The sequence below is a fragment of the Falco punctatus genome (assembly GCF_963210335.1).
Source record: "Falco punctatus genome assembly, chromosome: 12".
In the NCBI taxonomy this organism is placed as follows: Eukaryota; Metazoa; Chordata; class Aves; order Falconiformes; family Falconidae; genus Falco; species Falco punctatus.
Genome location: NC_137592.1, coordinates 20,378,941 through 20,655,615, shown reverse-complemented (window position 1 = coordinate 20,655,615; position 276,675 = coordinate 20,378,941). Strand labels below are relative to the sequence as shown.

The window sequence follows — 276,675 nt, the reverse complement described above, 5'->3', positions numbered from 1 at the left end:
CAATGTGCTATTTCAGAGCTGTCACTATGCATGAAACATTACTTTTGGGGCCTGCTGCTGACAGAGGGGAACCCTCTGCAAGCCTGCGGTGCTGCATTGTACACAGCACATGGGAACACATGGGTTATTACCAAATGTTGGGTGGCCATCCATTAGAGGAAAGTAGAGCTGCAGTACTTGAGTACAGTTGACATTGTATCTGTATGCACAAATGCTTGATCCAAAACCAGAAGTTAGTCTTCCTCAAGTTGATCAGATTAGGTAGGTCTAAGTAGCTTTGAATGTTCAAAAGCACGTAACTGAATTTTTGGCAGTAGTAATAGAGCATTAAGACATCCAGTTTTCAGCAGATGGCAGCATTGCACTCTGTAACTTCATTTTTCTGGCAGTGGTTTTGCAACTCTGCTTCTTAGGCTGCTAGGAGGCTGCCAGCTAAGAAGTAATCCAAAACCACTTCTAAAATGTTTTGAAATACAGGTCTTAGTAGATTATGATAATTGGGTATTGTTTCAGATTCAGGACTTTCATATGGAAATACCACCGTGCTGCATAAGAAAATATTATACTAAAAAGCAGTGTGAGTACACCTAAATATTTTCTGTTAACTCTTTAAGTAATTGCTTTGAGTCAGAGGAAGGCTGCTTGATAAAACCATTCCTATTTGTAAAAATATTAGCAAATCATTTAAAGAAGCAAGAGTTCAAGCTGGAACAAGCACTTACAGAGCTGTAAGTGACTTCCAGCATGTTCTTATATCTTTAAGACTACAACATCCCCCATTCCTTCTTTACAAAAAGTGTGCTGGATTTTTGGTCCTTTTTGGACTATACTTTTTAGACAATGTGCAGCCTGATCATTGGAGTCCATAACTAGGCAGATGTACAAGCAGTCATGCTCTTGTTAAAAGTTATCAACTGTTTGACAGTGTTCAAAGGTTCAGAGGCAATAGTTAATTTTTGTCTGTGAGAACTCTGTTAATAATATTGTATTTTATACAAAGCACATATTTGATTGTACATTCAGGCTGGTCAAGTTAGAGCAGTTATGGCAAAACTGGAGAGGTTCCCCCTGCCTGCCCCACCTCCCCTGTTGATTCATGGGAGCTCCAGTAAGACAGTGGAGGCAATGAAATTTGTTCCTGCTACTAAAGGGCTGAGTTCACAGACCTTTTCAGAAAAAACCCCAAACTTCTAGTTCCGGATAGACATCTGTCAGTGATATATTGCTATATACATAATCCTAAACTGCATAAAAGATTTTGGTTTTTATGTATTCTCTTGGGGAGAATATAGGGCTACTCTTAGGTTTGGTACAAGGTGTGTTTTGAGCGTACTGTGTTACAACCAGTTAGCATTGATGTAAGTGGCAACACTAAGCATAAGGCAGTAGTAAATGGCAAGCAGGTCAACCATTGCAGCTGTCCAATAAGAGGTTAAAAGCGTACTCCTCATGTAGATTATGCCTCTGCAACTACTGGGTAGAAGCAAGTATACTGATATCAGTTAAACTAGTGGTCTCTTTAGGAAGCTTTGTGCACCTATTTCAGAGTTTGGATTCAGAGTGCATGAATAAACTATCCTTTTCCTTCTCCTTTCTTTTTTTCCCTGCAGGACAAAATCAGAGTATAAGTAAACCCAAAGTTCAGACTGAATCGTTTGGGTTACACTCTGGTACAATTCTGCCTTTTGTAGTGCAAGTGAACCACAATGAAAATTTTGAATTACTCTGGTTTTTTTACAGTCAATGTAGAATACTGCAGGTGCCAGACTGTTTTGCTGAGAGGAATGAAAAGCTTTTAGCTATATTCTGTCAGCATGTGACCATCTGAGTATTCTGGAACAAATTAAGTATTTGCAAATTTCACTTGAATGGGAGATTTTCAGGAATATCAGCAGCATGGGAATTGGTATTTTGGATTGAGAGGGCTCTTCATACTAGTCACATCCTCAGAACCTGGCCTGGTGGTCAGAGCGGTGTAATATGCACTTCTCCCCACTCCCAAACCACACAAAAGCTGCGCGTTATGTAGTAGAAATATGTGGCAAGGGACTTTTTGGCCTACCTGGACTCCTGATGCAACTTGAGCAGAGTAATAAGAATTGGAATTCATTTCCTGTCTTCATTAATGGTTAAATGGAGCTTGCATAAGTCTGTTTAAAACAAAAGGGAAAAGCAAAACAAGCAAGCAAGCAAACAAACAAAAAGCTTGGTTGATGTTACAGGAGGAAGTACTCTGAAAAGATTAGCTAACAATATTTTATCCTTTAAAGATGCATTGAGAGACTGGGATTTGCTGCTGTGTGTGTATATACCGTGAAAACACATCATTAGTTATCTTTCATCTTGGTCACGTTTTCAAGCTATGGCATGAAGTTTTTTGGATACTTTGAGTACAGTCATCCTTTACTTTCTGCTTTTTACAGTTGAAGACATAGTATTGTTGTATCCTCATGCAAGGGAGTAACGTGTGCTTTGTCAAAAGCAGTCAGTATTGTTTCTTTTGTGTAGTAACATCCCCCTTCCCCAAAGCTGTGGGGGGAGGGAAGCTCTTAACTGCCCTTCCAAAGGTCTTTCAGAAAGCTAAATAAATGTCAGGAGTGTTTGTAGTCTTGGAATTAAATCAGACAATCCATCTCCTACGTTTCTTTGGTTATTAAGCTTGTGAGCTAAGTCACTTTCTAAAACTGCATTCACAGATCTTTTCAGTGTTACATAATTATATATATATTTTTAAATAAGACACAAACACTCTTAAAACAAAACCTAAACAATAAAAAACACATGAACCAACAACAAAGAAGAAACCCACTGCACCAGCCACAGAAGTCAGGTCTCACTTTGAGAGTTGTCCTTCCAGCCGTGTGGACTTTCTTTGCTGTGCTGGAATGAGCAGTTCTGGGGAGGGCAGCTACTTTGGGTGGCTGCTTCTGCTGAGCTTTTGTCTGGAAGAATGTCTTCCACTTTACATTGCTTGGGGTTTGTAACAGCATTTTTATATCAAGGAAAGTTGCACCACAGTAAGAACAGGATTAATGGTGCATTAGTTCCTGGTGTCACTTCAGTAACAGTATAAAGTATATCCTGAATTTGAGATAAAATCTTAAAGATGAAAATAATCTTCCTCATCTGTAATATGCACTTATCTGTGCTTTTACAGGATTGAATGACCATGTTTTCATACTTTAATGAAATACTGGTTATTGTAATTCAGTTCTTCCAGAGGATATTATAAACAGCTTAAATAATATGGTTTATTTTTGAGATACTGAGTATTGCTTACTGTGAAAATGAGTGGAATGTGTGGATATCTAGCAGTTCCAAGTCCCTGTCACAGTTGGCGGGGTTAGTGTAGTAATTAAGGAATGATCCAGATTACTTTAGATCATACTTATCATTGGGGGTGGTGGTGGTGGAGCTTTGGGTGCGCAACTGACTGTGGAACGGCAGTTCTGTGTGCAACACTCAGCATTTAGGGGTTATGTACTCACAGCATGACAGGAGATGCCATCAGTTTCCTCTTTAATACTCCTAAATGAATTAATTTGTGGGGTTTTTTTAACAACAAATAAGCATGCAATTTCTGAGGTAACAAGTTTGGTCTTTGTTTGCTCAATACCTTCTTTCTTAGTCAATTATGTCATTGTTGCCTACATTTCCGGAATACATAGTAAGTGTTCTTCATTTACATGTTCAAGAAAATAGAATAAAAGAAGTTTTTGCGTGTGTTATAGCTCTGTAATAGTTATTTGCATATTGTATACATTTTAGAAGGAGTCTATTCAAATAGCTATGCAAACCATTCAGAAAGACTCCCTCGGGCTCTGTTTGCTTTTATAGGGCAGGTAATTTAAGTATTGTTTCTTTTTAAAGGATTAACAGCTTTAAGAAAGTGCTTTCTAAAGAGTTGCTTTTGTTTTTAAAGTGGGACAAAGTCAGCTGGCAGACAGGCTTTCAAAGCATCTCAGTCCTGGTGTACTTTGGAACTTGACTAAAGAAATTATTTCCTGACCTGTATAGCTAACGTTTCTTCTTCAAAATAAGACTTTTTAAAGCCTGCTAGGAAAACCCTTTTCAGTTTTTGGAATAAGGAGAGATCCTTATAGATGCTAAAATGGTGAACTGGGCTGATAATTTAAAATATGTTTAATTTACTGAAATTGGACAAATACATCCCCAAACCTCAAAATCTGTTTTTATCTTCCCAGAGAGAATAAATCATAGCATTCTGGATTGATTGTTGTTGTGTGTTGTTTGGCGAAAACTGTTTAAGGACACGAGGAGGAAACACAAGGTTCGTAGGTGAAGGTTATGTCTCAATAGCTGGACTGGCACAGCTAGTAAAGGCAGCCAAGCTTCCAGGTACCCGAGGCAGGGCACCCTCACACGTGCGGGAAGCGTGGAGCTTCAAAGCTAAATACAAGGGGTAACATGACTGATTAGATCATCTCTGTAAGAGGGGCCATCTCCTATCTCTGGAACAGAGATGGCATTTGGGTCAGAGCAGTGGTAATGAGGAGGGAGCTGTTTCAATGTGGGAAAAGGTTCTGACACATGAAAATGTGTCAGTTTCTGTTGAAATTGAGAATGTATAATTTCTGTTCAGGAATGGAGGAGAGGCTGATGTGGGGAAAGCTGAGGAGGCATGCCACACCTTTATGGAGTGGGATGTGTAGTATCCAGTGCAGCTGTGACTTACACTGAACAGTAATCCTGCAAAGTAAAATAGCATGAAGTCTTGATGTAATAGAATACACACATTTATTTAATTTATATATTACAGAATGAGGAAATCTAAAGGATTTTAAAAATTTCTATGTTCTACTCAACTTTGGTGGAATCAAGGAAATGACTTACCCTGTTTTGTCTGCAGCAAGAAAACTATAATAATCGCTGATGGAAGGGTCTGGCTGGGACTCTGGCACTGTACAGAAATGGCCTCTGTTTTACTCTCAATGAGAATGTAGGAGTGTTTCATTTTTGAAATGGGAAAAGCAATAACCACATTGAGAAAATCAACCTTTAAGTATTGGCTTTCAGCTAAAGCAGTAGCTCGAGCTTGTTTCTGTGGTCCCTCTTGTCTTATCTGCAGACGTTTTCTATGTGTTGGCTCTGGCTTGCTGCTGTAATGTCCCACAAATATCAAACAGGTTTATCTTATAGTATCTTTTCAAAATAAAAATATAATATTTCCTTCTTGCTGATATGGGGCGGGGTAAGGGAAGCAGAAGGATCTTTGTCTCTTTGGAGTCAGATATTTAGCATATTAAACTTCTCTGGGCAAGAACAGAACAAGCATAAAATATGCTATTTGCTTCAATGCAGGACTTCTTCCTTATTACAATTGAAAAATCTTTTGGTTTTGTTGTACTGCAGCCTGAAGTTGTGCATAAATGTTGCAGTGGGAAGAAGAATATAAAAAGTAATATTAATCACTCTGGAAACATAGATTTTTAAAGTTGTACTTGGATGACTGCTTGTATCTTCTGAAACAGCCCAGTTAGCAGCAGGAAAGCATCTTTATGGCAAAGACTGAGTTTCTAAATGAGAAAATGGAGCACTCTATCTCAGTTGTGTAGCATGAAAGTAGGGAGCATGTATCTGAAGTTAATTGCTCTGGAAATTTAGGCCTGTATTTTGATATGAAGTTTTTAATATCTGGGCTAGTTGTTTTAAAGTCTTAATAAAGCCACATGTCTCATATCTAAATTCAGGCAATCTAAAACTTTTATCATTAGGACTCTGTAGAAATGTGAGTCTATACCTACACTGTTACCCATATCCAAGAATACGGGAACTTAAAAGCTTATCTTAACAGTGAAATTGTAAACTTTTAACATTAATTGTAAATTTTAACATTAGGTATTACTCTTTGGCTGATTTCTCTCTCTCTCTCTTTTAAAATCTTCCCCCCCCCCCCCGAAATTGCATCAGAGTAAATCATTGTGTATAGAATCTTGTTATAATTGTACACTTTCAACCCTTGTTGCAATTCATACCTGTGTTCCTTTTTCATGTACATGAAACTTTAAACTGCTGTCATCTGATAGCTGCTTGGGATAGCATCCATTTTACCTTTCTCTTTAACTGAAAACAAATAAACCCCTCCATAAACCTGACGGAATATGTTTCCTGACAAATGAAAGAACATTATGCCACCCCTGTGGCAGTTCTGGTGTTTATTTCTGACATCTAATTCAGAAATGGACAAGGGGAAGTGCTATTATGGAAAGATACACACATCTGAAGCCCCAACAAATCTTGTGGCTACACACATCTACAGAGCCACAGGTTTCTCAGAAACAGGAATAGGGGACACTCTTATGCCTAGTAAAGCCAGCAGACCCCACTGCCTCCTTCGGAGACGCTGTGGAGTTTTTCTTTTCTCAGGTTTTACTCTTCTGTCTTTGCAGTTAAAAATCAAAGTGAATGCAACAGTGATTGCTGTTTAACTCTTGCATTTGCCACAGGACTCTGCTGCAGATAGGGAAACGTATATGGGGGCTAACCTACTTTACCATATGGCTGTTGGAGGAAAGTCAGATCTTATTCGACTGGCATTACTGTTGCACTTTGTTATTGTTAGACCTCTTTTTTCCCCCATTAGGATTAAAGCAACCTCCCAAGATTTAGTCATTCTCTTTTCTCCAATTCACATCTTTCTCTAGAAGATAAACTAAAACACACAGCCCTTACTGTCAGTGCATGCTGCTAGATTTGTCAATGTGTGTGCTCTGCAACCTGGTGCATGGTGGTCTTAATTATGTCCTTTCTCTGTGTGTGGCTTGTTTTTAGTTTTGGTTTGTTGGTTTTTGTTTTGTTTTTTTTTTTTTCAGCTGGTTCAGGTATATTGATAGTTTCAAAATTCAGAAAAAGGAACAGAGCTAAAATTCTATCATACTGTTTAATTTTAGTATAAATCAATGGAGGTGCAATACATATTTGAATCCATGTAGACTTCTGTGTGTGCCAGTCATCTTACCTTAGCAAACAGAAGAATCCAGCTGAAAAATGGAACCCTCTATTATGCAAGTTCATTATTCTCTGTAATCCATGATACAGGTTTGATAAATATAATGTTTGCTCCTCTATTCTGCAGACAGTGGTAGTCATTGCAAGACTTATTACTACAAAACATTTAGTTTCGTTTTAGGATTTAATCAATGTAAAAAGCTCTTAAAAAGCTAATACATCATGATTTGAGGTAATGATCCATCAAAAAGATTAGAAATGAAATTTGTAGATTTCCAGTCTCTGAGTACTGATACTTACTTGACACTATCATGTGTGCACTAGAAGAAAATCTTTAAAAGGTCAGTTATCCTCTGGCAGAGGAGTTGGTAAGATACTAAAACAGGCTAACATAAGCCAGAACTGGCAGTGATTTAGACTTGTGGTAGGTAATATTTATGAGAGTTCACAAATGTCTAAATAGCCCTGCCAACTTATTACTTATCCTTTCAGTCCTTACAAAATTAAAGTTGTTTCTTCAATGTTCTGGCATTTATGGCCTATACAGAAATGTTCATTTTTGTTTATTTTTACAGAAAGCAATTTCTCCAGCTTCTATGACAGAATGATCATGATAGGATTAGAGTTTCTTTCTGAATTGTTTTCTTTCCAAAATCCTCCAGTTACAATTACAGAATGTTCTGGGGCTTAGTCTTTTTTTCTTTCTTTTTTTTTTCTTTTTCTTTTTCCCTTTTCCTCATATGACTCCAAGCAAAACTTATTTTCGCATTCCTGTTTTATGGTAATACTAATACTGTACAGTCTTTCTGGCTAGTATCTTTTCAGTAATGAGCCTAGTGATGTCTAAAACCCAAATTCATGGAAAATTCTGCTGGAAAGCCTGAGAAAGGTCATGTTTCTGTGTCCACTGAAGGCATTCTGTGGAAAGCTCAGCAAAGCATCTAACCAGCTGCTCTACTGAGATGAAATAGAGGTAATAGGAGGTTGGCCTCACTAATAACACTTTTCTTTATTTTCCTAAGCTTTTATTTTTGATTTATTTCATGAACTCTGCAGTGCTAGTTAATGGTCCTGTGTTGAAGGCCTAAGGGTTGGCAAGGAACTGCTACATGGCTGTTCACACTGGCTTTGTGCCTCAGTTCCTGGTTTTCCTACAAAACTGGTTTCCTTAGCATGGCATGTCTCAAAAGCAGAGCAAGTGCAATATACTGATGCTGTGCTGGTGGGCAGTGAGGCACCAGCCAGGTATCCTTAAGAGAGACCAGCAGCATGTATGAATGTACGTGGCTAATGTTCCCAGCATCAGCTGGCTGCAAATGCTTCTCCTTCGGTCTGTGTTCTCCCATGTGTGTGCCACAGTCAAAGAGCAGTGGCACCAGTACAGGTGACCTTTGCAGACATGAGATGATAGTTCTTGTAGTTGCAAGTTGAATGCATATTTTGAGTAAAAGATCTCTGCAATCTCAAAGCTCCTGGAAGTTGTGAGCTCTGGGCAGTTGACAGCATTGATACTTGAAGTTCTTTTTAGTACCAATCTGAATCTCTGGCGCTTGCGTCATAGTTGTCAATACTAGTCTGCTCTAATGTTTCAGGATATAGATAGGCACGTGGGTTAAAGAAAACATGAATGAAGAAAAAATGTGAAACCAACTTTTGAAGAATGGTCTGATACTGTGTTTTGATGCATTAAGGTAGTAACAGCTCTGTATTAAATATTTTTTTGTGTATGTAAAAATAGAGCCTGTAATGATATGGGCGTGAAATGACTTGAAATGTTTCTAGCTATGTCAGCTGTGCATTGGATTAAGTTTTCAGTAGTGCTGTACCATATCTTTATAGAGCTGGGAAGAAATGGAATTGACGCTCTTTACAGACAACTTGGTCTAACCAAAGCAGAGCAAGCTGGTTTAGATTAAAATTTTACTTCCTTATCTTCTTTGAGAGCGTCATGTTCTGAAATACACTCTATATTTGTGGAAAACTGGTATGTCTGTCTCTCTGGTGCAACCTCATTGACCAGAACAGTCATCCCAGAGAAATTATGGACAATGCAGACTCTTTAACTCAGTCAGACTTGCTGCTAATATTGATAGAAAACAGAGGGACAGAAAAAAAAGCCCTTTCTTAGCCTGTAATATTAAATTTTCTTCTGCATTTCAACATTAAAAAAATCCACCCTCTTCATTGGAGTGATTGGCTTTGCTATGTGTCAGTTGCAGTTATAGCTCTGTTTCACTTTTTAAAAGTGAAATGTTGAAAATACAGCTTTACGTTAATTTATGCCATAAGCACCATGTTATTTCTTTTGTAATGTTCCTCTGTATTGGATGCAGACCACACAAGGGGAAGCAAAATGGTGGCCAAATATTTTATCAACTTAGAGATGGGACTAGTTCAAGGGGGAGGCTAGCTTAAGGTAGCTGGGGGAATGAAAAGAAGTGGTGATGTCTAGTCAAAACTTGATGCTCAAATAAACTCCAGGGTCTGTTCTCATGAGGCCTAGTGGAAAAGATATTATACAGGTATTTCTCAGGATCTTGAGCAAAGGGAGAAAAACCAGAATGTGTTACTGGATTCTATATTTTCTGTTGCACACACATAAATGTCTCTTTGAATTTATTTCTGTTATGCGGGAGAGTCATGAGTTGCACTTGAGCTGGATAGGGAACACTTTTCCTGTTTCATGAAATTTTGAATCTGTAAGTATTTAAATGTCCTGGTCTACTTCACTTATTCCCAAGTCCTCCTGTTTGAGTTGGTGATTCTTATTTTTATCACTTACTACAGTGTTTAAACTTAAAAGTTGTGTAAATAAGGATTTTTTTTTTTAAATGATGAATCAATTGTCAGAACTCTTTTCCCAGTTTGAGAAGTCAAACTTTTCATATGCAGACTTTTGATGAAAGCTATTTTATCCTGGTTTGTAATATATCAGCAGTTTGGGGAAGTGGAGAAAGAACCTTGTATTCACCTTAAACTATTAAATCTAGTTTGGATAGCAGAGAACAGATCTATGAATTACAGTTTTAATTAGGTTCTTTTTTCCTTTCTTCCTCCTTGGCTGTAAAGTCATAATGACAAACAGTGTTATTTCCCTTCTCGGCATATGCCACATGCTGCTGGAAAATATGCAGCAAAATGTAACATTAACATTTCCCTGACACTTCTAAAATTAAACAAAACCTTCAGGGGAAGGAAGCTTCATGTTAATTTATGTATTCCTCAGCTTTCAGGCTAGGGAGTGAGGGTGGACACCACCCATAACAACTACTTAAGCCAAAGTTCTTTCTAGTTTAATACAAGTACAGAGTCAAACCTGATGAGCGGGAGCCTTGAACGGTGATTTTTAAAATGTAGTAAATGTGCATTTTTCTCCATGTATTGACCATGTTTTCCAGTGTTCTGTACTCTTAATATAAAGCTTCTTGAATGAATTTTGTAAACTTTGGTAGTCTATGATGTATGAAACATAAATCTTATTTGTATTTCCTAATGGGAATAACTGCTGGTGGCTCTGGATATTCTTTAGCTAGCTAGGTAACTTGATGTCTGTCATTTTTCTTGTTCGACTGGGGTGACTGGTTTGTATTTCCTCAGCCTGGGAGGCTGGACTTTCAGGTTTGCTGGCTGTAGAGCAAGACATGTAGTGGGTCACCTTGAAAAAGGAGTCAGGAGAAAATCTCAGAACAGATTGGTTGCTTTTTTGGGTGTGGTTTTTTGTTTTTGTTTTGGGTTTTGGTTTTTTTTTTTGGTGTGGTGGGTGTCCATTTTATTAGTTCCCATGTCTGCTGGAGTAAGTTTGTCTAGAAAGTGATCTGCAGCTTATCTTCTACTTAGACCTTACTACATCTTTGGAACTAAGACACCATAGAGCTGAAGCCTCATTTTTAAGATACTAGATAGGTGTAAAAAGTAGTCATTCTACATAATAAATTTATTATTTGGCTAATATGGTAAACCCTGGGCTATAATGTTTCACTTTGATAAATATGCTGCTGTCTTACTTCTTTCTATAAACATCTACTAGCATGCATTCATTTCATATGAGATTTGATGTTTTGGTGTATCTCATATTTTCTGAAGACAGGTCCACACATGAGTGAAGGTATCTGGCTATGGCAGATACTGTCAGTGAAGGTTCCTTCGCAGTCTCTTCAGTTGTGGCCCACTATTTCTTAGGTCTCAGACACTGACTTAATGGAGGTGCAAGGTTTTCTGAAGAAGTTGTACTTCTCACTAGAACAGAACAAATATATTTTTTCCCTCTCCTTTCCCCCTTAGTAGCATTTAGCAACAAGAAACTAGGCTGTCTTGAGGGTGGAGGAGGTATTCCCTGGAAATAAAAGTAGACACTGTGGCGGAGTAAGGAAAGTTACAGACTTTAAGCAGCCTAGTTATTTGAAGTAAATCCAGATTTCATTCCTGTGAAATCTCCAGTTAACCTAAATGTTCTGTATAAAGAAGAAAGTCCAAACTACGTACATTTTGTTGAGAGCTTGGCATGAAATTCCTCTGTGGATTTTACTGCTGTGTGTAACATCACATCCTGTTCCCACTCTGACTTCTAATCCCCTTTCCCATGATTTTTCTCTGGTTTTTGTTGCTGGGGTAGTCTTTAAGTGTGCATGGCACAAAGGTAAGGTCTTAAATATTTTGTCTTGCTCCTCCTGGGCAAACATGTTTATAAGAAAAACGCTGAATTTCAAGTTTGTTCAAGTCTGCAGAGGTATACAAGATATTGTGTCACAGCTACTATTCACATTTCATCTTTTCCTCCAGAATAAATTTGGTTTAGTCTGCATGTGTTTCGCATACTTTCCTTTAGGCACTGATTTCTTTGAAGATATAATCACAAGGTTTTGGGTAGTGATCCTGCTCTTTTTGTAGAGATCAGACCTTGCTGATTAGACATTAAGATCTTCACTGTTCTTTGTAGTGCATGAAGGGAAGATTTTGCTTGCGAAATGTGTAACCTAATGGTGTGTACTTCCTTAATTTCACTTATTCTGGGAAGACTTTTCCATGAATTAATGAACTAGCTATGAAACAGCCAAGATTCATAAATTACCTCAAAGGAATTGCAGAGCACCATGGTACATCAAACAAATTTTCAGTCAACTCTTTCTTTGTATAAGCAATAGTTGGGGTTTCCCCTTCAGCATACTGTTGTTCTAAATATAGGGATACATTCTCTCATTGGTATATGTGGATTTTTTTCATGTAATTTGTTAATGTTAATGCATGTCAGATGGTGTGCAGTAATTCCATGGCATAGCTAAAAAAGAATGGATCCCTTTAAGAACCCTTTAGTTTTTTACTTGAATGTTGGATTTTTGCAAGAGTCATTGCACACTGTGTCAACCAATTTTAGTGCTCATGCCAAAGGTTTTCAGCCACAGGTAGCCTTGAAGAAGGTTTTCCTGAAGTTCAAAGCTTCTGAAATGTTAAAAATAACTTTCCAAGCAAATTATACAGTAATGACAGTGTTCCACTATGGCCTGCGTCATTTTCTAGTTACCCAAATGAAAGAGGAAGCGGGCGGCATGGTGACAACCACAGCCCTGTAGCAGCACACATCGTGTCTACCCATAGCTTTCCCATTCAGAGTGGTATTGGCGCTGCTGAATTTGCAACATGCTAACAGTGTGCACTTCTGGTCTGGCAGGCTTTGTGGAGGGATGTGGCAGACTACCTCAGGGGAAGATGCTTTCTGTTAGAATTACTTGTGCCTTATGGGCTGCCAGAGAAGCAACTTGTGAAAGCAAGCCTCTTGCGAATTGGTAGTGAGTCATGCAATGGTAGAATGCTCATGTGCTTCATGGTTCAGGTGTTTGAGGCAGATGTGGTGAATGTCTGCCTTGCTGAAATATGTTAGTGATACGTGACGGTCCAGGCACAGAGGTACTCACATTTGGGAAAATTGGGGTTTGTGATAAAATGCGTTAGGCAAATACCTGACATAAGCGTGCTGCATTAAGCTGCTCCATATCTTGGCAAGAGTGGTAGTGTCTGTAAATTTTCTCTATCCAGACCAGAAGCGCTGCCAAGGCTGTAAGAGCTCACCAAGTGCCATCACTGTGGAAGAAAACCACCAGACCTTGAAGCTACCTTTGGAGAGGGACTTTCTATTCTGTTTGTGAAAGTCATGCCCCTGTCCTCCCTGTGCTGCTTAAACGTGGATCTTTGGAGGCAAGGATCAGGAAACAAATTCTAGAGAAGATCGGGGAGACAGTAGTCAGTGACTGAATTAACATGTGCCTCGGGGCCACAAGTGATAGCGTATGGAAAATCTACCTGTCAACTTTGTAAGAGCAAGCTTAATTAAAAGGAGAATGTTTGGTACATTGCCCAAGCTTGATACAAAATTTTGGAAGAGTTTACTAGTGAATAGCGTGGACAGAGCATATAAGTGTATACGTAGCAATTACTTTTTAACATACAATTCTGCAACTTACAATGCAGATGTTCAGTGTATTCAATTAAAAGGGGAAGATTATGTTTAGTAGAACCAAGTAAAGGATAAGGGCTGTGATACTTCTGAAAAATATTCAAATAGGTTAAAAAATAAAGCACCCAATCATGCTGAAGCATCTTCAGAATGTAGCCAACGTATCTTTAAATCCTTTGGCATGCATTCAAAATTTGTAACTGCAAATCTGCATAAATTGTATAATTCTTTAAGTCTTTACCGGCTATCTGTGGCTCTAATTATTAACCTCAGTGTGCAATTAGTTTGTTTTTAGTGCTATATTATGGTCTAGACTTGGTCTCATATCAGCACACTGCAAATACTGTGGATATCTTGATAAAATGAGCCATTAAAGTTACTCAGATATTGTACTAATGCACTTATGTCTACACATGAAAACTGAGTTTGAGTTGGGCAATATTTGCTGAAGACTTGCATGTTGGCACTCAGTACATTAACATAAATGTGTTAGCAGCAGTATTTTCAGTTTAAGATCACAATGGCACAAATTATTTACAGAGCTCTCTGTGTCTGTTGAGTGGGGGGCAGAATCAACGTTTGGCAGTTCCAGTGTCATGAAGGCTTCATGTCGTCAAGAGTATCAGTCAATAGGGCTTCCACAATAGCAATGTAAAATAAGATTAGACCCCCACAAAATATGCTCAAAATCATTATTTTCACTTGAAAAGATATTTTTTTCCATGAGCATGATCATACTTGCATGCAAAGTAATGACGAGGCTTCTGGTTTTTTTCTGTGAGCAATGCTGGGACTTCAGGAATTGCTTCAAGTTTCAAAACGAGTTAAAATCTAAATTAACTATAGACAATGAAAAAAAATGACCTTTTTTAATGTAACTTTACTGACTTCAGGTCAACCTCTTTAATAAAGTCTCCTATTCATGCTGAAGTCATTAGAATTTTGTTGGATGAATTTTTGTTTCATATAAACTTATTAATAAGTCCCCTTGCTCACTCCACCTCCTGAAAAGAAAACACAACTAAAACTGTAAGGCACACAATGAGCACCTGAAGATTTCTTTTATGAGTTGAGTCCAGCTGTGCTTTTGAGACTCCTTTTTTTGCCAGACTAGGACTTGACCAAAAAGTCATTCTGCAATAGGAGACTTTCAATGAGAGTGTTTGAGTGCTGAAAGCAGTACTGTGTTTAATAGATATTGGAGAATAGGGAGGTGAGAGTAACCCTGAAAAAATGTTATGCCACTGGGAGAGTGATAGAGAAATCCTAGAGGCAGTCTTCAGCAGCTTCAACTGGGAAGGAGCACGATATGCCTATACTAATCTGACAGGTCAGGAAACCTAAAGGCTTCTAGTGCTCATAGCATAGCTTTCTATCCTGCCTTTTCTAATTTTAAGCCTTTTTCAATTCTGTAGAAGAAGATTTCAAATGAGAGCACAAGGAATATTTTGCTCTGAAGCACAGTTGGAATAGAGATTTCCATCTTGTAGATCTTTGTGTGGAGCTTTGAATAGACATCGCTCTCCCTGCTTGTTTGGTGCTTCTGTCCTAATCTGAGAAGTTTTTGTCAGCTGAAGAATAGATTTGGGACAATTTTAAAGTAACTTTCTTTTTAAATGCAAGCATGACTTATTTTGTTTTCTGTTCTCTTTATGGTTAAGTGGGAGTTTGTTTAGTTTTAGATACGAATGTCACACAGTTTGTAATGGGCGTGCACTTAAGACTTGAGCAGGACAAATCTGTATTTACTGGAGTACTTTGTGTTCATATGGGCATACTTATCACACTAGAATTTTTTCATAGAGCGAACCAAATACACAGATGGCCAAACACTAATACTTAGAAGTGACCTGCAACACTACCTGCATCTCCCATCTAACAATGAAAAGAGGTGGGTGTGAAGTGTATAGGGCATACCACGTTTATAAGTATGTTTCAGACTGAACTTAGTGAAAGCTGTGCAAATACATGAATGTATGCTAAGCTTTTTTTCTTTAAAAAAAGAAAGTGCAAAGAGGGGCAAATTAACTTACTGCTGTGTATTTAAACCAAGATTCAATAGGATTTGTAAAAGTACTTAGCACTTTAAAATCAACAGCCTTTATATTTAGGCTCCTTAAACTTGCTTTTGAAGCATCTTAGAATGAAGTTGCTATTTCTTTTAGTTAATCTGTGGTAGTACTAAATATTTTTGTGCTTGAAGCTATCCATCATCATCTTAGAGGAAAAATGGAAAGAAGTTGTCTTTTGTGAAATATCCAGCAAATCACCGTATTTTGAACTGGTGGACGATAAATTTCAGGGTTAAAATTCTGACGGAATTGTATGCAATCTAAATCACTGGGTATGGTTAGAATGGGAGCAAACCTCTAGCTTTGTATCTTTTCTGGAAATGTTTACAAGAGGTGCATTCTTATGCTGAAAACTCATGACTGTTTAGAAACAAAAAAAGCCTGCTTCCCATAACAGTCTGAGTCATGCAACACTTGCAGGGTATTTGGGTTACACTGAGGACTTTCAAAAAGAAAAGAATATCAAAACCCCCTACCTTTCTTAGATTCCATAAAGCTGTGGTACTTCATGTGTGATGCTATCTTTGTACACCAGGAACCATTCTAAACCTTCCACTGATTGTAGACCATTGTATTGAAATTTTACTATTTGCTAAAAAATTACTTGCAACTGTTTGTCTCCTATCAGGTTTTGAGAGTAGTAGTGTTTCAAGGATTTCTTTAATAGTTGTGTTTCAGTTTGGATTTTGTGTTTCTAATAAACAGGCCTTCAAATCTAAACATAAGAAAAACTAAATTGGAAACAGACCCCTCTACCTTTTATACCTCTTCTGATAGAAGTGTTGGAGACACTCCCCCCCACCCCCTTTTCTGAAATGTCAGGATAGTTTTTCCTCACTTTTTCGGTCCTCATAGCAAGGGAAGTGTAGTTCAAAAACAGTAGAGTAGGGAATTGATACTGAAAAAAAAAACCCAAGTTTGGGAAAGTATAGAAAAACCCTATTCTTTCTTATCTGTGTTTACCAGTTTTGACAGAATGAGATGGTATCTTGTTTTTGTTTCCCTCTCTATCCTGCACAAGTGCCCTTTGCAGAGTTCTTTGTGTTGCATTGACTGGTTTGAAGGAAATGCTAATTTCTAATTCTATTCTAGTGTTACTCTACTGGTTTCTTTCTAATATGGAAGCAAAAACTCAGCTTTCAGCTTTGTTTCTTAAACAGAATCCAAGTATAAAGCATCGATAGAAGTAATATGGGAAAGGCAAACATACAGAGGAAGCAATACTGAATACATGCTGCTGAACTGTGCAGCAGGAAGTTACTTGCTGTGCAAGTGGCGTGGCCTGTCAGATGCACTACATGTGTCATTTAGACTCTGCATGTTTCCTGACGACCAGCATGCACGATGGAATCTGTTGCAAGCCTAATCAGAAGGATTGTACGGTGGGCACTCTGTGACTGACACTTTGTTTGTGATCTCTGTCTAGTTATGTGCTTTGTCCTGAGGCAACTGCTTTTGCGCGCTCCCTCTCTTTCTCTTCTTTTTCGCTGTGGCCCTGAATCAGTTAATCATCCACTGAGGGTAAACAAAATAAGAAAATAAGGTAAGAGTGTTCCAAGGAGTACCCTGCAGTAGATACGAAGTACCCCCACTTCAGTTCTAATTTTCGGTATCTGTGGAATGTTTTCTAGTTTTCTCTCAATGGCCAGTGACTTGTTCTTGCCTGATTTTGAAAAAACTTGTTAGCAAATCAGCCTCTGTCAAGAATTTTCTAAAATTTAAGGAGAGGAAAATGACTCTGGCTGTCATTTCTTAAGGTGACAAAAGATGAATCAAAAGTTGCATTTGAAATCTGAAGACTATTTTAAGTTTAAACAGGAGGAGGGTGGCTTTCAGTTTTACAGTCCAACAAAAACTTTATACTGTATGCAAATAATGCAAATTCATTACTATTCCATAGTTCCTTGGAAAAAAAAGCACGTAATCTATTGTGCGTGCATTAATGGATCTTGCCTGTGTGTAGAAGCAGGATGTTTTACAATTGGAGCATAAAGAGTTATGCCCTGATTTTAAAATTCAGTAATCGTAGCAGAGATCTGACTCGGTGGTGGGAAAGCTATCTAAGATGACAAAATTTTTATAATAGATGAGAAAATAAAACGATTGCCAGGAAACTCCCATGCAAAAAAAAAAAAGACCAAATTGGGAACAAAAAGATCTTCTTGGCATAATGAAATCTGTATTCTAAACACAGCTGAAACAAATTAAATAAAAACTGAACTAGGCAAGATTGATCAAGTTGGTCTCAAAAAGCTGTTACCTGTTTTATTATGGGCTGTGATTCCCTAGTAGATTAAAATAACAGTAAGTCTTGGGGTGATAGATGAATTTTGTTTTCATGTTCTACAGAAAACTTGTTCAATGTTTTTTAAATTTTTTTAAGACTTTGAAGTTACTAGCTGTCTGTGCTCAGTGTAGTCACCCACCCAACTCAAGTATATCAAAAGATACCTTGAAACATATCTTGGCTTTTAGATGTTTTTAAAAAATCTTTATTTAAAAATGAACAATTTGATAACATTAAACATAACTTGTAACTAGTACACTACTTAAAGTAGAAAGTAGACTAGACTTTTTAGAAATTCATATTTCTAGAAACATAAAGAGCAACATAAGTCTTAGGGTAACTTTCCAGATCATGAGCTTCCCCAATTTTCATCTGTATACTATGGCATTAAAAAAAGTCAATATTCAATAGTTGTGGAAAGGCAGCATGCCTTGAATTCATTATGGGGATGGCAGGTTAAACGGTGGAGAAAAAAAAACTGATCACTTTTGTTATGGGAGGTATGTATGCAGTTGCAGATGAAAGGCTGGAAGAAGGAGCAACCCTTATTCTTATATGAACAACACAGAGATTGACTTGGCATGTGTTATTGTTCAAGCAGAACTATTACTTCGGATGGAGTCATGGATATGTCCACCTGCTCTACACAGTCTTGATTCAGAATTCATAAGTGATGTAAAATAAAGGGACAGTGTTAATGAATCTGGTGTGCTCATAGCATGAACACACTAATTTCTTAAGGTTTTGCTGATCTGTGGCTTAATTGGGGACTCTTAACTGCTTTGAGTCACTGAAGGCTTTCAGGAAGGGAGTGGTCCATTCACTAGGGTGAAAATGCTAACTTATCACAAAGTCTCCCCAGTCCTCTGACATTTGAAGCATGGACTATATTATACAGAATGACCCATGCTTTCTGGCACGGGTTAAAGACTCTGCAGGTACTTCATTGTTCTTCATCTGCTGAGATGATAGAACTGACCAGCCTCCTGGTCATCTGTGCTGGTCTTATAAAGAACTTAAATAGTTATAAAGAAAACAACATACCCATCTAAATGTATTGATGTGTCTGTGTCTTTATGCATGTTTGCTTCTTGTACAGGAGTAAAAGATGTGAGTGGGAATAGTCTGGATTGCAGTGTTGCAAGTATGCATAAAATATATTCTTTTAGAGTGAAACCAAAACAAGATTATCTTTTCTGGCTGCACACATTGGGCATACAGTGGTCCAAATCAATGGATGGGATCCAAATAATTTAAATCATGCAGCTTATCTGGAGTGTATGCACAGATGCTAAGTTATTGAGTTGCTGATCTGACAATCCGAGAAGGATTTTTACAGTTAAAGGAGCCAAATGACATAAGTACCTTTATACTTGCTGTCAAATGACAGTTGTGTAGCAGCAGCTCTGCTGTTCCTTCATGTCTGTAGTTCCACTTTTTTTTTTTGGTTTAGGCCCACCTTCTGTTTCTATTGCCCCTTGTCAAGTCCTTTTCTGAACCTTTTGTCTCTACAATAGACCACTTTTTGTTGTTCCCTCTTCCAGTTGTCCACTCAGGTCTTTTACACCTGGGTTTCTCAGGAAATCCACCTAGGGCACTGAGGAAATTGCACTGCTGCTCATCACCTTGTGCGATGAGAGAGGCTGGAGCTGGGCTGCTGGCAGGTTGACACAGCAGCAGGATCAGGAAGCTGCTAACCTCATTGCTACTGTGGGGTATGAGGAGAGCAGAAATCAGTGTGCATGACATTCAGGATGATAAGCCATACCTCCTTGAAGACCTAGAAATTGGAGACCACTCAACAGCAGTGCCCTTAAGGTAAAAATCCTGAACAAATCCTTGGCTATCCTTACTTAAGGATCTGGAGTTGTAGCATGTAAAAGCTGGGAGGAGAGTGCAGGTTCAGCTCTGTTCCAGGATCCCTGTTCCTGGAAAAAAAAAATCCTGAAAAGGACGCACTGACATCCGAGGATGCCTATATTCAATCTGAAAGAGTAAAGTGGTGAGCTAGGCACGTTATGGGCACTCCTTCCCTTATGATTTTCTTTTGCATGGGTGATAATGGAGGTCAGCATCGGAGTGAGGTTCAGTGTGCTGTCACTGCTTGATGTGATGACACATGAGATGGTGTCACTCCTGAATGAGCAGGAGCAGAAATAGGGCTTGCTTCCATGTGGGAAAGCAGTAATGTGCTGCTGCTGTTTGTGTGTGACAGCTGCCCAGATAGAGTGATGCTTTGTAGAGTGGTCTGCTGAGCTTCCTGCAAAGCAGGCAGCAAAGGCTTGTTGGATAGCTTTCCTTCAGACAGCTTTAAACTGCACACACAGGCGGGACATTTCGTTCAAGGAATCAAAATAGACTGAGGTAGAAATCCAGGAAGACTGTATGGTATAATATAGCCTGAAGAACCAGCTGCTCCAAGCTGCTGGTCTGCTGCAAGGTGGTGCCAGGCCAAGATTGCTGTTCTTCCCTGAAAACTGGACGTGCTGAACTTGTGCTTGAGCTGTGTATGAGGGCTTATTTGTCACTCGAGGTTTCTCGTTGGCTTAAACAGACTTTTTTGACAAGTAAAGCTATTGTTTTTTCACAATGATAAACTTTTTGTGTGTGTTGTGTTTTAGTAATTAACTTCATAATCAATGACAAAGGGATAGAGGAACCAGAGGGAAGGGCCTCAGCTGTAACGGATGGGGAAGGATCTTTATCCTTACCTGATACTATAGTAAAGTGCTTATATTGGGAATGATTTTACACAGAAAGAAGACTGGGTTCATGAGGGTCTAGCCAAGGCCGTACTTTTATAGGTTACCTTGTGATTTGGTAGCTCATAACATTTCAAGGTATTGTGGCTGGTTAGTGTAAAATTGGGTAAATGCCTGAGAAGATCCTTTACCAAAAAACAACAGACAACTTTACAGTTACTGAATGGTTGTACACAAGTGTCTGCTCTGCTGTAACAGAAAAATTATTTGGCACAGCTGCTGGTTTCTAGAAATTCCAAAATATGCAGAGCTGAATCTTTAGGGCTGAATATCTCCATAGTTTGTTTTTCTTTGATTGTGTGAGATAGAAAGTTTCATCATTAATTTTCTTTAAATGTATCCCTAAAGTATTATATCTTGTTCAAGTGTTTTAGAAGTCTTGTAAACTGATGGTTTGTTTTATTGTTTAAGTAAAAATTGTGTGTAGGAAAGACTTTGTAATGACAATTGAGACTATACACATAATTGCATAGTTTCCACTCTATAAAAGTGATCTGCAAAGCTGGAAGATATCATTAGACTTGTGTTTATAACTCAGGATGGCCTCATTTCACCAGCTTTTCTTGCAAATTAGTTCCCAGATGTCAGAAATATTGTCCAGTTGCCAGCTATTGCATAAACTCCTGAAGTGTGAGATATGACTTACTGCTCTTGCACTGACCTCAACTGTCAACAGCAAAATAAATGATCATGAAATAGATTGGATGGAGCAAGATTCAGAAAAGCAAACTTATATATCTAATTTTAAGTGACCTTTGATTACGCAACTATCACAGTTATATCTGAGATACATGATTTTAACATTTCTTAACTATGTTAGCAAAAAGCCTTGTACTCTTGGATAACTAGTAAACCTTTATACAGGTTGGCAACTGTGTGTGAATCTCTAGCTGTCTGACTTCTAACGGCATTTGTGTGTAATGTAGAAATGAAAACCAATACTTTTAAAGTTGATCTTGGGTGGGGGAAGTGGTTCCTCACCCTGTGTGCTAGCTTGTTGATGTTGTCTTTCTGGGATCAAATGCTTCCAATTCCTGCGCTGTGCATTTTACTACAATGTGTAGAGTACAAGCTACCTCAGTGTCACAAGTAGCATCTCTGCCCCATATTGTACATTGTGTGTGTAGCAGCATGGTCCCCAAAAGTGACCTCTTGGAAATATCAGCTCCTTATTGCTGGACTTTCCTGGGGTCTTGGCTGGATTCAAGATCAGGTTGCTCTGTGGTACTAGTTTTGTGTGGGTCCAGAGATGGGGATATTGAAATGTGGATCCTGTCATATAGCAACTCCCTGCCTCATTCCCATAGTAGTCCAGAAATCTCTTGGACAAGACTGTAGCTGGTGAAGGCCTTCATGTCCTGAGGAAGCAAGGAACTGGTGTATCCAAAGCCAAGAGGGGTCAGCTGTGCTGTAGCAGCTGAAATAGTTTTTTGCTTAATGTGTCAAAATCTCCCTGCATCCTTTGCTTCATCCCATTTCCCCTGTCATTGTATTTTACAATCTAAAGCTTGGTGTTTTGAGGAGTGTAAACCAGGGCTGTACTTTTGCATGAAGACACAATTTTTTTGTTTTTCTAGTGACTTGGTTGACTTCTGTAGCAGAGACACTGTTTTTTTTCATTTAGTCCTGTAGAATCTGCCAGGGTTCCTATTGCTAATCAGTACTCAAAAATCACTAGCTAATTCCTAAGTCAACTCTATTAATATTTTTTTATATAGGATTTTATTTACTTTTTTATGAATTTTTGGAAAAACTATTCTCATAGCTTGTTTGCAAACTCTGCCTGAGGCGAGCCTTAAAAGCTTTCTAAATAAGTGAGATGCTTATAAAATCTCATGTTTTGAGGGACGTAAATGCATAGTATCACGAATTTGCAGGTAGTATCCTTTCTACTTGCTGTGTAATAACTCCCTTGCTGATTCCATGTGTTTGTAAATCTGTTGGTTATTCATAGCTAGCTATAGTTGTCCTATAGTTAGTTAAATGCCTGTAGTACATATAGGTACCTATAGTTGCCCATACACATACAGATGAATTTGACTAATTAAACAACTGGTCAGGTAAGCAATGTATTTATGAAGACATAAATAAAATAATTCTGCACTAACTGGACTAGAAAACTAGTCAGATGGACTCAGTCTTGTTCCCTTGGCATTAACTTTGTTTTCAAATATCAAGCTGGTTCTCCTAAACAAGAGTGGCTTGCTGTGTTACTCAGCAAAAATGCGAGGGAGTTGACTGTAGCTTGCAACAGCATTACCTTATTCCAAATTTTCAGACTAAAATGATTAATATCAGGCAGATGGCAGACAGTTTGCTGTAAATCACACAGGGTTGTCAGCTCACCAGCCATTGAATCTCAAGCTCTAAAAAGTGACTGAGTTAACGATCTAATTTTGTGTAGGGAGAATTGCATTTACAAAGTAGTTTTTCACCCAAATAGGTTTGTAAAATGATTCCACTGTACACTTTCTTAGGCTATTGTTATTTCTCCATTTAACTTAATTTTTTGTCTATGTGCAGACTCATTAGATGGCTTCATAATCAAATTGCAAGATTGGCCATAATTATGGAGTCAGAAGTGGCTAATGGGTTCAATTCTAACTGTAAGCTCTAGCTGAAAGAGCTGGGAGAGGGCAACTCTAGACAGTTTTTTATAAGAAAGTTTGAGCTTTCTCAGTTAACAACTAAAAAGATATGTGTTAATTTGAACTTACGTCACTGTTTCTTTTTAAAAACTAAACGTTACTAGACATTTAATGCTAAAATGCTATATGTAAGCCACTTATGTGTTTTCATTTTAATTAAAAATCCAGATCTCAGTGCACCAAATCTTGATGACTTTTTATTTTTTTAAGCAGGTGCACAAATAAATCTCTTGAAATAAAGAAATATCAGCTGAAAATTTACACTGAATTTACGTTAAGTTGTATGACCTGGTGTCTTTTTGTGTGGTTCAGACTCATAGCTGATTTGTGGGAGGAATTGTTTGTTTGTTTGTTTTCAGTGAACCTGTTAGTGTACTTACCCAAAACACTCGTGTTTTGTGAGAATGCCATAGTGACTTCCTCTCAAACTCTTGCAGGAAATACCAATTGTGTAGATTCCCACTGCCAGTCAGTTGAAGAATAGTAAGCTTCCTATGGGGGTAGGAAAATAATTTTGTTTGAATTGTTTAGAAAAGCTAGTTTTCATGAAGCCACATTTATTGTTTCCCTTTCATTTACTGGAGTGGTGTTTAGAAAAAATGCACTTAAACCTGAAATATTTTGGCTTCTTTATGGCATGCTTCAGTGCATGAAATATCTGAACATCTGTTATTGATGTTTTGAATAATATATAAAATGCCTATTTATTTTTTGTAGACGTCTAGGAGAGTTTTGGAAATATCTGCTCCAAAACTTGATTTTAAAAAAGTGCTTTTATTTTAAGCACAGAATAACTCTACTGAGAAAACTTTCACTACTTTTAAAACAGATTTTCTTCCTCACATCTAGGCAGTCACTTTCATAAACTGTAAGACAGAGGACCTGCAAAGTTAAGCTTCACTTTCCAGTATCTGCAACTTAACCAGGGGGTTCCTTCAATCTATAGGGAATTTCTTCTGTCCTCTGAATTATTTTTGTATCTGGATCATTTGAGATCATTTCTTGGCAAAACCTTACTTGTACTGATTTGTAGGTACAGTTAAAGTATTTTCTGAAGTGTTAAGGTATTTTTCACATGCAGTGGCATTTTTACAGAGTAGATACAGTGATGAAAGACCCGAAGGATGCTTAAGGTGTAGCTCCTACCGTCTGCATTTAAACTCCAAAGCAGCCACAGAGCTGGCCTCTTTCCCTTCTGTCTTTGTTAGTCTAACAGGCCTTGAAAAAGGGGGCACTTGCATTGGTTTTTGTTAATGCCTACTACTCTCCTCCCCCACCTCCCCTTAAATAGCAGCTGCTTGAAGTGTGCCTGTGCCCTTTGATCACTCTGTCTTTACCCTCCATAGTCCAGGAGCAATAGAAAATGCCTGCTGCCATCTCCAGAGCAAGACTCTGGCAGCAGCCTCCCAAACTCATTGGTTTACAGCAGAATGAGATGAATTGCAACAAGGACATTTGATTTTTACAAAAATCGACTACTATGCAGGGTATGAGCCAAGGAAAAGTTATTTTAAGCAAGGGAGAAGTCTTAATATTTCTGTGATAATACCTATGTGGCTAACTGGGCTTTGTCCTAAGTCAGAAATTCCCAGGACTGGCTTATTGGGGAAGGATGAGGTGACCCAGCTAGCTTAAAGAGCAGGGGGACTATGGGATGTTGACTGCCATTGCTCTCTGCAGGAATATTTCATGAAACTTCTTAAAAGGTTTAATGGATCTTTCTAATTTCACTTTTCCTGTAAGCAGTTTGTTTGGCTACCATAACGTGTGTGAGTAATAGCAAAAGTACAGCTATGTCTCTCACAGTTTCTATATAAACTATTTTGAGGATGCTGGTCCAAAGGGGCTTGTTCTTTGGCAGTCAGGTGCTTACCTGGGAATATTTTAATCATCCATTGAAAATTGTTGTGAAGTGAAACTGAACAAAAGACTGTTACAGTAATCTAAGCACTTTCCAATGTATCTGAGCTTCCAATATAAAAAGACACATATTGGAGATTCCAATATAGAAGGCTAAACTGGAATTCAGCTGTGAGGAACTATAAATGCAAGGTGACTCTGTCTACAGTTCAATGATGGTGTGATTTGGTACAGGAAAACTTCCCACATGTAAGTTTATGCCAAAACACTTCTGTGAGTGGTGGGGACTTTGCTGCTTTTTGTTGTTGTTGTTTTGGTGTCAGCATCACCAATCACAGTTTTCAAGTCCTTTTTTTTAAAATCTCTATCCATATGGGTCTTAGACCATATCAAAGACACTTGATTTATCAAGAAAATTATTCTAGGTCTATAGGAGTTTAATGCCTGTTGTGCCCTCACAGACTCTGAATAGTGTGTAGTATTCTAGCAGAATTTACAGGCTTTGATGGGCCTTTCTTTGTGTAGATAATTTAATCCTGTATTTACATTTAATCTCTTCCTTCAACTTTAATAAAAAGCAATCCTAATAGAAAGAGCCCTGTTCTTTAGAAACTGAACACCCTTTGGGAAGTGTTGAGTGTTCTTTGAAAAAATTCTTGGGAAGAAAATGATTGTGATCATTTTTTAAGATTATTTTTCCCTCTCGGTTGTATTCTGTCTTCACCTAAAAAAGTGCTTGTGAAGGTGTGTCTGTTTTATACTTTTGAAAATTATTTTAAAATTAAAATTTATTTTTAAAAATGATTTCTATTTGGATAGCCTAGTGGAGAGCTAGAGCTGCTTACTGACATTGCAGCCTCAAAAATCATCTCTATGCTCTCAGCACTTCCATACTTCTGATAGGCACTTGTATACATTGATATCCTTCTTTCAGATGTTAAGTTTTACTTCAATTTGTTTGAACTTATATGTACCATTTTCTAAAGCCATCTGCAAATGGGATATAAGTGCACATTATGAAATGACAGGCTTGCTAATTCTCTTTTCAAGAAGTTGAAGTGGCATAAAATAAGACTTCCTGAAGTAAATTTTTCTGTTGTAAAACATTAAGAGGAAAATTTGAGAACCCCCCATTTGTCTTCAAGGTCTTGTATGAATACTAGGAAACTGTACCTTTGCATTGACATTTACCACTTAATGAAATTTCAATGACAAAAGACGATAAAATGCAATGAACAAGAGAGGAACTTGAAGAGTAGGTTCTGTCTAATTTAGCATAAAGACTAACTTCTATTCATGATGAAGTTTTAAAGCTACATTTATAGTGGAACACTGCTTCTTGTGTATCATTTATCCTGCGCTGTCATGTTCTTCCCCCCAAGAAAGGATGTGTTTTTCTACTCCTCTGTAAAAGATGGTGGGTAAACAAGATGAAGGGCATTGGCAAGAACATCAGATACTTGGGCTTGGAGGCTAATAGTTAACCCTTGGGAGTGTATTTTTGAATAGTAATGTATTCATACTGTCTATAGGCTGGCACATGATCACAGGAATGCTGCAAAGAAAGTAAAGGTGAAGCTTATGCATTCCCATGTATTTCAGCAAGAAAGACTAAAAATGTAACCTGCCCAATATGACATTTAAAAGGTTTTTAAAGCATGGTGTTGCATATGCAATAATACCTCAGGGAATAGTTGCATGTATGTTATGGATACCCATGCAAGACCCATCTCACAGTTTGAACATCTACATTGTGTTAACAACTACAAGACATTGCAACTTGCTTGCTCTGGGAGTCAAAAAGTTGATTCCTTAAGGTGCGTAAAATTCCTAAGGTTGCTCATGGCGTTTCCCTAAACTGCTGCATATATATGGAAGGGAGGAATGCTGCAAGAGGAATAGGGAAAAATAGTCAATATTTTATCTATATAGCAATAGCCTATCCTATACACACGGTAAGGCCTCTCCTAGAATTTTTTTTTTGGGGGGGTTGCCCTTTCATAAATGCCTAAATTTTCAGTTAGAGAACTCAGTCATGAACTGGCCTCTAAATCCATGTTATTAGTGCTGCTGTTAGCTTCTGTAATCCAAGTGGTTTCTGAATTGCTTGTATCCACACTAGGTAACTCCTCAGCACCATGAGCACTGGGTTCACTGCTGGCTGGCTGGCTGGAGTTGATTGTGACTTCTCAGAAAGGGATGGCTGAAGAAATTATCCATATTCCCTACTTTACTGTTCAATAGTGCTATTAGTGCTATTGAAATATCACTATTATTACACTTAAGGGAACTGTGTTCAGCTCAACTGATGCCAAGCTAGTCAAGCTGAGGATGCCCCGCTAAGGTTGTGTTTTAAAAACTTTATCCATGCCACTGGTTAATATAATTGTAGGCTTCAAACTAAATTTACTTTAGCTATTACTTTGACATATAGTAGAACTACAACGTAAGGTACTTCCTTTATTAAACTTAATTTAAAGTTTTCTTTGTTTATATTTGTGTCTGTCCAGTATTGGTTTTACAGGATGTAAAACCAACTGCCTTGGAGACTTTACTCATATTTTGAAAGCTTTAGTTTGTATATTAAAAAAAAAAAAAAAAATAAATCCATAAATATCTAAACCACCAAAGTAACACTTGATGACTCCACACAGATTGTAGCTTAATGTAAAACAAAGTATTTAATTTTGTTATTGCTTGTTACAATCCAATTTGGGTTGTAATTTTGCAATATGTAGCTGCAACAAGAAAAGAAATAAGGATTTTATTCTCAATAATAAATGTGCTCAAAAAGTAACAGATGTAAAGAACTTTGAAATAGACATTCTGTAACTGTGCTTACTCCCCTTCTTGTGACTGAGCCTGGATAAATGCTAGTGTTGACTTTACATTACTTTTATGCCTTGGTTTTTATCTACATGTCAAAAAGTGGCCATAGTTGTGTGGTTTCAACTCCCTTCTTTAGCAGGAGCTTGGTGATTTGTATCTTCTGCTCTTGACCTTACCTAATTTTGACCTGATTATACCTGCCACAATGGAAACAGGTGCGGAAGACTCAACAGAGAAAGCTCACTGGGGTTGTGTCTAATGGGAGTAGAATTTGCTGCTTCTCAAGGGCCAAGTTCAGATGGAGCAGTGTTAGTTGACTGGTGTTTTAAATATCTACAGCTGTTTACTTTTACAACATATTTTACAGTTATTTTTTATTGTTTGCACTGCACTATTGTTTTGGTTTGAAAATGCGGCTTTTTCCTCTTGAAATATTTGCATAGTGGGTCACAATAGCTGCTCCAGCAGGTTTGCTGGAGGCCAAGAGAGTGCTTCTCTGAGCAATGCCCTTTTCCGTACCCCTAGTTCTTCAGCTGCTGGCTTGGTAGCACCAGTTTAGCAGCTAGTTTACCTGGGAGCTGCAGGGGAGGAGATATGGGCTCTAAAGCAAGAGGCTACAATCGAACTTTTAAGAAGCCCTGTGAATGGTAGGCTAGTCATGAAAACAGTAATTCAAAGTATCAATTAAATGTGTATGCTCATCTGGGGCAGAGATTTATACATTTTTGCTGAGTAGTCCTTTGTCTTCTGACTTCATGGGAGTCTCTGCAGAAGGTGGACTCGGCAAATGAGACCTTGATACTCCGGTTTGTAAGGAGTAACTTATTTTTCTTAAATTCGCTGCAACCAAATGAAAGTAGGAAATTGTGAGGTAAGACATTACACAGTGTAAGCTTATCCAGATTTAAAATATCAAAAGTAAGGCCCTGAGATTGTTCTGTACTTTCTCTGTTGAGCAGGAAAGCTGCTGGCAGTTGACTGGCTGTCTGTTACTGCAGGGTACCCAGCAGCATGGACTGCAACACGCAGTTACAGCTTGGCCAACAGCTGCTCAGAGATATCTCTGACTGCCAGAGTTGCTCAAAATCTTCCACTAATGTTCTGTAAGGTAATTTCTGTGATAATGGTGTTAACTCACATGACACAGTATGCTTTATAACTCATTCAAGTGAGACTGAAAAAAATAATAATAATGCAGTGTTGTATGTCCAGTCTGAAGTGCAGTGTAGATACAATGAGTGTAAAATTGCCTCCTGTGAGCTAGAGTCAAGAACACAGTAGTAATCTTCCAGGATAATTATAATTCTTCTCACATTGATTTACTATTTACAAGATGCTTGTGGTGTAATTTGAGAAGAGAAAAATGCATAGTTCAGTTGAACAAACCAACACCAATTTTCCTTCCCAAGCTGGATATTTCACATGATTCTTTAGTTCATTTTCTTCCAAGTTTTGCGTTCATCAATGGTGTTTGTCACTGAAGAAAATTTCTTGTAGCTTCCTCATTCCAGCTCCTCTTATTTCATATTGTACTTATCTATTCCTTTTCTCTCCTCCAGCTCCTGGGATATTTGATTAAAAAAAAAAAAAAAAAAAAAGGTGTTACATTCTCTCCAAGCTCTTGGTACTCCTTTCAGCATCTTAACATTTAATGGCTAGATGAAGACAGGGGTTCAAATTCAAGATGCCTTCTAATTTTAAACCTCTTGGACTGAGGAGCTTGCTTTGATCCTAGTAAATATCTGAGAGGGAACAAGGTTTTGCTTGCGTAAGTACCTGGTGGGAGGAATGAAACAGTAGAAACCTCTTGACACCCTTATTTTTGCCTCTTGAATGTGGATGAACATATGTAGAATGTGAGGACTCGCAAGTGCTAAGAAATTGAGGGAAGGCTGGGGTTGCTGGAGGTGAGCCGCTCTTGGAGAAGGCTGGGCAGGAATGCTTTATCCCCATCACTTTGGACAAATGTCTGGGTAAATTACAAACTCAGCAATATGAAAAATCTACTGCATGTGTTGTCCCCACCTTACTTTTAGGTCTAATGTTTTATGTAAAACTTGAAAACCTGTTTGGTATGGTAACAATATCTTTGACAGAGACATCCCACTTCGGTATTTTATGCTTATGCTGGGACAATTTCTAGTCTATGTTCAACAAAATGTGGATTTGCAGCAGTAATGAAGACAAAATATTTGTAAGGAAGTTGTTTGCCATACAGTCTTGAAAACAGAAATGGAAGGTAACTAACAGAAGTGAAGTATTCAGATTTTGCAGCCTGTACATGTTGTATTGAGTAACACTGGAATAGGGGAGCACCTATGAAACAAAAATGTTTGGTAGGTGTCTTCTCTCTTATCTGGTGTTGGGTACTGTAAAGCAGTTACAGATCACTGTGGAAATGGCAGAATTTCAGTGATGAGTGCAAGATTTCTAATAAATTCTGCTACATCTATTATTTAGATTTTTTTTTAAGGAAAAAGTTCACAAATAAAGGACTGAAGTCTCTTGTCACTGGAGCTGCCTCAACTGTGACTGTAACATCACAGAAGACAGCATTCCTATGTCTGTTTTCTGTGCTAAGTATATTATGTTTTCACAAGAAATTCTTTCAGGGCAAGGATGGAAGAGAATAGGATGCTTCTATGCATACCAGCTCCAACAGCACGACTGCTTTTTTTTTTTTTGGACAGCTATTTAACTGCTGATCACAATGAGACCGTAATCGCAACACTGGTGTCTCAGCACTGCTGCACTGCCCAGCACAACAGTCATCAAAACCACCAAAAGCAGGTTTTACTGCTCAAATGAATGTTTCTTTCCCTCTCCTGTGTTGACATACACAGTAGAGAAAGATTATATTTCTTGAAGCAAGTTTTATGTGAAACATAAAAGAAATACATACTATGAATCTTCTAACAGTTGATCCTATAATTTGCAAATTGCATGACCACATAGCCTTACTAAGCATATAGTTGTGATATTTTTCTATAGTGTATGCTTTCATATATATTGGTACAACATGTTGTGGCTTGTCTGGGTGAAATTTTCTTCCAGACTTTTATAGGGATATTGGTTCCCCCATCCCCTTCCTTTTTTTTTTTTTTTTTTTTTAAGCTGTGTATTTCTTTTCCATTTGTTTGGTGTAGTTGAAGAGACTACCATGTGCATGTCGGAGCGAAAGACTGTCAATCAAACATGTTTTGTGAAGCTAGTATTTACTCATTCTGTGATCTGGTGTATTCAACAGGAAGTTGACTGAGAAATCTCAGTCAGAAGAATTTCTCTTTTTTTTTTGTGGGCCTTATCATTGGAATCAATAATGAAGTGTCCTTGCAGACTTCCACATCATGGGCTTGCAAGTGAACCATGCAATATATTATGAAGGATAAAGATTTAAGATAGTGAAGTCCAACCATTAACTCAGGATTGTCAAGTCCACCACTGAACCATATCCCTAAGTGCCACATCTACATGTTTTTTAAATGCTTCTGGGGCTAGCAATTCTACCACCTCCCTGGGCAGCCTGTTCCAATGCTTGACAACCCTATCAGTGAAGAAATTTTTTTCTCATACCCAATCTAAACCTCCCCTGGTGCAGCTTGAGGCTGTTTCCTCTTGTCCTATTGCTTGTTACCTGGCAGAAGAGACTGACCCCCACCTGCCTACAACCTTCTTCCAGGTGGCTGTAGACAGTGATAAGATCTCCCCTGAACCTCCTTTTCTTCAGGGTAAACAACCCCAGTTCCCTCAGCCACTCCTCATCAGATTTGTTTTCCAGATCCTTTCCCAGCTCCATTGCCTGTCTCTGGACACACTCCAGCACCTCTACATCCCCTTGCAGTGAGGGGCCCAAAACTTAACCCAGGGTTTGAGGTGCAGCTTCACCATGGCCAAGTACAGGGGGATGATCACTGGCCTGGTCCTGCTGGCCACACTATTTCTGATACAGGCCAGGATGCTGTTGGCTGCCTTGGCCACCTGGGCTCCCTGCTGGCTCATATTCTGCCAGCCATCACCCAGCACCCTCAGGTCCTTTTCTGCCAGGTGGCTTTCCAGACACTCTTAATGGCAGTGGCAGCTGTGAAATAAACAAATATACCCACATATCTACCTTATACATGGTTTCACTTTTAATGAGAGCAGGAGGCACTTGATGCTCAGCAGACATTATGTACTGTGCTGCCACAGAAATGCCTAAGATGATGTTCCCCTTGGTCGGCCAAACTTGATGTTTCTGTGCTAAGGCAGAAACTGGATTGTTAGTCCTCATAGAATGGGGGCCTTGGCAAAAAAAACCTGTTTCTAATTTCTTTGTGTTTGTCTGTCCAAATAAGACCATTTATTCATGTATCTGACTTGCACCTAGTGTCTATGCTCAAGTCATTACAAATGGTTAGAACTTGTATGATTTGATCACTTGCTTTAATAATACATGACCTCACAAAACCAAAGTACTGAACAGACCTTTTCCAGCCTGGAGCCAAAGCAAGAGCAGAGAGGTCTGGCTGATGCCCTTGAGCTGGAGCTCCCCATGCCCTTACTGGCTGAAGCCTAGATGGTTTCATCCTGCTGGTGCAGGAACTTTGTAGGCTTTCTCCAATTTAAACTAAGATGGCCATTTTTAATTCTGCTGTTATCATTGCTATTCACTGCACTTCTGGTACGGTTGCACTGTCTGTCCAGTCTCTGCAGCAGAACTGCATCGTTGCCACCTCCAGCTGCAAAAAGTCAAATCTGGAAATGAGTAACAGCAACGTGTTTGAATGCCCAGTGGAAGAAAACTGAGTCTGATTAAACTGCTTATGATCTTCCAAATGTGCAAAAATTAATGTCCGAATAACTTAGTCTCAAATCTCATCAGTATGTTGCCTGCAAGAACAGCCAAACATTTGGATTTTTTTTTGTTTGTTTGTTTTGGTGGTGTTTTTTTAATATATGTTTGCAACTGGTTTCTCATATTCAGATTCAGCTATGTTTATTGTGACACAACCCTGTAATCTATCCTCTTGAAACAACTGAAACACTGAAGCGGACAGCAATTTTGCTGTTAGCTGTGGATGTAGTAGAAACAGGCATCTTACTCATATTGTCATCTCTGATTATGACCGTTTTGAACTGCAGACTATGGGTTGCAAGTGATTTGGGTGCAAGTGATGTGTAGTGTTGAAATGATCATCGCTTCCAGCTGGAGCTAGTTTTACTGGCTTTTCTTGTCCTCTTCTCCCATTCACTTTTATTAAAGAATAAAAGTTTGGATTGCTGCAAATCGTGTCAATATCTGGAGTGCTGAGCTCTTTCAGTAACTCACCTATCTTATCATTTCATTCATGGCAAAATAGGTCAGTTGTTAATAATCCTGGTGGATTCTGCTGCACTTACAGACACTTAAATTGGATGCAGTGATAGCAGTAGTCATGGAAGTGGAAAGGTGAGTGCTGGATAACTTCCCTGAGAATTTTGTCCCAAGTTGTTCCCAGCACCCTGAGCCCAATGCTACAGGTTTCATACGAGTACTTTGCCCCTCACTCCTCAATAACGACATTGGTGTTGGTGTACGTGGATAATACAGGAATCCTTTGACAAAAATGTCCTTGTCCACCTGTTGTAAAACCAGACAGACTTCTTGAAGTCTGCACTCCCCTTCTCAGAACGGATATGAACTCATATTAGCTATTATTTGGGAGGGCACAGGTCCCATCCTTTTCAGCCTCTTAAGACTTGATGTTTTCAGACTAAATTGTGTGAATTGATAATTTGAGATATATGGTAAGCGCCTGATTATTTCTTTTTCCTCTGCTAAAAACTGGGGTGGGGGAGATTGCATGAAGGTTTTGGACATTCCTATTATGTCTTTGCATTTTCATATTGTTGCTTCCTTTGGTTAAGTGAATCACAACTGATGTCCTTTGAGCTCTTGTGAGCTTTGAGCACTTGTAGAAAAGTTACATGTTTCTCAGACTCCTGTTCTTCTGTTAATTCTGTGCAGTCCAACCTGTTTTAAGTAAAAGCTGAAAAGGGGAATTCTCTTTTTTGTTCCAACATCCAAACTGAGAATAGAAGAAAGGTACAATGAATAGCAAAACAGACAATTCTCTGTTCCCCTCAATTTGTTCAGCATACAGACAGGCAATGACTAAGGCTGAAACTCAGAACTTTTCCTGTTTTAAGGATTAATTTTTGTATAGGATGCCTGAAGACAATAGCAAATATGTTCTAACAGATTCTCAAGGCTCTAATGGGTATCTCTAAGTTTGCTTATAATAAAGCTATTCCTTTTTATTGAGGAGAAGACTCAAAATAAAGGAAACACTGTACTTGACCATAGCCTACCTACAGTACCATGCCTCATAATGTATCACATAGTTGTGAGATGGAGAGCAGTGTCTGACATGTGAGGTTCCACTTCTGTATTGATAACATACTGAGCTAATAAATAGGCCTGTTCATGATTTGGTAAGGCAGCTCTAGTAACAGTATCATATCATCTTGAGCTTGACAAGCTTAGCAAAACGTGACTTATTTCATGAAAGCTTAAGCTTTGCAGAAATGTGAAAGTTAACTGTTCTGATGGCCAGACCAATTTGGTATTCCCTTTAGATGACCAGTAGAGCTAAAGAAGTGGAAAGTCATGCTTTGAAATAAATTCTTTGAAATAACGATTCTATAAAAATTCATCTTCTACAACTGGATGTGGGTGTAATGTCAGGGGTATGTGATTTCCTTTGCTGATTGAGAAGTCCCTCCTGCGATATCATGTTTGCTGTTCCTTCAATTGTGCTGACACAACTGTGCTGTAGATTGCATAACCAAAGCCTTTTATTTTCAGGGTGGTAGTTGTAAACAGCTCTGGGATATAACTGACACTTAAGTCCTTTTGTCTCCATGTTGTGCTGGATGTTTCAATAACAGAGTGCAACCAGTGAGTTGGAGGATGCTCATGCAATCATGTCAATTCTGTGCCACAAACACAGTAGTCTGTGAGCAGCAATGACTGGAGACATCCAGGAGTCCCCTTGTTGCTTCCTTTTAGATACTGGGAGGATTCCCAAATAATTGCAAACTTGTAATGCAAGTAGGGGGCTATCTTAGGACATACGACTGAAAAAATGCCTGTAGACAGTGTCCAGTTGTGTAAATCCTTTTCATATTAGATTAAGCTTATACGCTAATGCATATTAAAAAATCTGCTGCTTTGTTGGCTCATGTAAACACTATGTGTTTACTTTGATATCAGGATCAATTCTGCGTGCAGCACTGGGCATGTGAAACAAAACCTGACTTTTGTCCTTGGGCTCATCTTGAGACTGCAAAATGCTCTGTGTTCTTCTGTAAGTGCAAAGGGATAGAAGGTTGGTGTTGAATTATTTCCTTGTTTCTAATTCTCTAAAACATTTTTCTTGAAATCACTACAAGTTTGGCCTGGTTTACAGGTTAGCATGCTTTTTCTTTTTTCCTTTCTTTTTTTTTTTTTTCTTTTACCCTTTAGTCTACTGGCACTACTGTAGCACTGGGAGTCCCCTATGAAATTCTATCAATTTTTACTTCATTGGGTTTTAAAATTCAAGTCTGTTACTATTTATATTAAGCTTCTGCCAGGTCTTTTACTGCCTTTACTGCTTACCATGTGATTGAAGTGGTGAGTTTTACCCAAGATACCAAACAGAACTGCCAAGACAAGCCACTTATGAACTGTAAGCCATTATCTTTTCTTTAATTCATTTGGAATCCCTCAGTAAGCACACTGGCTTATGCTGTGTATGCAACATTTCCATTTTATAGATATTAGAAAAATAATGTAGGAATAAGAGAATCTTTCCATTCAGAAGACACAAGCTAACCAGGCAACTGGTGGTGCTTTGGAAGCTGCTATGGTTTTGTGGGTTGCTCTTGCATTTTTGCATCCTGTTTTGGTTGCCAGTTTCACACTGGAGATTCTGCCAGGTTTTTGTTTCTTCTCTTCCCCTGTGTACTGCTGCCTTTCTCAGGAACAGGCTGGAATAGAAGAAAAAAGCATGAATTGCAAATGCACGCTGTGCTTCAAAGTTGTCTAATGTGGCAGAACTCTTCTAAATGCTTTATCCTTTTGAAGCCCATTTACTTACGTTTTGTTGTAAAACAGTGTCTTTAAATAGCATTTTAAAATTTAAATTTCTGTTAGAAGAAATGGGAACATCTCTGCATGTTACTTAGGAGCTTTAAACTGGTAGCCTGCTGTAAGGTAATAAAATTACAGTGATCTTTTTTTAAAGCCAATTCAAGTATTTATTTCTAAATGTATCTCAGACGGATTGAAACCTCTGTTAATCCTAAGTAATTACTGCAACACTTTGCACAATTAGCTTCAAACTTTCAGGTCAACAGAATAATTACATGAAAAGATGAACCTGTTTTTCTTCCAACTCCCATTTAAGTGGAAGAATAAATTAGACTAAACAGATGCCATAGATTTTATTTGGTTAAGAGGAGATTTATGACCTAATATTTTGTTGAATCACAATTTCATGTGCACCTGTTTTAAAAGAGTGCAGAGGTTGATTTGTAGGTTTTTGTACCAATTTTGCACTTCAGTAAATGATTGTATTATTAATAAAAAACCCCCAAACCAAACCATGGAAATACAGAAAATATAAGCTCCACTCTGTGTGGCCTGGCAGAATGGTATTGAAGATAGAAAGCTTCCTTCTCTTCCATAGTGTGAGACTTTTTATTAAATCAGGATTGAGTTAATTCTGATTGGCTTTGCAGATTTCCAGTGTATACTTAGTTTAGAAATCAACATGTATTTCCAAATGTGATTTTTTGGCTATTATAAGTAATATTCCCAAACCAAATCCCATTTTGGTAGTTTTGTTTTGTGGTTTTTGCTTTTTTTTTTTACTGGTTTGTTGTTTAGACTTGTATTTCTTTAAAAAGTGAAAGTGTGTGGTGTTTTGGTCGGCCATTTCTTTATGGGCTGGTGGGTGGTTTTCTTTTGGGGGGGGGCGGGGTGTGGAAAGGGGAAGGAGTTCTGCTTGATTCCTTGGGATCAGTCAGATAATTCAGATCTATTTCTTTTCTTTTCTTCCCTTGAAATATATTTGTGTTGCAGAGGGAAGGGACATATTTTAAAATGCACCTTTCTACAGTGAGATAGAGATGACTGTGAATTTTAGATAGTATCTGGAAGTTTAACTTCTTCACAGCTTTCATTTTAAGGAAACTCATCAAGGAAAGAGCAACTGTTACAAAGGAGTAGATGAGAATGTCTGTTTTGATTGTCTCTGTTTCCAATATTGTTCCATTAATTACTACTAGATAAATTAGCAAGAAGTAAAATACACTAAATACTTCAGATCAAGTGAAGACAACATAAGGTATAATTTTTAAGTCTTTTAATCCTGCTGTAAGTAGACACATTTTGCTCCCTCCATTCTTCTTGCTTTCCCTTATGTGTAAGGTTCAACATCACCTGACAAAGACAAGACTCTAGAAGTAACTTTAACAAAACCTTATCTCATCATAACAAATATTTTAGTTCATTCTAGGGCTCTACTCTTGAGTATGTTTTTTTAAAAATATAGTTTCATAGTGGGCATTCTTTTATGCAATGATGTTACACTAGATTAATTAAATATTAAGGTGTATACCTATTATCTTCTAGATCTGAGTTGGGTATAGCAATTCAACACAAATACATGTGTTGGAAAAGATTTTATCCTCAAGCAGCCCATAAGCCTCAAGCTTTTGGAGTGCAGGAATCATAGGAAAATTTACGTTGGAAAATGCCTTTAAGATCAACTCCAACTGTAAAAAAGGAAGGTCCAGTATTGCCCATTCTTTGCTTTATTGTTATACAGAAACTTTTCTTGACCCATTTTGTTGTAGCCACATTCACTAATTTCAGCCTCCTTACCTTCCTTCAACATACAACGTGGAATTAAATTGTAGTTTTGTGTTAACACATTTAGAATTGTTTCCTTCCCATTAGAATCTGCTCTTGGTTGTCAGAGATAGCTAATGAATTTCTAATGGCACCAGTGTGTCTCTGAGCTGCTGACACTGTGAGAAGAGCAATTTCTTGTTATTTTCTGGAATCATATTAATCACTGGAATTAAGAAGGAAAAAAACCCAACAACAAACAACCCGAACACATTGCTATGGAAAGACCCCTGTATCTTCCCAATGACTGCCACGTATGAGCAAAACTAGACAAGGCCTAACCTTCATCCTCCTTGAAAATTTGACAGAAATCTTTTGGGTTGCTTTCACAGACCTTTTTGTTTGGTGGTTTAGTATATTTAAATGCCAGCTTTACATATACTAAAATTAGGAAAAGCATCTGGCTTAGTATATGAAGTTGATTCAGCCTGGACACACCTTTATTTGGCCAGATGCTGGTTGGTATACTAATTAAAGTCAAGTCTCTCTTCATCTTGCCAGCCTTGTCTGATTGTTCAAGATGCCTGACATACTACTGTTCACATCACCTCTGGCAATCAAAAGGAGTAGAACTACATATTTAAAAAGCTGTTACCAAATACAGTGCTTTGTAGTTTATCATAATGGGATGCTGGTGTTTCCCTATAAAATCTTGTCTTTGCTAATTACCTTCTCTCTTCTTTTTTTTTTTTTGTGGCAGTCAGTGCCAGGTGCAGTAACACTAAATATTTTCTGAGTGCAGCTAACCAAAAGGTCTTTTTGTCTATTTCAGTGCTAGTAAATCCAGTTGTTCATTTATTTTCATAAGTATTTATAGGTGTCACAAGACTCTTTGCTTGGGTATTTTCCCTGCAATAGAAAATCCTTTGTGGAGAACAAGAATAGTGTTTATGCTGCATTTAGAGAAGAATTTCCTGCTTAAGTGGTTGCCTAGGATGTGCTAGCTGTCTGTTAATACACTAAAAAAATATTGCTAATTTTACTGAAATAGTTTACATTTTTAAAAATAAATTTATCTAATCCTGATTTAGATCTATCCAGAAAATTGGTAGTGCAAACAGACTTCTTGATTATGATTTTTTTTCCCCCTCCCCTAACTACAGGTAGCTGTTACAGTAGCCAGTTCAGTATTTTTCACTTGTAAAATCATCAGGTAATTTGCTACATGATGTGTCTTCTGCTATGTTAATTCTTTCTTGCCTTAATGAAAACAGCTAAAAGTTTGTGTTGGGGCAGTGTTTTTCCTCCATACCTCTAAGTATGAAACTAGAGCTCAGGTACAATTGATATGAGGATAATGCAAAATGTCTTCTCTATTCTCAAGTTCCTGTGCTGTCTGCAGATGTAAATTTAAGCAATCTGCATGATGAGTGTGCTTTTTGTTTAACTTCTCTAGTGTAAGCATCTCCTTCCTAGGTTGTTGGCTTAGCTCGTAGTACAAATACTGTACTATATGTATAGTGTATTAGTTTGTATGTGTTTTCAAAATTCCTTCATCTGGGAGGCAGCACGCTTTCTTCTGTTGAAAGGGTGTGACTTCAAAAATATGCTCAGTACCAGCAAGTTGAATCCCCGACAGCACCGATATTTCTGTCTGTCTTCCTCCAGATGATTTGCTGCAGTTGCTGCCACTCTCTCAGTTCAGCTGTTTCTGTGGCTGTGCCATAAGACTTGTTTGTGTTAAAAAGAAAGCAAAAGCAATGAGCCAGCAGGGCTGGGTCTTCCTGTGTCGGCTTTGATGCCAGTTCAAACATTTTGGGAACCGAGGATGTCAGATAATAGACCTCCAAGAGCCTCTCTTTACTAGTGCGGCCCGAGTGGGATTCCTTGAATAGCGGTAATTAATGGGCTGTTGCAAATGGGTCAGCTTTCACATTTTAAATTGTGGAGCCACAAAGGTGGAAGCAGAGGAAGTGTGTGCTTGCTCTTAGGAAACCAAAACTCTTTCTGGCTGTTAAACAGAATAGTTTACCTTGCGCTTCTGTTCCTCCTTTTCTCTGTTTGAAGGACATCTTATTTTGCTATGGATATTGATCCTGGGATTTTACTACTTGAATATAAGTAATCAACTTTTTTTAAGTGTGCAAGTGACTAAACAGTTACTGAAGGAATTATTCTATGCTATTGAAGGCAAACTGGTCGTGGAAGGTCTGACTTTCTGAAGTGCAAACCCAAAAGAAGTAGTAGTACAATAAAAAAAGGTATTGAAGTGTTTCATTTCAAGCCCCGCCGGTGTTTCTCATTGAAAATCTCTGCTTTATTGCATACTTTTTTGAATTAACAGAAGAAAACCAAGAAAACCTTTCTTGTGCCTGTACCATCTGCAAGTTAATGCTTGTGCCATAATCCCAGGCAGTTTGGTTAATCTGCAAATTGTGATCACACCTCGCATGAGATCCTGCCCATGTCAAAAACCAAAACAGAGCTCTCTTGGAAAGGGAAACTCCTTGCCAAGCTGCAACTTGTATGACTGCAGCAATCACCTGGCTTGGAGCAAGGCAGCCTGCCAAAACCTGGGAGCAGCACATTACAAGGATTGACTTTGTAGAAACAATAACACGGTTGCTAAGGAACAGGTAATTAAATCTGTCTATTAATCTTGAAGTGCCTACGGCTAGATCTGTACAAAGGCAGCAGCCTTCTGAAGCTGGTACTTCAAACTACATTGCAAAGGCAGGCAATTGGAAGTCACATGTGACCAAAGCTGCTTTTGCCCCCTGTCTTGGGGCTGTTACTAGCCACAAAAGGAGTTGTCTCACTGCCTAGGGTAAATGTGAAAGCTCATCCTTAAACCAAGGTGAGTTATGCAAGAAGATAGCAGAATCAGTGCTGTGCTAAACTTCAAACTATGTGAAAAGGAAGTTGAAACGCAATGGAAAGCAACAGCAAAAGAAATCCCAACTTTGGTGTGTGGGTTGTGTTTTTTTTTTTTTTTTTTTTTTAATGGAAACCGTATCCTGGTTGTACTATCTGTATTTCTTAGGTCTAAGTAGTAATGGACCATCTAGCAGCACAGATTTTGTCTGACTGGGCTCAAGCATGCAATTAATTCTTGTCATATGAGCCACAGCAAACAAAATGAAATTTATATAAGTCTTATTGTCTTGTCAGTTATGGGAAGAAACATAACAGCTTATCTCACTAACTTTTTGACATCAATAAGCTCCAGTCTCTCTCTTCATTACTGTAATGAGTTAATGGTGAATATGGTGTCATTGGGATGTCTTTTATTGGAACACCTTTTACTGGAATCCCTACAGTCCAACTTTATCATTAAACTATGGCTTTTCTGTGTTTTTCTGCTTCATATAACTTGTGGGAAGGAAGCAGTTTTGTGGTGCTATCAGTCTGGGTTTAAGGAGCTGTTTATCAACATGCTGTGGCAATTGCTTAAGTCTGTGTGTTACAATATGAGCCACAAGAGCTGATTTCATTAGCCTACGGGCTAGCCACATAGTACATCAGTGGGTGGAAGACTGATCACAGTCTAACAAAGCTGACTGTGGGATTGTTTGATAATAGAGAATGAAGGTTGTGTGTTTGGTTTTTTTTTTTTTGGTTTGCCTTTTTTTTTTTTTTTAAATAAAATTCCCTGGAAACCATACCTAAGAAGTCTATGAAGAAAATTAGATAAAGTGTTTCTGTGCGATATGGTACTTTGCTATTTAGTCAATTTGATATGCTTGTCCAGACAATCCTCTACTATTAAGGAAGTTAAAGCAAAACATTGTATAGACTTGGTTAAAAAAAATATCTACTTGAAACTATTCACAGTAAAAACTCCATTTTAGCCACCATTTCTCTGGAAAGGTAGTCTTCAGTTTTGATTTTCTACTGGTGGAGCGCTTAGGGAAGTCTTAATTGTCAATCCTAAATCTGCAGCAATTGCTTTGTCACACTTCAGCTAAGGAGTAAAAAAGCCTTCCCTTCCCTCTCCCCAGTATGCAAAAGCTTGAGAGCATAGGGCCAGCGCTGTGGGAACAGAGCACAGCAGCCTGGCAGCCTTCAGGAGGAGCTTGCTGAGGAGGGAGCAGATTAGCTGGGTAAAGCAAAATGTTCAAAGTTTGAGACCCAAACCTATAAATTGTATAAATTATCAGTTTTTCATGTGCAGTCTGATTGTATTCTTCCAAGATGAGGAAATGTACAAAGTAACATTAACAGGACTTGGATGCTGAAAACCTGTACCTATGAATAAATAAGCATGTCCCTCTGCTGGAAGTGAAGCCTGTATCCAACCATTTAGCAAAAAGCATGCTTGGATCAACTCGGTCAATTACCTCAAACCCAATAAGTGAGGGAAAATTATATAAAGTTGATGGCATTTACACTTCAAAGGTAATTTTCAAAGCAGCAGATTTTTTTTTAATTTTGCATGTATTTCTATTAGTTTTATTATTTATTAAAAATTATCACTATTGTCTGCCTTCCCCTTGCCCCATGAAGCAGACACTTATTCCAAATACAGTGTAGTTAATTAGTTTCCTCTGAATACCCAGTAGGCCATATTGGTAGATGTCTTGTGGGTATGACCAAACATATCTGGAGGTCCTCAGTAGTTTTCAGCTAAACCCAAAGGAAGAAAGAACACTATCCTGTAAAAATTTAAGTTGTAGCTTTTATTTGCATCTATTAATAAATGGGGTACAATAGCAAGCATGAATTGAGAATTGCAGCTGGTTTCATGGAGGGTATGAAAATGACAATTTTCTGGCTGTTTATAATTGCTAGTTGGAACTGTCACTCCAGTAATTTTTAGATCTGCTTTGCTATAGTGAGTGAACCTAGAAAATGCAGAACAAACACTATTTTGTGTCATTAAAAAAAAAAAAAGAAAAAGAAGAAAAAAACAGTAATGACATAAGATTATTGTTTATTTTGTTCCGATCCCAGCTCCTGGGCAAGTAGTGAAGCTCCAGCTACTCCTGTCGAACAGGATGCTGAGACCACTCCTTTCTTCAGTCACTCTGTATCTACATTTGGTCCCTGTTTATCATGTCAGTTCTCTATTAACATTCCTTACAACAGAAAAGATTCAAATTCTGAAAAAAATATTCCTTAGAGTAGTGGCACAGTTGAACAATTGTTTGTTTAGAAATGGAAACAAAAGCTAGAATAGCTACAGATCTAAGATTCTATTCTTTTCTTGATTTTACGCTTGAACTTGAATGTTCGGACAGCTTTTCTATTCTAAACACAATCAGATGTATTCCCTGACATTTGTTCTCAGCTTGCTGCTGGCTTGGTGAAGAGCAATTTGTTAGCCAAGGAAGAAATACTTCACCAGGAGGAGTTCAGCCTGGGCTTTGGAAAAACTCTGTAGCTTGTTGGTCAAGACACTTGTCAAGTTCCATTTTTCTGTTGCATTAAAGAAGGTCCCAAGGCTGATCTCATCAAACAACTGCCCAAACCCCTTATGACTGACACCATAAGAGACAGCAACAGAAGACATGACAATGTTAGTCATACTTTTCAGTGGAAAAGGATGACTAACATTGTGGCCCGTTACAGGAAAAATGTGGATTTAATTCCCTGATGAAAATCAATTCATTATGCCTTGTTTTTCCTTTTGTTTTTGTTTTTCAATAGCATGAAGATGAATGTTGCAGTTAAATAGCAATTAGGCAGATGAGTAGTGATGAAAACGAGAACGTAAACAAACCAAGCTGTTCTCAAATATGATTTTACGAATGAAAGTCGGTAGTAAATAACACTGAGTAGAAATGTGTTAAACGTGTTAAAGTGTTTTCATTTATGAAAACTGTAATATCATTAATAAGCAGAAAATTAATACTTAAATATGAATTCCTGGCTGTTGTCTTTCTCCTCAGCAATGCTGGTACAATATTGTGGTTATACAGTGACAGAAAATTAGGGAACTGATCTGGCTGTGAAAAGGCTTGCTTTTTAAAAATTTTTTCAGAGAGATCAGTGGCCTGAGCTACCTTGTAGCATGGCCTCACAGCTTTTCAGGAGAAAGGGAGGAAGGCAGAGCAAGAGAATTCACCAGAGACACAGAGGTGTCGTTGCTGCTGCTGGACATTGAACCTTGCTTTAGGCTTCCTGCGTTTTAACACCAGCGTGGAGAGTGGTGCTTCCCTTCACCTAAGAGCACTGTGGGCTCATTCCAACATGCTTCTGCAGTGTGCTAATATTGAAATATCTGCTTTTGCATCTGGGTGACATTGGGTTTGAATTGTGGTTATCTATGCAAAAAAGGATTTTGCTTTTTTGTGTATGTGTTTTTTGTTGTTTTGTGTTTGCGGTTTTTTTTTTTTTTTTTTGGAAATGTAGTCTTGTAGCGCATTTATGTGCTTTAGGAAGGGATCAAGTGAAACATGAATGTGCTTCTGAGCTATAAGACTTAAAAAAACATGTAAGTTAAGAGACTTACTACATAAGAAAGACTGAACAGAGAGAGACTGGTGTATTACAAATATGGCTCTGGCAGCCACTAAAGATAAGCAGTGAAGGAAAAAAAAAAGAGGACAGATTTTATAGGAGTACAAAACCTCTAGTGTTAAAGGAAGCATAGATTTTTCTGTGCAAGAAAATGTCTAGAGACAGTTTATATAGCTGAAAATCAAGTGGTAAATGGTTGTACTGGGACTAATATAAAGGTAGTCTTGGATAGTAATTTATTGTGCTATAGTACTACTTTTCACTGTTTGGTTCATCTCTAAGTCTCCCTTAGGAAATTCATGGGAGGTGAGAGAATAATTCTGGTTCTTAGGAAAACGTTGATGGAAGCATCTCATATTGTGCTCATTAGCAGAAGAAAAGAAACAAATCAAACAAGCTATAACCCATGCTGGGAATGGTTCAGATGTCTGTGATCTTTTCTTCACAGTAATTTGAATTTCTTCACACTAATTTGCTTAGTAATATCTGAACTAGTTTTGTCTTAATTGTTTCCTTGGCATTGCTGATTTAAATTTGTAGGTATAAAATCAATGTGGTCATGTTACTTGCAGTTGATCAATGGTTGAACCTTCTTATGTAATTCTGTGTCTACTATAATACTTCACCCATCGCTCAGTGTCCTGAAGATATCTACAAAGCCAAGGTTTAATTAGTTTTGCTTATAAAGATAGATATCACATTTCGTGCAGATCATGAAAGTTATCTATACTTTACAGGTGAAAAATTTTGGTCAAGGACAAAAATTTGCCTGGGATTAAGCAATTAAGTAGTAAAGCTGAGGCAGCAATTTGGCTATCCCAAGACCAATCTTTCTGTTAAACCCAGTTCATGATCTGTTAGGCAAAAAATTTGCTTCCTTTCCCTTTCACCATTTTTCTCCATAAACACAGTGCTACATCAGTGGTGGCCAGGTCAAGTACACCAGGCCAGGAGGAAACTGGGCTGCCACATAAGGCAGTCTCTCTTGGACTTCATACTCTGGAAAGTACAGTTCTGTATCTGTTCCCAGATAAGCTCTTTTTGGCTTATATTAAAATTACAGAGTTGTTTGTAGACTTCTGTGTTATGGTGAAAAAAAATTAGCTATCATTTTACTGTGGCTTTTGTTTGTTTTAGTTCTGCATAGGTTTTTATAATACAAGGAGGCATCCTAGGGCTAATTTTTCCAAAAAAGTTGTGTCCACTGGTTAGTTTGCAGAATCAAGTCTGGGAAGCAGACGTTATTTCTGCACCGTATCGCCAAAGGAAATGCAAATGGACAGGTGGATGAAGTATGCACAGTTACGAACAGCAGAAGCAGTTTGTAAGAGCCCTGAGGAAGGCACTCTTATGGAGATGGAGTTGGGGAATATATGCAGGTGTGCATTTCAGAAACAACTCTGTCTCTTTAGAGCGAATATATGAGAAATAAGACTCCTAATGGTGGAGCAGCCTACATTCATGAGTACTAGGCTAATCTGTCTGTTGTGTTTTCTGTTGTGTGGCTGGGAGTTTTCAAGTTTTTAGAGTCTACTTTATTCCAAAAGGAGCAGGAAGGAGCAATAAGAGGTGGGATATGGGCACAGGCTTAGGATCAGATATAGCATGCTCAGATATTAATTTGGTTGGTTCACTTGCCTTATTTCAACCTAGAGTAAAACCTCTATAGGAGTGCTCCATGCTCTAGCAGTAGTTTTCAATAATGAACTCTGCTAAAGATTAGTTTTTGAAGGGCAGTTGTACATATTAGAAATGTTTAGGATGCTTGGACATGGTGCACAGGATGAAAATGTTCTGTTTTCTCCCCATTGTGCTTCAGTGTCCCCAAAGAAAAAGTTACTGCCAAGGGAGCAGGGGCCAGATTTTCCTGTCTCTTAAAGAATTGCCAATGGAAATGTGAGCTGCTCTACAAAAGACTCAGTACAGAGAAAAGGAGTGTGGACAAGGTCTGTTGGCTGTGTCTCGGGCTATCTTATTGTTGGTGTAACTTGCTTTCTAGATTGTTCAAGAGATAGAAGTTATATTTGTGACAGCTGATCAATCTGACAGAGTTTTGGTTTGGTGTTTTTTTTAATGGATCATCATAATTTAAAAATCTCATTATTCTATAGAATTATTTCGGCTCTGCAGTAATTTATCATTTACTGTTGGCCTCGTTTGGGTTCACAAGGGACTGTGCTAGGCCCACAGTCATCCATACTGGTTTTTGAAGTTGTGCCTATTTATTTTGTAAGTGTATTGAACGTCAGGTCTGACCTATGAGAATCTAGTTTGGATGTACCAAATCTAGAGGTTTTTTAACAGTACTTCAGAGATCATGACATGTTTTGTGAGCTGGGCCAGAGCTGAGAGGCTGAGGTCTCTGAATCCATAAACATGGCAGAAGGTTGAATAAGGAGCGTGGAGTTAAGCCACAAGCTGTCAGTATATCATTCTGCTAATCTTGAAGTTGTCTCGTCTGGAGGAGGTTACTCTTAGGGATGAAGAATAGTGTTTGGTGTGGGAAGTCAAACTCATGTTACTTTTCTATCTAGCTTAAAATAAACAATTATATCAAAGGACAGAAGGAAGGGCCCAGTTCATCACCTATCTAGTTGTGATTGGCAAGTTACCATTTTGGCCTTTTAAAAGTTTGCTGTAGAAGAAGCCCTTAACTGAAAAGTTGTTCAAGTATAAAGTGTGATTTCATAAAGCCACTCTTTGCCACCCCCTCCCCCTGCTTTCTTTTTTAAAGTTATCTTTTTGTATTCTTCTGAGGGTTGAAGATTGACTTAAACATAGTCAGTGTCTTGATAAAAGCAACGGTAATTTCATTTTCACCACTTTAAAAATCTAGAATTTTCTAAATTAGGAGGAAATGGAATGACTTAACTAAGAATAAAAAATCAGGAACTCTGACAGTGGTTCAAGTGCTTTGCCAAGTGACCTAGCTTGAAAAAATGTTTTTATTGCCAAGGAAAAAGCAGCTCATTTATGAAGTTGAAATGAAAATGTTTTAGAATGCCCAAGTATTAAAGTATGGGTGCCAAGTGCAGTTTTAGCCAGAATGTAAATAACACTCTGAAATCTAGCTTGAAACTAGTTTTTGGCTTTTGGTGCTGTCACTTGCTACGTTGATCATAAATCATATGTTTTGGATTTCCACCCCCCTCCCTCCTTGTTCCATTCCCCTTCTTTCCTGTAACATTCTTGCCTGCTTTTCCCCAGGAAAAAAAGTACTTGTGTACATTTTTATTAATTTTATATGTATATTGCTGGACAGCCAAATTCACCTTCATATTACATCTGGAAGGTGGAAAACTAGGGAAAAAAGTTGTACTCTGAATTTATTTGAATTATGCTGTAGATTTCCTCTTTAAGACTGATTATAGTATCTGGGGAGTATTTCTAACAATTAGCAATAATAAGTAGGAAATACAAGTAGTTTTGGGGTGAAATTATTTACATAGCTTACATTCTCACTGGGGTACCTGAATACTGCTTTTCCAATCGCAAAGCTAAAAAAAAAAACAATTTTGAAGGCTGCAGAAGCATGATTTTTAACAGTCCATACATGTAAAGTTATAAGGTGAAGCTTTTGTTGATTTAAGTTATCACAGGAATTTACCTTAACAAGATATACAGTGTATACACATATTCTTGAGACTTAAATATGAATGTGCAGGCTTAGGTATTTGGAGATAATGCTTTTGCTTAAAACTTGTCCAAAGTATACCGGGGGAAAATATCTTTTCTTTAAAATGCTATGGTTTATCTTTAGTGGAACCAGAGTGTAGCAGAGCTGTAAATTGACTTGCCTGCAAAACTTGGCACTCTTTTGTCCATTATTGTGCCTAAAGAGTGTTTTTCTGAAGGCAAGCACTTCCATGTATTGGCATGTAGGATGAGATGCAAAGTAATGCTTTGTTGCTATGTCTCCATCTTTCAGGTGAAAGATTAATGCATGGTGATATAACCATAACATCATTAATTATTCACCCCTCCCCCCAGATATTACAGGTAGTTAAAGAGGGGGTTGTTTAAAAACAAACAAATAAATATCTGGAGGCAAGAGTATAAGGACAGGATTTTTCTTCTCTGTGCCAACAATAAAGTTAGAAATAAATTCATCACCGTGATGAGTAAGTAGTGACTGAAAAAAAAATTTTGTATCAAGGCTCTGGGTACAGTTTAACAGTTAGATAGTAAAAACTGATATTAAAAAAAAAAAACAAAAAAAAAAAAACAAAAAAAAAAAACAAAAAAAAAAAAAAACAAAAAACCCCAAAAAACCCTAAAACATCAAAACCCAAACCATTTTGGTTCAGATCAAAGGATTTTTTCCTCATTGAAAAGGACAGCCTATAAAAATATTTGGTTTGAAATGGAATTTATGTGCTGCAAGTTGTTTCAAATCAAGGGTGCAGAATCAGAACTCATGGTGGGGGAGAGTGCTGGCTGTATCAGCTGGTTGGGTGGGGGCTCTACTAGGATAAAATATAGGAAAGAATGATGACCAGTCTTACCATTGCCTTCTGTATTGTCTTATTTGATATTTTCTTCAGAAATGAATGAAAAGTAGCATAGGAGGCGGCCAGTTAGGAAAGATTGGGAGTTTAGATTATTTTCTGAGAGGAGCTAATCTACTGTTTAACAGAGCAAAATGTTCCTTGAGAAGATAGGACTGCTTCATGAAGGAAGGTGCTTGCAAGAGTAGTAACATTTATTTAGAGGATCCTGATTGACAGGTTAAACCAGAAACAAGAAGGTGGCTGCTCACTATCCAGGGAGTGAAATTCTAAGAGACCATTCCCAATATCGCAATGGAAGTGAGGAGCCCAGACTAATTGAAACTGGGGGCTGAGGGCCGGGGTTGGGGGGTAGTATAAAGGTTTATAGAACAGAATTTGGGTACTTTTAGGCTTAAAAATATGTAAACGTGATAGGAATATCCCCAGCAAGCCACAAAATTCACCATAGTTTTCTGAGCTGTGGTGATTTGACTCTGTTCTTCACAGGTGTTTTGCCAGTCACCCAAAAGGACCAGGAGGAAAATTACCTTGCTCTTCTTTGGTGGTTTGTTCGACTTTTACTCCCTTTCTGTATCTTGGTGAGCTTCTTTTAGTCTTCCCCAAGTGTGAACTGGATTTGGAATTTCAGCAAAGTATGGTAGTGAGCAACTTCTGAGATGCCTGCCTGTGTGAGACGGGGGAAGAAAGTGCTAAACAGTCTGTCAAAAATACAATCAGTATTGCCTTTGAGCTTGGGGTGAAGTTCTGCATCCAGTATTTCCCTCCCTCTCTTTGGACTTTCATGAGGTAACCCCTTCCTTGGACTACCTGCGGATGTCCCCTCCATAGACTTCTGTGCTAGTTGACAGGATCCTAGAAATAGCAATGTCTTCGATTTGTCATTCTGCTTGAGTTCACAGTTTTAAGGCTTTTGTTTTCATGCAGAAGGTCTTAAGTTGTGGTAGTATAATTTTTCTTTTTATCCCCTCCCCCCCCCCCTTTTTTTTCCCCCCTTATCTATCTATCTATTTGTTTATTAAATCAGAGATTAAAGGAGTCTGTAGTGGGTTTGGAATGGGTTCTGAGGACTCTTTTGGAATAAGCCCTGTGGATACCTGTTCCACAGGTGCTGGGCTAGACCCAACGCTTTTGACTCTTTACTTCAAAATCTCCGTTCTGTTAGGCTATAGTGAATGAGAACTGGAGACCCCCATTTTGCAGTATCCTGATCATTAAGCTAGATGTGGCTCTGGTTCTCATAAAACTGTTCTCAATATGAAACACTCAAAATTGTCAATGAAATGAACTGAGAATGACTTAGTAGTGAATGTTAATATGAATACTTACCTGGGAGTTTAATTTCACTACCACAAGACAATGGATCTTAATATACTAATTTAAAATAATTGAAATTGAAGTAGAGTGTTGTTTTTCTTTATTCTCTGGCATAAAAAAAATGCCTTTGTCAAATTTCTTTTACAACTCGGAAGTTAATAAGTTTTCATCAAATTAGCTGATCATTTTTTCTTTTGCAAGACTCACTCATTTGTTATGTGTTGTTATTCTTTTTGTATCATTGGACCATAGAGAGACCATGATTTATTTTGTCTATAATTCCTGTGGGCAATGTAAAACATGAAATAACCTGACTATTTTTATAGTTATTGTTGTAATTAACTTGTTTATAGAGAAAATGAAGATTTCTGTTGTTGCCAAATTTTCTAGAACATTTTCAGAGGGCAAAATAATAAGCATAGTTAAGCCTAGACCTTTAAAACATGTCTAATTCTGTAATTCTTGGGAAACAGGGAAACTTCCTTATCTCTGTGCTTATTGTTTTTTTGTTTGGTTTTTTTTATGAATAGGTGACTTCATGTTTGAAATTGGCTCTAAAATCACTCATTGCTTGATATTTAAGAAATTTAAATAGGACTGAATTATATTGAAGTCTGAAGATGTCAATATTGATTGTGTCTTTTATTCAGACTTTTTTAAATTGGGTTTTTAAGTAGTTCTAATAATGATTTTTGGAGTCTGTAAAACCGACTGACCACAAAACTGCTTTTTCAAAGGTTTTTTTTACTGCCTAATGACTCTATTATAAAAATGTCAAGTTGTTTTGAAATAGAGTATTTGAGTTGTCCAGCAGGCATACGACTGAAGCTATGGCTAATTCAGAAAACATAATGGAAAGCATGATTTTGCAAAATAAGTAATGCAAAGCAAGTTGGTTTTATTCCAAGTCTTATAACATAGGACAACAAGCTCCCAGACCCGTCTGGCACAGCAGTCTGCACTTGAGAAGGCAGGGCAAACAAGTGCACCATGCACAGGCAACAAAAGAGCTGCGTCAGGGGAAGAGGTTTTGCAGTCCGTTGTCAGAGCTGAGGGTCCCAGGTGGCTGTGGCCTGGCTGCAAGGGTGCAGCCTGAGGCAGCAGCTGGCTGTGCTGGAGCAGCCACAGCCGGGGGGGGGTGGGACCTCCACCAGCACCTCCACAGCTGCTTCTGCAGCCTCGAGCTTGCAGGTGTTCCCAGTGACTTCAGTACCCGCCTATGGGGAACCTAACAGTACGGGAGACTGAAATCTTCAGTGTTGATGTTTGCAGGCTCTGTGTTGAGGCACTTGGGTACTCGATGCCGCAGCAGACTGGTAGCTCCTGTGCTTTTTGTTGCTGTTTGGAGTTGCTGAAGAGCCCTCTTAAGTTGACTAAAAATATCCAGTTGTTTTCTGGTCATTTGGGTTAGATGTCTGGTGCAGCAAACACATGCTGCGATACTTTCCTGATAGAATAATAGACTTGATGTGTGTGTGCTACTTTATCCTCCAAAACCCAGAGATTTGTAATTGCGGTTTCTTTGTGTGCTATGACTTCCTTGTGGCCAAATTCCCCCTTGTGCTTAGGAACCAGGTAAATGGGCTGTTCAGAGAAGGTTGTACAAGAGTTTAACTGCTCTGAAATCCCTCTCCTGCCGTGGTCAGGAGGAGTTTGGAGTGTAAAGCATTTGTTCTAATAAAGATATTTATGGAGCCCTAATGTGTTTATGTAAGTGAGTTTAAATCTGCATGAGTGCATATGGCTTCATGAAATTCTTTACCTTTTCTAGGAACCCTTCTACCAAGCATCCTGGCAGTCTCCTGCCATCTTTAGAATGTCCTTCAGAAGGAATTGAATATTTGCCCAGTGTTAATACACAGAATAAAAAGAGCACCCACTTTCAAGTGAAAATAAGTCTAAGTCTACTCCGTGACATTCTTGAAATCATGTAAATACGTATGTTCAGTAAGAGCTGTGGACTTTTTCAGACATTTTGCTTCAGCTAAAAATTAATAAAGAAAAAGATGGGACACGCACACAATATGTTTTCTAAACCTAAACTTTTTGGGAGTGCTTAGTCAAAAGGACTTTAAAATTATACTTTAAGTAGACAGATTTATTGTGACGGGCTTAAAGCTGGAAGTTGCATGCATGAAAATACAGGGCTAAAAATGGTCAGCACTGTTGATATAAATTTCTATAAATGCACATAACACGCTTGTGAGCATACGACCATACGCATTTTCTTCCACCTCCCAGTATACCGCTAATCATGCCAACTTTCAGCTTGTGGAACTTTTTATGAAGTCAGATTTTCCCCAGAGCAGCACAGCTTCTTCCATTCTCGCTGGTCTTAAAAGGACTGCTTTAAGCACAAGCACAGGACAAGACCCAGACCATTTGGGATGATGATATCAGGTCTCCCTCATGTCTCTGTCTCTTGAATCCAAATGACATAGTCGTTTGGCACCTAAACTTGAAGGATCAAAATGATCCAGATGTTGAGTGGACAGATCTTTGTTTGCCAGCAATCAAGCCTCTGTTGAGCGTGCCATTGCAGCTGAGATTTCTGTGTCTGCTACCATTTACTTCATTTTGGCTTGTTAAACTGACAGCTTTTAAAATGAGGAAAAGGTGGGGGGTGGGAAAGAGCAAAAATTAATATAGAAAGCTGTTATATTCTCCATTTACATTTATTTCTGAAAAGTCCCAACCATTGATTGTATTTAAGAACTGTTTCTTTCCAGAACTTTTGCTGCTCTCAGTATTATAAGATAGGTTACTTGTTCTATTATTTTATTATTGTTCCAGGTAGATTTACATGCATATCTAGGGAGCTGTTCTCATAATGTCTCAGATTTTTGTGCGTCAAAACCGTACCCCCTGCGTGAAAACAAAAGCCTAGTGCTCTGGTGCTTCTTGATAGTGCTGCTGTACTGAGGTAATTTTCTTTTGTTAGACTGTGAACCTTGATAACTCTTAACAATTGGAGTTTCTATTTATTTGTTTATTATTTGTTTGCTACACCTGATAACTAAGAGAGAAAGAGCACAAATCATGTTTTCCACGTCTAGTGTGAACGAGTGGATCAAATCATGCTGTCCCAGTTGATGCTAACTGATCAGTTAAAAAGTGATCTCTGAAAAACATAAGCATGCTGTCATATATAGTGTGGTTCCTGTAGCCTTGCTTGATGTTATGCCATCTTCAGACAGCTGGTAATGAAATGTGACATAATGTTTCTGCCTGACAGTCTGGCACTGGTATTGCTGTACTGACTGTAGCAAGGTTATGACGAGCCTTAGCTCCTGAGAGCTACAATCTGAGAAGATGAGGGGATTCACAGTACCTGACTTTTGGTAGCCTGGCATATATAAGAACTTTTAGAAGGCCTGTGGGTACAAGACATGGATGAGCTCTGTTAAAATTCAGAGCCTTCAGCAAATCCTAAGTGGCGGAAGCAAGGGGTGGGGGGGCTAAGTAATTCTGCTCAACTGTAGGTAAAGTCTTGATAATGCAGATCCTGTTCTCTGTTGGAAACAATTATCTTGGGAAAGTAAGGTCTGGGGCAGCTGCTGTAGGTGCCTGTGTACTACGGCTGTATCAATACAGCTGACACAAAAAATCATAAAATATGTGAAGTAATACATATTTGCTGAGTAATGCTTGTGTTGTCCTCCTGTCTTTGCTAGAATTCCTGTTTTCACCTTGTCTATTCATAATCGAGATGGAGAAACTTTTCCATATGCTTTTCTACACTAAAGGTTTGTGGATTATGGTAATTTTCTGAAAGAGAAGAAACTGAATGCAAAGCAGGCTTTGTCCTTATTTGGTTTTAAATGGTTTTATGTTGAAGGGGGCATTGCTAATTGAAGGGATTTGACTTGATGGCATGGCTTGGTACACTCCAGTCTTTTACTCTGATGTACAGGCAAATTTAAGAACAATTGATTATAATAGCTACGTAAGCATAAAAGCCATGCAGATCAAGTTTTAAACATTTTCTGTTTACCAGCAAACTATGAAGGAGCATGCCTTTAGTTTAGCCTCTAGTTTCTCTACACAACTAAAATGACAGGATTGTTTTGAAAAGCAGATAAATTACAGAATTTCCTATTTTCACAGTCTTCTAAATGACTTCAACTGTGTTGCTGTGGATGGAGTGAATTCCTCTCTGTTTTTGTTGGCTGACCAGGGTTAAGGCATCCGGCTGTTCCTCTTTAAAGGGAAAGCTGACTTGTCAGTGGAAGCGTTTTTACAACATATTCTGACACACAAGAGCATCCCGATGTAAATTAAGACAATAGAGAAAACTATTAGAAAAATGGGAGTGATTGATAACACATTTCCAGTAACAATTGGTAATATTTAAAAGATAAATATTTAAACATATTGTGGGGTGGGGGGCTAGTGATGGATTAAAATGCTCTGCTATGATAGACCTTCTTTTTATTGCTTTAAAACTTTTTTAGAACTTTAGGGAACGTTTTGTCTTCTGGTGGTCACTTTCTGTGGTATTTGGAAAATAGGAGGGGGGAGAAAAAGAAGGAAAGAGGGAAGGAAACTTGGAAAAACTTGTGAGAGTTGCTTATTGTAAGCTCATGGGTGTACATGTATTTTAATACAGAAAATGATACATGTGAAGTAATCCCAGTTGCATGTAGTAACTGTGTAAATTAAGCTTGACACAAGCAATTGCTCTTTTTTTTAACTATTCTGTCTGAGGCCCTTTCCTCCAAAACTTTCCTTTTCTTCATTTTCTACATCTAGGAACATAAAATGTTTCTAAACTTCTGGCATTTTGTACCATGGATACTGACTAAGGAATGCAACTAGATCACTTTTTACAGTCTCCCTGCTAAGCCTGTGTTGTTTCTCACAGCTGTTATAAACTACTCTTATTCAAAGGCAGTTTATGTTAAAAAATCAGAGGTAGTCTGACACTACAATCACCTCAGCTATCACACCTTTGTAACATGTGACCCCAATGCCTTGTCTCAATTTTGGTGCTGTTTCTCTTGGGAGGGATGACTTGGTGAATAACAGGCTGGCTCCCCCTCCCCTCCACTTGCAAATGAGTAACTTACCTTCCCAAATGTCTTCAGCAAGTGGGAAAAAAAGTAACAAAAGTAAAGCCTCCGTGGCAGAGCACAGAACATACAAATTCAGATTGAAATAGTATTTGAATAGTAGTTTTCCATTCTACTCTGAGATTCACTGCAAGAAAATTCATGAGGTATTACCCAGATAGGAGGGTTATTTAGTGAGAAGCCAGGGTAGGCTCTTCCTCCACCTCTTGCAGACCACCGTATTATGGTAAAAGAGACTTGGAGAAGAAGTAGTTGTCTATTCCAGCTTTTTAGCAGAAAGCTAATCAGGTTTTCTGAGGCTGCAGTAGAGATAGTAACAAGCTGATGTGCAGGTGTGCTCTGATAGGAAAGCCTACAGTTGGTTCCCCAGGAACATCTAGTAGTAAAGAAATTGTTTCTTTAGAAGGTCAAATGTTTCAATAGCGAGGTAAAGTAAGTGCAGAAACTCAGGCTTATTTCAGTGGCAATTACTCTGGGTTGTCTGGGATTTTTGTGAGGAAAAAGGGGTAGTATTGTATGCTGTGGAAAAGTTGCTTGGATCCTGCAGATTTTAAATGGAATGCACACTTCATTTGCCTAATGTGTACCCCTAAAACATGGTTCATAATTTCCTGTACTACTGAGATTCTAGGAGCAAAATGGCTTAAGCTGGCATGTGTGGGTGCTAGAAATGTGGCCAGCAGGACCAGGGCAGTGACCGTCCCCCGTGCTCAGCCCTGGTGAGGCCGCACCTCGCACCCTGGGCTGGGTTTGGGCCCCTCACTGCAAGACAGACATGGAGGGGCTGGAGCGTGTCCAGAGCCGGGCAGGGGCTGGGGACGGGGCTGGAGAACAAGTCCTGTGAGGAGCAGCTGAGGGAGCTGGGGGTGTTTAGCCTGGAGGAAAGGGGGCTCAGGGGAGACCTTACTGCTCTCTGCAACTGCCTGGAAGGAGGCTGTAGTGAGGTGAGCGTAGGTCTCTTCTCCCAAGTAACGAGTGACACGACAAGAGGAAATGGCCTCAAGTTGCACCAGGGGAGGTTTAGGTTGGATATTAGGAAAACTTTCACCTAAAGGGTTGTCAAGCATTGGAACAGGCTGCCCAAGGGAGGTGGTTGAGTCACCATCCCTGGAGGTATTTAAATGATGCATAGATGTGGCACTTAGGGACATGATTTAGCGGTAGGCTTGGCACTGTTGGGTTAATGGTTGGACTTGATGACCTTAAAAGTATTTTCCAACCTAAATGATTCTATGTCTTAAAATCTGGAATAAAGATCTTGCTATGTCTTCATGAACAGTGTGTGGCAAAACAGTAACTGATGCGCCTTCTGGTTTTTATATACTGGTTTAGTAACAGCTGGGGATTCTTTCAGGATTGGGTATGTAGCATTCTCTAGCAGCTTGTGTGTGCATGAGATTCAACAAGAATTTCTTTGTGTGTGTTAATTGTCTTAATCCTTTTTTACCTGCTTCTAGAGGCATTTTTGATGCAGCAAGATATTACAGGGTAGGCTTAAAGGAAGAAAGTTACAAAAAATTGCTCTCAGTGCAGAATGTAAATGAAGCTTTCTTTTTTTCTTGAAAAGAATTTCTTGATGTGTTCCTTTCCTCCTTTTCTGCCTGTTCCTGCCTCTTTGTAGGATCAGATGCTGGTAACTAGTGTTCTTGCTATCAGCAGTCAGTTCTGCCATCAGTGTGTGAGTATCATGGTGCCACTTTGCCCTTCACTGCAGTGCCCCCATGTTATCTTGTCAGCAGAAAGCATTGAAGCTGCCTAGATTCCCATTCAAAGATTTGCAGGGCCTAATTCAAACTGTAACGAAGTGAAGTGGAAAACCTTGCACTGGGAGCAGGCTAAGCCCCCTGAAAGCATGTTTCTTGTTAAATCCTGTTCTGTTTTAGCAGGTCCCATTACAAAAACTAAGGAACTCCAGGATGCAACTGCATCGTGAACATCAGTATAGTCATCTTGGTGGTGCACCCTGGACTGGTTACTATTCCTCATGTCCTGTGAGCAAGGAACTTAGAAAACCATGTTAGCTTTTGGGTTTTGAAGACTAAGAGCTGTGCCAGGGAGGGTGTGTACACGGTCTAAACTTAATCAGTTTTATATGGTACTACTTCTAATGGCTTTAGTGAAGTTATTCCTTACTTGGTGAGTATTGTAAAACTTTATGCCAACCAGAGTATGTTTTACAGAGAAAAACACCCAACAGAACATGCTTAAATGTGGTACCACAGAGGTTGTAATGTTAAAACAAGCTGTGCAACAATATAAATATGAAATTCAAAGTTGTATCAGTATTTGCTATTATAAAGGATTTGCTTTTTGGCAGTTTTATATAAACCACATTAAAAAAAAATCAGCATTTAAATGATAGTAAATTTTAGAACTTTCTAAAACTTCCATTATTTCATTATACAGTTTTTTTCTCTAGCCCGTCAAAGTAAATTGTTAAAGCTACCAGTCTCAAAATCTTCAAAGTGAATATGGAAACACAAGTCCAAACAGCCGACCCCCTTTTTTTCCTCCTTCAACTCCCAAAGACAACAGTTTTTTTCTAAAGGCAGAGGATGTTTCTGGAACCATACCATGGAAGCATATTATAAATATATGTGTACTTCCTGATGATCGTATTTCTCTTCTTCTGAAGCTGTAACACATTCTTGCAGTATAACCAGTCGCATGAATGACCTTTAGTTTTATCAAAATGAAATTGCTCTCAAGAGCAATAAACAAAAATACACAAGTTTCAGCATTGCAACGTGGATGAAAAGAAAACAGTAATTCTAAAGTCATTTTAGTGCAGCTTCAGAGCACATCATGGTCAGTCATTCAGGCAAGAATAGGATTGCCTGGTGTACCACCTTTTTAAACAAATATTTTCAGAGCTTTGAGTATGTTTGATGTTTATATTTTTGTCTCTGTGTTTGTATTCAAGATTGCAGTGCGCTATGAAATATGGAAAGTGCTCTGTTTGCATTTAACAGTGCTATCAACAAGTTTTCACAGGAAAGTAAAACAAAGTCTTTTAGATTCAGAGGTTGTGGTTTCCCATTCAAGAGATCCTATTATTTTAGCATTGTGTTTATAATGCCTTGCATAGCTTTGTGCCCACATCTCTATTGTAACCTGCCCCACCCACCGTATATTTTATAACTCTGCTTTTAAATGCTCCTCCTAGTTGAAACTTGTCTTAAAAATTAACTTCTCATTAAAAGATTCCTCCACATTTTTTACAGGAAAACTTTTTCAGGAATAATAAACGGTTGGCTTATGGGTAGATACAGTGTCTGTGACTGACTTCCATGGTATATATGTATATGGATTCAGCAAATACAGAATCTAGATGGAACAAAAGGTTAATACATATGAACCACGAAGACCAAAGACAGTCTAGCAACTCTAAGATCTGGTTCAGTCTGCAAACAATCTAAAGCAACCCTGAAAAGTCAAATGCTGCCACCTACAATAAAATGTCCCTGAGCATTTGGTTTAGAAGCTGGAGGATGATTTAGAGTGTTATAAACAATTTCATTTGTTGGTTTTTAGGGGAAGATTTCTGTGACACTAGAACTGAGTCTCAGAGAATACAATGCAGAAAGAAAGCAGAAATCTGCATCAGGGAATAAGGACACAAAGGGGGAAATTATGAAGGAAGAGGAGGGAAATGAAAAAAATCCTGTGCTTCTAGTAGTTTTTCCTGCTGATTTTGTTCTAGCTTTACCTTGTTATGGGCTTTGGGAATTTTTTTAAAAAATTACAGTCTTAGGCTTTGGGACTCTTAGGAGAGGGACCCTCCACTTTTCTGTGCCTTTATATATCTATGTAGTATTGATACTGCCAGCACTTCCCTGATGCAGAAAAACCTTCTCTTGAACTGGATTTGTACAGTGCTGAAAAATACCATCAAAGCATGGCTGGCTTATGGAAATATTGATGACCTCCTACCTACTCTGCCATCTCTAGGCAGTTAAAGATCTTCAGATTATAGTTGAAATGTCATCTCCCAAATCTCAGTGCCACAAGTCTGTAGACATAGATTTTCATGTGGATGGGTATGCAAAATTTAGGAAAGCTCATCCAGATACGGTTTTGATTCTGCTACAGAAATGCAGAATCTAAATGAGCTTGATCATTTGCTTTTGGCCCCATTTCAACTATTCTGATACCTCATTGCAGTTCTCTTCTGTGCTTTGTAAAGGAACTGTACTGACTGACATTTAAACTAAATCAGATAACTTGCTCACCAGCTCTGCCTCACTGTGCGGTACCTATGTGAAGCTCTTAAGGGTTTTTACAGATGTTTTTTCACTTGCCATATCTTTAGATTCTGATCTCTATGCACAGTTTTAATTTGTGAAAGGAGCTATTCAATAGCTCCTGTAATTCCCAAATTGTTTCATTTTTTTTACTGTTACACAGAGCCTTGACCTCACTTACTACATGCAAATGCCATATAAACCTGAAGTTCTGTATGTTTACCTTTAAGAGAAATGTCAAAGTGAGGGTATCATTGTTGAAGATCAGATTTTTGTACTGTGCAGCTCTCAGCAACTAGTGGAAATTTAAAATTACCTGGACCATATAAAGAGGAGACATGGAAGAGGAAGACTAGAACAGCCTGGAAGGAAAAAGTGTATGATCTGGTGTGTAATTTACAGATGTGAATTTCAAGTGTGAAAGATAGAAATGCTGTTTCCCTGCACCAGCTGGAGAAACATGTAGTACAGGGGCCACACTGACAAATTATTTTCTTTGCATGTGAGCTGATTCTTTCTGAATGGGTGAAGATTTGAGTGAGGCTGTAATGTGAAGATGTGGTTTCTGGAACACTTGTTCTGCAGGGCTGACTGATGGAGTAAGTGTTTTAGTAAAGTTGTGGAAATGGGTTTAGTGTGGTTTGGGTTGTTGTTCCCCCTTGCATTAGGAGTAGCTTTACATCTAAGTTCTATGTAAGTGTGCTCTGGCAATGGAAAACTGGGTTTTGTTTTTGAACAGGTGTATGTGCACAGATCTGTCTTTTTTTAGCTTTACCTTTTACTTTTTGTTTCTCTAAAAGGTAAAACCTACATCAGAAGCAGAACGTTGCTTTGTTGAGAAGGATGGGACCATGTGTGGCATCAGAAAGTCACTCCAACATCCTGCTTATTGGAAACTAAATATGCCTCTAACACATAGGTAGCTATGGGCTAGTATACATTGTTTTACAGATCTGAACAGGTGAACAGATCCACTGAAGGATGGAGAGAGCATGGAGTATAGTGGTACCTACTTTACAGGAAAAAGGCACAGAATGTACCAATACCTTTTGAAATAATTTTTCTACAATATGCCTTCCCTTTGTGAATGGTGGCACAAAGAACCAAAACACATTGTGCTGAATGTGCTTTTCTTGATTTCTGTTCATATGTTTTCCTTCTCCCTTCTGCCTTTTACCCACCAGCCCCAAGGTTACAATGCTGTAAACTCTTCTAAATGTTACACAAAATACATCTGAAGAGAAAGACGGTTATGAAAATGGCCTATACTGTCTGGAGAGGGCAAAAATGTGAGAAAGCGCCCTTAAAAGTATAACAGCACACATGTTCTTTGTATCACCTGCATCAAGGTTACTTTGCAGTTACTCAGCTTGCTGTTCCCCTTACCTGGTTTAAATACCTTTGTTTCGTCAGCAAATTTGGTCACCTCATTACTTACTCCCTTTTCCAGGTCACTTATGAGTATGTTGAACAGCACAGTTCTTAACACAGACCTGACTGTTTCTTCCATGCTGTTGCTTTTCTTTAGTCAATGTTATACTCTTACACTTTGTCTGGTTTCTTTAAAGGCCTTGGGAATGATCGTGTTAAATGTCCTTTGGACATTTAAGTTGACAGAGTTACTCTTAAATGAAAATTTATTGAATTCTTCATTTTATCAGCTGTGTGATGATTCTTGCAGTCAACTTCAGTAGGTTTGCAAGGCAAGCATTCTTTGAATGGGGATGCATGGTGTGTGGATGGTCTAAAGAACTACATAAAGTTCGTAGTTTATTTTTTTCCTCAAAGCAGCAACAGTAGCAGCATGGAATGTGGGGAAAGAAGTAAGTAAGGCAGATCGGTGCAATTGTGATTTACAAATGCATATGGGAACACATTATTTTTATTTGGAAAATAATAATAATAAAAATAGGGGACATTGGTTTGAGGTAGTAAGTTTTTGACAATTCTTTTGACATTTTTTTTCCAGAAATAGTATGTCTAATGGACAAAGTAAAGCTGATGTGAAACACTATTGCAAACCGACAAGGCTTTCACACTTCTACAAGACTGTGTTCTTCTAACAAAATTAAAGAAATTTGGATGGTAATGTACTTTGATTAGGAAAAATGTAGTTTTTTGTGAATATACTATCAATGCAAGAAAGGATGTTAGGTGAGGTCATACCTGGCTGCATTCTGAAGTCTGTGTTGACTTCATTAATGATTTAGGCTAGTGGAACAGACAATACACTATATCAGACCTGACAATTTGTGAGAAACTGGTTATCCCTCCTCTTCTGGTGATAACTGTGCAGTCTCCGCTGAAAATTGTATCTTAAGAAATGTAGACCAATTAGCAAAATCCAGAGAGGAACTTCAGTAATGAAAGCATTGGAAAACATGAGCTGCAATGAAAGACTAAAACTTAGAAAAGGTTAAGTTGTTTACTTAGAAAAGATTAAGATTAAACAGATTGTGATGGATGGGTTAGCATTCTAAGAGCAGGGATGGATAGCTTCTTGAGGTTCTTGTTAGTCCAGGACTTCATCAGTGGTGTAATCTTGGATTTGGCAATAGCCGTACACTTTTGGCAGTAGCTACTTGAATACAATGAGTCACTATGCAAAAAAAGAGAGAAGTAGAGACAAAGACTCACCACTGATACTGCTATGTGACCTTGAATAAGAAATGGATACAAACCTCATTTTTTTTAACTTCTCAGGTACTGAGAGAACTCCCAAACCTTTCTAAATAAGGAACAGTAATGCTATGTCTATTAGATCTTGTAGCTGTTAAAAAAATAGTAAGTTGAGAACACAGAGACACTGTGCAGGAACCCCCCTAAAACTGGCTGCTAGTGTTAGCTTCCTCAGCCACCACCACCCACTTGCTGCTGCCCACAGCAATTTTGGAATGCCCCGCATGCAGGACATAATTCCAGATGGTCCTGTGCAAGCAATCTGTTCAAGTGTGTGAATACATACTGTTGGGATAAAAATGTGAAGCAAAGTCTTGGGAGAATATTTTGTTCCTTGTCTTTTGAGGTAACACACAGAATCTTTTGATAACATCAGAAAAGGAAAAATGACGTTTATCCCAGTGTAGAGGTTGTTGTCTGAGAGGTTTCCATAATTGTTCCTGATACAAGTTAAAAGCAAAAGAGCTTTTTTAAAAAAATGAGATGTCTAAATCCAGCGCTGCCATGCATTATTTCATTTAGAATAGAAATACAATTAAATTCAAATATGCAAAACTGAGAATGAGGCACACCTGCCTCCAGCTTGGGATACACTGCTGTTGTTCTTTTGGATCCATACATAAAAAGTCTTTTGACTTTCCCTTTTAAGGAACTTACTGTCTTTGTTGATGCATGGAGAAAGTGTGAAAATATTCAGCTATTGTGTAAAATGCTGAAATACTTCAAAAATTCTAGAGAAGCGTGTGGAAGTATCAGTAACCTTTGTATTCTGAAACATGGATGGACTATTTTTGCAGACTGGGGTAGGGATTTCCTGAAATGTTCCTGGAATATAATTTTGCTGAGGTTTAGCTGTTAGAATAAATACCACATCAGTAAGCTGCAGAAGTGTAGTTCCCAAGGTGTGCGTGGTTGAGAGCTGCATGGGAATTCATCTGTTTGCCAAGCATTGTGGAAAGAAGTGGTAGTTACAGGAAGAAAAAAAAAAAAAAAAGGTGAGAAATGTATGTTAGGTGAATGACTGAAGATGTGGTAAATACAATAGGAAGCACCTGAAATCCAGGATAACAGATCATTGCTGATCTTGCCTATGTTCAGATGTTCCCTGCTCCCTCTGCATCGATCTCCCTAAAGCGAGCGGTATCTGCCTACTGCGGCAGGCAGGCTGCTTGAAGCCTAAGATGCTGAATGCAGTCAGGGTCTCTGCCTGCCATGGCACTGCCCTCCAGCAGTGGTCAGGGACAGGTGGCAACTGTAAATAAGATCTATTAGGTATAATAAAATTTCCTCAGGACAGCAACCAGAAATTTGAGAAACCTGTCAGCTGCAAATGGGAGAGGAATGACTGAGCTTTAGATGAGCAAATGTAAGACTTGGAAAAGGTGCATGGCTTATTTCACTGCACACACACATGAGGAGGCATTTGGACAAGAATCTGATTTGAAGCAACTTGGCAAATCACTTTTAATTTGTCATACTGCCCTACATGAACTCTTTTTCTAGTGAAGAGTGGAGCGAATTTTTTAGAGCTCTAAAACATGGTAAGACATTCTTTACATGGTGAAATTTGTCAATAAGAAGTAAGCAGTCAGAAGCAGATATCAGCAGAAAAAGCCATATTTCTGAAATTCTTTCAGCTTTGCTTTATTGTGAGTTCTTAGTGGTGTTATCTTGTGGCAGAAATTTAGTGAAGTGGTGGAATTTGATTAGTATTTGCTATTTAGTAGTGAAAAAGTACTACGTTTTAAGTAATTGTCCTCTTAAAGTTTGGGAGTTTTTTCCCTGTAATTTTATCAGGAAATGGAAGCTAAGTGGCTTGAGTACATTTCAGGTTTTTTTCTTACTCGAGTAACAGTAATTTGCACATGTAGAGCAAACTCACATAAATAAGGATTCTGGCAATTTTTTTTAATTTAATGAACTTTTGATTTGAATTAAATTCAGTCCTGTAGCACCTCTGTGTTTAGAGAATTATTTTTCCTGATTCTCATCCTCTGTGCTGAAGTTCCCAGGCAAGTGGCTATGTGTTTTTGTACACGTTCATTATGCATTTAGATGCCAGTGCACTAAGTATTTCAAGGGAACATGCATGCAGAAATGGAAGATCTCAGAATCAATCTCTTGTAGACAAAAAAGAAACCCTAAAACACTCAAAAGCTCCCTTCATAATCTACACTCTTTAGAATTTAACTGCAAGTCTTACATCCTGTTGCTGCTGCATATTGCAAAATTGTGAATCTTAGGCTTTTAAAACTACTACTGAGGCATCTGTTTATGTAATTTGTGTGATTGGTAGTTAAGGTGATTATTTACTCTTCTGTAAAGACATCTCTGAAAAGTAATTATTTTTTTGGCATTGTTAAAAGATGAAATATTTAAAGATGAAATATTTAAAGCATAAACAATTCCCAGTCTATGCAGAAACTTCCTAACAAACCTAGCCAAAATGTTGATGTTGTAAGAGATTTTCACATTTTTAAAGTTTGTACTGTCCAGTTTCCATGCCTGGGTTTGCAGAGCTTGTTGTTTACCTATTCAAGGACTTTTTTTTTCTTAATTATGATTAAGGATATTGCAAGAACTTCTAAGGAATCTGAAATTTCAATTATAAACGAAGTCTTGTTTATTTCTGCCTTGTCCATTTAATTCTGGGATCACAGGTTTTGATGTGAACTGTCCATCATTAACTAACCTTCAGAATTAGCTACCAAGTTTCTTGGAAATGTGTAGTTTTTGAGGAATATTTTAATAATGCAAGGTATGGTGAGGCCAAAGTTAATGCTTTTTGCCACTGGATCTTATTTTACATCAGTGACGGTATCTAGAGATGGCTTCTTTTTCAGAGTCTGTTGTAATGTGATGTCTCCCTGAAATGGGTATCCTATTGCATTAGTGGCTATAAAAACATCTCATCAAACATGTCTTGGTCTGCCAGACTCACACATAAGAACTTCAGGAGTAGAGGAGGAAAATTTCTTCTGTGCATCTGATGGGTAATGTGAAATGCAGTAACATCTCTCTTGATTTTCAAGTAGCGGAAAAAGTAAATAGAAGTTGGCAGAAACATTTGGAGTTCTCAAACACATTTGTTGCAGAGTGTAGGATGTCTGCTTCTGGCTAGTGGAGGCTGTGGGTGCTCATCTGTAATCAGTAACAGTGTTTCCCATGCAAGGCTTGGGGAAAGTCAGGCATCTAAGATGCTAGCTGCTGAGTGGGGAGCTGCTTGTGACACCTCCATTAGACAGATCTAGACTGTTTTACTCGGTTTAGGCTTCCACCATCTCAGATCTTGCTTGCCCTCTGACTGAGGGTCCAAGAACCCCTTGGGCAGAAGAGAGACTAATCTGTTTCCTTCATTGGAAGCAAAAATAGGTAAGTTATAGTTACTGTTTTGCAGCTTTGTTTTGTTCTCCCAAATCCTGAGAACGTAAACTGTCCTAAATGAAGACACCTATGCTTGTGCCACATGACTCCTGGTGTCTTTGCATGGTCCCTCTCAATACAGGTGGTCTGCCTCTGGCCTTTCCTAGCAAGAGCTGACACACATGTCCAGAACACGTCTAAGGAATGGGACTCAGATTCTCTGTGCCTGAGAAAAGTACTGCACTTCTGGGTTTTTGACTCTGTAGATCTGGTTGGAGCATTTGAAGTCTGTGGTAACATTAGTGTTGAACAGCAGCTAGCAGAACATTTAAATGCCTGAAGTGACAGCATTTGAGCAGCTGCCCTAAGCAACTGAAGTTACATGTAGTCTGTCCAAGCATGTGAGAGAGGGTCTTAATTTGTGAAAGCTGCTGTGTTTTGTTCCAGCACTAATTCTCTAGTCTAATGTAATCTTCTGATCTTTCAAAACAGTTCCCTGATAATTTTTGACCTCTGACTATTATTTTCAATGGTTCAGGCTTCCTTCTAGTGCATAAATTAATATCTAGGTATGCCTAAGCATATAACGTCTATGTAATTTAGTTAATAAAGTGTGTTATTTCTGTAGCCTAAATGGCTGATACTTGTGTTTGTAACTTTTTTCCCCTATTGTATTCTTAATGCGCAATGCGCAATCAGATTAGGTATTCACTTTACCTTTCTGAACATACAGTGAAACATTTGGATGTGCTTTTGTATGCATTTTTTACCTGTTTATTAAACAGATTTGTTAAGTGGAATTTTAAGGAAGTTTTTTATTTGTTGTTGGAGAAGAGTTTGATATCCTGCAGTTGGATGGATATTAAAATAAACCCATGTGTGGAACCTTGGGAATTCATCTGTTGCACCTGTGTGCTAAAGCTCTAGGTATGATTGTTGGGTCTTTTTGCAAGATATCCATAACTGATCTGTGCCATGTATGCTGGCAGAGAGCTCTTTCATAAATCAAAATAGTTGATGTTGTATAGTGAAGCATACAGGCTTGCAATTAATTACCACTTTGCATGAGACTGTGAATATTGTTTCCTGAAATCTTTTTCTCTTTGGAAATCCTGACTTTTGTTTAGAGAATGTTTGGGGTTTTGTCATAGAAATAATTTCCTGTCTTACCCACTACTGTTTGCACATACTTGTGTGAGTGCTAAAGAGGCTGGAATTGAAACATATGGGGCTTTTTGTTGTTTTGTTTTAAATACTGTGCAACAACATGAGGAAATTCTTTAATCACTTCAAACCCCTGCCTAAGTTGAAGTGTGTAGGCTTTCTTCTGCTGGGTTTACTTTAATAGAATGGGAACCTATTGAGGTGCTGCAGCAGTGTAACAGAAACAGCTGTTTTAGAATCCTCTGAGTGTAATAATAATACTATGTTTCATTATCAACTAAATACTTTCAGTGTACGTGCTACTTTAGGTGTTGCATTATAGAATTGAGCTGTGGAAAAAAAAATGTAAAAGGTGGTATTTTCTTAGGGTGTTAATGGTAGGTTCTAACACTGATAATGTCCAGTGTTACCTTTCTTCATCTACAAAGTTCACTTTGGTAATCTTTTTCTGACAAATTTTGCTTCTGAATTTTCTACAAATATTTGTCTTGTATTTCCCCCCTTGAAAGTCTCTTATTTTTTACAGTCACTTCTTGATTCCCTGGAAGTCAGCCAGTTTACTTCCACTTATATACTACCTCTATACGCAGTACCTGTTAATTTTTGTCATGATGCTGGGCATTCTTCTTTTTTGGCTTGGTTTCTCAAATTGATGTTAAAGCTATGTTTGGAGGCCTGTTCCTGTAAAAATGGACACATGAAACTCTCCACATCTGTCATATAGTGAAAACAAACATTCTTCTAACTAGGTGGTGTGTTTACTCTCTCTTGGTAAATAGCTGCTTATTAATGGCTGTTAAAACAAACATACATGTGTCTGTTGTTTCTAATGGTAGGAAGTAGCTCTTCTCTTTCTGCACCTCTGCCTTGCACACTGAACTCTGGTTTAAAACCATGTTAAGTGCAGTGATTTCTGTATTGAAGCAGAGAGCTCTTAGTTTAGAGGATAAAATCCATTGTGTGCCATAGTGGCTAAAAAGAAAATGTGTCCTGATCTCAGTGCTGTTTGGGTATCGCAGTTTATTTGATATGAGAGCAAATCTTATGTGTTCATAAGGTCCTCCTGCTAAATGTATTCTTTACTCTGAATATGCATTTCAAACCTATTAGTTGAGACCTAGCATGTTAGGTGAGACTGGCTTGTAGGTCGGTATTCATCTGACACATTACAGTTCTCATAACGTGTTTCTAATGCTGTGGGCACATTTGCCGACTTAATTGTTGTCTGATACATTGTTAGGTGCCGTATAGCATTTACAGAAAACAGTCTGCAGATTTTTCTTAAGTAGTGGAATTAATAAAACTACAAAGAATTTTTATAACTCTAGATTAGAAGTTGCCTTGAGGTTATAGTTTTCTCCCCCCTTTTCTTCCCCTTACATCTTATCTTTGTGACACAGATTTCTATAAAATTTTTATTCCTTTTATTTGCACTTTTGGATATAAACATACAAATGCTTATTTCCTTAAAGGCCCATGAAGTTTGCGCTGTAATCAAAACTAGGAAACTAGATGAAAAATGAAAGAACAAAATTCAGATCTGGCAGTAGCTGTATTTTAATGAAAGGATTTATGATTGCTCTTAGGCTACTTTGTGAATTGCATGTTGTGATTTATGACTAAACCATTCAAACCTGGTTTCTTAGAGCAAGACACAAATGTGCATAGAGAGAGGAAACTGCACCAAACATAGTTGGGGTTGTGGGTCTCTTTAGCCAAAAGATGTGGTCTGAATTGGTTTGGTGGAAACATTGTGCTTTCTTTTTGGTGGCAGCATATCTCTGATAGCAAGGAATCTCTTCAGTAGGATATGCATCGCTGATCTTTCTGTAAATACTTAATACAAACAAAGCAAGAAAGACAGAGCCCTTCTGAGCCAAGAGATGGTGGTGGAGACAGCCCAGAGGTGAATGATGCTGAGTAGGGCTGAAGTGTAACTCAGAGCTCTAGTAAGGGACCATTGCTACTGGGCAGTGAAGTTATAGTTATTCTTGATACGTTATAAAGTCCTTGCAGAAAAGCAGAAGGCAGCTTTTCCATTAACAAGCAAAAGAGGAACCTGAAATATAAGATGTCCTAGACACTGGAATAGGGTATTTTTCACAAGTAGCCACAATATTGCTAACTTGAGCACTGACTTTCTTTTTTCTTTCTCTGACTAATTTCCCCCTAAATTATCTTTGTAAAATGGTGTCAGTGCTCTATGTATTGTTTAGTACTGGTGTCACAGGAGGTATATCCAAATTTTAAGTGAAAACTGGAGTTGAATATTCAGAAAGCCTTTCTACAGAAATGCAAACACAGCCTATTTGCTACCAAACCCTCACAGATGGTTACATCTGGATAATCTAGGAGTGTTGGTGTGTTTACCAGCTTGGTGTTCATCAGTGTTTGCCACCCAGATCTGTGGGAACATCTGATGTTATGATTTAATCTGTGCATGAGTGAGGTAACCACCTTACAGAACACATTTTATTTATTAGATTGAGTCTAATGGAAGATAAGAGTGTGGTCCAATTAAAACCCAAAAGTTGTCATAAAATTACTTTCTACTTCTACCTCATGGACATAGAGACTGGTTGCAGTTTCCACTTTGTCAACTCCAGTTTACTGAATAGATCAAATTTGACTATCCTACCACTTTTAAAAACAAGATTTAAATAGCTATAAATCTGTGTTTTCTTATCAGAACAAGATGCTGTGCCCCCCCCCCCCCCCCCCCCCCCCCCCCCCGATTTGGTCATACCCAAGTTGAAAGTCCTGATATGAAAGGACTTGTTACTTTAAATGAGAAAGAATACTCGTTGGAGGAATAGCGGTAGAACTATGACGAAGAGTGAAAACCATGGCATACTACCTATATCATATTATAGCAGAAGGGAGAGATTTTCTTGTTTTGGAGACCAGCAGCACATAAGCTGTGTTAACCTGTCTCTGTAGGGAAAAAAAAAAAAATCCTTAAACTTTATGCCTGAGTGTTGTGCGTTGATATTAGCTGAACACCAGGTGCCCACCAAGCCTTGCTATCACTATCCTCCTCAGCAGAACAGGGTAGGAGAAAATAAGGTGGAAAACCCCCCACCCTTGTGGGCCAAGGTGAAGGGAGTTTAATGAACTAATAGCAAGTGTTGTGTGTGCAGAAGCAAAAGAAAACTGAAGATGTTCTGTACTTCCCATCTGAAGGTGGTGTTTGGCCACTTCTCAGGAAGCAGGGCTTCAGTATGTGTAGCAGTTGCTCCGGAAGACAAATGTAATAGACAATGTATGCCCCTCCTTCCTCCTCCGTTCTCTTATCTTTCCCTTTGGTCACTTTGTGTCAGCTGTCCTGCCTCTGTCCGCTTCCAAGATCTTGCCCACCCCCAGCCTACTGATGAGGGGAGGGATGCTGGAGAGCCAGCCTTGGTGCTGTGCGAGCGCTGCTCAGCAGCAGCCAGAACACCGGTGTGTGATCACCACCGTCCCAGTCACCAGTACAAGCACAGCGCTGCGAGGGCTGCTGTGGGTTTCAGCCAGACCCAGTGCACTCAGGGAACAAAACTGTAGAATGAAGGTTTGAGTTTACTTTGTCTAGAAGAATTTCAGAAGGGCAGACCTACATGCAGATGTAGTTTAGTTCTGGAGCAGTAAGCAAGGCCGTAAAGGTAAAATAGCAGCTGTTGAGTAGAGTACCCTGAGGTACAGACCAGGTACCTGGGCCAAGGTACAGGCAATCCTTGTTAAGCTGGAGCATTCAGCAGCTCTTACTTGGAGCAGACTAAACATTTTGGTTCATGTCAACTGCTTTAGTCTTATAGACTTGGAATAAGCAGGCAGAGATCTGAAAATCCAAGAGGGATGTTAACTGTGTCCTTTTCCCCATGCTTTTCCCTGCAGCTTTTTTATGAAGCTTGCAGAAGGTTCTGTAACAGTTTAGTATGACTAGAGTATAATTGTTACAATGTTCTCAGGACAATGCAGGCTCCTTTTCCATGGTCCAGCCACGCTAGTGGTACAATGAAAAAACTGTTAAGATGGAGCTGAAGATGGGGACTAGTTTTCCTGAGGAAGTCTTTTTCCCACATAGCAATATTTCAGCGGTGATGGGTAGAGGAAACCAAACCAAAAAGTTATCCAAAATCCAAGTTTCATACTAGCCTATTCTTCTCTGAAAAATGTGAGTTTTGATAAAAAAAACCTTCACAATATGGCTATTAAGCACTGTAAATAGGTTATTTTGTATCCTCGTTCTTTTATATGTTGTCATGATCAATAGGTGGAAAAATCTCTTAAAATGAAACACATTCATCCCTTTCTGCAGAACCGATCACAGTAAGTGTATTCCCTTTGAGGAAGCTGATAGTCTGACATCACCAGGTGAGAACTTCCATGAAGCATCACAATGACATTTTTAAGATCTAGAAGTTGGAGCTGGGATATATATGTAACTTTTTCTCCCTGAATTAACAACACTGGTTGATTTTTATTTCTTTTTATTATTTTATTTTTTGGGAGGAGGGGAGATGCGATATGAGGAGGCGGATAATATATGAGCTTTTTCACTGAAAACTCAGTTTGAAAGTTATTCTTCTCTTCCTCCAACCACAAACCCATAGAAAACTCCTTAAGATTTGGATTTGTTCTAGTTAGTCTAATTGAGCCTTGCTTTGAATTTGCTGTAGTCTAACAGTCCAAAGGATTTGTGAAAGTATCCAGTCCCACTGCACACTCGCTTTGCATAGGTTTATCAAAGGGTGTACTGCAAGGTGTCCACTTGTGCTTTGCTTATGGAAAATTAGTTCTGCTGGGAACTGTATAGCAACTAATAGCAACTGTGACTCCTGGCTCAGGTATGTGTAAGATGCTGTAGTTACACTGGACAAGCATCCTCAGGAAGTGCAGATTCTTCTCTAGGGAGCTGTGAAAATTCTGTCAGCCTTGAGTTAGATGGTGGAGACGGTCGTTGTGTTTAGATTCTTTGATGGTTGGTAGTAGATATATCCTAGAACTAGTAATAAAGTATGCTAGGTGCTAAGTAGGAAGATGAGCCATAAAAGTGTTTTATCCATGGGGATCACTTATTTTAGGGTTGTCTTGAATATCTATGTGGTAGAATGACATGGTAAGAAAGTGCAAACACAGAGTTGGAAGTTAAAGGAAAAGAAGCTGCAATGAAGCAGAGATGAAACTACAGGAGACGGGCATTGCAGCATCCTGAAAGATAGGAATAGCAGAAGCAGCTTGTTACTTTAGCAATGGTAATAAAAGAAAAAAGTGAAGTAGAAAAGCAGGAAAGGAAAGATTGCATACAGGAAGCTGAGAAAGTACTAAAATATGTGAAAAGGATTCAGTGAGATAGAATAGATTCCTGAAGAAACAACGGTTTGAGAATGAATCAATATTTTTCCTTAAAATTCTGCTGAGATCAATTTTGGCTAAAATGTAGCATATGCCTCCTCTCTTGCAAGAAGTAACAGATGGACCCAGAGAGGGTCTTGACTTTCATGTCTGTACAGAATCTTTTTTTTTTTTTTTTTTTAATTTTTGTTTGTTGAAGGCATTAAAAAATACCTTTGGCAGTTTTTCCATTTCCTTTGGCTTTCATGTCTAAAGAAATATTCAAACTGGGAGAGGGTATGGGAAACTGAGCCAGGTGGCAAGGCTATTCATCACCTAGTCAGTGGTGGAAAATATTGAATGATCAAATGAAAGTGTCTTAAAATAACATGACAGAGAGACAGAAAAAACTGCCAAGGGAAGGAATTTGTGTTAAAAGAAAACTTGCCATTTCCCTGTCCAGTCATAATAAAAGACTTCAATGTTCAGTGGAAGGCAGTGTATGTATCATCTGCAGCTATAATTTTTTTTCTTGTTACTTTTTAGAATAGCTAGAAAGTCGTAAAGAAATGGTTTTATTTGCAAGGCATTCTGTTTGAATACTTGTATGGAAAATACCTCTTGTTACGTGTATGTATGCAAGTATGTATCTATGCTATAGGTCAGTCTCTAAATTTGATTATAAGGAAGAAAAAATATTTTTGCCCATTTTTGTAAATAAAGATAACTTCTGTGAGTTACCGAGTAAGATGTGAGGTGGTTTGGTAGCTCTGTCAACTTCAGGATGTAAGCCAAAACAACAGGAGAAAAAATTCTCTTTGAAATAAAGAAGCTTCCTATCTTGGACTGAAACTGCAAATGACATATCTGCTACAAATTGGTCTGCAAAATTGGAGGGGGCATGGTTAGTTTTATTATAACGCCTTGCCTATCCCTTGTTTTCACAATTTGAAACAGATCAGGTGGTAGGAAATCCTACCTCTAACCTTGCTTTCTTTGTCTAGTTTGTATTAATGAACTGAAGAACAGTGGTTGCTAATAAAGACTACAGTGTTTTAAAACCATTCTGGGGTTTTAGAGAATGTTCCAAATGTGTCTGCTGGGAGTCTCTAATATTCTGCTTGCAGTTGATATGTTTTAATTATTTTTACTGTGTTCAATTGAATTTAAAGGCTTAGGTAACCATTAATTTGTTGTTATTTCCCAAAGTAAGATCCCTTTCTTAATACCCAACCACCTTAATCATAGCCATTATGATGATACCCACAGGAAATGGGGGGTATATATTGGCACTAATTTAAAGATCAATTAATTGCTTACCTAAATAATCTTACAAAAATAAAACTTCTAATGAATTTAACTAACATTTATATGTAGGTAAACTAACACTGGCCCCAGCAAATGCTGCTAGAGTCCAGATAGTTATCTAAAAGTCTGGGACTGTACTGGACACATTCTGCCATAGATGAGAGAAGGATTTAAGGTATAAGCTCTTCAATTTAGAGAAAGCACAGCCCCAAAATTGCTGTTGTAAACATGCACATGCTACCTAATTCCTGTAGTAATTGGGTCTAGGCTTAGTGAGAGCTTAAGACTTTAATTTGTTGTTTAGAGTCTTAAATGTAAAATATTGCAATTGTTTGTACAGTGTAGAAATGTGTGAGAAGAAATAACCTTCAAAGTCATGGAAGAAATGGAAAGGAATTATTTTTGAATCATAGAATTGAGTTGATATATTCTATCTAAAGCAATAACCTGATTCATTTCTCTCCCTTTTTTTAAAGAAAAAAGACACTAACCAAACTGCATTGGCAAAATATTTGGAAGATTTCTCCCTCCATTTTACACCTCGTCCAAATTCTGAATGGAAATGGACATTAAGCTGTAAAAGCTTTAAAGACAAATTAAGACAACTTAAAATAACTTCTGTTCTCTGGCCAGTTCTGAAAATAATGTCCCATTTAACATCATTGTCTAATAGTTTGTCAAACACGTGCAGAAATAATGTCATATTAGCATTTATCAATTATACCGATGCCATTTATCAGCCAATGCTATTTGCAAACAAGTAAGTATAATGGATTTTTACAATTCACGTTGCTTAAACATATCTCTTATGTAGCAGATGCTGTTTGGAGATTTGTTTTCTGTGCACATGAGCTCTTGGGAACACGAACTGTCCTGGTCAGTATTGTTCGGAGCTGCCCTGCTTGGTGGCAGAGTTCCTGGGCACTACTGTAGTGCAAAGAACAATGATGTGCTAGAAATAGATTGACAAAACACCTGAGGAGACAGAGGGATGAACTGTCTTTAAAGACATTTGTTCCAATGTGAAAATGTCTGTGTGGCCATTTGGAGGCCACACAGAGGTTAGGAATAGCCTTTATTCAAATGCCCTTGACTGGTTTTAAGTTCCAGTGCTGCATATACGATCTAAATCTGGAGTTTAACAGTTGTAACTAGGCTTGAGCACAAATAATTTAATAGATTTAGTTGTTTTATGCCAAATAGCTCTTAGAAATCTCTCTGCTGGAGTGCAAGGTTAGCTGGCTTACTGTTCAGCCACTTGAGGGTCTTTCTCAGAAAATTCTCAAACTTGTATCCCAAATGTATTTTTGAATTATATGCCGTGCTTAATGAAAAGCAGAGACTTGATTGGAACAAGCAATATGGGAAATTAGTTTTCTGCGTACGTGAGGGAGAGATTTATAGTTCCTGTAGTATATTTTGTGTCTTTGTAGACTGCAAGGCAGCACCTTGCAGCATTCGACGGTAGGCATGAAAGAAACTTTTAGGTGCTGAAGGAAAAAGCAAAGAACTTTCTTGTCCCAGGCTTTGTGGGTTTGCATTTTGGCACAGTTGTATTTCATGGATTTAGTGGGAAATGTTTTAAAACAGGCAGTAGTTTTCATCATGACTCATTATGAGTAGCAATATATTATATATAAACAGATTATTTGGAACCAATGGAGTTTTATTTTGTGGTTCAATTAATACTATACTGAATATGATCTTCTGGAAATAGAATACCTTGATTCTGATTCTGCCAGTTACTTACTAATGGACCATCTCTGTAACTCCTTTATTTACAACCACCAACTTATATTTATTTAGACAGAAAGCTTCATAGATTGAGGGTTCTCTCTAGCTACATACAAGTGACATAAAGCACAACGGCAAAACGTGGCTATACTGCAATACACATACCTCATTATCAGTATTGTAGAGTAACCCACTGATATTCCAAGAAGGAAACTTTGCTTTTCATTGTTATCTGAATTTTGGCCCCTAAAAATTATGAAAATTATAAACTTAACACTGTTAGCTTACAAGCCTTTCTTTCTAGAAATCTGCAAGACCAGCAGGACTACCCTGGCAGTTTCAGTCCAGAAGCTGCAATCTTTAACTGTTCCTGTAATGTAGCAATGATGTAAAAGTTGACAAGTAAGCACACCTCTTTGGAGCTGTGAAAAAAACAGCAGACGCATTTTGTGTATCTTTTTTTCTTTGACTGAATTTCCAAGAAGAAAAATTCAGTAATGGATTCAATGAGATGGATTCTATAATGCAACAGTCTTGATAGAATTGCATCTTTGTACACTTAACTACCTAAACAAAGGTTGGAGGCTGGGGGTAAATCCAATAAAAGCAAGTGAAATGCTTCTATCTAACCCTTACTTGAACTGCAGGGTCAGATCCATCATGACATAATTGGTTTATTCTCTTGTGTCTAAGATGCTTTGGAGTAAACAGAATTTTTATGTAATGGAGAGCTTAGATTACAAGTGAAAACTTTTCTGAGTCTGGAAGATTTGATTAATAGAGCCTAAAATAGAGGCTAAATGTGTGTGGCTAAAGATGCTCTGTTAGCATTTTGGAAAGTCACACTAGTTCCTTGTGTAAAAAAACTCCATGTGTTTGAACTGCAGGGTCAGAGCCATCACCATATAATAGGCTTATCCTCTTATGTCTAAGATGCTCTGTAGTAAACAGAATATTCCTATGTCCTGGAAAGCTTAAGCCCGGCCGCTCTAATATTTCGTTGCGCTTCAGTAGTTCTTGTAGCAAGAAGCATAGTGAGTATTTTTTCCCCTTTAACGTTGAATGTGCTAGTAATATTATACACGTTTATGAAAACTTTCTCAGTCTGGAAAAGAGAGTCCAAATCCATGTAATGATTTCTTGTAGGTATGCTGTTCCATGTCATTGATCATGCAGGTAGTCCCCCTCTGTACCTTTGTAGTTCTACTAGATCTGTTCTGGAAAGAAAGAATCAAAAGCTGTGGGTTTTTGGTGTCATTGCAAAATACAGTCACTATGGTGTTACAATAATGCAATAACGAGTGAGATATCTAAGTTGAACCTACTCCTTTCTCTTCTTAGGATATGATTTAAAAAAACCCATTGTAGTAGGTCAGACTGCTGAACTTAAGTTTCAGTGAAAACCCTTACTTGACATTTTAGCATGAAGAGCATGTGCTACTTGCATTTATTTAGACAGGGTTTGTCTTGTGTTTGAAAAAATTTTGTGGGGTGAGGTGATGACAAAAGGGTAAACTAATCTATTCCTCAGGTTAACTCTTCTGCTCCTGCTTCTCCAACTCCCAGAAATATTTCAAGCACAACCCAGCTATTTCTCCTAGGATGCCTGAACACCTGAGGCTAGTCTTGAGAACTGATCTATATAAATTGTTATACAATATTTTCTAGGAACCCAGTCTCATTGATACACTTAACCCAGAAGAAAACCTCAATAAACTTGAGTGGAAACACTCCACCCCCACCCCCCACCGTGATAGCATTTCTCAGTTCAGGTGGTTTTTTTTTAATTAATAACAAGATCTTATGGAATCTGCAAATAATCCTGAAATACATCATTAGGCCTTCTATCAGTATATGCTTCTTTATGCAAAGGAAAATGAGTGTAATGTATTTAATATCTAGCTGTAGGCAACACTTGGGACAGCATAAAAGTTACTGTGTTGTCTATAGCTAAGCAGATCTTTACATATGTGCTGGTGATCTCAGTTTTGTCATCCACTTTCAAATTAGCTTTAATTGTTCATTACTCTTCTTGCCTATGCACTACACTGGGGGAGGAGAACAGCTTAATAATCCTTTATTGCTGAGTAGTGTGGGTGATCATACAGGTTTGATCCTTCTACAGCTGCTCTAGAAATGGGGGAAGTGGCATAGATAACTGGGCAATCAATAACAGCCTGTGACTGTAGAGTTGTCTCATAGTCTGTTTAACTGTGTAACAAAGCTAGAAAGTATTGTAGGCCATAACCACCTTAAAATTGTGCCATTAGTCTCATCCTCAGAATAGTGAGTGTTGGAAATGTGAATAGTGAGGATTTTACTCAAGTGCAGTGTATAAGCAACAGGATATAACTGTATGATGCTTTCAGTCCTTTATGTTGTTGCCATAGATTCTACAAACTTTTCTTCATGTAATAGAATTGAGTTTTCTGTCCCAAATTTGGAAAAGGACTGTGTTGTTTGAAATCAGTCTGAGTTGCAGCTAGAAGGTGGTACACAGACTGACTTTGTGCTAGACAGCAGGGAGTTGAGGGGGAATTGTGTTTCCATTGAAGCTGATGAGTATTCAGTTGGCACTTCTAAATAAGGTGGACCGGCTATAACTTTGTAGTTTGACTTTAAATAGGGTAAATGTTCCTAATAGAGCTTCTAAAGTTTTTGTCCTGCAAAATCAACTTGTGTCCTTTTCCTTCCTCCATTTAAGACAACTGATATCTCATGTTGTCAGGGTTGGGTTCCTAGAGGGACACAACCTCCGTCATACTTCTCTTAGCACAAATAATGCACACATGTCATGACAGAGACGGTGGGGTAGAAGGCTAAACAGCGTTTTTTCTGTTCTGCAACTCTGTGCAGGCCTAGTTATGCCCTGTTTTGGAATGAACGAGACTTTGCAAAGGACTTATCAATTTAATTTAGTTTTGTAGAAAGTTTATTGCTGTACCTGAAGTTATTTAACTGGGTTCTCCCTTAAACTGGTTTAAGGATAGGCAACTCCAGAGAACAGTTCACCCCATAAAATGGTGATTGTTTAGAACAGGAGAAGTTGTCATCTTTGAGAGGTTCTTATTAACCAAATTTAATAATTCTACTTAGTGTGTTTATATCCAGGTCTGTTGGTAGAAATGAGATATTAACAAATTATCTAATGCAGAGTATACTTAAATCACAGTACTATCATAGATCCATATTCCTATTTGATGCTAGGAAGCATGACAGTACTTGCTTCTGGGAAATCTGTATATAAGATTTGTGCAATTTACCTAAAATCTGTATCTGCAGAGAGATGTGATAGCTTCACTGTAATCGCTGCAGAAAATTCCTTTGGTGTTATCATGTATGCTACATGACTACAACGTACGTGAATCATTACAATGCATTTTAAGAAACTTCTGGAAGTTTTTCAAGTGATTTCAAATAGAGTCCGTATAAGCCAAGCTCAGAGCTTAAAATCAGTTTTCATATATATAGCTGGTAACCTCTTCTTTTGACCAAGAGACTTAACTGGTTTTTATTACCTAAATTTGGAAGATAGGTAAGCATGTTGGTTTGCTTCTATAAAGAAATGACACATGTACTGCAAGCTTACAATAAGATGCTGTGATTTTTTTTATATTTGCAGATATCCTGTTTTCCTCTTGGTTTACAAAGAAAACTCAGTGTCGAGGGAGCTGATGGCTGGGATGTGCTGGGCTAATACAAATTTAACTGAAGCCAAGAATGCCCCTGGTTTGGCTCTGAAAAGAGTGCTAAGCAGCCAAGGACATTTGGAAGGCCAAATCCAAACCAGTACGGTGAGCTTCCTATATTGTACTGCATACAGCAATAATTTATATATATGAATTTTATTCTGTTTATCCTGTCTTTATATCTTGTTTAACAGAGGATAGCCTGCTTTCGAAATACTGGTGCAGGCTGACTACTAGATTCACACGTGATACAAACTATGTATTCTGCTTTTTGGGAAACAGCTTTAATTTCTTGTCGTTAGCTCCTGCTTTTTAGCCCAAACTGCCTGTATGGTTCTAGTTTGCCCTGGTCAGGATGTGGGAAAAGCTAAATCCAACATACAGACTGACCTAAAAAAAGTTGTATTGGCACTGAGAGGGAGTCAATAAGTAAATTACTTTGCCATGTAAGTAGAAACCAGGATGGTGATTAAAAAATAAAAATAAATTGCAACAATTGTTTATCTGCTTTTGTAATAACACAGCAGACCTGGATTTCTTCAGAGGATTATTATTTACTCCTGATACTGTGCTTCAGTAATATCTCTCAACAGACTTTTCCTCTAAAACTGTGTTCACAGAAAATGTCTGGCTAAATATTTGTGTTAAAACAGCCTCCGACTTCTTAAGGTTATATTTTGTAAGGTGCTGGAGTTATACTCTCTATCCCTTTGGGAATTCTTTAAATATCTAGAGTGGAATAAAATGCTTTACTCTGAGTGAAATATAAGATCCCCTAAGTGGTATTATTCTTTAATTTAGTTGATGTTCACTGTTCTCAAGAATGTACAAACATTCATATGGAAATGAGTATTTAGCTTATTTGTAGATATCCCTGTTTCATGCTTTCACCAAACTGCTTATCCCATCTAATTTAAATATTTTGTCATGTTTTCTAGAAGATCCATGTGCTCTTGCTAATTTAAATGTTTCTTCTTCTTTTCTTTTTCCCCATTTTTTTTCTACTTGCTTGTTGTTATGCCTGAATTAAAAACATCTGGATTAAAAATGTTGAGGTTTTGATAACAAGTCTGTCTCTCATTTATTTTTCTTGTAAAATGTCACAGCATCCTTTCTATACTTGGCATCCAAGAAAAGTTGAGATGTGTTGAAGGCTTTCACTAGAAACCATTTTTTATGGAAAATCACTGTTTTGATCAAGATTCTTTCTTTTTATATAAAGTTTTTACTTCCTTTGGAGAGTTAGTTTTTCATTACACCTCTGAAAGGGAAAGAAAACTGGATTTTATGGAGTTTCAACTTCTGAGACTGAAAAAATGAACATTTGCATGTATTTTTAATGACTATAACTGTAATTACTGCTCTGCTCTGCTTGCATATATTTTGCCAGCAAATCCTGAAGGGCCAAATACACACACACAAAAAGGATTAAGTGTCTACAGTAGATGAAAAAATCTATGTAATGATAACGTGCATTAGCAAACTATCCTTCACTCAGTTGCAGCAAAAAACTACACAGAAATTTTGCATGTTATTACGTACTAGGAAGAAAAATACAGGCTACCAAAGCAAGGTATGCCTGAAAGAAAATAAATGCTGCTACAGCAGTCTAGCCAAGGATCTCCCTGTTCGTTTTTTATTTCATGCCAATCTAGCTGTGTTGTGACCTGCCCAGAAACAAGGACAAAGAGTGTAGACTAGGGAGTGAGCTGCTTGTGATAGGTCCAGTGTTACCACTTGAAAATGGATTATGCAGATGAATAACCTCAAGCTCTTGACACAATTTGCAACAGTAAGGTTGGAAATTCAAGTTAGTGCAAATGCTTTTCGAGTTGGAACAGTTGCTATTGCAAAAACAAAACTGGTAAAACCAGGCATGAATGGTAGACTTGGGGAGTTTGCAGTTTGTTTACAGAGTATTGAGTGCTCAAATCAAAGGGAAATTGTTTTTCAAATGTTGCTTAATTACTAATTCAGTTGGAGTTGCTGAAGAAGAATGCTCAGTGATTCTGAAAATCTGATAATCAACACAGGATTCTGTGTCTTCACAAGTTTTCTCTGATTCTGCTCTTGTGCAACTCCAGAACTGATTTTCCTGCTCATTTTGGGGCAGTTAACTGCTGCCTGAACTTTACAAATCAGATGTGCTGTGTAATTAGAGTATTTATTACAGAATGAATTCTGAGCTATGATGTTAATTAATGAACAACAACAAAAAATATAGTACAATCAGGAGGAGTATCTATTCATATCACATAAATAAATTCCTTTGAGTTCAGTATGAACTCTGGAACTGCCAAACCAAGAATGTCTGTGGCTCTGCCAAAGAGTGACTGCCTGAATTTCCACTGGAAATTCCAGTAAGCATTAGCACTTAATTACTGTACTTTACCTTAAAGGCAGGAATTAAGTGACATGCAGCATAGCTATGGCCCTCTACTCCTTTCTGCATCTCTTAATGTGTCACACTATGACTAAAGTCTGGAGTAGAACTGCTTTGATGATGATGTGTGCTTGGCAGAATCTGCAGGTACGCAATAAATAACTGACTCCAAATTATACAACATAAATTGCCCCTGCTTTCTCAAGAGGATAATTGCATATTAATACATGCTCATTAATAAATACTGTAGGTACTGAAAAACAACCTAATTCCCTTTCCTTGTTTATAAAGCTAGATTTAGTTATTTTTGTACGTATTCTACATACACAGAAGCTATTCTGCCTTCAAATTTCCTAAATGACATTGTAATTCTCATAGACAAAAGACACAGTTGTCTGCCTTGCTTAAAACTGCAGTCTAGCTCTTAAGCCGTGACATTGTAGGAGTATGGGGTCAGCTCTCGGCATTTTGGCATTCTGCATGGTGCTGTGTAGCGAGCGTTTGGGTCATCAGTAAAACAATCTCTGGATTAGGTTTTTCTCACATTGAAGTCAGCTGGGCCTGTTTCTGCCATGTCTTCTCACAGGCAGAGTTGTACCGCTTTCAGTTAGTGCGCTCCCTTCTTGTTGGCCCACCTCAAGCCTCCTGGAGACCAGGAATAGCATAGTAAGTAACAGGAATTTTCAAATAGCACGGTATCAAATTGATTCCAGGCTCTGCAGCCATATTGGAAACTAACTTTTGCCATTAATTTTTATCTTAAAATACCTGGTATATTCATTTTTCTACATCTTTGCTGCTTCCAACATTTAAAAGAAAAGCTTGTTGGCAATTTACTGGTCACGCAGAAGGGTGAGGAAAGAAGATTTTTAACACTGGAAAGTTGCTTGCTTTCATAACATATGATGGAAATTAAGCTTGAGATGACAAATTTTGAGTTGCTTGTTTCCAAAGCTCAAGCTACATTGTTTAAAGTGGTGGCTGTGTAGACAGCTCATGTGATTACTTTGAACATGTAATTACTTTGAACAGGAACTGTACAGATTATCATCCTGTAATATGCAGAGATAAGAAATTCAATTTGCACATTTTGCAGTGTGTGCTTGTGCTTACGTGTGCGTGTATTGTGTGTGCATGCGAAGCAAGCATGAGAGAACTGAAGTAACAGGTCCCCACTGTGAGATTTCCTGTAATGTACACTTAACACATGTAAATCCTTTGTCTGCAATCATGCCAATCACCATGGAATAACATGCAATGAGTAGAAAACAATTTTGTGGTAACTGCAGCCCACAGTGGTTTGATGAAAACTCTTAGTAAGAAATTGCTTTCACGTCAGAAAATTCTGTATTGTCAGAAATTCCTGAAATGTTAGCAAGGGTGTAGCCTTTAGAAAAATTCTTGAATACTCCAGGGTTATTTTTCCTTGTTTTCCTCTGTGTCGTCTTTTTATCTTCTTTCATCAGCTATATGAGCAACCAAGTGTATAAATATGGTGCGGACTTGTGTGCTCATGGGGAATGAGTCTTACTCATTGGTGTGTTTAAGTTTTTTGTTTTCAGAGCAGTTAACTTGTTTCAGTGCAGAACTGGCACTGTGGGAATCATGTCAAAGGGCTACCTTGCACAGAACCTTATCAGTCCTTTGTACATAAGCCAAATACACACAATACACACTCAGTTTTCTATTTGGCATTTTCTGATTTTGTAGAAGAGCCCCAGGGAGCTGCATGCTTAGCTTCCTTGCAAAAAAACTGGCAAAATATAAGCAGAAAATAGATAAGAGGTGCTTGATTTATGTATAGATCTATTTTCTGAAAACTCTGGCTAGAAAAGGTAAAAAGTCCACCTTGTCTTTTCCGACTGAAATCAATAACAACTTACAAAAATATCTATTAGTCATCTCCAAATATTTAGAGAGCTTTTGCCTTTCAGGGAACTCCGTGCACCACAGGGCAACAGCAGGCTTTGGAGCTGAGGGTGGGAGCTGGCCAAATCACTCTGCAGGGGCTGCAGGGCAGGGAGGGAGCTGGGGGAGGAGTGGTGTGGGGTGGCTGGGCTCTGCTCTTTGCAGTGTGCCCCGGGGGTGTTTCTGTTCTGAGCCGGCTTCGTGCTTGACTTAAGAGGGGTAGGACCTGCAAGGGAAAAGGAAGAAGAGCTTTCTCCTTGCTTCTGTCTCTCCACGTGGTTCTGCACTCAGGTGAAGATAACTTCTCCTGAATACTCGGCTATTTGTGGTGTATGGTCAAGCACATACTATTTTAAAATCCATATAAACTGTCCTTTATAATGGTATCTTAGCTTTCATGTAATCAAGTACATAATTCAAGGTTGACCATCTTTTTTCACTATGGGACTGTCAAACTGGTAGACTTCCTTGTGTTACTATCTCTTATAATGGGTCTAATCAAACGTGTGGGTTTGAGGAGAGGGGGAGATGCTGTTATGCTTTCTGGCTCCACTTGAACTTACATACTGCTGAATAGTAAACCCAGAATGATTAAGCTCTGTTTTGATGGTGTAAGTCAACATCTGTTGTTATAGGAACATAAGTTTTTGTGATTATTATTATTTTTAATTACAAAAGAAAGCCTCTCTCATGTCCTTTCAGATGTTAAGTAGGTGACACCCAGCACTTATTTTGTTTTTCTTTTCTTGCAGTGCTACACATTAAAATGAATATATTTTACTTTTGTTTGTGCTAAGTGAAAATTAAAAACTGTCATGCCTTTATTCTGACTATGCTTTTACTGTCAATTGTAACCACTTAAAGCAGTAGTCTAGTAAATAACGTTGTCTGCCAAGGAGTTGGCTTAGGTGGAGTTTTCTGAACCACTCCCCAGTGCTCTGAAGAACTCCTTAAAATTCTGGTATCTGTTGCTGACAGTTAAGAAAAGAATTTGCTGCCTTCACATTCTCACTGTGTAGTTCTTATTGAGATAGCAATACTAAACCTTTTAAAGGTCTAATTTGGCAAATTTGAGCTTGGAGGCATAATTTTGGATACTGGTTGTCTTAATGAGCTATGGAGGAAGCAAATTAACATTATGTGCATATTCTAATATGTCTTGTGCGTGTATAAAAATCTATATTACATATACATCTCTATTATATAAGCATTCAGAAGTATTGTCTCCTCTAACTCAGGACTAGTATCTATATGGTCTATATGCTTTTGTTTCCATGTGTTTTAATGATGCTTCAAAAATTGTATTCCACCTAGAGAACTAAAATCAATAGTTGATTATTTTGAAAGTGGTGGTTCTCTGAAAATTCCTGTACTATGTTGAATGTAGTTGTGCTGGAGAGAGATCAGATTGCAGTAAGACATTGAAAAATGTTTGATATGTGAACTTCATTGTAGTGCTGAAGGAGTTTTGTAGTTTTGTGATGGTATGTGTATTGTGTGTACATAGAGAACACATCTCAACCAGAGGAGAGCTGTAACTACTATGAAGTACAGCAAACGTTTAATGTCCATGCAAACCTCAAACTGAAACAAACCATTGAAACTACAAATAAGTATTATTCAGCTGTGCCACTTCTGACTAGCCACTTCTGGTAAAATTGGGCAACTTCAGCCAAATTGTATAGAATATTCACAGAATTTTACTATCGGACACAAATATGAAAAGCTTCCTCCCCCCAAAGTTACTGAATAATAAGATGGCCTCTGAAATGCTCTGCAAATTTGAAGCAGTTGCTACAAGTTTATAAAAGCCCTAAGGCAGAGACCAGCTTTTAAGTGAGCACTTTATTACTCTTATGTGAATCCAGCTTGATTCACTCAAACCCTGTATTTAACTAACTGCCTCATCTGGAAAAGGATATCAGGTTCTGTGTATCCTGTGATAGCTCATCTATCATCAGCAGAAAGAGATTTAACCAGACAGGAAAAAACCGTCATACTTGACTAGTACGTACATATGCAAGGAAGGGGAGGAGGAAGTTTTGAACAAGGTCCTCTTTCCAGTTGCCAAATAAACACACTGCTGCCTATTATAGAAAATTGTTATGTTGCTGATGTTTTGGAAATTTCTGCATGGCATATACTGCATAGTAACCAATAGAATTTACCATTTTCCAAAGTGTTTAGTCTATTCAAAACCTCAGTTCCCCTCCTTGGGGGAGCAAAATTACATGAATTGCCCTGAAGATTGTAAGTTACATACAAAGTTGCTACTTCAGGGTCTTTGTTCAGCAAGAGTGATTGGTGTGTGAGTGACAGGCGATGGCACAGATGGACACAGAAATATGCTTTGTTGTAATCTTTTGTTAACTCGTTACTAATCCTATGTCATGATAGACAGAAAATGCAATGGCTGATATCTAGAAAATACAAACAGCTGCAAATATGATCTGAATTAGAAAGGCATAGTTACCTAAACTATGGAAAATCTTATAACAGGACAAGATATGTTTGCCTAACTGACACTATCCCGTTTCAGCCAGTAGGTTTATATCAGCTAAAATGTTACACATGCTTTCCAAAGTTAGCAAGATCAAACACCTTCCTTCTGCCTTTCCTGAAATTACTGTGACTGGTGTATATTATTGCTCCAAAGTCTAAAGTAGTGTTTCACAATTGAATTGCATGATAAAGAATATTCACATTTATTAATAATTGGTCTGATTGGCTAACCTGTACTCTACCTTGGTAGTCCCTTGGAGGAATTGACTTCAGGAGAATGACTCGAATGTGAAATGAGTGTTCCAAAGCTGAACTTTTTTTTACCAAACGTAATCTTGATTGCAGCCTATGGGAATTTAAAACATTGAATAAACTCAAATTTCCTTAAGGCTTTGTAGCGACATTATATTCTAGGAAGGGAAAAAAGGGTTCTTTGGGTTTGAATAAATAACTCACTTTTGCATGCTGGCTAAAAATCAGCATGTGGTATGAAGATGACTTGATTCTACAAGCTAGAAAGAACTAGTCTGTACTGAGTTAATTTCCTTAACTAATTTGAAATTGAAACAGAGAATTAAAAATAATTATGGTATAGTTCAACTCAAACATTTTTGGGGGATATGCCAAGTTCTGTAGGGCATCTGATTTCCTTTAGCTGGTCCTTACGTTGTTTATGCAGTTGATGTTTGATTTGCAAAGCCACAGATAAATATGGCCAGAGACACTGAGTTTTGTTTGTCTTTTAGTTAGTTGTGTTGCAGAGGAGGTAACTTGCTGCTTACATATCTGAAGAATGATATGCTGCCTGGATTCTGCCCCTTAAAGAAAATGTATGATGGTTTAGGGTCAGGGTAAATAAGGCAGAAATATATCAACACAGAGATAAGGGAAAGCAGATGTAGAGAAGAGCAGTGCTCAAGGCTGAATTTACAAGCTGTTCATTACTGGTGTACAGACAACTGCCATTGCTGTGAAAGCATCCTAGTGGGTTGAGCAGCATGGGCAGAGTGCTTTGAGTTTTTTGGGGAGCATGTGGAATAAATCATGATATTTCCACATCTCACTGGCACTCATGGCTGTGGGACCTCTTGCAGTCAGAGCATTGCTAGCATTGCAGGTACCTCCATAAACAGAGCATGTTTGCTAATCACTGAGAAGCAGCGCACTCTGATAAGGAATTACCTGCCTGCTGTTTCCGTGTAGTGCGTGCTCAGAAGTGTTTCATGTGGACACAGCAGGGTAGCGCTTGCTTTGTCTCCTCTGGCTACACGCTCATATAATTTTTACTTGTTATGCTGTTCTATGTGCAGTCACTAAAGTCATGGAACCTGTCATACATAGAAGTTATATAAAGGTAAAGCTGGAAGTGTTGTTGATTTCAGTTATTTACTTTCTCAAACAGAATTTATATTATACAAACTGCTACAGCTCCACCTCTGTCTTGAAAAATGGTAAAGATCTCCTGTTAGTTTTTGGAAAGGTGTCTTAAGAAAGACAAATTATTTTTCTCATTAAAATTTATTTCTACTATCTAGTCTGAGCATACATATGGCTATTCTTTATCCATTTGTTCTTTGCCATTGTTTTCCTTTACCTCAGACAAGTTTTTTTCCTTCTTGGGTTGTCCCTTTCCCCACGATGAGTTTATAGGTAGTAATCCTATCCCTTCCACACCTCTTGTATAAAATTCTGCTGCTTCCTGGAGGATCATCAAATCTTTCTCTAAAATAATCCCATTCTGAAGGAATCTACTGAATATGACTGGGTATTATTATGTGTATTTAGCTACCTACATGAGTCTCATAGTTGTCTTGTAAACTGATGATATTTGCTATCTCTCTTCCAAAATATGAAGATCCCTGAGTTTCCTGGGACTGTGATGTTGATGCTTATAGATACCCTGTCATAACCACTTTCAATCCTGCCAGCTAATGAAATAGAAGTAGATGGTTTTAGATCCAGGAACTTATTTGTAGCTCCACCTTGAATTCTAAGCTCCTGGGATCAATCCAGCTATTCCTGTTCCGTGACAAGCAGTTATTTCTTTATGTAGCCTCTAGCTCCTATATGCTATCAATGTCTTCTAATTTTGCATCAGCAGCATATTTTGTTGGCACTTTCCTGGTGTTTGGGATGAGCACCTTAGAAAACTTGAAAGATCAAGGAACTCCACCAGTGATACCCTTCATTACTTCCCTTCTTGCATCCACCTATTTTCTTCTCATCTTAACCTTGTTCTAAAGCTGGCCTATTATCAAGCTGTTTAGCAACTCAAATCACTTTGGCCCTTCTCCAAGTATAAGTATTGCATTGGTAGTCTCACCCTAAAAATTGAGATGGTAATGAAAACCTTTTTCTTCACTATATTTAAGTTTGAAGCTTTAACTGGATGGAAGAAAAGACATGTCTTTGTGAGGGCTTTAGGGACTGTTTCTGTGAACAGAAGAATAATGTGAAAAAGCAAAGGACAAAAGTGAATGAATATTCCTCCTACCACCACGTTTGAGCCTTTTTTTGACCTAACATATTCCTGTTCTTTATGGATACACATTTAAATTATTATATGAAGTGTACTTTTCCTTCTGTGCATAAAGGTATATGTGAGGGTCTTAGTCTGTGTTTTGATGCTTGTGTGTGTGTGTGATATTGCTGAACTCAAATTGGGATAGATGAAATTTTAATCTCAAGTTCCTGAGTTCCTGCTGTGTGTATGTCATTTGCATATGTGATCCTGTTGATAGATCCACAATGTCAGATAGGGTAATGTTCTTCCATAATTACATCATCAATGCTTTTAATTCTGATGAAGCCCTTTTTTTTTTTTCGCGTCATAACTTTTTTTTCCTTGTTTGTTTGTTTTATAAATCTCCTCCTCTTTTACAAAGATTCACAGCTTTGCCTTTTGACTATTTGCTGCATTAAAGGAGGTGGTGGAGCTGTGGAATACTGCTATAACATGTAGTACCTTAAGCACAGTCTTCACCTTTTGTTTTTGTTTTCCTTGGGAGACTCAAAACCTTCCCTGTGTGAGTGGAGATTTCCACTCTAGCCTGTCTCTCTGCCCTTACAAGTGGTGCAGTGTGTTTTATTTTTGCCTTAAGGGGGAGGGGATGGGGACATGGGTTGAAAGATAAGAAAGCTGTGTTGTAGCGTACTGGTTCCAAAAATGATAAAATGTGAAAAACAGCAGACTTATTCCAGGGCCATGCAATCAAAATAGATTTTGCACTGGAGATGTAAAAACAGACTATGCAAAACGTTCCTGAAATAATTTATGCTGAGTTCAAGTTTAAAGCCAGAGATATAATAGTATATTATGTGTTCTTTTGGCATTCTATTTTTAAATCAACAAAATGATCTCAACTTTTGCACTCCACTCAGTACATGCATTCCCTTAATATTGTACAGTCAAAGCTACAGGTCTACCAGTCTTTCAAATGGTTCATTTTCAAAATTGGGAAGCTTTATTGTTTTTTACTGTCATCTATCCAGTTTCTATGACAGTGGTATGCTATGGCTTATTAGTATTTATGGACTGATCAATCAGCTGCTTTAGTTACGTATGTTCTACCGTGTTCTAGGCCATCTTTGTGTCACACAAAGAGAAGTATTCATATGCCTCTTTGCTTGGCAATTAATGTTTTTTTCTGGTTATGCTTACTCATGCCAACCACCTGCATAGCCTACCTGTTGGTAACCCAGCTGAGCTGGTAACATTTGCCACTCCTGGGCAAGGGCTGAGTCCTACTGTGGGCAAGGTAGCTTGCATGCTGGAATCCTAGCTTAGAGCCTGAAAGGTTTTACAGTGGGTGTGTGGCTGGCTATACCATTTAGCCTTCGGGCCAGAAAATGGGCCCTGGCTCTGTTTAGCTTGCTAACACAGATATAAATATAACCAAAGAATAAGGGCCTATGAGGACATCTCCCAAGACTGAATATTTTTATTTTCCTTCCTTCCTCTTTCTCTACCATATCGTTCTCTTCATTGGTTCCAGATATTTTACCATCTTATTTCAAGGAGTAGGGTTTTATTTTTGTTTGGGTGTGTGGTGTTTTTTTTTAACAGCTAAGTATTTATTTTTAATTCTACTTGGTCAGGAAAATATACAGGAGAGAGCTGTGTCTAGAAGGGCTTTAAACATGAGCTAACTGACTTGAACATTGGTGGTATGAAACCTTCTGCCAAAGGCTTCAGATAACAAGTCTAAATTCCCATACTAATAAAAGGTATTAATCTACAAAGTTAATGAAATCTCTGAACAGAATGCCAATGATTATTTTAGAGGCATAGTTTTTCAGTTAAAAAAAATTGTGATTTGACTTTAGTCTGGTGCAAAGCCTGCTGAAACAATTGGGAGTTTGCTAGTGCTCTCACTTGGGGCTAGGTTTGGCCTCCAAATTCAAACACTCTTAGGGCAAAAGCATTATAGTCAAGTGGAAGTTACATTCTCTGCTTAAAATATTCTCTCTTTTCTGATAGGTCAGGCTCTAAAAGTGTCCCACAACTGGGACTTCACCAAAGAGTTATAAAAGTTGTATGTGAAATGGCATACCCTTTGACAACAAGGTAAAATGAAAAATGTGGGGGAAACATACAAAACTAACAGCAAAATAATTCTTTCATAAATTATATCATACTTGTGACACTACAGAGATCAAACAGAATAAGCTGTCTCCATTCATATTCCAGAAATGCTTTTAATATCTGCATATGTACCTACATGTTTATATTGTAAATTTTCTGCGTTTTGAAGCTGACTGACTTGCCATAGTGCTAAAGCAGGTGTCCCCTGGACCATGTGTCAAAGAGTGGAAAGCGACAGCCACACAACCACTAAGGCTGGTCCTCCCCATTAGACTGGCTGCAGTTTCACTGCCTTGTACAAATCCTGTATTTCTGTCAAGGACTGTACTGCCCAAAGATGCAATTAATGATTTTTAATTCCAAGTACTTGCATAATGGAAATAATATTTTGCATCTTGAAAACACTGTGGGTTTACAGCATGCCTAGGAGGATTTGTGTTGTGTGCCATGAGCGGCTCATGAGGCGTTTGAAGGGACAAGACTACATGGGAACTTTTGAAAGACTGCCCCCAGTATGGGGGCTGAAACATGGTGCAATCTAGCTCCAAACCTTGCTTTGAGTAGAATGAACCATCTTACCAGGTCCCAGATAGCATGAGTCTTGAGTGAACCATGTTGGCAGGTTCCAGGTTTTCTTTATGCTTGCTGTAGAAGGGAGCTTAAAGGTAACTGGTGTTATATCCAATATGAACAAACAGGGGCTCAAGAGCCAATGAGGGAGTCTAAGTTATTTGACAGTATTGATACATAGTTTGCAGAGGTCAAAAGGAACCTTGGATAGTAGTCTGATAATAAGTTGCTCGGGACTTTTTAAAAATTGAGATTTGATCTCCTTTAAAGAAGTTGTAATTGGAATTGTATGTATTTATGTACAGAAAGAAAGGGTAGAGACTGAGATACGATCTTTGAAAAACTTTTGTGCTACAGTCCCAAGCATAGGCTTAGGCTGGTAGAACTGCAAACAGGGAGAACCAAGTGACTGTTGGGGCTGTCTGTGCTTATTTAAGATTGAGCTATTTTAGTGGGATGAGAATGAGCAAATTAAAATTACTGGTTTGAGTTCCTTCTACATTTATTTTTATTGAGTCCACTTACTGCCAAATTCACATATTTGTGATACTCTAGCTTAGACCGAACTAGAGCTGTACTTTGAAAAAGAAAAATTAAATTGATATTTTGCACTGGAAGTGTAATATTTTTAGGACATGAGGGGTAGGTAAAAGGTGGGGAGTCAGGCAACTTCAGTTGGAATGAATGGAGCAATTTTTTTTATTATTTATAAGCTACTTATAATTAGTACGCTGAATTTGTTGTGTAGCATTCCTTTGAAGATATATAGATGCTGTAATAATGTAATATATAATACTTAATTTATGTCCTTTTAAAGGAAGACTGCCCGCTTCTATGCTTTGTTATGATACCTTCCCTTTAAATTTATGCAGTTATCCTGTGTATGATACCAGGAGGTTACTTCATGCAAACAGTGGGAAAATAAAGGTTTCATGAATAGTGGGAAAATGTTTGGTGTGCTTTTTTTTTTTTTTAAAAAAAACAAACAACCAAACAAAACCCAGCACATTCCCTGTATTTTCATGTAAAGAGCTGATATTGTTAGCAATAGCTGAATTATATTCCCCTCCCCCCCCCCCCCCCCCCCCCCCCCCCCCCCCCCCCCCCGAACTGTATGGAAAATACACAACATCCTGTTTGTATAATATACTTCTCAGATGTTCCTTGTTAGTAAAATCATCCTTCATATCCAAACATTACTCCATCCAACAATGTCTATTGTTTTACTACCCTAACTCATAATTTGCTGATATCACAACTCAAAAATGTCAAGAATATATTTTAATGAAAGCAGTGTGTAACCTACAGTTCATCCATGAGAAATGTAAAATCTTATTGAAGTCATAGTTTTGTTTCTTTTTTGGGAAAAGTTAGATTTAATCTTTTGTAGGGGAAAAATAGTGGTAGGTAGTGTTTGCCTGAGTGGGCAGTTCTCTAAACAGAGATGATTAGTTGTTCTATGAAGAATTACCAGAAAATTAGGATCTCACGTATTTTAAGCATGTATTGCAACAATACAGGAATAATAGAATGAATTTATACTCACACCATGTTTTAATCTATATAACACATGATAAGATTGTTAAATTATTATTGGTCATAGCCTAGCCTTCTAACTCCTATTTTCTTTATTCTTTCCTCCCTAGCAGTTTTCTCAAGTTAGTTATTCCTCAGCAATAAGCAAAACACTTATACCCACATAGTAATTACAAAGCAGTCTAGTTTAGACTTGAGTATAGGTTTACCTGAAGTTGAGAGACACTTAGTCCCTGAAAAGAGCTTGAGAGGGTCTCAGTTAATAGTTCTCTCAACTCAATAAAAAAGTATGACAGCTCTGATTAAAATATGTATGTATGCTTATTTCCAGATCATCTATCTTTAAAGTGTAACTCTGTTGTTGCCAGCTTACATTAATGCTGGTTATTTGACAGAACTGGCAATTCTTTCGTCTTTTATTGGTAAAGCACCTGGTAAGCTGAGTTTTTCATCAATAACTGATACTCTTAGGCTTTGCCACGGTACAGTTACACAGCTAGTGACAGGGAAGTGTTAGTATTGGCTCTCCAAGATAAACTCCCAGTTAACTAAAGAAGCATTACTGGCCTTGGGATTTACAATATTTTGTTTGCTCAGATTTTGTTATAAGTCAATTGGTAGGACAATGGCCAACATTGCTGCTAAAGACTAGGCAATATACCTAGAGGTAATACATTGCAACACTTGCAAAATGTTACTTTTAAGATAATTTAAAATATCTCAGTAATTCTAAGTACAGACCTGAAATCTGTAAATACCCTGTAAACATTATTAAGGAAAAGAACTAATATTTGTCAGGGTGTCTGTACTTCATCGTTGCAGTCAAATCATGCTGTGAGGTTAACATGGTTAAGAATATTAGGATAGCTCATTAAAAATGTCAATGCACATGTATAATTTCAACTAAATATGTCTTTACAGTATTTATAATGAAAAAATTATACCTATTGCTTAAACCTGGTTAACTTTTGGCGTTGGTTTTGCCTTCCTATCCCTAAAAAGAGGTAGTAGCATCCATATCTTCTAGACCTGCTTTTTAACTTATTGTTTCATCCTAATTAAATTTCTTAAAGCAGCTTCACATCAAAGTACATTGACGGGATCAGGAATTCAGTACCAACCCTGCTTGAAAAGTTTGCTTTCTTTTAAAAGTAGAGGTAAGATGAAGTTTGTAATGGAAATTTTAGACGTAGCCTTGGCCTGTGTGCTGTGAGCTGATACTGCTGTAATATGTCGGCGGTTTTTCTTCCAAATGTGCCAATTTTTGCTTTCACAATGAAATATAATAATGCAGTTAGCTCTGTCCTCACCATTCAAGACTGCAGAGAAAGGCTGCATGGTGAAGACAGAATTGAGTCCAAGGTACATATCACAACAACTTTCTATTGTAAGTTCCTGGTCTCCATCTTGTGTTGTAACTCAGCTCTGTAGTGGTACTTGAAAAGATAAGACCTCAAGAATTTGGCCCTGACTCTTTAAGAAATAAAGAGGTGGAGGTTAGTGGTGTGTTGCAATCTGCTTTGTGATATGTTGGGGTTGGGGGAGGAGGGAGCCCTACCTATCACGTCTGCCTTGGGAATCTCCCCAAGGTAAACAGGAGGAGAACGGCATGTATGAGGGAGGACAACCCCAGTGTTGATGAGTAACAAAATCAGCCAATAAATTCACATCAAGGATGCCATCTGTGACATGAATATATACCTAAATCCTATATCTGAATGTACCCCAGTAAATTTAAAATAAACCCCACCAAAACACCAAAAAACCACCCTTGAATAAATGAGAACTTCTAATTGAAATGCCAAACAAAAGGTCAAATAGTTACAGATGCAGGGAGGGAGGAATCAGTAATAAAGATGAAGCAATGGTCGAGAAAAAAGAGATAGCAAAAAGAAACATGCAAGATTGTTAGAACATGTTGCTCAGCGTACACTATGAAATGTATCCTTTAGAATAATTTGCTACTTCTTCCTCTATATATCTTTTAATAGATATTGCTTGTTAATTACAATTTGTGACAGCTGCTACAAGGCAAATGCTAGTTTAATTAAAGTTCATTGTGGATATTTGAAGGGAACTCAATTGGCCTTGGATTTAACAGGGAAAGAACTATTGGCTACTAGTTTTACTAACACAAATTTGGGCTCATAAAGTTACTGTAACTTCATGAGAAATAAATGCAACTGTAATTTTTAGTTCATTTGACATAAAAGGTCCCTCGGTTACAACCCAGTTATTGTTCTGCGTTAATACGCTGGAGAATTTGCTTTTTCTGTACCTTCCTTTACCTCCTCCCCTCCAAAAAAGAAAAAGGAGCAGTTGCTTAGTCAGAGTAGAAATCACAGCATGTGATATACCTTTTCATGTGCACAATGTGAAAGGCAAAACATTAAATACCTGAAACTAATAATTCATAAACATCTTATTGGTTAGAATATCCCTTAATTTTTTAGTGATTACTTTAAAAAAAATTACCAAAAGATAAATCAGTCTCAGGAGGCAGTCTAATTTTATTTTCTTCTATGGTCAATAATTATGAAGAAAAGGTATGCTTTCCTAATGTTTAGATGCTTCTTTATTGTGAAAATATTACTTTTAAAAATGCTGGCAGTTTGAGTTAATTGACAGCTGTACTGTTTCATCAGACATATTACAGTTGCCTATAGAAACATCTGAGATGCCTGAAATATTCTTGAATGAATCGGAGACTTGCTATTTTGTGTGGATCTGTTATTTAGAGGTACTGGATCAACCCATCTCAAACATATGGCTGTTGTATGCCCTGTGTCGATCAGGATAAGCAATACTATTTCAAATGTGTAATACCAAACAATATAAACTAGTTTAGGTGTCCATGTAAGTAATGGGCATGACATGATGTTCTATCCCACAATATTGGGACTGTTGATAAAGTCATACACTTGGAAAAAATAAGTGGGGAAATACTATTTGCTTTAAAATGTATTTGGAGCATGAGAAGACTGACAATTAGAACTACTAGTCACCTATTTTGTAGGGCTTAATGAGATTGAGCATTCCTGTTACAAATTCAGTTCATATTAACATTACAGCTACAGCTCCTAACATTTCAAAAATGTCTTATTTAAGACAGCTCTGATAAGATCATGAAAGTTAGCAGGTATGGCTAGAAGCATCATATTTGGAGGGAGAGTTCTACAGTAAGCACTGTATTTATTTGTCAAATCTGATTTACACATTATTTAACCAAACAAGTACAATTGGTTGTGGAGTTCCACAGTAAACCAGAACAAGGAAGAGTTCATGGTTAAAAAATTATCTTAACAAAAAATATGAAAAAGACACCTTGTGGAACTGCAGCTAAATATAGAGTAAAAGCACACCTACATTCAAAGGTACTGAGGGTTTTCTCTCTTTTTTTGAAACTTTCTCTTGAGTGCTTGTATATATGTTTGCTGAGGAAAACTTATCTTACATTTCAAAAGTGATTTAACTTGTAAATATCTAAATTTTAGAATTCCCAGTGTTATCCAGTTTTTATTGCATAGATGCTCAACACCTTGACAATGCAAATAAAAGCTGATGCACTTGCAAATACTGATTGACTTCTGAACACTTAAACGTAGAAATTTATACAGATGGGATTTCTTGGCCTGGGGTGGAGAAATGATGTGTCTGAACTGAAACTGGTTGGTCCTACAGGAGGGAATTTAGATGAATGGGTAAGATACTGACTGAAGATTCAACTAGTTAGTCTTTTAAGTTTATACTAAAAAATACTGACATCAGAATTTTTTGTCTTTATAAAATTAAAGATAGATCCATTTTCCATTATTTGTGTTTAAGCGAGGACCAAACAGGTATAAATAGTCCTAAAATAAAAATGCAAATAAATTATGCTGGTTTGTTGAGACAGCTAAGAAATATATAGAATAATGAAAACAAAACAAATTATTATTCTGATCTTTGATGTTTTGTTTTCTCTTCATGTGCTCTTATTTTGAGTTAGTTAAATATACTTGAATGATGTATTACTTAAGAGTACTTTCACTGTAAATTACTTTTACTGTACCTAATATCTCATATAATAAAAATAGTTGTTCAGAGTATTCAGATGACTTGCAGTTAATGGAAGATCATGTCTTCAGGAGATAATGGATTGAAGTGGATTACCAGCTGCTTTTGAAGCATTTCAAATTGGTTTAATTCAGGATAGAAACAAACAATTGTGCTTTTGACACAATTGCATTTCATTGATGTTCCTGTTTGTCCTCGGTACTGTCTGTGGCTATGTCGCAGGTTCCTAAACAGGATCTAATAATACAGGTTTATTTTGGAATCTCACAATTGTATCCTATATTTTGTTCTCCTATCAAATGCGTGCATAGTGCTCAAATATAAAAAAAAAGCCACAAAAACAAACCCACAACCAAAATCTGACAAGAGTTTGGAGTGGTGATCATAAATAACTATAAAAACCCCCAAAGTTTAAAATCTGTTAGTAAGTCTCAAATGAAATTACGTTTAAAAGAAGGCATGGTGATTCTTGGTGAAGCACATATCTAAAGCCTAATGAACAGTGGTATGTGCTAAGAAACTCAGATCTGGAATTCAACATATGTTTGTAAAGATCTGCTCTGCAGTCAAGCTTTAAAAATGCTAAATGTGCATTGCAACGTGGAATTATCAGTTATTGTCCTATATTGAATGATATGTATTTTATGATAGTTTATCCTATATGCAGCTTTAAGGCTTTTCAGTTTGCTGGTTGGTTGTTGTTGCTGCATTTAGCTCTACCTATAAATGCAAAAAGCCTGTTTCTGATTTTTAAGAGATTTATAGCTTAGCAAGGCAGAAACTAACACTCTTGGAGCATACAAAACAAAAAAAAGCAACCGAAACATTTCAGATGGCTATGCATACTTTAGATAAGAGGCTGCTGCAGATGTCAGAATTTGAAGTCTTTTCTCTGGGTTTTGTTTTTGCTAAGTGTATGTGCTTCTGGCCCATAATTTTTAATCTGTTTTTTAAAACCAGAAAGAACTTTTCTTCTAAAACCAAAATGTTTACTTAGTAGTTAAATGAAACAAATCTATGTGTATCTCTGTGTGTTTTTTCTCCCTCTGTGCTTCTTACAAAAAATCCTAACCATAACCATAGTATTACCCGCTTACAAGCTTTTAATTGGTTGTTCATTTCAATGCTTTAGAAAAAAAAAAAAAAGTTCCAGAATATTAACTAGTGATACATATAGCTTATGGCTTTAACCCGAAGGAGCTGAACACTGTAATTAGTGCCTGTTGGCTTTTAGGGATGACATCCAGAAACTGGCAAAATAAGTCAAAATACTGGAAATGTGGATCCAAACTCTGGTGCTGTCCTTGCTTAAATACCTTGGAATTTCATGCTATTTATATAATCAAGTAATTATATTTTGATTTTGGATCTGTCATTTGACTGTGTACCTCTCTGAATTTTCAGCCCAGTTGGTGGTGGTTTTTTTTTTGTTTTTTTTTTTGTTTTTTTTTTTTGGGGGGGGGGGCGCGGAGAGGGGAGCAGGGGAGCTGGTGGTGTTAGGGGGTGTCTGGAAACTGTCAGGTCTCAAATACAGTGTAAGTCATGGTTCAGGCTACCAGTTCTGAAGCGTGGAATACGATGTACTTCAAATTAATATTTTCCTCTGTAGTCAATGTTGCTTCTGACATAAAAATCAAAGTATCTTAGCTTAGATAACTGTCTTTGAGAAGGTTGACTTGTCCCAGGCTTCTCATCTGTTGGATATGAACAGTGCTGCCTGACTCTGCAGGACCAGGGATATGCGTCAGAGCATCCAGGACAGTTAAATTCTTGCCCACCACACTCTATACAAACACATAGCAGTGGTGTTATGCTCAGATTTTTTTATTTCTGCCATGGTCGCAGCTACTCTGGGGATTCTGTCTTTGCATGCCTTCAGTTAAGTATGGCCTTCCTTCATGGAAACAGCTTTATGATCCCTGTTGTGCAACAATGTATGAAACTGCAAACACCTGGAAAGATTTTCCATGGTGCAAGCATTAGTGAATCAGCGGCCAAACATCTGGATCTCATTGAGAGATTCCCAATGGCCCCTTCAAGTGCTGATTGAGATTTCTTTCTTTTATAAGATGCACATCTCTCTTGACGTTGATTCTGAAAACTGAGAGGAAGCAGGGGGAGGGAAAGTCTCTGACTGGCAAATGAAATTATCTACCACTGGGAACATTTTCTGTTAAAAATTTAAAGTATCAACATGCATGTACATAATTTTTTTGAAAGAAAACATTCACTTAAAACTTTTGTAGTTACTAAATAACAGAATTTTGGATATTAGGAGGTCTGTAAATACTTTGGTCTTGAAATATGGAATGTGACCTAAAATGAAATCCTTTTAGAAGAAGTGGTAAAACTGACCCAGGTCTCAATATAATAAGTTAAATTCCCTGACTTAGGCTGGTTCTCATGATGTACATTCTTGTCCTACATTCTATGGCTTTTCTTCTTCTGTGTAATGATATGGATAACCTAGAGGTGAAAAGTAGAGAGATGAAGCAGCTCCAGGTATGTCCGCTATTTTCAGTTTGTCAGATTCCCTCCTTCCTGATCTTTCACACAGGAGTCCTTATTGTGACCTGTTGCCAATAGCTGCCAACATTGTTGCTTGGTACCACACCCTCCTTAGGACATCTGGCCTGCTGTGCTTCATGAGATCTGAAAGATGGTACAAATTAATTTCTGCTTAAAGTCAAGTCATTTTGAATGGCCATGGTGGTGTAATTTTCAAGACTGTGTGATGACACGTGGAAGCTGCCTGCACACTTTTTTTTAAAATATGCTCCTTTTTATTTTGGCTTTTCTTGTAAAAAAAGAGGGGTCTATCCTGAGATGTTTTAGTGCTGCTCAGCATAGGACATTTATTGACTTCTTCCTTATCAGACTAGACACTCAATCAAGTACTGGAGAGAAAAAATAAAAGGCCCCTTTATCATACGTCTCTTTTTTTCCCCAGCAGCATGGTTTGTGTAGAGAAATCGGGAGGTGAATTGTACAAGCGATATTTTGATGACTGTTTGGTGCTCAAAAATGCCTTAGAGGGAGGTAACATTGTGGGTCTAGAAACTGCCTCCATGTCCTGCTGGAGTGTCAGAATCCAGCTGGAGCCAGTCACAGGATTTAGCCTTCAGTGTAATACTTGTTTAAAGGCTTCTATCTGCATATTTTGGTCACATCTAATATTACTTTTAAGTTGCAGGAAGATACTGATTGTTGCTTGGGGAGAAGCTTTTTTGGGTTGGGTTTGGGTGGGGTTTTTTGGTGGTTTTTTGGGTTTTTTTTTTTTGTAAAGAAGACACAACTTGTATTACTTATTATTTTATTATTGTTGTATTTATTTTATTTTTATATATATATTTTATATATAAGCACAAATGAGGGGTTTTGGTAAAGGTGAAGCTATGTATGTGTATTAATTTTAGGGTTTTTATGGAATTTGGGATTCCATTTTCAAAAACATCAAAGATGCTTACAACCTATCCTCAATTTCAGGTGTCCTTTTTTTATTGCAAAAGTATCAAGATGATCTTAATATTTAAACAAATTAGAGTATGAGAAGCATTTACCCGTATCTTATGATTTAAAATCAACTTCTTGGACTGCAAAGTGTTCTGAACTGCTGACCTCCATAACTTTGACATATACAAAAATATAACTAGAATATGTTTGAGAAAAAAAGACACATAAGGATGCAGGATTGACTCTGGAGAATTTGGATCATAGAACTGGTAAGTTTTATTGGACAGGTACTGATTTACAATGGAGAGTGTCCAGTGTAATTCTGGTTGGAAAACAAAGCTTAAACCTTCATAAGAATAAATATATATATAAGAAAGCACACCTCTTGTCTTTTCTGAGAAGAAAAAAAAGCATCATTCTAGTGGCTAGAATAACAGGAAAAATTTCAGTAGGTTTAATGTGTCACATATGATTCAAGTCCTGCCAGTGACTGAAGTCAGTGGGATGTGCTGAGTATGTTACTGGCCCAGGATCTAAGAGACTTTTCCAAACTCACACGAGACCTCTGTGGCAAATGAGGAACCTCAGTCCAGATCTTCTGACTCCTAGTCCAGTCTTGAGATTGCAGGACATCCACCCTCCCTCTGTTCTTCACCTTTCTGTACTAAGTTTTCTCATGTGTTATGCCAGAATAACAACAGGTTTGTTGGTCAAAAAGAGCTAGGCCATTGGTAGGTCAAAGTATTGCAGCCCATACTCTGTACACACTGCTTCTATAATCAGTGGAAGTAGTTTACAGAATTAACGTTAAGTGACTGTACCGGGTGCTTTGTCTCTAATGTGAGCTCTTCCCGGTCACCTCCCAGTTTTGCCAATACTGTCATTACATATACTGCATTAGGCCTTGAGAAGAAATGTAAACTTTCAGTGCACTAAGCCACACCAACTGTAATGCCACTGAATGATAAAAGAGCCATTGAAAGATTTTGCTGGAAAGCCAGACTACATTTTTCAAGCATGTGTTTATAAACTCCTGGTTCTAAGCACAATGGCTGCATTATAAACGAGAGCTCGGGAATAGGCAGTGCTCCAAGCAGAGTCAGGAGTGGAAAAGGAGTAACAGCTGACTTCTGTTTATCAGAGCAGCTTGAGCAGGATGTGCTTTCACATATCTAAATATTTATGTAAACAGATGCACATTAAACCACTTAGAAATAAATAAAGCTTTCTGAAAATAGAACTCCACAATGACATCAGGAGCTGTTTATCTTCAAGAACTGTGGGAATGGGCTTGAATATGCAAATATTTCATTGAAAAAAGGCAATAAAACTAGCTTCAGATGTAATTTCTTCAGTTTATATGACACAGGCCATCTGACTCTGCTGACTGTACAGATTTACTAGTAGTATTTTTCTAAAACCAGGCAGCTTTACCTTCTTTCCCAGCCTCACACAATGGGTGATCATCTGTACTTCTTGCTAGTATAGCCTTTATGTGAGATCACTCTTGTCTGCCCTTCTGGGTGCTGAGGCAAAGAAAGCCTTGTTGGAGTGTGGTGCTCTGCTAGACAAAGAGCAAAGTCTTAGTATTGGCTGTGTCTCACTTGCACCGTGCAAATGCGATAGGTCTGCACAGCTTTTCTCCTGTGATGTTACATGTCTGTATAGAATCATGTCTCAGCAGAAAAGGGTTGGTTTTAGTAGGATGTATATGAATGTTGAATTAAAAGACTATCATCTATGAGTGATTTTTCCACAGTATGCTACTTTCTCTGCTTCAGTTCCACAATTTGAAAGATTGTATACCACAGTCACGGTTTAATAGTTGTTTTCTCTCTAAGCTTTTGTACATAATTTTTTGCTGGGGTCAGCTTATGTGGTGGTGTTTGTTGTTTTGTTCAGTTTTTGGTTTTCAATTCTATTTTTGGCAGCTCTGTGAAATGTTTTTTTATAACTTGCTGCATGCCCTAAACATCCCTCCATATTTTTGTCAGGTACATCACCTCATATAAGTCGTTACTTTTTCAAATGAGGTTTACCAAACTCTTAATTTTCAAACATTACCATGGATTTCTCTGTGACCCCTTGCTTCCCCATGACCTCTGAAAATGCAATGCCACCTATCTTTAGATTCCTTTTCCTTTGGGCATGCATCCAGGTTTTTAGATAAATTATTAGGATTGTCCTAAAGTATGTAAAAGAAACTGCTCTAACTCAGCCCAGATTTATACAAGAGGAGGAAGCTCTGCTCTCAGTGAATTTTAATTAAGTTCTTTGTATGTGATTTTTTTCTACTTAATAACATTAGCTAAGATTTTTGATAGGTTTCTATTACTGTTAGTCCTCTACAGCTTCTTCACCAGTTAAATCTCCAAAAGCTTCACGCAACAGAAGCTTGTAAAAGGAACGTTCAAACAAACTGTTTTAAATTCGGGACAAATTAACTTCAGGAGATATAATAACCATCAAGATGTATTAACAGATTTTTACGATCATTTTGCACCAAAAAAATACCAGTCCATGTTCCGTGTGTTCTTACTGTGAGAACAAGGCAGCTCGTCAAATGGTTAGAGAGTTTGTGGTTGGAAAAGGAAATTAGTTCTGCTCAGTCTTGATTTGAGGTAGACAAAAGTGATGCTGGTTTGTTTTTTGTTTTGGTGGTTGTTGGGGGTGGGGGTTGTTTCTTTTTGCATGATGCATCATGTTTCTGAAACTTGGTGATTCAGTACTTTCAGTTTGTCCTTGCTTCTGTGTGATGTGAAGGTGCTGATGCTGCAACCAAGTCAAGCATTTGTGTTCTGTGATTATGAAATCCTTGTAGTTGCTTGTTGCTACAGAGCTTCATTTTGTGAATGTGACAAACCTGACAGTACTTTTGGCCAGATCACTCATGGCCATAAAGACTGACTAAAAAAACCCCAATTTATACTCACTGACTTCTGTTTGAGCACCTCATTATGTATGAATAAAATGAACAGTCACTGATTTTGGGCAGTTATCAGAAATAATAATGGTTTTGTCTTTGGGTATCTATGAAGTATATCTGCCCAAAGTGTTGACCACCTTTTATTTCTAAACCTGAAATGATATCCTTGACTGGGGATAGAACTTGTTCCCTAGAGTTTTCCCATGTTTGAAACCTTTTCCTTATGTTTCTTCTACTACCTTATTTGTATTGAAGAATGCTAAAAAAAAAAGGGGTGGGGGGGTGGGGGTGCGGAATTGTAGATAAGAAAATTGAGATATTTGTTCTGTAAATCTGGGTTTCACCAAGCTTAGTCAACTACTTCATTTGGACAGAATAATTACTTGCAGAACAAAGCAATGTTTGAGCAGTATCAGAATGCTACTCCCTGGGCAACACAGGATTTATTTTAGACCTTACCTAAATTGGAGTAATTAACTTCTGCTCAACATTTATTCTAAATGTATGATAAACTGGTGTGGTACTGCTATACTAGACTTCTGATATTTTTGTACAAATGAAGACTGAGTAAATAACAATATAATTCCAAGTAAAGTCTGAAGTTGTATCTCCCAATAAAGTCAGGATTTTTTTAGTTCAAAAATGGAGTATCTTGAAATACAGACAAGTTAAAATAAAAACGTTTCTGGTATGAGGAAAAACCTGACAGTCAATTTTTCTTTATTCACATTTTCTTCTATGTTATTTAATTTTTTGAGTTGGTTGACATAAAATTTACATTTATACCCCAATGTAACAATGGATTTCCTTTAGGTATTGTATACGTGAGTGGTAAAGAAATTTCTCCTCCTTTTCCACCTGCTGTCTTCTAAATAGCACACCACAAACCTGCTTATTTTGGTTTTCATTGTTGCACCTCCAAGAGGTCTTGAGTTTATAAGGAATTTATTTCTTTTGTTCAGGAGAAATCTGAAAAGGAACAAAAGTGGAAACTTAAAATCCTGATTCCAATTTTCGTGTAGTCACTCAGACTGCTGTAAAATTAATGACATAAATATGTCTGAAGATATTTGCATTTGTCATGCTTAGAGGAAACTCTGCAAGACATTGGGGACCGATATTGTATAAGTTATTTCCAGTGTAGTTTTCTCTACTGTTCTTGACAAGTCTGGGTATAATGTGATTGGGATCTATGTTTTTTTTGTGCTTGCAGCTATATAATGCTTAGGGAGTTAATACCCCTTGGTGAATAGAGATGTATTCCTGGCATTGCTTCAGTTTTCTCTGCTCCTTAATCAGTGTCATCAGTTGAATGAGTTTTCTGCAAGCACTCTTTTTCACACACATGAAAAAGAGCTCCTTCACGGATACTTATGTGAGAACATGTTGAAAAATGGTGTATGAAAGAAAGAAGAGCGAAGTAAAAAATTTTTAAAAGATTTTCCTAACACTGTCTTGGGAAGTGCCATTTCCATCTCCCACCATTGTGAAGGTGTCCTATGTCCACGTAAGTGCACATCAGTAATCAGTAGAATTAAATTTTCATGAATTTTACATACTTTTTATAAGCATTTTGTAGGATTACTATTTTACACAACTGATACATATCTCAAAAATCCAGAAAATCAATCTTCTATGTCTATGCAGGTTCTCATTAGCTTTAAATATCTGCTTAAAATGTTCTACACTGCGCACACTTGCAATGTTAGAGTACATGTAGCTACTTCATGCTTTGTGGGAGGGTTTCTTCTTTATCTTTATTTATTTATTACTTAAAAGTTTATTATGGATAGTGTGTGAACAGATGACTTGTTTTTGACTTCGTGTTCATTACTGATCATCTTGGGCCTGATAGTCACATATGCTTTAGCACTGTGTTTTTCTCAGGAGTAAAAATTTCAAATGACACCCTGTTGTTATGAGTTTTTTAGAGCTATACTCCAGTTCTTCCAAGGTGCCCAGTACTTAGTAGTAGTGTGCTTGGCTTTGTTCTTGTTGCTGTTCTTTGTGTAATGATGATCACTATCCTGCATGCTGTATGTTCTCTAATCGCATATTAAGAGAAGAATAGATTATCACAGTCAGAAGTGTTGGTTGCCTGGGACCTTTCAAGGTCATCCAGTTCAGCTTCCTTCTCAAAGTATGAACATCAGATCAGTCATGGCTTTGGTTGGCTTTAGGGGTTTTTAAACAGAGCAGAAAAGCTTTTGGTTGGCTATAGCCACATGCTATAAGCCTGTTACTGGATCATCTCCAAAATCTCCATATTCTTCTTGGAGCATCCAATGCCGGATGAAGTTCTTCAGCTGCAGCCTCACCAGTGGTGCACAGAAGAAAGTGTTTTCCCTTGCTCTGCTGCCCCTGTTCCTCCTGATGTAGACCAGTTATGCAGTCTGCCTTAGTTGTGATGGGAGTACACTGCTGCCTCGCATGTAATTGGCATCTGCTGTAACTGCCAAGCTTCTTTTCAGCTGATGTGGCCTGTGTTTCTGCCCCAGGAGCAGAACTTTTCACCTCTTGTTGAACTTTATAAGTTTTCTGCTGGGCCAGTCCTCAGTTTTTACCAGGTCTCTCTGCTTTGAAGTTCCACCCACCCATTTCTGCTAAAGTGTTTGGATTCCTGACAAAAACTCCGCATTTGCCATACACTGAGTATGTGTGGCTTGAGAGAGTAGAGCAGTCACTGCCTCACGTGGTGTTTCTGCTCTAGGCAAAAAGAACATAACAAATGTGAGAGATAGTCTTTCATGATACTATCCAGATGACATTTTCTCATTCATGAAACTCTCTTTAAAGAGACTTTTTTTTTTTTTTAATAACAGAGGCATTTTGAAGACAGGTTGCCACATAGATATAGTAATTTCACAGGAGATGGTGATTAAACTCAATGCACACAACAGTGGGGGCCTTGAGAAAGAAGTATGCCTTCTTTCTCAATGAAGTTTGTTTCTGTTGCAAGCAGCTTATAGGTATTTCGCAAAGTTAAGCTCACTTGTGTTCATTAGCATTCGTAACATGTTGTACTACTTGACAATGAGATTAAAATCCCTAACTGTTACTTCTTTGTTTTGAAAGCTTCCTATTAGGATGGCCAGATCTTTCTGTTGTCCTTCATGGTAGTCTCACAAGGACCTTGTGTGGCAGGAGTCCAAACTACTAACTTCTCAAAAACATTGCATGTGTTGTGAATGGCATGTATGTACGCCACCTAGAATTTCTTAACGTTCCCGTTTAAATTTGTAAGAGTGCCAGTGTGACAGTGCACACAACAAATTACATTCTGGGTGTTGGGCATCTTTGCTGTTGAAAGGGTCACTAGAAAACGCTTATGAGGCAGTATTAGGAACGTAGTAGTTAAGATGGCTGTTAGGCTTTTCATGGTAGTTCAGCAAACCAGAATCTAAAATGTGTTCTGTAATTGCATCACCTCCCTGAAATCCTCCTCTCTCACTGTGTTGACATCTTTGTTTATCTTCTGCTCGCGTCTTTCATAACTGTTTGTGTCTGCCAACAGATCTGGCAGATACATGGCTTTATCATGTGGAGTTCTCACCTGCCAAAAGGCATACAAACACGGCGGGGGGGAAAACCATGATTTTTTGCTGGATGTCTTTGTGGATAAAGAAACATCTGAGGGAGACGTGTAGACATTTTCTGAGGTGATGCTGCTTTTGCTGATTTTGTGTGCTATTTTAACAGGGACCATTTTGATTGGTCTACCTGTCAGTGATTTAGTTCCAGTTTGTCTGTAATAACAAGGCTGTTGATCTCTTTTAATTCCTTTACAGGACTTTCACCACAGATCTGATTTCCGAATGGTGCTACAGGAAAAGATCTAAAGGCCTTTAGTAGCATTCCTGTAATGACAACATCACTGTCCTTTTGTGTTCCTTTTCTTTAAGGAAAGTTATAGAGGAATAAGTTTCCATAAAATATATTCCTTCTGTGCTACCCTTGATGAAGTTAATTTTGGTACTGGGGAGACAGAAGACATGGTTGTCTCCTGTTTTCTTCATGCTACTCCCTTTCTTCATGTAAGGATCTGTACGATCTTCAGAGATCACTGAGGAATCCAGAACAAGATGTGGGCAATGTAGGGAGGAGATGGATCCTGTCTTGTGACAAGGGAAAGCAATCTTCATGTAGATTGTTAGCGTATGTTAGATCTGATATATCTGGCTTTTTTTTGCCTGTCACAGGGCTTTTGAAAGGAGGAAAAGAGCAGCAAATATTGTGTTAGACTGTAGTATTTATGGAAATACCTGCTGATTTTCCAAGACTGTGGACAGTGCTCTTGGAACATCATCCATCCTGTCAGCCAGATCATTTAAGTACTGTGTATTTGCAGTCTTGGAAAGCTTAAGAAAGGAAATGGTAATACCAGAGTGAATTTATGCATTCTGGAGAATTTTTTTTGTTTAAGTAGATTTAGAAAGTACTATACCGATTTCTGTTAAATGTCTAACCTGGTGTACCTTAAATGAACTTCTGAACCTGCTACTGCTGGCTTCAGTAATGTATGTCTTGGTGTGGAAACCTTTGTATTTGAAATTAACGTATTAAAACTTTATTGAAAGCTATTTCAAAATTCTGAAATTGCTTCTAAGAAACAATTGGGGGAAAATAATATCTTTGCAGTTCTTCACTCTTCAGTCATACTGCCAGATGTTACTCATATCTTCTATTTAAGTCCTGTTGGCTTGTGCATTTTTTTTTTCCTTCCTGCCCTAATTTCTAGGGTTATATAACCCTTGGCTGTGGAACTTTAGCCTGTTCATGTAAACCTGAAGGTGTCAGTATCATTTTTGGATACCAGAGTGTTTCATCACAAGAGAGGTTCCTGGTAAATAATTTTTGAAAATGGGTGGAGATTTATTGCTCTGTTCATTTTTATAGTTCCTTAATCTGGCTTGAGTCACTGGGAAGGAAGCCACGGATTCTCTGGTATAGAGCCTTTGGGCAGCCTGTGAGTTATTGTGCTGAATCACAGCACCTGCACCAGCCTAAACAAACCTTTTTCTTGAGCCCCTGGAGATTCTAGACTTATGAATAGCAATTTTCTAGTCCAACAAATATAATTATAATAAAAGCATCAAACATTTTCAAATTGATGAATATTCAGCTGCTTATGCGTGGTCTGAGCATAGTTAAATTACACCTGACGTTTGTGATTCATTCTATGAAGATTTACAAATTATGTTTTTGTGGTATGAGAAATATTTTGAACGTTGAATTGCTTTGTGTGATACACTCTTATTATTATTTCCATATGCAGAAACCCTGGGAGTTTTATTATCCATTTAACTTACATAAATCATTATGAGTTACTGAAAAATTGTTGGTTAGGTCAGATTTCATTTTCCATAGTTTCATTAAAATATATTTTGTGGACATATTTTTCTCTTTTTTCCATTCTTGCTGCCCTATGCATATTTTGTATGTATGACTTTCATCACTGTTACTTGACAATTAATAAAAGTAAACAGAGCAAGAGAAGAGAGAAGGAGGTGACACAAGTTCGTTCTCTTAAACTGACTCACATTTTTTATGTGGATTTGGGCAAATCACTTAACTTCTCTATGTCTGTTTCCACATCTGTTCAGCAGGAGTAAAAATCCCACAGGCTTTATAAAAATTAATTAATCTTGGGAAAGTACCTAGAAATTCTGAAATAGAAGGTCCTGTAGATTCCAACATCTTATAAATTACATCATGGTGGCATCAATTAACTTACAATTTGGTCAAAAGAATGCGTGGATTATTTGTACATTTGTGTCAATAGCTATAAGTGGTGTTAATTTATGTTTCCCAGATCTATATGATTATCGCAAGCCCCTGTGTTGTTCTCTATGGTTATACGCTGTCAGCAGTAAACCTGACAAACCTTAGCCCAAGGTTACTTACATTACTACTAGAAAGTTCAGCTACCAATAAAAAAAATTGGGGTAGGACAAAAAAATCTGGACTTAAGAACTGTTTACCTTGATAATAAATAATATCTTTTTTTTTTAAATACTCTTAAAACTTTTTGCTTGCATTGTTGTCCCTGCGGCTCTATTTTTTGCTCATAGCTTCTCTTGCCTGGTATTGCTCAACGCTTCACCTTTCCCTTTTGGGTCATAAGGATAAAAAGGATTGAGTATTTGCAAAGCAATGCTACAGCCATCTGGAGAGCCTGTGTTTTTGGCCTTTTTATTTATATTTTCATAGTAATTGTACTGATTTTCCTGGTTTCCCTTGTGATCAATAGAAGTCCAGGCATATCAATGCTGATTAGTATTTTAGATCTTATTAGGAATAGCAATTAGCGCAACAAAATGCAGTTCAAATTTATTTTGGATGGACCTGGGAGGGAAAGCTAACTCCATGCTGAGCAGGAAGACTCAAAAAGAACTAATCAGGTTTTCATCATCTAGGGTGTGAGAAGGCAGGTGTCTGATGGTGTCTTTGGTGTCCTTCTACATCCAGTTAACTGAAGTTGTCAGTCTGACCCAGCCTCTGCTGAACAAGCAAGATTTTCAAGTTCTGGAGCCTTCTCTGAGCTGTCATGTAGAGCTGCAGCATAATGCATTATCATTCTGGGCATTATTATATGAGAATTACTCACTAGCAATAACTGTCACCTGAGGCCCTGTGAACATAAAGCAAAATGTAATCCTTGATGGTCAGCAGTAGTAATAAAGAGAAAACCCACTAATAATTAGCTGCATAATTACTTTAGGGTAGACCTCTGGAAAAGCAATTTTCCCCACACCCTTTTCTTCCTTGTCCCCTTTGCAAATCAGACCTTGCCAAATCCTAACTTAAAGCATTTGGCAGGCATAGCTAGTCATCTCTTACTTTGTATAAAGTACCCTCCATGTGAGGCACACATATAGAGAAAGTTTGGGTAATGGTTGGCTTGGCAAAGAGATTTTTTTGGACGGATAAAAATTCCCAAGGTCTCTGTTTATTTATATAGTTCTTGGAATAACCCTGTTTTCAAAAGGCTGCTGGCCAGCTGCTGAGACAGCGTTCCAGCTAATATATTCCCAACGCAATCACCACACTTTGCTTTTCCCATCATGATATCCCCAAGGCTGTTTTTGGTTAAATCTCATGACTGGAATATAGGAAAGTTCACATTAAGTCAAAGCTCACAATGCCACAATGTTTCTTTTCGCTTTTTTTTTTTTCCTCCTCTTTTCTCTTTTTCTTTTTGACCAAGCCTCTTTAAATGGAAAGGTGCCTATTTCAGCTGCTTTAGCCCTGAGTATTTCTCTGTGGGGAGAATAAGACATCTGTAATGCAGTTTATGGCTGCATATTTAATGCCAAGAATAAGTGGATCGCTATGGTGGATCTCAAAAAGTATATGTGAAGAGGTCACTTTTAGCAAGTAGATTAAATGTTCTATTTCAGTGACTGAGATAAAGCAGAGCCAGTGCTAAGGATCTCTGTGGTATAAATGACCTTTTAGTATTTCGTTGTTCTTAGCAACCAAACCACTGAGGCAATAAGCCAGGACAACAAACTACACTTCTCTTCTGTTTGTTTTCATTTGAACTTTTTTTTTTTAACTTAGAAAATTAAAGAGTCAGGCTCATGTGTCTCGTGGTAATAGTGCACAGAGGGCTGAAGGGACTTAAATTTTTTTCCAAGAAATATTTTTTTTCTGCTTAGGTGAACTACTATCATAGAAGAAAGTTTTTGGCCTTTTCTATCCCTCCTATCCATGGCAATTCTTGTATTTCTTCCACAGGTGTGAAAATAGAAGAAAATAATATCATGTAAACAATATTGAACAATGAGCCAAATGATTAACTTAGATCTGTGGTGCCCATCTGGTCCTTGTGATGAAGGCAGGACTACAGATTCCCTAGGCAAAAAAAAACCCACAACAAAACAAAAAACCCGAAAACATATATGCTTTCACACCCCAGCTTGACCACAAGGAAGATGGTTGTTCTATGCTGGTCTGTGGGACATACAGTCTTGGGCTAAGCATTATGCAGAAGAGCCCATTTTTAGCAGAGGTTGAATACAGAGTTAGGCTTAGCAAACCTATCTCGTAATATAACTTAAGATATTTAAAGTGTCTGCTCTTCTTCTGTCACTGCTTGACTACACCAAGCAGCCAGTAAGACTGTCCAGGTATTTTGTTTGGTTTTCTGCATAGCTACACTTTTTGATTCTTGTATCCAGGATAAAGCAACTTTTCACCACTGATTTAGCTCGTTCCTCTACATTCAGTGTGTACCAATTTCTTTACTTGTTACAGAGATCTTATAAAATTAAACATTTAACCCTTCCACCACCCCAAACCCATATGCTTAGGCAGGATGGAATTTAAAGTTTGGGCAGTTCTTCTCAAAATCCATGTTTCATTTTCCTCCTTCCTAGGACCTGTTGTGCCTATTGTTAACCACAGCTCATCCTTGCTGTGATAAGCGGTGCCACAGGTGTCTCCTTCCAGTGACAACTAGTCTGGCTTCGTGCTATGGGGACTTCTGTGTCAGAAATCTGTTAAGACAATAATTTGAAGTAGAAATAGAGTAATCACCCTAAGGGCCCTGGAAGAGGAGGTTCAGAAGGCAGGATACTTCACTTAGCGAGGGATAGCCAGCACTACAGAAGTGGTTGAGGTCTTCTCTGTCTTTGGTGATTGTACTACTTGCTTTAGATAGTTAACAGGTTACAAGCTCTATGTTGGTACACACCTATACATCTACAGAGCACTATTAATTTCAGTAAGACTCCATAAACGGGCACAGATTAATTAAAAAAAGGTGATGAAACCATCCTGGAGAGAGACACAAGGATGGAGCCCTGGAGGAAAACCATGTATTTTCAGTGTCTCTCAGAAGTTAGAGTGAAATGAAAGGAATGGGTCAGAGGTCAGTCATACACAGGAGTGATTGATATATCATGATGTTCAACATTTTAGGGAATTTTTGCCCCCTGTGCTGTAACTTATTTTGGGAAAAATATAGATAACACAGCAGCGCCCAGTGTGCCAGGACTGGTTTATTGGCTTATTCTGCTGCCATATCTTGAAGCTTTTGGATAAAGAAATGCGGAATATGGAAGAGGACAATATATTTAGAAAATATAACAGGAACTTTTTGTCACCATATTTAGACAGAGAAACTAAAATTACTATATACCAAGTAGTGGGAAGAGTGGCTAGCAGTTAAGAAAGCAGCATGAATTGAGTTGAGCTCCACAATTCAATACCCAGAGGGGCTTCCAAACCCTGTCATTGAGAAACAACTGCAGAAAGCAGGGAGGCTCCAGCTTCCACAGAGGTCACTCTACAAAGGCAATTACTTGAACTGTTACTTTTTTACTTTGAGAAGAGGATTGTTTGCCTCTTGGAGTTCATTAGGAACATGGTTCCTTCTTGTCCTACTTTAGTAAAATTTTCTTAGTTTACAGCTATTTATTTAACTCATCTCATCTGAGGGGAGTTAAGTTTTCTGAGCGTCCAGAGAGGTAGATTTGATTTTTCCCAAAAGGCTGGGTATGATCCCGAGGACACTGCAGATTGCTCGTCGCAGGCAGAAGGTTGCAAGATTACTGTATGTTGAAGGTCTTGGCAGCAGAACTCCAGGGAAACAACATTTTTTTGAGAGTCCCACTGTGGTTTATAGATGGCAATATTAAAAAGCCTGAATGTTTTTTCCTGATGTTCCATTAAGTACGCATGAGAAAGCAATATTGAAAAGACTGAAAAGGAGCCCAGCTCATATGCACAGTCTAGTTTGTGTTATCAACGCATCTTTTGTGCTAAGAGTGTTTTATATTTCCAAAATACCTTATTTTCAACATCGTATTATATCTAGTATTTCTACAAGTTGGATTGCAGGACAATAAAAATGTCTGATCTTCATTTGTAAGATATTATTTGAGGAATATAAACCCAAGGTTATGTAGGTTATTTTAGAGTCTTTCAAAACTCAGAGATGATAGTAGAGTAAGATAATTAGGAAAAAAATCACAACAGTAATCATCGTGGCTATGACAAATTTTACATTACTGAAAAAAATATTGTCCTGTTATTTACTTCTGGACAGGAATGTATGTATCTGAGATTGTGTATATATATGTACATATGTGTATACTTAATGAAGCAGATACAAATGCTGGCTGTTTATGTGTGCATGATCTTATGGATCAAAACTTTAGTCTTTTAATTATGCACAGGTTATATTGATTCCTTTTTCCAAAATGCATTGAGAAATGATAAACTCTTGTAGTATGAGATGTATTTAAAGACTTCCCTAGCTCCTGTTTCATTGCTCTGCATATTTATACACATATATATACCTACTCTAAATGTTTCAAAATGAATAGCTAGTGGGGGAGGGAAGGGTCAGTCAGGCATAATATAGATAGATGTGATTATTCATTTAAAAGCTACTGGCTGGGCTACTTAAATAGCTAGGTTTGGTCGGTTATATCTGGTTTCCACATGTTTCCTGTTTTTCATCTAAATTCTATACTGCTCAGGGACCTGGGGAATGTAAGTCCAGGATTTTCCTGAAAGGAAGGACTGCTTTGTTCATTACTACCATGGGAATGTGTTAAATTTAAGCATGTGTTGTACAGGTCTCAACTGTGTTTCTCCAAAAGCAGATACAAGCGTAGCTCATTAGAAATGTAAGAATAGGGAGAAAGCAATGGTGGACTACTGCTTTTTTTTTTCTTTTTTTTTTTTAGTGGGTAGCAGAGAGGGGGGGTGTGTGTGTGTGTGTGTACTTTTTAGTCCTTACTTGTTGTCTGCCAAAATCAGTTCAAGTAAATTAAAACAGTGACTTTGAAGTATGCAAACTAAAGTAGCTCTGTTTTTTAGCCTAGTATAAACAATGTAAAATACATCAGTAGTCTTGAACACTCAGGAAGAGATAAAACATCCCAAGCAGAAAACCTGGGAACATATCAAAAATGTGTTTATTTGAAATCTGCGACAAGGCACAATTGTATTTTTCTCTCTTTAGACAATACTGTTTTAATTATAAGTGGCTCTGTCTCTTATTACAGTAATCTGTCATAAGCCCCTAGAAATTGCTTATTAAGAATTAAGTTTCTGACTGTCCAGCTAAGAGGAATAAAAGACTAAATCTGTTGCAGCCAGGTCATCATCAACATATTTTTCTAAATGTTGTGTAAATGCTTTTAGTGGAATTACCATAACAAAAAGCAGGATTTTCCTGACTAGTTTGTCATGAGGGAGGGGTATAAAATATATTCCAGTCTTAAGTACCATAATACACCCAAAAGAAAGTATTTTTGCAGTCCACTCCACGCCTCTGATTCTAGGTGGATAAGTCAGAGCATGATTTCTCTAAATTCCTTTTACAGTCAATAGAAAAGGTGCTTTCCTGCAGAAACACAGCAACAAACAGTTGCTGCAAGAAACAACACCTCCATTGAATCCACTAATATTGTCACCTTCAAAATTAGTCATCTCTAACTTTGTAGCCTCCAACTCTCTACAGCCAAGCTCTTCTGCTTTTAGAGCATTTCACAATTACTGTCAGGGGTCAGACCTAAGCACAACCCTAAAATTATTTTTGTTGGTAGCCCCCAAATATCTAGGCTTAGGATAATTAATGGCACCGTCTTCTTCCTGACTTTCCAAGACTGCAGAAGAGGAAGTAACAGCCTCCTTTTTCATGCCAACTCCGAATTAATTTATTTCATCAAATCGTGTCGAAGCGTACAGGTGATCTGATTTCCTGACTCCCTGCCTAGTTTGTGACCAACCTGCACGGTCTCAGCTCCTTCCATCTGGAGTAGCTCAAGACTGTCTTGTTGCTGTGGTCCAGCAATTTACTGGATATCTAGGCAGGTGGGGAGACTCAGTCCAGTTGAAGACACAAGCTTTAATGGAGCCTTGGGTATTGCTTTTTTTTTCAAATTTCAGACTTTCATCCCCAAAGCCTGATAGTGAGTGTATGTGTGTGGGTAAAGGGGTGATGTTTTGATCTCAGACTAGGAAAAAAAAGATGCAACATTGAGCTGCTGTTGGAATCTCTTTGTGTTATCCAGGTGGCATAGAGAGAAGACAAAGTGACAAAGTCATGTGTGTGTTGGTCAGTTACGGTCTTTAAGGAGGGGAGATGGAAGCATGCTTAACCACATATTAAAGAGAATGCATTTTTGTTCCGCTGAGAGGAAAATGTTGCCCAATATGTTGTTATATCAGGTCTTAAGGAATCAAATGAAGATCTTAGGCAAGATGAAAACTAAAACCATATTTCAAAATGTCAAGAACTGGTTTGTGATTTCCAGTAAGGAAACTGCAACTTGTGGTTAAAAAAAAAAGACAAAAGGTTATCTGTATGAAAGTATAGTTATTCATCCCTTCCACTCAGAGGATTCTGCAGAGGGCAAAAGCTTGTGTGGAAATCCTAGTGTATGCTTCACCAAACTTCCTGGAAATATTTTAAATAAAGAAATATGGTCAAGGTATGTGACTTGGAGGGTGAGAAACAAAACTAATCACCTTGATAAATGAGGAAAAAGGTAGAGAATAGTACTGGAGAAGAACATCTGTGAAAACAAGATTTTGCTCCTTTTTGAAGAAGCAATGGAGTGCAGAGATGCTGTAGGAAAAAATTATGTTTTAAAAACAGTTGCACAAGTATTTATTACTTAAAGATAAGCATAGAACTGAACAGCAAGATTAGGTGCAGCTGAAGCAGGAGTTTTATAATGAAGTAATGCAAAACCTAAGTTTGTGAAGGAAATTAGTATAGTTTTCTAATGATGTGCAGATTCAAAGAAACAGGGAGAGGAAAACTCTACTAATACTCACACAGGAGCCAAGAACTTACCTAAGTTGCTACCATACTTACAAAGTTTTTATTCTGCCACACACTACAGGTGAAATATTAGAAATACTTATATGACTAGATTAGCCTTGCCAATTATAGTACAAATGCACATGAACACAACAGTGTGACAGACGATGTATTTTGTCAACTGTATGTTACAGTCTTAGAGCTTTTCGTTTGGACTTTTCTGCAGTGGTCTTAACCTTGCTTCAGGTAGCAGTAGAGATTTTTTTATTTTTTCTAGTGGCTATGAGGTTTTGATATTTGTAATAGCTTTTCTTCCAGAGAGAGTTAAATTATATGTCATGCAGTGCCAAGTCAGCTCTCTCTCCACAACATTAGACAGAGCTCTGCACATTAAATACATTTTGGGGGGACAGTGCTGCTGCTGGTACCCACTGGTGTATTAACACCTTGGCTATGTCTAACAGATAGAATTACATTTCTTCATTTAATTTTTTTAAAAAAGAATTGTAGTATTTCAGTTAAGAATATACATTAGAATTCCTCTCTGTGAAGAAACCATGACTTGGTATAGTCCCCAGATAAAAAGTTCAAGTGACAATTTTTCTTTTGAGGTCTGAAGCTGCCCAGTTTTGTTCCTATTCGTGTTGGTTGAGAAGATGTTGTTTCGGTTCTTTGGTCTTGCTGAGATAGCAGTAAGTGCAGTTTCATGGGAAAAACTTTCTTTTATCTGAAGAAGAGTAAAGCTTACTAGTAAATTTATGTAAACAGTTCATACTGTGTGTCACTTTCTGCTTTCAGAGTTGCCTGCATTTCAATATGTTGCTGATCAAAATTGCCTTTGTCATACCAACATATAAGAACAGGTGCTAAGTCAGAGTAATAATCATATCCTTAAACTCCTGTGGTATGCCATTGTTTGTGTCCTCATTATGTATCTGAATACATTTCATATTTCATGAATTGTTGACTTTTATGGCAACTTAACATAAAGGGAGAAGGATTGTCATGGTGTCTGCTGGTACCATAGAGATGGTTTCAATAAAATCTGAAAATGTTTGATAGATAATGCTTTGCACAAAAGATACTAAAAGCAGTCAATTTTTTTTTGTGTTGCTGTGACACCACATAAACTGAGAGTAGTTGGCATGTAGACACTGTACCTGATTGCTAGTGTTATTCTTGGTTTGATGAACACAGCCGCAAAAATTGTGGGTTGTTTGTTTTATTTTTTTCCTTTCTTTTCTGGTTCCTGTGAAACCAATTGGAAGTTAGAAGCTGATGCTCTGAAGTCCTGGCAGCACATGATTTCACACATTTCATGTCACAATTTAACAGCACAAGTCTGCATAGGATGTCTTTAGTAAAATTCCCAAGAAAATAGAAATCTATTGTTCCATATTTTAATTATTTTGGAAATCCCTTATCTTCTCTGTGGGCTTGTATATACTGCAAAGCTGTTTGCTATAATTTTGGTTTTTTTTCTTAACTTAGACTTGAAATTTGGAAGTTCCTTAGAAGCATAACAACAGGCTTTAGTTTTGGTGACAGGATTATTTGACCTGTTTTACTGAATCTGTTTTGAAACTTCTTCAAGATCAGACTGTCATAAATCAATGGGTATTGATTTTTATTATTTAAACTTATATCAATACATTAAGAAATAGACCCACTTTTTTTTTTTTTTTTCATTGAAAACAGGGCACATATCTTGAAGTCTAAAGCCATTCTGTCCATTCAGAGTGTCAAAATAATAATGGAGCAGTTATGCTTTCGATGCAACTACGAGAGTGTTACTACGTTTTTCTCTGATCTGATTCAAGGACTTGAATGCAGAATCCAGGGAGCTTTCAGTTAGGTCATAGTACTGACATTGTCCCTGTGTCAAGAAGCATGTGCATTACATGAAGAAAAAAACCCCAAAACTGACATTTCTTTTGACCTGATGCTGAAGTACCATGAAGTACCATGATGTGTCTGTTTCCAAGTCAGTCCTGCAAAGTTTTGCATACATAGACAATTTTGAAATAAGCTAGGATTCCTGATGGAGCGGTGTCAGTTTTTTTATTGCTATTGGTGCATATTTCCCTTGAATGGGGAAAAAAAATATATTTTCTTATAATGTACAAGTAGCTATGAAAAGATAGAATATCTATTCTGAGAGTCTTTTCTGTTCAAATTTCCACAGAAAATATTATTCTTTCCTTTCTAGCAGTTAGAAAATTTGCAAATAGTGTTAAGTAAAATTCTTAAATCACTAGAAGGAAGGTAGATATTTGTCCATACCCCAGTTTTCCAGCGACTATGTCAAGATGCAGCAGTTAAGATAAGTTTCTTTAAAACTGTAAAATGTGCTGCAACTAGTTTCTCACAAAATTCTACTTGATGAATAATCAGCTGACAGTGTTCAGAGCAATTGTCTTACCAAAGGAAAGTAAATATCTAAGTGTAACTGATAATGTGATGAATGACAATTGTCAAACTCTTTTTAAGGAAAGACTTGTCTTCATAATGGCTGACAGAGCTTGAACAGAGCCCAAGGGGGAGAGTCTGTTGAATTCTCTCTGCGCCCACTGAAGGTTTCTGAAAACAATCTGGAAACTCAGTTCATACGCTAAACCAAATAACTCTGGATGAAACCCAAAATCAACCACAAAAGGCTAAGTATATGGTGTTGAAGAACGATGCCACCAGAGGTAGATGTTTCACATGAAAATGCTGAAATTCAGAACAGTGACAGGTATTGCTGGAGTTTGCTGACTCCTCCAAATTCTTCTCCTTTAATTTGATCAGTGCATCAATAACCTGTATTCCATTACCACCTGGTTCCTTTTTTTTTTTTTTACTCTGATTTTCTTTAAGGATTTAGTGCTTTGGGAATTCTTCTGTAGCCTAATGGAGAACTACAACAAGAATGAGAAGGGAATAATGTAAAAACTTTAGGGGATAACACTGTCTCAAGGGATTTTTAGGTTAATCTAGAAGTTTTCCTCTAGTAAATATGTTAAAACCCTGTCATGGTACTGTGCAGTGTGTTTCTGATAAAACAATGTTGATACCTCATTTATTTATGCTGTATGTGCCATTACATAATATGTTACAAAATATACTTGAGTATTGAGTAATTTTTTTTCTTTTGATTATTGTCATGGCAGTGCTCCAGATACTTTCTGGAACTCTTTAGATGTTGCATCTCTCTGTACAGCTTATGTATGTCTCCTGAGAATTGGACAAGTCATACAATGTGTAGAGGGTTTTGTTTGGTTTTAGGTTTTCGTTTAGACTATTAAAACAGGTCCTTTCTTCCTTTTGGATTTTTTTTTTCTATTTTAGTCCTGATGGCCAGTTGCTAAGAGTTCAAGGACAATTTGCAATGGAACAGATTATTTGTTGGCTTCTAGATCTCACGTTAAATGGAGAAAATTAGTCTGGAGAGAGTTCTGGGTAAAAAAAGATGTTAAAAGGTGTGTTGCATAGTTGAGTTTGTTATTATTAGAAGGAAACATGGTTTTTTTCCTTCTCCTGCTTTCTGACTGGCACTGGGACAGAAAGGAAAATAAAAATAAATTTATCTAGTGACTTCAGGTGCAGAGACTAGATGACACATCATGGATTTAGTAGTATGTCGGGACAGTGATGATCTGTGAAGAGCTTAAATTAAGAAGAAATTCCAATTCCTGAATGGGAAGCAAAGTTGTAAGTTACACACACACACAAAACCACCAGTAAAAATGTGTGTAATTAGGAGACTTGGGAAGGTTTTAAAGCATTCAGGTCTGATCTGATTGTGTAAGTGCAAAGGATGTTCCCGTGCAAAAGTATAGCTGTAGCAAAAGAAAAATCCTAGAAGACTGGGGAGAAAAAAAAAGAAGAAATGGCCATGCTTGCAATAAAATTGAAAACAGGTTGTGATATCCTGAAGTTCTTTCTCTGTGTTTATGTGTATGCATTATAGAATGATAGGATCTTTTAAGTTAGAAAAGACCTTTAAGATCATCCAGTCCAACCATTATCTTTGAGCACTGCTAAGTCCACCACTAAACCATGTCTGCAGCACGAGTGTCAGGTCCACACCTTGCAGTCAGCTCTCATTTCCTAAATTTCATAAATTCTTCATTTTCCTAAAAGCTACTTTGCTAAAATGTGCTTTATACTTAAGCAGTACTCACACTTACCTGTATCAGGATGCATAAAATAGTGTGTGTGTGAATATATGTGTGCATTTATAATTATTTGCTTAAGATGTACGTGTTCATGTGTAGTTATGTGTAAACACAAAATAATTAAGCTTTTATTAATTAAACATCAATTAAGGCTTTTATACAGAAAGAAATCTTAACTGATCATAAGTTAGTTTTGTGCAGTTGGTCACATTTAACGATTCATTAGCAAGCACAATGCAATAATTGGTTTTTGGTTGGTTTTTTTTTTTTTTGTTACAAATCCTGAGCAATTTCTCTTCTCAACATTCACTTTTCCCATCAGGATTCTCTGAAATTTTTTATGAGTATAATCCAAGAAAATGGGTCAAAGAGGTACTCCATATGAAGTGTCCTGCCTGTGTAATGCTTAAACTTTGGTTTAAACCTCCTTTGAGGTCTTAACTTCATTTTAGACTTTGAATTCAAATGAAAACCAAAACTAAATTACCTTCAAAATTAAAACCAAACAAGAGTAACTTCAAAATGTTTTTCTACAAGAGCTGCTGGAATTCTGGGTGTTTGGCAAAGTTGTATGGCTGTACAGCTAAGTTTTATCTTTCTTTATGTTGTCTTGTAAATTCAACTTGTTTGAAGACACTATTTTTAAACTATCAGCAAATACTGTGGCCTGCTTTTTCTTTCTGCGTAATAGTTCTGTAGCAAACATTTAGATTGATACTGGCTAGGTTGTTCTATAAATTTGTAAAAAAGAATAAAATAAGATAAACATTTGTGGCAAATAATTTTTAATGCGTTCCTCAGAGTTCAGTAACTTGTCCTAGGAGCTTGTTTTGGGAACTTCATTAAAACCTTTTATCTCTCATAGATATAAGAATAATGATTGAAAGAATTTGTGCTTATTATTTGTATTCTTCAGAAAGTCTTCATACTCTACAGCTGAAGACTTGAAGTCCTTGGGAATTATAATCTGTTTATATGTCCTTATGATAGATAATTATTCCAAATAATTTGATGCTACAGTTAAGAAAGAAAAATTCCTTAATAAAGCTAAGATGTTAGTAGTAACTTCTAACCAGTGGCTGGTATAACTAATTCCAACATCATCATCATCATCATAATAGTCACTCTGTATTGTGTTAGAAGGTCTTCCTGCCAATCAAAAGCAGTCATTTCCAGACATGATCAGGTAGTTGTACTGGTCCAGCGATACTATGATTGTTGTATTTCTTTTGCTATGTGTGTCTTGCATGCTGTCTGCTGAAGAGCCCTCATAGGAGATTTGTTGGAATAAACAGATGATGAGATAAATCTGGAATTTATTTATTTATTTCAGATTGAATGTTAACATTTCTTTTACCAGTCATGACTTCAGCTTCCCTTTAGCAAGTACTAATAAAATAAAAACTTCACTGAATTTCTGGACATTTTACAAAGATGTCTCTATTTTCACACTCCTATCTTCTTGACTAGCAGCTTATAAAATTGGAAATGCGATAAGTGAACTAAAAAAGCTTTGCAAACAAAGTTTTGTCTAAGTTTCTGTAGTCTGTTAGTCTGTAGCCTCTTATGATTAAGCTATATCAGTTTCTGTAGATAACAAAATGCAAGAATCTGATGTGTGTATTTCTATATTCATGAGCCCTTGCCTCCCTATTTGGGTCAGCAGTAGGAAGGCTTAAGCAAAAGTCCTAAGCAAGTATTAAACTGATGCTTCTGGATCCATAGCAAGATTCTTACATCTTTCTGAGGCTGGGATTATTAGAAGGTAGTATCCTACCAGAATCCTCTAGCTTAATTTTTTCTGGAATCCCCTTTCTCCTCAAGTTATGGACACATAAAGTTTGTTCCTACCGTGCTGGGGTTCTTGCTCCATTTCTGTTCATTGTATAGCCATTGTGCAAATGCCCTGGTCGGCAGCATGCTCTGCACACTTCAGACCTTTCTGTCCCAGGTTGAGTCTGGACTGGCGCCTGCTACACATGGTGGCCTTGCATGCGAGAACCGTTCTAGCAGAAGCATGGTCCTTAATGTAACACCAGACCTCCAATTAGAGTTGCAATTTACTCCTGTTTGTAACTCACCCAAGGAGTACTTTTTAGGACAAGTGACAGAGGAAAGTATAGGAAAGCTAGAGGAAGAGGTGCTATTAAAGTGGTCAAGCTATATTACTCTTGTTCACAGTTAGACTCTAATTAATTTGACCACAATGCCAAGACCATTCTTCGAAGTCTTTTGTGTTACTGAAAACAACTTTATTTGAAAAGGAAGACGGAGAGGGAAAAGAAGATACTAGTGCCAGCTGAATAGCCTTTTGAACAGTTCTTGAGATGAGGCTAACTCTGGCACAGCAATATTGTGGCTGCTAGCCTTGGGTAGCTGTGTGGTACAAGCACCCTGTGGGCTGGGTGCCAGGTGTCCTGGACCTGGTGCCTGAGGGAGGATGCACCCTGGTCTGCTCGGGATGATGGATCTAAGTAGCCCTTGAGCCTGTTGTACTTTAGCTCAGTCCCATCCCACAGTGAAATAGAAGAATTACGGGGGAAGCAGATGTTTCTGACTCATTAATAGCTCCTCAAGCTCCCTATCCACTGAGTTTTGTGTGGCATGAAGGACGTATTTTGTAAAGTTCTTGGGGTTTGATGCAGCATGTAGGACTAGTAAGGCTGGACAATCCTGACCTAGGGCATTTTTAGGTGTTGGAAAGTTTCTTTTTACTAATTCACACTTTTTTGACGAATTACAGTAATCAGATCAGAAACTTAGTTTCTTCTTTGTTTATTAATCCATAAATAGACTGTGAAGATATAACTACGGTTTTATGAAGGAAATCTAAAATTAATGACAATGCAATTTAATTGACCTATCTTGTATTATTGTTTCACATTTTATTTGGTTATGTCCAAACTGAAACAACACTAGAGGATTTTGTTTATGATTATTTCTAAACCAGCAAAAAGAATTAATTGTTTGATATTTAAAACCATCAACTTTGAAACTTTTACTTTTTCAAGACTGTTATATAAGATTTTTTAAACTTATCAATAAAATTCTGCACTTTTAGTTTATTTTTTTTAATTATACCACCCCCCACCCCTCACCCCCGACCTGAATGTTATATTCTCTTTCTATGCCACATAACAGCTGTAACTTAGATAAAGACTTTTGGAAGTCTGGAAGTTTATTCTGGCCAGAAAAAAAAGTTGTTTTATTTTTTCCTCTTCTATCTAGAGAAAAAGGTTTCATGTAAGATGTTACTTTTGACAGCGATGTGCAGTATTTGAAATAATCAGTGGTGTCATAAAATTGTTGTATAAGCTTATAAACTTCAATTACTTTGTATGATTTTGGGTTCTTTGGGAAAGCCTACATGCTGTTATTACTGTCTAGTTTAACCTGCCACCATGTGCATCAACTAGCAAAAACTTCATGATGCACTAAGTGTGGCAGCCATGTAACCATAGTAAGAGTCAGAATAAATTCTTGTTTTTCTGATACTTCCATGCACCATTCAACCTTTGTATAATAACAATGTAAAATAAGAGTTCTGGCAAGCATTCAGAGTCTCGGGAGGTATGAAATATTTCAGTCCTGTTCAATGATAGCTGTCATTTAGCATGGGCTTGTCCAGGAGGGTTGGCCTATCTCTAAGAATGTGGAGCCACTAACTTTCAAACACTTCCTTTACAGTCCTATTAGTAGTTCATGCTTCAGATGTTGTTTATAACAATTTCTTGTTGCTAGTCCAGTGAAATCTTGCAGATTACTTTATTTTAATTATTTCTGACAGCTCACCTGTCACTTTAATAGACTTCTGTTAAATAAGGAAAAACAGTTGTCCCCCCTTTGGCTGCCATGAGAGAGGTCAGGAACAGAATAATTGATGTTTTATGATGCAACATTTAATGGCAAAAAACATCTGTAGCTGCAGAACAAACTTTAGAGAGTCAGTTCTTCTGTAAACTCTGATGATCTATCCGTAGCTGCTCTATTGCATGGACTAGAAAGCAGAAAATAATACCAACAATAAAAATCACTACTCAAAAAAAAAAAAAAAAAAAGTCCTTGGCAGCAAGTTTTCTTAGGCAGCTTGCCAGTATCCTGATTCACTGTTTATGGGAACATCTTGAAATGACTCCCAAATTAATGACTATGTCTTCTATCACTCCAGTCTGATGTCTGAACATGAGGAGAAATAAACAATAGTTAATGATCTGGAAGCTGCTGGCAGTTACTGTATTAGTTCTGGTTCTTATTTTCACTTACCAACAGCAAACTGTTCTGATCAGATGTTTATCTTTGAAAAACATATGCAATGGAAAATTGCACCTCAGATTGCTATCCATTTCACAGTCTCTTTCACTGGGACAATTTCACACAGAATGAAATTATTTCATTTTGAACTCGCAGCAATCTGCTTTTAAGTTTAAAAAGTCTGCTTTAAAATACACATATTTTTTATATTTTTTCTTCTGTTTCAATGAGAGACCCTAGGTACCTGAACATATTGTACTGTGAGGTTCCCTTGTGAACCCAGCAGGGGTATGTGCACATCTGTGCCAAAAAGATTTATCCTTCCCAATACCATTGGCCAGGCCAAGCTGCTGGGGAGAGGCAATTAGTTTTTTTACGCAAAACGATCAGGTGATAAATTGCTGTAAGATTCATGATATCTCATTTTACATTGAGTGTGTGTATGATGTAAAGGGTTTCTGTGACATTAGCTGTAAACGCAAAACTGGCTTTTTATTTTTATCCCTCCCATTTATTTGGGAGTTAATTTATTGTTTTGTTGGATAGTATCATATTTTTTTTCCTTCTTTTTACAAGCTTTTGCAGTCTGGTACAGTATGTGATTGTATGCAGAGGTAAAATCCATGTGATAGATTTCACAATCAAGTGATAAATGTTTTCAAAGTCAGTTCTGAATTACCAAATTCTAACACTGGAACCAAGCCTCTCCAGGTCCCTTAGCAGCTTCATAGGCTCCTGTATTTCTGCAAAATGCTTCTTATTTTTACAAAGGAATATTCTGTAGCAGTTGGGGACACAGGACCGGAAGGGTGCCTGCATTTATCAAGCTCAGGCCCCTGGTGTTACAGGCACTATGTTAAATAACTCCTTCCTTGTATTTACAGTGCTGCATTTTAAGAGTTTTCTCCTTTCCTGCCTCCCTAAATATAGGATTCTTACTGTTCCTCAGAGATCAAGAAAAATTCTTCATTCCTGTATATGTAAAGGCTGCAGTTTTTTCTAATATCCTTTTGGCCAAGCAGAGAGAGAGAGAGAAAGAGTGCTTTACATTGTCCATCCTCTTCAAAATACCTTTTTCTAGTCTTTGAGGAAAGACCTGAGGTGATGCAAATCAACATTATGACATTTTGCACAATTTGATTAAAAACTTTGTCTTATCTGAAGATATCACATATCAAATTTAACATTTCGACTGAGTTCCCTTTGTTTTTACTTCTGTACTGAAAGACTAGAGCCCAAGTTCATGTTGTGTTGAGAAATACTTTTTTTCATGTTGCTGTGGTATTCATATCAATATGGTGTCTTACAAAAGTTCTAGAAATCCTCGTTTGGGATAATTTGTAAAATGCATCATGGCTATGTGTAATTTAGACTTCTTCATCTAAGACTGATGAAAATCTCTGTTGCATTAAGTTATATAAGCTTCTTGTATACTTTTGAATCCTAAATCTATTTGCTGGCTTACACTCTAATTGCTCTTATTCCAGCTCATCTTAATAACTTCTCTTACTTCTCCTCCAAGAACTGTGACTATTTTTCTAGCTACGTTATAAGGAGGTACATCTCTAATTATATGCTTCAAAAACTGCTGGGGTGGTTGGAGAAATGTGAATTTTTGTTGTCTTAATTACTGCTTTTGCTTCTTTGAATACTTTTCCTGAAATATGCATATCAGATGTCATCTTCACATTTTTATTTCTTAGCTGACAGGGATCTTGCTTGCAAACTTTGCTGATGACCTGCCAATCCATTATAATTTCAGAGTTTCAGAACTGTGGTGTGCGGTGTATGTAGTCCCACAAGGAAATACAGACTACAGGAATCTTCCCAAGTAACAAAATGGTTTTTATAACAGTGGCTGCTGAATTTTGGGTGAACATGCATTATTAAACTTTACTCAAAACACAGTTTAGGAAATAAAAAGAGTTCCACTGGGCACAGAAATTTGACCACTGTGTATTGAGTGTGAGTAAAACTTACCCTGTGTGAATTCATTGAAATACAACTATTTTCTGAGTTGAATGAATGTAAATCTTGACATGAAAGAAATTAGCCTGGACCTACACATGGATGAAAAATGTCTTTTTAAGAAAGGTCTTTTGCAACTACTTTAACAAAAAATGAAATTAAGTTCTCAAGAGTCAATGATTATAGTTTCAGGTATAGACGAATGCTTATGAAATTAGGGCAGCTTGCCAGACCACAAAGACTTTTCCCACTCTACAGTTCTCCTCTGTATTAGACGTAGGAGAAGCAGCAATATGTAGCCAGACCTGCGGCTGAATCTGAGAACTCCTTTTGAGGTTTGGCAGGTTTAAGTTAGCTACAATCTCATCTGTCACATTTGGGACCTCTGCACTTTCTTGCATCTTGCGGTTTAAACGAGTAGAGCAGATCCTCTATAGACGGTCTCCCTAGCAGAAATACTGCATTATACCCATAAATGCATCCTAGTCTGCAATTCTGTCTTTCATCTAAACTGCTTTTATCAACTTTATCCATTTATGCTTGGGACTATATTTGGCAATAATCTCAAAGGCAAGTGGGAAACTCAGTTTGCTGCTTTATTCCCTTAAGTCTGACACAGGAATGAAATAAACATTTCTTATGAAATCACTTTCCAGGCATAGACACATTCTTCTTACTGTGCATGGAAAAGGTTTATAGTAAAGAGTAATCAGGGCATCAGAGTCTGCTATTCTGCTCTGGAGCTACTGGTGTGCGCTTACATTTTCACCTGGTTTTGCACCAGCAGTTATTTTCAGTTGATCCAGCTGCAAATAAGTGTTAAGTAGGTATCGAGTGATTAGGAAAGGAGGGAAGAGGCAAGGGTGCCTGGATATGATGTTGTGTTTAATAGATCCAGAAAACAGGTCTGCCTTAACTGATCTAGCCTTAGTTTCTTGTCTTTGAGTAGATCTTTCACCTTTTATTATGGATGATTAGGTGCAGTGCTCAAACTTAGATATCCACATTTGAAAACATGAGTTGGTGTCACATATGAAGAGGTGATTTCATAATGTAGATGCAGTAGGATTTCTATGATTATGGCCAGAGATGATTTATGATTTATAATTCAAATTAGTGCACTGTTTCTTTAAGTGCAACAGAAGTGAACAACAGAGGTTTGTGGTTTTGGTTTTTTTTTAATCAAGTAAATCCAGATTTATTTATTTTTTAATCCATGCTCTGGATAAGCCTCATGTGAAAGTATCTATAGGCAAAAAATGTGCACTCAGTTTTAACATTTAACAAGAACAAAAAATCAAAAAAGACAAATCGTGACCTATTGAAAGAAATTTATTTTCATTTCCTGATAACTAGAAACCATACTTGGATGTGGGAACAGTGGAAAGACGTAAGCTAATGTCATTCCACCCATTTCATAATATGGGTCTAGAAATGGCATCTAAATTAGATGAATACTCAGATTTTGGAACAGAGGGGATCAGTATGCATAATCTGCTTGGATCTTCTGCCTCACACAGGTGAAACAAACTTGGTTAATATCTGACACAAAGAATCTAGACCTTCTGTTTAAGCTGTAATGCAGCTAAATATAACATGCTAAACCTTAATTTAAAATGATGGTTGGTGATCTTTCTGCTGTGTGGTTCTAGATAGATTTTAAAACAGCCACGTTTTTTAAATGCGTACCTCATTGTTGATTTTGGTTTGACCATTGGCTCTATTAGCCCTTTCTCTGCTGGCTGGAGAGCTGTGGATTATTAGAAATTTCCTCTTTGTAGATGTTAGTCTCATTACGGCTTTGGGGTTTTGGCTTTGTGTGTGCTTCACAATTTTCACAGTGCCAGAGTGCCCCCCACCTACTCGGCTGCTTCATTGCTCTAAACCCTCTGGAGGTGTCCACCAGGCACCTCTGCGCTCTTCGCTGACAAGCAGCTTTAAGGAATATACTGTTTTGAATACTGTTAATAAGAAGTACCTTGAACCTCTACAAGATCTGCTCAAATTTGGCCATAAATATCCCATTCAATATTAGAACAGCACAAGAAACTGTGTTTTTGCATTGAACAATTTTCCCAGTGTATAATTATGCAATTATTTAAGTAATAAATTTTTAAGCTGGTACACGCCTATAACTTCCTTATACTTTTTCTGTTAAAACAAAATGCCCTTAAGCATTTCACTTTTGTTTTATATTCACTTCATTTCCCAGAATAATTAAAGCTTAGTCATTCTTTATAAAGTCGTACAGGTAGGAACATAGGCCTGCTTTACGACCACAAATTTAGAGCCAGGTAGTACTTTGTCTGCTTTTGTAAGAGTAACAAATTTTAAACAAAGTTCTCAACTGTCTGCATTACATAATACAAGAAATTAAAAATTCAGTATCAGAACATCCGAGGTCAAATTTCTAGTTGTACAAAGGCATATAAGCCCCCCTATTTCAGTAAAAAAAAAATCTGAGTCTATGAATTTCAGATAACTTTCTATTGTGTATGCAGTTCTGTACCACCTACCATTAAGAAAGGCAGAGAGAGATTGACATGGTCATTGTTCTTTATTTACCTCTTTTATGAGACCAGAATTTTAAAGCCTTTGCAGGCAATGCATGAGTGCCCACTGTAGGTTTTGCACCAATGTTTATAAGGCTGATTGCATAAATCTCAGTGCAGGACTTTGGTTCATGCGAGTTCCAAAGGCAGCTTTCCAGTTTTCTTTTACTTTTTTCTCTAGACTGTGCTAACATTCTTTCAGGGTTCCCTCTTACATGGTACAACTGTCTTGAAGCTTATCTAGTACTGATCTGTGTCATTTAGGAAATGTTGCTTTCATCTGAGAACTCATAATATTCAGTCAGTGTGCACCATTCATAACTAAATAGCCTCTGCTCGTCATTGTTCTTTTAATTAATGATTGTTGATTGGCTTGACTTGCTGCACATTGTTGCTAGGCATGATCAAAGGAAATCCAAGATTAATCTGCTAAACTAGATGTCAGATTAGTAAATTCCTCTGTGCTATTACAAAGATTTTTCTCCCTCAGTAAAGGCCTGTCAAAGGATGATGGCTTGGCTATACCTCTGACAGGTCAGTCCAAAGGTCAGTCCCTGAAAACATGCACACATTAATGCAATAAAGCGTGATGACTCATTTATATCCAGTTTAAAACTCCAAGCACTCTCTTAATGAATTTTAGTCAGGTACTGCTGAGAAAAAGATAATTTACTTTGATTACTTTTGAATACTGTTGAAGAAAGACTTTATACCCTATCATGTTATGAATACATACGGGTTTTTTTCAGGTCAGTAGCAGAATCAATCAGTGTAAGCCAGAGAATAGAGTGTTGTGAGTGTGTTTTCAACAGCTAGCATATCTCTGTTAGCTCTGCGTAACCCCTTTAGCCAGAATCTGTTTGACAAAAAAGGAGGACCAGGCTCCAATTTAAAAGAGTAACTAATAAATAGTGGTCTGAAGTCCCAACCATAAACCACAAATTTCACTAAATTCGTTGGTATTCAATAATCTGATTTTCTCCATTTGTTAACTGTCTTTCATGTAAAGGAACCCCCCCCAAAAAACCCCAAACCAAAAAAAGCCACCCAAACACCAATTAGCAAAAGACACAAGCACAGTAACATGCAAATAACTATTTTGTAACCCCATCCTTTGGTGCAGCTTTCATGGCGACCCTTAGTTGCTCTCTGTCTTCTGCAAGAGCAACTTGCAGTCTGGGGTTGTCAGACCCTGCTAGATAGCAAGGCTAGATTTTGGCTGCTGCTGATTCTGTGGTGCAAGCTGCTTTCATCCGCCTTGGCATGCTACAAATCCTTCTTTTCTCTGTCTGCCACTTCATTAGCCACTGCAGTTTTGGTGTTCAGCTCTTAGCCAGAAAGCAGAGACTGAGTTTTAACACGGTCCTTCTGCTTAATAACTAAAAGATGTTTAAATGAACCTCCTGTTTTCATCCTTTCTTTCATTGATAACATCTGCATCCCAGTGCTGGAAGCTATTGGTTGAGATGAAGGACTGCAGTCATTCCGCTCAGTGACATAGATGTAGTGGGTAGGCTGGGCTTTTTCTTTCACTTTATGAAATGCTTCCTTATCTCCTGAAATACTTTTTTAGCAGAAGAAAATAAATAGACGTGTTTCAGGCCAGCCCACTGGGCCCTTTCATTTATCTCATTTTGACCATGTATCAACAGAACTATTCCCCATTTTGGCCTCTTCCCCAGTGCAATGGCTTTCATGGTGCTGGCAGCACTGGAGCATACGGCTGCTCTTGCTGGTAGACCTCTGCCAAAAAGCTTGTACCTTCCCTAATTTTGCTTAAGTTTAGAATTACTTTTTCTTTCCTTTTTTCAGTTCTTTTTTGTTTCTGTCTCTTTCTCCTTTCTTTCGCTCTTCTTTCCTTTTTATCTTTCCCCTTTTAAATCCAAGTGCTTCTGTTTCATACTGTTACTGTTGCCAGTACGCAGGATAAACGGTGATCTCTCAGGTGTTTTTATTTAAGAGAACCTGGGCTCATAATTTCAGGTAGATATTCGTGTTCTAAGAGTGTTTTCAGAGTTCATTTGTAATCACCGTATCTCTTGAGTTGGCTTATGTTTAGTTAGGGAAAGCTTTTAGTGATTCTGCATATAACTGGATATTCGAAATGCCACAGTGTTCTTCCCTAATTGTTTTTGCTGTTAGTTAGTTCACCACACATGATCAACAGATTAAATATAATTATTTCTATTAAACAATCATAAAAATGTTTACTTTACAGTTTAATGCTCAAGGAAGAAAAACTATTAGCTTGGGATCTGTCAAGTTGCGCACATTGCCTTTTAAACTTCTAGACTGATTCATTTTTTTCCTCCTCCTCATTGAAGAATTTCTGGATATGTTAATTTTTGCAGCCTAATTGTCTTTCTACCATGAATAAAAGGTGCTTTCCAAAACATCTGAATAAGCAATGGAATTATGAAGTGACAAAAAATGCATAAAACAGGTATATAATTTTTTTTTTTATAAGGGAGTGGATGGCTCAGGCTGATATTGAAGGAACATCATAGCTGGAAAAGTGGAAAAGAAATTGCCACTTCTTTCCTGTTTTTAATTTACAGCAGTTATTTAATTAGAAATGTTGTTTCTCCAGACAATTGTTGATTCTCTGCCGGTAGATCACTGTTTAGTTTTGCTTGTTTTATGTCAGTCCGTAATCCACAACACAAGTAGAAGATTTAGCTCCTTCTACAATTTGGAAAAGAGCAGTATCATCTCCTGAGCTGCAATTTTTTTACAGGCCACAGTATTTCCATAGGCCATAGTACTTAAATGCTCCAAGGATAGTATATGGTTTCCTGTAAATCTGCAAACTGAACTGAGGTCATTTTGCACCTGAACTTTTCCAGGCATGTCAGCAGATTGCTGTAGTTTCCTTAAGACAAAAGAAAAAACAGAGCAGCTGAAAATAATTAATATTGAACTTGACACATCAAAAATGTAATTTGTCACTTGTGATTAAAGCCTTTATCTTTAGTTCTATTTTTATATTCTTCCTGGGTCTCCCTTAGCTATCATTAGGCTCCACATGGTTGGAGTTAGTCTGACCTTTGATCCATCACCATAGACAAAGGGATCTGTTGCTGCTAAATTGGAGCCCAAGCTAGTCAGCAACAGTACAGATCAACAAATGTAAGCTTGGTTAATAATAATAATAATGATCAGTTTAGCTACTCTGATTAATATTTAAGTCTGTGTGGCTAATGTAGATGCTGATCTGCATAAAAAATTACCTTAATAACAAAATTTAATATTAGGAATTCACGTTGTGGTAATTTGATCTGATGTGAAAAGTAAAGATGGTGGAAGTGGGATATACTTTCAGCATACTCATACACTATTCAGTTGAGAAAATAATGATAGTTTTACAAACTTTCTATTGTTTTTCCCTTTCTCTGAAGCCTTCCAGAAGTTTGCTGACTGCCACAGATATTGTGGTTACTTATTTTCTAAGCACAAAGAACTGTCTGACACATGACTGTCCTACCGCATCATTGTCCTACCACCACATTTCTCTCTTGCTTATCACTGTAAACTCTTTCTGTCATACTGTACACAAACTGAAGCGATCCATAAAGTACGAAAAATGAATGTATTCTTATCAGCTATGTCTTTTTTTCAGTACCAGCATGTGTAGCTGAAAGCCAGCAATATTTTCATGGGTGACCAAAAAGTGGTGTCTTTCCAGAAGTAAACTATTATTTAATTAATTCACTGTTTAGTCACACAGAAAGGCTTGGGCTGCAGTAGTAAGTCACACCACCTGTTGTTTAAACTCATTTCAGTATCCCCGTTAATTCTAGACTGTGTTCTGTGGATGTGCAGTTTATTGTGGATGTGACGTGAAACTCTCTTTCCTGACCCTGTGTGCTTACTGCATGTCCTGTCGCTTTCCACAATAATAAAATCCTAAGCCAAGCCCTAGCTTGGTCTCTCTTAAGTAAAGCTCCCTTGTGAATTGAGTGAAGACTATTAGATTTGTAGTCCTATTATTAAGTATTTTTGTGGTAACAGCTTCATTATTCTAAGGTCATTAACACACTTCCTCTTTTACTGCAAGTGATTGTAGGTTAAAGTCATTATTTTAGGCATCCACATTTTATCAACATCTAATCATAAATAGCTTGCGGTTGCTGGAAGTTGGAACAATAGCTAGCAAAGAGTTATTATACCGAAGGGCAGTTTCCCCCTTACACTGGCTTCAGCAAACACATCCGTGCACAAAGCACTGTTTAGTGTAGAAGTGCTGATGGCTGAACCTTTGAATCTGAGCATTTAAAGACTGAAAGCACCGAAGCACCATTGTGTTTCCTTGATGCGTGTAAACACAGGTGCAGCAGTTACCCCTGCCTTGAGCCACATAGTTTGCCCTTTCCTATAAGGTGCATCTCCCACTGAGACATCAGTAAGGATTTAAGGACGTTAGGCTATGTCACCCTGTCCTTTGGCTCCAACAGTCAAATAATTTACTCTTGGTTTAGGTTCATTTTGGTAGTTTGTAAATAGGTTTCAGTGTCAAATTTACCTCATTGATGTGGATCTCCAATTCTGCTTGTTAAAAAAGGAAACTTATAACACTGATACACGAAGAAGTGAAAAATGTCTTTTTCCTGTGACCTTTAGGTTCTTGGGTTTTTTAATGACTTCCTGGATCTATATTTGCATGGTAGCACTTTTTCACTTCACTTATGCATCAGTTTCTTTGGAAACATTGCTCTGAGCAAATCAGTGCATGTTAGCAATTCCACCACCATTTCTTTTATCAAAGCAAATAACTTGGAAGACTTGGTAAGATGTAGTTTAATCTTCAGACATCCCAAAGAAACCCAGTGAGAATGTAGAGTGAGGGCAAGGAATGCAGGTTTCTGACACATCATAATATTGTAACAGCACTTTAAACTCTATTAGTAATTTTGATCAAAATCCTATAGGATTTTTGTCATCCACTTCAATAGGCTAGGCTCTTTCTGACTTTTTCCACCCCCACTCCTATTTATTTTTAATTTATTTTAGGCATGGTAGAACTCTCTTTTCATAGCTGGGTCCCACAGCCCTCACAAAACCATAGGATTTCTTCAGTAATGGTCCTGCAGTTTCTTGCTTGCAGAAGTGCTGTTGGAGTGTTTTAGCCATTTCTGGATAATACCATGCTATATGAGAGTAATGGAAAAGTATTGCAACATGAGAAAATTTCTCCTTCTGTCATGAAAATGCTGTCATCTGGAAGGAGAATGATCTTAAGAACTCAATATCAGACCCTAATCCCATCCTACTTCTTTCCCATGCTGCTGTTGTCCTGGTTTTTGGTTTGTGGCTCTTACGTCTTTTCCATGAAAAAATAGTAGTGTTAACAGCTATTTGATAAAATGTAATTGCTCACTACTAAGTTCTTTAAGTTTTTATTAATAACGTTTCTAAAATCAGGTGATTTTGTAAATAATCTTTCCTCTGTACACTCCCTTCCTTCCTCTACAAAAAAAACCCCAACAACAAAAAGAAAAGACTTACTGTCACACTTGTCTCACCTGCATTTTGGATAATTTAATGTTTTGCCCTTGTGGACCCAAGGTGACAGTGTTTATACTCTCTAACGTGTAGTACTGCCAAAGAACCTAGATAACTCTCCATTTCATCATTTATTTCACATGTATTTCCATTAGAGTTAAGGAGATTTCCAGTTCATGTTTTGTTACTGTAGGTTTTAAGTTTAGTTTAATTTACTATAGGTTTTAAGTTTATTGCATGTTATCCATAAACCTAATTTTTAATTTTTTTTTTCTTTTTTAGGTCTTTTTGCTGAGCCTGTTCCCTGCTTCTCTGAGATCAAAGTGGGACAATTCGAGAAATAAGGTACTATTTTGTATTTTATTACTCTTTAAGAGATGACCTACTTTAAGTTTTCGTTATTTTCTATTTCTTAACAAATAAAGCTTAAGCAAGTTATTAATGGGGAAAAGGTCCAAGTAAAAGAGAATGGTCAGAGGATATAATTCTTACCCATTCCAGTTTTACCAGTGTTAGGCCTTGTAAAAAGATAACGCTTGCCACACTTTCAGATGTTAAATTGTGGTTGCAAAACACATTATGCAGAGAAGCAGATAATGAGCAGTAAAGCCAGCTAAGTGAATTATTATTATTATTCAATTTAGTGTTATTCAGGTACAATAAGTCACAATGAACCTAAAGGTTTCCATTAAAAAAACCCTCTTGTCCCTTCTCTCCCCTCCTTGCCTCCAGTGGTAATAATTTTCCTTGGAGAAAAATATTAAGTCATATTTTCTAAACAATAAAGTATGAAGTTTTCTCTCACAACCAGCACAGTTTGTTTGAAGTCACATATGGTTGCACTTCACTTGTGTAAACGTGCTTAGCACTTACTCAGCTTTAGAAGTGTGATTCCAGTTTCATACCAATAAAACCGATCATTGCCCACTGGTGATTTTTAAAATGGACACATTTCAGTTCAATTCATTTTATTCTCTCCTTAATTCAACGTGGATTTCTCCATTTTGCTCTCTTTACTCCTGAAATGGGCGTTAACGTGTTGCTTTGGCAACTGGTGTTGCTGGCTAAGTACAGTCTCTGTTTTCACAGTGAAATTGCCAAAGTTAAGTTGAACGGGCACGTCACTCTGGAAATAGTTAAACAGGCAATATACTGGAATGCTTCATTGTGAGGGCAAAAAGAAATTGGTTTTCCAAGGCAGCTAGTCGTAGTCTTACTGTCGCCTTCGCTGCAGCAGGGTTGAATGCCTCATTTTGGAAATGGCGAGGGGCTGAAGCTGGTGGCCGGGGGCTGCTGGCTGAGGCCCGCCTGTGCTCCGTGGAGGCTTTGGGAGGCCATCCCGCTCTGTTACTGGGCTTTTCAGACACCTTTTTTAAAGGTGTTGGGTGCTGTGATGTTACTCTTCCGAGCCTTCTGCTAGCGAGGGTGCTCCCCAGCACCCTCCCACATCAGCTAGTTCCACCACTGACCTAAATGAGGGGTTTGCATGTCTAAAAGGTGGCTCTGACTTTTGGATCCTGAATCTGATTCTGAGTGCTCTGACTGACCATAGTGAGGAGAGAAGGAGAATTTCAAATGTACTGGGAGATTTCACAGCCTTAGAGAATTGTGCTGCATCTTACAAAAATACTGTTTGTGAGTGCTGGTTATTGTGCTCTTTCCAGAACAGGCTGAACAGAAATTATGGCTGAATATCACCATGAATTAAAAAATACATTGAAACACTGCTGCTTGGGGTTTGTGTTTTTTGGGGGGTTTCCCCTTCCTATTTCCCTCATTCCTCCTCTGATATTATTCTGTTTGTTTTTTTCTATTACAAATTGTTTTGTTTGTTTTCATTACCAAATTACAGAACAAAATTTTAATTATACAGTTTGTACAGAAAGCAATTAAGAGACTAAATGGTTTTCTCTTGCTAGCTGGATAGTTATGTCTTGTTTGGCGAAACAGCAGTTGAAATGTGTATTTGTGTAGGAGGTTAAATCTGGTGTCAGTGGTTTGCAACAGACAGTTACAGTATGTTCCTTTGGTTAAGAAAAAAAAGTCTTTGCTGTAAATCTCTCAGTAGGTTGGACATTGCATTTTAAACCTCCTCATATGCAAAATACCAGGTGTTGGTGTTCTGTCTTAAAGTGGCTGAAAGCTCTTCAGGAAAACAGTAACAGTTAGTTCCAAAGACTGTTTATTATAAAGGGATTAAAAATGTTTAATTTACTCCTGTATAAACTAGCTGCAGTCAGGAAGCCTCAGAGTCTAATCGTACTGACTCATGAGGTCATTCTCGAGCAGCGTAAGGTGCAGTAAGAACAGGGGGTTGCTTGCACTCCTGTGATCTTGCTGTGGGGCCCTCACAGTTTCACCGAGGGTTTTGGTTAAGATTGACCCTCATTTCTCTGGAGGGAAAAGTATCCTTTCTCCCTTGTACATTTGTTCTTGATTGTGTGGAACATTCAGCAAAAAGTCCACAGCTGGAAATGGAAAGTAAAAAAGGAGGAGAAAAAACTTGTGCCTCTGAGTGCTTCTCATGCAAATATAAAATGTATCGCTGCTAGTCGGCATCTTTATTACAGCAAGTTCTGACCCAAATGAACTGTGCTGGCATCAAAATGTGTAAGAGGGTCCAATGCTCTTCCAAATGGGGAATTGTAATTCTGTCTTTTTTTATAGTCCTTCTTATATAGAGACTTTTCCTCTGTATGAACAGTTGCTGAAGTTGAGCCTTCTTCCAGAGTTCCCAGGTGGTAGTGAAACAGCTGTTGTAGGACTGGGCCCACAGCAGCGAGCGTGCTGTGTGTACTTAACTTTGTCTTGGCTTCTAGTAGAGCAAATGTATCCCTAAACTTCCTGGAGAAAGCATGGGGAAAATGATGAGGCTGAACAAAATTCATAGGGACTGAATGAACAGCTGTATTAAGTGGCATTAGGAAATCTGAGGAAGGTGTCTGCCTTTTATCTTTCTTCTCTTTAGAGGTTTGGTACCTCTTCTGGGCCACAGACAGCTGTGTCAGATGAGGTCCATCACATGAAACCAATATATGTATTTTCCTCCTCTTTGAGGACCACTTTATTTCTGTTGTAAAGATTTTCCTCTTAATCTTGAGAGAACATGCTCCAGCTTGAATTTCTAATAAGCACATCGTTACCATGAGCCAAATTGTCCAGTGTCTAGAAATGTGGAATAATTGTAATTACTGCTGCTGCTTAGAACTGGGAGAGAAAGTTGGAAGCAGGGTAGAAGGAATAGAGATTAAGGTTCCAAGGTAGAAATTTCATACTAAACTGTTCTTCATGCTAAATTAATCCATATTATACAAGCCTCGATCAAGACTTTCAGCTTCCTATAATGTCTAAGCTGAACTCCACAAAATTTGTGCGTCTAATTTAAAGTGAGAACAAGAACAGCTTTTCAGGGAACTAGACAACAAACCAAGTCATAACATTGTATGGCCTCCAGGTGGGAAAAAGAATCAAGTAAAAGTAATACTTTTTGCTCTTAATGAGAAAAACTTGATATTTACTCTTAATAAGAAAATCTTGATATTTGTCATGCCAATGTGATTATTTTTTGGATGCATAGACATTCCAAATTACAGTAGCTTCACATGTAGAAGAAGAGTATTCTTTAAGATGGTGTAAATCATTGCCTTTTGAATAGAGCCTTTTTTTTTTTCTTCCCCCACCTCCAGTTTGACAGTAGAACAGGGACAATAGGGTTGTCTGCCTTCAAGTCACTCTGTAAAACAACATTTGCCTCAGCAGTCTTGTCAGGCGGTGTCTGTGGATTCATGATTTCAGACAAATAATGGAAGCAACACCACAAGAAAACAAACATACATACTAGGTGCATGGTAATTTTGCTGTGAATTGCAGAATTGGCAAGGTAAAATTGAAAGCAAAATAGGAAGTAAAACATAGAAATCCCCAAAGCTGAAGCTGGGAGTTCAGAAATGAGTAAGCATGTGCTGTTTACATTATAATGTAATGTGTCCAACCATATGAATGGTTATGAGGAATAGATGTCGCTGTAGAGCTTTTATATGTGATTCTGATTTTTATTCCATTGTGCCTTTATGGTATTTGCTAGGCAGCACAGATGAAAGGAAAATAAAGATGAGGTTTCCTCAGGAAGTGGCTTTTTTCTTTCTTGTGGAGGTTCCCCCTACACCCCATTTTGATACTGTATACAATAAAGCTTTGCTATTCGTGATGGAAGCAGAAAAAGATTCATGAGTCAGAAATAGTGGAAACACTGAGGGTGTTCTGGTTGGAGGCTGTATTGTCCTTTTTAAAGGAATGTGAGAAGGGAAATCCTAACCTCATGGAGGTCAATGACAAAATCACCACTGAATTCATTAGGATAAGGATAGCACGTTGTAGTTGAGAGAAAAGGTGGGGGGGTGGGGGATATGGGAAGGGAAGAGACAAGAGAGTCAGAGATCTTATGTGTCCAGAGGGAACAAAAGACTAGAAGAGATAGAAGTGACCTTCACAGGGCTGGTGCTTAATTCTAGTGAGATGGGTAAGTAGGAAGTATTTGAGTCACCACAGGTTTTCTATGTTTTTCGGATTGAAAATCTATAGTCAGAATATGTTACTGATTTCTCCTTAAGTGAATAGTGCTTAAAAATATACTGAACCACCAATCAACTGATGAAACGAGCAAGAAGGACTCACCTTTTCAGTTCAATTTTTGGTTTTGTAACCTTATCAAGAAGACAGGCAATGGTAAAGCTAGACATGGCAAGTATAACTGTAAGACAGTTGTCTGCAACCTTTAGCTTGAATTGATCTTCCTCAAAAAGCTAAAGAAGGTTTACTTATCAAGACTTGCTGAAGACATGGAGCAAGTGACTCTGATTATATTTGGTCTTTAACTTGTTATCAATGCCTTCAGGAATCAGACCTTCCTGGGTGAGTGACAAGCTGGCTAGCTTAGAATAACCTGGTAACAGGTCAGTATTTCTGTTTTTACAAAACTTCTGGAGATGCCTTATTGGAAATATTACAAAACATCTGGAAGTAAACATAAATGATCTAAAGAGCTCCTCATCTTACTTTCTTAGGATTGTCAAGCACAGATTATCAAGGTGTACAAGGTGTGCTTATGTAGGGGTGTTTTCTCTTGGTGGTATGTCCCTTGTTACCATTAATTTTCTTAATTGATGGTCTTACAAAAGAAACGGCTTTCCAGAAGGATATTCAGAATGGTTAATGAAATTCAGTTCAATTCCTTTTGCCTTTCACCAAATGGGGAAAATCTAAATGTGTGCAGACTAAGAATTTCTTCTGGTTAGTCTGAGTGTGTGGCTTGGTTTTATTGTGTTTTTCAGTAGGTTTGGATTATGCTACCATGTCATATTATTGAATATTTCCTCTTGGGCTTTTGCTTAAGGTAAAGTACATTTTAATCTTTTCTCTAATTCTGATTTGTTCTTCATTTTTTCCCAAACCTGTGCAAAATGAAGGGTTTCATGGGGAATAGTTTTGCTTCATTGCAATTAAGTTCTCGTGAAATTATTTTTGTCCACAGTTTAAGACACTGCCCTTTCCAGTCAAAGGGAGTGTGTTTATGGCTTCTGCACTGCATGATAGGCAACTGAACTAAAAATGATGTACCGTTCTTATTTACTGCAATAGAAGCCAATATACACTGACACAGTTACTTTTTCAGTGTAAAAGTTACATCTTTGTTTTCTTAAGAAAACACAGAAAGTTTTCAGAAATCATGGCATACAGTAGCACTGATTGTTTTCCTTGGATAGTGAAGATACAAATCAGTAGCCTGTGAATCAATAGCAAGACATTTTACTTCCTGGTGTTTATTTCTATGGTATTTACCCCCGATGTAGGGCCCAGAAAAAACAATTATAACTTAAGTGCACTAACCTTCTGAGCTACTGAGCTATTTTACCTTTGCTTCTCTAAACAAAAGACTATAAAGCACAAAGATGTGGTTTAAGGAATTTCTGAATTAAATTGCCATTTGGAACTCTTACAACCACTGAAAACTGTACCACCTCTCAAATAAAAACAAAAAAATACAGCAGTATTTTCTTTTTCTGTGAGTATTTTTCATGACAAAAAGACAGAATCAAAGAGGTATAAAATTTACATTGTTTCTTAATAACAACCAGTAAAGCCTGAAGAAGTTTCTGCAAATGGGCACAAAACTTTGTTTTAATGATGTAAGTAAGATTATAGCAAGTCAAACACTCCGGATGTTTCAGAAAAATGTGCTGATCAGTGAACCTGTCAAGAAAGGATTTACCTAAATGATGTTCTCTCAAGATGATAGTAGTGAGGGAGTCCTTTGTAGGATGACTATTTTTTTTAAAAAATAGTTATGACGCTCCATATGTAATGATAATGAACTGTTAGAAAACTTCATGCTCACTATGAAGTTTGGATAAACATTTAGACCTTAAGTTAGCTGTTTATGTTATGTTACCTGTTTTAGACAGGAATATACAGGAAGAGTTTATGTTTGGTTTATAATTGTTTCTGTAAAATGTGTGCTGCTGTATCTGTGTTATAACTTTAGAACCATTTTGCTCCTGTTTCTGAGCTGTGTGGGAATGCACGTGAGGTGGAAGTGTTGCTGTGAGCTACCCTATGGGTGCACCCAAAGCTCTGGATCTGAGTTCTGACCCCATCACTTGGGTAGGGCTGTTGTATAACCTGCCAGTTTTATTGAACGAATATAGGAGAACAGGAGAAATATAGACATAGGGCTGTCCAAATGTAGGCTGTACACATCTGAACCTGAAGTGCAATTTGTGAACATATCTTTGTGAAACAGAAAATCTAATTAAAAAAAAATAATGAGGTGATTAAATTCTTTTAAGTATTCTGGGAACAGAATGGGGGAGAAGGTAGGATCTATAGCAAAAAGTGGATAAAACTGCCTTAGGATGTGGTACCAATGAGTCTGTTAGCCAAACGTTTTTTAGAAAACCAACAAATATCTTGTAAAATTATAAATACTGTGACAGAATTTCTGTTATTGCTCTGGAATGGAGGGCAAGATTCCTCCCCAAAATCCATCTTTCTCCAAATATATTTTAACATCATTTGGAAGTTTTTCATTCTTTCATTTACTGTTCTGCCTATTCTATTTGTTCTTGCCATATTAATTATAAAATACAAGGAAAATCTTATGTGTATGCCCACAACGTGGCATCTTACTCTGTCCATTTCCTGCACATTAAGCTCCTCTGGGGTGGATCACTCTTGGTGCTTTGAACATTTTTCTAAAAGTGATTGAAGTTTAAATAAGTTGTGGACTTGCCCACCATCATAAAGTAAAATCTAAGTTCACTGTCTACAAGCAGCTTAAGAAATGAACCTTAGCTTCTTTTCCTGACATAGGTTTACATTATTGCTATACTACTTTTGCATTATTTTTGTGCTCAAGGAAGAATTATCTTTTAGTCGATCTTTGTGGATTGTCTGATAAAACATATGCTTGTGCTGCAGCCTTTTCCTGTTAGTACATAGGTAATAATACAGCTTTTTAATATCTCATTAGTTTCCTCTTTTCATGGAATTTGTAGTCACTGTGCTTCTGGCAAAGTTGATTACACTGGCTAATAAGTTTAGAAGTAGCTGACAGGTAAGCGTTCAGTGCGACTAGTTATATCTTGCTTCTACCACAAAGGGACTGAAAATTAAAATCCTGAGTACAGACTTCGGACAAGCTACAGGAAACTAGAAAATATTTGGAATACAGAAAATAACTGCATTGAGATGAATCAATTGCTGCCAAATTTTCAGAATACTAGTTTCATTATACTATATGATATTACTAGGTCAGAATCCTACAAACATTAGCACAGAAGAAACTTCACTGATGTAAATATTCTCAGTCAGTTTAACAGAACAATGTATGTGCATGTAGGTTTAAAACTTAAGCAGCTTGTCTTTCATGAATACCTTCATGTACTACAGGTAATTTAAAACCACACAAATATGACAAACTTTTGTATATTACAATACTTAGGAATATATTTAATTAATTTATGTGAAAATTAGGTTTTTTTCTTTTTGAGGTTTCCATTAATTGGCACATCTGGTTTGTATCAGTCAAGTGAATTTCTACTGGAGAATAGCTTTAAAGAAATATTCTGGAAGGATTTGAAGATTTGGTTTTTCTTTTATTTTGTAAACTTTTTTCAAATACGTTAAAACCAAACCATTTAAAAAAGAGTTTGTTCTGTAACTTCCCTTCTTTCTTTTTCCTCCTTCACTAGAGGAAAGGAGAGAGAAATGGTAATAATAACAACTAAGCAAACAAGCACTCCAACATAAATAAGTACATAAAAACATATAGAAAGCATGATTCACCACAATTTGTTTCATTGTTTGAAGTATAAATATTAGATAGATTACAGAACATTTCTAATGTGAGAAAGAACCTCTGTATCCTGAATTAGGAAGACCCTACCTTCCTCACTACAATTCAGATGCAAAACATTTCTGTTAGGAGAAACTCTGATATATGCTAATAAACTGAAATATGGCCAAGAGAAAAACAAACAACAGAAAAACTGCTGAATACATGTCTTTCAATAGACTTGGCTCTTTAATTTCCATTAACACTGAGTGAACTCTAGTCTCCTATCTTCCCAGTCTAATGGAATTTCAATACAGCACATTGTCTATATATACTTTTTTTTTCGTTAGAGCACAAAATTCAGATCATAACCCCTCTTCTGAGCTCTTCTTTCCTTTACACCTTTATTCCACTTCTAGTTGCATTTCCATACTCTGTTCTAGGAAGAGGTATGACTTCTATTTTAGAACTGTGAAGACTAGAATAAAGAATAACAATAGTGCTTTAACTTCTTTTTACATTTTAGGATCCAGGTTTAAAGGGAGAAAATACTGTGAGAGGCAGATAGGAAACACAATTTTCTTCCAGTGGGGAGGGATTTGCAAATTTAGCCTCTAGACCCACTGTAAGTGAGTGCAAATCTGTACTTCATGAACATATTGAGACCAGGTGTGAGTCTGATCCTTCCTCTCTTGTGGGTCATACAAGTTTCTATTCATTGTTTGAACTTGCACAATGGTTGTCATCAAACTATTACTCCTCATTATTTCAGAGACCAGCCGTTATTCAGACTGGAAAACTTCAGATTTGTAGCTTGCCCATCAATACAGCTAAGTGATAACATTGCTGTCATATAACACTAATAAAATTTATGTGGCTGTTCTCAGAGATAACAATAAATAGCAACCTCTTTGTAGTGGCGTGTGCTTTACTTGATGTGGAGTTTCCGATTTCCTCTTTGAAAGCAACAATACAGCCTTCAGGTACTCCTGAAGGAATTGTGGTAGGCATGGGGTGGGGTTTAGACACATCATTATAATAGATAACAAAGTAATTAACATAAACTTTTATTTTTAGGTTTTTTAGGAGCAGGTGAAATAGTGAGCCTCTCTGACCATGTGCTTTTGCCCGGAACATCATGGAAGTAAATTCTTAAAATACCGTGGGGAAAGTTTTGGATACATTTTTCTGCTGTGCTAAAGGAAAACCCCAAGACTTTCCTTTTCCATCCCACTTCAGGACCTTGGTCAGGATGTAACATTTGTGGTTTTGCTAGAAGTTCCTTTATTAGACCTTCTTTATAGTAATTTAACAGTATTAGATTAACATAGCCTACAGCAAGGAGAATCATTATCCTTACACACTCTAACATAACAACATAGGTACGCTATGACTAGGTAAAGAAATATACCTCCTCATTTAGTTCCTAGGTACCACAGATTCATGATGAATTACAACGTGCCTAGTTTCACTGAAATTTGATCTTTAGAATAAAATAACATTGTAATTTAATTACAAGGCAGAAATCAACCCAGTGCATCACACAGCATGTAAATAAACCCTCTCAGGTTTTTTTCGGAATTACCTTCCTTCTCCCTAGCTCTACCCAGTGGACGTCTAAAGCTGATTGTTGTGGTTTAACCCCAGCTGGCAACTAAGTACACCACACAGCTCTCACTCCCCCATCCCCAGTGGGATGGGGAGGAAAATTGGGCAAAAGGTACTGATAAACGCAAGGCACACATGAACAATGTTCTCTGTATTCCTATCTGGAATAGGCTGTTCCATAACTGACAGTGTTTTCCCCTTATCCAAGAATACTTTTTTTAAAAATAAGGGAGGTGGCGTTGTCTTTCTGAACAGCAGATAGATTAAAAAAAGGAAATATACTTTACCTTGACAGAAAGAGCTTTTATAGCATAAGAACAAACATTTAACTGCTTTAGTACATTTATTATAATTTTTTTATAATTTTGCTTAGTGTTTTAAACCTCTGACTTTCAAAACATTTTTGTTACTGAAATTCATAACCAAATGTCATTCAGCTCTTGCTTTTGGACAATATATTCTTGACATTCTGCTGAAGGAAAAACTTAGAGTAGAATTTTCCCGCTAAGCTTGAGAAGTGATTCCTTTTTAACCCTCATCAAGAAATTTTATGAATGTTATGAAGTAACATTATGTTTGCGAGGAGTTTGCTATTGCTGCACAATCTTCCTCCCTCTAGATTTTTGTTCTGTTTAAGAATGACAGTAGATAGATTTTTCTATCAAAAGTACATACCAGTCCTTTGTTCTTCATAACAAGTAATTTCTTAGACTTATATTTAAAAGTAACACCACAATGGCTCACACCTTCTGAGGGCTCAAAGCGTTTGTTCCTCTTCAAATTGTTTGCAGTTGCATCTCATAGCTGTTAAAAAATCACAGGAGTTCTATTGAGCAGAAATATCTTGCCAGCTCAGAGTCTAACAGCTAAAGAGACTTAATGAGCTTTTTTTTTTTTTTTTTTTTTTAGCCCGAAGTTTTCTTTTAGATTCTGAAGTATTTACCAAGGACACCTATCACTGCCTCCTATCAGTCACTTGGGAGCAGTCAGTGCATTGAACGGAACAGGCTGTAACAAGCCAAGGTGCAGATACATGCTGCAGATTTGGTTTAAGGTCAGGTTTAGGGAACGCCAACACTGTGAGATTCAGTCCACAGCAGAATATCTTCTGGTTTTTAAGAGGGTTTTGTTGTGTTTTTCTTTTCACCATTTTGGGATTTTGTGACTGCAAATAGCAATCTGAGATTTTTGCTATAGAAAACAGCAAACCTTTTGCCACTTGGGCCTTAATTTCACAGGTACAAATAAAATTGTAAAATTTTAGCTATTTGAACAATGAGAAGAAAAATAAACTTCTCTTTGGTTTGTGATTCACTTAGAAAACAAATTTACAGGGACTAGACCTGTTACCTGTGAATGTCATGCGTTTCACTGCATGTTTCTATTTTGACGCTTTTCTGGAGGATTCAGAATCCTACTGTAGGAAATAGACATCATATATCATGTCAGCAACTAGTAAGTGAATTATCAGGCACAGCAGACAGCACCAGGCATGGCAAATGGATGTGCCCTTCAAAGAGTCTTCGGAGTCTCATCACAGTACAGCCAGTTTCAAAATTCCCATTCCTTTTGAGACGGCATCAGTTTTTGTTATCCTCTGTGATAATTATCTTCTCTTTCAAGTGTACTGAGACAGAAAGCTTCAAAGTGCAACTAGAACTGTGAGAAGTAGGTAAATTCTAGATAACATCTGGATCTCATTTACATAAGAAATAAAATATTGTGAAAAGACAGGCTGGAAAAAAACCTTGTCACATAGCCAGAGACTGAAATGCTTGAAGGGAAAAAAGGAAGTACTTTATCCCTCTCCAATGGCAATTTACTCTGGTACTGCATTCAGATTTTGTGGAGCAAACATGTTCCTCTGCAAGTGTTATGTGTTCAGGAGATTCAGCAGAGTTGTTTCAGTGTCTATGGAAATACTTTGGGGTTTTGACCTCAGCCATGGCAGGCACAGCATGTTCTGCACTCCCAATAGACTCAGCACCTTGCAGTATCAGGCTCTTTAATGATATGCCTTTGTATCCTGGCATAACTTCTTACTGAATGTGACCATCCAGTGGTACATTGGACGTAACAGTTGTCAGCCAGTCAGCATGCTCTGACCACAGCGACTAAACACCGGCTAGCTGAAAATTTCTGCTTCAAAACCATGTGGTTCCTATTGCTTCAGCCAAAGGATAATTTCAATAATGTTTAGGGGGAGATCTCCCTACTATTTCATAGTTGGAATGCATTTTATTTCACTTGTGAGCTGATCTAGAATATGCCATATGGACAAAAATAAAATAAAATCCAGGTTCATAGACCAGCTTTGGTAATTTTAGAAGGCTACATTTCAGTATGTCATATCCACTAATTACATTTACTACTAGTAGTCAAAGCAATTTAATTGCACTTGAACAAATAGAGGAAGTACCATTACCATGTTCTTCTTAAATTTACAAATTCAAGATTACAGCGATATTTTTCTGATAAAGTTGTCCCATAAATTAAGACTATTTAATTATTTATTTTGATCGTCCACTTTTATAATAAAACCTTTCAAAACAGTTAAGATTTGTAAAATTTCAAATGGCTGTAGCTGCTGGTTGGTAACTAATGTTTACGTTTTCTCTATGCACTATTATCTTCATGTCATTTAGTGGATCTTACAGTAGAAGCGATATGAATCAAATAGCTTTCTGGACTTTATTTGCTATAATAGCAGCTTATACTAAGTGTCATTTCAGGAATTAAAAAAAAAGCTATGATGATCAATTCGCTGAACTGTTAATACTAAAGTCTTTAAAATGTTCCTGTATACATGAAATTCACATGCGAAGTTCCACTGAGCATTTGCTTAGACCCATTCTTGTTCCTTCTCTGCAGAGTGCGCCCACTGACTGCTTGAGACAAACTTTTGATTGTTTTGAGCTTCCTCTGTTCCCAAATAAATATTTATACTGGCAATTACCCCATTTGTTTACCAGCCATTCACAGATTGGACTGCATTTGGAGAGTTAATTGCCTTGCATAAAGATGCTGTTTATTCTTTGACAGCATGTTTTTGCATTGCCCCTCTAGGTGGCATTTCTAAAAACGATTCCAGATGCAAACATGTGAGATATTTCTGTGTTCCCCAATAGCCTTAAAAATAGATGCCTCTGCATGATTTGCAGGGATCTCTGTGTGGACCTCTGAGATGACCTGAGATATAAATGCTTTATAAATAAAGTATGCTGAAATTGTTTATATGCTTTTTTCCCCCTAATTGTCTTACTGCTTTGCCTTTTTTTTTCCTCCTTTTTTTTCTTTTTTTTCAGAGACATTAAGAGAAAATAATGTTTATGAAGAATTAGATGATTTTTAGATAAGAATATCTTAGGGAGCTTCCTAGTGGTTTAGGTTTTATTCGTGTTTACAAGAAAGTTGTAATCAGAAGACACTCATGAATTAATCCTCCATTGACAAACTGCAGATCTCAATGTAATATACCTGAAGATTTGACTCTGTGGTTTAAGGTAAAACATCCTCTTAGATACAGAAGTGTGACTTGTTCAAACCTGCAAGATCTGGAACATGGTTTCTCATGGTGTGGAGCAAATTGATGCTCCAGCCATTACTGTAGCCCACAGGCTACAGGAGATGAGTCCTGCTCCAATTTGTCTCCCATAGACTCTATACTACTAGATACAAAATGCAAGAAGTCAGCCTTCTATGGCTTATCTCGTGGTTGGATTGAGTAAAATCACTTGGACATGTTTCCCACCTAGGCTTTAAACATGTTGTAAAATCTCTGGCTTTCTCAAGGAAAGTGATCATCTGTTACAACATCATCACTTGTCCTTAAATTTCCTGTTGAAAATAAGGTAATCAGAGAGTCTTCTTTGGCATCTATGCTCGTAGCTTGTGCCTGCAAGGAATTATTTTAGATGGATATCTCATTCCTATCAAGGTAACACCGTCAACATTTTTTTTTTTTTCTTGAAATGCTAGATAACCTTTGGTGTTTTTCCTAAGTAGTTATTCAACAGAAGTGACTGTTACTTATCAAAATGTTTCATGCCTCTTAAATACCACAGTAGAGTTCTAGAGAGCTTTTACTGGACAGTGTCATTAAATATGGAACCTTTTCTCAGTGGAAGATAACAGTCCAAATCACAATATTGTCTACTAAGGCTGTATGCTGCTGTTAGTGTTCAACCTCTCCGCTGGAATAAGGGAAATCTGAAAGGGCATCTGTTATAAAACAAACCAAACTTCTCCTTGCTTTAGCAGCCATGTAATTAATGGTTTTACAGATGCATGAATGCCTCTCAGCTGACCCATGCCGAGAAAAACCAAGTTAAAACTCATAGCATGGGCTTCAGTCAACCCTGAATTGTGGCATTTTATGAAAAAGTGATGTGCAGTATGATCTGTGTCTTTCAGCAAAGCTGAATGAAAGAGGAGCAGATTAATGGCTCATGAGAAGAATATGAACATGCTTGGATTGCTTTCATGGTACTAATATTGCAGTCATGAAAGTCTTCTCTTTTGACTTGCTTGAGGCTAAAGGACATGTAGCAGCCTAGCTGAGGAAATTGGGGGGTCTCATTCTGGCAGTAAAGCTTTTCAGCAGCAAGGACCTTTTGCTGTATGAGAGCAGACCGTGGCACAGGAAGACTTAAGCTTCTTTCATGTAATTACTACCTATGGAGACTGCTGGGAGTAGGAGGGATCACAGATCGACATGTCAGACCCGGTCCATTTCCGAGATAAAGGAAAACATGTATTAGAAACAAGAGCAACAAGTGAATTGCTTTATTAAATAGCAAGAGGAGAAAGGAAGATGTTAGGTATTATTGAATTTTCTTATAAGATCTGCTTTCTTGGGTGTCTTTGGATTTGCCAGTAGAGGAAGAAAACTTCTTGGAAAACAGTCAACGCTAACGTTCAGTTATGAATCACTTCCTTACCCTGCTGTGAGGGCTAGTTTATCCTAAATAACCAGGCAACAGTTTTTGGCGCAGTCCTGTAACTTTCTCTCCTGACTACCTTCTAGAGTTTACAAAGTAATCTAATTAAATTCTCTATTTTTTTTTCATAAAAAATAAGAATCTAATAAAATAACCAATTAATTTACAAAAGATGTGGTGGGTTTTGATTTTGTTTTGGGTTTGCTTGTTTTTCTGGGTGTTGTTTTTGGGGTTGTTTTTTTTTTTTTTTTTCCCGGAAGGAGTTACTGTTGTCCTAACTATTCACAAAGTCTAATGAAAGCATGGCATTTAAACTTTGACCACTTCCCACTTCTACAAATATTCTTATTTGCAAATGCAAAATTCCAGCTTTGCAGAGATGGTATAATTGTGTCTACTGATGATTCTTTTTTTTTTCTTTTTGTTTGAATGGTTATTTCATTTTGAATATGAAGTGTTTGTCAGAAATCTAGGCATTTTTCACAGTCCCAGACATCACAAAGATTTAAGAGGTGATGTTAATTTTGTAAACATTCAGTGCTTTAAGTGTACCTTGTTTTCTCCCATGCCCTGCCATGAAAGAAAGATACATGCAGTGTTACTTCCAAAGGAAGAAATATTTTTTCTCTTATCTTTCTGAGCCTGTAAAAGTAACCCCAGAGATATGTTAAAGGAGATTATAGTATGTCCCACTGCAGACTTTCAATGTTGTTAACAGATGGCATGCTCTCTGTTACAGTGGAATTGGCTGTGTGTGCTCTACCATTTGAGTTTCGTGCAAGTGGATCACTTTCATGGATGGAGTAGACGGTAAAGGCAAGCTCTGTGAATATAGTCAGATCACTGGAATAACTTACGAGATGTGTAAGAGAAAGAAGCAAAATCACACCTGGCATTTTTTTCACTATGAGAAATATTAGAGATTAAGAGGCAAAAATGAAAGTATCTTTAGTAGGCTCCCTCCGTGTCCTCAATATTTCCTGACCAAAGCTGAAGATGATGTAAATTTTTCTTTTGGTACTCAAAATAGGAAAAAAGGAGGGTGATAAATCCTGTTAGTTTATTACCAATAACCGTTAATGATGCTGATTTAAGAAAGGATACTAATCAGTTCACTTTAAGGCAGAACCAGCAGAGATGAGTGAGCAGAGCACACAAAATAACCCTTTTTGAGTAAGTCGTTACTGCTTATTATCTGGGAAGTTTCATTGAAGAATTTCAGTGTTGCTCAATGAGGTTCACCCCACAGCCTGAGCAATAACCTGCCAGGAATTATGGAATGGATTTGGGGATTAAAAAAAAAAAAAAGTTAGGAAATCTAAAAGAATGGAATGAACTCAACCTTTAATATAGGCACAGTCTTCTCAGTCTGTTCTAAGAAGGATTTAAAGGTTAATTTGAGCTAGCTATCACTTTGTCATATACCAGAACAGTCAGAAGGATAGTTCCTGCTTTCTCGTCAATACAAATTGAAGTTTCAGCTACCATTTGTAGGCTTGGCTGTTTATCAGCATTGTGAAAGTACCCCTCACATCCTCCTCCCCGTCATGAGCCAGCATTCCTGATATGCTCTTTATAGGCCAAATGCCTTGACTGAATCCCAGGCAATTTGAAACCAGCTGAAAACTCACATTCGTTGCAGGGGGATTTGGATCAGGACCAGCAACAAGAACGTTGCAAATTAGGAATGATGTGGAAAAGTGGGTGTCATGGCAGAAATATGTGCGTGGGCGCTTGTGTAAAACCTGTACACAATATGCTTGTGCTATGCATGCTTTCCAACCATTATTTCTTTTTAGCAGCTTATTTTAAAACGCAATTAGAAACTTTAATATGGATTTGATTCCTATTTTCGTAAAAAAGTAAGCAGGGAGAATCTGTATGAAGATATGTTTCTTTTATTCTGCAAAAGCAAGCAGAATTTGAAGGCAGGGAACAATTTGAAGATTTCTTGAGAGACCCACAGGAATATAATCTTACTTTTGAGAGAAAAACTAAAGTGCAGCTATGAGCTGTACCATTTGAACAGGACTCGTACTGAGCTGTTAAGTGCATGCCATATGTTGTTAGTGCACACTGGCTGAGTGATTATTTACACAATAAATCAAGATTTGACCAAACAAATCTTTCTTCATGTCGCAAATATACTTTGCTGGCTGCATTTTTTCTGGCTTCATCCTGAACTCCCCCCTCCCCATACCTCCTGTTTTCTTTTTTTCTGCAAGGATTTCCAAATGCCTCTGTGTGTGCTGACAGCACCAGGCATTCATTACTGGGAGACTCACTGTCGAGACAATGAAACTATGCAAGGCAGGATGGCGTTGTCACTGTCTTCTTCAGAGCCTGCCTTCAATATGGGAAAAGTTCCCTAAAACAGCTTCTACCATGGCTTCCCTCAGGTTGTTGCGACCTTTTGTTTTTGTGCAACTGGAGCTTCATTAGTTTGTTGCCTCATGCACAATTTCCAACGGCTGCTTTAAAGACATGTTAATTATAGTAATAATTTCCAACTCATTTACCAGTCATTGCCTATTTTCTTGCAGGGCAAAAGTGAAAATAAGATCTTGTCCAAACCACTCCTCATTGAACAGTAAAGCCCTAAGTCAAATCTCTATCTGGAATTTTTTTTCTCCAGCAAATTTTGCCAGAAGCAGTCGTTTTTCCAAGGTCTGTGCAAGTAACTGCATAATGCAAACACTAATACTCTAGATCATTTCACATGTTAGTAATAGAGGAAGCATCTAGCCATCAGAAGAAGAAGAAAAAAATCTATTAGATAGAATACTTAATTTACTGAAAGCTAAATAAGCTCGTTATTCCATGCAAGTTTGCAGTTACAGTGCTTTTCCTTTAAGCTTGTGAACAAGCCTTTGGGCTGCACTGCTTATTTGATCGTCATAACCATCAGTAGCTTCACTGTAGAAACTCCAACAAGACCTCCCTGTTTTGGGGCTCGAATCTGCGAGGAACAGAGTACCACCTGGAAAGTATTTTATGGCCATGGTTTCTAGCATAGACAGTTCCAACTGGCCTAGGCCTTTGGCCAGGATTTATCAAGAGAAATATAGTTATCTTTTCAAAAGGAGCCAAAGGTAGTCATGTATGAATATAATTGATAAATGCACACTGCTGTCCGTTTGCACATGCAAATTTGCTAATATAAATACAGACTTGCATGCATATTGATTATCTTACAGACTTGGTCTTGAGTTTAGCCCTCAGCCTTATTAGTTTCTCTGATCAAATCACATATTTTGACTAGATGCAATCAGAAAGTCTGAATTCTGGTTCGGTTTTGGTGTTGCATTTCATGAAACACCCTCATTGAAGCTTGTTTAAACACTACTTGGTTGCGCAATGCACGAAGGAGAAATCCCCTTTTCCCAGCTGATCTACAGGACAGGAAAGCAGGCGTATGTCATCAGCCGTTCCCTCCTGCTGTTGTGCATGACTGCGAATGAAAAGTCTATGTATTTCCTGTGACCACCCTCTCCGCAGGTTGGCGTCTCAAGCCGCAGGACAGCTGACCGTCAGTGTTAGCTGCTGGTATGTGGTGATTTACTCGAGACGTGGAACACAGTAGTGTACCTGCTGTTGAGTCAATTTGCTCGTAAATTATGTTTGCTTTGTTTCCCGCACTCGCTGGAATGAGAACAGTCATGTTAACAAAACTGTGGTGATGTAATAATAGGACCATAGAATTATAGAATCATTTGGGTTAGAAAAGACGCTTTTAAGTCATACGGTAGTACTTAAAGCTTTGCTGCTGAAGGTGACCACATTGGGAGTGATTCTAATGGTGGCAAGCCTGTTGCTGGGAGCTGGGGAGATTCCTCCTTCAGCGAAGATGATGCTACAGTATTTTTGCGTCGAGCACTTGGGTAGTTTCAGCTCAAGAAAGGTCGTCGTGCTTAATGAGCACGAGTACTCTGATGGCTGGCGGCGGGAGAGGAGCCATGGCTTTGGAGTGCCTCCCGCAGCAGCCGGGACTGCGGCGCTGTGCGGGCCCTGTGCTGAGCGGGGGGCAGCGTTTATGTAGGCGCTCTCTCAAAGGAAAGGGAAATGCTCAGCAAGGCACATCGTATATTACACATGTCAGTGACAGCTCATTCGTCACAGATCTAGTAACTGAGCAAAGGGTATGACTTTCTTTAGAAAAGGAGGTTATTTTAGTCATTTTAAAAATTAATTCCTTTCCACTAATGCACAAATGAATCTCCAACATTTTAAAGTCTGATTACTTGCCTGAATTATTTTTTTTATTAATTAAAAGAACAACTCACATTGAATAAAGGAATCTCTAATACTTCCTAGTTCAACCATGCCAGAAGTTTTTCAAATACTGTGTTCTTTTTTGAAATTTAGAAGTTTCTACTTTATGATCTTGAGGAAAGGCTGCACAGAGATTTAGTAACAGTTACTGAAAGCGAGCATAGATTTTTACCTACAATTTCAGAAGAGGATTATAATAATTTGTTATTTTTCAGTGGTGGGTTCGAACTATCATTTGTGAGCAAAGGGACAAACACACACGAAGGGCAAGGTTTAAAAGGATAATATCTTGTCTCAAGTAGAAATTATTGTGACTTTTCTGATTTTTATAGTTTGTAAGTTTTTATAAAATTGTGAATTGTATTGCAGCAAATTCTTGTGATTGCAAGTACAATTTTATGTTTTGTTTCTTTTTGTGTTGCTATCTGCTCATTTTTGAATGCTCCAAGGGAATCCAGGTCTTCCTTTCAATATCTTTAAAGCAAGTTAACATTAGCAGAGAGTGCGTGATGACACAGTGTGACCACAGTGGGTGTGGGGTGAAGATTGCTTACGGTTGCCCAGACACAGCTTCTGCAGATGATACTGGTGACATTTACTCAGGCACAGACCACTACGCAAAGTGAAACCTCTACTTCTGTGGGCAGATCGGTGCAGAGGTGGTGCGAACATTTTTGGAAAGAGTGGAAGACATTTATGGGAGTGGGAGAGGAGGTTATCTTTGTGCACGGGTGGCCCAGCACCCAACATCTCCGTGGCTATAGGGCTGCACAGGAGAACAAACATAAGTATCCCAGCTAGTTTCTGTCAGACCAGTTCTAAAAACCTGTTATTTTGAATTTTAGTCACTTAAGTGTATATATGTATTGTAGGAGGGAGAGGGGGAGATTGTTCTTTATCTAGCATAACTCCATGAGAATATATTCGTGGATCTGATCCAAGGCATGTATATGAATACCTCCTTTCTTTGTTATCATTGTTTTCATTTTTTTTTTTTTTTGCTTGGTATTCACACATGTTAAATCACATAAGTGTATAGTCATTTGAATTCTCAAGGCAGTATGCTGTCAACTGCTTTAGAGTGTTGTCCCTTGGGAACCCCGAATGTGGTGCTCGTTCCCTTGTTTCTCCAGAGAACAGAGATGTAGGGATGGACAGAATATTAAATGCATCTTTTTTTTCTTTTTTTTTCCTGTGTTAAAAAGATGAGTGCTTTATTTACCCTCCATATAGAGTATTTTATTGCTGTCTTGGAAAACAACAGTCTGTGTAGATGATAATGGCTGTAATCGCATAAATAAGGGCTCACTGTAATAAAATTCTGGCACAACTGTGCCAAACTGTGCAATTTGACAAGGGACTGATTTCAGTTTGCTACATAGTTCAAAAAAGAAACCAGGTGAAACAACTGAATGCTGACATTTCAGTAGGAGTAATAAATCAAACTGCTGGGGGGACGGGGGATGTTCCTATCTTCAGAAAGAAGCCTGCTTTTTTTACACCCCATGTCATTTCATATTAAAGACTAAAAAAAAACCCAAAAGAAACCAAACTCACAAACAAACAAAAAAACAAAACAAAACAACCTGTTAGATAAGCTCTGTAGTTTACCAGTGTCACAAATACCAAATTCATTGGAAGCACAACTGGGAAATATTTAAAAGAATTATCTTTTTTTCTGTGTTTTTCCAGTAACCTCTATCTTTGTAGTCCTGTCACAGCTGTCCTTTGGTATTTGTCAGGAAGAACTTTCATTGAAAACTGATCAGTAGTCTCAAAAGTAATCATTAAGTGGGACATACCATTAGGTCAACATTAATTTCATCCATGTTTGTTTCTGGCATGAAAGGAAGCACTGTGTCAGTGTGGTGAGATCTTGTCTCTGCAGGAAACTTGCACAGGTTGGGTTGAGGACTGAGGGGCAAAAAGCTGTAATAATTTTGAAATGGCCAGCATGGCACAAGCTTTTAATTGTGGCTAATATGGGAATTTGTTTTGCACAGCATAAGCGATTTGTTGGTTTTGGAAGATTTTGTTTATCAGGTTTCTGTTTGTGTCCCACCCTACTGTTTGCCTGTGAGGTCTTTGTTCAGTTCTCTATTACTGGGCTAAGGATTTGTCCTGTAAACCTGTAATGATTCTCCAATTTGTTCTTTGAGAAGTAATACTGTCATGGTCAGAGGGAAGGGCAGATACAAGCTTTTCTTTTTTTCTTTTCCTGAGCAGATGAATTCTTTCTTGGTCCTATGCAGTGCGTATAGATAATACCTCTTGCTGTTTTCCTCTCTCTCATGCACTGTGAGCTATAGCTAGGGATGAATGCTTTCCATCATCTGGTGTAGTAAGTGCCATCTTAAAATTTTAAGCTCTTAGCTTTAATATCCAAAACAAAACTTATGTATCTATAGGAGTGAATAAATTCTCTTTCAAAAGACAATAATGGAAAAAAATTGGTACAGAAACAATAAAAAATACTTTCTGATGCACAGCAGAATATTTGAACTCGCATATGACCTTCCTTGATATCACTGTTAACCTGATTGCATTTTTCTTCACATCTCAAGTGATGGGTTATTGAAGTATGTCCACTGTTCATTGAATTTATCAAACTTTTGTGTAATTTTGGTGCTATTACCCATGGATGAGTTATCCAAGTGACATATGCAAAGTGTCTCATTTCTAAACAGTGTTCCTATGGTTTTGATATGAATAATGAAGCATCTCAATCTATGCTGTGCAGAAATGTCTGTGAAACTTATTTGTTGCTGTTAATTTGTTGGATTCGCATCAGTACTCCTGTGCTAGCTGACCCAGTGCAGTTCAGCTGCTGGTTCACAGGAGGATTTTCAGCTCACTGTTGCTCTCATGAAAGAATTGTTGACATTGAACCTGTATGATAGAAGATAACAGAGCTGGAAATATACCTCCTACCCTGCTTGGAAAGATTGGCCCTTTCGGTTGTGACATTTCAAGGACTGAAATAGATCACGGTAATATTAAGTCATGGTTATTTTTGCTCAGAGATTAATGTATGTAAGACTTCAGTGTGTAGATGGACTATATATATATATTTAAAAAAAACACCTTGTGGAAGAGTCAAGTGACAAATGGGTTTGAAGATTACTTGAAAGTATAGCTGAATGACACTAGTTAGAATTACAATCTGAGGTTACATCCACCTGGTGTTCCAAGGGACTCCTGAAATTAAAATTTAGGCTGTTTCCCTCCATGTTTCAGTGGTGTGTGCATTGTGGTGCATAGACTGATGACAATATATAATGTGAACTTTTAAAATTAATTTTAATGAGTTATGTGGGTCTTATGCGGATTATAATACTTACTATCTTTACAGAAATTAGAGCAAGAGAAAAGGAAAAGATCTGGTTTACTGAAGGCCACCAATCTGCTCTCCCAGAAATAATATATGAACATTAGCAACATTTGCAGTATAACAACACTCTCCCGTGATAAGTACCAGATGAGATGCTATAGTGTTGCAACTGAAGTGAAAGCAGTTTCAATGGAACTCATTGTTTGGCACTAATGAGTGTAGATGGTCTGAGTTGGACTGCTTCACCAGATTTTCATCTAAGAGAAGGCAGGGGAGATCTGCTCACAGGACTCCCCAGACCTGTTCTGGGTCTTTGTTCTGAACCTGGTCTACATCTGATAGAGACCTGGAATTTGTTAATGGGCACAGAAAGTCATAACAAAAAATGGTGATTGATGTCTTCTGTTCCATAACAAGATCTTCCTCTGAGCATTTTAAAGAATTTCATTTTATTGCACCTTCTCCAGATTCTATTAAGAGTGCTGTAATTCCGTAATGCCTAAGTTAACTTAATGTACAGGTGACACAGGTAGAAATAATAAACATTGAAGATGCCTAATATTCATAATGACCTATCTTCACTTGCTTATAATATTGCCACATTTTAGTAATTTCAGTTAGTATTTTTTATGGGAGATACTTGCCTCAGCCTAAATTGTTTTGGAAAATGTCCAGCAAGAATGGTGCACCCATTGCTAAGAAAGCATCAAGAGGGTTGAGTTTACTTGAGTTTAAAGATATGTAACTAGTGTATTGAAAATTCTATCAATATCATGCTTTTAGGGGGTGAGGGACGGTCAGAATTTGGTGGTCATTAATATTTTTTGTTATTCTGTGAGAAAGCTATTTAGTTTTGTTCAAATTGGAAGCCTCTAAAAATCTCATACGAGTACATATCCTATTGAGAGTTGGTAGAATTGGGCAACTTCATCATCTGAAGGACCCATCCACATCAAGCATATTCTGGCTCCATATTTGTCCAGTCTGCTAACCAGACTGTGTATCTGCCTCATGACCATAATTTGTATTGTAGTTTAGGGCTTTAAGGGTCAATTGGGATTTTCCGCTCGTTTTTCTTCTTTCCTAGCTGCTCAGATTCATTGTAATGCAAGTTACAAAAGATAAAAGCAGAGTTTTTGCTCTGAATGGAAAACAGTGTTATGCCCCAGTTAAAGACCCACATCATAGTACCAAATGTATAGCAGATTTTATGTTGTTGGGTCCTAACTTGACGGGGCATATTTACTAACATAGCTGATGCATACAAAGCTGAATTCCAGCCCGGATTACACTTGTTTCCTCCTGAGATTTATGGGTAAAACCCACTTGTGCATATAGGCTTTCCACACCAGTTATTTGCATGCACAAATATGTGTTGCGTAACGGTATTTTGACTCCTTGCAGCCGTTGAACAACCATGTTAAGGGCACATGACTGAAGTTTGTGGTAATTGTACCATCTGGAAATCTGAATTCATAGGTAATCGCATGTCTGGACTGTTGAAAGATAAACCTTCTCTCTGAAGCTGATATAGGTTATATAGAACAGTCTGACAGTACTACATATTTTCTACCCCAAGTCTTCTCCAAGTCCTCTCTAAGCCTGGGAACATGCTTTACTAGTTAGCTACGACTGATTTCTGTGTTTTCCAGCCCACAATGAAGTTTTCATTTTAATTGAAGGAGGAATAGTGAATAGTTTCATAGCGAGAGAACTTTTTCCTGACATGTGCAGGAGGATAAGGGACAAATAGAAAGCCTCAGATATTCTAAAGACACAAATTAATTATCCCATTTTCTAGAACTACTCTGCAGAGTGCTGTTCAGCAAGCATCATATAAAAGCACTCCTCATCACAGTGTTGGTTCCATCATGACAGCAGACTTTTTTTCCCACTTTTGAAAAAAGTATTAAGCAGATTCTAAATTTCAGATGAATACAAAACTCTAACAAAAAAAGAAAAAAATCCTTTTGTTTTCTTTTCTAATGACCAGCCATTAGTGATTCTGAAAATAGAATGCATTTCGAAAGTAGTTTAAGAGCTGCTTTCATCAATCTTTATTATTTATTGGTTGACTCGGATGACAGATCTGAGCTACTTTATAGTTGGAGGTGTGGCTGATGGTTTGTGTGCCCTTCTTGACCTTGTCAAGGGCAAACATAGTTTAAAGTTGTTTATAAACTATAAATTTCATGGTAAAGAATGATGTGAAAATAAACCCAGTGTACTTCTGAAATGATTAAAAGTACATTGTGTAAACAGGATACCACAGCGGAGAAGTCTCTGAAGAGTGTGATTCTACTCCTCAGACTATTCTGAATGAACATGTAGTACAAGCTGATCATTAAAAAAGATCTCTGTCCTGCACTTGGTGATAAAGGCAATAATTTTGTGGGTGTTAGCTGCATGTAGCAATGAAACTACTATGAGATGTTGAGGTCTACAGTTTTAAAGAAATAAGGTAGAAGCAAGTTCCATAAATATTTCAAGAAAACCATTCACAATGATTAAAAAAGACTGCTCCGCTCCTGACCTCCTGAGGATTTAGGAAGCATATGGCTTCTCTTTAGTAAGAGCAGACTGCAGTGACTAGGACACTCAAACTCAAATTGGAGCCTACGGCTGTTGGACATTTGCCCTTTAATTATATTGATTCCAAGACCTGCCTTGTCTCTGGAGAAGTTTAGTCCTTCTACAGTACTAAACATACATCTCCACAATTTGGACGTATATTATAGTGTTTGAATGTAATCAGTGTATAAAGGCTATGTTAATGATTGCTACGCTGTGCATAACTTAAAGAATGCGGGATAATGAATAAAGCGAAACCAGAATTAGAGTATTCAGCAAAACTATTCAAAATGTTTTTCCAAAGCAAAGGCTAGCAATCTCAAGACTTGCAGCTCTAAGAAAAACAGGCTGTACACAATACTAAATGGACTTGCCGTGGCATGTGCATGAATCTGCTAGTTTATTCTATTCGTTCTTTACAAGACCATACAAATTACCGTGAAGATATTAGAAAGGTTTGATCCTAGAGACCTTAAACCGATTGTAAAAATGGTATAAAACTATACAGTTTGGGCACTCTAAAACTACCATTATAAAGTGGTGAAAAAAATGCATGTTTAGTGGTGCAATAAAACAGAAACAAAACCGGTTGCATGCTGATATGGGTTTCATAAACTCACCTTTCATTTGAACATAGTAGGGAATTTGCTTCTCTACGTCCTGCATGAGGTTTAAAGTCCTCCTCTTGTTTATGGGTTTCTAAGATTGTTTCTGAATGGTATATTATAATCCTGTGTCATTCCTCCCCTCTCTGCCCCATTGCCAGTTCAGCCATTAGGTTTTACTTAATGTAGAGAAAAAAAACCCCATGGAATTCTGGCACTGTGGATACTGAGGGCAACTCAATGCCCCACTGATCTATTTATTTAATTGCAAAGGTAGAACTAAACAGCAAAGCCTTCATACTTCGTTACTTAAATTCCTTTGCATATTTAGATTATTGCTCTGGCAGACAGATCTTTTAATTACAAAATTAGGATGTGAGTCTGCATTTCCTCAGAGGTGTGAAGAGTTTGGATCTAGACTTTAAACGGAGTCCTACACCTATTATTATTTTACATTTTCCTGTATGTCTTTTACTAATTTTTGGAATATTTAGATAGGAATAATTTAATTTCCTGACTCCCACTGAATAGTGTTCATACTTCTCTGAATGAGTTTATAAAGGGTGTCTCAAAGACAAAATTACATTTAATCAATTTCAGAGGTTCCTAGGAAAAGTATATTAGACATCTCACTGTGATGCAGTTCTAGACATGCTTCCCCCCATACATAGAGGTAAAAGCCCTGATCAAGGTTTGTACTGCTTTTGCTCTGCAAATACAAGCTTTAAAAGGATCCTGTGAGAGCTGATCTGACATTGTACAGATTTTTTTTCCTGAAATCAAAGAGCAGGACCACTTCTAATTCCACTTGAGCAATGCTTTTCAAGCAGTGTTTTCAACCAAAGTGTAAAAAGGCAGTGCTGGTTTTAGAAAATGAAAAGCTAGCTAGACAACTAAGTGTGTTTTAGCATGAGTAGGGGCTGTACTGGAACTCCTTTAAGGCAATCACATAAACAGCTCCTCATTTTCTGGTGGAGATGTCAAGAGACGAGCTGTGAATTCTGCTGCTTCTCCTGTAATGGGTGGGGAATTTGTGAATTGTAACAGATAACAAACAGATCTTTGGCACATTGTACTGGATATATATGTAGGAGATTTTGGTTATAAGCCTGAGGCTTCTTTTTTAGTTACAATGACTGTGATAGTAGCCAAGAGTAAGGGTGGCTAGAAATAGAAATATATTCACATCACATAAGTAGTGCAGGTAATTTCTTTATAAAAGAAAATCACCATCATGGATCAGGATAGATAAAATGTGAAAAATACAAAGAATTCTGAGGAAGGACATTCTCTCAAATTTACCATAATCAGGTCAGTAGGGATTGTTTTGGTTTGTTTTTTTTCAGTCTGTGGGGAAAGCACCTATCAGTGTTTCTTTCTGATTTTGTAGGTAGCTGAAAAAAATCTTTTCCTTTGTGGATAATCAGGGAGCTATTGTTATGATCTTTCCCATGAAAATTGAAGTTACTAGTTTCTATAGAAAAAGAATGTCAATTTGGCTAAGGAGCTTCCTTTGTAAGCATATATTTTTAGCAGACTGTTCCTGGTGGGTTTTAATCATGATTAAGTTGATTTACAAAATTGGAAGCCGATATGCAATAAACAAAAGGTGAGACAAAGCACAGTGGAAATCTCACAGCTTAAATTCGACTTAACACAGAATCAATCATCAAGAAACAGGAAATAAAACTTCCCTGTTTTCCAGAGTAGCTTTATTTAGGCCTTACCAGCTTTGCTTATGAGCTTGTGAGAATCCAAATTGTCTTCACTAAGGCAATAATAACAATTAGGAAGGCAAAGGGAGAGTGATATGTGGATTCTGTCACTGGAATTTAGAGCGATTCCACACAAGGGGAATGGAAAGGAGTGACAAGGGATGGAGGAAATATATATGGAAAGTTATAAAGTAAGAGGTTACACAATGCTAATTTCTTGTAGGAAGATTTGAAAAATGTTCTGGTTCCCTGGGCTCCATTTGAAAATTAACACTTTAGTACAAAACTGTTTATGCTCCAGATCTTAGTTGGCTGCTATGCCTAGTTTGAAAACAAGCTGCTTCTGTAATTAGTATGCTCTTATCTAGCTTATGAGACCATTTGGTGGTTAGTTTAGGTGTTCAGTTCAGTTTATGAACCAAAAATTAGGGTGGAGAACCACAGATAGGCCCACACCAGAAAACACCCTTTGGACCAAATTTAAATCTAAAGAAAAGTTTTTTGACTCTTAGCATTTTGAGCTACTTTCAGCCAAACCAGAACTATATGATCAAACATTATGGCTTTTCATAATATATGGAGGGCTTCAGAGTATGTATCCACACTAGAATTTTGCAGCTTGGCCATTTTTTGAAGCCAAGTTATGGTTTTGCTTTTCATTCCAACTACTATCACATCCCAAAAGCAGCCCATTGATTACTGGAGATGCTACATCCCATTCACTGTGAATGAAGACCTTGGAATCTATCCCTGACTGAGCAGCAGCATCCTTGCAGGTATCTGACAGATACTACCTTAACCAAGTAAGCTTATTTCATCAATCTGGTAGGTGCTGCACTTTTGAACTTTAAGGAGCAACAGTGAATATTAAAAGTGGAAAACCCACAAGAGGATATAATTGATATCCTTATAGTTTGACTGATCCAAAACATACTTTTGCAAATACATATTCCAAGAACCACCCACACAGACATTGATCTGAACAGACTAAGCAGCATTAACTGGTAATGCTTTTTCCTTTAGTGCTTTTTGGTGGTTAGCAGAGTCGCCAGTCTATTAAAGAACAGTTCTTTTATATCTGCTCCAGAATTGCCAAGTATTTCTATAAATTGATGAATGGATGATATTTTGTTATTTTTTGCTCTTGTTGTAAATCTTCCTAGATAGCTGTTGGTGTGTCTTTTTCCCTTATTCCAGTCCTGTTTAATAGCTTATTGCCTAAATGTTTGTTGGTTTTGGTCATAAGAGGGATACATATCCACAGTACTCTGGGTGTGTTATCAAGATATGTAGGATCTACTTATTTGTACGTAACTGCTATTAAGAAGGAAAGTAGTAATGTAACTGCTGAAAAATTTAGAAGTGTTTTACAGACTGTCTATATTTAATTTGCTCAGATAGGCAGGCTGATTTTGCAGGCGATGTACCTGTGGCATAGATTTTAAGGGGCTTGACGGAGTTGAAACACAAGCCTGCAGTTCAGTCAATACTATTCTAAATGATGACTGTGATGACCGCTCTAAATATAATTAAGCTCGGTCTCTTCCAGATAAAAGTGTTTAACATAACCCAGAGTGGTATATGTGGCAGATTACTGTAGAGTGGTATATCTGGTGTAGAATTCCATGAGGAATTTGAACAGCCTCTGGCACACTGTTTTTCAATAATATTTCTGTAAGGTCGAGAAGTGTGCCCTATCTTGGCAGATGTAGAGAGACGGGCTGGACAAACTCCAGCATGGGTTCTTTGTTTTGCTTTATTGCTTTGCAATTAAAAATATAATCAGGCATGATGCATAGACATTTTCCTGAAGATGGATGCATTGAATCACTTGAAACTTTTAAAATTTCTAATTGTCTGGCCATAGTAGAACTGATAGTGCAATACAGTGGCACTGTGTCCTCTGAAAAAACATTCTTCCTGTTGAAGAGAATTAGAATATCTCTCACCATTCACAAGGGTAAGCAAATAGAAAAATCATTATTTTATCTGAGCAACATGGTATTTTAGACTGGGAGCTTAGAAGATGCAGTGACAACAATGGATTAGGGTTAAATTCTTAATAAAAGCCTGAGAGTACTTTGCACAGCATATTTCTTCTTAAATAATGGCTTGTTCCATGTGAATTGAGATTAACAGACTCGTATCAAGTTCCATGGGCTGTGGCTGGAGCTGCAAATTTCTCTCAAGCTACATTTCCAAACAGTGGTGAATTCAAAGATGAGTATAAAATGTGCTGTTGATTCTGTCTGGCTCTTTGTGTTCTTTACCAGTCACAAACGGATATTTTGTTTACTGGACTTACATAGGATTTACAAGAAGAAACTTCTGGAGCTGATATAATCACAATCTTCACTCTGTTAGCCTTACTCAGTAAATTCTCTCAAATACGCTCAATTTATGTTGTATTATAACAGCACCTCTTCTACAGGCTCAGTTCCCTCAGCCTCTCCTCACAGGGCAAGTGTTCCAGCCCCATCCATTCCTGTGGCCTCCACTGAGCTTGTTCTAGTTTATCAATATCTTTCCTGCACTGAGTGGACTGCAGTTGGGCACAGTGATGTGATGTGATGTAATGACACTCACCAGTTACTCATCCTCCCTTTGCTTACCTGCCACAGCAATTTCAGCCAACACCCGGTGTGTCCCAGTCACAGCTACCAAAGTGGCATCATCCAGACCCAGGATGCTGTAGTCATACATACATGATCTATTTTTATGATCAGTAAAATGTAACAAGTCTGATTTGCCACAAGAAGCGTTGTGTTAAGAGTTGTATGGTGGTACAAATTCCAAGAGTTCTTTGATGAGAGTTCTGTCCAAACATTCCAGCAAAACTGTTTTTTGGGGCTTATTATATTAGATATTTTAAAAATGTGCTGATTCTACTTATTTTGCAAAGAGAATTTTTCCCCCTGAACTTTCTCATTAAATTTGTTTTCCCTTAAAAATAAAGAGGTAGAAGCGGAATAAAATATTCACTCCAAGCAGACATCTGATACTTTTTGACCTCTAACAATAATACACAGGAAAAATGGTATTTTTAAATAAAAATGCTTAGAAATATTAGTGTAAAAAGTATGTTAAGTCCAGCAGGTATTTTAAAAATACGGCAAAATAGCTGAGACCATAATAAAAACTAGTTGCTAGCATATAAGAAATAATTCTATAATGATCTTAATATGTCTGTCTCTGTATTACCATTGTTTCAGTCTCACTGAAATCTACTTTTGATTCTAATTATGGGTATTTATACATGCATGCTGAAACAGAATAGACCTCCTTTGGGTGCCGTGAGACAGAGTGTCTTGACAGCCTCAAAACCAGCCTGGTATGTGAGCAAAATTATTGAAAATTCCTGTGGTCCAAAGGCCGTACAAGTAGCTGAAGGGCCGTGCTGAAACTGGAATTACAGCACAGGAAAATTTCAATGAGAATGAAATTTAAATGAAATTGAGTTATATCAGTAGTGAAAGTAAAAGAGCTGAAAGGGTGGAGGGATCTTGAAGAATGACTTGTTAATGCTGAGCTGGATGTTGCATAATAAAGATTTAGTTCTGCAAATAAAGGGGAGCTGTTTGCTAAAGACAATATAGATAATACAGAGAAGTAGAGGTAATTATTCTGAATAATAGTCAGCAGTACTGTTAATCCCAAATAATCAGTGAATGGGTTAGTCGCCCAAAATCCTGAACCTGAATTCAGACCTATAGGGGTTTCTAAAAAGACCCAAACAAAACCGCACGCACGCCCCACTGAAATGGGGGATGGGGGGAAAGTGGTTTCTTTTCATTTCACTGCTTTTTGGGACTTTGGAAGACATTGTTACTCTTTTATCTGGGAGCATAGGGCCTTTCTCCCTTGTGAAATTCCTATGTAGTCTCCTAAGTACATTTAATTAAAATAAATATTTGAGATACATTAAAAAAATACCAAGAATTGACAGCAACAACAGAACACAAGTTTTCTGTTACTTCTCAAGCTATTATTGATTTAGGGTAAGCATTCTGCAAAATGTTATGATCTACATCTTTGAAAAATACTAGTGCTTTTTGGTGTCGTACTTTAATAAGGTTTGGAGCTTCAGAGTTGTAAGTACTGCTGCCCTTCAGCTGTGATCTCTTTGTGGTAGCTTCTTTATGTCAAGAGGCTACATCTTTCTGTTAAATGTTTTAAATTGGTAGTATTCTGAAGATAATTCTGTAATTTGGTGGGATTAAATAACAGCTACTATATTGCTAAACATTTTTTCTTATTTTGGTAAACTATTTTTTTCCTCATGTAGGGAGCAATAAGCAAAATTATCCTTAACAAAAGGCAAAGGCAGAGGCAAAACTACAAATATATTTTTTAATCCTAGATATATATATTCCATATTTTCTATGGCATGTGAGTCATACCACTTAGGAAAAAACTGTCTTTGGGCAGTCTTTGGGTATGTTTTGAATATTTAAGTATTCATTTATTGTTTTGCATTTTGATTTGGACATCCATCTTACTATTCATATTCAATAATAATAAGCTGTCTTAAATTATATATTCAATAGTCAGTAATATTTTTATAGACTATGTAATAATATGCTATTCATTTTCAATAATATTTGTATAGTTTTATGGCCTGTCTTAAGTAAATTAAAATCTTTCACGCTTCTGTGTAATGAATACAAGGATAATACTGTGTGTTGCTGGGATTAAATTAAGATGTCAGGCTTCCTGAAAATGAAACATCCCAGACAATGAAATAGTTCCCAAGGGACTAATCTCATACTTTATCCATTGTATTTTAAAAAAAAAAAATAATCCAAGCAGCCACAAAAAAGAAAAAAAAATAAAAAAGAAAATGTTTACTGGATTTGAAAATGATTTTATATTGGCAACCTCAGCAGGATTTTCAGTGGGACGATGAAAAGCTTCCCACGGGACCATAAAATAATCCTGGGAAACACTTCTCAATTTCAAAAGGCTCTGTCATCCCAGTACATAGTTTGTATCTCCCTTCAAGTCTTCACTGGGCACCCTCAGATGAAATCTTTGCAAAGACTTCACTGCAGGCTGGCCTCAGAAAGACTTTTCTAATGTCATGTGCCAGAATCTAGAGATAGACAAAAACACTATTCCTTCGCCCCGTTACTGTGATGGCAGGCCAGTCAGTCACTCAAATATTCCCACAGCGAAGCTTTTGAAACTTACAGTCTAATTGCTCTCTACTTTCATCTTCCACTGAAAATGAACCCATGTCTCTGGATACCATTTCCAGCTCAGTGCAGTGGGCACAAGGCTCGTGTTAGTGGTTCAAAGCCTTTGGAAAATATATATCACAAAATACATAGGAAGTTGTTATTTTCTAAAGTTACTAAATATATTCTTGCATTATCCTCTTGTTCCATGGACTTTTCCAAAAAAGTCAGTTTTGTAGCTGAATGAGTAGAAACTCTTTGATTTGCAGGAAGGTCTGAAAGTTACTCTTGTATTTTTTTTAAAAATAAAATTATTCAGATACACCAAGAAAATCCCTGAAGATGAGCTGTATTAATTCCAAGTAGCTTTAGGCGTGTGAAGCTCAGAATTGTTCCCAGCCCCACTTTTACTATATATATAAATTGGATAGCAGTAACTTTGTAAAATTTTATATACCTGTAAATCCAGATTACTTTCTTCCATTGCTTTACTAAATAAGGTCTGTGGTGCAAAGCCTGGAGAAGGAGCTTTCTGTGGTTACCTTTTTGTGAACCTTGGAGAGCCTGCAACTCTGTTAAGAGATCCCCACTGACAGAAACTCTTTATGGAGGATAAAGCTTGCTTCATTTGCTGGTGAATAAGCAGAAATGACAGTATAGGTCAGACCCTGTTGAATTTTGATATGTAACAGGTTGGCATTTTAGTCAGATGCTGTTAAAATTCACGTTTGCAGATAAAATGCAGTTGTTGCTGAGTAATGTAAGAGCAAAAGAAGAGTCCTAAACATCCAAAGTCTCCGTCTCTCTGTCTCTCTCATCCCCCTATCCGCCGCCCACCCCCACTCCAATTCACATTTCTTTGCCCAAAGGACTCGGTTGGAGTCAAGAGAGTTTGCCTGTTTACCCAGGAGCCCAGTGTTACATGTAGTTTTTCAAGTTTTCTATGTGAGGCTTTAAACTTCTGTTATTTAATTTATGTGGGGGGAAAACTTTCCTTGATTAATTACAGATGATCTGTTTTGTTGCTTTGAATGTCTGCAAAGGAATTGTACTGGAAAGCTAAAATAATTGAAAAGACTTGCTTTTTACTAATTCAGTGCAATAAAACAAACTTTATTAGCAAGGCTAGAGTGAGAGAATCTCTAAAACTGACAATGACAAACTGATGGGTCAGATCCTGTGTTTATTATCAGCCAAAAGTTGTCAATAAAGTCAAAAGCGGTTTTGTCAGAGCAGAAGAACTTCAGGATTCTACCTGGTATTTTAACAATTGTGAATCTGCACTGTGTGAGCATTTTTTTTTTTTTTTTTAATAAATATTGGCCAAAATTAACATCTTCATATGTAGGATTTGGATTGAAATCACATTTGGAATATGTCAGAATATTGGGTTTTACATTGGCCCATCGCTTATTTTTACAGTTCCCAAGGTACAGTTCAGATTTTCAGAGGCTGAAGAGGGAGAAAAAAGAAAATCAGTATTAAGGATGATTAATAGCAAATGGTTATAATATTAGAACAGTTACAGAGCTATAATATTGCCACTTGTAAAAACATTTTAAAGTGGAAAACATTTTACATCATTAGAAAAACATGTTAAATACAGCTTTGAAGCATATTGCTTTAAAATAATTTCAGTAGAAATCACCAATGACTGGTGGGGTTAAAAAAAGTATTCAAGGTTACCAATGCCTGAAATATCTTTTAAATGGATGTTATACACTCTGATTCCCAAAGAATGTGACACTGAAGCTTTTAATTTAACTTATGATATAATTAATAGTACTGAAATATACTATAATTGTATAAATAGCTGGGATTCCACAAAATCTAGTAAGCAAAAATGTATATTTATAATTGCTAATTTCTCCAACAAGGCTAGAGCAGGGATCTTTTGGATTTAGTTGAATCTCTCCCATTCATTGTATGCTTCAAATCAAAACAAACTCAGGATGCAAGTTCATGTAGCCACACGATGCTTTTTGTTGTCTTGAGTAAATGGTGTTCCTGGAATTAAGTAGTGATAAAGACACTGTGTCTGCAGGAAAATCCTTGTAGCCATCAATACAACTAACAACTTCTAACAGAAAATAATTTTGCGATGCTGCCAAACAGCATCCAAATAGAAAGACGTTTTTTAATACAAAATACATTACTTTTAGTTTATCTGCAGTCTTATGCCTGTGGTTTAAAATGACGGTGGCAAAGTAAGATAAAGGATAATGTCAGTGTGAGATTGAAATCTGTGAAATAAGATGAAAGAACAGTAAAAGAAGTTGTTAGGCTTAAACACTTCAACTGGTATATTCTTAAAGAATCGTTGAAACATTTAGGTGGGAAAAGACCCTTAAGATCATTGAGTCCAGACAGCGGCTGGTTAATCAGGGAGCACCTCACACAGACAAGGCTACCTGAAAAAGCCATTGAAGTACCATTGGTAATAGCTGCAGCTTTAATCACTCTGGAAGAGGAGGATGTCTCTGTTCTTTTTCACTGAATAGGGAGGAATTAATACAGGAAATTAGCATGGGAATGGCTTTTAGAACCAGGGCGGGTTTTTGTTTGTTGTTTGGAATTTTTTGTTGGTTGTTTGGTTTTCTGGGTTTCTTTTTCTTATTTTCTTATTATTTTTTTCCCCTCCCTGTCCGATATCTGCTTTCAAGCACCAGCTAATATTTCAAGTGTAAAAAACCACAGTTCATTGCAACATTTGTCTGGAAGTTGACTGAGTTTGCTCAAGTGTGGGAGAAAAGATAGACTTGCTATGGGGTTGTTTTTCCTGATCAGTCCGTTGCCAAGATTGCAGCCGAGTTTAAATGATGACAAGTTTACTGCCTGGATTCTGGTCAGAAACACTTCAGTAGTACAGTGCAATGCAAAATAACTGCTGCTGTAGAGGAAAAGCTGTGTCCTGTGATGTCTTGTGCACCGGGCAGCATCCGGCTGGATCTGTCAAGGTTGCATTTTAAGTAAGGCGAGAGGTTGTGCAGGCTGCAGTGGGGGAGGCTTTCAGCAGGGTATGGCTGCTGCATGGGAGGGAGGAATGAAGTAATCCTTTAAAGCAAACAGAATTGGTTAAATAATGCCATGAAACTTCCAGTTCTCAACAATGGTCAGCGATCAAGCTGTGTTTGTATATACGGGGCTGAAGGTTAACCAGTAACTAAAGTCTTCTCTGATTGCCATAGGTTTACATTTTCTCTGTCACTGATGTTTGCCAAGTGGGATTTTGTGAGATTAGAAAGAATACAGCTGGGCAAATGGGTATATTATAGGGCTTACCCAGAGTCAGAGAGGAGGACCACACTGATGGTGAGTTCAGACAGCTCCGAGAGGCCTGATGGATTGTTTAACCAGCAAGGACTGAACGCAGAAAACTTTAAAGGGAACCCTGTAGCTAAAAGACCACATTTCCCTCTCACTTTGTGTTTCAAAGAAGTTGCAGCAGTACATCAGAGTACTGCAATTGAAAGATACAAAGGGATTTTTATTTTTTCCCCGTTTTCTCCAGTGTATTCTCTGTGCTGTTTGGTAGCCCTTTTCAGAGACATAGTTTCACTCTGCAGTCTCTTCTATTCACACCACTTGCTGAAAAGATCCTGGTAGTAGAAACAGCAGTGTGAATACCTTCCGTTGGTAAACAGCAGTAATGACAATAATAAGAAGCAGCACATGATATGTGGTCGCAATGGTTTTGTCTGGTAATTTTCAAAGTACTGATAGCAGAGTGAAAGATTGTTCCCCTTATGGAAATTCTTTCCTTTGGCACTTTGTTCTTTCTCTTTCAGCCAAGCAGAACTGGCTAATTTATCTCCATCTTTATGCTTCTGCTATTTCTGCAAGCTCTGATGAGAGCTTAATAAATGTTTGTTGATAAGATATGTGACCTTGTTGCCATCTCATTTGGCTGTTGAACAATTTTGCTCATTTTTGTTTACAAGAATTATGTATATTAATCTAAACGCTGCTGAGGTAGAAATTATTTCTGATTCTAATAAGTGGTCTGGCAACAAACACAAAAAACACTATTGAGATGTGTAAGTCTGTTTCCTATTCCAGCATGTCCGTGCATCCAAGCCCAGTACAAGGTGACTCCAGTCGACCATTGTGCTGCACGGAGGCTCTTGTATTACAGTCTACAGTTGATAAGTAACAGTAAGGATTCATGCAAAGGGGTGAACTTTGGTAATCATTTCTTGCTCAGAAACTGTGCTCAGCAGACACTGAAAGTAAATACAATTTCTCATGTCTAGCAGTAGGAATTACTAAAGGTTGCCTCAGCGTGCTTAGCGTGTGGCAGGGTAGCTTTAAGACAGCCTTCTGCTGAGGGGAATTACTTGCCTGGACAATACTTTTCTTGAGAATATTCCACACAAATACTGACTCTCCTACTATCACAAAACAAAGTTGTGCCTTGTTCTATTATATACATCAATGGACTATGATATATTTACTTTTTAAAGCGTAGCTTATAAGCCTGAGTAAATGAAGTCTCCTAAGCTTGTCTGCATTGCGAATGTATTAAAGGCAGAGAAATAAAACAGGAGGCAATAATAGAAGTTCAAAATCTAAACTGAATTCCTGAAAAATTATTATTTCTTTCAAATGTTGTATAACATTTCTAAGAAACAAACTCCTCCATCCATACCCTTGCTGAACAGTACTTTACTTTGGACTCTCAGAGAGTAACTAACACTTGATGTAAGTATGAGTACCACACTGCCTCTCAAAAACATCTTTAAATTTATTAAAATTATTTTCACAGACTGAATCATAGAATTATGAGGATCTGCTAAATTGACAGCCCTTATTATTTTGAATCTTCAACCCAAACTGAACTCTCCTTACTTTTGCACTTCTTAACTCCTGTAAAAATAAAAACTTGAATGAGACTATTTGGGTAGTACAGCAAAGGATCATAACAGAGCCTAGACCTGGTACAGGGGGCTTTGTTCTGTAGTGACAACTGAACTGTATAAATGTATCACATGCTGAGTTTCATGCAACTGTGCATGAGTAATATCTGCATTATAGGTTCCATTTCTGCATCATAGTTTCCAGGAAGAGAATTTTTTTCCTTTGCATTTTACTTGAATCTGACTTTCAAGAATTTTGATGGTTTTCCTTAAATTAAAAATATTTACTCTTAAACATCTGCATTTCTGTTCTCAATTAATGTCACATAAAACACGTCCTGCTAGGTGCTCAAATCTCTTATCCCCTGTGCTTCTGTTGCAATGGAGTGCAATCAGGACCTTGCAAGACTGGTATGAAAATTTCTCGCAGTTTTGGGTTTTGTACACTGCTTCCAAAGGGCAAAAGACTTGAGCACATATATCTTCCGTTTCATATGGTAAAGTCGTTAAAAAGTTGGGACTATATCATAAGCTTTCCACTTAATTCCACTTGGTAAAAAACAAGGAAAAAATTGAAGAACTTCAGAACTATAAGGTCAAAGTTCACTTATTGTAATATTTTATTTACTGACACTTGCACAATAGAAAAAGTGATTAATGCTTTTTAAATATAATATGATTAAAATGCTAATTATGTATTTCATCTTAACAGTCTAATACATAGTCATCAAAACAAAAGCTATAGAAGCATTTAGTAAGTAAATATTTGTGCATGAAGGACTAAACAAAGATAATATTAAGGCTTAGTTACCATTAACTGTTGCTTACTAAGGGTAGTTAATAGGCTGGATTCAACAACAGCTTTCAGAACACTTCAAAATTACTCTCAGCATTGTCAGAAAGTACATAGCTTTTCTTTAGATATTCTTGCTTTACTAGCAAAGCAGTATTAAGGTTTCAATGCTAACACAGTTGGCTACCTTCTCTTATTCATTAGGTAAATTTTTATAAGGAGCAGTTAAATGGTGAAGACCTTGAGATGATTGAGAAGGCAGTCACATTTTTCTATAGTGCATATTTTTTTTAAAACTTGAGCAAATGTAGCTGCAATTCTGCAGAGACCACACAAGAGACGTCTTCATAAGGTTGTAGTCAATCAGTTTATCACTCCATGTTTGTGTACTGTTGAATAAATTCTTAACTGGGATTTTTTGAGCTGTTCTCCTGTGGGATTTCTTCCATGGGAATAAGTCAGCTCAGATCATTAATATGGGCCAAAGGTTCCAGATAAGTATTGACTAAATACCGACCATATTGACCAAATTACTGAGATAAAAATATACTGTCTGTGTCAGCAGATTTCACCATTAAGTTATGTTATTGTGATAATGACTTCACTACTAGAATTATATACATGATTTTTTTTATCTTATGATTTTAGTGTTAACAGTCATGGAAAAAAGGTCATACTTAAACGGCTGATTAACACTTTTGTTCAAGGTGGTGCTTTGTTTTGTCAGGGAAGTTCTGGGTAAACATACAGTTTACAGTGGTCCCTTTATATTTTGTAAAACCACTCGAAAACATTAAGTGTCTCCATCATTATCCAATTTACAAAACGATCCTCTAATCTCTTAGAAGGTGAACCATTTATTTTAATGGGAACTATCTTATAAGGTAATAGAAACCTGATTGCACTACAGAGAGAAAGGTGGCTGGTTTCAGCTTTTTTTTAATCCTGAAATAAGTTTAAAAAGGAGTTTATAGACTGCCTGATGATTAAATGATAACAAGCACATCAGCAATCAATTCATAGATTGTTTTGAGGGTCTGTCTGTAAAATCACTGATGTATGTTAGAAAATATTAATGTAAATAATCCCATTTCCATTAATAAAATTATTCATGGGGGTAAAGCTGCTGACCTAATGCTTTGTAGAAGTAGGTCCATGTGCCCAAGCTAGTATGGATTTCACTGATGGAACAGGCAAAGCAAGGCATGATGCAAGGATCAGAATATGTGGAAGAACTGCAGGAGTCCAGTGACAGAGAAACAACTGAGTCTGCCCTGCTTTCTCATTTCTGTTGAAACCTTGGTCTGTCCCAATTCAGCTACTTTCAGGTTAATCTATTTCCATTTTGTATAAGTAGCAGAGGGTTGGGTCAAAATTTTGCCTACTCTTTCCCCATCTGTGGTTAGTAAACAAGGGATCCAGTTTTATATAACCAGGCTCAATACTCGAGAAACTCACAGGGCAGATTTATTGCTTCCACTTGCTTCCCCTGTGCAGTGTAAAGTAGAGCCCCACCATTGTGGATTAACTGCCTGTTGCAATGCTTTTGTCCATACAGCTCATCAGTTCATTTTGTGCAGGTGTTGTTACCAGCAGGAGCGTTGTGCAGTATTTTTGGCTACAGTTTACTCTGTGAAAAAATTTGTGTGTTTGAGGTAATAAACTTTGCCTGCATCAGGAGTGGGTTCTAGTTTTTAGATTCAAACAGAAAACTACCTGTATAAGAGGTAACCCTAAGTCTGAGAAACTATTTCAAATTCCTGTGTTCCTTTTGTGCTTTGTGTAAAGATGGAAGTGCTCAGCTGCATTCATGGAAGACTTTTTACAGACTGCAAAAGGAAGCTGAAGCTTTTGGGACAGCTCGGTTTACTCGGAGGTATTCCATACCTGTAGGTAGTCCCAAGGCACGTTTAAATCCCCTGCAGAGCAGCCAGGTTGACAAGACACTGTTAGACTATTTTCTGATGTGCATTTGAGGCAGTGCATTTGGGGTTTTTTTGGTGGTGTTGTGGGTTTTTTTAGTTCTCCTTGGAAATATTAGCAAATGAGTTAACATTGGGATATGTGCTTAATTAAGGTAGCTTCCTGAAACAGGAGGTAGATGTTAACCTCTCATAAAACACTTAAGTTCACCTTTGGAGAAATCGGGTTGCAGGAGCTTAGATTGGTTCAGGTTTATCATAGTACTCACTTCACATGAAATATCCAGCTGAAACTAATGAATAGTATTCTCTCCTCTTTAGCAGCAGTTAAGGTTTATATAGTTAAAGGTCAGACATGAAACCTTTCTGAGATGTTAATATGAGCAGCTAGGGCATTTTTACAGCCCACTGTTTTTAGTGTAGACAGTATCATTCGTCACCAGTGGAGGATTCCACCTCCCAGTTAAATCAGAAAGAATAAGTGCTTTTAAAAGATGAAGTTTAGCCAGGGCTGAATTATACAGGATGCCTGTCAATATAAAGGAGTTTATTCTGCTGAAATAAAGAGCAGTTTCCATGAAGTGTAAAGTCCAAGTAGTTAACTGACAGTAAGTCTTTGATCAGCTCCTAAAGTATGTGAGAACTTATAATAAAATTCTCTACTTGGATGTGTATGTTTTCAGAAATAATTTGATTGAACAGTTTTATCCTGATAGTCCTGTTCATTTTTTAGCAGTGATATAGGGGCAAGCTGTTTTATTTACCTCCTTGAAGACAGGGAAGTCTCCCATAAAGGCATTTTGTTTCTTTGCCTGGCTTTGATATGTTTCATTTGTTGTTGGTGGTGGACTTTTCTGATCCATCTCATAATGCTGCCTACCTGTATTTTGGTTTTTCATTGCTAGCTCAGAACAGACTGTCGCTAATAAGATTAGTAGGAAAATATAGGTCAGTTAAAACATGTATTGGTATTTTGAAGGTTATATCTCTTATCAGTGTCTCTGATTTCAACAGGATTGTCCTATGTTTGAAAATTCTGCCATAGGGGTTGAATTACAACATCCCAAAGAAACCTCCACCAGGTATGTAGCTGTGTCGGTGGAACATGGTCTTAGTTTCCTAAACGTGAGGGTCTTCAGTCTAGTGTTTTCTGCCTGAGAAAATGCAGAGAGATTAATGAAGGTAGTGTGATCTCTATGAGTCTGTCTGTAGGTAATTAACCCTTTGAGTCAACTTCAGGCAGTCTGCTGAGCGTATTAAAAAGAACAGCATGAAGTGTATGTGTCCCCTGGATGCTAACGGTGCCTTACTGTTTTACATTAATATCTGATTGGGGCCTTGATAGACATACTTCTGTTTGCCACTACTTTTCTGCTTTGTAAATTTTCTTCTTCAAAATATAAAAGATACGTTAATATATAAAATTACATAATAATCCAGAAAGAAGTTCAAACCATAACACAATAAAAAATTCAGGTATCAAGATATAGCTATCCATTACAGTACTGACATCTCTTCCACAAGACCTTGTTTATCAGTCAGCTCCTTATGCTTTGAAATACAGAAATAAGGATTTTGAGAGAATGTGGTTTTATAAAATGCGTAATATTGCATGGTGATAAATTACCTTCTCTGCATTATTATTCCCATTCTTCTGTCATTACCTTTATTTGTAATTCATTTGTGCACTTTGCCTTCGTTTAACTGAGACGTGCAATGAAAAGTTAGGTTATAGAAATGATTCACTCAAGCAGTGGCTCTGGCAGTCTAATTAGCCACACTATGTCATGCTGTGCCATTGTGTGTTCTATATAATTATTTGTGTTAATAAAATAATTATAACTCTGAAATCTCTACTGGAACTGTTATGAAAAATGATGAGACGTTCAGTGGTAATTTCTGGCTAGTGTTTGCGGAGAGAGACATTTTCATATGAGGGAAATACAGTTTTCTAATTTACGGTTATCTGGGTGAGCGGGGAGTGAGCAAGCGGCTGCGTGGGTTTTGGTTGCCAGCCAGGTTTAAACCATGACAGTGTTGGAATGTTTCAAAACAAATAAACAGATTGTATCTTCAAATTTAATTTATATTTCAACAAAATAATAATTTTATTTCTGTGAAAAACATGTTTTGGTAGGTTATACAGCAGATGCAAAAGCCAGGGCTCATTTTCAATAGATGAGTAAAATTAAACTTTTGCACCAAAGTGAGTGTAATGCTTTTTAAATAATTGTTGTCTTTCAGGCTTATACCTTAGGTAGTAAGTAAAATATATATCAATGACATAAAGGGAAGCAGAATACAGAAATGCCTGGCACTTAGGAGTTAAGCATAACTTTATTCAATTAAATTGATTTAGATGTGTTACAACAGAAAGAAGATCTTAACATATTTCTTTTACAAAAGATCTTAATGCTGCCTTCATTTCCATATCATTGGCACTGCTTTCTGGACAGATGCTAAATGTTGTGCCTATGATGTGTATTTTTCTCTTTCTCTCATCTTGTCCCTAAGTTGAAAATTGACTGGACAGTGCAGTGCTCGGTTTTGATAGAATTTGTTTTTAAAAGCAATAGGTCAGTTTAAAAAATGGATAAATTGGATGTTAGAGAAGGTCAGGACAAGAAAGATGTCATGCATTTGGAAGGAGAGGTGGAAACGTTTGTGTTGACTCATAGTTCCTGATGGAGCTCATTCCTTAGTTTGGGACTGGCCTCCAGAAAACCTTCATTTTCAGCACAAACAAGTTGTACCTTTGCATTAGAAGGTATAATGATAGAAAATTCCTGAGTATTTGCTGTCAGTGAGTATCTTTTCCCATTATGTAAGTGGTCTTTCATATTATCTTCGCCATGTGTCACTGAGTGTTTTGAAGCTAAAGACCTTCACTTGATTTCAAGGAGGAAGCCAATGTAGAGTGTGGAGAACAGGCATGATGGATTATTTGTGATCCATGTTGCTGAAGTGCTGTACTGACAGATACTTTAAAAAGCATTATGCATTGTTGGAGACAGGAGGTACAAATATTGCACATAACTAAGGAGAAACTGGAAGATTTTTCTCTCGCATGAAGATGACAAATATATAATGAATAGATGTAGCTGTACAAGTGTTTGGTAACAAAATAAATTTTGCAGCAGTCCTAAATTGTGTACTCAGATGATCACTGATCAGTGCCAACTGTATGGTTTAAGGCCGTGAAATACAAGCAGAGGTATATGCCAACTTCATGTTCCTGGCACATCTATATAATTTCCTTAGTTCACATTGATGCTGAAAATATCTGGGCAGAGAACAGGTCTTTTTGACAGTGTAAATGAAGAGTGTGGGGGTGGATGTGCAGTTCCTGTTACTGTTGTTTGGTGAGAATGATTTAAATAATTTCAACACGTTCTGTCTGGATCCCTGCCATACCTTGGGACAGATGGTGTTGGATTACACTGGAAGATTGGGAAGATGAGAATGGATATCTGCTCACTGACAGCAGATCTTCCATCAATCTCTCTAAAGTTTGTCCTGTCCTCTGTGCTGGCCTTGATCCCAAATGTGATGGATCAAGGGTATCTACTTCAACTGAATGAGTTATATTGCTCCCCGGCTGCCATTTCAGACCTGTTCAGATTTGATATAGAGTAATGCTAAGACAGAATTTTCCTACCTGAGGATTTTTCAAATGTTGGTCCGAATACTGCATGCCCTGGGGAAGAAAGGAATGTATCTTCCATAACTCAGACATGAGTTATTTCAGTCGTGAGTGGCTGCAGTTGCCTGTGACATTCTTTCATAAGCTAGGCAGCTAATCCATTTGCAACAACTTTTGGGGAAGGCTCCTGAGCAATTTCCAGTATTCCTTGAGCAGTGTGAGCTCTTCAAACACTCCTGGAGTGTTCAAGAGGAACTGGACTACTTAAGAAACCTTAAGTGTGTGTGGTGATGTCACCAAAATCGGATGAAGATTCTTTACATTAACATGCATTTGTGAAGTATCTCCCGTATCAAAAGATACCAAGTACTTTACATCTCAGCCAGTCAAATTTGCAAGTTCTGGCCCTGATCCAGAGACCTCTGAAAGAAGTCTTTTCATTGACCTCACTGGACATTGTAGTCCGAGCTGTCCAGAGAGCAATGATTTCACGTGCCATGCAGATGAAACTACTTTTGTTGTGTCTTATGCCAGCTTGCAGGAGAGGACAGCAATAATGCACTGGTTCAGTAAAACAGTTCAGTAAAACAATAATGTACTCGTTCAGTAAACATTCAGCAATAACTGAATGAGTTATTTTGGTTGCCAGCCAAAACCAGGAATGTTGCTTTTAATTGAAATTACAAAAGAAATGCAAATAGGTAAAAAGGACAGTAATCCTCCAAGCTGAAGCTGTCAGTTACCCAAGGCTTTGGTGTTGAAGTGGTCCTCTTTAAAGAAAAGAACATAACTGATAAAGAGTAGAATGGCTCGATGTTAAAATGTTGCCTCATATTAGAAGAAAATTTTCTAAATCACCAATACCAGTTTTATCATCTTTGGTTGTCTTCTAGTCAAGCTCCAAACCCAGTACTGGCTTTTCTCCTCAGCTCAGCAGGTTCAGAACATGAAGCACTGTTTCTCTAAAATGAGTGGAGGCAGTCTGTACCTACTCAGACTATGCTACCAGCTGGTCAGAGACAGGTCACCTTTGGTCTAGAGTGGACGTGGCAGGATTAGCCATGTGTTGTGCTTCACTGACCAAACCCCCACAGCCAGTGCTGTTTAACATGGACTCTGTAACACGTTAATATGACCAAACACGTCCGAGTCAAAAGCTGTTTTCTTTCCAGTTATCTGAAGTGTTGGCTGAATGGCTTTCTTGCTAAATCTAAGCGTATAGACATTAGCAGCATCAAGAAGAAAAAAGATTTTATTCAAATGACTCCTAGTGTCTGCAGATGGACTAAGGTTGCTGCTTTCTCTTCTTTCTGCAGATTAATTTGGAGTATTTGTCTCAGCCTGGTGGTTAGCAATCAGAGAAATAAACATGTCCTAACAACATAACAACAGACACAAAATGTACCTCATATTTGCTGAACTCTCCTGTACACCTCAAAAACATGTAAGGATTATGTGGTATACTGATCCTATAACCACCTGCAAATGTTTTAGTTGGGCAATCTACGTGCTAGGTTACATTCTGTTTTTACATTCCTTACGGTATTTGCAATACATTTTAAAAATAATAATAATAATAAGCTTATTTTCATCCATTAAAACCAAATGTCTCCCTTCAGGAAGTTTGTTTGCTATTTTCAATACTCATGGTTATATTTGGTTCTCTTTCCAGAGTACACATAACATGTCTGGAGAATGTTTCCTAACCAAGTGGAAATAGATTATTTTGACAAACGGGCCCTTGCTCACTAAAAATGACAGCTCGTCTCCCATGTAAACTAAACATAGATGGGCAATTTCTCCTCCCTAGCTAGGTGAGCATAGCTGTGTGACAGAAACAGGGACAGAACCTTCCTTGTCTCCCTTTGACCTGCAAGGATAAAACTGCTACCAGCTTCCCCATACATCCCCTTCCTCAGCTGCTGCCATTTTCTTTCTTTCTCTCTCTTTTTTTTTTTTTTTTTTTTTTCTCTTTCCTGTTAATAGAAATTGTAGACAATCCATTCCATTACTCACTGCTTGCTAAGGAAAATCCTAGTCAGAGACATATGGATTGATTTTCCACACATGCACCATGAGTCCCATGAAAGGCAGAGAATGTTGTAGTTGTGTCATTGCAGTGCTTTAACTTGTGTATATGGATCTATGCATTCGAGTACAAGTTCATGCCTTTGAGTACACATACTCAAATAGAATGGCATTTTTTAGATTGGCTCTGTGGAGTTTAGACTCCTTTATCGTTATGGACAAAGTAACATTTAATGTTGAAATATGCATGCTTATACATCAATATCAGTCTTTCTACGGCATATAGTGCTATTGTTTAATGATATTTTAGAATTTATCCATAAAACAAGTCAGGGTACAATTCAGACCAACATCTTAATCTTGTTCTTTTTTCTCTGTGATTTTACTGGAAAGTTAACGAAGATATGAGCCTGAATATATATAACGCTGGCTCTAACTGTATGGTGGGGATCACATCTGGTTTCTTACTCTTAAAAGATGGTTGAATTCTTGGGAAGGTATCATATGTACCTGAGCAGGCTGGGCTCCTTGTGCCAAGGTTTTTACAAGCTTGGCAAGGAAACTAAACTGGGTCTCGCTTTGGCTGCCTTTGTAGTGTAGTTCACAGCTTCAAGACCAAAGCTGAGGGATGGCTTTTAGCAAAGTCTGTTTTGGGGTTTTCTTGTCATGTGAAGAGGATGATCAGACAAAGTATTCTTAGTGGCATTTCACTTTCAGTACACATAGGGAAATGATTAGTGTTATAGTCAAGGGAGAGAATCTACAGGAATGGATTAAAAGGGCCTTTATAAATTAACTGGTGAAATACTATGAGGAAAAAAAGAATTTTTTGTTTTATTACTCTTATATTAGGAGAATAGCAACATACTAATGATTTCTAAATCTCCCTATATGTTGTCTATAAATGTTTATTCCCACTTCATTATTTTCTGTGCATCCTATTATGAAAACTGTTTTTAATGTGGTGGAAGAGAAATAACAAGTGTAACAGCATTAGCAATCAGAAAAAAAAATATAATTTCATCTGCTAATACACGTATGGCACATACAATAGAACATATGCTATTCAGAGCCCTAGGAAGATCAAGTTTCATCCGTGAAATGTATTGCTAATAAACAATTAGATAAGGATGCAATATGATTGTGGATATATGATGATGATTTTTTTGATTCTTTTATATCAAGAAGTGATTTAATTTTAAATATGTATATAACTGACAAATTTAGGTGCTTCCAAATGTTTGCTGAGGTGACCGTTGTTATTTAGACGACTAGAAAAGAATTTACATAGGTGTGCAAACAAGACTGTATTTTTTTCAAACCTATTTGTGACACATTCCTTCAATCCAGTTAAAACAACAGTATGCAGCTTTACTTATGGTGTGGCTGTTTGGCATGTCTTTGTAGTTTTCTGAAGAGAAACAGGCAAAAAGGATTTATAATGCCTGAAATATTCAGATTCTGAAAACGCTAACCAGCTTCTATTTGCAAACAAATCTATCACACACTCTGTAACTGAATATAGCTGACAGCTTAGGAATTGGGTTATGGCAGGGCTTAAATGGCATACAAAGAACAGAAAAGAATCATATTAAGACTAAGAGCTGTTTTTTACTTGTTTGTTTGCTGGTTTCTTATTGATGGACAATTGTTGTGTTGTTTGAATCATATAGTGGGAAATATTTCCTACAGAAAATAAAGCAGGTAAATTTGTTACATAGTCAGAGTCAGAAGGAAATCCAAATATACTTTCCACATTGTAAATTTAGTGATAGTCGTCTCTCAGTTTGAGTTTGATAGGGACAGCTGATATATTCAAAGAACAGGAACTGAAGCAGGAGCATAAACCAGGCAGGGGATGAGAGGAAAACATGAACATGCCTATAAGGCAGTTGATAGTGCAGAAGGACACGGAACGATGAAGGATGTCAAGGCAGGAGCTCCTGTGTGGAGGAGGAGCTAGGGTCAGATAATGTGAATTTCCTAAAATAATGCTTTTAAATGTACCTATTTTTGTCAAGTGTAGGGGAACGTGTTCTAAAAGAGGCTGGAAGTACATTCTCTTGCACGTTTTTAGACTTTGAATATTGAACCATGAATATTTATTTTTATTTTTTAAACATAAACCCTCCACATTCATGTTCACTTCAACATGAATTTGCAGTAAATTTTCAATGTTACCAATTACAGTGTTACAAAACCACAGGAATAATTTTTTCCAAGTAATGCTATACCATGGGTCAATGTAGCAGAAAGGACTGAACAACTGCTTTCCATCAAAGATTAAACTGCCTGTCGATATGGTTCAGTAATAGAAATGCAAGGGACAGTTACTGCTCATTTGCCAGGGCTGCATTTGTTCACGCAACATTACTTTTTGTAATGAAGCACTAAAGGAATATAAAACATCAAGGGAGGGAGGGAGGGAGCGTGATCTCTTTTCAACCCTTCCCAGGGACTGAAAGACATCAGTACCCGCTCTCTTATTAATTACAAAGAATTTGGCATCTCTGATATGGTGCTGATCAGGTACATCCTATATCTCTTTTCTTGGAGAAGCACCTGTAATCCTACAGATTCCATGCAAAATGGTAAACTTGCTAAGGATTATAATGAAAGTTATGAAAAACATTTTGGTTTACCCTTCACAAGACCCCACTGTATCATGGTTCTGAAGACTCAAGCAAGGATTTTGCAGCTAGTACTTCAGGGGAGGGGAATCAAGGCAGCATTTTGCAGCATCAGTCATAATGGCACATTTTCTCAGAATTAGGGGATCTAGGTTTGCTTCTTCTACTTCTTATCAAATAATAAACATACTCTGTTTCTGTTTTGTCTTCAAATTGGGGTGTGCTTTTTATGATATTAATAATTTAATAATTATATCCCTTCCCTTTGGACTTACATCTGAAAATGATGTCTGAAGACTTACAATGTTTTTATGTATATAGAAATTTAAACAAAAGGATGCATATTTTTAACTCATACAAAGTTTACTTTCTTAAGACACATTTTCTCTGTTGGTTCAGCACTCCATCAAGAGGCTATTTTTCTTGTTTTAGTAATGACATGGAAAAAAACCGAACTGGGTTTCATTTTTTGAATATTTACTTTCACCTATGGTTTCATCATGACCAGTATAGATATTGCCATGGAGCCAACAGCCCTCAAAACTAAATGCAAAATTTGTTAACATATATACAGAGGAGACTACAATCATAAACAAAGTTTTTGTTAAAATGATTAGTTGTGATAACATTTGTTAAAGCAAATGCACCCTTTTGTCCATTGTTAGCTCCTTGTTTTCTTGTGTTGTATGTTGCTTAGCTTTTTCTAACTTTGTTAAATATTTATCATAAGTAAAAATATACCATAAGTAGGATAAAGTGTTTCAAGACCTGACTGATCATTTCTCTCTCTAGATTTTTCCCCCCCCACCTTTTATACTGTGTGTACATGTGATTCCACAGTGATGAAACACATTTGTATTAGCTCACAAAAATGTTAAAAATGTATCCATGCTCACTCTGTTCTCCTCCCTCTGGAAGTGAAATCAGGGTGCTGCAGTGCATCAGGTTTTGATGGTGACAGTTCTAAAATACCTGTGTGAACTTCATCAGTCCAAAGGACTGTTTACATGTTGAGTATCAGACCTGGAATGCTTTAGATTCATTCTCTGTAGCCTTTCCTGGAAGAGAGTTGAAGATCTTCCTGCTTCATACTTAGAAGGTAGAGGAGCACCACCACAGCTCCAGCTCCATGCTTCAGATTTATTCTGTCTCTATATCCATGGAGAACTTCAGACACAATAAGGCAGCTGCAGATACAGCTTTCAGGTATATCAGTAGATCCCATGATAAAGGAACATATTTTACATTGACTTAGAAAGTTGGGTAGCTTAAAGCCACTAACCTTTTCTGCACTGTTTTATCATTTACTGGTTCAGCTGCGTGCGTGGGTTTAAATGGAAGCATGGGTGGTCGGAGTTGGATCTTGGACCCCTGTGCATGGTATGCCATCAGCAGGGTTTGAGGGCTGACATCCTTAGTTACTTTGGTTGCCAATAGAAGTGTTCCGGACAATGATGAAATAAGCCTGTACGGAAAACATCTGCAGAGCCTCTTTTGTCTGTCCTGTTCTTCCTCATGTCCATAGCTGTTTGCTTCTCTTTGATAAATGGGTGTAATCTACTTAAGGGTAAATATTGTCTCAGACTATAAAAGGGGTAGAAAAAGAGAAAAGTAATAAAAGGTAAAAATATACTGAACTTGAGCTAAGGATGTGGGGATCTGATTCTTTGAAGAAAAAAATCTTTCAGGTTTGAAGAGGAAAATGGAGTGTTCATATTATGCTTTCATGCCTTTGAGCAAAAGAAGCCAGGTCTTCACTTATTAATCAGGCTGATCTGAGGAAGACTGCGCTGTGTTTGCATAGAAGTTACTAAGAGCAAGCAGTTAACTTGGTTACACTGGCAGTTGGCTGTACCTTGTGTACATATGAGCCACTCAAAAACTTTATCAAGAAATCTTCCAATTAATTCATAGGACAAGTTAAATATTAATGCAGAAGTAAACAGTCTGTTGACTTGCTGTGTGGCTCATTAGTTAGGAGCATAGCAGCAGTGTTGAAATACTGATAGTTTCAAGAAATGCATGCTAAACCTAGCTCTCTTTTCACAAAACAGCTATGTACCTGAAAGGGATCATCATAATTTCCACAGTAATTTGGGAAGGGGAAGTCCAAGCCAGATTCATGTTCTTTCTCTGATCCCAGGCATTTTTAGCTTTGTAATGTATTCTGTAGTATGGAGTATGGTTGTGTTTATTCAAAAGTTATAAGATGTATCTTCCGTTTTTAGAACAGTAGTGTTGCTGATGCTTTTCAACAGAATCACAGCGTAGCTGGGGTTGAAAGGCGTCTCTGGAGATCGTCTAATCCCCAACCCTTCTGCTTAAGGCTGGGTCAAATAGATGAGGTTACTCAGGGTCATGTGTCCAGGCAGGGTTTGAGTATCTCTGTGGATGGAGACTCCACAGCCTCTCTGGGTGACCCGTTACCAGTATATGACCAGCCTCATAGTAAAAATAAGTATGTTTTTTCCTTACATTTAAATGGAATTTCCTGTATTTCAATTTGTGCCTATTGAATCTTGCCACTGGGCACCACTAAATCTTGTCTTTTCACTGGCATTCCCTCCTCACAGCCATCAAAGAAAGATAGGAGAAAAATTTCCATGTAGCTGGCCAAACTACTGGTGGCAGGACACTTACTGGGAGCTGGGGTAGAGACATAGTGTAGAAGAAGGGGCAGGGAAGGTAGGTAATGTGCAGCTGGCTAAGGCCATGGCAGCAGGACACATCTTTTTGCAGTGTATGCCATGGAGCAGGGTATGGTCCTTCAGATCCAGCACTGTGCATGAGAAGGAGCAAATCTCTACAAAAATGAAGTGCCATCACAGGGAGGCAAGGCTTTTGCTGAACGAGAATCTAAAGACTGCGCTTGATGGAAGCCAGGCTCTTTCTAGGTATCTTCTTAGATGACAAGCCAGTGACTGTTGTTTTGTTGTTTTGTGGTTTTGGGTTTTTTTTGTTACCCTGGACTCTGTGTAGGTTGATGAAGGTTCAGGAACATGGCTGTGCATAGCAGCTATATCTGAGTGCATTTCCAAATGTTTTATCTATTTAGATACAACAGGCACAGAGGGAACATTTTGGTCATGGGAGAAAAGGAAAGACAGACATTTTAGCAAATTATTTTTCTTAATTTGTGTCTTTAGGGTTTTTTTTCTTTAGATCCCAGTTTTATTGCTTTAGGGACCAAGATCTGAGGACCAAGATGAGGCAATGTCTATAAATAAGACTGTATATAAAATTCACTCTCCTCCAAATTGTGACAAAGACCCTGACAATTCAGATGAAAACTGAAACCCTAATGATTCATTTAAGATCTTTAATTCAGTGTGTGTTCTTCAATTACTGCTTTTACTAATGGCACTTCAAGGAAGTTGATGATTTATTTTGATTTGTTATTGGTTGTCTGATATGACCTTATCTAGATGGTTATATTCCATCACTTTACACTTCTCTGACTCTCTGTTGTCTGGCTTCAGTGTAACTCAGAAAGGACAAGTAGTCCATGTTGGCAGGGGATAACAAATAAGGGAAAAAATCAGATCTTAATTTGATATTTTCACTAGGGATTTATACTTTATTAAATTACCAGAGTAGGACTCCACATATTTATTGGCTCATTTTATTTTCAGGGATATGTCCTCTTTGACAGCATGTTTTATATAAAACTTCTTTATGGTTCTGTATTATATTAACCAGTCAGACACCTGAATTAATAGGAACTGAAATTAGAAGGTGAAATGAAGAATTTGGTTTCATCAGTTGTTGATCAGTGAGAAAATTTTCTTGCCTCATTGAAGTTATACTATCTTCTGAATAACCAGCTCCAAAACAGGCTTTGCCAAACCATAGATCATTTTCACGTGTCAAAGATCTTTGGCAGTTTCCAAATCCTTTCATGGATTGGAAGATGAATTGGATTTTATATAAAACTGCTTCTCCTCTTCTTTGAAATAGATGGTCTAAAAGGCAACAAAAGTCTCCTAGGTTCTGAAACTAATTTTTATTACATCAAAACTTATTCAGACCAAGGCAATTTTCTGAATAAAACAAGTTCTGGTCTCCTGAGCAAGAAAGAAGCACTCCAAAGGTTTGAAAAAGAAGTCTCTCCCCAGCACCCATGCCTATGGAAGAAGGGCCCTGCAGATCTGTCTTTCTTCCTGGCCTCTCAGCTTCACAAATCTTGCTGAATCAGACATGGTCAGTGCAGCCTCCTGGGGCTCCCTGTGCCCCTGGATCGCTCCCCACCTGAGCAAAAGCCATCACCTTCTGGGAAGCTGTCTTGCCCTGCCGCTGGTACGTGCTGAGGCAAAGCAAACAAAAGCCTTCATTTTGGCTTGCGTCAGGATCTTGTAGCAGAGCATCATGTACAGTAAACTGAGAAAAAACAGGCGAGGCAGGTCTGCTCTCTGTCAGAATGGTGTCAGGTTCGTTATGCCACGCCGTGTCAGGCTTTCTCACTCTTCCCCACGAAGTAGTTGGGCAAGCTCTGCCTTTGACTGCACTTAGTTCCAGTAGTGTGAGAACACAGCTTCAGAGGTCTGGGGGCTGCTGGCTATTTGCTTGGTGTTGAGGATGAAAAGGTTGGCTGTGGTTTCAAAGGTCACCATACAGAAGTCAGCAGCAGTTTGTTATGCTGAATTTTGTGAAACGTGATGGCCGGGGCAGGGCATTGATTTTTTTCAGGGAAAACTCACATTGAAAGTAAAGCTCAGAGATAAAAACTTCCACAGCTTTAAAAAAACAAACAAACAAACGCAAGTCTTTTGAACTGAACCCATCATACCAATTATAGATTTCATTCCAGTAATTTCTATTACATATGTTTTTCCGGCAAAGAAATGCAGGAAATTGCACGTATTGTTTTAAAATTTGCTTTCTTAAATACCATAGTTGTCTTTCCTGGTGACCAAAGCAGACAGATTTAATCTGCATCCAGACATCAGTATGTTTTGCTGTAACAAATCAGCAGAGTTAAATAAAAGCACCATGTTATGAAGCAGAACTAGTAATTTCATTTACACTCTCATGAAAATATTCCCATTTGTTTTTTTTAATGTTTATTTTTACTTCAAGTTCATTAAAAATACTGACCTTGAATTGAAAATAAAACCTGAAATCAACTTTAAGTATGAATTCCATCTTTTCAACTTATATTTAATATTTGCCAAGATTTAGTCCTAAGGGAAGAAACATTTCTGACATCATTTGAATTTACCTGAGTGGCTCATGCTGGGACAGGAAAAATTCTCTTTCCCCATATCTTGTTAACGTGTATTGCTAGATAAGCCAGAGGTGTATTTTTGAAATGCTTTTTTCTTTGTAACTTGCCAAAATGGCTTTTGTAATGTTCTGTGCTCACTGTGTCTCACAGGGCTCCTGTTAAGCCACACTTACTCTGTAAAGCAGAAAGCTTGAGATGGCTGTTTGTTTGTTTTCAAGTCACTGATTCTGAAATTTCAGCTTGAAAAGTGAGAGACAGTCACATTTTCCATTTTGCATGTCAGCAACAATGATCCTGGAGATTGGTTGTGCCTTTAATAACACCCATACAGCTCTGCTGCCACCATGTTCTGTGCTTGGTAGCATCTGTGTGGATTCACTGCCTCCTAAAAATGCCCCACGCTGCACCTAATCCTGAATTTGCCTTGTGAGGTTTTAGCTCTAATCAGCCCCTTATCTAGGGTACTCTGAGTATTAACAACCACGTAAGTGTTAGGTTGGGCTGAATATGTGACTTAGGTGCCCCAAAGTAATATGCTTTCTAGTCTCTGTAGTGTAAGTCCTGAATCCTCATTTATACACCGAAGTTCCTTGCACAGGGCAGGACCTCAAAGCTGAATCCAAACAAGGTGCTGGCTAATTAGGGACTATAATACAACTGGGGTAAAAAAAAGAATTAAAAAAAACCCCAACCACCACCACCCCCCCACCCCCCAAAATACCCCAAACAAACAAACAAACAAACCAACCCCAACAAAGGTCTGGGGGCAACAGTGTATCTGAAAACCCAGACTCACACAGAGTTTAGCCTGTGTGGTACAGTGTGTCTGCTTTAGACATACTTTTATCAAGGTAAATATGTTGCTGTGGCTGTAAACAACTCCTTGCAACACGTGAGCTAACTTGTTTAAAGCTAGATTAAGGCTCTCTGCACCACAATGTGTGGAACAGACATCTTGGGCCTCAGCAAATGTCTTCTTCACAAAAGAAGCCTTTCTGCCAGAGGAAAGCAACCCTTTTTTTTTGTTTGTTTCTTTTGAAGCATTGCTGGAGGAGAAGGCAGGGTCTTAAATGGCTTAGTAGTTAGGACTGTCTCCTTGGAGGTTTAAATTCTGTTTGATGGGAACACATAAATCCCCATGACTGCCACGTGAACCAGGATGGTGGAACATCAGGCTGTCCCTTGCTGGCTCTCACTGGCCCATTTGACGGTGGATCCCTTTCTCTAGAACAACTTGGCATCAGTTGTGTTGCAGTGTGCACCCTATAAAAAGGTTGGTGGTTATGGTGCTCTCCTGGGAAGGGAGACACTAGGCTTTTGAAGGTCTGTAGGCTTAGGGAGCTATTGAATCCAGCCCTCAAGCTTGCCGAGTCCTGCAAGCATTAAGCTGTTGTGTGAAAGGTGGAGATTCCCACCCATCCTTTTAAAAGACAGTGAGCAAGCCTGCATTTTCTGAGGAACCTCATCTTGTCAGTGTGCTTTTGGTGTTATTCAGTAATGATTAATGTTTTGGATGCCTTAGGGGACCTACACATTCCTTTGCCAAATTTCTAGATCCTATCTTGGGAGGGATGTGAGAAATAGGCCCTGAGCTATTTAGGTTGGGGCAATTCTAAGCATGTACAAAGCAAACATGTAGGAAACTTTCAGGTCAAATGGGGAGGAGAGCAATATGTTTAAGCACCCTCTGGAGCACGAAAATCTTACTAAAAAGTATTTTGAATTACACTTTGAACGTCTGGGTCTCAGATCTGAGTCAATCCCATTTTAGAAATTTGAGTTCATTGCCTCGTGTGGATAGCGGTCACTGAGGACAGTTGTACTACTCTAGGGATGCACAAGAAGCAAAAATATTAGCGAGTATGAAGATGCCCTTTTTTATTTCCAGTTTGAGATGTGCTTACATTTTTGCTAGTTTACTGCAGCTGAGTTAGTTACTACAACATGTGAGTAGTTACTGCTTTTTGATGGACTCTTTAATTTCCTGATACTCAATTTATAGGCTCCCTTTTCTACTTAATAATGCTGCCTTCTACTCAGAAACAAACTTCAGCTGGCTCAGATGTTCGCTGAAAAATACTGAGAAGCTTAAGAGTGTAAGCTATTAGGAGTTCTTAAGAAGTTAAAACGTTTGGTGTTCTCACATATCCACATTAATAAATTAATCAGATGTACTGTATCTGTTGCACTTGACTCTTCCTAGTGTTTTCATAACTATTGCTCTGCAGTGAGAGGTTTTATACAACTTTACATATCACAGATAAAGCAATATTAAGATTTTAGGGTAGGTAAAGATTTCTGTATCAGAAGGCTTCCACTTTTTTGGATCAGCACTTACACTCTGGACACAGGCAGAGTGATTTTGAATTTAATCTGGCTATCTGGTTCAGAAGCTGTTTCCCATGAATTCACACCCATTCAGACGATCTCGCTGCGTGAAAGCTCTCACCTTTGAAAAGCAAAGTTCAAAGTTGAGTACGCTTTCCTGACTGGAAGTATTTGCAGCTCACTTTTCCTTGGCTGAGAGATATAATATCACATTCTTGTCTGGTTCCCACTGTTCTAAAGGTATCTACAGACTTACTTTTTAGAGGTTTGGTTGGGGTTTAGTGTTGGGTTTTTTATTCTTTTGTCACCTTAATGATAATGTCTCTGGTCAGTGGAAATCAGGTGCTTTTTTTTCGATTTCTGCAACACCCACTTCATGGGAATCTGCGTACCATTAGCTCTGCCCATGGCTTTAGAAAAACAAATCTATTCCGCTTTGGGAATGCCAAATGAGACTAGCTGGGGTCAGACATAAAGGAAGCAGGAAGAGAACAACAGTGAACAAGGAAACATCAGTATGAACAGTTTCATGTTTATGAATCATAGACTTTGGTGAAATAAATTAAACAGTGTGTCCTGGGCACATTCAGAGAAAGTTGAAAGACAAAACATCTCCACAAAGGCGAAATAAGTTTATAGTATTATTTGAATTGCTTTCAAGAATGTTTGTTCTATACACAAGGAAAATAGGAAAAATTGCAAGTAAGTTGTGGGGTTTGGGTAGACACAGCATATTTTATTTTACTGTTACACTAAAGGAAATGGGTAATGCTTTTAAGAACATAAGCCTGTCATCAGGTGATAGAAAGACAAACTCTTGGGTCTCATGGACAGGAAGAATGGACTGATACCAAAAGCTTTTCCATTTTTCCCACTATACCACAGGGAATAAATCAGTGTTTTCTACAACTTTGGATACCTCTCGCATGCTTAGAGCATGATTGCTACCGCAACGCTCTTGCAAATGACCTTCCATCCATTGCAGTCAGCTATATTTTTACTTCTATGCTGAGAATTTTGAAAAAGCAGAGATTTGAAAAAACAGAAGTACACCCGGAATTTGCTGAAATGTAGCTTTGATTCATAGCTTAAAGGAAAAAAAAAAATCTTTAAAAAATTAATGCAACTGTGTACAATTTTGATATTATTATATACATTTCTCTATTAAAAAATTGTAATTATGCTTTCTGAGTGTAATCAGGTAGGGCTTTGCTGTAGTAGGATTTAATTTTTCTCTCCTGTAATGTTGTGGCTTTTTTCCTCTTTTCTACATAGGTTTCTATTGGTTGCACTGTAAAATAGGCTTGAGATTTTCTCTGTATCTACGAGGTTTTTTTCTTTTTTGTTCCTTTTTTTTTTTTGTTATTATACAAGTCTCATTTAAGCTGGAACTGTTGGATTTTTTATTTTTTTTTTTAATTTGTGTGTCTGTGTTCTTGCCAGTCTTCAATGAATACATTAAGGCTTACTATTAAAGTGGAGAACAAACAAAATCATATTTTAAAACATCCTGTTCTGGCTTGTGCTGGTTTGCATGTAAATTTTAGGCAGGATTCTTTCTGCCTGATCTTTACATTAGTTGCTCTAGCTAGTGGAGGATGTTGTTACCTTTCATTCAGTAAAAGAACCATAGAACAACTGTCCCATATTTCAACATTTTCGGGGCGGGAGGGGGAGGGGAATCGGTATTTGAACAAGATAAACACAAATGATTATTACATAGACATACGTTTCGGTGTTGTGTGATGGGCAGGGAGGAGGGCAGGAAGACAGGCATTAGAGGGATGGTGGGACAAAAGACAAGAGCACCATGTAGTTGGGTGGCAGAAGAGCATTCTACACCAGATTCTCTCATGGTGTAATAAACTGGGACAGTGTTGTCTTCTGCCTCCGTATAAAATACTGATGTGTCAAATATCATTAAATGCTTTGGATAAAACTGTTTCAATAATACACTATAAAATATTATTTTTACTTTCTGAGGTTTATTGTTAGTTAAAGAAAAATTCTTTTAACAGTTCTGCTAGCAGAAGAGTATTAAAATGAAAACCAGCATACTGTAGTAGGTTACAGACTTTCCATTGCCATTAAAGCTAAATGTTTATTCCTTAAACCCCAAATATTTTATTTGAAACACTTGGATTTGATGAATTTCTATCAAGGCATGCTTCGTGAAAATTTATTTGATTTTTTCTGAAGTCAGTGACACTGAATGTCTTGGGATACTTATTGTCTGGGGCAGATACATCTGGTAAGTGTCTCCCAGGGCCAGAGGCCACTGGAGCCTTTGCAGCTGTTGTGGAAGTGGACTTTCTGCTTGTCTTAGTGCAGAAGGAAGTAAGAGATGAGTAGTAGAGCACTTCATTAAACTACATTGGTAGATGAACACTGGTCAATTAGTGAAGATAAGATTAAAGCCCCAATTTTTTGGACTTAGACTTTCCTTGCAGTTTGTTGCATGTTTAGCAGACATGAGAAAAACTTAGCTATTTTCTTCTAACTGTGGAAGCAGCTCTAAGGAAGGCAGGTTATCTCTTTACAGACTTTGCCCCTGTGAGAACATCGTTTTCATTGAGCAGTTGACAATGAAGCATCAGAATTTCCTGCAGACCTGGATGCACGTTGGGTTTTGACTACGTGTAATTTATGTCAATATTTTGGTTTTGTACCAGAGCAGCATGAAAGAGCCTCTATCTACATGAGAATAAAGTCCATGAAGGTTTTATTGTTGCACTTGACGAAATGCAAATTGCACAAATTTGAACGCCTGAATCAAGTTTTAATTTGCAAAACTCGCTAGGTGGTTGTTACAAAATACTGCCAGGTTTCTGTTTGTGCAAGAATTTTCCTAGTTTTTCACTTGTAGACGTTTGTATTGCAAAGCAGTGTAAAAGCAGGAATTTTAGTTTTCTTCTGATTTTACATTTAGATGTTCCCAGTTTTGGGGCTATATTTGAATCTGGACTATCACATAAGCATTTCAAATTTTAAATATTATATTAGTGCTTGAATCCAAACTTGCTTAAAAATTTTGGATGATGGTGGGGAATGTTGGTATTCTAGACCAGTCCCACCTGTATGGTACTATAAGGAAATTAAAATTGTGAGGAATGACTTTGACGAAATATTTCTGTAGCAATTATTTGCTTCCTACCCTCAACCAATCTATAAAATCAAAATCTATTCAGTTGGGTGCTTTTTTAAATTGGTTTCAAAAACTCATGTCATGCATTGGAGGGGATGGGGCAGGGGGGCTTCACTGCATACCAATCATAAATGAATATGATAAAACAAATTAAATATTTTTTCTTTTGAAAGCAGTATGTTTGAAACCTGGATCATCCAGTGTCAGGAAGTGGGACAAAACTAGGACAAATAATGGAATCAAAGCCTTACATCCTTAGCACAATCTGAAAAAATAAATAAACCTGGAAGAGTGCCAGTATGCCTGTACTTGCTTGCAGGAGACTGTTTGCAGCCCCCTTGCTCCCATTCCTTGTGCTGACAGCTTCCAGCTGTGTGGAATATTTCAGCTGGGATATAATATAAGCATACTGCTAAACTGTACAGTACTGTACAGTGAACCTAATGCTATAAGTTACATCTTTAAAGAGTGCTGAGTAAAGATAGGGGTAAATTAGTTCTTAAAATTTTTAATTACATTGATAGTGTTAAGATGGTTTTTCAAGTTTTGAAAGCTGTTTGGTACAGAGCCCTCAATCACCTGCTCAGCATCTTCCTCTGCTTTTGACTAAAGATGGTCTATGGTTATTTGTCTTTATCAGCTAACTTACCAGCACTTAAGATTTTCTTTTAAAAGTATCTGTCAGTTATTTCTTGTACCAGAAACAGCCCTTGAAGTTTTAGGCTGCTCCTCTAAAAATCTGTATTTATAGTGAAACCCCTTTTGGAAGCCTAAGCATGTCTTGAGGTTCTAATGTAATCTCTGAGATGGCTGCTGGGAGTCCCCTTTGAATTCCTGTCAAAGCTTTAAGTTCCCTTTATTTCCTTTCATCCTTCAAAGAAAGGCATTTATTGATATTTTTTTTTTCTTTTAAATAGAACACAACCAATCCGGGAGTTTATTATTGTTGCATCTAAGTGCAGGAAACATGTAAATTTTAGAGATTATGTTTGACTGCCAGACTTGGTCTCAAATAGCCCATTAGATTTCAAAGATGACTCCTGTGGGCATAAATGTGTGCTCATATATACATACATTTATTTGTCCCTCTTAGCTTGCATTTGCATATGCATGTTCATATATATCTGTATATGTATAGAGAGATATTATCTCTATACATGTGTGTATACATCTAGATGTATTAAAAAAGTTTAAGAATTTGTATTACATTTCAAATCGGCACAAGAAGTGTACAATTTCAGCAAGCCAGCAATCTGAAAAAATGTTTTGCTTTTGAGCAATCCAAACATTTCATTTTTATTGGATGTAATGTTTTTTGTGTCTCAAATTTCAAATCGAAAAATCATTTCAAACATACAAATGGGATTTTTTGTTTTGAAAATGTCAAAACGGATCACTTCAGCAACTTCAGGAACTTTGTTCCTGAAGAAGACATTAATTAAAACTGTCTTTCCTCCTTTAATTTCAACCAGCTGATATTTTCTAGTAAAATAAATGAATTTTAAAAAAATAAATCATGAACGGGTGTGCTTTTCAGAGATAATTCTGCACTGTTTTGTTAACTAATGGGAAAAACAGTATATAAAGATTAGTTATAACTGTCAAGTAACCTGGAGTGGCCATTTTATCTGCAATATGAGACATGTTATTGAAGATACAAAATGAAAATCATGCATCCAGTTTAGATAAATGTTCACATTTTAAGGGCTTTAAACAAAGCTAATAGCCAAGGATGGATGCGTAATCAACATACTATACTTCTACACTTAAACCATTTTGAGCTATGGAAATTGTAAATATACTATCAACTTTTTTTTTTTTTTTTTTTTTTTTTTGTGGTAAGCTCCAGTCATGACTGGAACATTGTGACTATATTTATGTGGTGAGCATGTTTCAGTCTTTTGGTAGGAAATAAAAAAGTGAATTGTACAATAATGTCTAAATTGGTTCCAAAACTTGAAGAGTGATTTTATATTTATGCAGATGCTTAAAGATACATCAGGCCTGTGCAGCGGAAACAGGGTTACAATAATAGTTGGGGATGTTTTAGGATGAAAAGGGTCAAGCGATGTAAACCACCACAGTCTGCATGTTGTCACTATCAAATTCAGTAAGGGTATTCAGGACAATGGTATGATGAGGGAAGGTGGTTGCTTTATTTTTTGGCTTTGCACTCAGAGTACACAGTTTTTAACGTCATTTTACATAATTACTCATTTGAAACAGGCAAGATGTATGAGTGGTCTCAGCAGCAACAGTAAAATGAGTCCCTCCATAGCAAGCGCAGGGACAATGTGCCTGCAGCTCCAAGGTGTAACTGCTGCTTTTCTGATGAATGCTTATAAAAACATTTTATGCAACTCATGAGTAAAGAGATGGAATAATTACTATAATCAGAACATCGCAAGCTGGGCCCAGGCTCAGCAGCACGTTACGGAGACCTTTCATGAGTGGTTGTCTGGTGTTTACTCTTTCTGTAATAGCAAGGGCCGTATATTTCACATTAACCCTTTATTTAACATAACTGGATATTTAAAATACAGAACTTTTGGCTCTGCAAAAATAATTTCCAGAGACATTTTTTTTTTGCATTTCAATTCGCAAATGCAAAAAAATTGCAGTTACAGTTTTTTGGGGTTTTGTTTTTGTTTTTTTTTTTTTGTTTTTTGTTTTAACCAAAGCCCCTTTAATCAACCCTTCAGTGCTTTCCATTTTTGTCCAAGCAGCTCTTCCAGCAGGTCCTGTTGTTTTCCCTGAAAGCAGGAAAAATTGATGAAAATGTTTAGTGTCTTTAATGCAATCCTGGTTATTTACAAAGCACGTCCAAAGGCTATTTTCTTTAGGTAATGGAGGAGTCAGGAAAGAAATAAATGAAAGATGATTTCATTTTTCCCAGCGAAAAGTCCATTTGAGCCTGCAAGCATATCCCAAATATTCCACAACTTCAAAATACGCTCTCCAGATATTTTGTAAGAAAACATACTTTGATTTCTCTGAAAAATAAGTTGGAGTATTTCTGGCTTTATGTTACTCCTGTGAAACAGATGCTTGGGTGAGTTAAGTTAGGCAGCCAAGTAGCATCCCGAGGCCAACACCAGGCTGGATCTCCTCTTTCCTGCTAAGCAGGCAGTGACACTGTAACAGCACAGAGCATGCAGACATTGAAATTCCCAAACTGGGTTTGCTGCTGGAAGGCAGGGGAGCACAGCGAGCTGGGGGCAGCAGGCATGTTAGCTTAGAGGCATGTAAGAGGCTGCAAACACTACCTCATGCTTTCTGCCTTTAGCACTCTGTTTTCGCTTGTCTCCAGCCAGGTCATCGTAGTAATTCAAGCGGAATTTTTCCATAGATTGTTTCTTCATCACCGTAGATTTATTTATTTTTTTAAAAAGTTTCAACAAAAATAGGTCATTTGTTTCCAAGAAAAAGGTTGGTGAAGAACAAGTGTTTTTGCCAGTGCTCATTTTTTTCATTTGGCTTTTTTGAACAGCTGTGTATCCTCTGTGGTTTGGAGGTACACACTGAAATATGGCAGTGAATTGCCTTTCATGATTCTCATGAAATTCACCCTGGTTTAGTCAATTTGCAAACAGGGGGCAAAAGTTGCCATTTTCCTACATGCAGAAGAATTTTATGTCTTTTATTTGTTTGTTTTTCTGATGGTGTTACTAATTTTCAGAAGGCTTTATCTTACAAAAAACAACAACAACAAAAAAACCCCAAACAACAAAAAACCAAAAAACCAACCCAAAATTATTTTCCACAGTAAAAGATTGAAAAGTTGATACTAACTTTATTTTGAACTAAGACACAGAAGCTGGAATAGGGACATAAAATTAATACAGAATTATCAAAATGCTTCATTTTGCCCAGTTTAGCTCTATGTCACCTGGAAGTACAGTGGTGATGTGTGAGAAGGTAACTAATATGATAAACCACCAAAGTACAAAAGGACAGATGTGATGCATCATGGAAAATAAAATTTGTTTCAAGAAATATTCTTCTGTAGAAAAACTTGATTTTGTGTGTACGCTGATGATTTCTGTAAGAAACCTCTGTAAGAGAGATTTTCTCTGTTCGGTTCAGTAGAGACTTTTACCAGGAAGAATGATTACCATTTTTCAAAACTGAGCTTGAAATGAGTATTGAAAAAATTAATTCTGTAATACTTTTTAAGTCACCTTGAGCATGGTAGGAATAATGTTATTAATAATGAAGAATGTGATGTATTGCTCCAAGAATGGAATTGAGAGAATGAAACTCAGAGGTCTGAGTGCTGCTCCAAAGAAGTCAAAGAAATAATGAAAATTCATCTAAAATTAATTCCTGCATTTTCCAGGCCTCCTTGATATTTCCTAACCTTTTAATGGAGCAGATGAACCAGGAACCAGCCTTACTAAGAAATTTCAGACATCTGTTTCAACTTAAAATGCCTCCTCTGTTTCCTACTTTCATCAAGTTTCTTAGAGAGAACTTCTCTTAGCCAGACCTCCCCCATGTTGTAATCTATATGAAATAATTAATTGCAGTATGTGATTACCTACTGTGTGATATACTGACAAATGCAAAATAGACTAGGCACAACACCGATCTCTTGTTTCTATAATCATTTTACACTGTCTCATAGGACTTAAATTTATGAAGGCCTTAGAGATTTACGCCTGCAAATATAACACTTTGTTTTATTAATTTCCAATTACATTTGAAAATTGTAGAAATTCCTCTGGAATATGAGCTCCTATATGCTTTGTCTGTGAAGTACATGGTCCACAAATTCTGGTATTTTGTAGGGTTTTTCTTGTTAATTTTGATTTTAACTTCTTAGAAGAAGCTACAGCTAATCTAGTAATAGTCAATGCCAGCAATATTTTTCATAGAGTTTTCACCAAGGTATTTATGTCACCATAAATATTAGGGAGAAGGTTTGTGCTGGTGTGGGAGAGTGGCTTGGCTGAGAGGTTAACTTTATCTTTAGTCAGTTTGAATGAAGACATATAAGAAACCAGCTTGTACTACTTTTTTTTTTTTTTTTTTTTTTTTTTGTTTTCCCCTCAACGGTCCAGGTTTAAACCCAATTTTATATCAATGCCATGCAGACATAGTGTTCCAAAAGGGCCAGTAGCCTGATGCACTGTGACAATCCTCATGTTATATTTTTACCATAGGGAATCCTTTAACCACTGAAATACTTTATATGCAGTGTAAAAGCATGCTAATTAAAAAAGTAAATCTTTTTGATTTCTTTTTTTCAAAGCTATTTCAGGAGGAACCGTACCCCTACAGCTACATGATCGCTTTGATCCATGCTCATGCTGAAAGGGGCAGTTTCACTCTCTCCTTGCTGCAGCTCAATTTCTCACTTTTTCCACCATCACTGTTTGTGCAGCCTTGCATTGAGCTAAATCGCTGTAGCGCAAGCTTTTTTAGGGGTGCCAGGGATGGGGACAGGTTGGAACACAATGGGTTTTTTTGCATAATGGCTGAAAGCAATGTGCTGGAAATACACGTTTTGGGTACTTCATTGGGAACTACTTCATGATATAGCATGCAAAAAGTTAATTTCACTTTGTTCAGATAAAAATATAGGCAAGATGAAGCCTAGATAAAAGACTAAATGGTGTGAATGAGAAATGAAATTATGTTAAATACATTGAGAGAATGGCAAGTGAAATCATACAGTGGTGTTAGTAAATGGTAGTGCTAGGACCTGTTGCATTTGTTATCTTTTTTACTGACTTGGAAAAAGGAATTAGCCACTAAGTAAACAGCCCCAAAACTGCTACAGGTTTGAAGCTCACTCTAGAAAATGACATCTAGAAAAGATGTCAGGGGAGAAAGGAAAGCTGGGAAAGAATTAGCAATACAAAGTTATTCTTTTATGAAATAAACAAAACCTGAGAACTGAGAAACTATCCTGAAACATTTTGTTCTCTACAGGAAAATTATTCTGGGGAAAACAATACTGAGAGACATCAGGTTATATCAGTGTATGCCAAATGGGCATGAATTTGTCAAACAGTAAAGATATGAAAAGATTTACACAGTTTTGGGCTGCTTAGGAAAAGTCACCTTGGTGCAAAAGCAGCAATTGCTGTGATGAGCCAGTACTGGGGTTCTGGACAACATTCTACAATAAAGATACTGCCACACTAGAAGGGGTTTAACTAGCATTAGTAGAGCTCTAAGCGTTAATTTCTGAAGTTTGAAAAGCTAAATGTATACAATTTAACACGACTTAAGTTAGTGAAAAATGTAGGTCGTAAACACCTAGAGAAGACCTTTCCATCAATTGTCGTAGCTCCGTTGACTTGATTTGGTTACAGTTCCCTGAGCCAAGGTCAAATTATTTAGCTGGAAATGTGTGGTCAAAAGCAATGACATAGAGTAAACGTATGTTGAAGATACACACACACACAAGATCCTTACAGTGTGATAAAATTGTTTGTGGAATGGTCTGCTTAGGGAAAAGTATAAATTACATTGTTTGGAGCTTTTAAAGTGATTCTGAGCAAAACGCAGTGTAGCGTGCTGAAGTGGAGTGATCTTCCACTGGCTGGAAAATGGGCTGTATTCCATAGTCTTTCCAAATACTGTTACTCTTTACAAGAAGCCACATAGGAGAGGGATCACATTTAAGTATTTATGTATGAAATAAGGCATAGAGATTCAAAATTGCTTTCAAATCAAAACCAGATTTATGAATCACTATTGCTGTATTGTTTTGATTGAAGACAGCACTTTTACAGGCTACTTTGCCCATCATTAAGGTTTTGATACCCAGCTGTTGATCTGTAAGCTTGATAAGACCTGTGATAGTAAATTAAGGAATCAGCTTTTCAATTTATAGAAAGATCAGATTTGAAAACCTGATAAGTTTCTGCAATTTGGTCTTTTCCTTTAAAGAGATTATATTAAGGTAGTAGCTCAACATGTCTAAAAATCATCCTGAATTCAACAAAGGACCAATAAACATTGAAGATACATTTATAAATTTTAGTGCTGTTTGTCTTGAGCACCTATCAGCTAAATTCTGAATTTTCCTTACACCCATTGCTCTTTATTCAGCTTAGAATTGAAATGGCTTCTCTCCAATGGCATCACTAGTCATGCCCAAGAGTTATTTGGAGTTGCAGAAATATCTGAACTCAGATTTTGAGGTTCCTTTAGATACAGGAAAAGAGATATAGTAGTTGCAACACAGTGTTCTGCACACCCACACATGGTAGACAAAACTAAACCAGAAGAAAAACATGAAGCTTGGCAGAGATGAGGTAACTTGCATAAGCAAAAGCTATGCCTGTAGCCACCATAAAAACTTAATATTCATTTTGAGATTCCTGTGTTTCAATTCGTTCAATATAGAAGCTAAATGACAAACACAGTTAACAAGATATCCAGCATCCCTGGATAGTAAGGAGAGAGTGGAAAAAAAAATGCACAGAAATGTTCTTGTGGCTCTGTTCTGTTGCTTGTATTTGGCTTTGAGGGAGAGGCTTCACTTTCTTGATTTGCAGAGGATTTCTAGACTGCTGAATTGCACAGTGCTGCAGTAATGCTAAGCTTTAAAACTGGCAGCATTGATAGAGGTCATTCAGTCACTTTGTTTCGATAGTGTCAGTGTTACTCATTGTTAAGCCAGAGCTGCATGAATCAGTCAACGTGTGTTGTCCTTGTGTTTAAAAGAGTGTTCTTTAGTCAGATATTTGGATGCAGCACATGCTACCTTTGAAATCTGAAAGAATTCCCGTTTTTCCACTGCAGCAATCGTTGTAAACAGATGTCAAGGCTTGAAAAATGATTTCTGACAATACCATGGCTTCTTACATTTCATCATGCCATACTTAAAAAGAAAAGGGAGAGGAGGCAGACTGCTGATAACCACTCAAAACCAAGCTAAGATATATGGTCAGATGGAGAATTACAATGAAATATGTTGATGTTAATGCCTGTTTTTCACTACAGGATAAGCAATAGGTTTCTCAAGAGCATTCTGTTTCTACACCAGTGAAATCTATGTACAACGGGACAAGTTAAGGGCTTGTGTCAGGGATAGCGCTGTGCACAGAAGACAAAATGTAGAGCGCCAGAACAAACATCAATTACTCGCTTCCCCATCAATTACTCGCTTCCCCATAAGTATGAAGTGTCTTACTTCAGGGAAGCGGATTTTACTTGCTGATCTACAATTAGGCTGCACATAGGGCAGATACCTGTGAATTTCCAATTATCTCCTGCAGTGGTACACAAGTTTTCCTAATTGCTTGGGAGATAAATTTAGTGAGAGGATGGGCAGCATTTCTATGCATGCCAGAGAAGTCTCCATCCTGCTGTTGATCATCCTTTCTCAAGCCTCACTTTCTGACAGCTGGGATGAACCTGCCATTCCCAGAGCAGCACGGCTGTGTGTGGTATTAGAAGGTGTCCAAATGCAGCTTGTCTGCCTGGGAAATTGTTCCCCTCCATCCCAAGAAGTACTTGCTAGATTCAGAAGAGGTGAATAGCAGCATATGGCAGAGAGCAGAGCTATGCAGATAGTTTTATTTTAAAGCCGAAAGCAATTTGTGTTAGGTTGTTTTACTGAGTTGCCAGGAACTTGCTCTCAAGTTCATTGCGTTTTATTTTGTGTGCTTGTTACCATGTAGCAGTGCTTAAAGCGAAACCCACGGGTTTGTCCCATGCAATCTTACCTCCCAGTGTGCTGTCCTGACATAGAGTGACACCTTAAAAGCAGTGACAGCCAGATAGCCTGTAACTTGCTGGAGGCAACCCAGTCATTACTACATTAAAGTACATCTTTGACTGACAGCTTGCTCTCTTGCTTCCCATCATGATGAACATGTAGCCAAATCCTTGGTCCTTACAGAAAACTGCAAAAAGGCCCTTCAGTCGAGCCAGGCAGGTGTCCTTCCTTGAAAGCCTGCACTTATTTTCAGGAGAATAAAACCATTTGCTCTGTTTCAGCTTACTGTTTTTATTGTGATTCAAATTATAGCAACAGTTGTTTTCCAGGGCTCTACATGCACGTTTTGCCCGGCTTGTGGAACAAGGTGTTCAGCAAGCCCTGGGATTCCTTTGCATGTCTGTCCTTTGTAAATAGTCTAGCTGGGTCGTAGGACAAATCCTTTCCGGAGGTTAGATTTTCCTGTCTTCTCTTAGCAAGTCTAAGACTTCTGGAGGTGTCTGCCTGCAAGTGAAGTGGTTTTCAAGGTTACATTTTCAAGGTTACAGCCCAACACCCCATTCAGAAAAGGGGAACAGTACTCTGAACAGCGTAATGGTTCTGGTTCTTGATCATTTAATTTCTTCTAGCAACATGTATTAGAAAGCTCACATGTGCCTGTTGCTCACACTTAACTGAAAATAAACTACAATAGCTCCCAAACAAGGCTGAGCGCTGCCCCACCTGCCCAAATCCCATTAGAGACTGGTATGTCAGCCTACAAAATAACGCTGCGATTGCTGAAGGACTGCATGCTATTTTTCCATTAAAATTATCTCATTTTTTTAGCTTACACAGCTGTCTTTTGCTGTCTTGACATAACTGCTTGTCGATTAAAATTCTTGGCATAGAACAGCCTTTACTTATGTATACATCATTATTTTGATTATTTCTGTTCCTCGGGGAAACTGAAAGCATATAATCTCTGATTTGTAAATCGGTCTTGTTACAGGTATCTTATTTTATAGAATTTAAAATAAGGACATTTTGGTACGTTCCTTTCATTTAAAAGAATAGTCTAGTAAAATATGCATTCTTATAAGGTGGTTGTGAGATGGTTGTAGCCACAGGCCTAACCAAACACATGTACACTGGTTGCGCAGTGACTCGGCTTCTCCTCCCCACCCCCAGTTTGGTTTGCTTTTCTTTTTCCTTTTAAATGCAGTCTTGTCAGGATGAAGTCTGTCCTGAGTTTAAACTGTTTAATGTACCTTCATTCGCGACTGGAAGTCGCTGATTTCTTTCTAAATGTGCCTCTTGCCCACAACAAACAGTTTCAGCCTTTCTTTGCTCTGCCAGCAAAAAACGGGTAGTGAGTGGTGGGTTAGCATACCAGCCAGCAAAGCTGCTCTATTAGGGTGCTTAATTTTGGGAGCTTAACTTTAAACACCAAAGCTTTAAGACAGCTCTCATTAGTGTTACACACTTGTAAAATCTCTGAGGTTCAAAAGACTGTGCATCGATAAATGCTTTCCTTTAATTTAAACCAGAGCTTTAGAGTTATCTATGCATCAAATTATCACCTCACTGAAACCAAAATTAGGTGTGTTAAAGTATTAACATTTTTTGCTGTGGCCAAGTTAGTCTACTTAAAAGTTGGTTAAATGGTATGCAATAACTTTCATAGAATATGTGGAAGAAGTTACCTTCTGTATTAAATGTATTTAGTCAAAGTCATAAAAGATAACGTTTAACAGGTAAAAGTATATGGAACTATAAGTAAATTCAAGTTCATCTAAAAATGTTGGTTTGTTGAAATAGAAGTGTTTTGCAGAAAGATTTTGATTTAGGGAGTGATTATTAAACACGAACAGAAATAACAGCAACATCTTTAAACATTCTGGGTTTTCCACTCTGAATCAGTTTTTGATAAGTGCTAAAATAGAGTTTAATGCTTATGTGTCATCAAGACAAAATTCTGCACAACCCTAAATATTTTTCCCAGTTTAATTTCAAGAGAAGCACAGAGAATTTCTTTCTGTTGAAGAACAAAAAAATATTCAGAACCCTGAAATTCATAAAGGAACAGAAGTCTGATTCTTATGTAAGTGTAAGAGTTATGTACCTATATACCTTCTCATTATATTGTTTTGCAGTAAATTACTTCAGACTTAAAGCCTGCATTAAGAGCAGATTCGTTACTAGCTAAGTTCAAGTTATCATTCTGTAAAAATCATGGTTGGTGTTTTCCAGTCAAAATGCTTCAGTACCCTGAACTCAGTTATACACAAAAGTCTTACCTTGGGTTTTCTGTGATGAAACCAACAGTTCTTGTATAAGAGTTAAATCGAGTTTTTGTTTACGAAACTGATAGACTAGATGTTACGGGCATTGTGAAATTAATAGTTTTGTAGAGCCGCTTAATTTACAAATTCTGTCATTCATTGAAAAAAAGGAGAGAATTCCAGCATTTAGTTATTACATCCAAATGTTCATAGTGAGAAAATACTCAGTTTTATCATTGAATTAAAATAAGGTGTAAAGTATCTGCTAGTGTGCTTATGGCAAACAATGTCACATGTATGCAGTATCAGTACCTATGGATGCAGGAGTTTGGAGAAGTTGGAATGTCTGCTGCTAGCAGATGTTCTCAGGTTGATTTTCCTTCCCAAGTTATCAATAAAGTGGCACATCGATGACATTTTCTTTGGAAATATTGTGATTAATGTTTTTGAAATATTTTTATTAAAACTCTACACAACAAATTGTTGCATAGAAACTAATAGAAACAGGCTTATGCCTGGTACAAATTCATTACTATAATTAATTAGCTAAATTCAGTTTTGTATGCATGCAGCCAAGCTCTTTTGAGTTCCTAATTACATGCATATATGTAAACTGTTTCCTCTTGTTAGAATACCCTGTTTCTTTAACCAGCCATCATCTTTCTTTTGTCTCTTCTGAAACATCCATGTTTGGAGTTATTAATATCTATAGAGGGAGGGAAAAAAAAAGGAAAGCAAGATGATATAAAGTCAGTGAGCAAACAGAAAATGCAAAAGCAAAATAACAGTCAGAACCACATCCTGACTTTTGTGTTGCAAGTTTTCCAGTGCATGTGAAAACTGATTGTTGGTACAAGTGACAAATACATAGTTGCAGCCGTGTATTTTAAGTGTGTGTAGATATTAAAAAATGTGATCCATGAAACACAATCTACATTGCCTACACTGTCTATGTAATCTATACAGTTTTTACCATGGAGATTTTAACAAGGAAGTCCGGGGGTTTTTTTCTTGTAAAGTTCAGCTTACATTTCTTGAAATTCCCCTCCCTCCACATTACCATTTAGTCATGTAGAAAATATGGGCAAAGTTGTCCTGATCTCCTGAGTTTAAACAGCTGGCAAATACTGTAAATGTTTCAGATCTCTAACCTGAAGAATGTTTTTTTAAAATAAACACTTTATGAACTTTTAATTCTGAGCCTTACTTTTTCCAGAAAATGAACAGAGTGAAACAGATGATGTTAATAGCTATATCCTATAATCAGCTAAATTCCCTCTGTGGTTCTGTAAACTTCACCCAGGCTTTTCTCACTTGAATTTTGTCTTGGACAGAGAAGTTTCATTGTGTTAAGCTCAGCTATTGTTGTACTGAATGGGAGAACATGGAAAGAACAATCAGTGGGCATCTTTAACCTCGCTTCAACCCACACTGGTTTTAAAATACAGCTGAATATTCTTTAGCAGAAAAATGATGATAACATCAAACAGCCTGGAAAGTGAAAGAAGTGACTGCATCTACCAGTTATTCAAAATAATCCTCTACATTTTAGGGTAATGTACTATAAATCAAGTTATTTAGTGGCCAGTTTCATTTATATCACCCTGACAGCCAAAGAGAGACAAGTATTTCGTCTTATTTCTTTATATCCTGCTGGAAACACTGGCAAGGTCTTGCCTCTGTGTGAATCATGGTCAAGTCTTAAAGGTATTTTCTGCTGTCTCTTGGAGCCTCGTCTTGCTGCTGTTGAGGTCAGTGAGAGTTTAGTGATTGAAAATGTTTGCAGTGATAACATCCCTCTACTCTCTTAATAATCAATTCAAACAGCTAATAGCTCTAAAGGAGCCCTCTTATGTCTATCTCACTTCCTCAGTTGTTGAACATTTTACTTAAAGAAGTGCTAGCTTCTTAGCATTCTTATTAATTGTTATTCTTGACCTCAAGGTAGGCTGCAAATAGTACCTTTTTGCTGTCTGTGACATGCAATACTACAGTTCTCACTTTCTTCGCATGTCTGCTCTTTTAAAAACACATTTTTTCCCAGTATCCTTTATAAGTAATATACGAATGACTGGATTCATTGATTCCAGTTTATGGTCGTATTTGGAATTTACTGAGCAGATTTAAGGTTCAAGTAAGACTCTTCCGTTGGAAAGTAAACTGCAAGCTTGCAGTGATGTTTGTGTTATGACATACCGTACTGGACAGAACGGCAACTGCAGTCCATCGTTAAATGTGTCTGGGTCGGCTCACTTTGGACATTACAGGGCGGCATCAGGGAAGTCCAAAAAGCAGAGAAAATGCATCCATGTGATGCACTGTATCGCTGTGAATGATCTAGAATGATCCAAGTTTTCTAGTTGCAAACTAACTTTTCACGATGTTGAAGTAATTTGTGTGGGTGCAGTAAATGTCATTTACTTTTCTCTAATATGCCTGTCCACCTTGTCAGTTTTCAAACAGCATCTCTCCATTTTGTCTCTTTGACAGACATTTGCTGCTTTTGCCCTCCATTCTAGGAGGATCAACCTCCTTCTGCATTCTCACTAATGCAGTGGCTCAAAGTCCAGTGAATTCTGAAGTCAGAACTTACTTGGTTTTCTTTAAATACGTGTAAAGATTTCTCATTATTGTTTTACCTTGACTGCCAGGGATGTGATTGTTAGGACAGAAAAAAAAAGAACATACATTTTCAGATTGTGTTTCTGTACTTTCAGTTTTGTGGCTTCTTTCTGATGAATGAACAAAAATCATCACATACCAAGTAAATGTTAAAGGAAAAAATTACTCCTGAAACATATTAGCTGCCTACCGTGACAGCCCAGGTCTCAGTTCAAAGAAAGTTGTCCTGAGCATCACAGACACGTTTGAATATGTCCTTCCCACATTCCTCTGAAACCACAGACAGGACGTCCTGCACCATAATAATAAGAGCCTGGGGGCTGTTAAGAGCCAGGAAAGAGCAACATTAGAATAGAGGAGAGAATATACTTGAACAAGAAAATATCAGACCTTTCTGCTAGACTCCAAACTAAAAAACTGATTCCTGGATCAAGCTCAAAAGACGTATTTGTGTTTTCTACATCATTTGAAACATATTTAAAATGGTATGATATGATGGTAGGATGATACATACTGTTTTTTTCATAAGGGAACTCTCTCAGTTATACTTTCATCTTGATTGTCCTTGAAATTTTTAATAAGGTCTTGAGAACAAACCAAGCCTATAGGAATAAAACCTGTAAGTAAAATAATATGTCCTTTGCAGATAAACATACATATATATGCTATGCTATTTACTGGGTTTTGGTCACAAAGTGAAAATTCATAATGCTGGATTCATAATTGATAATTAAGTTATTTCACAAAAACCTAACTGGAAGATATTTTGGGGACACGGCATTTCTAGTGTTCTGAGATCTTTTTGAAAAGCAAATCTTACTTCTCTAGGCAGTGTGTAGTCTGTTCTCTTGTTTAAGAAGAGGGCAGATCAGAGACTAAGGAAATGTCCGTGGATAAGCATCCAAATACAGTCCTGCAGTGTTTGGTGAATAGCAGCTGTTTATGGGTGCTATGTACTTTGGATATAGTCAAGAAAGGCCCCACCACTAAATTACATCTGTCTGAGGTCGTCTTCATGACATGAGCTTCACCACCTAAGAAATATTCATACTTTCCTTTAAATAAGCATGTCTTTTTTATTCATTATTTACTTTGCCTGCTGCATTCAACATAAATTTGTGATATATTTAATGCTCATTCAGAAAAAGAAACGTTTTTCCTTCCTCCATAGGAAGGCTAAGAAATTAAAATGGTAATAGTAACTCAAAGAAATAGACTGGAAACAAGTAGGTTTAATTATGTGAATCCTTCATAAAGAGAATGAAGTATTTCTCACAGTTTTCTCATTGAGTTTTGCTTGAAATCTTCCTTGTAATTTTTTTCCTGTTCCAAAGTGGCTTTATGCAAACCCACACTACAGGATAGTCTCTACTGTCCTTAATGCCAAAAGACTGTTCGGTGGTATCAGAGACAGAAAGCCTCTGAGAGGATACAATATTCCACTTCACCAAAAATGAAAACAAAATCCTTTGATTGTAGTAGAGTCTGTTTCTTTTAAGGACTGAAGACATTTTGGCAGCTATGCTGCTTTTCTTGTGATTTGTGGTATTGTTTATTACGAAAACAAATTGCTCATCTATTGGAGGATATTAAGCCAAATTTGCTGATGTCAGTGAAGATACCCTGCGGCTGAAATGAGGTTATAATCCATGCAGGAACTAAGGAGGCTTAGAAAACTGCTGCAGAGAAACATCCCAACTTTGCAGCTTTGGAACATTTTTAACTGGGAACTCCTGGCAGTGTAAAGTGAAAGTAGAGTCCAGTGTATGGGTTGGGCTTCATTTTTAAGCAGAAGAGGTAGAGCTGCACCAACATCTGTCAGCAGCAGCAGCCCCCAAGAGCAGAGGGTAGGAGTAGTCTTTGAATGAACAGTGGCTCACCGGTGGTGGATCAGGACATACTTAAAGTGCCCTCAGCCCAGTACCTGCTGCTTCTCTCAGAACGAGCAACACCATGAATGCCAGGGGAATCATTCCTCCAGTGGAGGGAAGCCTCTGCTCCATCCAAGCCTTTGCTCTGGCAAATGTAGATGAGTACTAAGAGAACAGCCCAGGCCTTTTCTAGTGCCTCCCCTGCCTTTGAGACACTACAAACTCTATGCTAAATTCTGACAAGAAACACAAATTAACTGCTTCTTTCCATAATGGTGTAGAAAAGCAGATTTCCTAAATGCTGGTTATTATTGCTGCCCGGTGGGGGAAATGCCGAGCCATAAAAGGTTGCATCAGAACTTTCCCAAGTGCTGAAAAGATCAGAAAAGGCACGATGAGGGAAAATAGGATAAAGTTTTGTTAGCCTGTTCCATATTGTACATGGACTTTTGCAGGACCTTCAGGCAAGGGACTGTTGCCCAGCTGCCTGCTGGGTGAAGTTCTGTTGTTCCGCATGCTAGGTAATGGGATAAGGAGAAAACAGCTCATTTGCATTGACAGTAAAATATCATGGGCCCCTTAATTGTGAGAAATACAATGTCTCTATTTTTATCTATTAACTAGCACTTGTACTGGCCACGTGTCACTACTGTGGGTTGAACTGCATCACCACCTCTGTGATCAGGCATCACAATTGTACTGCGTACAGAGAACATTTTCATAGAGAACATAGCCTTGCTTCATATCTAGTTTTATTAGGCTGTGACATTGTACTTTCACAGCAATTAGTTCAGTCAGTTCCATTAAATATGACATGTTGCAAGCCTTTCAGCTTCACTCCTTTCAAGTCTGTGAAGCTGATTTCTAAGATCGACAGTGTGATAAAGAGACAGCACTGCCCTCTTTCACCTTGGAGTATGAAAATAGAGAAATAATACAGACTGTTTGTACTTGGTGTCTTGTTAAGATCTGTATCCTTTATATATATATACACCCTACCCATTCTATATATGTAATTTGTGAATGTAATATACTTTATTCCAAAACCATCTGTCTTGCTGGCCCAGTATCAAGCTGATATAGGCCACAGGGCTCCACTAGACTGCTGCTTGCTATCTCTATGTAAACCCTAGTCAAAATATCTTTTTTTTTTTTTTTCTTTTTAAACAGACGTGAGCTTGGATCAATAAAACAGTTATAATTTCACAAATGGACACTCCTTGGGAGATTGGAGGGAGATTGGATTAGATCTCAGTTTCCCTCTCTTTAAGGGCAAAAATATTTTAACTGAAAATTGCACAATTATGTTTCTTTTACCTAAGGCAAGTTCTGCCAGTGAACCACCATCAAAGGTATGCATTTAAGCAGGAAACCAGCGTTTCTGGCTGGAAAGAAAAGCAACATTATCTCTACTTTGTTTACTTTAACTGGACCAGCAACGATTTAGCACGAACATGGGAGTTTTGCCTGCACATAGTTAAGGGGAGAGAGAGTGCCTAGGAAAGGGAAAGAGATGAAGTCCATATGTTAGGTACGGGTGTATGTGTGTTCATGCCTTACTTAGAAGGCTTAGTATACATCACTGAGCAAAGCTGTGAGATGTTATCTCATTGCCAATACATCAGCCTGTTTTGCTTGGATGAAAATTGACCACCCTTCAGAATGCCAAGTCATTTATCAAAATAAAAGACCCACAACTATCTGTGAGAGGCAGAGCACAGGGCTGGTTGAGAGCATATGCTGGAATGCATTTAGCACCTCTGAACTTCAGGAAAGAGAGGTAGAACGCAGCTGCTATTAGCACTTTTCTTTATACTCCCATAGGAAAATTTGTTCTGTGAAATTCAGCTGACCAGATAACTATAGAGGGAAAAGAAAGTAAGTGATAATACAAGGACTGTGAAACCTTATCTTATATTGGTCTAGTAATAGTGGGGAGAGGTACTCATGTTACTGCTTTTATAACTACTGTAAACAGGTTAAAGCTTTTTGTTATTGAAACCATATGGAAAATGACTTCTTTGTCAAAGAAATTGATACTTCATTTGCCATGCTGTTACAGCTTAAATAATTTTAAAGTGAAAATTGAGAGGGTTTGAAAAATTGTCTTGCTCTAAAAATATAGGATGCAGGTGATTTCAGCAAAGACACTTTCACAGAATTAGAATACATAAAAGGTATGGTGAAAAAAGTATTTTCTTGATATTCCTACATTATTTACTTTTGTGCTGTTAGTATATTCTCAAATGCAGTGTATAATATAGGCATCATCCAGATCCCAATGAACCTAATGGAAAGAATTCCACCGACTTCAAAGACCTTGGAATCCAGCCCTTACATAAATTGCTAATTAAACTTGATTAGTGAGTAAGGTTGGCCAATGGAAAACGTTTACCAGATTTATAGCCTACCTGAATAATAGGTAGTGGAATTAGCGAAGGTCTTGCAACTTTATTGCTGGAGTTCTGTTTGACCACAACACAGCATGAGCTATGGGCCTGTATTACTTTTCCTCACATTAACTCCGTGGTTCAGAGAAGTAAGGGAAATGTTTCTCTCTAACACAATTTTTTTATAGTTTACATAAGACAGACTTCCTTTTCATTAAAACTTTTGTTATGTTTCCTTTGAAAAACAATGACATAAATTAAGGGAAAGGGAGTATAACTTGCATTAATGGGATTAAATTAAAAAAAGGAAGAATTATGCAGAAGATCAGGGGAAACACCCTGACAGCAAGATCTGTTAGAGTACTGAATTGTCTCTTGCAGGAAGCAGAGGAAGCCACATCGCTTGAGACAAGTTTAAAACTAGATTGGGCGAACCACAGAAAAATCCAGCATATAAATGAGATTGGGAAATGGGCTGGCTCACTTAGTAGACCTTCTGTGTGTCTGATGTCTAGAAGAATTTTAAGAGTTGTACAATTTTAGGAAAGCCTTATGTATGTCTAGGCTCAGCTGTGGTACTGATTATACTAAACAGTTTACATTAGGCAGTTTTCAGTAATCCACATGTAAAGCTAACTAGGAAAACCCTCAAGGAAAAAGAAATCAAAATAAGATGAAAACGAAAGCCCTATAACTCTGGAAAGTGACTTAATGTGCCTATACCGTCTGATTCTTACCTGTTTGTCTCACTGTGGTATAAGTGCTCGACTGCCCAAGTGGTGCGTAGGATTCTGACCAACGTCTATAAAAACAAGAGGTTGAATGAGGTCAGTATTTGGCTTACAGTGCTCACTGTATTAACCTAATTCTCTGGTTATCAATGCTTTGGTAGCTTAAACATATTGTACGTGTGCTCATCTTGTACTAAAAAAAAAAAAAAAAAAAAAAAGAAAAAAAAGTAAAAAATCCAGTATACTTTTAGGGATAAGCACAGTTTGCTACTAGATTTTTGGTGCCACTGATTTAAGTACTTGAAGTCTGCAGCTGCCTGACTTATTTTATTTGGTTAACAGATTTTGTTGTGTGTATTTGACCTCATTAAATGGAGGGTGTATGCCATAAATCCTATTAAATATGGAGTAGGTAAGAACATTACATACCCCCAAAAGCTCTCCTAATATGCCATGAAAATATTATTTTCATTAATATGAAAAATGCTGCTGCAGAATGTATTTTGGAAGGAAAAAAAAATCTTTTCCTTATGGCTTGCTTAAAATTATTAAGGTGTTCTTTGAAGACCATCACAGTACGGCTTAGAATTAATCAACAAACTGTTCCTAAATGCCATTTGCCAGGAATAATCAAACAGGCATATGTTCAACACTCAGGAAACATTTTAGAGGATTAAAAGTCACAGCGTGGAGAGGAATATGAAATCCTAAACCTTCCCCTGCACTCAGACAAGCAGACAGTCACATCATGAGCAGCTGAATCAGACTTCAGGAACTGCTTGCATAAACTATGAAAATGTCTGGCAAGATAAAATGTACCCTCAGCTGGAAGAAAATGATTCAGTGGTCACATGATGTCCCATGGCCATAGCTTTGAAACAGACTTTCAGAAACATACTCGACATGTGTTGGTGATCACATAGATGAAAGCCTGCATTGTACAGATGGGAATTCCAGTGTCTTGCACAGAGCTTTCAGGACTTATGAAAGAGAACATTTAGAGTGTACTTTTAGGACAACCGTGGAAAAAAGTGCCTCTATCAGTCAGTACAGTAGTTATGAAAGCCTTGTTTTCCTGAACATACTGAAGTATTCACATGTACACATATGGTATTAGAGATTAATTCATCTGTCCCTTGATGCATTCCTCTTCACTGAAATAGAAAAACAAAACAGAAGAAAATGGGAAAGGCTGCTGTGGAAAGAAAAGCCCCATTTTATTCAGTCTTAAGCATGACAAAGAAAAAAAACTGCCAGAGTTGGTCTTTGAATTATTTTTTGCATGCCCTGTGGACTTGAACTCCCCTGAGGGATTTTACCAAGTTTTACGACTGGGTAAAACAACCCTAGATATTTACTTGGTGTATCATTGAAGGGATTTTAAAACTCATGTGTAAGACAGAACCCCTTCACCACCACTTTTTTCCTGCAATTATATTTATTTTCTTTAAAAAGGGGGGAGGATGTGTGTTTTAGTCTTTTAAATAATCTCTGCTATAGCCTGTTTTATTTTCTCTGAATTTGTATATCCAGGGTACTCCTTTTAGGGGAGGCCAGTTAAACCTCAAAGCAGACAAACCATTTTCTTAAGATTGACTGTAGCTTCAGATTGACATTCCTTAATAAGCCTAAGCCCCAAATTCTGCCTTGCTGAAAACAGTCTAGGTTCACCAAGGTTTCTAATATTTCAGTTCAACTTTTAGATGTGTAACAAACCCTCAGACCAGGCAAGAAGTCAAAATAAGCAAAGATCTTTCTGGATTTTTTCAGTGTGTTCTCTGGAAACACATAAATCTCGATGTAGGTTTTATCAGGCATATTTTCCCTTGGATCTAAAATAACCTGATTTTTCTCATGAAGCTGTGTATTTGTATAAAGGCACAGACATTTATGTGCATATATATGTTCAATAAGCTCAAAAAAATTTAGTACAATCTAGGCAGGTCTGTGTTATGGACACAAACATAAAAATAGGATAGGCTAGACCATTAGGGACCTATTTGTAACTGTGAATTTAAACAATCAGTCATATTTTAGTAAATTATAAAATGTTTTACCCATGTGTATATTCTGTAAGCACACAGGTATGGTTTTCAGCTGTGTTAAACCAGCTTTTTGGCCATCTAAATGGGCTAGGGTGAAGCTGTGAATTATATCTATAGAATATAATGCTACAGTTAAGGCTTCCTTCCTTTGTAAATATTCTTAGTTTCCAAGATGAATTTATCGATTTATGTATATTTCTCAAAAGAAAAACTACTTAAATGAAAAACTACTTAAAATGAGCAGTACAATTTGAGACAGGACCGGTTAACTGTCAACTGAGGTGGAATTACATCAGAGGTCAAATTGGCCTACTGTTAAAATTCTTATCATTGGCCCAAAGACCAAAATTTTAACTCAGTCTTCATTCAATCATAATTCCCATTGATCTTTGTCAGTTTTTTGCTTAGAGAAGTTAACGAAAAAATTAGAGTTTGGCTCCTTAAACTATGTTATTAAAATAAAACTGTTGACCTTTCTGGTAGATGATCACAGTGGCAAAGTCAGGTGTCTTGCCAGGTTAGCTGGCTATAAGATTAACTTTGAGGATTTATAATTATAGTAAAAATCAGTTTTGCCATAGCATCCAGGCCAGGAAATAAAACAGTTTAAGACAAATGTTTTCAGTAGGTGCAGTCATTCCTGTAGAGATCAGGTTTCCTTTGCACTCTCTTTTCTGTACCCTGTAGGTAATAAATTCCGCCTGGATGCATGGGAGCAGAAGTGACATTCAGTGTCCCAAACAGTCAGCCGCTCAAGGTAGACACTTTGCTCTAACATACATATCTTGATCTCTGCTTCTTGGGCAACAGCACCACAAATTACAACGGACCATTTAATTGTGTAATTTCATTGATCAGATTTACCACTGCCATCTTTGTTGCTAATACTTGTAATTATGTTTGGACTTAATGAAAAGGCCATAGCAAAATGTCTGAGGAACCCTATAACCTGGTTTTCCACATTCCTGGCCTTTTGTTTGTTCTAGGATTTGTAACACAGTAATTGATAATGATAGGTGGTAGATGAGATAAGTGGTTTTACTGTAATGCCAGGAAATTAGTTTGCTTGCACTCATGGTCAGAAGTTTGTTTCGTCCAACTGTTTTGCAGGTATTTGCTAAGAAATAAAACCAATAATAATTAAAAAAAAACCAAACAAACACCCCCCCCCAAAAAAAAAAAACCAAAAAACCAAACAAACACAAAAAAAAGCCCCAAAAAACAAAAAACAAGGAGAGAAATTCTGCAGCTCTATTCCCAGCAAAATTTCATTTCTCTTTGTGTAGGTCTGGTTTTAGCAAGTTTCTTGGTAACATGTAAGCCAGGATAATAACTGACAGAAGTCAAAAACTGAGACAAATAGGTAGCCAATGCCATTTGGCCTTACCATTTTATCTGTGCTATGATTTCTTTTTAAATAGCATTTCTACAATTTTAGTCATGCTTTCAATATTAATGCTTGTATTAATATGGGTCATGATTATTATTTTTTTTCAATGTAGTTTACAACATCTCTAAGATACATTACAGGGGTGAAGTATACATTTCACATCTATGGTAAGGATCACACCTGTGATAAGCAGTGAAGGAGGAGGACAGAGCAGAGTCCTTTCAGTCAGCAGACATTTTTCACTCATGTAACTTCAGTTATATCCTTCCAAATGGCAATGTAGTGTAATCTTGGTACATAATTTGTAACATATCCTTCTGGGAGCTGACCAGATTCCCATTGATTTTTCAATTCTGGATGTTGCCAAAATTTTGCATGAAGCAGAAATACCCCAAGTTTCAGTACCACCAAAGAGGCCACAAAATGTTAATGGTGAACACACCTTTTTTGCGTTATTGAGGAAAACCAAATTGTTATGTCTTTGGAAAAAGAGATTTCTAGGAAGTCAGTAACGCAGGTTGCAAATAAGATGGAAGACTAATACTTGAAAAGGCAAAGGATTTGTGAAAGGTAATTGCACAACCAGTGTTTCCCATTTGGAAGAAGCACTTAAATGTTTCAACAAGACTTGTGGCAACATCTGCTGAGCACATTTTGATGCCATCCTTTATAGCCACTCATTTTTACAAGGCATAACCGTCTCTGAAACATATCTGAGTCTACAGTTCTGTGAGCAGCTGAGAAATCGATCAGTTTCTTGATACTGACATGAGGTAGACTTTTCCTCTTTCTTCTCTTTCTGCTGGTATTTCCACCCTTCCCTGTTTTTTGCTGATTAGTTTTCAGCAGGGTTAAGAAGCTGAATTGATTCCAGGAAGAGTCTAACCACCTTTATATGTTTGTCTGTATGGGCCTTGTAGCAAAATAGATGGGTTGAAGGTTGAGTGGAACCTCTTTCTTTGAGCAAAAAATGTGGTTTTAGAGTCACTAACTGCATGTTGTGGATCTAAAGAGGTGGTCTAATTGAAATATTCTGAGTCTTTTACACTGATATCAAGATGCAATGTTAAGGTCAACATGGGCTGGTAGGGAAGAAGTATTGGACCTGTGTCTGAATTAATCTGTGCCATCATGCCCTGGACCTATGAATTCAACCATTTGAACTGTACATAATCACTAATTAGCTTACAATATGCAAATGATGAGTTTATATATAAACTGCACGAAAGGGCATGTTCTGAGACTGCAGGAGATACATCCAGAAAGCTATTTGGTGTCATCAAAGCGCTGAACACTGAAGCATCTGTATGAGATAATTGAGGGACAGGTTAAAACTAAATTGATCCAAGAAAGTCAGCAGAACTCAAAACGACTAGGATACTGAAATATCAAACAGAAATCTTTGGATCTTTGGTGTAAGAAGGAATATGCTTGGGAGAAAGAGGTATTCTAATATGTAGTGACATTGTTAGTCTAGTAAGTGGTCAGTTGTCCTTGACCTGCTCATTTTCAGAGGACTTTCTGAAATCCAACAAGCTAGAGTAACAAGCATACAGCTTTGAGAAGAAACATTTTGAGAATAATTCTTCTGTACGGAAACGTTATGATCAGACATCCAAATAAACATTTTCAGACTTCTTTTTTTTCTAAGAGAGTTGGAAGGATCTTAGGAAATGAGTAATTCTCAGAATAGGCAGGAATTTATTTAGGAACTTACTAATTGCTGGATGCTAGAGAAGTACTGGCCTGTCCATTATTCCCTGGGCACTGGCACTGCCCGTCAGAGTCCCTCTGATTAATGGAATGAGCCTTGTCCAGACAATAAAGAGTGTTAACAAGACCTTTGCAGAGCTTGTGGGAAGTGCCTGGTTATTAGTGTTACACAGAGGTGCAGAAAGTTGAAGAATTTTTGTAGCTGTAGCTGTTGACATTTCTTGGGAGGTGTCCGTAAAAAATGCTGGAGGTGGGAGACTATGTCTGATAAATTCATTTGAAGAGTAGACCTGCAGATCAGATGCAAGATAGCTAACAAAGGAAGAAAAACTATGTTTGAGTCTAACAAGTTACACTTGTGCAATAAATGACAGTGTCATTCAGTGTGTGTGAATAAATCAAGTGCACTCAAAACTGGCTTGGACTTTGTGAAATGCTTGTGTCCCTGTCAAACCAATGAATGTATGTACATTAGTAGTAGGCTCTAGTCGTATGCAGACTAAAAAGCTATCAAAAACGGAGCTAATAAAGAAGGCAATTTGATGTGTTTATATTAAAGTCAGGAATGTGAGCAGACAGAGAGAATTGTATTATCACTAGAAATTAGTATATCTTATAATACATCTTTTAGTAAAATTCTCCAAAGAAAATAGAACATTACTTATGATTACTTTGGACAAGTAAAAAAAATATATTAGGTGTTTACCTTTGTTAAAATATTTTTGTGGCTGATAAATCTGTTATAATACAAAAATATGCATATTACTTTCTAGGAGTGGTATATATAGTGCACTCTGTCACATCTAAACTAAGTCAATTGACAGATGTCTCCAAAATTTATTGCTAAATTTCCACCATCTGCCATTTCTTTTTTTATGCTGGGGTCTTCAGTATAAGCTGGGACCTACCATTTTTAGTATATGACTCAGACTGTTCATTTAATGCATTTAATTGAATGCTAAATGCTTTGTGCTTTGTAAAGAGAACTTGGAAAAAGGTGGGAGCATTATATCACTTCTTAACAACCCTTCTGTGTGTCTCTGAAAAGACTGACATCAGACGGAGCCAGTTTTCAGAATGTACTTGAATACATCTTATGCTTCTGGCAGTACTGAAAGTCAGAGGACTTGAATTTTAAACATGGTTCTTCTAATGATTTCATGGTTTTATGCATTGATTTCTTGTCAGTCTCTTTATTTTATTATTTTTTTAGGCATAGGTAGAGGATGAACATAATATATATATTATTTTATTGGTTAGTAGCTAGCATTATTTTAATCTATGAAATCTATGGTTAAATATACCAGAACAAAGTTTTAGACCACTCTTTAAAACGTGTTTGCACATTTTGTCACATATTTCTACCCATGCAAAACTTTATAGATCCATGTGCAATTATGGTTTCCTTCCATTCTTCAGAAAGACTTTAGCAAAATTTTCCTATTAGGTAAGTTTAGTTTTTCTTTAAAGAAGGTAACTTACATTTAGAAAACTAACCAACAGAAATTCATGACAAATTCTGAGAGTATGCATTGTATTTAAATAACAGCCTGCATGCTAGGGGCATCTTTGCTTTTTTAAAGCTTTGAATTGTTTTTTATTGTACAGCTATGTCCTCAGAGAGCTAAGATTTACAGCCCTCATTAATGTAATTTATAAGACTAAATGACAAGCACACTAAAGGATCTGCAGCTGATCCAGTCAGCAGCATACAGATAATTCAGATTTGTCCAACCTGGTCTTGTCAAGTCAAGCAAAACAAAATCAATCAGTGAACAGAAGGAGTGGGAGTACTTAAGCTGAAAAAGAGAGTCTGAAGAGAGTCTGTTTCCTGCTGGGGGACTGGGGCTGGGCAGCTCGTGCCCATTTTGCATTTCAGAGAAAATACTGCAGGAAGTGAGGGTTTTTTTCTCTTTTTTTTTTTTTTTTTTTTTTTAAGTCTTGAAAAACTGCTGACATTCTCCAAGAAATCCCTTTCTTGCTTTCATCTGTGCTGTCTTGAAAAGTGGCATGATGGCAGTGCTCAGGAACAGCTTTCTCAAAGAGAGTCCAAGTCAGAAAATTGCTATTTGCCAGAGAATCACATTTCCATCTTCCAGCCACTAATAATAACCTATGAAAGTATTCACTCTCAGTTTTAAATGACCTCTTGTGCTTGCTGCTGCCACTGAAATTAAGTCAGTTGACACAACTGGTATTTTCCTTTAAACTGAGAACCAGCTATGACTGTAAGGCACGTGTGCCCTGACCAAGGAGAAGGCGGCTGATTCCCTGAGCAGGGGACCTGGCCACCCAGGCTGTGGGTTCCTCCCCACCTCTACTTCCCATTTGGCTGCACATGCATCACCAAAGAACATAATTTCAAGACTTGGGTTGAGTTGGGGGTGTACCAATGTACCAACATTGAGCTGTGTGCTTCACCTAGCTGGGACTGCTTGTGAAAGGTCTTCCTTGAAACTTGCAGAGAACAAACCAACGTCGTGTCTGGTAACAGCTACTGAAAGCTGTCCTCTCACTAAAAGGATGACAGAGAACCAACAGCCCCAGACTTTCTGCCTCACGTGTATTTTAGCTGATAGCTCTAATGTGATGTGTGTCAATGTACCTAGTGCCATGAACTATTCAGAGACGTGTGAGCTTGTTTGTGAACATTTTTTTGAGGGTGGAACGAGTTTTTGCTTTATTAGCCTTCTTTTCATGCTTGTCTGGAGTGATGTAAAATGAGGTGGCTTTGGTTGAGGAGTTTTGAACATTTTTCGTAGCAAAGCCTGGTTTGTTCTAAGTAAAAGCAGAAGTCAAATCCCCCACTTAGTGGACAGAAGTAATGCACTACAGTTTACATCTTGGGTCACAAGTACTATAAAAGCAAATTCCTAATACAGTGTTTACTTCCTGGCACAGCAAAGAGAAGTAGAAAAGGCTACAACATGTTCATGAGCAGATGCTTGGCTCCCTTTGCCAGTGGTTCATTAGAGTGACGTGTAACCAGACTCTATACAGGTGGACAGTTAAAAGCCAATAATTTTAATTAGTGATTTTTTAGATCTATGTATCCAAGGATCTCTAGGAGCTTGACTTTGGGCCAGAAACCATTGTGGGCCTGCTAAGATGGTTGTCTTGCTAGTGACTAATTTATGACTCATTCTCTCCTCTGTTAGAGTATTGCAAGTTTCCACAGCGTGAAGCTGCAGCTAAGAGGAGGAGGAACTGGGGCAGAGGAAAAGACGGGGAAGAAAATGAAAACTGGAAAGATCTATTATTATACAATATGGGCTGAAAGAAAAAAGAAACAAACTGAATTTGTTGGTAGTCTAATGTGAGGTTCATGAAGGTAAACTGCAAGGCACTGTTAGGTTTCCATGGACTAACTGTGTATTTCTAAATTAATATTAGATATTCATGAAAAAAAAAAAAAAATTGCAACCCCCACCCAAAACATTTGTTATCACAAACATCTCACCAGTGAATCTTTGCTCAGTGTACCATGGATCAAAAGGGAATCTCTGCCCTTGGCTACCCCTAGCCATGTTCTGTGAGCTAGGGTGACCCTTTACCTAGGTTAGCGTGGCTGGGTTCAGTGATGGTTTTAACAAAATACCTGTGAGAACTAGAAAACATCCAGTGGGAAGTAATATAAATCTTTGGACTGATAGACCTAAAAGGAGGAATTTTGCAAGGGGAATGAGTGAAAAGCATCATGAGAGAGCTTATGCAAAACGTTTTAAAACAGTGAGCAGTAAAATCCTGCCTGGTTGTAATATGTGATGATAGGACAAGAAGCTTAGAAGTTTCAAATTTGAAACTGGTCTAAAAATGCTTCATGAAGCTTTCATGCTCTCAAAAACTTAGACGTGAGGCAAGTGACAAAAATATAAACAATTTAAAGCCGCCTTAGGCTGTGCAGTCTAGAGTTGGTATTACATTGTCATTCATTGTGGAAGAACAGCGTGTCATGTTAACACATTTAGTGCTTTAGTTAGACATGTCCTGGGTTCTCATTTAAAAAAAACAAAACCATGCAACCAAAAAAGATACTTCCTTTCTGTATAAACTGAAGAAATTCATAGACGAGCCCAGGGCAGAAACAGCTATACAAGTCACTTGTGTCCATCCACCTTCACGGTAATAACACTCATAAAGACAACTTCTAGTAAAAGAAGAAACCATGTAATCTCAAGCAGCTCTTTGCAGCTCTAGGGATACTGTTTTCTACTGAAACGACAGTAAAGACTAGGTGGGTGACTTAAATTCACTTTAAAATGTAATGGCTTATAAAGCCAAAATCCCACTTTTTGGGAGGTTCTTTGCAGCAGATTTTGTAGCATTTGAGACATAGATCTGCACTTTACCATTGTCTAAGTGAAGGCATGCTTGAAAAATTGGACCAGTTTTTTGTCTAAAGAACCTATTGCCACCTTTATTTTTTATTTTTGTTTTAAAAGGCAGCTTGTTTCAACACTGCCAGTTTATGAGCATGCACTAGAAAGCCAACAGAACAAGCTGGAAGCATTTTGGATGAAAGGCTTTTGTTGATTATATGTATAGAAGTGCCAACAGGTCTTCACATGGATAGCAACCAACACTGAACCTCAAAAAATTCAGACTGTTTGGTTCGGATAAGCATCCAAAAATTAGTCTGCTTAACCAAAACTTGTCCAAACCTCTTTGGTCTGGAAATCAGGCTGGAAATGTTACATGATCAGACTGTCTTACGAGTTTTCCAGGGCTCATTTCCTTTTGCCAGCAATGAGATATCATGAGAACAACTTCTTATAGCTTGGTCTGTCTGCAATTAGGTTTCTGCTCTTGGCTGAAAAAAAAAAAGACCCAACAGTTAACCGAGCCTGTTTTGAACTTGTGCAGGGAATGGATTTAATGCAAAATCCATCCCTAATAATTACATAGGAGAGATAAACCATATACTCTTATGCAATGAAATACGCATAGTATTAATTCCTGTGCAAGATTTTAAAGCCACTTCTTTTCTTCTTGTGGCACTAAATCCAATAGTTTATTTTAAAACCGAACTTGGACCAAAATTTGGTTCACTTGTAAGAGAATTTCAGATTAAGTCTACCAATAGAAAAATTGCTAATGCAACAGAATTGTTTCTACTCTTCCTTTTTCAATACCTTTTAGTATACAATCAGATTTTGATGTATATTCTACATGACCTTTTTTATGAAAGCCAAAAAGGCAGCTTTTGTTTTCAATGGCTTTGCTGTGAATTAGGCTAGATCTGGCCAATGTTAGGAAAATATCTAAAAAAGATATGAAGTGGTATGTAGTTAATACAGTCAGGAGCCAGATGAGTCCAAGAGAAGGCATGAAAGCTTGCAGAATAAGAACAATTAAAAATAAAACTGAGAACACTGCATTACCAGCGTAGGAGAAATAGCATTCCAGATCTTGAAATCAGTGACACTGACTACTGTTTTGTTTGCTGAGAGTTAATATGAAGAACTAGGGCATTAAATCTTACAGAGTCTGTTCCTGTGACTCCTTTTTATTGCACCTCAAATATTTCAAATGATAGGAACTTACTGGAAAAATTGTGAACAGAGCTGTTACCATCAGATACCCATGTGAGTGGCTATAAAAACTCAGGTGCTAGAAGTTTTACGGAGGCCAGTGGTACTTGTGTGGGCTCTTGGAAGTTCAGTACCATCTGCAATTAAAATTTCTTTCTTCTACTGACTGAAAATCAGAGGTGTTACAATCACCAAGGGTAACATTAATCTATAATGGTATGACAATTTAGCTTCAAATACAGAAAAACTAGCTATTGCTAAACAAAGAACTTCTGGCAGAGATAGTGCAACATCACAGTAAAAAACTTGGGGGTTTTTACCTTCATGTGTTGAATAACTTACCTGTGACAAAGATCAAGGAACAGAATGCTAGAAAGGAGACTTGGTCCTTTACCCATCAGCAGCCTTTCCCATACAAACTTGCATACCTTGTTCTATTTGGCTTTCAAGGTGAATGAAAAAAGTTTCCACATACTGTTTGTGTAATGCCCTTTCAGTCAAAAAAAGGGTCTTCAGAAGTGCCTAAGGACAGATTTTCCAAAAGTTTTGAGGTGATTCAGGTGCCATTCACAGCATAAACCATAGCATAAAAATAGCTTTAAATGCCTTCACGTTCAGTTCCTTTGAAAATTGGAAGCTAGCTCCTACATAATTTTTGTGTTTCTCAGAATTTGACATATATAGGTAAGCATTTGGTTTCATTTGTTTAATTCTAGTTTGCCATTTTCTTTGTTGCTTCATTTTAATTCTGTGTATTCCTAAGAATGCACATCAGTTTTATTTGTACTTAGCTTTGGTCTCACCAGCTGTTTTGTTTCCCATAGCTTTCTGTAAAAGGGAAGAATTAGGCATAGTTTATAGTTTACATTTTTGTTGCCACTAGTCTGAATAATATCTGATAGACACATGCTTTGGAATTTGTTGGGAAAGGGATTCTTCTTTTATTTTAACTGAATTGTGATGAAAATGGCCACACAAGTAACCACAATGTCAGAGGTTAGGGAAACAACTCTGTTTAAAAAAAAAAAAATAAAATCAGGAGAGAGTCAGACATTGAGAAATATAGTTATTTCTCCAACTTCTCTCTCATCATGTAGTTTCTGGCTTTGTCATACTCAAGTCTTTGAGGTTTTTCTCTGAATTTTTATGTATAGTACCCTGAGCTGCTTCTGCCTTAAAAGCATCCTCAAAAAGACCATCGTTCATTAAAAGAACTAATGATCCTAAGTAGTCTAAACACTCAGGATGTTATACTTCATAGAGCAAGTTTTCCTGACTAGTTAATTGGTGAACTCTGAATAAGATCACTGTGGTTGTATCAATAGAATGTCAAACCATGACTTTATTCTTCAGTCCTTCTCCACTGTTCCTGAATGGATGCTGTATACACAGAGGGAGGGAGGACAAGAATTACCCACTGTGCTTTCTCCGAAAACAAAACTGTTTTAAACTAACTAGTCATGTTCACCTTTTTTTTTTTTTTTTTTTTTTTTTCTTTAAATTATTGGCATACAAGCTTAAATCTTAGGTAGCAATGAAAAGATTTTTTTCAGGCACATATTGTGAATGTAGGCTGATTTCCGAGACCTCAAAAACAAGAAGCCTGGCTGCACCTAGGGTAGGCATGAGGCTAAAGCAATATCATATTAATAAACTGGATAATGGTAAGACAGGAATAATTTAGGCCCTCCAAGGGGGAGTAAGTTAGTCTAAAGACCATTCTGAATTGGGAGGGACAAAAGAATCCAAGGGAAGTGCAAAGGACGGTTTAAGATGTGTTAACCCCAATGCACCCTGCCTACAGAGATGCTGTATGGATTTCAAAGGTATTAGGGCAAATCCCACAGAGAGTGAAGTTCACGTGAAGGTTCTCTGCTGCCTTCCCTGACTGATGTCTGAATAAAACTGACTGGTCATCCCTGTAGGTGTGAATTTTCAGTATCTACTTTTGAATCTGCTCTTAGATTCCTTCTATATTGTGTTGCAATAAGAGCTCATTTTTATCATATTTTCCCCAAAATATTATTCTTGAGAAGTTACACAAGGTAGGGTAGCCTAGGCAGTAGGTAGACCACATCATACATGCAAATATGCCTTCCTACAGCTTATTACAATGCCTGTAGCAATCTAAAAACCCAGGGAAAACTTCAAAGCTGTTATTTCAGGAAAGAACATTGATGTGCACTTGAAAATTACATCAAGCAGCAATAGTAATTTCAGGCACACTTTCCCTTCTGGGAAAGTACATTGAAGAGCAAGGGTACTGTTCTTGTGTCATTTCCTTCAATAACAAAGGAAGGGCTGACCCTAGATATTTGGATTATGTTAGTCAAAACTAAAAAAAAGTAGTATATTAATCAGCTCTGAATCTTGATAGAGCTCTTTTGCCATGCAAATGTTCCTTAAATAAAATCTGAATAAGGAAAAAGGGCTCGGAAACTTAAGTACAGAATGTAATCAGGTTAAAATTCAACTGATCAGACTAAAAATCGTTGGCAGGTACAGAATGAAATACATATAAACTTTCTGAGTCTTTTACTATGGATATAAACCTACGGTCATTTGAATAGAGAGAGAGAAAATAAACAGTCTAGTGGTCAACGATAACCTCTTCTAAGAGGTGAACTGAGGGAAAGAAGAGGCAGGGATCTGAAGAGGTAATGATAATTTCATCATTGTCCCTCCCAGTTCTGCTGATTACAGGAGTAATGTCAGTAGCATGACTCTAATAGATCGTTATAATTCATGCATCACCTTTGTTTGCATATGCATTCCTCCCCTAGAAAAACCAAACCAAACCAAAAAACCTCCTATGCAGTATAATTACATGACCACTTCTCTGCAGGAGAAAGGCAAAGTTCAGTGTAAAGCCAGTTCCACCAAACTTGAGGAAGTTTAGGAATGGATAAGAACCAGAGTGACGTAGCACAATCCCATCATACTGAAATATTGCATCTTGGCCACTAAATACAACTGAAATTAAAGCTATAAATTAAGCTTATTACCTGTTCAGAGTCCAGTTTGGTCAACCATATGCAGTTGAGTAATTGTAATGGACTTACTTGGGCCATTTATGTGCACCGTGACAACATGTGGAAATAACAGTGGCAAAAACAGATCCATTAAATAAAGGTAAACCTTACCTTAACACCAAAAGATAACAATTCAACCATATATAATTCCCCTTCTACAAATCATGCTCCTTTCTCCCTTGCTGTACTGCTTTGTCTCCATAAAAGAAAATCTGCCAGGCTTGACATTTCTGTCACACTCTGCATATATGACAGCTACGTAGTGGATGTCCTGGAGGCCAAAACACCAAGACTACTCCCACTTCAGCATGTTTACCATGAGATCTAGATTTTTTTGCATTATGATACTGGAATAAGGGGAAAGGAAATACATGATGTAGTTGCCCGTAGTATAAGTGCATTGGATTCTAATAACCAGGAATCGTTTCCAGGCCCCCAAACACCAATTCCACATTGTCAAAGAAAAGAGCATTTCCTCTTGTTATTCTGAATTGTCTCTGGCATGTTCAAGGAGGAATATTTTTTACATAATTCCTTTCTTTGTTGTGAGTCAGCAGAAAGACCTACATCCACTTGACACAGAGGGAAGGATGTTGCCTCTGTGTGTCTATGATGATTCAGATAAAACCAGCAGTTTTAGCAAACATCTTCCTCCCACTCATGTAGAAATTAAGAATACTGGAATTAGGAGAGGGAAGGCTGAATGGTATTTCTTCATGGGAACTGCAGTTTTCTAATTATTCATGCTAGCTTGCAGGAGGCGATAGAGAATTTCACAATGAAAAACACAGGATCATTGAAGAAGTCTTTGCTTCAAAAGACTATTTTGATTAATTTCTTTCTGTTAGAATGTAAATTATAGCATTTTACCTTTCTTGTCAGATTTGGTGACATGGGAAAAAAGTACAACTTAGAAGCTATTCTGTAGCATACAGGAATAATGAAGCTTTGTGGCGGGGTATCTGAGACAGGCATGTGACTAAACCTGGAGTTCTTGAATCCACCTCCAGTATTATTACTTATGAGTTATAAATAAAAGCTTCTGACACATTTCACAGACAAGCAATTCTGGGAATAAAAGCTTAACTATGACAGTATAAACATTCAGTAGTTCCTGAAATGCTGCTTTAAATATTAGAAATCAAGTTTTGTCATGCAAGTATGAGTGAAGTCAGATGGAATTTGTAGGACATGAGAGGAAACAGGATGAAACGTCCAGCATTTGCATTAAGATACTTTCAGAAGGACTCCATGGGATGGGGGGCGGATGGCGGTGGGGGCATACAGAGACCTGATGGATTAACTCTTAATTTCTATGAATCTGCTACAGGGTAAATTTGGAGCAACATTACATGGAGAGACCTATAACGCTTATTTAGGATCTAGAGTTAATCCAGGGTCACTACAGCTAAATGCCATTCCAGGATCATGACTGAAGCATTGTTTGAGGTCATGTATGAAGTGAGACCAGTTGGTATCTAATGTAGCATTGCTATTATAAGAGCACTGGAGAAACTGCCCAGGGCTGAAGAGCTGTGGAGAAAGTCCAGACACTGTGCTCCAAACTCTTCAGCCCTGGGCTGACATTGATGAGGTTGGACCTGTGAACTGAGCGGGATTCTTGATATTTACAAAGCTTTCCCGGTGGCTGCTAGTATCTGAACAACTTCCAACACTGCTGCTGTCACCTTCAGTAAGCATAGAAATTGTTCTGCTTGTAAAAACAAAACAAAACAAAAAACACACAAAAAAACCCAAACAAAACAAAACCAAACCAAAACCAACCAAACAAAAAAAACCCCGTTCAAATGAAATTAATTGCTGTGGGTGGCTGGAACTGAAAGTGAGGGTGAACTTTCAACACCAGCTGTTTTCTGGCTGGGAACTACTTTTATTCCCAGTGGGAATAGTTTCAGTGAAGAAAAAAAAAGAAAAGGCTAGATAGGCAAAGCAAAAGGCCTGTCTAGGGCCCTGTTCCACTAGATCTGTTTGACGGGCAATACTTTACAGACGACAGCAGCAGCTCAGTTTTCTTGGCATCTTTATTTCTTTTAGGAAGGACCATACAACTTGGTAACACACAGTTTTACAGGCATGGAAGGTAGGCAGAGGAGATACAATGCTAAATCAGTCTGAAAAATGAATTTGTCTTTCCTCAAAGACAAAAATCCAAAAGCTTGTGTTTTGGTGTTGTTTTTTCTTTTTTTACTTTCAACATTTCATTAGTGCCAAGTGGCAAACAGGATTTAAAAGAACTGACTCAAGTTGTTTGCACAGGTGCAAATCCTCTGCTGTCCTTTAAACTTTCCAAAATTTAACAAATGCAGGAGCTCCATGCAAACAGAAGTACAGAAAGAAATTCTGCATCCAGAGTGTCCCACAACAGTTACAAACACCAGAAGAACTTTTGCAGTCACAGATTTATATTTTTTCATATTCATAAATTCGAATTGAGAACTGAGCAGCAATTCACTTCAGCATTAATATGACCTCAGCCTGTAGTTCTGTTTCTATTTCGGTTCTTTTTTTTTTTTTTTTTTTTTTTTCATCTAATCCAGTTTAGTACTCCCTGGGATAGAGAATTATGAGGCATAATATAAAAGGCTATCGTGACAGCTTGGATTTGTGAGTATTGCGTAAATGTTAATGATAATTAACAGGACTTTGGTTTTACCTTAGTATCCAAATGCCATGAAGGAAAGTGTGGCAATCATTTCCCCTTTTTTCTGTGGTGTACTATTACTGATTTCATTTTGTCTTTTTACCAAGGAATCACGATACTCTTTTGATATTTTAGAAATGTGTGCTGTAAAAATACATCAACAAAAAGTAGTCTCTGATGAAGACATATTTTTTTTTCGTGTCATCTGGTTTCTGTTTATTACTGATAATAGTCGCCATATGAAGTAGTTACCACCAAGTAGAATTTTAATATTTTAGTTATGTTTCTTGATATTAGAATCAGACAGAGATAAAAATAGTTATCCTTTTTCTTAGAGGCTTTTGTTGATTTGATATTTGTGTTTGTTACGATTTAAGAAATAGACAGAAAACATTTAGAATATTCTATTAACGGGGACAGACCTCTTGCACTGTTTTGGGGAAGAAGAGTTGGTGATCTCCAGACCCTGCAAATCCAGGTTTCCAGCAGCCTGCTATGTGGGCTGCCAACAAGCTGGACGAGGTAGCTAGCAAGAACCCAAGTTTTAAAACCTGCCTGGCAATAAGGCTCATATTGGAGCCTGCCTATGGTCTGTCAAACAGTCTTTGAAATTAAACCATGTCTGAGAATCGTTCTAAATTAGCCAAATCATCAAATTCCAGTGAAACACTGTTTGGTAAGAATTTTTCCAACCTGCTCTAATTAAAAGGAAACTAAATCACCACAGCCACCGTTGTGCCTGTTCAGGTTCCCAACTGTAGCTCTTTGCAGTGTGCCAGGTTGAAATGGTATGTAGATATGTGTGCAGGTCCACAATATATTCCTGAATCCAGGAAGTCACTATTTTCTGGCAATAAAAAAAAAAAAAAAAAAAAAAAAAAAAAGTGCCAATGTCCATAGCCAGCCTGTTTGTTATAGTTCTATCACCTCATGATTTTTTTCTGAGGAAGGTGGTTTTTTTTAATAAAAGAAGTATTTCTCTCTACACAGTTTATTTCTAAGAGATATTGTGTCCTGATGAAGAGTTTTAAAAAGGTCACACAAACTGTACTTTTCAGGCTACCTAAAAAAGGTTGCTATTTAATATGCTTTAAACTTAATATTCCCTGGAAGATTAACTGCCTTATAAGTGACAATTTGACAGATTATTTTAGCTATCAAGGCTTATATATATGTGCTGAATTTTAAAGTCTGCTAGTTATCTCTCAAAGTGAATTGAAATGAGTAATTTATTTTGCTGATATTTAGTCTGCTATGTCATTTCTGAAATACAGAGATCTTCATGTGGGAATTTAAAAGATACTGTAGAACCAGCAGTACTTAGAGCTCCACACACAGCCACTCCCTTTGGACTAAGATATCAAAGGAAACTCCCAAAATATAAAGATATATTTTAACAAGAAGTGCATGCTGAATTCTTCAGAAAATCTGCTTGTATGTGTCAAAAGACTGATAAGTGCCAGGCAATTTGTAAACCACCTTCATCAGATACGTAACTGGAAATGGAGTTTCTCTGAGAAGTTTGTTCACTGAAGCACTGATGTTATGATTAGAAGATCCAGAACAGAAATGTCATCTTGATTAACTGACTATATTTCCTACTCAGGAACTGATCTGTTTCGTTATATATTTACTTTTTTGACTCTTGTGTTATAGGTCTGGCCAGGTGAAGGATCCCCATGTAAGAGAGTCTCTGTGCAGTGTGTGTCTTTCTGCACAGAGAGCAGGGACTGTGTTAACACCTACAGCTTCAGCTAATCCACATCTGTTCGTGCTGTGAGTCCTTTCACTTGTGGAGAGTCTTGCAAAGGTGTCTTGTGAGAGAGTCTGATCTTTGCAGGTATGACAACATGAATTGTCTGACATAACCTTGGAGAGCCTGCTCCTGCTCCAGATCTAGAATAACCAGATAGGAAGAAGAAACTCAGCAAAAGGAGGGTCGTCATTGAAATGACATTGGTTTCCACAAGTAGTGACTTGCAGTCTTTCAGGCTCCAGGAAAATGAGACCCCTGAGTGGGCTTAGGGGCTTACTTTGCTGCTAGGGACCTCTGTACAAGAGCTCAGATGTAGTTTTACAAAGCTCTGTTATGCATACTTGTTGTGGTTTAACCCCAGCTGGTTATTAAATACCAAGAAGCTGCTTGCTCACTCCCTCATCACCCAGAGGGATGGGGAGGAGAGTTGGAAAGGAATGTAAAACTCAAGGGTTGAGATAAGAACAATTTAATAACTGAAATGGAGTAAAAATGAAAGAACGATAACAATGATGACAATAACAGTTATAATGAAAAGGTAAAGGGAAAGAAGAAAAACCAGAGGAAAGAAAGAAAGGAACAAGTGTTGCACAATGCAACTTCTCACCGCCCACTGACAGATGCCCAGCCAGCCCCCGAGCAACGATCCGCCCGCCCTGGCCCATCCCCAGGTATATATACCAGGCATGACATCCCATGGTATGGAACACCCCTTTGGCCAGTTCGGGTCAGCTGACCTGGCTGTGTCCCCTCCCAATTCCTTGTGCCCCTCCAGCCTTTCCACTAACAAGGCCTGAAAAACTGAAAAGTCTCATGTCAAAGCCAAAACACAGCACCGCACTAGCTCCTAGGGAGATAACTAAGTCCATCCCAGCTGAAAGCCAGACAATGCTTAGTGGCATGCTATTTAGAGGAAAATGGGACTTGTTCTTTTTTGTTTATTTTACTTTGGCTTCTCCATGCTTGACTCCTGTTCAGGGGGCACAGTCAAGTTCTTTTGAGAGCCCCTTGCCTCCCAAAATGTCCTGGAGATTATCCTGTGCCTGATGTAATAACAGCTAGCTGAATGACAGCAACTACCAGTTCCAGATTATGCATCTGTCTGCTTAGCAATGGCTAAGGAGCGTACAGCTGGTGTGCATGGGAAGGGCTGGCCTGTGTCCTAATTATTCTGTGAGAGAAAGAACCAGCCATTGGGATTTGCCCAAACCTCACTTTATCCATGATGAGCTGTAATACTAACCATTTTTGAGTGAGTCACTAGCAAAACCAGCTGGGAAACAGGCATTTCAGAGGCGAAGCTGGATGGGCTGGATAGTCTGTGATATTCCGGGGAGTAATTTGTAAATTTTACTACATGGAGCTGCATGGATGTATTTTGCCAGTACTGGTGGTCATCATAAGCTAGCCAGAAGTTTCTTGTCCATTCCTGAACATGATGGATCATCCTTTCAGTATACTTCTGAACAAAAGGAAGACCAGAGCGTTAGTGGGTGTTGTGACTCTGTGTAGCTTCGGTGTATCTTCCTGACTGTGTTAAAGTACCTAGTGTCTACAGCTAACATGGGAGCTGTGAAAATATCTGACAGATATCTCATAGCCAAAGTACTTACAATGGGAAGGCTCGATCCTATGATTAGGTGGCCCAGCCAAAAACAGTGATGGGAGATGGATAACAGTGCTGACGCCCAACTGAGTCTTTACTAACAGACCCTTTGAGACCCAAAATATCTCAGATCAAGATTCTGTCACGATAACAATATGAGTGAAGTAAGAAGCTCCCAGAAATTCTCCACATCATAACAGCCCTGTTGTTTTGTGTGAGCTAAAGACTAATGATGAACGATTGCTTGCCAATGTGATACAAATATCCACTGAATAACTGTGACTATTTTGCATGCTGGTTTTGCTGGTAACTATTATTTTTGAAGGCTCATAAAATATGTAACCCAAATAAAAAGAAGTCATAGCACTTTGGAAGGTCTGATAGAGATGACCTGTTTCCAACACAATTTGTTTTTGTGCAAAACTCCGATCCAGATGAATCCATCTGGATTTTGTTCATATGTAGCAACAGTCATGTGAGCTGACTGTATTTTGGGTAGTACTTTGTATTACAAAAATAATACTTTGCCATTTGCTGTGTGCTGGGGTCACTGAGGTCCTGCCTGCCAGGTAAATTGCATTTGGTTAGGATCATTATGATCTGTAATGGCTTCATTTAGTGTCAGTTTTGCATGCCTTTACTAGCATTTGATACCCAGAGTTGCAGGCATCTAGGGATGCTTTCCTAAAAAAGAACACTAGAGCACAGGTTTCATTTCTTTAAGTAACTAATACATGACAACGTTGAGTAAACAAGCCAGTGAGCCAACACGAAAAGGAGAGGAGGTTACATGCTAGTCCTTACTCTGTGTCATGCTGGTAGAGAGCCCTGCCTTAGCCTAGAGATGAACTTTTCACATTAGGAAGAAAGGAATTGTTAGCAATCATCCAAGGTGCACTGGTTGTCTGTCTCCTGTATTTCAGGTTTAGTTTGGCCAGGCTCAGAAACCTTTTTTTTTTTTTTTTTTTTTTTTTTAAAAAAAAAATTAGGCACTCTCAGTAAGAATTCTGAGGTAAGTGACGTCTGAAGCTTTGTTAAGCCCACTGCTTCAATGAGATGTTAGAAGGAAAACATTTTTTTTTTTTTTTATGGTTTATTTTGGCTTTTCCTTGTTTGGATCCTATACAGGGCTCTACAGAGGAGAGTGCATGATGGACAGTGTGCCAGCTTTGCAGCCTGTACCATCCTTCAGTCTCAGAGAGTTCCATTAGAAAAGGTATAAATGTATTCTCCGCTGATTGCTTGGCAAATGGTGGGGAAGCAGGTAGGACAGGAAGAGAGATTTTTGTGTAAGCAGAGAATTCATCCATAGCTGGTCTCACATGAATTCTTTTAGGACAAGACAAGAATTGTGGTGCTTCTGATGACTTGAGCCTGTAGTACAGCTGGGAAATGGGCATTATGCTGGCATTTTTGCAGCTTTTTCTTCCCCTGGAAAGGGAAGGTGGGTCCATGACACTTTGTAAGACCTGTTGATGAACTTTTTTACTTTTTTACTGAGCTTCTTCTTAAAGGGGCTTTCAATTTTCTTACTTGGTTTTATAGATTTTACAGATTTTATAGATTATATATAGATTTTATAGATTTTAAAAATGTATTGGGTATGTGGTATGTTTGTAATATTAAAATAGCTGCTGTGTATGGGCATAGAATCAAGGGAGAATCTTACTACAGTAGTCACTTACCAGTGTGTATAGCAGATAATGTTTGAATTCCGTGCTGTGAAACTGCCCTTACTTTCTTGCTGTGTGCCTTAGAACCCACTCTTGGACATGACCTATTACTTCTGGTTCAAATAAACGTAAAAAATAGCAGCTGTCTTAAGCACTGAAAGAGATTCTCATTATTCTATGAATGGCTTACTTTATGTAAATGTCTGTAAGCAGATTTGTTTTGTTTATTTTGTGGATTAAACCTCAGTCTTAATCTGGTGTTCATTTTGGCTTTGAGGAGTCATCCATGGCAGTCTACTGAAGGCATAGACAAGAAATGAAAAGGCGGTTTTTGTAGTCATTCCAACAGTACAGGAAGAGAACACTTAAAACTAGCCACATGTGGTACTCATGCACAGAAACTAAGGCTGTGCACTTGGCAGTGTAGAAATGAGTAGAAAGAGAAATCGGGCTGAAAAGACGATAACTAAGATAATAATTATGAAATGCAAGCTCTATGGGCAAACTTGTGCTAGGAAAGCTGTAATATAATCAGTTGCATATTGTGAGACAAAGTCTTTTTATTGTCCCAAAATCGCATGTAAAGCTGAGGAGTAATGAACTTGAATAACTGGCCCCAGATCACACCAAATGAATTTGAGTGTTAACTTAGTTTTTTCTGAAAGCCAGTCAAGGGCCTTAGGAACAAGACCATCCTTCCACTCAAACAGAATTTAATAGAGATATTGTAATAGCCAAAATAGACAACTCTCAAAAGATTTACAGTTATACCGTTTCAAGTTTCGATAAATCTCAACAGATCTTTAAGATTTGCAGCTAATCTGCCAAAAGTCCTCAGCTGCTACAAAAGCTTTCTTCACAGAAATGTCAGTGTGGCTTTCCCAAGTCCCAGACTCAGACTGAATTTCTCAGGAACTTTAAACAAGTGCTTCACTTTTCAATCTTCATACTCCTCCTTGCCAGTGCCAGTTATAGTGACTGTTACTTTGTACTGCACAGTGAAGTGCAGTAATTTCTTCATTATTGTCAACTAAGTAAGATAATGAGAAGTCCTTATTTCCTGTAATCTGTCATGCAAATGGACAAACACAACTGTAATGCATAACTGAAAATGTTCTTGGATGTACAACTCTGGAATTAATTTTTTCCATAGACATTAAAATCCCAGTGCAGCACTTATGATGTCTCCTGTATGGCCAAGCTCAGAGTCATCATTGCTCCAGAATCACTGCTGACAGGCAGAATAAAGGATTGCAGTCAGCCTCAAAAGTATATCTTTCCAGCTTTCTTGCTGCTGGTTTTATTTTGTTAGCAATCCAGTTCTAAATTGCAGTTTTATCTTTCATTGCTCCGTGTGTTCAAACTGGACTAAAGATGTAGCTGCTTGTCTGGCTGGCTCTAGTGAGGTAGCCATTCCACAGTAAAATTCATTTTTTACAGATAAAATAGTGGACTCTGAATTGACTGAAACTGTTCAGGAGTGAGACCTTGATGCTGTGACAGAGACCAAAACATCAGCTCAGTGCTTAGTAGTAGTTTAGCAAGCAAACAAAATGTTAGGCTTATTTTAGAATGGAAAAAAGTAAAAAATGGAAAACACCATTATACACAGCCATTCAGAATCACAGAATGGCCAGGGTGGGAAGGGACCTCTGGAGATCATCTAGTCCAGCCACTTGCTAAAGTTGGTTCTGTTAGAGCAGGTTGCACAGAATTGCATCCAGATGGCTTTTGATTGTCTCCAGAGAAGGAGACTCCACAGCCTCTCTGGGCAGCCTGTTCCAGTGCTGTCACCCTCAAAGAAGTTTTTCCTCATATTCAGATGGAGCTTTCTGTGTTGCAGTTTGTGCCTGTTGCCCTTTGTCCTATTGCTGGCACTACTGAAAAGAGCCTGGCCCCGTCCTCTTGACACTCGCCCTTAAGGTGTTTGTAGCCATTGATGAGATCCCCTCTCTCAGCCTTCGCTTCTGCAGGCCGAACAGGCCCAGCGCTCTCAGCCTTTCCTCACCAGGGAGATGCTCCGGTTCCTCCACCAACTTCACAAACACTGAGCCTCTAACTTCTGTAAGATATTTTTTTTTCCCCATAGAATCTGGGAAAATTGCTTTATTTCTTGGGCTATACAGTAATGTGATGTGCAATATGTGTGAAGTGATCATACAACCCTCTCATTACAAACTTTCCAGAGTCTGAAGAGTCAGTTAGGAATGTATACTTTCATGTCTTGTCTTCACAAATGCGTAGTAAAACTCCAAACAAAGCTGGTGCTCTGAGAGAGCAAGCTGTGAGGAGGAGTGAATTCTGCAGTGCATTTCGTAGTCTCAGAAACGTAACTGTGTGAAGTCCTGAAATTTTCACTTGCTTTGCACACATTTTGAAAGGCTCTATGAATGTTCAGAGCATGCTTTTGTGTACAAAAATATGAAAAGTAAAGTATTATTAGAAAACCTATTTTCATCTAGTTGCGAACTGAATATTCTTCCTGGCAATGAAATCAAAATCTAAAATTATCATTTGGAGAGAGGGAGAAATGGGTTCCATATGAGGATAATTATGTGGTCGTCTTCTCTTGAAGTAATACAGAAATCACTACCCTGATGAAAGAGTCAGGAATAACTTGTTTGTCTAGCATTTATTTGGACATTTATTTGGGCATCACAACACTAGAACAGGTCGGAAGGCATCTGACCCAGATATTTTCTGTCCTGATTATTGGTTACAAATATGAACGGTAACTTTTAGCTACAACAAACTTACTGTAAATCCTACTAACCTGTTTTTTTGAGGCATCACTTCTTATGGTGAAAGGATTGTTCTGTCTCTTCACTCAACTAAGTCCTTGGTTTCCTTAGTGAAATATCCAGTAAAGGTGCCAATTGTGGCAGAGGTTTTAGTGGTGTGGATTCTTGTCCATGAGATCACCAGCTCACTGACCATCCACGACTTGGTAATGACCACTTGGTAAGTGACCTACACTGGATTTGAACTGGTGACCTTAATGTGGAAGACTCTGAATGCCACTTCTAATCTCTGGAGGATTTAATTTCTGTTTTTTATTCTAAAATAAACCCTGTTCAACCTCAGACTTCCTCAGGCAGTGTTGTGACAATAATCCTTTCTCTTTTACCTTGAACTGCTTTGTATCTTTCACAGTGCTAAGTTGATCTTCATTATTTCATTCAGAAATAATCTCAATATATGTTTAATTCATAGACTATTAGAAAACTTTTTTCAGCTAGTGTTTATGGGAACAAGAAAGAATTTTAACAGCTGTATTCAGTACCCTTGAAAAAACATCACATGCTGTAGCATGGGAACAGTCCTAAGTTCCTTACTCCAGCAAAAGCCTAAGTCAACAAGGTTTGTGCCTGAGGAACTACCACAGGACTGGCCCAAGTATTTTGATGTTTCTGGTTACAGAAGTACACAAAAAGGAGAAAGAGACAAAAATCTTTGCAAATTTCAGTATATTTATCTGGAGCTTGTTTATGTAGAATTTTTTTTAAAAAAATAACTACTCTGTAAGATTAAGTTTTGTAACGCTAATTGAGCCCTAGTGTATATCAGCTACACTGATTTTAAGCCCACAATGGTCCAGTTACTTGGAAACACATTTTAAATGATGGTGTTGGGTTTGAGTTTTTTTTCAAGTAGTATTTATGTACTGATTGCAATTATCAAGCCTTCACTGAAATTCCCTAATTTCATCATCAAAGTAAAAAATGAAGGTGAAAACCAAATCTCTACTGCATTCGGTATTCTTGAACTTTCTGAAACTGACGTTATTACTCAAGACATGAGCTTTTATAGTTATTTGCCCCTTATTTTTCATGGTAAAATATTCAAACTTCTATCTTGGACTTTTTAAAGCCTTTTTTTTGAGGGAAAAGAGGGAGTATGGGTGTGATTTAGGTGCAAAGTTTAAATTAATATTAGCAAAATATGAGTAACTGGATCCTGTGCATCTGGGTTGATAGGTATTCTTGACGGTATTTTTGCTTCTATGCATTAACAATTCCTGGCTTGGGGGGAAATTTTCACAATTAAATCCTCCTTTAATGGTGCATGACTTATATGTCCAGGTATGAAATTTAAAAAGATAAGTGAATAGCCCTTCCCTGAAACATAGAACTTGATCAGAGTAAATGCAATAAATCAGTGCTGCTTCTTCAAGTAATGATACAGAATAAGTCAATATAAAATACAGTAAAACAAAACACACAAAAGAAGGCAGTGAGTTCCTCTTAAATGTCTGCTAATTTGTTAAATACATTAAGGAGCTAGACATACAGTCCTTCTGTAAAAAACATAACGTTGATACTGTGACTTCCTAAAGATTCCAATACTGTCATATTTTGTTACTGAAATTTCTCCATCTCTTTGATCAAAATGGCCAGGCTTCAGCATCTGGTCAAATACTTAACATATTTTGTATAGCATAGCCAAGAAAATACATTTTTAATTACAGATCCACGAAGCCTTTGTGGTTAAGTAGGAAAAAAGATCAAAAGTTTCATCTGAAATCAAGCTGGCTGACTGATGAAGTGAAGTAAGATAGGAAATGAACAAACATACATATTATATTGTATATTTTATATACTATACAAAACTGAGATCAGTTTTGGAAGACTGTTGCCCCTGACTTGCAAGACTGAGTAAATCTGGCAATGGCATGGACATATGCTTAGTTTTGTTTTCCAATGTAAAGTCTAGGCATCTTTCCTACAAACCAAAACGTCTCTTATGAGGTCTGGGTTATGCTTTGAAAAACATTTTCATATCATACATATGCTATATAACCTTAATCCAAGAGTTCTATACTCCACATAGGGAAGCAGATTGAAATTCTTGTTTTAAGACATTTTCACTGAAAAGGACTGACCTTTTAAATTTTTTTCCCCAGTAAAATGTTAAAATTTTTTAAGGAAAATTTTGTTTTTCTTAATTTAATTACCTGAACAGATAATGGCCCTTCTCTTCAAAACAAATCTTTGCTTTTCTCTGGAAAAGAGAACTTTTATGACAAATTCAAAAACTATGGAACTTTTATGATAAATTAAAAAATACCTTTGACCTTTCTTTCCAAGTTTCTCATTAAAATGTTCACTATTTTATGACCTACTCTAATGTGGTAATTTCTGTTTAATTTATCTTGGAGCCAGTTATTTTCTAAACCAACAGAGAAACTCCACGTGTAGATTCACTGGCTACAAGAAATACCACTTTCATTCATGAGATTGTTGGGTTTGCTTCTCATGGATGCTGAAAATTTTGTAAAAACACTTGATTTTTGCTTACAGTTTACTCAGTATTTTCCTCTCAGTTTCTTATTATAAAATGTAAGTTTTGGTAACTGAAATGTAGGAAAGACCCTTGAACTGCTGTCCTCTGAGGGATTAAATGTTTCTAGTGTCTTATTTCTAGATGTAAATATGATTCATTCTGTGTTAAAGTTTCTAAATTTTAGTTCAGCCGTCTGACACCCAGCTGAGAGTGGTTTAAGGGCTTGCTAAAGAGCAAAGCTGGCAAGGTCTCTTTCCAGCTGATAGCTCAGATGGGTAGCAGGAATCAGCTGTAGCAGCAGCAGCTGTCAGGAGGCAATAGCACAGAAGGTGGCAGCATGGCAGGGAATGAACAGAAGGGAACAGATACTGAGAACTGGTCTGTTGTGTCACCCGTGGAAGTGACAATGTAGCAGCCATGGGTAATATAAGCTTAAGTGTTAGAGTACCTTTCCTTTAAGTCAAGAGGAATAAACCTACACAAATGACTTGGGTCTAATTCATATACAGGGTTGTAAGCATCTTGTGCCACTCTACACGGCACAGAGATACCTGCCAGAGCCCTCTCCTGTGGGGAGAGGGTCCCTGCTAGAAGCAGACCCAAGGGCATCCTCTGCACACAAGCTGGACCAGTCTCAGCTTGGCTTGAAGGCTCAGCCAACAGTGACAACCTGGTTTTCAAGCTCACTTTTGCTTTCCCCATTAGGTCGAGCAAGCTGCTGGCCTGCTTGGTGATCTTGGGAAGGTTTTTCTCCTTCTCTGACTCGATTTTCCGTGGGGAAGGTGTAAAAAATTACAGATCTACTGAAAATATAATACATATAAAGTAGGTGTGATGCTGCTCTAAGCAGCTGTACAGAGTTTCTGCATTCTCTGATGCTTTTTAGAGAAGAAAAGGCTTCTGCTCCGAGTCAGAAACATATACACAGCTCATATATTTTTCACTTCACTTCTACAAAGACAGTATTATTCTATGGGATGGCCATACATATAAAATTCCTCCAAGACTAGCTCTAAATTTGTGAAGTGCTTTTGGGTTGTTTTTTTTTTTTTTTTTTAAATGAAAAGCATTACAACTTGTAAATGCAAAACAGTGATGCGCAGGTCATTGTGTGTACTGGTAAGCCAAGGACATGTCAGCTGAAAGCAGCTAATAGCAGAGGGTTGTACCTGGACAGCCTTCTGTTACAGGTTGTACTCATTTCCAGCTTTTCCCAGTTCTTCATAGCTGACTTGAGTGAGGCTGGATAGAAAGTGCATGGCCATGTTTAAGATGGCAATGTAACAAATATATGAATTATGAGGTTTTCTATGAAAAAGAATTTCTACTTAAAATATCACAAGTCTAAAGTTGATCCTGCTAGTGTTTATGTATGATATTTCATATTATATATATGTATATGTTTATATTATAATGTCCTCAGTTACATTTATAGTTCAGCAAATCAAAAAACTAATTATCCTCTAGTGTTTTGATGAAAAATACTCTCAACTAATTCATCATGCTCCACCAAAGACAGGTGGATAGTAAGGGAAAACATTTATAGAGTTAGTTTTATGTTTTATAATAATATAAATGATATGCTGAGAAGAAGTGCCGTCTTACCATTTGCATTACAGAATGCTCAAAATCTAATTTCTTTTTGAGGACTGTCTGCTACATTAGTTTCTCTGAACTGGAAAATAAAACCAGATCTCAAAATAGAACCCCAGTTCTCAAAAGGTGGAAGAAAAGCTGAAGTTAGGGTTTAGGTCTCACTCGCATTACAAGTTTGTGAGTAAGTCAGAAAATGGACAGTGTAATGGGTCGTTCTATAGGGAATCTGGTCTTCATTAGCTGCCATCAGCGACATGGAAATGACAACGTAAAACTGGAACAATTTGATTTCTATTGCATGTTTGAAATATTTATAAAGTAATGGTGTGGTAACTGGGTTGTTCTTGATGTCAGCTCTGTTGTACTGCCTATTTTTCCTGCATTTTGCATGTGATCTTTCACTTTAATTGGTGATGAGAATGACCCTTTTGGTGACGTTATTACAGGATTTGCTGGGACTTCCTTATCAGGCTCAGATTCTCCACTAGGACATTGTGGCTGGATAGGGGGAGGGAAGGGACCCTTTCCTTTGTATTCAGCTGGATAGTAGAAGAAATTTTCCAGAGACCTCTTTACAATCCCAAACAAACAACGGCAGAAATCTCTTTCATCTCTGTGAATAGTGACACTACTTTGGTGACTACACGGCTAAATAAAATGCATTTTCTCCTATGACCTGATGACTTTTTTACCATCATATACTCACAAGATGCTACAGTAATTAGTATCTGCTGACAATTGTGTGCAACACAATTTTATATAACACTTTTCTAAATAGATTGTTTCTTTCACAGAGCATAAAACAAATTAATCGTACAAATCTGCTGTATGTCACAACTTCCAGGTTCCATCTGTTTATATACATATGCCTGTTTTGTTAGAAAGTTTTATACAAAAGCTTTTAATGTCCACACAGACTTTTAGGACATCTAATTACATTCTTAAAAAAAAGGGGGAGGAAGGGGACATTGAAAAGAAAACATTTGAAATAGTGGAGGCTCCTTCTTCAGGCACTAGTGGTCTCCAAGTATTTTTGGCAAGATATTTGTTCTCTTTTAAGGTCCAGTGCTAATGCATAAAAGCTCAGAAACTCAGGCATGGAACTTCTCCTCTCACAGTGTTGTATCATAATGATCTGCAGCGTTATTGATCCAGGGACCCTCTGACCATAGCTGCTGGGAAACATGCTCACCTAAGATCAACTTCTCACATGTTTGATTTTCCCTGACAGTTTTTCCTAAACCTTCATATTACATGAGTGATAATTTCAAACTTTATAAACCAGTTTATTTTCAGCGATTGCAGTTTGGGGAGTTTTTTGTTTTTAAACAAAGACTACTAACTAACTTCTTATGTGAAAAACCCATACAGCTGTAGAGAACAGTAAGCCATGTTTGGGGTTTTGCAGCCTTGATCCATCTTTTTACACATGAGGCAGAAGAATAGCATCAGGCAGAGAGACGTGTCCCTCAAAAGGCTCTATGATTTGAAATCTGATGCTTCCTGCAGGGAGCTTTGTCATCTCCCTGCCCACCCACCCTTTTCCCTCTTCTGCCTTCACATGGAGTCACTACCACATCCAGCAGTGTTTGGCTTAGCGGTCAGGTAGTGTTGGCATGCAGATTTGTGTGGGGCCTCATTGTGCGAAGGAACCTACCGTCTGATTGTCATGCTACGAGAGCGCTGCTTTTTCTCCTCCCACCAGTGTTATCAAGGGTAGCTCAGTCCAAGTTAGGACACAATCACAGCTACAAGACCTGCTTTCCTTCAGGTATAAATGGGAGAGAAAAGGGCTGGAAGTGGTCCTCACGTAATCACTCACTAGGAGACTCAGAAGACAAAGTGACAAATGTGGCTTCTGTGTAATGACTTGCAGGACAAGCCTCCACAGAGGCCCATTTGAAGATGGCATGACTTAGAACAACCCTATTATTGCTGCAAGCTGTGTTCCATGGCTGAGATCCAAGCTGAGAGTCAGCAAAAGTAGATGAAAGCAACCAGCACTGTTTCCTCTATGTCTCTTGTACTAATGAACTCTATTATCTTAATGAAATTGTTCCTCACCTACAGCTTGTGAATGCAATTATAACTTGGTCCTCTTAGCTCTTGCATATTCTTTAGTATACTGTTCCCAGACCAATTCAAAACCACCACAGCATAAAAAGATTGTTCTCAACAGTGCTTTTATGCTGTTGATTTGAAATACTTTGAAAACCATTAGATTGTTCCAGGCTTACCGGGACATTTCCATAAAAATAAGCTGTATGCCAAAGAATCTGAGATTCATATATTACAGGATATGGTCTCCTCACACCCTCCACCTACTCATTTGGAAGTGTCTCATGGTTTTCCTGCATCATTTGACACATCTGTAGTCATTTAATTGTTCTAGCCTTTCAGACTGTATTGTGAAACAATTGCTTACAGGACTCATTAAAAGAAAATATAACAAAAAATTCCCATGCGTTGTACCTCCTCCACAGTAACATAAGCCTTGGAAACTTGCAGTGTATCCAAAATTTTTATTTTTTTCTTTTTTTTTAAAAGCAGAACATTTTGACCTGTGTTAAAGTAGGCAGCCAGTGTGCAGCATGAGTATTTGGACAATATCTCTATATGTCTAAACAAGTAATGATTGGAATGGGAGTGTGTTATGTATTGCATGGGATTTTTTTTAATTGTTATTTGTTTATTCCAGTTTTGGCCCTGACTCAGAAAGGTACTTAACCACTTTTTTATGTCAACCCTCAACTAGAAAAGCCTTTTCTTAAGTTCTGTTGAAATGAGTGGAAAGTAAACATATGCTCAGAGGTAAGCATTAGCTTGAAACCTTTTGCTGACTGGGATATTCTCTTACACCAGTCTTTGGAAGTTGACCTGGCAAGAGATGTTATTGGATTGCATCTGTTTATCTCAATTAGTATTGTGTCATACAGAACAAAACACATTGCCAAATGCTTGAAATTCCACCGTTTCCTATTCCACTCCTTAGCAGAGAGAACTCCCTGTATCTCCGGCTGAGATACCAAACATCTGGCAGATCTCTAAATTCCAATCTGACTCAAGGTCATAGAACAAGACACTTGATATTGATGCTGAACTAGGGTTCTGTAATGTAATGGATGTATCTAGTTGCAAATGTTTAGAATTGGTTGCAAAAAAGATGTTTAACAGCTTCTGTTGAAACATGCATTATTGTAGACACAGATGCGGCTTGTAGGCTGATGGAAGCCTATCTGGAGAGCGTCACAAGGAATATATAAAATTGCTGCTTAAGTTTTGAGAGAAGGATCGCATCTGAATCAGTCCAGAACTAAATTATCCACTGACAAATCTTGGTCCTCAGAATCTTTTGGATGGAATTTGGTAGAGAGGCTGTGACAGGCAGATCAGCTGCCTTAATGTGAAAATGGCTGAGCAATAGAAAAATAGAAATTAAACATTCTTTGCTTTCTACCTTCTTTTTAGGGAGCTTGTTTAACATACCTATTTTCTCTGAAGTAATTTTATTTATCCCTGAGATAAAGTTTTGGAAATGTTAATGTTTTGGAAAGACTAGAAAAGTTTTACCACATCCATAAATTTATTTTAGGTTGACTTTATAAAAGGATGCATAACAGCAGAATCTATTGTATGGTACCTGAAGCAGAGCTAGACGTATGGTTTTCTTTGCTTAATAAGTAGGCCCAAGTGATGAACAAGCTTCTGCAACAATGGATTTTACCACATTTAAAACAGATGTAAAATGTGTTTGCTGCTTCTTAGAGTACCAGGTGAGCCCCTCTTTATTCCAGTCTGTCTGTATTTTTATGCTGCATTTGCCATTGCATTTGACTGCCTGGAGACTTAAATCTCCTCCAGTTCAGCTTTTCAGGCACACAGGGGTAGAAGTGATGAGCAGAGGTGTGGTTTTTTTAAAGCTCAGGCTCTCAGGCTTTGAGATCACTTGGAGAGGTCTAGGAAGCTCTGCCTCGAGAGCCAGGGATCTTAGTTTCTGGCCCAGGTGCTCAGGACTAGCAGGGGACTAACAGCCTTCCCCTCAAAGCAGAACAGTCAGGTGAGGTATGTCCTGGGTCAGATGCCAGGAGATCCCATGAGACCCGAGACGTGTCTTTCTGTTTTTTCCTTCTCCATCCCTAATTACATTCTTCTTATTTCTACCGTGATTTCTTCTGCTTCTGACCTCAGGACCACATGGTTGATTTGGCAAACACCTCATCAGCTTTAAGTGAGATGTAGTAGGCTCCACAAGTGATCATTTCCAAGGTAACTTCATTCCATCAGAAAATCACTGACTTTCTCTGCGCCCAACCCTTGCCCTAATGAGTGGGAAACACAATAACCCATAGCAGTTTTGTTGGGACACCCGATTGCCAAAGATGTTTAACAAGTCTGCATTACATGGGGAGAAACAAGGAAAATTCTAATTTAGCAAACACGGGAATAAGGTTTGTGATGAACGTGCACACTTGAAGGCAAGCAGAAACAGTACGGTGGCTTTGCAAATCCCTTCCCAAAGGTTAGCTATGTTTAATAACACAGGTGCCTCTCTTTGCACCTACTGTTACACTCTATGACTTAGAAACTGTACCTCAGTATTTCACTATTTTCATCACAAGGTCTAATTCGGAGTTGAGACTACACAGGGGAATAGCACGTACAGCATAGATTTTATTGTACTTTCCGTCTCAGCTGGCTCTCCAGCAGAAAGGTGATGTAAGCACTCTGAGGAGCAGTTGGGTTATATTCAGAAAGCAGATTTTTCTACAGGTTTTTTCTCATATCGATTTGGTTTTATTGGTATATTAGCATAGAGACAGCATTAAACAGGCTGTGTGTTACTTCAAACAGATCATGAACTTTTGCCAATTATAATAGATTTAAGGATACATATGTGCATACAAGCATATGTGTATATATATGCTAACTTGCAGCTAACACAGAAAAGTGTGTGTGTGTGTGTTTTTAACCTAACAAAACAGTTTGAAAAGAATATAACACCTAGTGGAGGGCTACATATTTGTTAATTAATAGTTGTTTTTCAGATTAAACACTGGTTTCATGTTCTCTTCCAGTAGTAATAGAATTGAGCGTATCTAAATCACTAAGGGTTATCTAAATCTTTGGACTGGATTGGGCATCATTTGTAAAGAGAATCCCAGATGTAACTGTAAGTCATTTTGCTGGGGCTTAACACACAATGTGTTTCTATGCAGCAAATTTAACAGAAGATACGCAGTTTGCATCGTCTCTTGTTTCCTCTGAGCCAGTTTTTCCAGCTAATGGAATGAGAATGTCATTGGCTTCATCTTATTCCACCCTCATTCCATCAGGCCCAAACTCTGAGTTGGATAATTCCCAATAGGGTCAGGACACATATGGTCAAAACGTATCACACAAGTAATGCTTCTGAATAAGCACATGCATTTGTGAAATATATTTTTACTCCTAAATTTCTTTGTGAGATCAATTCATTGCTCAACTTATGTTTCTTTATGAATAAATATATATGCATAGGTTTGCATATATATACATGTATATGTGCATATATGTATATATATAAGCAAACCCATTTTCTCTGTCCTACTAGACCTCCAGAAGGTGGTGCTTCCAGCTCTGTGTATGTGAGCTGCAAAGAGACATTTACTTTTGTATATGCAGTGACAGGAAGTGGGACGACGCAGCTCACATCTGTTAGCCATTAAACAGTGAAATAAGAACAACAATAATAAAATATTATTTTAGCCAGGCTGACAAGAACAGAAATCAGATGTAGAAAGCTGAAGGTGAGTCAAAAGAAGGCCCCCATCCAGCTGATTTCTTCAAAGGCAAAATACTATGTACTTTTTCCTGGTTTTCAGTTCTGCAAATACCGCCTTCTTGGATCATCATAACATGCCATCAGAATGAATGGGTTTGAGGATTTCCTGTAGAAAACTATAGCAGCATTCATTCCTGCAGCAGTGTTCTGAGAGGAAAAAGCATGGGCCTCAGAAAGTTTTGGATTCCGAAAAGCAGCACTTCTCTTATACTTCTCCCCACTCACCTTCTACACTTTGGTCTGCTGATTTTTTTTCCCAGGAAACTGCTGCATGATTGTAAAATGAATCCATTTGAAATGTGTGCCCTTTTTTAATAGCTACTAGCTGAGTGATTATCAAGGGTTGTGGGTCTGTTGTTTTTTTTTTAATAGCTGTTATGTGGTGTACTGTATCACTAGAGAGAACAAGAGGACTGCCTTTCACTAAAGTCTGATCAAGTCAATGAGAGTAAGAGGTTTCAGAAGATCATGCCTCAGGACATTGCCTTGAGTGATAAACCAATCTATTATTGGATTTAACCAGAGAGATTGCTCTTTTGCTGATATACATGACAGTTGTTACCACATAGCAGCTGCCATTGCAGAGAACCCTGGCAAGCTGAAGGAATATCATGATTAACTGGAGGACTGGTATTCACCGAAAATGTCTGGCTGCCAATGGACTGCAAAAGTAAATAGCATCAATTAAAGTCAACATTACTAATTTTGTCCTGAGCTAGTGTTTACACTCTATGCACAACAACCTTTCTATTAAAATAATAGAATACTGTAGAAACTATAAGTGTACAACTGTTGGGTGTTATTCAAGTTATTTCTTGATGATTTAATAGAAAAAAAGATAAGCACTGAGTTTTACCAACTTTGGCAGATAACTGTTTCTACTTGAGTTCTCTGTTTTTACTGTTTGTGTTTCATCAGTCTGTTTAAGTGTAAACAAAAAAGGCAAGCGCTTGGTAGAGCATCTTATAAAGAGCAATGTGCAAATACGGGTACAAGTCTGGATTTTAGTTTTAGGCTGCTTGTTTGTTTCACTTTTCAAAATCGCAGTGTGTTTCTTAAGCCTGCAGCCGGGGATCATGTGGTGGTGATTCAGTGGTCATGTGTTGTTGGTCATGCCTCACGGAGAGGGCAGCACTGGGCTTGGCCTCTCTAGGTAAGTGTTCATGTTCCCATGTTCAGAGGGACAGGACAAAGGGTGTCCAGGACAAACTGTTCCAGGCTTTGAGGACCTGTTGATGCAAGCACGCCGGCAGGAAAAAGTCTTAACCAACCTTTGCTATTTCAGTAGATATTGCAGGGCTCAGTGACTCAAAGGCCCCCGTACAGTGGATTGCGCTCACTCCCATTTGGCAGGGAATGGCAGCAGAAATGGATACATGGAGCCTTAACCACTGAGCTTGAATAGAATGTGGTGTTGGCTGTTCCCTGAGGAATAGGAAAATGACCCCTATGACAATATCACTGTCTTCTCCAGGTGAGGAGGGAGAGGTCTCTGCGTGTTTACACAGTGTCAGGTCGTAACCGCGCAGACATGTACATTCGGTGTTTTAACTGTCTCATGGAGAAAGTCAACAAATTATCTGAATCCTGGCCAGACTTCAAAAGTTCAGAGGTTTGGTTCAGAAAGAGCTGCAGTCACTGATCCAAAGTTTATAAAAGCTCTCCAGATTTTCTGAGACTGTAAAACTGGGCTGGAGCAGCATTTTTCCTGTAGCTTTCAGCACTTCTGTTTCCCATCCTAGCTGGACAGTGGAATTGCAAAAACACTTCTTCAGAAATTCCAAGAGCTTAAGAACATTTGGTCCCAGACTGATTCTAAAAAGGAGTAAAGATCTGGGAGGTTGTCTGGTGGGGTCATCTCTAACCTACCTAGTCTGTCCCATTTTGACAGCAGCTCCCTTCAGATCCAGCAGTGTTTTTGTAGCTGGAGCCTGGTGCAATGCTCAGCATGCACCATAACGCACTGGCTTGTTGTCTTTCCCCAGCTGCTCAGAGATCCCTATTGATACCAAAGCTTTTCATTCAGAAGTAGATTCTGTTCAGTGTTTGGTAGTTAGCACTGTATTCTAGTGAAGAAAGAGCCCAACAGTTTGACAGCTGCAATGTTGCAATGTCAAAGGGGAGTCTTAACTTTCTGAATAGCAGAACGCGTGCGCCTAATACCTTGGTGTTTCAGATAGGAGAATGCTGTTTATCATATCACATGACCAAGGCATGCGCTAGTCAAGTCATGGGAAGAAAATAAATTTCAGCCCCTGCTCTTAGCTCTTACACAATGCTGCTTTGGGATTATGATGTAAGGACTAGTTATTAATCCTTTTTCCTCCTGCTTGGAAAGTGCTTCTTTTTCAAACAAAAGTACTGGGCCGCTGCAACCAGTACTGGTATGCCCCACTGTAGGGGCAGCAGCCTAGGCCCTGCTCCTTCAGCTGAAAGAGAATTTGTCAGATTCAAAAATGTTGTTTCCATTTTGTCAGGCTAAAGAAATACATATTTAGCCATTCCTACCTAAATCTGGGGTGTTTAAATTTTTATTTTTTTTAGTTCATTAGGAAAACAAGACTTTTCTTTAAATCCTGGGGAGTGAGGATTAGTATTAGTATACTGTTAGTTTCTACTGTCAGTGAAAGAGAACTAACTAACACTTCCTCATAAGAAATTTCAGGTATGCAGAGGTAGGCAGGCTTTTGCAGTGATCTCTAAAGCCACAGGTTCCAGTTCTGGCCTTCAAACTTAAAAAAAAAAAAAATCAACTGAAGAGTTATTTTCATTAAGAGGAGAGTGAGAATTGTTAAGCGAATTAAAAAGAGAGGGGAAATTTTAACATTCAGTTCTGGATCTGGGCTCAGATACTAAGCAGTTCAGAAGATGGTTGGACTCGATCTTAAAGGTCTTTTCCAACCTAAGTGACTCTATGATTTTGGATCTGAGACTCTGGTATGAGTTCATGCCTGTTACTGTGTACAGTAAGAAACTTCCTGCAGCTATGGTTATGCCTTCACTGAGGAAAAGACATTGCACAGGGCTTCCTGGATCCTTCTGCAGGAGGAGGCTGCAGCTGCATGCAGCCTCCGACTCCTCCAGGGACACCACATTGTGTATTCCATATGAAGGAGCTCTGAGAAAGATTTATTCCCACCAAGACAGAAATCTTCCTGTACTTTCCCAAGTGATTGAGTGCTGCCTAAATATTACAGACCTTGGAAAAATCTCTTAAAAACTTACCTGCAGCTTTGGACCGTTTGGCACCTTTCTTTTCATTCCCCCCAGGATGTATTTTCTAGTAAGTTTTCTTGACAGTTTGGAGTCCAAGATAATCAGGATTATACCACTGTAATGGTACCTCCATAGAACCTTTGAGAATTTTCCTTTATCCATTTTTATATGACTACAGTAGTACCTTACAAGAAATCTCATCATAATTCATATTTGTGTAGTACTTAGAACTCTTTAAGTTGAAGGGAGTGTACGAATGCAGTGTTCACTTAATTGGGTACATTTCCCTGTAATGCACAGAAAGTCAGTTTAGGCAATGAACTGTGAATGGCAGTTGTTATGCGTATGTCAAAGCCCCAGCATTTGGCTTAGCAGAGATACATTTCGTGGAGTGAAACTGGATTTCATGTTGTATTAAATGAATACAATATTTTAAGCTTTATTTTATATTAATAGAGAAAGTCTAAAAATAGCAGCTAGCTCAACACAAGATAATTTTATCAGTTAAGTGTATTTGGACTCAGAAAGTAGGAGACATTGGGATTAATATGGTGTTTCAACTTATGGCCTCTTACAGAGATTAATTTGATCTTTAGTGAATATTCTTTCTATTGCTTTTATTCTATACTGCATTTTACTACAGTTTCAACCTTCTTGTATGCTTGGTTGAAAAAGTTGGTGTAATAGTGAGGCTGAGAGATTCTGTAAGACTTTCCACTAAAAATATTATGCATATGCACTACATGTGCAAGCCCACATTAAAAGAACATTATTAAGGATTTTGAGGCAAGTAATTATGAAAGTGAAGTTTTAGACTGCATGTACAATTTCAGTTCAGGTCACGCATTTGCATTTTAATCTTATCGTTTGTTTCTAAGTTGTAGATTCCTTGCATTTTTCAGCATGCAAGGCATGTCAGCTCTTAGGATATACCAAAGCTGTGAAGTCAAGGCAGCTAGTGCCTTTTGTGGATGCAGAGGTTGTATTTGTGTATACAGAAGTTGCATCATCATTGGCACCAAATGAGGCAGAGGACTATTGGAAGAGAAGATTACACTAAGCAAGTCACTGAAGCTTTATCACACGTGATTCAGAATTTTGAATTTCTTATTTCTGGATCTCATGTTTGGAGGAGCAGCACAGGGACCTGTACTTCAGGCGTACAGGTATTATGAAAACTTAAGTCCCAGGTGTCACAACTAAAAATGAAATGTCTACCATTATTTCAGCTGCAAAATGGAAACTATACTGTGAAGACAATTAACACATATGAAACACTCAGATACTATTGTATTGAATATGACACAAAAAGCCTTGAGGAAATTAATAAAGCTGTTTTGAAAACAGCTTTTAAATAAAGTGAAGCACATAAAGGCCGTGATCACACACTAAAGAATAAGTTAAAGCAGCCAACTGAACATTGGGTTTTTGTGAGCACTTTTCATTTCAATTCACAAAATGAGACACACTAAAAAAAAATGACCAAATGTGTAACCATCATATTATATATTCACAGGGGGACCAAAGTAAGGTCAAGTATATTGTCATTTCTGACTTTCTGAGTGTTTGACTTGGCAGTTTTCACACTTTTTATGTCACACATGTACTGGGAGAAAAGTGCTATAAATTCATGGTCAGGTGGGTTTTTTTGTTTGGTATTATTCTTACTTCTCAATGTCATGAAATACCTCAGCACAGCCCAGTTTCACCCCACCTTTAAAAGAAATACAATATTTTAGATGTGGTTTTGTACTTAGTGAAGAATGTAAATTTGACATAGAAGATCATTAGTTCTTTTCAGGAAAACTTTGGTGCTAGCAGATTTCAGAAATAACTATTTTTTCTCATTGGAAGCTGAGTAAAAATGAGCTACATTTAGGAAATATAGCTGACCTTCTCCTATGAAGATACCAGCACCCCTTCTTTAACATTTAAAACAAAGTTGAGCAGTTAGTCAGGAGGGAATGGGAGCAGGGAGAGATCAAGGGAAAAGCTCCCCGCTGTGAAGTGCAGGGTGAGAGGCAGACCGCCTCTCTGGGAAGTGCTGTTTTCCTCATACCAGCAATGTTTCTTGCTCCACTTTGAAAGATGATGTTTCTTTTTTGATTCTTGACCATCATCATAGGCTGCTGCCGAGGGAGCTGGAGGGAGGAAATAAGGCAAAGAGACCTGGCCATGGGAAGGGCATAACAGCTTTAACAGAGCTCGCAGCAGAAACCCACGCGTGTCCCTGCGCACCGATTGCCCTGCAATAAGCAGGGGCAGCCGCAGCCGCACACAGTACCCTGCCGGGCCTCCCGCCAGAGCTCGGTCCCCCTCAGAGAGGACAGAGGTCTTCTGCCACTCGGCTATCCAAATTATTTGCTTTTCCTCAGAAAACAGCAGCATTGTTCTTGTCTACAGGATCTTATGCTGAATTGCCAAGTAAGGGGGTGTCTGCTGAGGATAAATAAAGAGAATATTCTTGCAGTATCTAAGGTCTGCTCAAAATGCTGAAGGTGGAAGAGGCTCTGGATTTTAGTTACCGTTTTGCAATTTTTTTCTCCTTAGGAAGTTGTTTTCACACAAGAAAAGTGTAGATCAGACCACCTATGTGCTGCAGCCCTCCAGCCTGCTCAGCCATTCATTGTTTTGGTGAGAAGTGGTGAGAAGCAGTTACCTTGGCACGGTTTTGCCTAACGAAGGTGGGGTATAGCACTGGTTCAGACGTGCCGCACACTAAGTGAGCAATGGGCCCGCCATCTTTCCCAAACGAAAGCCAAACTTCCAAAACTGTCAGCCAAAGCCACTGCAGGTCAAAGAACTGGAGAGGGTCTGGGACAAACAAGAAGAGCGTGAGAGAGACTATAAAGTAACTTTCTTTGTTCTCCAATGGACATCTGGTGAACTTTGTTGATTTTCTGTGACTTTCTCTGTTCCTTTTCTTCATCATATTTTTAACATACTAGCTTAGGAATGAGGAATAATAGATCTAGGGTGTTTTCCACCACTTTGAGAAAGGTAACCTGAGTATATCAGAAAGATGGAGAAATGTGTTTGTCCTTCCAGTGCTGTTATCTCTGTGTACTTTTGTGCCAGCAACAAATACGTATTACAGTGTTGTATTGGTAGCAACTGCATGAAACTGCTCCACATGGTTTCATAAACATTTTTATCTTGAAAAAGACCTCTTCAGACTTTGAAGAATTGCTTCTCTGTTGTGAATTTAGAATGATACACTGTATTTTAGGAAAGCTGAAGCAAGGAGGAGGAATATCCATTTTGTTCACTCTTTTCTATGGTCTCTAAATAGAAGAAATGAAGTGGGAGAGGTGCAGTGTTTGTGTCTTGGTTGAACTCTCTGGCTGAGGGAGTTCCCTAAAGGTTGTGTGACCATTTCTGTTCAACTTTGCAAAGTAAGAAAATGTCAGAACTTACTGTTACCAAATTATTCTCTACTGGAAAGATAAACCAGGAAAATAAAACCTGCTCATAGTCAGCATAGTCTTGATCCAGTAAGGAACTAAGCCTCATAGATAGATAATGGATGCTAATGTCTGCGTGAAAAGTCCAAATATCATACAAAAGCAGACTGCAGTTGACAGCAGGCTGATTGTGGTGACAGCAAGAAGGTAAATGTTTCAGAGTCTTATTTGCTGTGATTTCATCACCTTGGTAACACTTAGACCATGTTTCTGTGTAGACATTTCTATTACATATTCCATCCGTTCATCAGCTCTGTTTCCTCTTTCTGGCTGCTTCAGGCACAGGTTTATTTTTGGTGGTTGTTTAAGCTGATGAAGCATATAACCTTGGATCAACAGTTTCAGATTTGTCTCTCAATATCGCCTGTTTTTCTTGACTAGGAAAGCCTGAGGTAAGCACTACACATACTAGTAGTGAAATGCAGTACAAATTATCTCTTCAACAACTCACACAGTGTATTTTATTATAGAAAAAATAAATACATTGGGCAGACAACAAAATTGCTTGCAGCAGTGAGTGGGAGTTTACAAACTAACTAAAGAACTTTGATTCCTGTGTCCTCCAGTTGTACTAAATACTGAAAGATAATATCACAGCAAAGCATAAATGAAAACACTGAAGGCAACTCATGTGTTTGTTTATTACTGTTTTGTTTAAATTTATGGATACACATTTTCCACTCTGGATGTTTACAGACTTGCATAAATATGGCTTTGCCCAGGTAGGTTTCTTTTTTTTTTTTTTTTTTTTTTTTTGAGCCACAAATTATAATGTTTATCATGCTGATGTAGCAATGGTTGGGGGACAAATATGACGTTAAAAATAGACTTGGATTTCCCAATCATCTGAAGTTCTGGCTTGCAAGCCCATGCAGCAATGTTGATTTGTGGGTAGTTAAATTTCTTGGCCATTGTTTTTGTACTGTGTGATGCTGTGAGGTTATTTCTAGGCAGAATGAAATATACAGTTATACATAGTAAGAGGATTGTATAGTAGAAAATGTTCTTGGAATACACACACTACTCGGAATGAGTACATAACATGTGCTTGAATGGACTAACTGGGTTTGTGTTTGTTTTTCCATTGGCAAGCCAAGAAATAAAGCACAATCCATTCTGAACTTGATTTTTCCTTTTCTTTCTTTCTTTTTTTTTTTTTTTTTCTTAAGATTAAGATGCAAAACCTGTTTTCCTTTGGACCCAGTTCCAAGACTTTGGACCAAAAGCTTACTTAAGTGATATTTCCATCACTCTACATATGTTACTTATTCACTTTTTGACCCAGTTCAAAAATCTTGAAAGATCCAGATATTTGAGAAAACAAAAAAATTATTTCCTTACAGCAGTATTGAGTACAGGTTTTGGTCCTGCTATAAATATAGAGGTGAAATTCACCAGGGGACAGAGGCCAGCAGAAAGCTGTGCACAAACACTCTGTTTTGCAATGTTTGCATGGAGGAATAGCTCAGTGCCTCCTTCATCACTTCAGGTTTGCAATACCTGGAGCCAAGACAGTATGTGGTTAGGCAGAGCTGAAAGCATATGCTGGGGTTAGGCTTGAGTTGGACTCAATGCCTGAGGGCTGGATTCAAGGTTAATTGAAACAGAAAAGAGGTTTTCCTTTGATTTCATTGGTCTTTGGACCAGCCTGAGATTACCTGGCCCTAACAGGCAAATGGCCCAACAGGGACAGAGGCTGTGGATGCTGTTCCAATACATGAACCAGAGCTGCTGATTCAGAAGAGCTACAACTTACTCCCAGGTTGTTTTTCTTCAGGAAATCAGATTATTTGAACTTTTAGAGGGTGAAACTAATTTCATGCACAGCAAGTAAAAGACAGAATTAAAGCATTCCTGGTACAATAAAATTTAATTTACAAGGCTTGTTAAACATTCTCTAGCTAAAGAGAAGTTGTGGCACAGCATCCTGTACTATAATATCATTTCCCATCATTCTAGGAACATATTCTTTTATTATTCTGCCTTGAAATGGAAATACTGGGAGATGGATAGAAGCGGGATTTGGCGTATGATTTCTAGGTACAAAAAAGTCATTTCTTGGAAGAGGTGACTAATAGTTTTCTATATAAAAAAGGAGGGAATAATTAAACAGTTCAAGTGACTTGAGGAATTTGCATGATTAACACTATATATTTTCTTCCCTTTTTATCCTCGCTTACATACTTAACAGAACTGACATCCTCTTTTACCTTGGAATTTTGCATTTAACCTTTAATCTGGATTACTTTTTTAAAAAATCAGTTTGCGTAACTGTCTTCCTTTTTCCATCAGGCACAAAGTGCCTTCAGTACAGAAGGGGATGGAATCACACTAGGGTTGGAACTCTATATTTTGGATTCATGCCCTAGACTGGATAAAAATGGTTAATTAGTTGCAGAAAACTGATTGGTTTTACTCTTGTGACACATTAGACATTTCTGTCTGCCATTGATCAGGCTGTCAAACGGTCCTAGAAACAGCAGTTAAGTGAACTGGTAAAAAAGGGATTAAAAGAAAACAAGCAGCAAGTTGAACAAGATCAGCAACCTGGAATGGACACCTAAAGAAAAAAAAGTAATTTTGTTCACATGTATTCTTTGTAGAAAGCAAAATGTGGAAAATCATCAGTTTTCTAACCAGACTGTGCTAGTAATTTTGTAATTCCAGGGTTCTTTTCCTCTTCCCTCCCATCCCCAGCAGTGCTTCAAAATTAGCTGTAATTTTCATGGTTCAGTTATTAGGGTATGAAATGCATAAGGTTTGGCGGGTAGCAACAATGAACCCTCAAATTAAGTATTTAGTACTGAAATGTCTATATTATCCTGGATAAATATGCCTATATTTTTGTTGGATGGGTTCAAGAGAGCTAAACAGGCTGGAAAAACGTGAAGTCTCCTAAAACTAACTAGGTGAGGGGAACAGAAAACAGTTGACTCAAGTGGTAGTTGGGGAGTGGGGAGAGCAATAAGGGGAAAATGGAGCAAAACACTTGAGATATGCTGACATAGAGTTGGAATATGGGGTTGATATCAGAGTGTTAAGAGAAAGAACTGCTTGCACTCTTTCTTCATAATCTCTGTTCCTTACCTTTGTGGTGCATTATCTTGCTTTCATATTTTCTGGACGTACTTTTTCTTTTCTCCTTTTCTCACCAACTATCACACTTGATGCATTCTATTTCTATACATCTTGCAGAAGATATTGAACCCAGATAGAACCTGGATACTGCTCTACACATTACAGCAGAGGACTTTGACTTGTGCTGAAGACCATAATTATTCAGAGAAGCACTTGTTTTAAATTTCAGGTGTGCACTGAGGTTCCACATGGAGCCCTAAAATATTTACTGGCAGACAAGCTTACTACAGGTGGAATAGTGAGTGGCTGCCTATATAAATGCCTCCGGCAGTCCTCGTTCTGGAAACCTCTTTGGCTGGGGGCTGGGCTGGTGGTTCTTTCTCTGTTATTGTGGTATTCTGACCAAGAACAATTGTATGAGGTAATGTCATATGCAAGATATGCAGTGCCTTGTATTTCTGTTTGCCACAAACATCATTTCCTAGACTTTTTCAGCTTGCACTCCCCTTACTGAGAAGTTAAGCTTCCCTCCAGAGTGCTCACAGATATTTCTGCTTGAAAAGGACTTCCCTTCATCCACACTTTGTTCTTCATTTGATGTCTCTTTCCTTCTTTCTTTTGTCTTCTTCAGGGACTAACCTGAAATAGAAACAACTCTTGCTGTATACTGTGCTTGCTGTTTTCTTTCACGTATTCATAACCTCTGATCTCTTCTGGCTATATTCACTTGTTCTGGCTATGGACTGTTGTTCTACCTGGTGCATCAAATTTACTTTTCATTTCCCACATGTTCAGTATCATCAGCTGATTATCATTTACTGCAGCTGTATCCTTTGCAGGCGACTTCATTTTCCAAAATATCAGGCAGGGTCCTGTCCCCTTTTACATAACGAAAAAGGCTGCATCTGCTGGCCGAGGCAACTTGGTTACACAGAGGCTACAAAAGAAAAAGTTTCATATGCTGCTTAACAAATGACCACCAAAGTTAGTGGACAGTTGTAGTAGAGATGTTAAAATTAGTATCTTAGACGAGTACATGGATAAGTCTGGTTGTAGAAACACCCGACTGAGTAGACAGAGAAAGGTTACAAGAATGGCATGTGCTGATGGCAGCTGGATTAGCAGGTCATCAGAATCCTAGCACAAGTGTATGCAGCTTTTGAAGTCATCCAGACTGGGAGACAGAGTGAGTAAACCCTGACGACTCACAGAGGTGGAACAGGATGGAGAAATAAATTGCTGTCATCCCCTAAAGGGTACAAAAAGGCACATCCAAAACCAGCACAGGGCTGCCAACTGAGGAGTAAGAGGAGACATGAGGCAACATGTGATACTGAAGAGAAGCCTGGACAGGACATGTGGATATGAGCATCTGGGCGCTTGTATGCTGGGCAGGCCACTCATGTAACAAGCCTTAACGCTTGTGAGTGGGGGTGGCGGTACGAGGGTATGACTGAAATCAACTTTGTTTTAAAATAAAATCTCCCTTCTCCTACAAGATCTTGCATGATTTTCTGTATTGTTGCTACAGCACTGCAGCATTATTTCCTGCAAGTGGGGCAACTTTGCCATCTCAGGGGTGGCAGGGAGTTGAGCTTCCCCTGGGACAGCTCTGACCCTGACCCAGAAGTGGGAGGTGGGAAAAGGAGGACAATAGCAGGTAGTCCTCTTGCACACACACAGGGCAAAGACAGTGCAAGTCTCCACATCAGAGGCATGGTGACCAAAAACCTTACTCATTGGGCCACCAGCTTCACCTTTTACAGTGAAACTGGGGTCTGGACCTTAGACCTGACATCCAGGACTCTGAGGTTACCCTCTCTGTGCTGCCAGAGTGCTTTCCTACTCTTAGAAGAAGTAGGAAAATGCTCTTTTTCAATGAATGCTACCAACTCCAGCTAGGGCACACTGCCAGGCTTTTATCATTTTCTGGATGACGCAGGAAGAAGAGACTAGCATTCTGCACAAAGGGAGAAGCACACCTCTTGTTGACAGACGTGTCTTTAATGCTGGAACATACAGTACTTGGCACAAGTTGCACCCTGCTTAGCGAGTCTGGGCTTCCTTAGGTGAGCTGATTTGCAAAGTGCTACTCAATGATATGAAGTCTTAGCAAATTATGTTCCTTCATAAAGTCTTACAGCAAAATTGGAAATGCTTGAAACCTGGACTATCATGTTCCCCATTTTCATTTGAGGTAATAGCCATATAATCTCCTCCTCAGTGTCAGATTCCAGATTATTAGCCATGTTTTCTAGCTAGACAAAAATTTGATGATGCCCAAGTGATTTAGAAGCAGAAGGGTGTTCACACACACAAAAACATGCTCCTGAGAATGTAAAGTAAGGAGCTGGGGCCCTACAGATCCTAGTTTTTAGATACTGGATACCAAGGTATCAAGGTTGCCTCTTTACTAAAGGAGTTAAAGTCTGCAGGTAGATTAGATGGGTGCTTCCAAAACCATCAGCATACTGTGCAAGGAACACTTAGTAGGACCACAGCAGCTTATAATCAGCCCATAAAAAACACTGAGCTCTTCAATTTTAAGTCAAGACTATAGATGATAATGTCTGCCCTGAAACCACAGGCTGGAGCCCCCTGTTGAGGCAGATGCTCTGACGTGGGAAGACAGGCAGTTTAGCTGGAGCTGCACTTGCAAAGTGGAGTATTAGTTTAGCTGTAGGGGGTTTGTAGGAATACTTGTATTTTTTGTCCAAGGCCACTGCAATCCTGAATCGCAATTTTTACTCCAAGAACAAGTGTATTTGGCATTTCGCAAATCTGTAAACTTAGACTAAACAGGTCTTTTACAAAATGGCTGTTAAAAATTAACTCACTTTCATGGCACCTTTAGAGGTTAGTTAAAGTTTAAGTCCCATTAAGAGACATTAGAGTGAGACACAAATGTCATGACATGTCCAAGGCCACTTAGCTGTTGTAACAGAATAACAAGTAACAGCAGGCAATGAGAGGGTCTGGCTGCCTTCTGTATTCATCTTATGCTGACATCTATATTCATCTCATGCTTCCTTCACTTCCACTGTCCCATAGCAATTGTATGTGACTTCAAACCTGCAAACACTTTTACCCAATTAGCAGCCTTTCAGTCAATGGTCTCATTCAGGTTTCTCAATTAATGGTGGCTTTTACCAGGTCCCTTGGCCATTTGGATTCTACAGAATATTTATGTGAGAGCCAGTGATGGGGGACTAGCAGGACTCGTGTGGGCTGATGTTCCATTTTATGCCTTTGTAATGGAAATTTTAAGTATTTGCTTCTCTGAAAAAATCCTGTCTCACTTTTCTCTTGAGTTGGTATTCTCAGTTAATAATTCTGCTTCATTTAAAGTTAATGCCAAATTAGTGCTATTTTATAGGGTGTTTGCTTTGTAAATGGAGAGCTGGTAAATCAGTGTGCTAATTTCTGTTGTCACCCCTGTGTTTAATTTTGTTTTTGTCAGATGATTATCTGTTATGTACACAACACTGCAGTTTCATACTTGTCATTTGTCTCTCTCAGTTACAAGATCTTTGTCGCACTGCTGTCTCAAGGCTTCTTGCTTAAAGACATCTGACTGCAGCAAGCTTACAATTATTATGTTATAAGCCTAAAAGATATGAAGTTGCAAAAGAGAATACTTTAAATATAACTGTGCATTTTAGTATGGTTACTGAGTCATTGTTTCGGTTTTATACAGTACATATTTCTGGCTAGTGTAAAATGCACTAAGAACCAAATTTAAAAACCTTCTGCACCTCCTGTTTCCATCTAAGTGTTATTTATGTTTTTGGCTTTGTACCCTGAGCTAAATACAGAATGTGTAAAGACTGTTAATTAACCCTTTGAGACATGAGTTTTCCATCATTGTGTGGAACAGGAATATGTTTTTAATTAGGTAATAAAACTCCCAGGATTTATACTCTCAAAATTTGCTCCATAATGAAACCAAGGGGAGTACATGTTAAATGAATTAAGGGGGGGGGGGGGGGATGGGGGGGGGGGGACATGGACATGACAAATAAACCCACACTCTGCATTTCTGTGTCTGAGCAAAGCTAAAATTGTGCCACACTCCCACCAAAGCCAAGAAACTCAAATTTAAGGCCAGTGGTACATTATTAATGCAAGATATTTTAATGAACGTGATCAGGTTTAGATACAACTTTTCTCACTTTAAGAGGCAGCCTCTTACTCTTTCTTTTTTCTCTTTTCTCTAACATTTTTTGGTAAGATCTGTTCATGACCTTAGGAATTCCCCAGGATGCCCAGTATTCTCCCAATACGGTGGATCAAACAGTCAGTTAAAGAAGGGGCTCTGTGTAAAGCTGAGCTGGGCTCAAGTCCAGCAAAATGTTTGAGCACTTGTCTAATGTAAAGCAAGTAAATAGTCCTGTTGAAACCAATGGAATTAGTTGCATAACTGAAGTAAGCCACACACTTAGGTTAGTGAATTGTGGCCCAAAGAATCACTCTGGCTGTTTAATGATAAAATGGGGTATTGGTCTTGTGATGTGCCATAGCCTAAAAGCAGCAGAATACTTCAGTTTGGGGTGTAATCTTACCTGCAGTATTATTTCAATCCTTAGTTATAGAGAGACTTTAATATTGATGCATGCAATAAAACATGCTATAAATAAAAAAGTAACCAAAGCACAGGGCTTGTGTTCTTATTCTGCTGTATTTGCTACTCAGTCATTTCAATTTTAAATCAGAAATTCCAGAAATGCTTAATTCAAGCAAAGGTCTTAAGGGTCTGGAAAATATAATGTTTTAAATAAAGGCTTGTTTTAAGTTACACAAGCACAAGGAAGGAAAGCAGTTCAAACTGGGAAGCCTGTTTGTTTTTCTTTGTGCATGTTTAACTTAAAATTAAACACAATGTATTCCTCTTTTCTTTCTTTCTTTTTTTTTTTTTTTTTATTTTAAAGGATTTTGACAAAACCCTTCATACTCTTCTATCTTTGCCAGATTTCAGCCTAAGTGATTTTTTTGTGGAGAAGTGATAAAACACTAAAAATAGCAGTTCAAAGTAAATGTCTCCAGACCAACTGAAAAGAGTTTCAGCTGTGTAACTGTTGGTCCAGAGAAGCTCCGTGGGCTTTCTGTTTGGTACAGTGCCAAGGATAATTTTTACTCTTCCCTGGAGAAAACTTCCTCCCCACTTCCCATGTCCTTCTTAATGATCCTGGTCAGAAGCAGGGCCTGATCCTGCTGGCTTCTTAGGAAAACAGAGCCACTGCTCAGAGAGATTTGTGGTCCAGAACCTGTAAAGATTAAAAGAACAAAACCTGAAATTCAACAAACTGGCTTGACTGTGATCATGTCCCTAGGGCAGTTATTTGTGCCTATGCTAACTGCGTATAAATTGATGATATTCATACTTTGTCTAAGCTAGTATTCCTTCCAAGAGTTGGTGTAAATGGGCCCCCAAATTGAAAAGTGATGGATAACCAGGTTCATAGGGTAGGCAAGGAGTATCTTTGGAGGATTGTTGAGATTTAAGGTACAAATACATGTATTTAGATAGGTGTGAAGCAGCAGGGATTTAAAAAATAGCACCCTGTCCTCTGCCTTCTGCCACAGAGTTTGCCACAAAGCCACCCAAACAGCCACACCAACATGATGGGGACAGGGCAGGCCATGGTCACTGCTCAGCTGAAGAGCTGGCATGAACTAACTGGAGGTGAAACACCAGCTTTAGATGGTAAAACTAGTCGACCACAGAAGCGCAACTCAGACAAATTAAAATATTAAAACTTGATTTGAACAAATTATAATTTTGACTGTATGCAGTAAGCACATTTTTAATGCTCTCATATTAAAAAAAAACCCAACTTATTGTTTATTATTTTATATTACATAAAATCCACACGTTTGGCTTGTCCCCTGTTTCAAAGCAGAAATTTTCAGCTAGCCGGTGTTTAGTCCCTATGGTCAGAGCATGCTGACTGGCTGACAACTGTGACATCAAATGTACCACTGGATGGTCACATTTAGTAAAGAAGTTGTGCTAAGATACAAAGGCATATCAATGAAGTGAGCTTACGTGTCTGCTTCAGACCTTTAGATCCCTCAGTATGTTGTTTGTGCATCACCTGAGATATTCAAGTACACAAAGCTGGCACTGCACTCCAGCACTGAAAGACCTGCACCTCTGCACTGGGGTCATGAATAAATAAATGAGCATCAGGTTGGAAATTGGGATAATACCTCTCTTAAATCAAGGTAATTGCCTATTGTGCTAGTTTCATCAGCTCAGTGCTTCCTTCTGCTCTGCTTTCTGACCTTTTACTGTACTTCAGGGTGCTCTGATGAGAGGGCAGATCTGGTAGCTCACTTCTGTTTTCCTTTTTGGCTGCTCTTTGGCCTGATGCTCAGGCTTGCAGTCCCATTAACGTCATCTGTTTTTTCTCTGATCCCTTGACTGATTCAGTTTGCTAACAAAGAAGAAAAGTATTTGGTGGTTGGTTTTTTTCTCGATTAGTGTTCTGTTAATTTAGTGTCCTGAGTCCTTTCTCAGAGGGACTAGATGAATATGCAGTCACTAGGACTCAAGCAATATGCTAATAGCAGTAAAAATTTTAACCTCTTAACAGTTTTTTAAAGTAAGTATTTCTCTGATGGTTGGTACGTCAGTATCTTCTGTGTTGCAGGTGTTTCTATTCTGGTTTTAAATATCAAACCTTTTTAGCTAATGTGAACTTTTGGGAGGAACACCTGAACTGTAGTTGTATAGTGATTAAGCATTTGAAACACCTGAGCTGCCTCCTCCAAAGTCTTTTACCTTGCATAGTCATTTACACTTGCTCAAAGTGGGTGCAAAATGTGACCTCATCAACTAGTAATGATTTACAAATGTGTAAATGACTACACAAGCTGCAAAGCTGTGTGAAAATCTGGCTTCTTATCTTGGTTAATTAGGGAGAAGCCATTACACTTTTTAGAAGATGTCTTGCAGGCTGCTCCTTTTGCGTTCAAGCAGTTCTTGCCTTGTTCTACTGATGCTAAAGTTCAATGGGGAAAACAGAGAGAAGGTAAGATGTACCCTATAGGCTTGTGTGCTGTTTTGTATTTTCTTAAAATAACCATGAATTGCTGAACAAGCTGCAGTATAGCAAAGGGGATTATAAATCAGGCTCCTTTGTGTTTTGTCTATGTGTTATACTGGTTTAGTAGTTAAAAGTCTGAAGTCTCTCAGATGGGAAAAGGAGCACAATACAACTATTTGCTAAAGCATATGGTTGTTCTCCCATGTCTTTGTTACCTCTGATACTGGAAAATCAGAGGTGGTTGCACAACTGCAATCTGGCCATTTGTGGCTTTCAGACCCTGGCAATGAATAAACAAAGCAAATAATGCTCTTTTTTTTTTTTTTTTTTTTTTGGGGGGGGGGGGTCTGTTTGCTTTTCGTTGAGAAAGCTGCTATCAACATACAAGTGCATGATCTCATTTTTGCTGTGTCTTTTTGGGACGCAGCTGGGCCAAAACATTTTGCTTTGTTTTAGTGTGCAAGTGGACTATAACAGTGTACTGCTATGCTTGGTTGGGCTCTGTGAGCACTGTAGCGTTCTCACTTTATCCTTTGCTTCTTCTATCTTACCATATTACCTGTGTTCCCACACATTTAATGTATCACGTTCACAGACCTATACTACTGATGTAAACTGTTTCCTGATATTAATTGTCTCTTGCTTTCAATTTGATAGGATCAAAACATTCTAATATGATTGAAATACTATTTGTGGAAATACAAGGAAAGAGTAATTCTATACTCTGCCTATCACAGTAAAAAGTAAAAACTTACAGAAGTTATGTAGAAAAATCTTGGCTAAAAGTGTTATCTTTGAACACTTGGTTAATCAGAAGTTATGTGGCTTGGTCGAGAACAAGCGTCTTGGATAATTGGGACTTCGGATGGTTAAACACTGGAAGACTTTCTCAGAAACGCAGTGAAATCCCTGTCCTTGGAGGCTGGGTAGTTAAAACTTTGCTGGTACTTACTGGTCTAATGTAACTCTTAAGCTGGCTCTGCTTCGACTGAGGGCTTAGGCAGACAAACAGAAATCTTTCCCAGTCTCAGTTACTTTGTGTTTCTGTGTTTTCTAAGAAGTGCTCTACATCTGCAGTTAGTGCTTTTGAGTCACAGGCTAATCTTTTGGCCCAGAGGAGTACCGTTTATAAGCTTTGATACCCAGGCAGTGATGATTTTTAAGCAACATGTTAAATGACCTCAGCAGGTAACTGTGTACTGACACTTGTGCTACAACATATAGCTGGCATGTTTTGGTGGTGCAGTCACACAAGTGGCCGAGAGCTAAATGCAGTTAACATGGAGACCTGTATGTAATTCTGAAGTTGGACTGTTTCGTGCAGGTGTGGGGTCAACTGACTGCTTCCCTAGCCAGCTTAATTCTGTGAAAATCCTCATCCCACCTGTCACTCTTATTGCTCGCTAGGACTGTATCCATCTACAGAACACATCTTCTACCCCTGAAAATTCTTTATCCCAAAAGTGTTATTTTGTGAAAGGTATACGATTATAATATTTCATTAACTCCATGAAAGGGAAAAATACATTTGTACCAGATAAATTTGAAAAATATTTCTTGTGGAAAAAGCAAAGCTGATACATTGCATTTCTTGTAGCATCTGAATCAGCAGGCTGTTTGAAATGTTATTTGCAAAGTAAGTGAAATATTATAAAGATTATCTCAGACAACATGTGATTCACTACTGCTTTCATGTATTTTATTTCTGTGTCTGTGTGGCAACAGAAAAATAACTCATTGTAGGTCACTCTTCATGTGCAATTAGAACTGCAGTGCAATGCTTACAGGCCTTTGAGCATATGCAGATGTGTCTGAGAATCAAGTGTGGGCTATATTTCCTATAGAAGTCCAAGATAAACTACATGCTATGTAAAGTTTATACATTTATTACAGTGTTGCATGGAAAGGCTAAGACTATACCAGGAAACTCAACAGGTCCTGCTCATGGCCTTGAGCAGTCTTCTGCAGGTGCCCCGCAGTGTTTAAATTGTGAGCATGTTTCCTGGCACAATTTTGATCCATACCAACTGGCAGTCTCCTAGGAAGTCCTTGGGCAAGCTCCAAGGAACGGCATAGGCCAGGGGCAACACCCACCAGGCAGTAAGAGGCGGGCACGCGTTTAGGGTAGGGGAAAGCTTTAGCTATATGGAAGGTGAACTGTGTCCTGCCACTTGCTCTTGGGGCTCCTTCAGAATAGACAAAACACTTTGGATTTTACTCTGTAAGATCGCTTTAGTTCTTGCTGGACAGTTTTCAAACATAAACTTTCCTCTGAGTTGTCCTCATCTCCTTTGAGGCCAGCTCTGTACTAGGGATGTCTGCCAGCGTAGCTGTGTCAGTCTGCATACAAATAGGTGTGATTCCTGACCAGCACAGCAATCCCAGCTGAACTGTCTGATAGGGACACAACTGCCCTGTCAAATTATTCTGTAATGCTAGAGCTGGTTTAGTTTTATCAAAGTACTGAATATCTTTATAGCTGTGCCCGAGCTGTAACTGAGAGTGCCGCATTCCCGTGCCAACGGAGCACTGCAGCTCGAGATGCAGCCTTAGGCAGAGCATAATCCAAGGATTGAAGTGATACGACTGGCTTACAAAGTAGTTTGCAGGTGAGTTTTGTTACCCACCATCCACCCCCTGGCAGATTCTACAAGCAAACATTCATTAGCCCTGCAAGCTCTCGGTGTAGGTTTTTGCATGCTTATTTCTCCCGTACAAGCAGGAGCATGTTGTATATTGGCTCAGTTGCTGGAGTGAAACTCTGTTTGAACTTTTTTCCAATCCAAATGTGAAAACATAGCTAACTGAAAACATAGTTCTTGGTCTAAAGGAAAAGCAGCTGCAGTTGTGCAGTTATTTTTTTTCCAATGCATGCCAAAAAGGTCTGCAAAGACCTGTGTGGGAGAGGAACTGTAAAGTTTCCCATTTAATCGTTAATAGGAACCATTTTTGTTGGTGGCTGGTACACTGCTGAAAACTGGCAGAGCAAATCTATTTTTGCACTCCATGGACCAAACTCCGCTCTGGGATAAGGAGACTGAAATTCCAATGAAGAAAATAGGAAAGGTGCCCGTGTGTGGAATTATTTTTACTCTAACCATATGGGAGAGAAAGAGAAACACTTATGTTGCCCAAACCTTAGCACAAAGGCAGGGATATCTTAAGACTGAAAGTCAGAGTCTCCTTTGTTGAAGCTGATTCATCAAAGGACTCTTCTTTGCCAGAGGCCATAACAAGTCTTCCTCATTACCTATGGCATAAAGCAGAAAGGTTAGTGCTGATCAGGTCATCCTGCCATCTGATCTAGCACACCTACTCTGTGGTGCAAGCTGCTAGCCTGTTGGTGTTTGCTCATAGAAGTGGGTGGTCAGGCTGGGGTTTAAAGCTGAAAAATTAGTGACCCTGCTGTAGTAATGGGCGGGGGTAGAAAGCATGGAAACGTGTACGTGATCTGATATTAAAGTATGTCAAAGATGTATAGTTTGTAGAGGTTTGTGGGTATGGGAGGAGGTGCTAGCTGTGATTCATAGTTTATTTATCCTTCTCTACTCCTGAAGTCTCATAATTAGTAATTGTTAATTATTATAACCTCACATATTACTTTTTTTTTTTTCCTGAAACAACCTTTATAGACCAGGTAGATGTCTGAATCGTTAAGGAAATTTTGCATCCTCACATGAACTGCTTAGATGCATCATACCTTACAGCAGATGTATTGCTTTTGTAGTTCATCAGCATTCAAAAGGAGGTTAAGGAACAAACTGGGTCTTGGGGAAGAGAAGCTTCTATCCATCAGTCTTGAGCAGGCAGCAGGACTAAAAATGCTTAATTGTAAGTTAGTGCATGCCCTGTTTCAAGCAGCAACGTTGTGGTGAAAGAAAGTATTTCTTAGCTCCTGTGCTATTCCACCCTTGAGTAATGACTTCTGTTCCCTATTCCCTATAGAAAGAGGCTCGATGAGGTAACACTGGAGCTGCCTTCCACAACTGGAAGGTTTTCCTGTACTAGGATAATCTTTTTGCTGCCCCTTTGGACAGTTTTTAGATACCATAATGCATCTAGAGCACCATCTGTTGAAAATGCAAGGCAGTGTCCATCACAAGGGTAACGGGCGTTGCTTTCCTCATGGGTGCCTCTCCTCAGATACACACGCCCTGTCTTCCTGCATGAGGCTGGATCTAAGGAGATATGTCCAGGAACCTCAGAAGGGACTTCAGGAAGGGATCCACATGGTCTGAGTCTGCATTGCCACCACTCCCAGGTGCTCACAGGTTGACTGGATCCACTGTAAACATCAGTAGCCTTTTCTTGGAAGGAAGGGAGTGAGGGAAGTAATATGATGTGGGGTAGGATGGAGTACATGTAGTTTGGAGGTCCAGGGCTGGGACAGGATGTGACAACAGCTGAGACTTAAGCCAGTCATTTCACTGCTAGCATCTAGTAACAAAAAACCCAAAACCAACCAAACAAAAAAGGCTAGCATAGCTGCAAGTCCTTGTCTTTGGACTTTTTGGCAGGGATAGGAAACATTATCACGTTTATGAAAGCAAGGTATTCGGAGACAAGCAAGAAACATTTAGCCCCTTTCATGAGCTACACATCTCATATTTTTATTTGCCCGGATCCTGGAGTATTTGGATCTAATCTTTCTGTCTTTAAAATCTTTCTCTTTAGTATTTTGGATTTGTAAAATGATGCCAGAAAGCACCAGCTCTGAATGCACAGTGTGGCCAGACTGCTGGATGAAGGAATGGCATATAATTCAGGAGCAAAAACATTGTACTAGAGTTTCTTGTGTTTGCTTCAGAGAAAGCATCATCATGGGCAAAGATCTTGTGGGCAAGACTTCTCGTTTTGTTGACTGCCCTTTATGTGTCTCTGCTCCTCTGGGTGGTGGCACTATTGAGGTATTTGTTTGTCTAGCAGAATGGGTGATGGGATAGTTTAGAAAATTTATGCTAATCATTAGAATTCATTCTCATGGTAGCAAAGTGATAAACTATGGGTAATTGTCCTTTCGCATAGATTTTCTTTAAGGATTAAATTCCCTCTTTTGACTGTGGATGAAGAAATTACAAAATTAAAGTAAAATATTGAGGTTTCTATATAATTTGCTCAAACTTGCTGCTTTTGAAGTCTGAATGATGAATATTTATGCAGATCACAGAAGCAGATCGTAGATCATTATACTTACTATTTGTATATAATATATGTAAGCTGCACCCTCCTAAATGGGTTCTTTACATCTGCAGTGTGATTAAAACAGAATAAATGTAAACATAAAGTATGCTGCTTGAATCTATGAAAGTAAACAGAACCTAGAGAGGTCTCAAGACATGTACAGATGAAAATGCAGATGAACTTGGACCTTACCATACCCACTCTTTTATCACCCCACTTTTCTTCGACACAAGCCAAAAATAACATAACATTTTCCATGAGTCTGAAAGCAGAATTTTTTGCTAAAGTTATGATTCATTTATAGCCATAGTTAGATGGCAGGAAAGGCTGTCTGCGAGCCACATGCTAACTGAGTTGGTTTTCTATACACACATGCATATGTTCATACATTCCCTATAAAAAGGTGCATTTGTAAATGTGTGCGGAGAGTGCACACACACACATGCACCTAAAATAACTGATGTAATACTTGCTTTGGCAGTGGATAGAGACAGGATAATGGAATGATACTGTAGGCTTGCTTTTGTTCCAAGTTTCTATTTGTTGGAGTAGACCTAGTGCAATTTATCTACTGTATAAAAGCACAAGTATTGGGACCTGGAGGAACTGATTGAATAATTTTTTAATTCCATTGCTTATTGCCCTAACGGGAACCCCCTCACAAGGTCTGAAGGGACAAAGGCACTTCAGGATTGCTGCTGGTAGCACCACTTGCATTGAGCCAACAAACACAAAGTTTATAAGGCTGGTGTGAGACAGAAATAATGATATAAAGCACCATCTCTTTTTTTCCCAGACCAAGATCGCTAGCTGTGCTCTGTTTGCACAGACTACTAGGAGTGGCCACAGAGGAAAGATACAGCTTGGGTCAGAAGACTAGTCAACACGCACAGACTTATTTTTAAACCAGTCAGGTTATTCAATCATTTTACTCATAGCTGAAAAGTCGTTTCATTTATTCAGGTGAAAAGTGGCTGTGTGAGGCTTGAGAGAAGGGAAAACAAGGTTTGAAGACTGGAGAATACTGACCCGAAGTCACTTTCTGTAGCTCATTCTTCACAACTGGACTGCATTTCCCATAATATACTATGCCTGTAGGATTTCCATCGTCCACTACTTATGATTCAGCTAAAGGGAAGGCTGTGGAGGTCACTGGAGGTGAAACCTAGTATGGAGCCAGCCCATGGAGGAGAACAGAAAGAGACATCCAATCTATAGTTTTCCATGAATCATTGTGGCATCTCAGTCAGGGGCAAATTATTGCTGAACTGACCCCAAATAAATTGTTGCTTCTTGACAGCTGAAATAGCTTGACCTGGATTCACCTAAAAATGCATATGTTGTTAAAATTTTCCTGGTGAACAGTAAAAAAAAATATATAATCTCTCCTGTAAATAATAAGGGTGTTTAATGGGAAAACTGCCTTTCAGGTACTGTCACTTTCCACCTATTCTATCTATTTCTTTCTGCACAGCATATTCAAATTGCTGAATATTATTTCAACTAATAAAAAGGATATGTAAATAATACAAAGTAATTGCAAAAGGAGGTTAAAGATTTTTTTAGATTTTTTCTTTTTTAATTGACCATACTGTTCTAACCTTTTTTAGGACTTCTCTACTCTTCCCTCACATGGTACCAACTGTTTGCTGAGGTGTGTTTTTGACGTGATAAACTTGCCGATAAAGGCACGAATACTAGTATGTATGCTTAGAAGGACTCCCCCCACACCCCGGGTTGTCTTTGCTATGCTGTCTGTAGGTCTATGTATCGCTTATTTACAATATAAAGCACTTATTAACAGAAGTACTCTGAAGAGTTAGTGAGGTTTCTTGTGTGATTCAGTCACAAAGGGGAAAAAATAACTCTTAGAACTACTCTTTCTGTCCTGGGTTTGGGTGTTTTCTTCTATTAACTGAAATATAAATGCAAATCCTGAATGAGGTTGCTTATTTTCACACTCAGAGGGTGAGGTTGGTTCCTTGAGCCAAAGCATGCTCATTTTTTTTAAACGGCCCAAGCTGATCAAGTCTTTTGTTTCTCTAATTTTAGGGAGGTTACAAAGTGTGGGTTTTCTTTTAGTTTTAACTTTATTTTTTAAGACCACCTCTGGCATCAAATCTCTGCTTTAAAAAAGTTTAGTTGTTATGGTTTGGCAATCCTCAAGCAGGTCTGTTTGGACTAAAATAGCCTTATTTTTAATAAGGAAACGAGCTGAAGTAGGATGAATATAAATATGTTTGCATATAAAAATAGAGCTATTGTAGTCTATGTCTGGAGAGTACTCTCATTTGGGCACTTAATCTCTGACTAGCTTTTGATAATTTACATATTTGGACAACCCCAGGCTCAAAAAGACCTAGATCCCAGGTCCCACTTCCCAGTGTAATGTTGCAACCACCGAGTTATTACAATAAACATGGCTTGTGGTACCAAATGTCATTTGAAAGGGTAACTTCTGCTTGAGTGTTTGAAAAAGAAGGCAGCCTTTTGTGAAGGGATGTCCCAGGCTGCTGATCTCAAATAGAGAAGGACAATGTCGCTGTAGCAAGGAGAGAAGGGCAGAAACCCTGGGAGGGGTAAATATCTGGGGCAATGCCCCGCATTCAGCATTTTCTCTTGGGCAGTCTCATGTAGCTGCATGCTGAACACACTTATGTCAGTTGTGTCTCCTTGTTCAAAGGCTGCATTAACTTCTATACTGAGGCTCCTAACTTTCATTAACTGTATAGAAATCTGAGACATCTCCAGCCTCTGGATGCCACAGGGAGGTAGGCAATATGCCATTTTATTTTAACTGCATCTGTCTAAAAATGACTTGGGAACATGCGCTCAACTGACTTGTGCTCCTTGCTTCCAAGAAAATCCCAGCTGTGATGAAGCATTTGCAGGGTCAGTCTCACAATTTGACAGTGAAGATATTAAACTGGAACAATCTTAACGAGTGTGTTTAATTTTCTATCTCAAAATTTTTTTCTTATAAAATTTCTCTTTGATGGAATCTGAAGGTTGGTTTCTTTACAAATGTATCTTTCTACAATGAGCAACATTTTCACACAGAAGGCAAAAGAGAGGAAAAAAAGGTTGTCCTTTTTAAAACATACCTGTTGTATTAGTAACATGTAAATGAAGGGGCTGATGTTAATTTCAGAGCCTTCAAAAAAGGTTCAGTGGGTTTTATCCCTTACTGCCCATGGCCCTGACTCTGCTTTTATAGAAGTCAATAGGCGTCCTCCTGACTGTTTCCCTCCATAGCTGTTTGGATCAGGCCCAAGGCAACCAAGAATAGTAATGGGGAGATGCTACAAACAGTAAAATTTTAGAAGGAAAAGGGGGGGGGTGCGGAAGAAAAAAATTTGAGTAGCATCTGGTGGGTGCTAGCAAGACTGCCCTACTTGAGTATGACTTAAACTAAATAATTCTTTTGTGCCTGCAATTTATTTAAAGAATGCTACACTTCCTGGGTTTTCAAACTAAGATTCATGGAGTGGAGATAAGGTTAAATAGCTCAGGCAAAATCTTTTCTTCCCTCCACTGAGCAGCGCTTTGCAAGTGAAGCCTGGCTGCCAGCACTGCAGGTATGGGGAGGGGGCAGTGGGGCTGTGCTGCCTGCTGGGATGTCACCTCCTGCCCTCCCCAGTGCCACCGACACACAGCTCCCCATCAGGGAGACTGACCAGAAGCGGAGTTAAAAAAAAAAAAAAAAAAAAAAAAGTCAGCCAGTTTCATCAGAGGTGCTTTGTGTGAGGGCCCCTCTTCCCTGCACGCAGGCTCGCACAAAAGGGCTCAGAAAGGCGGGTGACCTCCTGATCCCCCGCGATGGCCAAAAAATAAATGAGACCTAGCCCTGAGGCAGTCCCTCTGCGGTGCGAAGCGATCCTCCGCCCCATCCTCGCTGCGGTTTATTTATAGATAGCCTTATTTGTTTGTATTGTCAAGAAGCAGTAATTCCTAGATTATTTCTTAAGTGTCTAGAGAATAAAGATCAAATGCTGCCAAGTGTACACATGACAGATAAATGAGAGTATAACACCAGAATCCTCCTTTGTCATGGAAATTGTGTTGGTTTCCTGTTAAGAAAATGAAAAGCAGATGTCAAAAAACATAGCTGGTTATGTGGATACTTATGCTGTGTTGGGACAGCTTGGATTATAAAATGGTGAATACTCAGGGGAAGGAGGGTGGATTTAATGTTACCTTTTAAAAAAGAATGTAAAAAGGAAGTAGAGCTGTCATGCAGACATTACTGGTAAACTAGAATATATCACCTTCAGCTTGTTGACGGGATAGAAAATATTAATGAGGATCCTTTCTAGATGAAAGTGCTTACAGCAATACTGCGAATCCTGGGCTTTTCTGTCTTACAGCAGATCCTTTTTGTCATGAACAAGAACTTGGGTAGGTCAGAGCTCCCCCCCACCCTCCTGGATTCCCTTTAGCTGGCAGCTGATCATCAACTTCTGGAGAAATGAATTGGTCGTGACTTTCCTTATAATGCCATTTCAAAATGGAAGGCAGGGAGAGGGAAGGGGTTAAAGCCTGCAAGGAGGAGAAGGCAGATTGCTGCTTTTGGGGTGCCTCTGCCATGGAAAGACTCCTGCTAAAGGAGAGAGGACCGCTTTCTGAGCATCTCTACCCACCCTCCACAGAAGTGTTGTGTGTATCGAGGAGAGGGGAAGAGAGCAGAGGTAATTAAGCGATAGGGAGGGTGTGATGGGAAAAGGCAGCATGAAAATACGTGATTACTTAAAACACTGCCTGCTTGGGCAGTTCCTTGAAACACACATCCCTCTTCTGTGGGGGCATGAGACTATGTGAGACTTAGGATATGCCAACTGTGGTGGAAAAGGCCTGATCTTCTACCCGCCACCCCCCATTTCTCAGATGACTCTCCTGATTCTTGGCTGGTCTGAAGTCTTTTTAATGACCTGTTGCTGCCATGCCGCTTCCTGTTTGTACAGCATGTTGACATATTGGAAGCTTGAAAGACTGCCCCTGTCTTCCCTGTAATTGATATTAAATATATATATACACACACTATACATACGTATATGTGTATGTATACAGGCTCCTAGCAGGAAACCGGCAGAGTTGAGACAGGCTTCAGCTCTAGCCACAGGAGCAATGCTGTGGGCAGAGAGGAGGAGCTCCCTGTGAGGGCAACTGCCCCCAGGGACATCTGCCCCAGGGGTGGCGAGGGCGATTCGAATACCAGGTCTAGCGGTGCTGTTCCAGGTTGTATTGCATGAATTTACCTTGGCCGTTGCATTGTAACTACTCCTAGTCGGTGTTCTGCAAGGGAATAGTGTATTGCGGCCAGTAGCTGCGGAGTCCCAGGGAAGGCATGTGTGCATGCTCACTGGAGAGCTTAACTGATACTTCTTCTTAGGCAGCTAAATGTGTTAGGACTGGATGTTCCTGAGATCAAGGCAGGGCATGTGAAATGCTGTCGTCTCACAACAATAATCAACATTTTCAAGACTTTTCAAAAGTTGAAAAGACTATCTTATTTTTTTATTAGACAAATACTCAGCTGTTGGGTTTTTTTTTCTTCAAGTGTCCTCTATCTTTGCCATTTTATTTTTCCATTTGTCTGTTTTCTCTCTCTGTGGTTAACAGCTAGTTGCAGGGGTGCATGTATGTATACGCAAGTTTTATTATATAAAAAGAGTAATCTAACATTGACTATCTGGCTGCAGTCTCAGTGGGTTCTCACATGAACAGCTTTGCTGAAGTTGCCTGTATTCATAGGAAGGTGGCATGGGTTCAGTATATAGGTAAGAGACAGATTTTAACACCACATGCAGCCAACTGCTATGAATTACAATGCAGACTTCTTTATTTACCCTGGGAAATCTATATTTTCCCCTGTTACACATGCATATGGTAACCTCAGCATGTGCTTCCTTTTGATTCTGCTTCTTCTCTTCCTTGCTCATCAAATTCTTCAACTGGTGCAGTGAGGACATGCAAGCTCCAGATTCCTAGGTGCGATGAAAAGGTCACATCCTCTTTTCAGTTGCCGCTGTTCCACTTCTAACCTCAGGACTGCAGGTTCGGAGTAAGTCTTGGAATGTTCAGGGCCTTATTTTTTGGATGAATATCCAGTGATATTTATCTGAATCATTTAAGGCAAAACTATATTGGAAAAGAAGAGCCCTTTGGAGTATGTTTCCTCATTAATTACACTCAGAACGAAAATATTTCATGTTTTGCTTTGGAACTTTGCTGTTTTTGCATCCATTCCAGGTAGAAACTGAAGAAAAAAAAGATCTATGAAAATGTCTAGGCTATTACTTGTGCTATCTGGTGACTGAAGTGGAATTATACTGACGGTATATGGACTAAATGATCAGAGCACCCAAAATGGTTCAGGGAATTACTGTTTTGTGGGTTGGGAGTTTTTTTTTGTTGGTTTTCGTTTTTTTTTATTTTAATTAAAGACTGTAGCAGGAGTACCCCTTGTGACAATTGCTTCAGAAAAGTAAACTGGAGAGGCTCGGAAGCTATCCTAACACCCTGAGGGCTATGTGTCTTTTCAGGTCACATTTAATATACTTTCAGACTACAAAACAGAATCTTCCCCTCTGCTGACACACCGCAGGCATGAGTCTTTTGGCACAGGAGGAGGAGATGGGTTTCCCAATGGGTTCTTGTCTGTGGTGTCTCTTGGTGGGCCAAAGGGTTCATTAGCAAGGAACTAAGTCCAACAGGGACCTGGTGGCTGGTTTGGTCTTCTCTTTGCTGGTTTAACAGTGCATTGACTTGCTGATTCTGAGTAGGGAAGAGCTATAAAACTTTATATCCCCCAAATATGATGATCTACCAGACCTAAATATGATTAAAATATTAACACCCACTAATATCTTGGGATTTTTTTTTTAAATCGTTGCTGTAGGAATGTTTGCCTATGGAAAAATTACTTGTATGAGAGAAAAGTTTTGCTTCTGATTGAACAAAGTTACCGGGAAAATTCATTTTGTAGTGTCAAAGAGAAGTGAAGTCACTTTATTTTTCCCCAGTAGAAAGAAAAACAGTGCACCTGGGAGGAGGAGGCAGGGTTAAACCGAAATTTAAATGGCTTCCCCTGGATTTTAAGCCGCCGCCTTTGCAGAAGCGCTGTTTGCCCGGCGGGGCCGGGGTGCGGGTCGCTGTGCAACGCGCCTCTGCCGCGGACCGGCCGCAGAGCCGTGCGGGGCTGGCACAGGCGACCGCCCGCGGGGCTGCAGCGAGGCGCCTCGGCAGGGAGGTGGCGCTGGCGCTCCGGGATTGGGACTGCTGGCGGCGGAGCGCGGCCGGGGGCACCTCCGGGGCAGATTCTATAGGCTGCAGCAAGTGGGAAAACAACTTCCCTGCAGCTGCTTTATGTTGTTTGGGGTTTGGTGATGGTGGTAGGGGGGGTTGGTTTTGTGTGTGTGGTTTTTTGTTTGTTTGGTTTTTGGTGGTGGTGGTGGGGGGGTGTAGTTTTTGGGTTTTGTTGGTGTTTTTTTTGTGTGTGTATGTGTTGGTGTTTTTTGGTTTGTGTTTGTTTGGGGGTTTTGTTCCGTTTTTTTTTTTTTTTTTTTTTTTTTTTTTTAATGCCTGGCACTTAGAAATCCTGCTCCCCTGCGAACAGGGTCCTCTCTTCTCCTGTGGCATGCCGCCTCAGCTAGCCCACCTCACACAGCACCAGGATTGCACCCCAGCCCTCACCAGCCCCGGGAGGCTGTGGGGCACGATGGGCTGCTTTGTAAGGGGGGTTGTGGTGGCTTTGGGGGTGACCTCTGTGAGCGGTGGTTTGTTTTGGTAGGGTGGAGGACACCGTGCCCTGAGGGGGACCCCGCCCCTGGTGTCAGCGCGGGGGATTTGTAGTTTTGCTGACTGAAATGCTCAGGGAGTAACTTCAAACTTCACTCTGTTCTTACAGCTACCTTTTTTTTTTTTATTTATTTTATTTTTATTTCCTTTTTTTTTTTTTTTTCATTTTTGGGCCCACCTCTTGCTGCATTGCCTGCAATTCCATGTGTTGGCTACAACTTCGTCAAGGTGAGGTGTTCCCTCTTCTCAGGCTGGCCATGTGACAGGCATTAATGAAAGTTGAGAGTGAATTGGATTCACTTTAACCTTGAACTTCAAGGCATAAAAATTCATTGTCCTTTTCTCTCCCAATACCTTAGTTATGGTATTTAACCAATTATTTTGGTGAGTACTGACTATTATACATTGCAGGGCAAATGACTGCTGTTATTTTCAGTATGCTTTAGGGGTGCATGCATGGTATATACATAAAATACATGCTCCCACTTGCAAGGTGCTCTATGGTGCCTAGTATTCTTCCTTCCAAGACAGTTTCCATACTTTGACATAAATACTAACTACAGTTTTCATGCACCATTAAGTATAGGATATGAAAGGGTTAAATCTCTATTGTCAGTGGCCAGTGTGTACATAGCTGCATTTTATTCTAGACAGATATTAAAAAAAAAAATTGCTAAGACATTAAAAATTCAGATTTTTAAATCTTTTTTTTTTTTTTTTTTGTGGAGGGAGTAACGTAGTAATAAACTTGTGACTAGGATAGCACTTTATTTATACTAATATATCTCTTAAGCCTGTGAGGGAGGGGTGGGAGAGCTGGGGAGAAGGCGGTGTGCCTGAACTCCAGGCTGTGTTTGGCAATTCCTCCGAGCACTTCCTGCCAGCACAATGGTTACCCCAGTATGCAATTTGTGCAAAACGGGTAGATGATTTTCTTCATAAGCGTTAAGTACAAAGGGTACTCCATGATGCCATCTAATTGCTTAATCCCCAAGGAGTTCTTCAGGCATTTATTTAACACTAATTGCATGTGTAAATGTTCTTAATTTACAGCGTGTGAAAGTTGCAATGAATGCACACAACAGAGGATGTCAAAGTGACACTTCATGGAAAGATGCAGTTAAGGCAGTGTTAAGTTACTTCTAAATAGGATTAATCATTTATTAAAGTTCAAAGCTCATCAGAGCACAGGAACAAGCATATGATGACTTGTTGTTGTTCAAAATTAACTTGTGGAGGGGAGTCATGCCTCTAAAATTTCTATGATATAACTTAGCACATTGCAGTAAATGATGAACTTAAAGAACTAAAAAGCTAAGCAGGGCGAGCAATTCAGCGCAAGGCAAAGAACTTGGCTTGGCAACCGTTGCACAAAGCC

General features: G+C 38.0%; 1 long non-coding RNA gene across 1 annotated transcript; it reads left to right on the top strand.

The window, feature by feature from the left end:
- The first annotated feature begins 69,263 nt into the window (after positions 1-69,263).
- Positions 69,264-188,121, top strand: LOC308072144. Its single transcript, XR_013931546.1, has 2 exons — positions 69,264-78,692; positions 134,009-188,121. It is a non-coding gene; the product is annotated as an uncharacterized lncRNA (long non-coding RNA).
- Positions 188,122-276,675: the final 88,554 nt, after the last annotated feature.